General features: G+C 41.8%; 3 protein-coding genes and 1 pseudogene across 6 annotated transcripts; all 4 read right to left on the bottom strand.

Moving 5' to 3' along the window:
- Positions 1 to 1,430: 1,430 nt before the first annotated feature.
- LOC133775623 (pancreatic triacylglycerol lipase) lies at positions 1,431 to 19,261 on the bottom strand. 3 transcript variants are annotated; one of them, XM_062213989.1, is made up of 13 exons: positions 19,216 to 19,261; positions 17,946 to 18,100; positions 15,058 to 15,180; positions 12,340 to 12,474; positions 10,987 to 11,098; positions 9,716 to 9,835; positions 9,481 to 9,600; positions 8,912 to 9,030; positions 6,487 to 6,616; positions 6,062 to 6,170; positions 4,593 to 4,757; positions 3,754 to 3,756; positions 1,431 to 1,494 (listed from the first exon to the last, which is right to left on the bottom strand). In XM_062213989.1, exons 1-13 carry the CDS (start codon positions 19,259 to 19,261, stop codon positions 1,431 to 1,433), a joined length of 1,401 nt encoding a protein of 466 aa, XP_062069973.1. The 3 variants fall into 3 exon arrangements, with proteins under 3 accessions (XP_062069973.1, XP_062069972.1, XP_062069971.1); XM_062213988.1 differs by lacking the exon at positions 3,754 to 3,756; XM_062213987.1 differs by lacking the exon at positions 3,754 to 3,756 and having other exon boundaries at positions 17,931 to 18,100.
- A 12,198-nt stretch (positions 19,262 to 31,459) lies between these two features.
- Positions 31,460 to 50,862, bottom strand: LOC133775941 (pancreatic triacylglycerol lipase-like). Its single transcript, XM_062214528.1, has 12 exons — positions 50,817 to 50,862; positions 49,538 to 49,692; positions 47,673 to 47,795; positions 45,294 to 45,428; positions 44,002 to 44,113; positions 42,413 to 42,532; positions 42,191 to 42,310; positions 41,565 to 41,683; positions 39,077 to 39,206; positions 37,888 to 37,996; positions 35,548 to 35,712; positions 31,460 to 31,523 (listed from the first exon to the last, which is right to left on the bottom strand). The coding sequence occupies exons 1-12, from the start codon at positions 50,860 to 50,862 to the stop codon at positions 31,460 to 31,462; spliced, it is 1,398 nt and encodes a 465-aa protein (XP_062070512.1).
- Positions 50,863 to 65,410: 14,548 nt separating this feature from the next.
- LOC133775622 (pancreatic triacylglycerol lipase-like) lies at positions 65,411 to 150,368 on the bottom strand. Of its 2 annotated transcripts, XM_062213986.1 has the most exons (13): positions 150,299 to 150,368; positions 84,430 to 84,475; positions 83,169 to 83,323; positions 81,993 to 82,115; positions 79,540 to 79,674; positions 78,739 to 78,850; positions 77,699 to 77,818; positions 77,466 to 77,585; positions 76,513 to 76,631; positions 74,132 to 74,261; positions 72,970 to 73,078; positions 72,246 to 72,410; positions 65,411 to 65,500 (listed from the first exon to the last, which is right to left on the bottom strand). In XM_062213986.1, exons 2-13 carry the CDS (start codon positions 84,473 to 84,475, stop codon positions 65,437 to 65,439), a joined length of 1,398 nt encoding a protein of 465 aa, XP_062069970.1. In that variant the 5' UTR covers positions 150,299 to 150,368; the 3' UTR covers positions 65,411 to 65,436. The 2 variants fall into 2 exon arrangements, with proteins under 2 accessions (XP_062069970.1, XP_062069969.1); XM_062213985.1 differs by lacking the exon at positions 150,299 to 150,368 and having other exon boundaries at positions 84,430 to 84,481.
- Positions 141,600 to 148,575, bottom strand: LOC133776035 (NADH-ubiquinone oxidoreductase chain 6-like; annotated as a pseudogene).
- Positions 150,369 to 219,036: the final 68,668 nt, after the last annotated feature.

Consider the following 219,036-nt stretch of genomic DNA (forward strand, 5'->3'; position numbering starts at 1 on the left):
GCTGCATCAACACAACCTGAAGCCTCCCGCACCTCTGGACTTTCCAATCACGTGACCCAAGATACTTGCTTGTTGTTCAAGCCAAATGGAATGGAGCTTTTTGTGTCATGCACCTGCAAGTCCCCTATCTGACACAGATGGATCATTCTAGAACAAATCTTCATGTGCTAATCAGTTAGAATGTGTTTTGGTGAAACACGACATGGAGCTGTTTTCAGTTTCTTCCATTTTCATTCCTCTGCGCTTTGACCTAAGTTGTTCCCTCTCCCTGAGGTGTCCTTCCCACCGTGTCTTCTTGGCAAATCCCTAGCCATCCTTTAAGTCTGGCATGATATCCCTTTCTCTCTTCAAACATTGTTGTTGGCAAATGGTTATGGTCTAATACTAAATACTTGATTGCAGTAGACTTTTTTACTTCAGTAAAGAAGGTAATTCAAAAAATACTCCTTTGCTTTTCTAGCTCATTCCAGCTACATACAAATGAAACCCCCTACAGGAGTTTTCCAATGGTTTATGCAGAAAAACGAACTAGCAATTACGGAGAGGGAAGTGTTGAAAGGGGAATTCTGGGTGCAGTGGGGGGGGGGCATAAAGGACAGGCTAATTCAATCTTAAGAGAGGTAGGTAATGAAGAAGAGGAAACTCATCCTCAAACAAGTGATGTCTACGCAGATTTAACAACCAGTAGGAGTTGAACAGACGGGAAGACAGGAAAATATCACTGTAGGAAGACAAGGAGTTGGTGCAAATGTCCAGCAGCATCTGAGACCAAGGCTCTCCTGGGAGACAGGACAGAGTCCAGAGTTCCAGCAGGGACACAACGTGGGATGAGGCTGGAGCCCGAGGTGAGACCCAGGTAAGAAGCACCTTGCAGAACTCAATAAGGAGCATAGGTTTCGTCCTGAGCACCCCGGGAGGAAGGTTGATTTGTGCTTCAGAAATCAGCCAGGCTGCAGAGAGGCAAAGGGTCTAGGGAAACCCCCGAGAAATAATCAGAACAGTTAAGAAGAAGCATCAGCTATGTCCCATCCTCGTCTCCTTGTGTCCTCTCTCCTGAGATGGTGGCTTAGGAGCGGACACAGAACCTAAATCCAAGGGAATAAGTGGTGAGTGTTGGCACTTTCCATATGGGCAAGCAGAGAGGGTCACTTGGACCCTGAGGTCTGTCTGGTGATATCAGTGGTATTAATCATGGACATGATGACACTGTCCTTATAAGCAACAGTCCCCAACTCAAGTGCCATACAATAGGTAGCAAGATTCAGCCATAATTTGTAGTTTTTCATACTAGCTGCAAATCTGGGATTTTATCACCTTATTTAAGAGATTCATTGCCAATGATAGGCATTGATGACCAACAAAGGGCAAGTATTGTTTGAGCAGTAGCTTTTATTAGCAGTGAGAGCCGGTGGTCACTTGCCAGCAGCCTCCTAACACGGGGAGAGGGTGAGCAGGTTGTCCTCCCTCACGGTGTCTGTGCTGCAGAACTTGAACCTGTGGAGAGAAATGGGACACAGTCACCATGCGCTGGCACACACCGGTGTGGTGAGCAGGAAGGCAGCCGCTGTTCTCGGGGCACACTGAGCCCAGACACCGGCCCAGCGGAGAATTCGCCTGCACTAAGGACTGAATTCTCCTTTCCAGTCTCGTTTTGTGGTTGTACAAGAGCAGAGAGGGGCTGCCAATGGCCCACAAAGAACAGGAGGAGCTCTGGGGTCACGTCCTAAACACCTGACCATGTCCACCCAGGCAACTGAGCTGCAGCAGACTCAACGGCATGACCTAAGCATGGGACGCTGAGGGGCCTGCGAGAGATCGGCTAGCCAGTCCTATTTTAATTCCATAATTAAATTGGAATGACTCATTTTTCTCATTAAGACGGAACAAATACTTGGGATGTTTTGGAGCCAATTTTCCTGAATAGAATATATCAGCCTATGTAAAAGTCTTGGCGTGTAAAAGTGCTCAGAACAAAATGTTTTTCTCTTCTTCTTCTTGATGTTTAGACCACTTTCATATAATATGTCTATGCATAAAGGTAGCTGCATGTCTATGGCCTTTCTATTTGTTTGCTATTTGCTCCCTGTATTCCTCACTATCTTTTATCTTTTGTGCACATTATTATGAGTTATGTTTTATTTCTTTGTTGGATGATTAACTATAGTTCTTGGCTTTATTACTTTACTGGTTGCTTTGGGATTTATAACTCATATTTTTAACTTATCACATTCAAGTGATATTACACCAACCCAGAAATAATTTCCACTTCTACCTTCCTGTCCTTTATGGTGCCGTCATCATTTATTTTACTTTATTTAATATAAAGCACCTGAAAATATTTTCACTTTTTCAGTAGTCAACTGTTCTAAATACATCCACACAATAATCTATAAAAATCTCTTTTTTTCCTATGTAATTACTACTTCCTGGACTCTTCAATCCTTTCTGTAGATTCTTTTCCAACCAGTACCGTTTTGCTCGGCCCGAGGGACTTCCTGTGCCATTCCCTGCAGGGCTGTTTTCTCGCATCACCTGCTGATATGAATTCTTTCTGCTTTGGTGTGTCTGAAACATCTTCATTTCATCTTCGTCTTTGAAAAACATTTTTGTGGGTATAAACTCTAGATTAAGAATTTTCTCCTTCCAATACCTGAATGGCACTTTCTTCTGCTGTCTTCTCATTTGCCTTGTTTGTGATGAGGAATCTGCTGTGTTTTAAGACTTTATTCTTCTGTAAGTAATGTCTTTTCTCTGTCTGCCTTTATGATTTTCTCTTTACAACTGGTTTTGAATGATTTTATTTTGATATATTTTGGTTGTTTTCTTCATTTTTTCTTTTGTTTTTTTTTTGGGGGGGATCCATTGGTCTATAGTTTCCAACAAGTTTGATAATTGTAGAGCATTATTGCTTCGCATACATTTTTCTGTTCCTCTTCATTTGGAGTCTTTAAAGACAAGTATTTGAGAACCAGACTTCTTCAAGTCAATCTACAGATCAATGATGTTCTTTGAATTCTTAAAATTCATTTTCTCTCTGTGTTTCATTTTATAGTTGCTTTTGTGTCTTCACGTTCACTCATATTTTCTTCTGCAATGTCTAAACTGCTGTTAACTCCATTCAGTATATTTTTCACTTGACATTGAATTTTTCATCTCTGCAAGTTCATTTTGGATTTTTTCTAATATGCGTCATATTAGGTGCATTTCATAATATGCATCTACTGACCTTTTGAACACAGGAAATACTGTTTAAAAAACTGTTTTAACACCCCTATTTGCTGTTCTAACATCTGCGTCCATTTTGGTTTGGTGTCACTTGATTGATTATTGTTCTTCACAGAGGTTGTATTATCCTTTTCCTCTGTATACCTGGAAACCTTGGCATTAAAGTTAAATATGTGGACTTTCTCTCACTAGCTGTTAGATGATTTTGTATCCCCATGAACATTCTTGAACTTTGTTCTGAGATGCAGTTATTTGGAAACTGATCATGTAAGGTCTTGTTCAGTCTAGGCTAATTATTTCCCACTACGAGGCAAGACTTTCCTAAATACTCTACCGAATGTCCCCAGAATCAAGTGCTTTTCCCATCTTGCTGGGCAAAGCAAGAGCTTTTCCTGCAAGGGGACTCCCTGATCCTCTGAAGTAGGTGTTTGCCTGGGTGTGGCTTATTATCTCACACACTTGTGCTGACCATGACTCTGCGGATTACTCAAGGAACCTTCTAGATCTCTGGGACTCCCCAGCTGAAACTCTCTCTTCCCTGATAGGCTGTCCTAAGAAATCCAGTTGCCTTGGGTTTTATAATTGGTAGCTCTGCCTCTTCAACTTAGCGAGTCCACCGGGCTCTGCCGGAGTTTCTGCCACCTGTGCTTCATCCTGGACACCCAGATTCTGCCTCTGGGCAACTTCAGGGTTTCACCGTTTTTTGTGTCTCACACATCACTGTCATTTACTGCTTGATGTTCAGCGTCTTAAAAATTGTTGTTTCATATATTCTGTCTGAATTTTGGTTGTTTATTGGGAAAAAACAGTGTTCATGTAACTCCATCTCTGCCAGAAGCCAAAGTCTGCTTGTTGGATGTTTAAGAGGAACGTTGTGCTGTGATGAGAGAAGCAGCGGAGAGCTCTGCACCAGAACTTGCAGCAAAAACCCTCAAGGTCACATGGACATTGCTGTGATTATCGTCAGCTCATCTTTGTTCGTTCACCATGGTAAACGGCCTTTGGCTCACATACACCCTTGTCTTACATGCAAGGAAGGATTGATCTCCTGAACTTTGATTTCACTAGGAAGACCTGGGATTTGGAAGAGCTCTAATCCTCAATTTGGTGCACCAATTTAGGAACATGAATATAGATTTTCATATACTTAATTTTTATCAGACAACATAACACATGTCTAAAAATCTGTCAAAGTTGTTTTCCTAAAGGTCTACACTTTGTCCTAAAGAAATAAAAGGTATTAGGAAGCAGTTGTGATTGGGGTATAACAACCATGGCAGGAAGTTTAATGTCAAAGAGAATTTTAGTGGGACTATAATTATAAATAAACTCAATCTTTCAAATCTCCTTGGATTTTTATTACTTACACTCTTCCATCATTTTGTTCCACTGTGATCTGGGATGCTCCCACCTTGGGTAGGGTTGGGTTGATCACATTGTTATACCAAACAAACTTAACCTTCTGTACATCCCCGACATCCACATCAGAGTCAAACTCATTTACATGAGTATCACCTGGTTTGAGAAAGCCCCTGGGAAGTTAAGAAGTTTAAAAAAAAGTGAACATACATACATATATATACATCTATGTGTACACTCAGACACACGCACATATAAGAGCACATATACATATTTAGGTATACACGTATTTGTTTCTTAAACCAACATACAATGCATCTTTGCTTAAAATTATTGTTCTACCTTTGTTATTCTAAATTCATCTATTAATAATTTTTTTTGTTTTGTTTTTTTTGACAGGCAGAGTGGACAGTGAGAAAGAGAGAGACAGAGAGAAAGGTCTTCCTTTTGCCATTGGTTCACCCTCCAATGACCAGTGCGCTGTGGCCGGCACACCGCACTGATCTGAAGCCAGGAGACAGGTGCTTTTTCCTGGTCTCCCATGTGGGTGCAGGGCCCAAGCACTTGGGCCATCCTCCACTGCACTCCCAGGCCAGGCAGAGAGCTGGCCTGGAAGAGGGGCAACTGGGACAGAATCCGGCACCCTGACCGGGACTAGAACCTGGTGTACTGGCGCCACAAGGCGGAGGATTAGCCTATTGAGCCACAGCGCCAGCCAATAATGTTTTACTAACAATGACTCATATAACTTTCACATCATCTTTATTTTTTTTTTTAAAGGTTATTTATTTATTTGAAAGACAAAGTTGCAGAGAAAAGGGAAGATGGAGACAGAGAGACAGAGAGACAGAGGTATCTTCCATCTGCTGGCTCATTCCCCCAGATGGCTGCAATGGCTAGGGCTAGGCCAGGCCAAAACCAGGAACCCAGAATTCCATCTAGGTCTCCACATGGATGGTAGAGTGCAAGTACTTGGGCCATCTTCCATTGCTTTCCCAGGTGCATTAGCATGAAACTGTTTAGGAAGTGGAGCAGCCAGGATTCAAACCTGTGCTTACATGGGATGTCAGCTTGGCTGGTGGCAATTTAACGCCCTACACAACAACACCAACCCCATCCTCTTTATTTTAATTAAATTTCAAGCAGGTTGTAGTCACAGTCTCCTACAATTTAATAAATGATGACATTCTTATGTCATCTTTCCTGGTTGCTTTGTGAGGCGAATAATTCTTTACAACTTATAAATCAGAGGCCAAATAGACATTAATGGGTTTCTCAGGAAATGGCAGAGGAGCAAAAGACGGAGACACAATTCTGAAATGTAGGGTACAATGGTGAAAGAGTTTCTTTCTTTTTATTCTGTGTGACAGTGCTCTACTCCAATATAGTAATGAGTAAACAAACTCTGTGTCTATAACATACAGCATATATGTCCAGTACTCAAGCATTTAAGAAGCTCAGAGTAAATTTCACTCACGTGAAAATTTTGTACTGTTTAGAGTTCCCTTTACTTCCATACAAAGACACCAGCACATGTCCTGTAACCGTCCTTCCAGAGAGTGTGACAGCCACCTGATACCTCCAACCTGCATGGGGGACAAAGTTTGCCAACTGTCAGAGTGCAGGGAAGAGACGCTGAAACAGGTTAACATGGGCCCCATTATTGTAGAATTCTCAAAAACGTATATGTGGTGTTGGTGATTCCTCTTTTTTTTAAAAAAGATCAAATATGGAGAAGTTTATGTTTGCATCATTAATAGTTCAGGTCCCAAAGTCTCTCCAGTTACTCTAAGTAGACATCACCACACTGCGCATGCTATTGGGCATTGTTCTACATTAGGGAGGAAGAGAGGGGAAAATTCACAGCATTTAGAACTTAAGGCAAAGAGAACAGAAACTTACGAGCAAAATTACTGGACTCCCCAGTGTTGAGATAAAATGTCTGGCCCACTCCACTTGTTTTCCTAGAAAACTTATCAGCATAATGTCCCATCTGTGGGCAGTCTCCATTGGAACAGGGGAAGCACTTGTTCTAGGGAAAACGAATACAAGATACATGAGGATGCTGCATAGTAGCACCCCGTCCTTTGCCATGTGCTGTTGCAGTCCAACAACACGGAGGTCAGTTCTGTTCTGATGGTGAAAGAGGACTTTAACAGAAAGGTATGTATGTCACTATTCACAAGGATACATCAGTAACTTTACCAATAAATAACACAATACTGAAAAAAGTCACACAATGAGAAAACAGGCAGATTAATACAAGAAAATGTCCTCTCTTTCTGGACCAAAGACTTGTTGTACAAGAAATGGAGAGGGAGGCACAGAGTTGGGAGGATGAGCATCCCAATTCCCGGTGTGCAGAGGAGGCTGAGCGAAGCCAAATTGTCAACTCCAGAACCAATGGACCAGATGTGTGTTCATGGCTGTGATTCAGGCTCTGCCTCCAGCAAGAGCTAAGTGGAGACTGAGACAGCCAGCAAGAAGTGGCCAAAGCTCTCTGAAGGCACAGACTAACTCAGAAGACGGGGAGAGCCCCAGCTCTCACCTCCAAATGCCAGCAGTGTGCCCACCAACAAGGCAGAGGGGGATCGGCCCAGAGTGCAATGGAACCAAGAGCCCCTGAACCAACGGCCCTGAGTCATTCCCTCCACTGAGCACACCCTGACCAGAGCACCACCAGGATCACCTGGTCTAGAGCCAGAGAGAGGCTGAGGCTGAGGTCCAAAGGTGGAGAAATGTGGAAGGGAGGACATTGTACTGAGCATCCCTTAACATGTGTTTAATTTTATTGAATCAGACTCAATTTTAACTGGATGAGATCTACAATTCATTTGTTTGTTTTTTTGTTTTCTGCATTACCTAGTCTTGAAATTGGGGAAGAAGATAAAAATAGTTATACCAAAGAAAGCAGAAGAATGGGATTTTTTTTTTTTTTAGCCCATAAGCAAATTGTGCGTGAATAAACTGAACACCCCTTCCATAGAAAGCTAACATTTACCCACTACAAATTCCTATACTTCAGGCTCTGGGCTAAATAATTAACATATATCATCTCATTAAGTCTTCCCACCAAATACGTTGAATCTACCATTATTGTTCACATTTATAGGTGAAGAAATTGACTTAGAGATGTGAAATACTTTTTCCAAAGTTATTCAGCATTTTATTGGTGAAAACTGGATTCAGATATCCTCTTATTTTCAGTAAGGCAAGCCCCTCAGTAATTATGCGAGCCTTGTCATGTGAATTATGTGATTTTTTTTAAACTAAATGACGTATGTTACTGATTTTAAAAGAAGTTACAGTGAAAAGAAAAATTTTTTGGAACATAATAGGCAATAGATACTAGAGGCCTTCAGAAAGTTCATAGAAAATGTTGCTATGAAAAACCATGCATGGATTTTTAAAAATGCTTGCAACACTATAGATTTATCTTGAAATTCCATTTTTCAGCACAAGTTTTTAACGTGCTCCTCATATTTGTGATCACGAATAGGAATTCAACCCATACAATGAGAGGATACCATGCAAGATGAACTCACAGGAAAATACTGGCCATTATGATTGTATAGGCAGATGCATATGAATAGGCAGGTCCACATGGCCACTATTCTGTTCTCTAAAAGGTCAACATGTTTTTTTTTTTGACAGGCAGAGTGGATAGTGAGAGAGAGAGAGACAGAGAGGAAGGTCTTCCTTTTTGCTGTTGGCTCACCCTCCAATGGCCACTGCGGCCAGCGCATCTCACTGATCTGAAGCCAGGAGCCAGGTGCTTCTCCTGGTCTCCCATGCTGGTGCAGGGCCCAAGGACCTGGGCCATCCTCCACTGCCTTCCCGGGCCATAGCAGAGAGCTGGCCTGGAAGAGGGGCAACCGGGATAGAATCCGGTGCCCCAACCGGGACTAGAACCCGGTGTGCTGGCGCCGCAAGGCAGAGGATTAGCCTGTTGAGCCACGGCGCCGGCCCTAAAAGGTCAACATTTAAGGAAAAATTTCAACGTTCCTCAGCTTCCTGTGGTCACAGGTCACTTGCCCATAGATGAGTTCTTGCTGTTGTTTAGGATCATTTCCTCTGCAAATTTGACCATTTCCCTGACACACAGAAAAGCGACAGAGAACACTACAAACACAAGACATTTATATTTCCGAAACTGCTTCTCTAGAGCCTGCCAATGCTTTATCACCAAGAAAATACGCATCTAAGATTAGCGGTACAGTTACATACGGAAGTATGAGCATCCACTAAATGCTCTCGTGAGCGATGACTCCCACCAGCCATGAGAAGTGACCGTCACAGAGCTTAAAGTGGAAAGAATTTCACTTACTTGGGTGAAGGCGGTGTAGGAGGCACAAGAGAAACCAGCAAAGCCATTAGGATTGACAATGCTATCAGCATAATACTTGTAGCTTCTTAAGTGATTGCAGGCCACAAAGTCTCGGGTTCCTTTGAAATCAGACACGAATACACATGAACAACCACCTTGATGTTTCCAAGTTAATTTCATGATCATAATATCAATGTTGAAGCAGAGTTCTCTAATTAGTGGGAATTCATTTATGAAGTACAGTTATGATTGGTGATGCAACCAGAAGTTAACTATGGTTGAAGACTGTAATAGTTAATATCATAGTTAAATGATGGAAAATGGAAAAATAACTTTAGAAAGAAAAGATTGGTTCAAATAGGTTCAAATACATAGTCATGTATTCCCAAAGTTAGGCCTGTGAAAAATTGACTGCAAATACGTCTTCTTTCCAGGCTCCTTATGCCCGATTCTCTCAGTGAAAACGTCTCTCTTGGGGACACAATTAAAAGTCATTTGTCCTAGAAAATGTGAGTCCAGTACAGTTCTATGGTGGTCAGGAAGTTTAGCCAAAAAACACACAATCTTACCTTCCCAGATCCCATTTATGTCAACAACCTGAGAGAGAACATTCTTCTGACATCCGGGCATTTCTTTTCCTCCATTTGGAAAGAAATCTAGGTGACCGACAGTTTGACTCATTCCAAACCCTGAAGAATTTTAAAAATAAGGGAAGGTTCATGTTACCGTGTAGACTCGAGTCACTCCAAAGCACTCTAATGTACAGACTTGAAACCTTGTTGGAAGACAAGTGGAGGGACTCACCCAAGTTGGGGACCATGGGGGCAGCATCCGTGTGAATTACATCCACAAACTGAGCGTCGCTGGGATCCAACCGGACTACTTCAGGTGTACCCTGAAAGTAAGGTTCAGCTGGATCCAACCCTAAAGCAAACAGATGTGTGCTTATTATCTGTCACCATTCACGCACGTTCCCATCTCCCCGAGTTACAGACCTGTAGGTCCAGTATTGGCAGCAACTGCAAGTATTGACAGGGTAAGAGATAAAGGAGATCTTCCTTTTGTTACTATTTCCATAGGGAAATTTGCCTCTAGTTTGTACACATTTTTCCCACACAATAGAATCTGCTTCTGCTTATGTTTCACCCCTGGCGGAATCTTGCTCCCTAGCAGCGGATCCAACAAAAGGGCTGGCCCCTGGGAGACACTGGAGACTGGGAACTCCCAGGAGGGCGAGGACCTTGGCTTTCCTGGTCGCTCAGTCACAGGTTTGATGGCCCAGAGTCTGGCTGAGCAGACTGTGGCAAACGTTTACAGAAAATGGGAAATGCGGACATCTATCCAGCACGTTAATGGGTGGATATTTCAGATGCCGCTGCAAATCTAAATGTGTCCAATTTAGCCAAAGTGTGAGAAGGAGACTCACTGGGTCAGAAGCAGAAAGCTGGCAGATGACACGGGAAAATGAAGTAGTCACCTGTCAACCCAAGGTAGTGAAGTGTTTTTCACAAGGTTACAGGATTGGTTTAGGGCCAAGGAATCCAAAGGAAAGCGAGTGGGAGGTTTGTAAAATAATGCTTTATAGAAATCCAATTAGCAGCATTCAGCACTGGCAGCCCAGGGCAGCCTGACCATCTGCCCTCCAACTTCCCACAGCTCTAGGATTGGGGTTGATGAGGTTTGGACTCATTAGCCATTGCTGCTAAGGCAGAATACAATTAATTGTGCAAACATGAGCTCTTTGGGTTTAATTTCATATGCATTCTATTATGTACAGTATTCATTGTATTCATGAAAATTCTCCTTTGCAACTGCCTGACAATGGAGAAATAGATATGAAATAAAATCTCCAGATATTCCTAATTCAGACTTCAGCCACATGGACTATATTTCCATTTTAGAGAGCCATGTGGACCAGAGATCTGTATCAATAAAAGATTCCCAAAGCCTGATTTCTGATCACGTAGACCAATTCAGTAAGTGTGGCAAGGTCAAAGGTAGGTGTGCACTGAATTTCCTTCCAGCATTTCCTCTTAGACCCCAGGAGGTCACATGTAGTCTAAAACTTGACCAACCTGTGATTCGTCCAATGGCCCCGTTGGTCCTCCGCCCCGCCTCCCCGGCAGCATGGGCACCCAGGCTGTGGCCGATGACGTGGACGTTGGAAGGTGAGTACTCCAGCGAAGACTGTGGGGAAAAGAAGACAGCCAGACTGTCACCCAAAATGTGTCCTTGGACACACGTCTTGGAGCTGAAGGCCCATGAGCAGCGGCAGTTGCAGGAAGGGCATGTGCACCAGGGGTCCGGCCCACAGCCAGGCCTGAGCTCTGCTGGGAGGAAGGTGCCTGCGGGACCCTGCCGAGGCCGGGGGCTTTGGCGGAGGGGCAGGCGGAGACTGCTGGGACGCGTTTCCTGCCCTGGCTCGCAGGGCTCTCTGCTCCTCCTCGGGACACCCGGGTTTCTTATCTCTAGCGCAGACCCCTCTGCTTGTCACTGCTGTACGACATTTACTGTCCTTTGTTTAAAAAATATAAATTTTTCTACTTTCACCATTTGTTTAGGCTTTCACTCTCAAATGAGTGTTCCTATGCAGATATAAAAATCAATAATGTAGGACATGCGCTTTTCTCCTGTTGATCTGTATTGGATTAAATTGCTTCCTAAATCCTGCTGGAGATCCCAAAAGAAGAACTAAGAAGGGCGCAGTTGGTCTCCTGCAAAAGAAAGTCTCTTTGGAATGTTATCAAATATGACCGATTTCAAGACGGGCACAGAAGGAAACCTCCGGAAATTTACGTTTTAGGAAGACATACTTTCACTTGAAAGCCATTGACGTGCTCGTTTTTCCCCTACAGATATCGTTAAAAATGGACATGGTGTTTAACACTTAAACTACTGTTTCCAAGTTTCAAGGACAGAAATGGGGGTTGTTACCCACAGACGACAGAAAAGAAAGTTGGATCAGAAAGTCATAATGAAAGCAGTTACTTACTCATAAGTTTAATATTTTCTGTGTGCATGTGTTTTTTTTTTTTTGCAAATCAGACTAGCTTCTTATCATTGTACTTAAAAAACAAAACCCAAACTAAAAAACTAGTTTAGTTTTGAGATTGACTTTGTCAGGTCAACTTGACAATAACTAGTAAAATTAAAATAAACTCTGTTGAGAATTAAGCAAAAATAACCCATATACTTGCTTGGGGAAGTTCACTTAATGAAAAACAAAAACTAGATTATTAGCCTAAATAGGGCTATTGATGACCCCAAATCTAGATTTTTTTTTTTTTGCGTTTTTCTTTTCAACCAAAGGAAAAGGCATACTTTAATAGAGCAATGTCTTTATCAATGCCCATACCTACAACATTTTTGGGGAAAAAGAACCCAGAGGGCAATGTGCAAGGGCTTTTACATAACCCGGATGTAGTTACCTGAAGAGTGCCAACTAAATACGCCACTTCTGCTCCCACAATCCGGATGTTCTGGGTGGCCTGCGGGTATGTAGTGCGGGAGCCCCCCTTCCAGTCCACACAGATGCAGTTCACACTTTCCACCTGAAACAGGTTCTGATGGGAGAGACACAAAGACCAGGTGAGTAATGCAGGATCTTTTTTTTTTTTTTTTTTTTGATAGCTGTTAACACATGTGAAGACCAGTGTAAATTCCTTCCTCTGCCTATAACGTATCATGTCACTTTTAACCCCAACCCAATGAATAAAACTTCTGGTCGGCTTTAGATATGCAATCCTGCATAGCATTTAACATTGGCTCTGAATTGGGCGTTGGCCATCATGGGGACCTGATTCTTGAGATTTCTAGATACATAGGCATTTCATTCAGGGGGAAAACATATTAAATATGGCACAAAGGGTGGTGTCATTAGAGCATCATAGATGTCGTAACACTCAATGCCCCTTACTAGGCTACATCCAAGGACATTGCCTGTCTTCTTCACAACTGCACCCTAGTGCCAAGAACAGTTCTTTGCATGCAGTAGGTGCTCAATAAATACCTGACAAGTGAATGAAGACTATACTAGGACTCCTTAAGTAGGTAAATATGTTGAAAGTAAAGGAGTAAGCTTTTCCATGATAAAAAGTCTAACTAAATTTTCTGGATGAAGACGTTTTATTGAGCATCATTGAAATTGTTTTACATAAAAGTATCATCTATTAGATATCTACAGATACAACTTCCTGGTTAGCTTTGGCAGGAATGATGTTTGTTTGAGTGCACATAGTCACATCTTTTTCCAAAAGATGATTGAGAATAATGAAATGATTTTATAAATCATTGCCAATCCTTTCAATTTTCCAGGAGAAGTCCAAGGTCATGATAAACTAATGAGAGAGTCAGGACTTGGATTTGGGACTCTTTACTATCTAGTTGAACCCACTTATTTTTCTGTCGTAATGAAACAGTGTTGTCAAAGCCAAATGAAATGCAAGAAAAATGTATATGTTTTTAGAATTTTGGAAATAAGTTGTAGGGGCTGGTGCTGTGGCATAGTAGGTTGAGCCTCCGCCTGTGGTGCTGGTTTCCCATATGGGTACCCATTCTAGTTCCAGCTGCTCGTCTTCCTATCCACCTCCCTGATAATGTACCTGGAAAAGCAGCAGAGGATGGCCCAAGTGCTTGGGTCCCTGAATCCATGTGTGAGACCTGCAAGAAGTGTCTGGCTCCTGGCTTCAGCCTGGCTCAGCCCTGGCTGTTGTGGCCATTTGGGGAGTGAACCAGCGGATGGAAGACTTCTCTCTCTGTCTCTCCTTCTCTCTGTCTGTAACTCTGCCTCTTAAATAAATAAATCAATCATTAAAAATAATTTAAAAATAAATTGTATACATACATCTTAAAAGACTATATTCTTTTAAGCTAAGAATCATGTTTTTTCTTACTATTGCATAGAATTCTATTATTTTATAGAATTCCATAAGTTGAATATTAATATTAATAGAACTCTATTAATTCTATTATTGTATATCATCAATTTAAATTAAAAGACAAGTTCTGTTTTTTAAAATATTTATTTTTTAGAGACAGAAACAGAGACAGAGAGGTAACTTCCATCAGATAGTTCACTCCCTAAATGCCCGCAATGCCTGCATCAGCCAGGGCTACACTGGGCTGGGCAGAAGCCAGGAGCCCAGCATCCATCTAGATACCCTGTGTGTGTGGCATGGACTCAAATTCCTGCACCATCACCTGTTGCCTCCCAATCTGTGCATTAGCATGAAGCTGATCAGAAGTAGAGGCCAGACTCAAACCCAGGTCTTCTGATCTGGGACACAGTGCCTACCCCTTTACTGATACTTTTTAACCTTGTGAAGCGAGTGGACGTGAGCGTGTTTATGAGTCATCATGATCAGTGGATGTGCATCCACACTGACTCAATTCAGTCTCTGGCTCGAGACAAAGACTTGGCAGGAATGAAGTGGCTGTGGGGAGACCTTGGTGTTTTTTCTTAACACATCTAGAAGTGAATACAGCCTTGTGCCCTAGCTGACGAATACATGAACAAATGTGCGAACAAATGAATCAGTGCTAACGTTCTTCAAGCACTAGCAGTTACCGGGAAATTTTATTCTGTTTGATTTTCTGTCATTTAATTCTTCACTATTCCAGGACACTGAGCCCATGGCAAATTAAAGAAAATAGGATTACTGTTATTGAAACAACAGAAACAGGAAATGCAAACCATCACATTTCCCCTAGGCGGTGCTACCCATGGAGATCAAAGAGCAACAAGTGAAAATGGAAGGAAAATAATGAATTTGGAAAAATGGGATCTCCTAGCCTTTCCCATGGAAATTGAAAGTCAAGGGAAAAAGCAAGGGCCTGTGGGCAACTTGTATACATCTGTGCGGCAGCTTCCATGGCTGACACTTTGAAACACTGCTGGGTTAGTTCCAAATAACCACTGCCTGGGCCACCAAATGCCTGCTGACAGCATCGTCAGAAGTGTCCCAGGTCCCCTCCATCACCAGCACCCCCTGGGCCTCTCCCGGGAAGCCCAGGCCCAGCAGGGGTCACAGGATCCTCCTAGGTTGCAGTGACCAGTGTTTGTCCTCCTTGGTTGAGGACCACACCTTACTGCTTGGTCACTGTCACCACTAAGCAGCCTTCCCTTAAGAGGTCACCACGTCTCTCACCTGGCACAAGTTAGACAGCCAGTTTTCTTCTCCTTTGTCCGTGAATCCGTGGATAATGAAACGAGTTTTTCTATCTGTTCTGAAATTGGAGCTTCTGATGGTTGATGCGTCTGCCGAGATTTCCTGTATAGGGAACAAAGTGTTTCAAGTCCATTATCTCGCAGTACTCAGTGGAACCCTGTGGTGATGGTGGGGTGGGGGGAGGTAGTAGGAAGGAGGACATTGCTGGGGGTTGACATCCCTGAGGATTCTCCTACAATAACCAAGCTATTCACAGTTTTCACTAACTTGCTACTTGTGGGTCATCACAAAATTTTTGCAGTTGTTCAACTCGGGCTATGTCTGTTATTACTCTGTTGGTAAAGATCTTGCCTACACACGCCAAGGTTTTTGCTTTTCCAGATCCATTCTGCGGATCCCTGTATACAGATATTTGTGTCTAGTCTGTTTCCTGCTGCTGTAACAGAAGTCTCTAGGCTGGATAATGTATAAGCAGTGGGTTATTTTGTCATGGTTCAAGAGGCTGGGAATCCAAGAGTATGGTGCTTCCCTCTCTCAAGAGCCTTTGCACTGTGTCCTCCTCTCTTGGCAAGTGAGCATGAGAGAGAGAGAGAGAGAGAGAGAGTGAGCAAGTGAACATTGGACTCTCTTATTCAAGAAAAAAAAATTTTAAAACATTTATTTATTTGAAAGACAGAGTTGCAGAGAAAAAGAAAAAAAGAGAAAAAGAAAGAGCGTCCATCCACCGATTCACTCCCCAAATGGCTTTAATGGTAGGGGCTAGGCCAGGTTGCATCCCGGAGCCTGGAACCCCATCCGTGTCTCCCACGTGCATGGCAGGGACGCATCTTCTGCTACTTTCCCAGGCACATTAGCAGGGAGATGGACTAGAAGTGGAGTAGCAGGACTCGAACCAGCGCTCCTATGGGATGCTGTCCTTGCAGGCAGCGGCTTAACCCTCTGTGCCACAGTGTGGCCCTTGAGCTCCTTTTTATCTGGATCCCACTCCCCTGATAACTGCATTGATACACTTAGCACAGCAGAGTCCTCACAACCTTATCAAGTCTTAATGATCCCACCTGGTAACATCATTACCATGGCAACTTCAACATGAGTTTGGGTGGGGACATTCAAACCATGGCTCCTCTCACACTTAGAATGTTTATTAAATGGTATCATGGAGGTATGGCAAGATTGTTATGAAGCTATTGGAGCATTTATGATCAAATTGTGTCGATTAATACTTGTCCTGAAAGCCTTGGAAACCTGAGTTCCACTGCCTAGTTTTCTTTAGAAGCCTTGAATATTCAGGATCTGCTGTGGTTTGCACATCCCCTGCAAAACATTAAAGAGCCATTGTGGTGATGTTAAGAGATCATTCCTTTAAGGAGCGGCTGGGGCTCTGACGTCATGACCAGACGAATGCTGTTGTCACGGGTGCAGGCTAACCACTATGGGAGTGGGCTTCTGACCCAAGGGTGAGTTCAGCCCCCTCCCTTCTTCCCTCTCCCTTGCCATGGGATGCTCTCGCCAGGTGCATCCCCTCCTCCTCCTTACACTTCCCAGCCTCCAGACTCCTGAATTAGATAAACGTCCACTGCTTGTAATTTACCCAGCTCCTGGTATTCTTTTGTAGCACCACAAGGATGGCCTAAGACAGAAAAATTGGTACAAGGAGTAAGAGTGTTGTTACAATACCTGAAAATGTGGATGCTGCTTTGGAACTTAGTAACCGGCAGAGACTGGAAGAATTTGGAAGAACAGTCTAGAAAAAGTCTGCTTTGACCATGAATGGATTGCTAAAGATGATACTGGTGAGGGCTCAGAAAAAGAGAAGAGCGGCAGTGGAAGTCTGAACGTTCCGAGATCATGTAGGTGGGCATCACCAAAGTGGTGGTAGAAATGTGGATGGTGAAGGCCACCGTTCCGCGATGAGGGTAAGGGTATCGACGTTACACCGGTGGAAAGAACTTGGCAGGACTGCGTCTTGTCCTAGGACTTGACAGAACGCAGCGCTGAAGAGCAATGAACAGAACATCTGGCAGAGAAATAGCCAAGAAGCAAAGCACTTAGGAGGTTCTGTGGCTACTTTTAACTGTATATTAAGATGCAAGAGGGGAAAACATGAGTTCAGATGGATTCTGTAATTCACAAGGAAGCAGAGCAGAATGGTTTGAGAGTTCTTGGCCTGGACATGCAGGGAGTGAAGTCACCTTTGGGAGAGCGGAGACAAGGGTGGAGCCAGGTGACATTTTGTGAGGAGATCGGAATGGACAAAGGAAAGCCAGATGCTATTACTCATCAAGACAATGGGAGAATAGCCCCAAATCATTTCAAAGAGCTTTGAGGCTTCTCTTCCCATCCCAGACCCAGAGCTCCAGGAGGGCAGATGGTTTTGGGGGAGGAGCTGGGGCATCACTGTCCAGAGCCACGTTGAGCCACTGCACCCCACAATCTGGTATAGTTCTCCCCGCCTTCCTACCTACAGCTCAAATGGTGGGACCTTAAAGAGTATATTGGGTCACAAGGGCCCTGTCCTCATGGATGGCTTAAGGCTGTTATTGTGAGAGTGAGTCAGTAATCATAGGAGTGAGTTCCTCGCAACAGGGCAAGTGCACTCCACACCCTCCTTCTCTCTCACTCCTGCACGCTCCCTTTCCATGCATTGCCACCAGTGATGCCACAATGCAGCAAGGGGCCCCCCGCAGGTGCAGGCTTTGCCCTTGGGCTTCCCTAGCTCCAGAACTACAAGCCAGTGCTTAGAAACACCTAGTATTTTGGGACAACCCAGTCCATGCTGTCGTGTTAGGCTCAACAATGAACCAAGGCAGTATCCTGATTTCATGAACTAGACGGGACTAAGTTCCAAAGACAATGATAATTCTTACTTGGAAGTTGTTTGGGTTCTCATTAGTGTAGAGGAGGAAGCGGGTGTTGACAATTTTGGGGGTCGAGGGCAACGTGCTGAAGGGTCTTTCTAAGGTTCCTCCCCACGGGGATTCATTCCCGAAGCAGCCGAGTCTCTCGTAGCAGACTTCCCGTCCTGCAATCATCCAGGATTTCAGGGATGTTAGTTTAGCCAGAGCAGCCTTTGTAGTGTCTTTCAGCCAGACCACAAGGTAAATTATGTAGGTGGCAGGTTTTCCTCCTCTGCTTCCCCAAACATCCTCCCAGGGACATACTCCTAAAACAGCTTCAAAAGACAACACCTGCGTCAAGGACTGGCTGCGATCGCTGGTTTCCACCCAGTGAGAACCCCCCACCTCCACTCCCGCTGTGTCTCTGTCCAGCTCCACAAGGGAGCTTGTTCTAGCTTCTCAACTCAATTCCTTCCTTGGGCTTTGGTGGCCAGGAATAAAGCAGCTCTGGGGCCCCCAGCCTTCAAGAGTGGGCAGCAGGACTCCCACAGAGTTGCAGCCACCATCTGGTTTTGTATTTTGGGTGGAAATTTGAGTTTCCTGCAAAGACCAAAACCTATCTCCACCTTAGCTGAGCAGGTAGGCATGTGACCTACGCTGGAGGCCGTCGTGGGCCCCTCCGTAAAGAAGCTGTTCCCAAACAATGTGACCAAGCCCATGCGCTGGTGCAGCTCTATGCTTGGCTACTCCCCCACAAAGGAACAATGAAAGCAAGGTTAGCAGTGATATAAGAGCTGTAGCTCCAGCCGGAGTGCATTCCTGGAACTCTTGCCCTGTGCCAGCTGCTGGGCCCAGTGTTGCGCATCTTACCTAAGCCCCACTATCATCCCACAAGTGATGTCATTGTCACTTCCCAGGCAAAGATACTGCATCACAGCAGGGAAAGGGAATTTGCTGTGGGTACTGGAGTTGTAGGTGGTGGACACACAGTTCATATCCCTTCCTTGACCCCAATTTAGAGTTGCTAGTTGTAACCAACAAAAATACAAGCTAAATTTGAATTTCAAGTATTTTTTTCAGAATGGCTTAAAAGAGCAAACATGTCACATATTCCTGATTGGTCTGAATTGTTTGTTGTTTATCTTAAATTCAAATTGAGTAGCGACGTCTTGAATTTTATCCTGCAGCTCTTAGAGTGCTTGCGCTCTTCATCCCGTCTCCTTTGCCTTACTCCGCGTCTGCACAGAGGCCTGAGTTCCAGGGAGTCTCTCCCAGCTCCCCCGGGCATGTTTTCTCTTACCTGCCACGGCCCCCAGCAGCAGAGGGAGTGTCCACAGCAGCAGCATCTACATAAAGTGAAAAACAGGAGTGAGTCTGGCTCTGAACGTCCCTTAAAAGAATGGCACAGCTCAAGTTCTCTTAGGCGTCTGGGGAACACGGGTGAGTTCTAACAAGCGAGGCCTGCGGAACGTGATCCTGACTCACCGTGGCGGTTGTCGGGTTCTGCCCACAACCAGACACACCGAAAAGCCTTTTTTATAGGCAAACCTTATCTCTGTGAGCAGTACCATGGAAATATGCCCTGGAAAGAGAGAGGCTTCCAAGAATCTAGTTCTAATTTTAATCCCAGATAAACCTAGATTGATAGAGGAGGTAAAGTTTCCCACAGCGCTTGTGGGGAGATGAGGAAGGGGCGGGTATGAAAAGTTCTCTTCCCATGCGATTACGTCATGCTTGGACCCACCAGAATTTAACGGCATGGAAGGTTCTGGTCTGCCCTGTGGTTGGTTTACAATTCTCTGGGAATGTGTGAAGCTGGATGGTTTTCACAGCTTTGCTGACGGCAGTGCTGAGCACGGGTGTGGACAGCTGCCCACGCTCATGCAGGTCTTGCGTGACCTTGCCTGACCCTCGAGACCAGAGAAACAGACACAGTCCTTTGAGAGCGTGCATTCCTGCTAGAGAAGCACTCGTATTTTCTGTACGTCCACCACAGAGTGGATGTGCCGCTCACCAATACCGTGTAGGAGAGAATGAACACACTAACCGGAGGAACTGGGCATACTTCTGAGGACACAGCGCTGGGAACCCTGGGCCTTCCTTTGGACCAAGGAGTAAACCTAAGATTCAACTTGGGGAAAATATCTTGGGAAAAGTGCCCTGAAGGAGAAGTTTCGATAGAGATGAACCGGGTTGCTTTCAGTTAGCGACGGCTTGCTCACGTTTAATTTGACAATGACCGAAGCAGGACACCAGAACTTTGAGAGAACAGAATCCTTTATCCTGACTGGGTCATAGTCTCAGGATGAATCATATGAAGTCGCCACATTCACAGGTCAAAAATTGTCAAATAGGCATTCAGCCTCTTGATAAAATTGATAGTTACTGGCCAGCGCCACGGCGCAACAGGCTAATCCTCCGCCTGTGGCACCAGCACACTGGGTTCTAGTCCCAGTCGGGGCGCCGGATTCTGTCCCGGTTGCCCCTCTTCCAGGCCAGCTCTCTGCTATGGCCCGGGAAGGCAGTGGAGGATGGCCCAAGTGCTTGGGCCCTGCACCCCATGGGAGACCAGGATAAGCACCGCAGCGGCCATTGGAGGGTGAACCAACGGCAAAGGAAGACCTTTCTCTCTGTCTCTCTCTCTCTCTCTCACTGTCCACTCTGCCTGTCAAAAAAAAAAAAAATTGATAGTTACTGAAAAAGTATCGAAATTATTTGGGTACAGGGAAATGTTAGCCTAAGGACAAAAGGCACAGGGAAGGAATGCAGTGGATGGGAGCCCCAGCAAATTCCCATTGGCTCCCTCCTGTCTCAGCCTTCAATCCCCCTCTGGGAGTCTTATCCAGCCTTCCTTAGGTTGGCTCCCCTTTTCTCTCTGACAAGGTCTCCCCTTAGAAATTCCCATATGTGATACTTATCATGAGCCATTGGGGGTCATCACCTCGGAGAACACTGGAATTTTCTGGGCCTTGGGGTCATACCTGAGCATATAGCGCCGTGCTCGATACATAGCAAGCCCTCAACACATCTCTGGATGAGCAAACAATTGAGGAAGGAATACGAGAAGCAACTTATTTTGCATAATTGCTGCAGCATCAGCCGCCTACATAATCTCACAGTGAAGAACTCTGAAGCTTCTTTTACTCAAAAACAATCAAAAATATATAGAGAAAAATGTTTTCTAGAAATTTCTAGCTGCAGTCTTGCATTTCTGCAGTGTCTAGTCGTGGTCATGCTACACTGATCCATTGGCAGCCAATGTTCTCTCCCGGTGCCCCATGCAGTAATTTACAGTTTGTGGGCACTCCTGTCTGTAAAGTCCCATTGTATATGATACAACATGTAATTTACCACTAGGCCAACGTTTGTCTAATATAGGCTATAGAATTAAGATTAAAAAATCATCAAATTTTGCCACCGAGATTAGCGTCTATAGGGAGTTATTTTCTAAGGAGGAATTTTCGGCCGGTGCCGTGGCTTAACAGGCTAATCCTCCACCTTGCGGCGCCAGCACACCGGGTTCTAGTCCCGGTTGGGGCACCGGATTCTATCCCGGTTGCCCCTCTTCCAGGCCAGCTCTCTGCTATGGCCTGGGAAGACAGTGGAGGACTTGGGCCCTGCACCTGCATGGGAGACCAGGAGAAGCACCTGGCTCCTGGCTTCGGATCAGCGAGATGCGCTGGCCGCAGCGGCCATTGGAGGGTGAACCAATGGCAAAAAGGAAGACCTTTCTCTCTGTCTCTCTCGCACTATCCACTCTGCCTGTCAAAAAAGAAAAAAAAAAAGGAATTTTCGAATGTGCCAGGAAGATTCAGCTGTCCGAATACATAAGAAAAATGAAGGAAATGGTGCATAATCAGCAGTTCATCACAGCAACGTCGGATGAATGACTTCCTCGACATCCTGCTGAACCCGTTAGTAGAGTTGCTATTTTCCCAACTTCACGACTGCATTCAGACCACGGATGGGCTGTCTGGGAGCGTGTGTTTGTAGAGTACTACTGGGATCTTTCTCCAGGGAATGGGACTATGCTCTGTGGGTTGCCCATCTCCCTTGTAGAGAAATGAGGTCAACTTCTGTCAAGGAGGTGTGATTGCATGGCTGTGTTCCTGAAGGCCCACCCAGGTCCTGCAGGTGCCTTTGTCCTGATGGCTTAATGCAGACAACGGCGCTGCAACCTTGGAAGGGCCAGTGTTGAAGCTGGCAGAACCCGGGATGGAGGAGCTGGGATTCCCTGCTTAGAGAAAAGCCAGCCAGCAATCATGAGCTCTGCTTTGGCGATTACATGAGTAAGAAACAGGCTACTATTCTTTTATGACAGTGGGATTTCGGGGTTACAGTGCCTAGCGTTTCCTTAATTATTTATTGTATCTCTCGTATTTCTCTGACTTCCATGAAACGTTCAAGTAACAAACATGTGCTCCTAGGCTATAAGTTTCGTCATGAGAATTGGATGGGGCTTAGGTGTACCAATAAAAGATTATTTTCTCCTAACACTTGTTTTTGAAAAATTAATTTCTAGGAGCCAACGTTGTGGTGCAGTGGGTAAAGCTGCTGTCTGAGATGCCGGCATCCCATATGCACACTGGTTTGGTTCTGGCTGCTCCGCTTCCAATCCAGCTCTCTGCTAATGGCCTGGGAAAGGCAATAGAAAATGGCCCAAGTATTTGGGCCCCTACTACCCATGTGGGAGACTCGGATGAAGCTCCTGGCTTTGGCCTGGTCCAGCTCCTGCTGTTGCTGCCATCTGGGGAATGAACCAGTGGATGAAGGTCTCTCTCTTTCTCTCCTACTGTCTTTGTAACTCTGACTTTCAAATAAATAAATCCTTAAAAAAAACCCTCATTTTCTTGCTGCTTTCCAAGTTTATATTTACATGCACACACACACACACACACTGTTCAGTTCTTCCTTTCATTTTGCTAGAATTGTGAATTTAACGGACACTTTTCAGGTCAGTCCTTGGCAGTGACTACTGATTCTCGGGCAATCTGAGGCCACATCTACCCCAAACTTTGGTGAAAATCTCACTCTTGTTGCCTGGGTCCCCAGATGCAATTTTCATGACATTGGAACAGCTCATCGCTCTGGATCCATAGGAGATTCTGAAATAGGAGCGATGAGGGGCGCCAACCCAACACCTGCTTTCTTCCCACCTCCGGCCTTGGGATTCCAGGCTAGAAGTGGGCCCTGCGAGTGGCAGAGCCACGGCAGCCGTCCCCAAGTCGTTCATGGCATTGGAGGCCGAGGTAGGCTCTCCAGAAAGAAAAACTCCGTCCACTGATTTCAGCAGAGCGTTACACACCCCGCCTCACCTTTGACCCTGAGGCCTTGGACATTTGAAAACAAAAATGTCAAACTTGGAAGTTTCAAATCAAGTAGCTATATTTGCAGAGGAGATAAATCTTCATTTACATTTGGGCTCTGATACTGGCGACCTTGGGACACTGAACTCCAGGTGAGGGAAAGAACACCCCTGGGACACCTGTGCGCCCAGATAGCTCCCAAGTCAGACAAATGAGCTCACATTGACTTAACCTTCAGAGAGCCTGGCGGCCCCTTCTGGCCCCATCGTGGGAGGGCCCCTGATGGGAGGACGACGTGCTCCACTGAGGACCCAAACTTTTCTGAGCAGAAAAATACGGCGAAGATCTGGGGGCTGCGCTGCTTCACAGCTTTCTGAGTAGCTCTCTCACCTGATGGAGGGCCGGGGAGGGGGTGCTAGCTCACCAGGGAGTCCGCCCTTCTCTGTTAGGCAGGAACATGGCTTACTTTGTGGAGTAGGATAACCACCATGCTCCAAATTACACAACGTTCATTATTTTTTTAAACTTTTATTTAGTAAATATAAATTTCCAAAGTACAGTTTATGGATTACAATGGCTTTTTCCCCCCCATAACTTCCCTCCCACCCACAACCTCCCAACTCCCGCTCCTTCTCCCATTCCATTCACATCAAGATTCATTTTCAATTATCTTTATATACAGAAGATCAATTTAGTATATATTAAGTAAAGATTTCATCAGTTTGCACCCACACAGAACATGAAGTGTAAAATACTGTTTCAGTACTAGTTGTAGTATTAATTCACATTGAACAACACATTCAGGACAGAGATCCTACATGAGGAATAAGTACACAGTGACTCTTGTTGTTGACTTAACAATTTGACGCTCTTGTTTATGGCGTCAGTAATCTCCCTAGGCTCTAGTCATGAGTTGCCAAGGCTGTGGAAGCCTTTTGAGTTCACTGACTTCGATCTTATTTAGACAAGGTCATAGTCAAAGTGCAAGTTCTCTCCTCCCTTCAGAGAAAGGTACCTCCTAGGTACCTCCTTCTTTGATGGCCCGTTCTTTCTACTGGGATCTCACTCGCAGAGATCTTTCATTGAGGTGTGTGGTTTTTTTGTTTTGTTTTGTTTTTGTTTTTGTTTTTTTTTTTTTTGCCAGAGTGTCTTGGCTTTCCATGCCTAAAATACTCTCATGGGCTCTTCAGCCAGACCCGAATGCCTTAAGGGCTGATTCTGAGACTAGACTGCTGTTTAGGACATCTGCCATTCTATGAGTCTGCTGTACAACATTCATTATTTAGGCTTCCATATATTTAACTTTATTGCATTTACTTTCCCATTGAGCCAATGGAAAATTAAGCTATTTTTCTTAAGAAGACGTTGAGACTCAGAGAGCTTAAGCTATTAGTTCTTCTTTAAATGTTTGGTAGAATGCAGCAGTAACACCAATAGGTCTTGGGCTTCTCTCTGATGTAAGACTTTTTATTAGTGATTCGATTTCCTTACCCCTTGGTAGTAGGGTTTTCTATTTCATCATTGTTCAGCTGTGATAGTTCTTATGTGTAGAGAAATGTATCCATTTCTTCCATTATCCAATTTGTTGGCTTATAATTCTTTTTAGTTCTTTAAAGATTTATTTATTTACTTAATTATTTGGAAGTCAGAGTTACAGAGAGAGCAGGAGAGAGCCTCCATCCACTGGTTCCCTCCCCAAGGGAGTTCACTCCCCAAGTGGCCCCAACAGCCAGGGCTGAGTCAGGCTGAAACCAAGGCGCTTCATCCAGGTCTCCCACTAGATGGCAGCACTTGGGCCATCCTCTGCGGCTTTTCAAAGGGTGTTAGCAGGGAGCTGGATCGGAAGTGGAGCAGCCGGGACAGAAACCGGTGCCCACATGGAATGCCGGCACGGCAGGTGGTGGCTTTCCCCTCTATGCAACAACACAGGCCCCTGTCATATAATTTTAATAATAGTATGTTATTTATACCACATTATATTTCTGTGGTATCACTTATAATGCCTCCTTTTTCATCTCTAAATTTATGTATTTAGGTCTTCATTCTTTTTGTTCTTAATTTGGGTAAAGGTTTGTCAATTTTTCTCATCTTTTCAAAAGCCTAACTCTTCATGGTGGGCATTTGACCTAGAAGTAAGTTGTATCCCAGCAGTGAAGGCACATCTCAGATTGGAGTTCCTATGTCCCCACCCCAGACCTACCCCCAATGCCAGCCTCCTGCTAATGCAGACCCTGGGAGGCAGCAGATGCTTGGTCAAGTAGTTGGGTCCCTGCTACCCGCAGGAGAGATCTGAAATTGAATTCTTGGCTCCCAGATGGTCTGGTCCAGTTCCGGCTGTTGCAGATATCTGGGAGTTAAACAGCAGACAGGAGCTCCCTTTCTCTATCTGCCTCTCTCTGTGTGTCTCTCTCTGTCTCTAAAATAAATATTCCTGGCTCCAGGCTTTGGATCGGCTCAGCTCAGGACATTGAGGCCATTTGGAAAGTGAACCAGCAGATGGAAGATCTGTCTCTCTCTCTCTCTCTCTCTGTCTCTACCTCTCTCTGTAACTCTCTCATTCAAAAAAGTTTTAAAAAATAAAATAAATAAAAATTTAAAACAAAATATTTTTTGTTGATCTGTATATATTTTAGTTTCTATTTCATGCAGTCTGCTCTGATTTTTATTATTTCTTTCCTTTTAACTTTGGGCTTAGTTTTTTCTTGAGGTGCATCACTGGGCTATTTATTTTTGATATTTGTCCTTTTTTCATTTTTTTAAAGATTTATTTATTTATTTGAAAGAGTAACACAGAAAGAGGAGAGGAAAAGAGAAAGAGAGAGAGAGATTGAGAAAGAGAGAGAGAGAGCTTCCATCCGATGGTTCACTCCCCAGTTGGCCTCAATGGCCGGAGCTGGACCAATCCAGAGCCAGGAGCTTCTTCCAGGTTTCCCACACGGGTGTAGGGGCCCAAGGACTTGGGCCATCTTCTGCTTTCCCAGGCCGTAGCAGAGAGCTGGATGGGAAGTGGAGCTACCTGGTCTTGAATCGGCACCCATATGGGATGCTGGCGCTTCAGGCCAGGGCGTTAACCTGCTGCACCACAGCACCAGCCCCTATTTTTTTCTATTTAATGTAGATATTTGTCACTATGACATTCCTCTCAGCACTGATTTTGTTGTGTTCTGTAGCTTTTTGGCACTTTGTGTTTCTATTTGCTTTGTGTCAAGACTTTAATTTCCATTTGACTTTCTTCATGGACCCATTGGAGATTCAGGACTAGGTGGTTGAATTTCCATGTATTTGTAAAGTTTCTGGATTTCCTTTTGGTATTGATTTCTATTTTTATAACATTGTGGTTAGAAAAGGTGGTTTTGATCTTCTTATATTTGATAAGTCTTGCTTTGTGGCCTAATGTGTGATCTCTCTTGGCAGGTGTTCTGTGTGCTGTTGGGAAGCTCATATACAAATGACAAACCCATGGCTAACATATTAAATGGTGAAAAGCTGGAAGCTCTCCTCTTAGAGCTGGAACAGGATAAGGATGTCCACTTTCGCTGCTTCTATTCAACATAGTGTTGAAAGTCTCAGCTATAGCAATAGGCAATAGAAAGAAAAAAACAGGTATCCAGACTGGAGAGCAGGAAGTCAAACTGGTCTGTTGCAGACAACATGATCTTCTACAGAGAAAGCCCTAGTGACTCCACCAAAATGACTGTTATAACTGAAAGACGAATCCATAAAGTTGCAGGATACAAAACCAGTAGTATTTCTATACATTAAGAGTGAACTATCTGAGAAAGAAAGTAAGCAAGCACCCTTATTTATGATCACTGCAAAAATTATATACTGAGGAATAAATTTAATGAAGGTCTAGTGAGTGCTCACCCTGTATTTGTACATAATATTCTGGAAAACACTATCATTGTACAGTATTTTAGATTCAAGGTGTTTTGGGAGTTCAGAGCAGTGCGTGTTTGTCAGTGTTGTGAAACGCTCGCTATGGAAGGCTATGACACTGCCTGGTGTTCTAGTCGGCCCCAGCAGATGAGACCAAAACGGAAGGCAGTCGCTTTTGCTAGGTGCCAGGTAATCAACTGGAACATTTAAACATTTAAAAAGTGAGATTTTTTTTTTAGTGAACCAGAGTCAGCATAATAAAGAAACCCCTGGTTTTAATTCTACATGGAAGTGATTTTGAAATGACCAATTGACTCTTTTCCTCTGTTTTCTAATCTCCGACGTCCTTTTCTGTCTATAAAGCCAGCCTCTGCTCAGCTCATCAGCACACTCATTCCACCTTACAGAATTATCCTGTATGTAATGTGATGGTGTCCACTTCTGCAATTGCAAATAAAAGCCAAAAAGATCCTTAAATTTTCTGTAATTTTTTTTTTTGACAGGCAGAGTTAGACAGCGAGAGAGAGAGAGAGAGAGAGAGAGACAGAGAGAGACAGAGAGAAAGGTCTTCCTTTTTCCGTTGGTTCACCCCCCAAGTGGCCACTATGGCAGGCACGTTGCTGCCAATCCGAAGCCAGGAGCCAGGTGCTTCCTCTTGGTCTCCCATGCAGGTACAGGGCCCAAGCATCGGGCCATCCTCCACTGCCTTCCCGGGCCATAGCAGAGAGCTGGACTGGAAGAGGAGCAACCGGGACAGAATTCGGTGCCCCGAACGGGACTAGAACCGCACCGCAGGCAGAGGATTAGCCTAGTGAGCCGCAGTGCCGGCCAAATTTGCTGTAATTTTGTCTTTTGGCATTGTGTAGACGGCAGGCAAACACAGTGTTTTTTACTTCTTAGCGTTAAGAAGTCCACTTTCAATGTCTCCCAGCTATCGTTTGGTCATGAAAGGGAGATTTAGGAGGAAAATAAATTCCTTTGCAGAGTCTCAAATTGTGACCCCCATTACATAGTCTGGGCTTGACTCTTAGCATCCTGCAGCAGGGATGGCAAGGCTCGACCAAGGCTGCGGAGTAATCTGGCAGATCAAAAGGAGGAGATGGGAAATTTCACATCCGTGATGTCCCTTGTAGAACCCAGATCCACCTCTAGGTGGCACGAGATCTTAGGAAGTTGTGTTCATACCGCGTCTCTGCACACCTTAGCTTCATCTGAAAAAGGGAATGAAAGGAACTCCCTCTAAGCTATTGTCAATATTAAGTGAGTAAGTGTGTATAAAGCATGCAGAAATCTGTGCTCCCACACTCTGAGCATAATGCATGTGTTGCGACAAACAAAATCATGGAGTTGGCAGTCAGTTGCTCAAGGGAGCATCCTGAACCGAATAACCTAATGCAATCAGCTCTTGACACCCAATCTTGGAAAAAAGAAATATGGTCCACAAGACGGTACCGAAAAACATATTTTGAAGATGGATAATTTAAACAGGAATTGGCTCACCGTTTCAACTGACATAGAGCTCCTGCCTAGTGATTTGGGGTGCTAAAATTAAGAATATTTCTTTAAAAATTACCGAGCTGAGAAATAGGTAAGTAATTTAATTAAACGACTCAGGGAAAACAATTACAGCAACTTGCAAATGGCTTCATTCTGATGAAGGTGTTTGCCCTTCTTAACAAAGGGTCTTTAACAAAAGTGTTTTGAAAAATTAAATTGACAATCCTTTAGAATCTAGCTTGTAACTTGAGTGAATTTTCAGACAACCATTTATACATCGATGTTGCTATTCATTACGCATGATCATTATTTACACTTAGTGAAGGTTTCATGAGGTGCCCTTGGTCATTATAATCGCAAACACTTATCAAGCAGGCATACGTGTTAGGCGGTGTGCTTGTCTCTTTGCAGAGATACAGGGATTTAAAAATGCCTTCTATAGGCTGAAGATGCCAAAGTTTACATCTGGCTCTGATCTCCAACTTTGTGTTCACGTATTTCACTGCCTCGTCCTATCTCCTGGAGTCTGCCCTGACTGGCTTCAGCCAATCAACACATTCCGCTTTCATTGCCATAGGCCAGTGAGAGAGAATCTCAGGAGTTTTTTTGGAAAGCTGGGAAGGGAGACACATTTTCTCTCTTACTGGCTGTGAAAGGGGAGGTCTTATAAGCCAGATTGTGTAACTGGCTCCCCTTCAACTTGAAGTTGCCAGCCTTGGTATAGAATCATTAATATAGGGGCCGGCGCTGTGGCGCAGTGGGTTAACACCCTGGCCTGAAGTCCCGGCATCCCATATGGGCGCCGGTTCTAGTCCTGGCTGCTCCTCTTCCGATCCAGCTCTCTGCTATGGCCTGGGAGAGCAGTAGAAGATGGCCCAAGTCCTTGGGCCCCTGCACCTGTGTGGGAGACCCAGAAGAAGCTCCTGGCTCCTGGCTTTGGGTTGGCACAGCTCCGGCCGTTGTGGCCATCTGGGGAGTGAACCAGTGGATGGAAGACTTCTCTCTCTCTGCCTCTCCTCTCTCTGTGTAACTCTGACTTTCAAATAAAATAAATAAATCTTTTTAAAAAAAGAATCATTAATATAGTCAACAGAGCACAGAAACAGAAAGAAAGTGGCCTTTGAAGAGGCCTTTGAGCTGTCGAATCGACATGAACTAATGCCTCACTCTAGATTTTCCAACATGCCCCAGGCATTTCCTTGTTGTCTGAGTTGGAAATTTTGGCTCAGGCAAGTGCAAGCCTCCTAGCTGATAGACTGATCATCGTTAGAACAAGCCCTCGTGTCTTGACCAACTTGAACATCTTCCTGTTTTAGTGACTTAAGGAAGGAAAAGTGTCTTCAGTTTCTCATCCTGTCATGCCCCTGTGCCTTTGTCTGTGTTGTTCCCGCTCTCTGGAGTGCCCTTGGCAAATGTTCCCTTGGCAAATCCCTACCCATCTTTCAGGACCTAGAGCAGATATCCCCCTCTCCTTCAGGACATGGACTAATCCTAATTGGATGGATTCATTCATTTATTCATTCAAAAATATTTATTTTTCTACCCCACACCACATATGTGCCAGGCACATACAGTGAACAACCCCTGCAAGGAATTCACCAATGTGACAATTACAAAACAGAGAGACCTGTGCTGGGTACAGTGGCAGTGCAGTGGGGAGCCCCCTAAACCAGGTGTAGGAGCTGTGACTAATAGGCTCCCTGGAAGAAATGATGTCTACACAGAGATTTTAAGAGTGAGTAGGAGTCAAACACACAAGAAGACAGGGAAAAGGTCACTGAGGAAGAGAGGAGTTGGTGCAGATATCCGGTCAAGGCCCTCTTGGGGACAGGCCTTGTATGGAGTGCCAGTAGGGACACGAGGAGAGAGAAGGCTGATGCCCTAGGTGAGATCCAGACCAAGAGGGACTTTGAAGACCTCACTAAGGAATATAGGTCCCATCCTGGGCACCGTGGGAATAAGTTGGCTTTGTGCTTTATTTTTTTTTTTTTTAAAGCTGTATCAAACAGCAGGATTTTTTTTTTAATTTTTTTTTTTTTTTTATTTTTGACAGGCAGAGTGGACAGTGAGAGAGAGACAGAGAGAAAGGTCTTCCTTTTGCCGTTGGTTCACCCTCCAATGGCCGCCGCGGTAGCGCGCTGCGGCCAGCGCACCGCGCTGTTCCGATGGCAGGAGCCAGGTGCTTATCCTGGTCTCCCCTGGGGTGCAGAGCCCAAACACTTGGGCCATCCTCCACTGCACTCCCTGGCCACAGCAGAGAGCTGGCCTGGAAGAGGGGCAACCGGGACAGGATCGGTGCCCCGACCGGGACTAGAACCCGGTGTGCCGGCGCCGCAAGGCGGGGCTTTGTGCTTTAGAAAGTTCATCCACGTGTCAGAGAGGTGAGGGGTCTGGGCGAACCCCACCAAGTGAGGGAGAGCAGTGAGGAAGCATGGGCTATGTCCTGTCCTTGCCTCCTCTGTGGCTTCTCTCCTGAGATGTGAGGTTGGGATCAGACACAGAGCCTAAGCCAATGGAGGCCGTGGTGAAGGTTGGAACTTTCCATGTGGGCCTTCGGGGGGGGGGGGGGCATCACATGGGGGCTGGAGGTCTGCCTTAAGTGATGACAATGTCTACAGTTGTATTAATGGACCTGATGACACTGTCATGGTATCAAGAGTCCCGGATGCAACTGTCAAACAATTGGTTGCAAATACATCAGTTATCTGTGGTTCTTCGTATCAGCTACACATTTGGGGTTTTCATCACCTTCTCCAAAGGTTTCTTTGGAAATAACGAGCACTGATAACAAAAGAGAGGCACGTGTTGCTTGAGCAGTAGCTTTATTAACATTCATGTCAACGGTCACTTGTCAGCAGCCTCCTAACACGAGCTGAGAGTCAGCAGAGCCTTCTCCACCACGGTGCCAGTGCTACAGAAATTGAACCTGTGGAGAGAAAGCAGGCGTCACCTCTCGCTGGCACAGTGGTGGGGCGGGCACAAGGACAGCCTCTGTCCTCCCCGCAGTCTGAGGGAGGGGCACGCGCTGTGCCTCTGACCGACTCGGCGGGGAGACCTCTTCTGTATGAAGGACCGAATGCATTTTCCAAATCTGGTTTTATGGCTGTGCAGACAGCAGAGGGAGGAGCTGTCAACTGGCACCCCAAGAACAGGAAGGGCCTTTTTTCCCACTAGTATGTTCAGGCTGTTTGATCAAGGGTGATGGAAACTCTGAAGGGGATGGGGTTAGGGGACAAAGATTGAAATGGCTGTTAATAGGCAGTTCTGAGTTTGGAAGGCACTGCCAGACTGCTCACTCAAGTGGTTGTATCGTTTTATGTTTTCATTAGAAGAGTATGAAAGTACAAGTTTCCTCACATTCTCCACAGTGCTTGGCACTATTAATATTTTTGACTTTAGCCATCCAAATAGGTTTATAGCGGTATCTTACTATGGTCTAAATTTGCATTTTATTAATGACCAATAGTATATCTCCCTATATTGTATGTCTTTCACATGGTGAAATACATTTGTGTTTACATATTAAATTGTGTTTCATTTGGACATTCATAGATTGGTTTTTATGTTTATTTATTTTGTAGGGAGGGCGAGAAGGAGAGGGGTGAGAGAGTGAGAGAGAAAGAGAGCTTTCCCAAGTACTGATTCACTTCCCGAATGCCCGCAACAGCTCGGGCTGGGCTTGCGCTGAAGCCCACTGAGCGGGGCCTCTCACGTGGCTGGCGGGGCCCCGACTGCTCCAACTATCACAACTGCCTCGCTGACCACATTAGCAGGAGCAGAGGCGGGCATCCACGCTGGGCATGCTGGGACGGGACAGGCGCATCCTAACAGACGTCTTCACCACCACACCAAAGATTGCTGCTGCTTTTTTAAAAAAGTAATTAATCTGAGCAGCAGAGAGACAGAGAGACAGAGACAGATGGATGAGGAGAGAGCGCCCACGTGTTTGTTTATTCTCTAAACACCTGAGGGCCACAGAAGGTGGCATCAGGAGGAGGTGGGTGTGAACCCAGGCCCCATGACAAGCAGGCCTCCTCACTGCTGTCCTAAACGCTGGACCAAATGCCTGCTCCCGATTGTTTAAAACACAGTGTGACAATCACTGCCTTCTAATTGAGGTATTAAGTCATGTTCATTGCCTGCGGTCACTGATAGGGCCAGAGATGCCTGGGATTTTTCTGTGTTTTCTCTTTGCTCCCTGTGTTCTTTGTTCACTTTTTGTCCTTTCTATGCCCTGTTGTAGATTATTTCTTTTTTCTTTTAATAAATAAGTATTTTATTTCTTTTCTTTTCTTTTTTTTTTTTGACAGGCAGAGTGGACAGTGAGAGAGAGAGACAGAGAGAAAGGTCTTCCTTTTTGCCGTTGGTTCACCCTCCAATGGCCACTGCGGCCAGCACATCTCGCTGATCCGAAAGCAGGAGCCAGGTGCTTCTCCTGGTCTCCCATGCGGGTGCAGGGCCCAAGGACCTGGGCCATCCTCCACTGCACTCCTGGGCCACAGCAGAGAGCTGGACTGGAAGAGGGGCAACCGGGACAGAATCTGGCGCCCCAACCGGGACTAGAACCTGGTGTGCCGGCGCCACAAGGTGGAGGATTAGCCTGTTAAGCCACAGCGCCGGTCTGTTGTAGATTATTTCTTATTGCATTCTACCTCCTTTGCTGGTTTGGCAGCTGCAGTGGTGGCTTTAGAATTTGCAGCACATATTTTAAACGTCACACATTCTTCCTTTAAGTGACGCAGCGTTAGCGCTCCCTGGTTATCTATTTATTTCCACTTCTCCCCTCCCAACTTTATGGCATTGTTAGCACATATTTTACATAGAAATATTATAAGCCCCTGAAAAATATTATTACTGTTTTTAAGAATCAATTATTTTTCAAGCTAAATAATGATTAAAAGCCTTATGTATTTTCAGTGTAGCTACTATTTCCTGTGCTCTTAATTGTTATTTGTAAATGATTTCCTAACTACTGACTTCTTCCTAGGCCTGAAGACCTTCTGTTAGTATTTCTTGCATAGTTGCTCTGTTCATGAAGGATTCTGTCACCCTGATAGGTCTCACAGGCCTTTACTTCGTTTGCACTTTGAAAGAACTCTGTAGGAATAATTCTAAGTGATTGTCCCTCACAGTGCTTTAAACACGGTGTTGCACTTTGAGCTTCCACGGTTTTTGGTGAACAAGGTCCTGTGACTCTCATCTTTACTCTGCTACATGTAGTGCACCTTTTTTCTCTGCTTTCTAGATGATCTCTTTACAAGCGGCTTTGAGTAACTTGATTGTAATGTGTGTGTTGGCATTGTTTGTCTTACGATTCTTGTGATTTTTTTTTAATCCCTTGGTTTATAGTTTTCACCAAGTATGGGGATTGTGGAGCCATTATTTCTTCAAATATGTTTTTCTTTCCTTCTTGTTTAGGGCCTTTAAAGATGGACACACTAGCTTTCTGGGTGGTGTTCCACACGTCACTGACATTCTTGGCATTTTAAAAATTCCCCTTTCCTCAGTGTTTCATTTCGGGTAGTTGCTATTTTGCCCTCAAATTTACAAACCTTTTTGTCTGCATTTCTAATCTGCTGTCAATTGCATTGTTTGTCATTTCTCACTTGAGATCACATTTGCTGTTTCACTGGGGGCCTTTGCAATCCACGCCATGCCTCTGCCAACCTCACCGAGCCAGCAGCATGGATTTCTCATTGGCCCAGGGCCTTTGTCTACTGCTCTACCACCTGCGGCACTTCTTTCTACCCTGGGAATCTCTGAGTTCATCAGATAATGTATATTTGAGCCTGGAAGTGGGTGGTTTATTTTATACCTCTATAAATCACTCAGAATACCGTTCTGCAATGCACTTATTTGGGAACAGTTTTGTCACTTAAGGTTTTGTTTCATCTAAGCTATTTCCCACTCTGAGTTGAGATCTTTCTAAATACTGTACCGAAGGTTCCTTGAGTTACATGCTTTTCCAGTCTGGTGGATTACAAGAAACACCATTCCCAGTCCAGCACGGGGACTCTAATCCTTCCAAACGTCTGTTTCCCCTGCTTTGCTTGTCCACAAACTGGAGCTGGTCATTGCTCCACTGAATATTCCAGAGGGCTGTCCAGGTCTGTGCAGCTCTCCTCTCTGGGAGGCTGTCCTGGAAGGTCTGGCTGCCTGGAATTTCCTGGTTCTCCGCTTAGTCTCTTCAAAGTGAAGCGTCTCGTGGGCTCTGCCTGAATGTCCCCTGCCAGTGTCACATCTGGAACACTCTCTGGAGAGGTCCTCGGGCCGACTTTGTGGCCCCTGTGGCCTGATTTTGCATCTCAAGCATCACTCTCCTTTGTTGCCTGAGGTTCAGTGTCTTGAAAACTGCTTTGTCACCTGTTTTGTCCGAACTTTCTGTTGTTTCAGTTGGGAAGTGAATGAGAGCTCTGTTATCCCACCTCTGCCAGTCCCTTAACGGGGTTTTTATGAACAAGCATGCCCTGATGACAGAAGAAGCCTAGCACGCTGCAGCCGAATTTCACTTAAAACTAAAAAACGTCGGTGCTCATATTGATATTGCTGTATTTTCATCAGTTCACCGTTTTAGTAGCTTACCATGGCAAATCGTCTTGGACTTATGCACGCTCAGTCTTACTTAGAACAAGGGATTGGGCTCTTGGACCTTTGGCTTCACTAAGCAGACAGGTGATTCAGCACAGCCTAATTCTGTGCTTTAATAGGTTAAGTGTGTCCCCTGCAGCTTTACTGCCAATTTGGTGTGCCCATGGAATTTGGGGAAGATGCACACATTAATGAAACACACTGAACCAGGTGTATTTGCCAACCAGATGGTGTTGGGAAGCAGCCATGCCTGGCGTGTAGCAAACCCCTGGACGAGGTCTAACGTAAAGGAAATGTCCAGTGGGAACGCAATTGTAAGAGTGCTAACACCCTTCAACCCGCTTTAGATTCCCACTACTTACACTTTTCCGTCGTTCCTCTTCACCACGATCTTGGTTGCTCCCACTTTGGACTTGCTCGAGGTGATGCCAGTTTTATGCCAAGTGAATTGAACCTTCTGCACATCCCCGACTTCCACGTTTGAGTCCAAGCCATTGGACTGAGTTTGGCCTGACTGTAGAGAGCCTCTAAGGAAAAGTTAGCAAAAGTATGTATGAATGTACATAAATATACATATAGATGAGCATTCATAGATGAGAGGGCTTCCAAGAGTGTGTGGAAAAATGAAATTAAAAGATAAATTATTTTCATCCAAAAATTTGTAAATCAATGCATATGAAAGGTCATCCAAATGTTCATGGAAAATGAATATCATGAAATACTACAATAAAATATCCATGAGAAATTATAACACCATTGTTAAAAAGCAGTAAATTACCTAAAGCTGTACCTAGGAAATTTGTATTCATTAAATAAAAGCTTTCTAAAAAAAAAAAAAAAAGCAGTAAATTAGGGGCCAGCATTGTGGCACAGCATGTAAAGCCGCCGCCTGTGGTGCTTACATCCCATATGGGCACTGGTTCGAGCACCCACATGGGAGACCTGGAAGAAGCTCCTGGCTCCTGGCTTCAGATTGGTGCAGTTTCTGCCACTGCGGCCATCTGGGGAGTAAATCGGCAGATGGAAGACCTCCTCTCTCTCTCTCTCTCTCTCTCTCTCTCTCTGCTTCTCTGTAACTCTGCCTTTCAAACAACTAAATCAATCTTTTTTTAAAAAAGCAATAAATTAGGCCGGCGCCGCGGCTCACTAGGCTAATCCTCCACTGCTGGGTTCTAGTCCCGGTCGGGGCACCGATCCTGTCCCGGTTGCCCCTCTTCCAGGCCAGCTCTCTGCTGTGGCCAGGGAGTGCAGTGGAGGATGGCCCAAGTCCTTGGGCCCTGCACCCCATGGGAGACCAGGAGAAGCACCTGGCTCCTGCCATCGGCTCAGCGTGGTGCGCCGGCCGCAGCACGCTACCGCGGCGGCCATTGGAGGGTGAACCAATGGCAAAAGGAAGACCTTTCGCTCTGTCTCTCACTGTCCACTCTGCCTGTCAAAAAAAAAAAAGCAATAAATTAAATGAATGTAAACAAGGAAGCATTAATAAATGGATTTGATAATTTCAAAAAAACTATGCATGGATTTAATAATATTTTGCATGAAAATAAGTTTATTTTTTGATTCTATTTTTCTACAAACTTTCTGAAGCCTCTGCACACACACACACACAAATGTGTTTCTGAAACCAGATGACACATCTTCAGTTAAAATGATGGACAGTACAATTATGATTATCATATATGACATAAATTCACAAGGGCATGCTAACTCAGCAATAGGTTTTGCTATCCATGAATCATACAACTTTAAAGTCATCTTTAGGAAAATGTCAAATATATTTTATATACAATCCACCACAATTTAACAAATGATGACATTATATCATTTTTTCCTTGCTTCTTTGTAGAGAGAATAATTGTGTATTGGTAAAATCAGATGCGAAACATCAAAGCAAATATTAATAGATTCCTCAGGAAATAGCGGAAGAAATTTAGAAACACAATTCTAAAATATTTTAAGGTTCAAAGATAAAAGAATTCCATCCTTTTTATTATATATGAGAGTTCTCCAGTGTTGCATAGTAATGAATGAAAAATCCCCAATGTCCATAGCATGTATTACACACGTCCAGTATTTCAACATTTAAGAAGCTTAGGGCAGGGGAGTGGGCATTCATCCCAGCGGTCAGGATGCCCATGTCCCACTCCCGAGAGCCTGGCTCTGGCTCTGGCTCTGTCTCTTACCTCTAGATTCCTGCCAGTGCAGACCCTGGAGGAAAGCCGTGATGGCTCATGTAGTTGGCTTCTTGCTATTCACATGGGAGACCTGGCCTGAATATCTGCCTTCTGGCTCTGGACCCAGCCAACCCCAGCCATTGCAGGAATTTGGGGAGTAAACCAGCAGAGAAGGAGATGCAGAGGCAGAGAGAGAGAGAGAGAGAGAGCGAGAGAGAAACTCTCCCATCTGCTGGTTTACTCCCCGAATGGGCACAGTGGTCAGGGCTGTGCCAGGCCAAAGCCAGGAGCCAGGAATTTCATCTGGGTCTCCCATGTGGGTGCAGGGCCTAAGGACCTGGGCCATCTTCTGCCACTTTCCCAGGTACATTAGTAGGGAGCTGGATAGGAAGAGGAGCAGCCAGGACTCAAACCAGCATCCATATGGGTGCTGGCACTGCAGGTGGCAACTTTACCTGCTATGCCACAGCACTGGCCCTGGCAAATAAAATTTAAAAAAAATTAACCTTAGAATAATATTTCACTTACTGGAAAACTTCATACTGGTTAGAGTTTCCTTTATTTCCAAGCAAAGCAACTAGTATTCGTCCTGTAACTTTCTCTCCAGACAGTGTGACAGCTACTTGATACCTCCAACCTGCACGGAGGAAAGAAATTTGTAAGATGTCAACCTGCAGAGAAGAGACACTGAAGAGAGATTAGCTGTGATCCCCCAATTGCAGAATTTTCAATAATTTAGACCTGGCTTTGTGATTGTTTTAACAGAATAGTCACACACATTTCTTTCTAGCAGTGTTCAAGAGATGCGAGTTGGAGGGATGTATAGACTCTTTCCAAAGTTCATATGCGTGGGTTGTTTTTTTTTTTTTAAAGACAAGGGACTAAGCAATATATTTTGCTTTCAACTTTTTAATCTAACAATTTATTGTCAAGTGTTGTAAATACTTTGTGTTAAAAGGTAGTGGAAAAGTAGTACAGTGTGACATTTCCATCCGTTCACTTCATGTTCATTGATCACCAAATTTTATGCCCTGTCATCCCGTTGACTGAATGCTGTACATCTGTGTAAAAAAAATCTATAATTCAACTTTCACTGCCACTGGCCATGTATTAAGTTATGGTAACTAACAGAACATTCCCTGGATACTGATGAATAATAATGAACTACCAGGTTTTATTTATTTATTTATTTATTTATTTATTTTTTGCCATTTAGAGCTAGCCTGAACCAAATTTGGAGAGGGAATGGGATTTTTCTTAGTGCTCACAATAATGCTAATCCCATTGACTCCATGCAAGTCATTTTCTTCCTCTGTTGCACAGCAAAAACCCCCGGAGGCTGTCCTCTTGTCTCACCATTCCCCTACACGCCACTTCCCATAGCCCTGCAGTCTACAGTCGTAGATATCACCTGAAACTGTCAACTCCTCCCACTTCCACACCCTCTGTGATCGCTCTCTCCTGAATGACTGTTGCCCATACAAAACCCCAGAATGTCACTCAGTGAAATTTGTATTCAGTAAATATCAGTAACAGCTCAAGTTCCAAACTCTCCCCTGCTACTCAAATTAGCCATCATGACCTAGAACACCGAGCATTTTTCCACATTGCAAAAAGCTCTGTAAAGCTTTTTATGAAAGACCAACTCACACAATATCAATGGATAGGAGAAAATACACAGCATTTAGAATGTAACGTAAAGAAAACAGAAACTTACGAGCATAATTACTAGAATCGCCAGTGTTCAGATAAAATTTCCGGCCCACTCCATTTGTTTTCCCAGAAAACCTATCAGCGTAATGTCCCATCTGCGGGCAGCCTCCACTGGGGCAGGGGAAGCACTTGTTCTAGGGAAAGCGAACACAAGACACATGAGGATGCTGCGTGTTAGCGGCCCAAACATGCGGCGGCCTGTCTGGTGGTGAAAGAGGACTTTAACAGTCTCAGCAAAGGTTCACAATGCACCTCGCTACTCACAAGGATACAGCAGCAATTTCCCTGTTAAATAACACAACGCCATAAAGCCGCACAACAAGGAATCTAGATAACGCTTTTGTCTTGTCTCTTTTGCCTAAGTTAGCCCAGTTGCCCAAGACATTTGTCTTCCTGCAGGGTGTTAAAATTTACTTTAGAAAGACTGGGTAAGAAAGTATAGAAGGTGGGGCTGGCGCTGCTGTGGCGCAGCGGGTAAAGCCAACACCTGCAGTGCTGGCATCCCATATGGGCACCAGTTCAAGTCCCAGCTGCTCCACTTCCCATCCAGCTCTCTGCTATGGCCTGGGAAAGCAGCAGAAAATGTCCCAAGTCCTTGGGCCCCTGCACCCACGTGGGAGACCCAGAAGAAGCTCCTGGCTCCTGGCTTTGGATTAGCCCAGCTCTAGCCATTGTGGCCATTTGGGGAGTGAACCTGTAGAGGGAAGACCTCTCTCTCTCCTTCTGCCTTTGCCTCTCTGTAACTCTGCCTTTCAAATAAATAAATCTTAAAAAGAAAAGAAAAGAAAGAAACTACAGAAGGAGATAATCAGCTATTGGTGTGCAAACTGGAATTCCTGAGGAAGACAATAGGCTCAGTTTTTTCAATTCCCTTAATTTCCACTTAGCATGAATGTTCAGATCCCAGAATCACAATGATGTTGACAGAAAAAGCACAGGAGACCAATAGGGTTCAACCCAAGGTTGGATCTGGAAAAGGCAGATTGGTACAGGAAAATCTCATCTCTTTCTGGACCATGGGATTGACCATGGGATTGTGGTACCGTGTGGTACCAGTGATGGAGAAGGAGGCACAGAGTTGCAGGACAAGCATGCCAATTCTCACTGTGGAGGCGAAGGCTGCCACACAGCGAAGCTAAGGGGTCAACTCCAGGATCAACAGGCCAGGTAGTAGACACGGCCGAGTCTCAGGGTCTGCTCCCAGCAAGAGCTAAGGGGAGCCTGAGCCAGCCAGGAAGAAACAGCCAAACCTCTCTGAAGGCACTGCCCACACCTGGAGAGTAGATGAGTTAGACCTCAGCCTCTAACTGAGAGCGGAGTGCCCATCAACAAGGCTGGCAGGGATCTGGCCCCAACTGCAATGCAGCAAGGGCCCCTCACCGGTGGACCCCACATCATTCCCTCTGCTGAGCACACACGGACCACAGCACTACCCGATCACCTGGCTGGAGAGCATCCGAAGGGGGAGAAATATGGAGGACTGAGACATTATTTTTATAAAAATGCTGTACATCCCCTAAAATTATGCTTAATTTTGTTGAATTAAACTCAAGTTTAACTGGATGAAAGCTAAAGCTCTTTTGAGTGCTTCTTTGTTTTCCCCAATATCTAGCCTAACTACTGGGGAGAAAGATCAAAGCAAAGTTATACCAGAGGAAGGAGGGGTGTTTTCAGATCTGACTGTATTTGCAATTTCCAGGGAGAATAAAATATGCACTCCTTTCCCTTAATAGTTAGCATTTGTTGAACGCTAACTATTGAGGATTTGGCTCTGGGCTAAATAGTTAACATATTTCATCTTAGTCTTTGTGCTGAATACGTTGAGTTTACCATTATTATTTACATTAATAGATGAAGAAACTGCTTAGAGAATCGAAGCATTTTTGCCCAAAGTCATTAGTGATGTAATACAAAAACCTGGATTCGTGTGCTCTGTCTTAATTACTAAGATATAACTTTTTGGAAATTATGACTTCACCTGACAGGTTTGTTACTTGAAATTTTCTTTGGATGATACAAGTTCCAAGGTTTACTTTCAAAAATTGACAGTGAAAAGTCAGTTTTTAAAAACAGAAAATAGGTATGCCATGTTCAAGATCACAAATAAGAAAATAACCTAGATATCAAGACGATACAAAAGAAGACAATAGCACTGAAATGTTCACATGTCCATAATCCTATAGACTTAAGGAAAACGTTCCATGCTGATCAGCATCCTACAGACTTGGAGCAGATACCCATCGACTAGTTCTTTTGTTGCTGATTGGGATTATTTCCAGTACAAGTTTGAACATTTACTCCAAATGTAGAGAAATGTACAGAAGAAGGCACAACTGGATATTTCTATTCTCAAGTCCCTTGCTCTGAAGTCTACTAAGTTTCATTAATGGTAACAGATGTCTCTGTGATGAATGAGGTAATGAAGAGTGGAACCCACTAGTTGTGAGAAGTCAGTCACAAAATTGGTTAGGTGGAGGGTGAAATCTACTTACCGCCGTGAAATCGTTGTAAGAGTCACAGGAGAACCCAGCAAAGCCACTGGGATTGAGGATGCTATCAGTATAGTAATCCAAGCATCTTAAGTGATTACACGTCAGTGAGAAACGTGCTCCTTTGAAATAAGACATAATTATATATCAATGAAACATTTCATTTTTCCAAATTGAAGTCATGGTGAAAATATGCTTGTTGAAGAGAGTGCTCTAATGAGTGTGGACTCGTGGAAGTCCAAGTACAAAATAATTTACGAAGTGTATTTATAATTGGTGATGTAATCCACAGTTAAGTATGGGCCAAGGTTATAATACTTAACATCACAGCTAGACGAAATGGAAAAGGTAATTTCAGAAGAAAGGGCGGTCCATATAAATGCAAGTGCAACTTGGTCATGTATTCCCTGAACTCCGTCCGTGGGAAGCTGACTGTTAAAACATTTACTCTCCCACATTCTCCTCGTGCCCACTTCTCCCAATGAAAACCTATACCTCCCCTGGGATACAATTAAAAGTCCTTTGTTGTATAAAAGGTGAAACCTGTACAATTAAAAGTATTTAGCAACTTCAGCCAGATGAAACACACACTTTCCCCTGGAAAATCTCTTCCACAATTGTGGTTTTACCTCTCCCTTCCACCTCTGTGTCAGCAGCCTGGGAGACGTAACTCGATTTACACCCAGGCATTTCCAGTCCTCCATTTGGAAAGAAGTCGAGGTGACCCACGGTTTGGCTCATTCCAAATCCTGAAGAATTTTAATAGAGGAAGGCTTATGTTATTATAGACTGAAAACAGCCTGAAACATGCCAGTGTGCAGCAGGACACGCAGGAATGCTGAGGAACTCACCCAAGTTGGGAATCACGGGAGCAGCATCCGTGTGAATTGCATCCACAAACTGGGCGTCGCTGGGGTCCAATCGGACTAATTCAGGGGTGTTCTGAAAGTAAGGTTCTGCTGGATCCAACCCTAAGGCAAGCGGACGTGTTGTTAATTCTCTCCCAGCGTTCACACATTCACATTTCTGCGTTAGTTATAGCCCAGGAACTGGCTGCATTCAAGAGTTATGCATGGGAAGACACAACTGAGTTCACCCTTCCCTTACCATTTTTCTGAAGGGAAATCTGCTTCTAGTTTGCTATTTGCTTCAACTTTCCTCCAGTCATGGATTTTCCTCTGTGGATGCTTAGTCCTTGGCAGAATCTCGATCACTAGCAACAGATCCAAGAAAAGAGCTGGACCTTGGGAGGCAGTGGACTAACAGAGTCCCCAGGGGCGCGCTGTGGCAGAGAAGGTTAAGCCTCCACCTGCAAGGCTGGCATCCCATATGGGCGCCGGTTCGAGCCTCAGCTGCTCCGCTTCCAATCCAGCTCCCTGCTAATGCACCTGGGAAAGCGGCAGGAGACGGCCCAAGTATTTGGGCTCCTGTACCAATGTGGGAGACCTGGAAGAAGTTCCTGGCTCCTGACTTCAGCCTGGCCTAGCTCTGGCCATTGCAGCCATTAGGGGAATGAGTCAGTAGGTGGAAGACTTTGTTTCTGTTTCTCTCTCTCTGCCTTTCAAATAAATAAATAAATAAATAAATGTTTAAGAATAAAAGAGAGAGTCCCCAGTAGACTGCAAACTCCTGTGAGGGCAAGGACTTGGTTTTCCTGGCCACATAATCTCAGAGATCTGTAACACAGATCATGGCAAGCATTTGCAGGCAATGGGAAAGAAGATCCTCTGCAGAACATCTCTCAGCAAGTTAACGAGCAAACATTCTGATTCCCTCATCAATCCACTTGGGAACCACGAGGCAGGGGACAGAGACCTGGGAGACGGAAGAGCAGTCACCATGTGAAGGGACCAGGGTAGCACAGGCTTTCTCAAGGTTGCAGAATTGATTGAGAGGCCAGATACCGATGTGTGGCCAATTAGCAAATGCAGCCACTCAGAGGCTTGTAAAATAACACTTTTGAAATCTCATTAGCAGCAAGCAAAAATGGCAGCCAAGGGAGCCTGACCATCTGCCCACACCCCCACCTCCTGCTCCCCTCTGGGCTCTGGGCTTGGAGTTGATGAGGTTTGGGCTCATTGGCTGTTGCTCTTGAAGCAGAATAGAATTACTTGCACACATTCGAGCTCTTTGAGTTCAATCTATTTATTTCAGTGCTTATGGTATTTATTCTATTCATGAAAGTTATCCTTTCTGAATGACTAGCAATGAGGAAATTCATATGAAATAAAATCTCCGGATATTCCTAATTCAGACTTCAGCCACATGGACTATATTTCCATTTTAGAGAGCCATGTGGACCAGAGATCTGTATCAATAAAAGATTCCCAAAGCCTGATTTCTGATCACGCAGACCAATTCAGTAAGTGTGGCAAGGTCAAACGTAGGTGTGCACCAAATTTAGCTCTAGCTTCTCCTTTTAGTCTAAAACTTGACCAACCTGTGATTCGTCCAATGGCCCCGTTGGTCCTCCGTCCCGCCTCCCCGGCAGCATGGGCACCCAGGCTGTGGCCGATGACGTGGACGTTGGAAGGAGAGTATCCCAGCGACGACTGTGGGGAAAAGAAGACAGTCAGACTGTCACCCAAAATGTGTCCTTGGACACGTCTTGGAGCTGAAGGCCCATGAGTAGCGGCGGTTGCAGGAAGGGCACGTGCACCAGGGGTCCGGCCCAGAGCCAGGCCTGAGCTCTGCTGGGAGGAAGGTGCCTGAGGGACCCTGCCGAGGCCGGGGGCTTTGGCGGAGGGGCAGGCGGAGACTGCTGGGACGCGTTTCCTGCCCTGGCTCGCAGGGCTCCCTGCTCCTCCTCGGGACACCCGGGTTTCTTATCTCTAGCGCAGACCCCTCTGCTTGTCACAGCTGTACGACATTTGTCTGCATGTACCCCAGTTTTTTACTATAGGTCTTCCCTTTATTACTGAGGGTCCCCAAGTCCATGCAACAATAAATAAAAGTTTGTCTGTCGTGTGTTACTTTGATTTCTAGATTTAGAAACCAAAATGCTCTACAGTTTCCACTCCAAAAGAAAACATCTTCAGAATGGTTTCTAGAACTACGGATTTCGGCATAGGCATAAAGGAGGTCTTCCAAAAACCTGAGCCTTCAGAAAACATAAAGCAGTTCGTTTTCATAGCCTTTTCCAAAGATGTGAAAAGTGGAAATGGGCTTTTCATTGATGCACCCAGGACTTTGGTTTGCTTTAATTCCCTGTAGAGGGAGGCCTTGAAGGACACAGTGAGTAGTCATCAAGACGATGAAGTTGGCATTTGGGTAACATAACAGAAATTCAAGTGATTATGTTAGCGCAGCCACATTCGATTATTTATAATTTTCTATGTTTTTTGTTACCAATGAGGCTAGCTTCTTATTATTGTGCTTTTCTAAACAAACAAAATAAAACCCCAAACTAGTTTAATTTTGAGGTTGACCTTGTCATGTCAATTTTGTAGTAATTGGTAAAAGCAAAACAGATTCTCATGGAATCCTGTAAATCCACCATCTAGTTGCACGAGTAGGTTCACTTAAAGCAAACAACAGCTACTTTAAGGGCCTACATAGTGCTATTAAGGAGCCCAAATCAAAAATTTCTTTACATTTTTCTCTTTAACCAAGGAGAAAATCGTATCTTACTAGAGAAATGCTTTTATCAATGATCAGACTTACAACTTCTTTTTAGGAAAACAATGGAGGGACCAATGCGTATGGGCTTTTGCACACACGGGATGCGGTTACCTTAAGAGTGTTAACAAAATACGCCACTTCTGCCCCCACAATCTGGACGTTCTGGGTGGCCTGCGGGTATGAGGCGCGGGAGCCCCCCTTCCAGTCCACACAGATGCAGTTCACGGTTTCCACCTGAAACATGTTCTGCAGAAGAGATGCAGCGAAGGGTGAGTAACTCAGGAGCTGTATTAATTACCAATGGGCACAGGTGAAGGCGGGGATAAATTCCTCCTTGACCTACACAATATCATGTCGCTCATAACCTGAGAGCAATGAACAAAGTTCCAAGGGTGCTAATGGACACGAAATCCCTTGTCAAGTTAAATGTTGGCTCCAAATGGTAGATTTGCCCATTGTGGGAACTGGGGTTTTGGGATTTCTATCATACAGACCTTTGATTCAGGGAAGATGTGTAGAATATTATATCCTGGAGTGCAAACCCTCACTAGAATGCAACCAAGAACATTGTCTTGTTCAGTACCTAGGACAGTTCCTGGCACATAGTAGGTGCTCAATATACAGATGCAGAATAACTGAAAGAGTACATTGGAATCCCTTAAATTCACAAATACATTGAAGATAAAGGAGCACACATTCCTAAGGTGGAAAAATTAATCCACATTTTTGGATGAAAGCGTTATTTCACATGGAAGTATAGACTTCTAATACCTCCTGGAAACCTTCTCTGAGGCAGGTCAATTATGGGCCCGCAAAGGTTAGTTCTAGGAGGAATTCTGTTTGCTTGCCTATGTGTTTATTCTTATCCCTACTGTGTCCAAAAGGACTATAAGAATAATGAGGCGAGGGCTGGTGCTGTGGTGTAGCAGGTAAAGTCGCCGTCTACAGTGCTGTCATCCCATATGGGCACTGGTTCGAGTCCCAGATGCTCCACTTCCAATGCAGCTCTCTGCTATGGCCTGAAAAAGGAGTAGAACATGGCCCAAGTCCTTGGGCCCCTGCACCCATGTGGGAGACCTGGAAGAAGTACCAGGCTCCTGGCTTTGGATGAGTACAGTTCTGGCCATTGTGGCCATTTGGGGAGTGAACCAGTGGATGGAAGACCTCTCTCTCTCTCTCTCTGTCTCTGCCTCTCTGTAACTCTGCTGTTCAAATAAATAAATATTTTTTTTTTAAAAAAAGAAGAATGAGGCAATCCTAGAAATCATCTCCAACTCTGATTTTACAGGAGAACGCCCAAGAATGAAATGACTGTTCTAAGTGGACAAAGTGAATCCAGTTTGGCTGCATATATTTGCGCACAGGGCAGAGCACGGCTAATATCCCAGACTGGGAGTCTGCCTTGGCTAATATCATGGGCAGCTGAGGACAGAGTCAAGACTGGAATCCAGGATCTCTGACTTTCTGGTTTAATCCACTTATTTCACCACAGCGCAACAGCATTAACAAAGCCAAATCAAATCAAAGCTAGTAAAACACCTGCATTTGAGATCTTATAAGTGTATCCATATCTAAAATATCTATATTCCTTTTGTGCTGAGGATCCCATTTTTTCTTCTCTGTTATATAGAAATCTATTGCTACTTTTCCCCAATAACATCAGACTTAAATTCTTTCAGAAGACAAGTTGTGATTCTACTGATTATTTTTAAGCTCATGAAGCTTACAGACATCAGTGTGTTCATTAGTCTTTAGAAACCATGGTATGCCCTGGAGCTCAATCGGCTCAGCCCCTGGCTTGAGTCACAGGTCAAAAACAAAATGAGTGCAGCTCTGTTGGGTCTTTTTCTTGACACCTGAAGAAATAACAGCTTTGTGCCATGGCTGGCTATAGGAATCTGATGACAACACAAATAAATACATGAGTAAATGAGACAATAATGATGTATATCAAACACTAGTGATTACTAGGGCAATTTATTCTATTTGATTGCCTGTGTTTTAATTCTTCATTATTACAAGGCACAAATTGAAACTAGAAATGATCTCATGGTGGAAATAAATTCCAGGAAAGAAACCATCACAGCTTTCCTAGAATTGCGATCCAAGGAGAACAAAATGCAGAAAGTAAAACTTGACAGAAAACAAGTAGGTTTGGGAAAATGACATTTCTCAGCTCTTCACCTGGAAATTAAAAGCCAATAAAAACACCGTGGCCTATGATCAGCTGGTATGCATTTGTACAGCAACTTCAGTTGCTAATATTTCAAAACACTGCCGTATTGGTTATTAACTAGCCCTGCCCTGGCGCCCCCAGGTGCCTGCCAACCTCATCACACCGTGTTCCACGCCCCCTTCACTCAGCCCCACCTCCTGGCCAGCAGAGGGCGTGGTGACTGACACGTGGGCTTCCCGGTAGGGGCCGGTACCTTACTGGTTGTTAATTACCAGGACTAAACAGCCTTCTCTTAAGAGATTACCAAGTCTCACCTTGCACATATTGGTCAGCCAGCTGTTTTCTCCCGTATCTGTGAACCCATGAATAATGAAGCGAGTTTTTTTATCTGTTCTGAAATTGGAGCTCTTGATGCTTGACGCATCTGCAACAACTTCCTGTTCGGGAGAGAAAAGAGTTTCCGGTCACGTCTCTTCTTGTATCCATCAGAGCCACGTGTATGTTGGGGAGGTCGTAGGAAGGAGGTTGCTGGGAGTTGGGATCTCTGTGAGTAAGGATTCTCCCCCTACAAACAGGTTACTCACAATCACCACCCAGTCAATGCTTTCTTGTCATCACAAAGTTTTGAAGCTGTTCGATTTGGGATAATACCTGCAACATTCTTAGAGGTATAATGCTCTTATCTGCATACAGTGGAAGTCTTTGTGAGTGTGTGTTTATGTATGTAAGTATAGAAGTCCCTTAGGGGATACAGATACAGATACAGTTATAGATAACATATGCAAATAATCCTCCACGTTCAACAGGGTTATCTTCCTATGAACACTTCCTAAGTTGAAAATGCACTTGGCACACCTAAGCTATTGAACATTGTAGTTTGGCAGCACAACACCCCAGAGTGTTGGTTATTTACACTTATCCCATGTGGTTGACTGGGAGTTGTAGCTCCCTGCTGCTGCCCCAGAGCAGGGTGCTCTATGACTAGCACTAGCCCATGAAACAATTCAAGTTCAAAGAAAGATTTCTACTAAATGCCCACTGCTTTTCCACCATTGTAAAGTTGAAAAATTATTAAATCTGACAATAATTAGTTGGAGTTGATCTGTAGATATATTGGGAGATTTTATATTTTTTACACACACACACACAGGGTCTTCAAAACGTTCATAGAAATGTGTATTAAGCAAAAACTATGCAGAGCTTACATAGCAGGTTAAGCTACCATCTGCACCAGCAGCATCATGGGTGCCAGTTCAAGTCCTGGCTGCCCCACTTCTAGTCCAGCTCCATGCTAATGGCCTGGGAAAAACAGCAGAGGATAGTTCAAGTGCTTGGACCCTTGCACTCATGTGGGAGACCTGGATGAAGGTCCTGGCTCCTGGCGTTAGCCTGGCCCGGCCCCGGCCGTTGCAGCCATTTGGAGAGTGAATCACAGAAGGAAGACCTCTCTCTCTGTGTCTTTCCTTCTCTCCTTGTAACTCTGCTTTTCCAATAAATACAGAAATCTTTAAAAACAAAATTATGCATGGATTTCGAAAGTTTGCACTTAAATAAACATATTTTAGTCCCATTTTCCATGAACTATTTGAGGCATGCTGTATACTTCACTATTTAGAATATTTTTAATGGTAGCATGGAGGTAGGACATGAAATTATTTAATATATGACCTTTTAACAAGCAAATTACATAAAATAATACTTAGTCTCACTGCCCTACAATTCTTCCACAATGTGAACTCCTCTAATTTGTTCTTTTTAGAAGAGTCAAATATTCAGTATCATAATTATATCAAAGACATGGAACTTAGTCTTAAAAAGAATGAGCATTGGGGCTGGTGCTGTGGCATAGTAAGTTAAGCAATCACCTGCAGTGCTGGCATCCCATATGGGCGCTGGTTCGAGTTCCAGCTGCTCCATTTCCAATCCAGCTGTCTACTGATGGCTGGGATAGCAGTAGAAGATGATCCAAATGCTTGGGCCCCTGAACCCGCGTGGAGACCCAAAAGAATCTCCTGGTTCCTGGCTTCAGATCAGCCCAGTTCCAGCCATTGCGGCCATCTGGGGAGTGAGCCAGCAGACGGAAGACCTCTCTCTCCGCCTCTCCCTCTCTCTGTCTGAAACTCTACCTCTCAAGTAAATACATAAATCTTAAAATAAAAAAAACAATGAGCGTTCTTACTTGATAGGTGTCTTGGTTCTTGTTGGTGTACAGGAGGAAGCGGGTGTTGACCTCTTCTGGACTCTCGGGTAGTATTTTGCCTGGTCTTCCCGAAATTCCACCCCACGGAGCGTCGTCAGTGAAGCAGCCGAGTCTGTTGTAGCAGACTTCAGTTCCTGTATTCACCCAGAAGTGACTACAGACATCAGTGTGACCAGAGTGCTCTTTGTCATGGTCTCTCAGCCAAAACGGGAGTTCAGTTACGGTTCGTGGCAGATTCGCTTCCTCTGCTTCCCAGACTCCCTCCTGGTCACCACTCAAAGCAGCCTCAGGAGACCAAGCCTCTGTTGCTCCTCAAGCCTGGGCCACAGAATCACCTCGCTCTCCTCTGTGTGCTGAACCCTCTGCAGGGCTCCTTCTAGTCTCTCCCCCTCATTTGTCCTCACTGAGCCCTCGGTGCCCAAGAATGGTCCCCAGGCCTTCGTCAGGGGAAGGCTGAAGGTTCCCAACTCTTTGTAGCTTTGGGCTTTGGGCAGAGAGCTTAAGTTTTGTGAAAAGCCCAGTGTTTCTCTCTCCAGCTGGCTTGAGCTTTTAGGTACCTGACATGTTTCAGAGCCACACTGTAGCTCACAACCCGTAATATAAAACATCTGGGATTTGACACAAATTTGAGCTCCAAGGTTAGTGCATAAAGAAAGAACTTAAGAGAAGGTTCCTCAAGTAGGGTAGAACCTAGATTAATGGTAGCAGTGAGAACAGCTGAAGCCGAAACTGCATTTCTCAGATCTGATCAAGGCCCCGGGGCCAGGGCAGGGGGTTTTCTCACTACCTTTCCAGTGACACAGCCTCACAGGCAGAGACACTGGGCACAGAGAACTATGAATTCTGCTCAGGATGATAGCACAGTTACAAGGGTCTGAACTTGCACTCAAACCCCTACCTTGACTCAGCTCAGATGGATAGATTTAGCAAGCAAAAGCTCAATAATAATAGAATTTAATAATAAATAAAATTTAATTAATTTCTGAAATAAAAATTTCAGAAAAATCCTATTTTTAGCATCAGCTTATCACGTATTTATCATTTGCGTGGGATATTTGTTCTTTGCCCAAAAATTCAAATGTAACTGACCATCTTAGCTTTTATCCAGCAATTGCATTTCAAGCATGTGTGTTCTTAATCATGCACTATTCTCCCTTACTCCTTATTCTCATAGTGAGGTGAGTTCAGCAATCTCAGGCCTTCTTGGAAGGATGGAGCAGTGAGTTTTTCCCAACTCTGTATAAATATTTTTTCTTACCTGCTACTGGCCCTAGCAGCAGTGAAATTGTCCAGAGCAGGATCATCTACATAAAGTAAAAAACATGAGTAAGTCTGGCTACAAATGGTTTTCCAAGATTGGTAGAATTCAAGTTCATTTAGACGTCTGTGGGAGAACGGGTAAGTAGACTTGACTCACCGTGACAGTTCCGTCAGGTTCTGCGCAGAACTAGACGCACCAAAAGGCCTTTTTTATAGGCAAACCTTATCATTTTCAGTAATAGCATGGAACAGGGGCAAAACAAGGGACAGCTTTCCAAGGATCTGCTTCTAATTTTAATCTTAGATAAACATAGATTGATAGAGCAGGTAAAGTTCGCCACAGCGCTTGTGGGAAGATGAGAAAGAGGTAGATACGAAAAGTTATTTTCCAATGGGATTGTGTAATGCTCAGAACCACCATAATCTTACGGCACTGAAGGTTCTAGCCCGCCCGGTGCTTGGTTTATGATTCTCTGGGCAAGCCTCTGGGCATGTGCGTAGCTAAATAATTTCCATAGATTTGATAACAGCAGTCTTGGACACAGGTGTGGACAGCTGACCAGCTCATGCAGGTCTTGGGTGACCTTGCCTGACCTTTGAAACCAGGGAAACAGAAGCAGTCCTTCGAGGGAGTTCACTCCTAGAAAAGCACTCGTGCTTTGTTTAGATCATCCATACAACTCATGGCTTCTCAACACCAATGTGTACGATGGAGCACACCAGCTAACCAGAGGGATTGGGGGAACTTCTGAGAACACGGAGGTAAAATGAGTCAACCCATCAATGGATGAAATTGTGAATAAGCAAATGATCTGGGAAAAATAAACTGAAGGGGCCGCATTTCATGCAATTGAACTGGGCTCTGTTCAGTTTGTGAAGGATTGCTCAAAAATTTTTTAAAAGACTGCAGTGGGATGCCACAGTTTTAAGAGACTGGAACCCTTTATCCTGTCAGAATCTTGGGTTGAATTGCTAATTCACCATGTGTTTTAGGTCAAAAGCATTCAAATAATCACTAAATCCCCTGACAAAGATTCCAGGTGCAGAGAGAAGCAACACAATGATGTGAGTATGAATAAAGTTCAAGAAAGTTTGGTGAGGGAAAGGTTAAAATGAAGATAAAATGCCTAAGGAAGAAATTCAATAGATTGGAGCAATAGCAAATTCCCACTGGATTCTTCAATCCCCTCCTCAGGGAGGGGTAGAACCCCAGGGTAGAAGGAGCCTGCGTTTTCTACTGAGAGAGGCACCCAGCACTCATGAATACCATTTTTGGATTTTATAAGAGCAAGGAATAGGCATCTATTATTTTAAGTCAGGATTATGGCAATTAGCGTTACCTTATCAAACACGATTATTGCTTATAAACTGTCTCTCTAAATTCCAGGGACAGGTCCAGTACAAAGTCCCCAATCCCGGGCTGTGAATTTCACCATGAAACTTGGAGGGGCTTATGCATAACATTAACACTTTGACTAATTCTTTTCTCCTAACACTTGGTGTTTCAAGTTCCCTTTCCAGCTACTTTCCAAATTATAAGAAAGTAGCTGTTCAGTTCTTCCCTTCACTATGGTGGAATTTTAATTTTAATGAACATTTTGCAGTTGAGTCTCTGGTAGTAACCACTGTTTCACAGGCAGTCTGACGCCATTTCTGCCCCAAAGTTTGGTGGAAGTTCTTTGTTGCCCTGGCTCCCAGGTGCAATTCACATGATATTGGAGCAATTCATTGCTCTGAATCCATAGGAGATTCTGAAATACCAGAGGTGAGGGGGCTACTGCCCAGAACTTGCTTTCTCCTAGTCTCTGCAGCTCCTCACATCTTAGGACTAAAGGCTAGGATGTGGCCCTGTGGGTGACAGAGCCACAGTGGCGCTCCCCAGTTGCCTCATGGCATTGGAAGCTGACGTGGGCACTCATGGAAGACAAATTCCACGTGTCCTGGATCAGCAGAACATTACATAACAGTGCCTCAACTTTCACTCTGAGGCCTTGTACGTTTAAAAATAAACATGTCAACCTTGGGCGTTTCAAATCAAGTAGCTGTATCAGCAGAGAATATCAATACTCACTTACATGTGGGATCTGTTTCTGGAAAGCTGGGGACCCCACACTCCAGGTGAGGGAAAGGACATCCCTGGAACACCTGTGTGCCCAGTTAGCTAACACGTTAGACAAACGGAGTTACATTTACTTAACCTTCAGAGAGCCCTGCCTGGCTTCGCTCTCTAGCTCAGCCTCATGGGAGGGCCCCTGATGGGAGAGTCTCAAACTACCCTAAGCAGAAAATACCGTGATAATCCGGGGGTTGTTTTGCGTCACACTTTCCCAAGCAACTGCCCTGTCCAAAGAGGGCCTAGCTCACCCAGGCCCAGCCAGTGGAATGAAGTCAGCTCTCTCCTGGTGGACAGGAGCATTGTTCACTGTGTGGAGCAGGATAACAAGCATGCCTACCATGCTATATCATTCTGTACGCTTTTTGCATTTAATTTCTCACCAAATCTATGGAGAATTTAGCAATTTTTCTTCTGAAGACAAAGAGACTCAGGGGGTTCAAGCTACGTTCCCAGGGACACAGTTGGAAGGTGACAGAGCTAAGTGTAGAGGAACGAAATCTTTCCACCAGCCGCAGATGACTTGTTGGTGTCGTCCACAGAAGGCTAGGGTCTCTCAGGCCATGTTGGGTGTAGCTGATCTAAAACATGAGTGAGGTTGAGTACAGCAGGCGTGTGAGCATGAATGTGTATGCGGCTGTGTGAGCCTGGGTGACTGCTTTCCAGAACAATCCACACATTTTTTAACAGACCTTTTCTTGTGTATTTCATTTGTATTTTGCATTTCTGCCCCTCCTGCAGAAAATGGGCATTTTTAACACATTAATGCAACATCTGTGACAGTGAATGTGGCATCATTTCTTTCCTGGGCTGTTATAGTAGTCTCCTAACTGCCCAACTGTGCCCTGGGGTGTGTGCCCACCGCACTCTGCCAAACAGGCAGTGCTAAAGTGCAGACTGTGCTAGTGTGGTTACTGTGGGAGTCTTCCATTGCAGACCTTAGAGGAAAAGCTTCAACTTCTTGCCTTTCCATATGAGGTTCGCTGTGGATGTATCATCTAGACCCTTCTCAACGGGACATGGAACATCCTCCAGGGCGGCTCATACGTTAGGCCAACCCAAGTCTTAAAATTTTAGGAAGATCAGAATAATCTGAAGTATCTTTCCTGATCACAGTAGTGTAACACTGTAAATCCACAACAGGAGGAAATCCAGAAAATTTACAACCATGTGCAAATAAAGCAACATGAGCCTCAGCAATAAATGGGCCAATAGAGAAATTAAAAAGGAAATCTAAAAGTTTACTGAAAAATCAAATGGAAACAACATATGAAAACCTATGGTATACAACAAAAGCATTTCTTCTTCTTCTTTTTTTTTTCGACAGGCAGAGTTAGACAGTGAGAGAGAGAAACAGACAGAAAGGTCTTCCTTCTGTTGGTTCACCCCCCAAAATGGCCGCTACGCTGGCTGGCGTGCTGTGCAGATCTGAAGCCAGCAGCCAGGTGCTCCTGGTCTCCCATGCGGGCGCAGGGCCCAAGCACTTGGGCCATCCTCCACTGCCTTCCCGGGCCACAGCAGAGAGCTGGACTGGAAGAGGAGCAACCGGGACAGAACTAGCGCCCCAACCAGGACTAGAACCCAGAGTACCGGTGCCGCAGGCAGAGGATTAGCCTAGTGAGCCACGGTGCCAGGCAACAAAAGCATTTCTAAAAGGGGAATTCATAACAAAAAGCACTTACCTCAGAAAAGGGGATATCTCACAAATAAACAACCTAAAGATGCACTCCAAGGAAGTAGAAAAATAGCAAGGTAAACTCAAAATTAATAGAAAGAAGAAAATAATAAAGATCAGAGCATAGATAAATGAAATAGAGGCCCAAAATATAGGTCAACAAAACAGTTGATTTGTGAACGGATACACAAAATTGACAAACCCTTACCTACGATATCTAAGGAAGAGAAAGAAGACGCATGTAAGTACAGAGATGAAGAAGCAGACATGACCGTTGGTATCGCAGAAACACAAAGGGTCACAGGAAATTATTGTGAACTATTTCATGTCAACAAACTGGTAACCTAGAAGAAATGGATTACTCCCCAGACACATACACCCTACCAAGGTCAAAATAGAAAATCTGAACTGAACAGTGAGTGATGAAAATGAAATAATAATTTAAAAAGTCTCCAGTAAAAGAAAACCCCAAGACCTGATAGCGTCACCACTAGATTCTACCAATTTTAAAGAAATAATACCAATTCTTCTCTAGCCAAGAAAACTGAAGACGAAGAAATACTTCTCAGCTCATTCTATGAGACCAGCATTATCCTGACCCCAAACCCAGACAAGAACACACACATACAAAAGAAAACATTAAGCCAATATCCCCAATGAACATAGACACAAAAATCTTCAACGAAATACCAGCAAACTCAATGCACAAGCATGAGAAAAATGATCACCGTGACCTACTGAAATTCATCCTAGAGATGCACAAATGATTCAACATATGCAAAACATTAAGTGTGATATGTCACACTAATAGAAAAAAGGATGAAAAACTTTGATCATTTCAATAGATACAGCACTGACAAAATCGACATCACTTAATGATAAACACTCTGAACAAATGAAGTACAGAAGCAATATTTTGAAGCTTATAATTTGTGAAACAGACTTTATTACCTGACTTAATAAAGTTGGTTGTGAGACGCACACGATATGACACCTGCTGGCTTTGCCAGCTCCTCTGGGAGAATCTTGAAACCCTAATAGCTGGATGCACAAATCATCTTAGTGTGCAACAAAGAAGTTGATGGTGAAGTGTTGATTTGATCTCATTTTTTCTTTCCTTTTCTCACTGTCTCTCTCATTTTAAAAGTTATTTGAAAGGTAGACTTAAAAAGAGAGAGAGAGAGAGACAGAGAGATCTGCTGCTTTACTCCCCAGATGGCCACCTGGAACTTTAACCTGGTCTCCTCCGTGGTGACAGGACCCAAGCACTTGGACCATCTGCTGCTGCTTTCCCAGGCACGTTAATAGAGGGCTGGGTCAGAAGTGGAGCAGCCGAGACACACACTGGTGCCCATATGGGATGCTGGTGTGGCAGGTGGGTGGCTTTACCCGCTACACTACAATGCAGGCCCTTATTATCCTCTTCTATGCTGTGTCATTTTTCCCTCTCTCATCACACCTACCAATATCCATGCTGTGATCTCCAAGTAGGTTGAATTTTGTGTTTTCTTTCTTCCTCATCCTTTGCAGTTGAAAAACTTTGTTATTCCATTCTTTAAGTATTCTCTATTTGGAAGCCATGCCATACTCTTGAGAGCTGGTGTTTAGAAAGGATGTCAGAGTGACTGTAAAATGGGCCAAGTGTGTATATGACAAGGTAGATCAGATTTTTTACAGTCTATTATTATCATTATTCTATTATATAATTATTATTGTTGATCTCTATAAAGTACCTGATTCATACTTAAACATTAACATAGGTATGTGTTTATAGAGGAAAATATAGAATATATAGGGTTTGGTATTAACCATGGTTTAAGCCATCCACTGGGGGGGTGGTAGAACATATCACCTGCCAATAGGGGGCGCCTATGGCACTGGAAAGGAAGAAACTGCAGATCAAAACCTTCAGAAACTTTTATAGGGGTTCACTGGAGTCTTTGAATGAATATCAAGCTATGCATGCAGACAGTAGGATTCCCTAAGTCTTGCCAAATAATGCCCATCTCCTTGGCATCAATTACTGAGAGAATGTGTAACCTGAACTCCTGGAGCTCACACATGATTAGGAGATGTTTAGGCCACGAGAGGAAGCGCTTTCACTGCATCATCAGTGCATTGAGTAGACACTTCCACAGGGGAAGAGTAGGATTAAATAACCTTTGACAAAGGTTAACCCCAACCTGCCTCAACAAACAGAACGAACCTCTAAGCTAAGTTGACTTGCAAGTCAATTATCCACTTGCCTCCTACAATAGAAACATAAAAAAATTCAAGCTCTGAACTGATCTTTGATAGAAGATAACAATGTACTCAATAATGTAAAACTTTTTTTGAAAAGATTTATTTATTTATTTATTTGAAAGGCAGAGTTACAGAGAGGGAGAGACAAAGAAAGATCTTCCATCTGTTGGTTCACTCCCTGAAACAGCTGTAATGGGCAGGGCTGGGCCAGGCTGAAGTCACCGTGTGGGTGGCAGGGACCAGGAACTTGGGCCATCTTCTGCTGCTTTCCCAGGTGCATTTGCAAGGAGCTGGATTGGAAGTGGAGCAGCCGGGACATGAACTGGTGTCCATATAGAATGCCGGTACTACAGGCTGCGGCTTAACCCACTGAGCCACAGCACTGGCCCCTCAATAAATTAAATAGTAAAATTAATAGTGCCCCGCATTTTATCACAAATTATTAGATATGCGAAGAAGCAGGAAGATAACACATCAGCTGAGCGTGAAATAGCTTATTAGAGTCTAAGCAGGGGTAGAGAGTAGGCAGTTATTCTGGACTTCAGATAAGAAGTCCAGATAAGAAATTTGAACTTGAGATACATCGGTTTCACACGAAGCCATCAGTCTTGATGTGATTGCTTACAGAGATGTTCAAGTATTCAACCCTGAGGCACTGCAATGCCACAGGGAAACAGAAAGAAACATGAGAAAGTGGTGTCGTGGAGGAGGAAGAGGAGGAGGAGGAGGAAGGAGGAGGAGGAGGAGGAGGAGGAGGAGGAGGAGAAAGAGTTTCAAGGATGGGGGGTGACCAAGAGGCACTAGGTAAGAGTGAGAGTGGAAACATGACATAAAGCAGTGATTTGTTTGGGGGAGAGCTGATTAAAAGAGATTTCAACCATTGTTATGAGTTACACAATAATGATTACCTGTACAAATTCAGTAGCCAACTGGACCAAAATGTGTAAAACTCTCTATCTTGCTTCTATTCTGAACATGAGTGGAACTATCCAACTGCAATGTGAGACTTGTCTAGCACATTCTTGATAATTTCACACAGTGTGCCAGTAATCCCATATCAAATCCCTCAGTATCATCTGATGTAGTATTTGGCTGAAAGTCCTTTTTTTGTTTTCTCTCCAAAAGTTGTATGCACCATTATCATCATGGCTGGCTCTATAGATTACTTTGTCACAATGTGATTTTTCAACAGTTTCACTACAAGAAATGTAATTATGACTAATGAATGACTTGGGTTGATTCCCATCTATACTCACAAGATTAATTGATTTTATCCTGTAAAGCAATTTTGTTACTTCTGGGGGTAAGAAGGGGCAAACAATATGCATAACTTAGCTGACTTAGGTATTATTCAAAAATATGAAAATAGCACTACCTTCAACTCTACTTTGGACAAATACGCATGGCTAAAACCACTGCAGACTGAGATTAGTGGAGAAGACCTTGCATAGACATATCCAGGTCTAGTGTGATCCAGGTTTAGCTAATTAATATTGTGCACCCTATTAGCACCATCATATTTTCCACTTCCTCCAAGATATAAAAATTTACAAGTGGGCTTCTCACTGGAGTTGTGACCACTATCTTGATTTATGAACTTATTCTAAGCTATGGTATTTATGTTACTATTTTCATCAGTGCTTTTTCAATTTAATGGGTCATGGTAAGTCATTGATCCTTTTTATTACTCTCCTCCTAAAATGAGAAAATAACTCAACAGAATAGGAATAATATAAAAAACAAATTTAATACACATGAGTAAACAACTATACGTGAATGATGTGAAAATATATTAGACACAAAACTGTTTTCTGCTAAGGAAATTGTGCCAAGGCAAATATCAGGTACCATCTGTGACATGTAAGTCACAGTTATTAAGAAGATAAAGTTATCTGTGCAAATGCTAATAAATTGATTGTACATCTCACACATGTCAAGTGCAGGTGAAAAGATAACTTCATCATATTCTTTATGAAAACTGGTAAATCATCTCACTTGATATGAAAATGGTTCCCATTTCCTACCCTTCTCTCTATCCCATGCGTTTGCAATAAGGCTTTGTATCTCCTCTGATCAAAAAGTAGAGTTTATTTATTCATCCTTGAACTCTGGCTTGCTCTGAGACATGCTTTGTCTGCTAGAAAGTGCTGATCCTAGGCCTCAACAAGCCTTTCTAGGTTACATACATTTCCTTGAATGCCTGGGAGCCCAAGATCAACAGTGCAGCAGGTCTGCTAGAGGATGTGAGAGCATGTAGCAGGGCGCAAAAGCAGACAGGCCATCTAAATTCATTCAGCCCTCTGCCAACCCACCAGCTGCCCACAGACACATGCAGTCTGCAGTGGGCAAGGAGTCAGGAGCTGATATTTTAAAGGTAACTGACACCAATTGCAGCCTGTTGAGTGAGTTGCATGACTGTTTTCTGGAATTTACAGGATATGGATTCTCTACTATTGATTTTTTCCCATTCCTGCATATTGAGGTAAAAAAGTCACTACCTAAATTGGTTGTTAAGATCCCAGGATTGAAGCTCAACTTGGCCAGTGGGCACAGGCAGGGTGGCACTGTGGGCTGCTAAAATGCTCACCCTCTGCAAATAAGACACTTGTGCTAGGATGAGCCGGACATGGGTGGGGTAGTTGGACATCAGATGACCTCTGTGCAATGAGGTTCACTGGGAAACACGGCAGGACCCGGCCCCTGGTCTTTAATATTGGCTCTGGGGTCTCAGAATACACTATCAAAAACAGAAACGTTACTCTCTAGAGAACTGAGTACCCCACTTTCTGGGACTGTCTGACTTTTACATGCATTAGTATTAGTCCCTGGGAGCTGCAAATACAAAACATTATGAATTTTAACTGAAAATTATTTAGAATTAAAATGAGCAGTATGTGTATTCCAGATTAACAAGACTATTCATCTCAACTGTGCATGTAAAACCCAGGTTTTGGTTTGGTTAAGTCCCAGAGTTAAGTCTGGGAGTTTTGGAGTGAACCAGCAGATGGGAGATGCATTCTCTCTCTTAATCTCTTTCTCGCTCTGTCTCCCCTTCTCACTTTCTCTCTGCCCCCTTTCCCTCTCTCTAAACTTCTGTGTGTCTACCTCTTGAATAAAATAAATAAATTAACAAATAAAATTTAATATCAAAAAGTACAAGGGAAAACTAGAACTCAATCTTTTCCTTTAAAAAACAAATTTTCCGGCCGGCACCGCGGCTCAATAGGCTAATCCTCCGCCTTGCGGCGCTGGCACACTGGATTCTAGTCCCGGTCAGGGCACCAATCCTGTCCCGGTTGCCCCTCTTCCAGGCCAGCTCTCTGCTGTGGCCAGGGAGTGCAGTGGAGGATGGCCCAAGTGCTTGGGCCCTGCACCCCATGGGAGACCAGGAGAAGCACCTGGCTCCTGCCATCAGATCAGCGCGGTGCGCCAGCCGCAGCGCGCCAACCGCGGCAGCCATTGGAGGGTGAACCAACGGCAAAAAGGAAGACCATTCTCTCTGTCTCTCTCGCTCACTGTCCACTCTGCCTGTCAAAAAAAAAAAAAAAAAAAAAAAAAAAAAAAAGAAAAAAAATTTCCTGGGTGTGTCGATAAGACTACCAAAGGTTTTCTTTACTCTTTAAAGGATTTAAGAGAAAAAAAAAAAAAAAGGATGTTCTATGTTTCACAAAGATAACTTCTTGCATTTTATATTGTCTTTTAATAGGTCTCTTGATTACTGAAGAAAATTTAGTCTTTTCAATATTAAAAGAGCTAAGTCTTTTTAATGTTCATTTGAGAGCAGAGAGACAAAGTTCCCATTTGTTGATTCACTTCCCAAATGCCTATAGCCACGAGAACTGGGCTGGGCCACAGCCAGGAGCTAGGAACTCAATCCAAGTCTCTCAAGTGGCAAGGTGCCAAGTACTTAAGCCATCACCAACTGCTTTCCAGGGTGAAAGCTGGATTTCAGAGCCAGAGGTAGGAACAAACCAAGGCACTGATACAGGATGCTGGTACCTTAATCTTTGCTTTATTTGCTATGCTAAATGCCTGCCCCAGAGCTGAGTACTTTTTCAACTATTTAACTTTTGTTTATTTGCCTTTAATTATTCTATAATGACCAGTGGTCCTGTTTAATTATTTTAAATATTTTGACATTTTCTACAAACCTCCCCAAATCAAATGCTAAATGAATTCTTTTTGACCTACAATTAACCGCGGGACATTCCAGAGGACCACTGGAAGAATGATATTTCACCAATTAGACTTATTTGCTATGCAAAACTACATGGGAAGCACTGCCAAATAAGAAGTGATGCTTGACCTTCTTTAAGCTATATTTCTATGGCTATGTTGTTAATGTATGTTCCAGAAACTATATGAAATTCCTAGAAATCCAATGGATTATCAGTCATCAAAGCCATAACCAGAGACATTCAAATTGCAAAGCAGATTGGGAAATTGGTGACTTAAGGCTGTAGGCAGCCTTTTCAATTCAGCTGTACAAGAATCTCTAACGCAATGAGACTTACCAGTGAGACATTTCCATTGACAGGATAATGCTGGGACTAGAATTACACAATCAGTAGCTTCTGGAGCATTCTAGAGTTGTGACACTAAGTCCTTTGCATGACTTAAGGGACACTTTCATCTACTCTGGCTAACATTAGCAACATTCCCAAAGCAGCTATTGCTCAAATTGTACTTGTGGTTCCTGTTCCAGAGCCAGACAGCTAGAGTCATTTGTTCTTACTCCAGCTTTAGTTTAACACTGTCATTACTCTAAGTAATAGAATTGCTACCTACTAGGTACACAAGAAGGAGTCTGTGTAGTTGCTAGCCTTCCTTGTTGCACATAAATACTAGAATGAACATCTTAAATGGGTAGATTTTGGCTTAAGTGAGCATATTCCTTGATCTATTTTCTGTTTTTGTTGGTTTGCTTCATGGACAGCCTGTCATGTTCCAAACTCTTGGCATTATCATTGTGATTGTCCTAATAATTGTCTCTCAGCGTGCTATTTCTTTTCAAAAGTCTTATATATCTACACACATCTATCTGCTGAATGAGCAATGGCCTCCATCTCTGGTTGCCATGAAGAAAATTCAAGGAAATGCATGATAATGATGACACTGTAACCCGTGCGTGATGTGTTGAGACTGATACCCAACACATAGGTGACTGAGAGTAGTGTTCATATCCTAAGTAGAAGCTGATGAAAACAAATTGTATGAAAGTCCATTGTTTTGGTTTAGCTTTTTGCAAATAGACACCAGTAGGCCAACCAAAGTGAAATAGAGTCAGTTTTCCTCAGTGTCACATAATCAAATTGATCCTTAAAAACTCATCACTTTTCAAAAATAACCTAGGAGACTTCCGTCAACCTGAGTCAGTGGAAGAAGTCCCCTCTGTTTTAACTTTAAAGAAAAGTAAGTTTGAAATGACCAATCTGCTTTTTGTTGCCTTGTTCTCTGCTTTCTTCTGCCCTTTTCTGTTTATGAAGCCATGGACCTCTGCTCAGTTCATCAGAGCACTAACTCTAGCTTACGCAATGAGATGTTGTCTACTTCTACAACTGCAAATACATGCCAGTTAGACCTTTCACACTGCTGTTTGTCTGACACTGTGTAGATCACAGACAAAAACATGTGAAATTTTTACTAGCTAGCATTTGAGAAGTTATTTTCTATTGCTTCTAGCCTTCATTGGCTACAGTGTGTGTGTGTGTGTGTGTATGTGTGGGTGTGTGTGGGAAAGAGAGAGAGAAAGAGACTGAGAGAGAGAGAGTTGGTACAAAATAAATACCTTCATAGAGTCTTGAACTTTGGCTGCCATAAGGTAGGGTTGAATCCTAGTGTCTTACAGAAGGAATGGTGAGGCCACTGAGTAGTGAGTAGTCTGGCAGATGAAAACAAAAACAGAGCAGGATGGAAAATTTCACATCTAAGATGCGCGTTCTAAAATCTAGATCCACCACTAACTAACTGCGTATCTTAGGCAAGTTTTCAAAACTCCATGCTTCTATTGCTTCATCAGAAAAAGGGTAAATATGTCTAAGGCTCCTAGAATAGAGCCTCACACACCTTCAGCACACTGCATGTGCTGGACAAAACAAAAGCACGGATCTGGCAGCCAACTGCCTTCTAAAAGTTTCCACTCAAAGGAGCATTCTGAAACTGGGAATCTAACACAATCCGCTCTTTATATCAAATCTTGGAAAAAAAAAAGAAATACAGTCATCAGGAAATGTTTTGACAATCATGAGCCAAAGGTGCTTCATTTAAATATAGATGGGTCATCTTTGAAACTGACACAGGGCTCTTGCTTTAAGGGAAGTAAAAAAAATCCGATTTAGTCTGCGACAATAAGAGTATTTCTAAACACTTACAGATGTATTGTTAAAAATTACTTTAAGCTTCTTGTTCCATTTTCTAACTTAAGTATATTTACAGATAATCTTTTTATTCATAACTCATCATTATTGCTAATACTAACTGAAAGTTTCATGAAGTACTCTTATAATTATAAAAATGTATGCAGTACTCATATGTGTTAGGTATTGTGCTAGCTTCTTTGCAAAGACATCCAGGACATTAAAAATGCCTTCTATATGCAGAAGATGCCAAGGTTTGTATGTGGAAACCAGATCCTTGTCACTAACTCTGAGTTCCTATGACCAATTGGATGTCTGAACAGCCTCTCAAATGTGACACAATTAAAACTCAACTCCTTAGCTCCCTCCTCAAACCTCTTCCTCCCAGGGCAATTCCTCTTTCAGTCAATGACAACTCCACAAGTCCAGTTGCAAGGATGACCCAGGGGTCACTCTTGGATCCATATTTTCTTTTTTCTTCCATATACTTATGGGATTGTGGCCCTGTCCTGTGTCCTGGAGTGTACGCTGACTGGCTTAAGCCAATGAATACATTCAATTTCCTTTGCCACAGGCCAAAAAGAATCTCAGTTTTTGTTTGTTTAAGGGAAAATAGCATGGGGGATAGGAATTGTGTCTTTTACTGGATGTAGAAGAGGAGGTCTGTAGGAGAATTGTAGTATGCAGCCATGTTCCAACTCAGGGGGGAGCCAGCCTTGGTACAGAACCATCAACACAGACAACAGAGCATGGGGACTGAAAAGAAAGTGGCCCTGGAGGCCACTGAGCACTGGGTCAACATGAACAGATGCCTACCCCTCTCCACCTCGGGATTCCCCAGTCATGTGCCCCAAGGGCTTCCCTTGCTGAGTTGGAGATTTTGGTTTAGGAAAGTGCAAGCATCCTAATTGATACAGACTGATCATCCTAAGAACAAGTTCTCCTGTGCAGATTGATCATCCTAAGAACAAGTTCTCCTGTGCAGATTGATCATCCTAAGAACAAGTTCTCGTGTTTTGATCAACTTGAACCTACTCTTATTTCAGTGAATCATGGAAGGAAAGATGTCTTCAGTTTCTCATTTATTTCATGCTCCTGTGCCTTTGTCTATGTTGCTCCTGCCCTCTGGAATCCCCTCCTACCATGTTTCCTGGGCAAATGCCCACCTCTTTTAAGGCCTAGAACAGAGCCCTCACTCTTTTAGGACACAGTGGTTTGTACATAGACTAATTTTAAATATCTGAAGCTAGTGGATTGATTGATCAATTCATTCATTCCTTCAAAAAATATATGGTTTTTCTCCACATGCCAGGCATATACTAGCATAGGAGTTTACCAATGGGACAACTGCAGCAGGGAAACAAGTACTGAGAAGGGGAGGTCAGGGTGCAGCGGGAGGATGGGGGGCCCTCCAAACCAGTTTTAGGAGCTGTGGATAACAGGCTTCCAGGAGGAAGTGATGTCTATGCGGAGATTCAAAAACCAGTGGGACTAGAGCAGACAGGAAGCCAGTGGAAAGACCATTCCCGGAAGAAAAGGAGTTGGTGCAGATGTCCAGCAGTACCTGAGATCAAGGCCCTCCTGCGGGACAGGCCAGCCTATGGAGTTCCGGTAGTGACACAACACGCGGTGAGGCTGGGGACTGAGGTGAGATCCGGACCAAGGGGGACTGTGCAGAGCCCACTAAGGAATGCTGGAACTGTCTTCCTTCCAGCAAGAGGACGCTTGGTTTGTGTTTCAGTCAGTTCAACCAGGCTGTAGTTGTGTGGGGTCTGGGGAGACCCCCACCAGGTACAGGGAGACCAGTGAGGAAGCATCAGCTATGTCCTATCCTCCTCACCTCTGTGTCCTCTCTCCTGAGATACCAGATTGTGAGCGGACACAGAACCTAAATCCAACGGAGTAAGTGGGTAAGGTTGGCACTTTCCATGTGGGCCTTCTGAGGGGCGTCACTTGGGGCCTGGGAGCCTGCCTTCAATGTCACGGTGACATCAAGAGTATTAATGGACATGATGACACTGTTTCAAGTTCAACTGCCACACAGCAGGTAACAAAATTTATCAGTCAACTGTGATTCCTCAGACCGACTGCAAACTTCATATTTTAATGACCTTATCTGGAAGTTTCCCTAGAAATGACGAGCAGTGAGGACAACAGAGGGGTGTATTGCTTGAGCGGTAGCTTTTATTTTATTAGCAGTAAGAGTCAGTGGTCGCTCGTCAGCAGCCTCCTAACAGGGGGAGAGGGTGAGCAGCACGTCCTCCCTCACAGTGTCTGTGCTGCAGAACTTGTACCTGTGAAGCGAAAACAGCACAACGTCACCTCTTCCTGGTGCACAGAGGTTTGCTGATCAGAAAGACAGTGTCTGCTCTCTCCCTCAGTCAGAACAAGGGGCATACCCTGGGCCTGACACTAGACATTGGCGAAAAGAGGGTCACTTCTATGTACAATCTGATTTCCAGTCTGATTTTCTGGTTGTACACTGGCAGAGCGCAGAGCTGTCAGTGGACACTCCAAATTACAGGAAGGCTTTGTCATGTAATAGTAGTTACTAAACACTTGGCACATGTCACCCAATGTAAGAGGAAGGAAGGAGTCAACAGGCTGACAAGAAATGATCTAAATGTGAAAGGGCCTGGAGTTATACCGACGAGCCATTCTTATTTTAAACTTTTAAATAACTGAATTGAAATGCTCGATTTTTCTCATTGGATTGAACAACATCCAGCATGCTTTGGAGCTAATTTTCTTTGATAAAATGTGTTGGCCTATGTTAAACAACTAGAACATAAATAATGCTCAGGAAATGTTTTTTTTTTCTCTTCATTTCCCACTGTGCAGTCTGACTGATATAGCCTTGTGAATGGCAAATTGAAGGTCAAAGACTAATATTAATAAAGGACATAAGAAACAAAGGACATATATTATCTCTCCATAAAAAGGTGAACTGAATCTATGATGTAGTCAGACTTTCGGTGAACGAATTCTGGAATTGTACCTTCCTGTAGTGATCTGTAAGATGGAGCTGATACTACTACCCACCTTATAAGATTCACATTTTTATTTTAACAGGTTTTTAGAAATTTAATAGACTTGGAATAAACTAAATATATAATAAACTAAGTTCTCTTTCTCTCTCTCTTTTCTCCCGCCTCTCCTGCCTCTCTCCATCCCTCCTAAACAAAATCAACACATACAACTCTGAAAGAAATCACTAAAATTACTGAAATCCAGGGAGTGTAGAAGCCACCTTCAGGTTTTCCTCCTGCTCCTTCACAATCCCTCTTTCTCCTTCCTTCCTACCTTCTTTCCGTGAAGTAACTATTGCTTTGCTGTCATATAGTAGCTTGAATTGCCTCAACTTTTATATGCATGGAATCAAAGATTTATATAATCTTTTAATCGAATTCCTTTGATTCAGTATAATTAGGTTAAGATTCATCCAGACTGATGCAGGCATCACTACTTCATTGTCAGTCACTGTTGGGTAGCATCCCTTTGTATGGTTAGAACATTTTGTGTAAGCATTGCTCTACTGGTAGACATTTGGGTTCTTTCCACTTCTGGCCATTACGTTAAATGCTTCTATGCTGTTTATATGCTATTAAAAGGACCCAGGAAAGCCAGACCTCTCCAATTAGCACCTGTTTTCAATGCAGGCTGCTAGGGCATTGGGCAAACAGCCATCGTGACAGAAGCTGGTTTCTGAAGAAGCCCTTCTCACTCTGCCAAAAGTCAGGCCGCTGGAAATGGAGCTGGCCTGGGGGCCGAAGGACTCCTGGTCAGAACCACAGATCCTGCCGGCCTGAGCTGAAGAAGCCCTTCACTCTGCCTGGCTTCCAAAGTAACCGCACTATTGAGGGTTTGGCCTAGGATCGGTGACGTTGCAGGCAGAAGCTTAAATTACCTTTTAGAGATGCTGCCTACTCTGTCCTATTCAACCAGGTAATGGCAGGTAATGGGGTGCCTTCTCTAAGGAGGTTCATACTCCCCTTGTAACGTCTCTCCCAGTACACATGTGAAAAAAACAGATCTTTGGGTTTGGGCTTCATACATGCCTGGTTAGGCCTTAAAAGCTGCCAAATTATTATTAAGCCTTGAAACAACAACAACAAAAGCAACAACAACAACAAAAAACCTCCTCTCAGTTCCTATTTGACTTTAAAAGGGTTAGAGAACAGGGTGTAAAGCAACAGCTGACCTGGACAAGACTGCACAAGGATTTGTAGACAGTACTGCATCTATTTGGGCCGGCTCTCATGAAGAACTTAACCAACCTATTTCTTGAGGGTGGTGGGAAGACAATCTGGTATGCAGATTATCTTCTCATCTGTTCCCCCAACCAAGACTCTGGTTTTGGGTGTTTAACTAACAGCCATAACTTCCTAGCAAAACGTGGCTACCAGGTGTCCAAGAAGAAAGCACAGTTAGTCCACCAAGAAATTAATTATTTGGGGTTTGTCTTCACCTCTGGAGAACACAGATTGGCCCCAGGGAGGAGAAAATCCATGTAGCAGATTCCTACTCTTACAACCTTAAGACAGGTTATGGATCTCTAGGTACAGGGAGATACCAAAGCTTCTGCAACAGGCGCTCTCTCTCTCTCTCTCTCTCTTTTTGACAGGCAGAGTTAGACAGTGAGAGAGAGACAGAGAGAAAGGTCTTCCTTCCGTTGGTTCACCCCTCAAATGGCTGCTATGGCCGGCGCGCTGTGCCGATCCGAAGCCAGGAGCCAGGTGCTTCTCCTGGTCTCCCATGCGGGTACAGGGCCCAATCACCTGGGCCATCCTCCACTGCCTTCCTGGGCCACAGCTGGCCTGGAAGAGGGGCAACCGGGACAGAACCGCTGCCCCTGTCAGGACTAGAACCCAGGGTACTGGTGCCGCAGGTGGAGGATTAGCCAAGTGAGCCTGTCGGTCCCTGCAACAGGCTCTCAAGAGCAAGCTGGAACAGGGTCCCCTCCTTTGGGAAAGTGCAAAACACAGCCGTTGACCAGTGAAAAGCTGTCATGACTAGGGCCCCATGCCAGGGCTGCTAACCCTAATCCTTCAAGACAGGCAGGCACATAGACATGCTAACTGCTGCCCTAGGGGAGCTCCTGTGCTGTGCTCCAAGAAATGCTTTGTAGGCCCAATTAGACTAGATGGTACAAAATTATATTAGCCAGTTCTGGGATGAGGCCAGACAACTCTGGACAAGGCTGAACAGAGGATGAATTTCTGGCCCAGCATTTCATCATGGCAATCCTAGTTATTTGTCTCCTTGGCCCCTTGGCCATGGATCTATATATCTTCTATACTCTTACTGTTTCTCTTTATACCATGTGCCTTTTTTTTTTTTTTTTTGCCAGACAGAGTTAGACAGTGAGAGAGAGAGAGAGAGAGAGAGAGAGACAGAGAGAAAGGTCTTCCTTCCATTGGTTCATGCCCCAAATGACCGCTATGGCTGGTGCACTGCCTTCCCGGGCCACTGCAGAGAGCTGGACTGGAAGAGGAGCAACCGGGACAGAATCCAGCGCCCCAACTGGGACTAGAACCCGGAGTGCCTGTGCCACAGGCAGAGGATTAGCCTAGTGAGCCGCAGTGCTGGCCTCCATGTATCTTTAATACACTCATTCATTTTTTTCTCTAACAGAATAAAAGTCACCCAGCTCCAGCTGGTTGTGAGGCAGGGGTCCCAGCCCATCCTGTTGGATAATGTGACCAGCCCTCTGGGCTGTACAAGACAATCTTTTCCCAGGCCACTTCTGAACACCACAGGACGACAGCAAGAGAATACCTAGGAGCAGCTCTATGTTCATATGTCAGCCTAAAGAAAACACAGAAGAGACCTTCATCCATGTTACCCCCCATAAGATTATGGTTACTTCTCTTGAGGGAGGAATGTTAAGGTAGCTAGGTAAACATTAGCTGCCTTATGTGTGTATGAGAGGCCAAAGAAAAATGGGAATTTTTTTTGTGTGGATGGATGAGGGAAGAAATGTAGAAGCAAACCTTGGGAGCAGACTAGCATTACGTATCTGAAGTATTGCTCTTGTCCTATAACCTTGTTGGGTGGGTCTCTGGGTGACTGAATGGAGGCAGAAATGTAGTAGCAAACCTGCATTTACATCTCAAAAGTCTTGCCATTGTTCAATGAACTAGTTGGGTAGGCCCCAGACCTCTGGCTGGGGGCAGTTTGGGGGAATTTCATCTGCCTTGCACCAAGGAGACTTTTGGGTTCATTATGAAGTTCTGAGAGGAATTTTAGAAATTTCATACCCAAGATGTCCTCCACCTAGAGAGAAATCCCAGACAGGGAGGAGAGAGTGGGCCTATATCCAAGTCCATAAAAACTCCAGTCTGAATGTAGATCAGGTCCTGCAGTTCTTTTATGAGATGCCTGTCTTGTCTATCAGGCTTATTTCTTTCCATTAAACTTTATTTCAATAATAAAAAAGTTTCTGTGAACGTTCATACACAATTCTTTGTATAAATATATGCTTTCTCTTCTGTTGCTATATACTACAGGGAGATTGGTTGGTTCTTATATCTGATTGGTTGGTTCTACATCTGATTTCTATTTGTCCCCTGTGCTATTGTTTTTGCTTACCTGTTTTCATGTTCTATTTCTTATTTTGTCTCTTTGGTTGATTTGTTACTTGTAGTTCCTCATCCCACTATTTTGCTAGTTGCTTTAGAAATTATAGCACATATTTTTTAACTTATCATATCCTACCCTAAAGCGAAACTGTACCAATTCACATATTATATAAATACATTCCATTAGTAATTTCCATTTCTCCTTGCCTACGTTATGGCTCTGTTAGCATATTTTTATTTATATCTTCAACTCCCCAAATATTTCCATTATTTTTTCAATAGTTATATTTAAAGATACTCAAATTTTAATCATATTTAAAAATCACATGTGTTGCCAATGTAGTTACTGTCTCCTACAACTTTGGTCCCTTTCTGTAGATTCTTTTCCAACTAGTATGATTTTTCTCTACCAAAGGATCTTCCTTAACATTTCCTGCAGTGTTGCCCTGCTAGTAATGGATTTGCTCTGTTCTGGTATGTTTGAAGGGTCTTTATTTTATTGTCATCTTCTAAAGATAATTTTTGTCAGTATTAATTTTATGTCAAGAGAATCTCCCTTCAGTACTTTAAAGATGCTGTTCCATTGTCTTTGGGTTGCATTGTTTCTGATGAGAAATCTGCTGTAATTTTTATCTCCACTCATCTGTGTAATGTGTCTTTTTTCTCTGGTTGCTTTTAAAATTTCATATAACTGGTTTTAATAATTTGGTTTTGATGAGCATTACCATTTTTGTGTTCATATTTCTTGTGACATGCTCATGTTCCTTGTTTAATATTTTTTTTCTAAGTTTGTTACTTGTGGAACCATTCTTCAAATGCATGTTCATGTGCCTCCTCCGGGTGTTCAAAGAAAAGTATGCATACTTTTTACCTTTGTTCTGGGAAATGGTTATTTGGAAACAGTTTGATTATTTCAGGTCTTGTCATTATACCCTAATTGTTTCCCCCTATGATGCATGATCTTCCTAATTACTCTATCCTGTGTTTCCTGAATTACACAATTTTCCTGTCTAGTTTGTGGAAAGGAATATTATTCTCAGTCCTGTAAGAGGACTGCCAAATTCTTTCAATGGGACATTTCTCTGGCCTTCTTGTTTGCTCACACATCTGTACTGACCACTGTTCTTCCTAATATTCAAGGAGGCCTTATAGACCTCTCAGGGTCTCCCTGTTCACCTCTCTTCCCTGGGAACCTGCCCTAGAAAATCTAGTTTCCTTGAACTTACTGATTCTTGGCTTAGTCTCTTCAATTTTGCAAGTTTACTGGACTCTGCCTGAATTTCTCCCACCTGTGTTGCATCTTGAACACACTCTCAATGCAGTCAGCGGGGGTAACTTATTAGCTCAAGTTGGTTTGATTTTGTATCACAAGCATTATTATCCATTATTATTTGGTATTCAGTATCCTGAAAATTGTTGTTTGATAAATTTTGTCTGAATTGTTGGTTGCTTCAATTGGGAAGGTATATCTGTTCTCTGTTACTCTATCTGTGCCAGAAGCAAAAGTCCCCTCACGTGAGAATTTAGTTATTATATAACTACAGAAAAATCAGAGTGCTGTGTGTCAGAATTTGGCTTAAAATTAAGAATTCTTAGGGGCCGGCGCCGTGGCTTAACAGGCTAATCCTCCACCTTGCGGCACCGGCACACTGGGTTCTAGTCCCGGTCGGGGTGCCGGATTCTATCCCGGTTGCCCCTCTTCCAGGCCAGCTCTCTGCTATGGCCCAGGAAGGCAGTGGAGGATGGCCCAAGTCCTTGGGCCCTGCACCCGCATGGGAGACCAGGAGAAGCACCTGGCTCCTGGCTTCAGATCAGCGAGATGCGCCTGCCGCAGTGGCCACTGGAGGGTGAACCAATGGCAAAAAGGAAGACCTTTCTCTCTGTCTCTCTCTCTCACTATCCACTCTGCCTGTCAAAAAAAAAAAAAAAAAAAAAAAAAAGAATTCTTAGGCTAATATTGCTTTCATTGTGTTTTAATCAGATCAACCTTTTCTGATAGCTCACCACACTCTGGCAGCACATATACTCCAGTCCTATTTAGATTGAGGGGCCAAACTGTTGATCTTTCTCTTTTTTAGGGATATCAGTTGTTTAGAAAAACCTACTTCTGTTATTTGATTAGTTCAGTGTGCTCCTAACAACTTAAAGAGCAAAAGGTGGACATATTAATTACACACATCTGCCAAATGAGACATTCTTTTACCTTAGGGTCATGGGGCTAGATTCTCATTCTCAGACTAAATTTTGTCAGGTAATATGACATTTATGTATTAATGTGTCAGTGTTGCTTTCCTTACTTTCTCCACTTTCTCCTAATGAAGCAAAAGGTATTAGGAAGCAGCTGTGTCTGGATGTTGGTGAACCACCGTAGGAAGTTTAACCTAAAGAAGATTTTAGTGCAAATAGAATTGTAAAAAAGCTTCGATTCTTCGAATTACTTTGGAATTTCATTACTTACACGCTTCCATCATTTCTTTCTACTGTGATCTGGGATGCTCCCACCTTGGGTAGGGTTGGGTTGATCACATTGTTATACCAAATAAACTTAACCTTCTCCAAGTCTCCAACATCCACATTTGAGTCAAATTCATTGGAATGAGAATTTCCTGCTTTGAGAGAGCCCCTAGGGGGTTAAGATGGTAACAAAAATAAATGTGAACTTATATGCATATGCATATAAATAAATATACATTCACAAACATGTATTTATTTATAGAACCAGTTTACAATACTTCTCTAGTTTAATGATTGATGGCATTTTTTTATTCTAATGTAATGAGTAAGTGTAGGTATGGATGTTAAGTCAGTAATAGCTTTTTCCATCAGTGATTAATATTTCATCTTTACTTTAAACAAAGCTTCAAACATGTCTTAGTCACAATCCCTGCACAATTTAATACATGATGACATTATATCAATCTTTTCCTAGCTGTTTTGTGGAGAGAATAATTATTTATTGATTAGAAATCAGATGCCAGACATCAAAGTTAATATTGATAGTTTCTCAGGAAATAGCAAAGAAAAAAATTAGAAGCAGAATTCTGAAATGTGCAAGGGTAAAATAATTTCATCCCTCTTCTTATATATCAGAGTACTGTAAGTTCATGTATTAATGTCTATAACACACAAATACATTCCGAGCATTCTAACATTTGAGAAGCAAAGAGCAATCTGTTACTTACGTGAAAATTTCATACTGCCTAGAATTTCCTTTATTTCCAAACAAAGAAACTAGCACGTGTCCTGTAACCTTCTGTCCAGACAGTGTCACAGTCACCTGATACCTCCAACCTATATGGGAGGAAAAAAGAGGAAAATGTCAGCTTGTGGAGAAGAGGCTGAAAACAGGTTACTCTGGACCACACGACTGCAGAATTTGAATTATTTATATATGATGTGGCAAAATAGTCACAGATGTTCCTTTCTCTAAAGGTTCAGGGGACAGGCATTGGGAAGTGCGGGATATGCAGACATGTCCTAGTTGATAGATGTTTGGTCAAGCCAAGGGATTAAAAGTATCATTTGATTTCAATTTTTCAACTTAATAGCTTATTCTTGAGTGTTATAAAAATTTTATGATAAAAGATAGTGAAAGATTATAGTGCGATGTATTTGTCAGTTGTCATTGATGACCACATTTTAGAGATTGATTATGTTGTTCAGTATACATTTATCTAAAAATTCTATAATTCAACTTCCATGTCCATTGGAAATGTAGTAAGTTATTGTATTGAGAAGCAAGTTCCCCTGGTACAAGTCAGAGTGACAATGACCAATTTTGCCATTTAGAGCTAGTCTGAGCCAAGATGGGAAGGCGGTAAGATCTGTCTTTAGTTCTACAATACTGTTAGCCCCACTGTCCCCATGCAAGTGGTTCTCTTCTGTTACTGAGAACCCCAGAGGCTGCTCTTGTGCCTCTCCACTCCTGTACCCTCTAATTCCATCTCCCCTGGGGTCTATCGTCCTCAATAGCTCCTGAGACAGTCAGCTCCTGCCCATCTCCAAACCTCTGTGGTTTACTGCTCCAGCATTAGTTCTCCTCTTATACAAATCCTCAGAATGTCACTCAGTGAAATTTATGACAGAATGCAAAAAGAACGGAACAGAAGAGCCCTTCTGAGTTCTGCATCAGAATCAAAAGTGAAGAAATGTATTTCTGTATCATTAACTGTTCAAGACCCACACTCTGTCCTGTTACGCAAATCAGCCATTATGATTTTGATAATTTTTTCATATCAGGGATAGGTATTTATAATATTTGCATTAAAAAATTTCATACATTATCAGTGGACAGAAGAAAGTACATAACATTTAGAATCTAAGGTCAATAAAATAGAAACTTACGAGCAAAATTACTGGAATCCCCGGTGTTGAGATAAAATGTCTGGCCCACTTCATTTGTCTTCCTAGAAAATCTATCAGCGTAATGTCCCATCTGTGGGCAGCCTCCACTGGAACAGGGGAAGCACTTGTTCTAGTGAAAATGAACACATGATGCAGGAGGATGCTGTGTAATTGTGCACCATCCTTTGCCACTTGTTGCTACAGTCCACATATGCTGAGGCCAATTCTGTTCTGATGGCAAAAGAAGACTTTAACAGTGTCTCGGCAAAGGTTCACAACACCATCTCATTGCTCTCAAAGATACAGCAATTTCACTGATAAATAATGCAATACTATAAAAGTCACAGGACCAGAGAAAAGACAGATTAATATAAGCAAACGTCCTCTCTTTCTGGACCAAGGGCTTATTGTAAAAGGGACAGAGAGGGAGGCACAGAGTTGGGAGGATGAGCATCCCAATTCCCAGTGTGCAGGGGAAGGCTACCTCACAGGGAAGATAACTGGTCAACTACAGAATCAATGAACCAGATGTGGTCGACGTGGCCATCTCAGGCTCTGCCTCCAGCAAGAGCTAAGTGGAGACTGAGACAGCCAGCAAGAAGTGGCCAAAGCTCTCTGAAGGCACAGTCTAAATCAAAAGACAGGGAGAGCCCCAGCTCTCACCTCCAAATGCCAGCAGTGTGCCCACCAACAAGGCAGAGGGGGATCGGCCCAGAGTGCAATGGAACCAAGAGCCCCTGAACCAATGGCCCTGAGTCATTCCCTCCACTGAGCACACCCTGACCAGAGCACCACCAGGATCACCTGGTCTAGAGCCAGAGAGAGGCTGAGGCTGAGGTCCAAAGGTGGAGAAATGTGGAAGGAAGAACATCATTTTTATAGAAGTATTGAAAATACCCTAGAGGATTATATGTATATACATATGTATATGATTTTATATATATTATATATTTATATGTATATTTATATATAAAATCATGTATATGATTATATATATTTAGATATAGATATGTATATGATTTGTATGTATATTATTTCATTTCTATATGTGTGTGTGTATGTGTGTGTATAAAAAGTCACACTAAGCTTTAACCAGAAGAGACCTAATGCTTTTATGTTTGCTTTTCTGATGACCCAGGCTTGAATCTTAGAGAAGAGAAATAAAATAAAATTATACCAAAGAAAAAAGTGGGATTTTTCAATTCTTACTCTATAGACAGGCTGTAAAGTGAATACAATGTGCACCTCCTTCCCCATAATAGCTAACACTGTTAAGTGCTAATCATCACAGTTTGGGCTCTGGGTTAAGCAATTAACATATAAAATCTCATAATGCACTCTCACCAACTATGTTGAGTCTACCATTATTATTTGTACTTAAAGATGAAGAAACTGCCTTAAAGATGTTTTGCTCAAGTCATTTTTGATGGTGAAACCTGGATTTGAGTTCTTTCCCTCTTAATAACCAAAGTATGCCTCCTAGGTAATTTTGACTTCCACAGGCATTCTAATTATTTGAAATTCCTTAGTAAATGGTCTAAGTTATAAATTTTGATTTTAAGAAAAATATAGTGAAAAGACAATTCTAAGAAACACACAACAGCTACATCATATTTAAGATCACATACATGGGGGCCAGTGTTGTGGTGCAGTAGATACAGCTACACACCCTTGGCACTGACATCCCATTTGGATGCCAGGTCAATTTCCCACTATTCCACTTCCAATCCAGCTCCCTGCTAATGTGCCTGGAAAGGCAGCAGATGATGGTACTCGGACCCCTGTCAGCCACGTGGGAGACCTGGATAAGCTCCTGGCGTCAATGTGGCTCCGTATGGCTGTAATGGCCATCTGGGGAGTGAACTAATGAATGGAAGATCTCTCTCTCTCTCTCTCTTTCTCAGTCTGACTTTCAAATAAATATTTTTTTTAAAAAATCACATATATGACTCTAACCTAGATATCAAAATGATATCATAGAAAACAAAAATTCAGAGATTTTTGCCAAGTATGAGATTTTATACAAATTTCTACATGAACATAATTCTGTTGCTTAAGTATTTAAGGAAATTTTTCCATGTTCATCAGAATCCTACAGGCTTGGCTCAGGCCTTGCTAGAGTACTTTTTTTGTTGTGATGTCTATTTCTAAAACACGTTTGAACACTTACCTGATACGTCGCAGAGTGAGAGAGAACAAGGTAAACACAGGTTATTTTTTTTGCACGTCCATTTTTCTAAATTCTCTAATGCTATGTCACTATTAAATGTGTTTCTATAATTAAAGATACAAGTATGAAAGTGCAAGCATTCACTGCATGATGTCCCGTAGAGTGAGCCGTGCCGGTCATGAGATGTGGCAGTCACACATGGTCTACTTACTGCAGTGAAATCACTGTAAGAGGCACAGGAGAACCCAGCAAAGCCAGTAGGGTTGATGATGCTGTCAATATAGTACTTATAGCTTCTTAAATGATTACAGGCCGCAAAGTCACGTGTTCCTGTGAAGTCAGACATATTAGACATCAGCAATATGTTTTATCTTTCCAAATTGATGTTATAATCAAAAATATCATTGTTGAGTAGATTAATTTGTGTAAACTAATATAAGCCACAAAACAAAATCATTTATGAACTATACTTGTGATTATTGATACAATTAGAAGTTAAGCACTGTTCAAGGTTATAATAGTTAATGCCACAGTTAAATGAAATGGAAAAATAACTTTATAAGGAAAATATTGGTTCACAGAGATGTAAGTGCAAGTTAGTCATGTATTCCCTGAATTATGTCTGTGGAAATGTGAACTATAAATAAATTTTCTTTCTTACAATCTTCTCACACCCTCATGAAAATCTCTATCTCAAGCATACAATTAAAAGTCAGTTGTTGGGGCTGGTACTGTGGTGCAGTGGGTTAAAACCCCGCCTACAGAGCCAGCATTACATATGGGCACTGGTTCTAGTCCTGGCTGCTCCTCTTGCAATCCAGCTCTCTGCTATGGCCTGGAAAGCAGTAGAAGATGGCTCACGTCCTTGGGCCTCTGCACCCGTGTTGGGGACCCATAGGAAGCTCCTGGCTCCTGGCTTTGGATCGGCTCAGTTTGGGCCATTGCAGACATTTGGGGAAAGAACCAACAGATGGAAGAATTTTCTCTCTGTCTCTCCCTCTCACTGTCTAACTCTGCCTCTCAAATAAATAAATAACATCTTTTTTTTTTTTAAAAGTCAGTTATATAAAATAAGATACCTGTAAAATTCCAAGGTATTTAGTAAATTGAACAAAACAAAGTACAAGTTTCCCCCAAAAATCTTTGTATACTTAATGGTTTTACCTTGCCAGATCCCGTCCACATCAACTATCTGAGAAAGAATGTTCTTACTACACCCAGGCATTTCCAGTCCTCCATTTGGAAAGAAGTCGAGGTGACCCACAGTTTGGCTCATTCCAAATCCTGAAGAATTTTAAGCATAAAGGGATATTTATGTTACTATATATGCTGAAGACTTTTAAAATATGCTAATGCATAGACTCGAAACATTCTAAGAAGGGAACTGAGGAACTCACCCAAGTTGGGAATCATTGGAGCAGCATCCGTGTGAATTGCATCCACAAACTGGGCGTCACTGGGGTCCAATCGGACTATTTCAGGGGTGTTCTGAAAGCAAGGTTCTGCTGGATCCAACCCTAAGGTAAGTGGACGTGTTGTTAATTCTCTCCCAGCGTTCATGCACATTCACATTTCTGTATTAGTTATAGCCCAGGAATTGGCTGCATTCATGGAAAGACACGAATGAGTTCATCCCTCCCTTACTATTTTTCTGAAGGGAAATCTGTTTCTAGTTTGCTATTTGCTTCAACTTTCCTCCAGTCAGAGAATTTGCCTCTGCTTATAGGCGCTTAGTCCCTGGTAGAATCTTGGTCCTGGGAGACAGTGGACTTCAGCTACTCAGGCTAAAAGTCTCCAGGAGACTGTAAACTCCTGTGGGCTCAGGGACCTCAGCTTTCCTGGCCACAGAGTCACAGCTTTGATGGCACAGTGCCTGGCTGCACAGGCTGTGACACACACATACAGGAAATAACAATCCGTGTAGACCTTCTCTACGTGATCTGCCAGTGGCCGAATGCAGCCAGTCTGAGGTTCGGAAAATACCATTTTAAGTCTCAGAACTGGCAGCCCACAGCAATTTGACTCCCTTCCCCCTTCCCACAGCTCTGTTGTGGCTGAGGAGGTTTGGGCTCATTAGCTATTGCTACTGAAGCAGAATACAATTAATTGTCAATATTAAGCTCTTTGGGTTTAATTCCATTTATTCTAGCTAATGGTATTTAGCTTTTCATGAAACTTGACACTGAGGAAACAGACTTGAGTAAGATCTAGAGATGATTTTAATTCGCATTTTAGAAAAAGGCAGGATTTTTAGATGTCAAACTGGGCCATGTGGAGCAAATATCCGTATCAATGAAAATTTCACAAAGCACAGCCCAATTCAGAAAGTTTGTGGAGGTACAAAGCAGGCTGAGCCTAATTTTTCTTCTGTATTTCCTTTTAGATCTCTATAGGCTACATGTAGTCTAATTTTTCAGTTTCCACAGTTTTGACCAACCTGTGATCCGTCCAATGGCCCCATTGGTCCTTTTTCCAGCCTCCCCAGCAACATGGGAACCCAGACTGTGGCCAATTAGGTGGACATTGGATGGCGAGTACCCAATCGCTGACTGTTGGAAAGAAAATCTTTTCAAAATGTTTTCCAATGTTTACGAATGCAAGCTGTGCACAGAGAAGAATCTGCAAACTTTGAATTTAAGAAGACACATTGTTCCTTCAAAGCAATAGATTTCCATGATAGTTTTCCCTTTAGAGTTACAATTAAAAGTAGAAATGGGTTTCATTTTTAAATGGTTTGAAACAGGTTCTATTTCATTCTATTTCCATGTAGAAAGAATTCTTGAAGGACATGGTAAGTTGTTACAGGGATGACAAAGCAGGTGTTTGGGTTACAGAGCAGTAAAGAAGAAATTACTTAAGAACATTCATGTTTAATATGTTCTGTATTTTTAGTTATTCAAGGCTAGCTTGTTACCATTTTAGTTCTCTTAAAAACTAGTTTAATCTTGAGATTGACCTTGTCATGTCAACTTGGTAGTAACTGGAAAAATTAAAACAAATTCTGGTGGAATTCAGTAAAAACAACCTACTTGGTTGCTTAATTGATTTGATGACTTAAATAGAGCTATTGATGAACCCAAACTGAGATTTCTTTGCATTTTTCTTTTCAACTTAACGGTAAAGTCATATGTTAGTGGAGCAATGTCTTTATCAACATCAAACCTACAGCTTTTTTTTTTTTTTTAAAGAATTTAGACAGCAATGTGTGTGGGCTTTTACATAACCCGGATGTAGTTACCTGAAGAGTGTCAACTAAATACGCCACTTCCGCCCCAACAACCCGGACGTTCTGCGTGGCCTGCGAGTATGTAGTGCGGGAGCCCCCCTTCCAGTCCACACAGATACAGTTCACACTTTCCACCTGAAACAGGTTCTGATGGGAGAGACACAACAAACAGGCAAGCAATTCAGCGTCTTTGTTAACTACTAATAAACACATTTACAGACCAGGAGAAATTCTCTTTGACCTATAAAGTATGTCATTAACCTCAAAGCAATGAATAGAACTCCCCGACTCCTATGGATACGGACTCCCTGGTGAAGTTTAATGTTGACTCCAAATGGGGTTTGGTCACTGTAGGAACTAGGATTTCTGTTTCCATAGATGCACAGACTCTTGATTCAGTGAAGAGATATAGAAGCTGTGATATATTGGGTTGTCTCATCAGAACATTGTAAAAGTTATTAATAAGACTAAAATATAGTCTGTCTTCCTTGCAATAACCTCAGTGCCTAGAAGAGTCTCTGGCACATAGTTGTAGGTGCTCAAAAACACGCTGAGTGAATGAAAGACTAGAAATGCTTAAATTTATAAATACATAGAAGGTAAAGGAACATGCTTTTCCATGATGGGAAGACGTCACCGAAGAGTTTTTTCACCTCAAAGTGTAGACTATCAGCTATCTACTGGAGACCTTCTCTGATGCAATTTCCATAAATGTTAGTTCTGACAGAAATTATGTTTTTTTAGTGGTTTTATATATATCCCACTGTTTGCCAAAAAGAACATGAGCATAATGAGGCAATGTTAGGACTCACCTCCAATGTTTATTGTATAGAAGGAAACCGCCCAAGAATGAAATGGTTGTCCTAAGTAGACAAACTGAATCATTGTGGCTGCCTTAAGACAGCTGCAAACAGTTGTGCAAAGGACATGGCACTGCTACCATCCCAGACTCTGCGTCCTGCTTTGCTAGTATCACAGGTAGCTAAGAATAGGGTCAAGATTGAAACCTAGGAACTTTAACTTTCTAGTCTAACACATTCATTTCACTATCACAATGCAACAGCATTAACAAAGGCACATCAAATCAAATGAAAGTGAGACAATCTGCCTTTGGGCACCTTATAAATAGTGTATCCAAATCTAAAAAACACATATTTCTTTTAAACTGAGAATTACATTTTTTTTTCTTCACTGCTTTACAGAAATCTATTACTACCTCCCCCCAGTAATCATCAGATTTAAATTTCTTCTAATGACAAGTTATGGTTTTACTGATTATTCTTAAGCTTGAGAAATGAACAGACTCTACTATGTTCATTAGTCTTCCGGACATATGGATACGCTTGGGAGCTGATTTGGCTCAGCCTTTTGCTTGAGTTGAAGACAAGGCAAAAATTAAATGGGTGTAGGAGGATCATTGAGTCTTTTTCTTGACTTCTCTGGATAAATGATTACAGCTTTGTGCCACAGCTGACCACAGAAATTTGATGAAGACATGAATAAATACACAAATAAGTGAGTCAATATAATGATCCTCAAGCACTAGCAGTTATAGGACAATTCCTTTTATTGGATTTTCTGTCTTTAATTCTTCATTATTACAAGGCACAGAGCCAAAGGCAAATTAAAGAAAATAGAATCACTGTGGTTGAAACAACAGAAGCTGGAAATGAAAACCATCACAGATTTCCTAGATATTGATACCAAAGGAGACCAAAGAGTAGCAAGGAAAAATTGAGGGAAAAAAAAAGATTATTTCAAGAAAATGAGATGTCTTGGCTCTTCACATGGAAATTAAAAACTAGTAGAAAAATAGCAGCCTTGATGAGTTGGTGTGCATCTGTACTGAAGCTTTAGTTGCAAAACTGTGGAGATATTGCTGTATTAGTTACTAATAGAAGGCTTTGCCCTGGAGCCTCCAAATGCCTGAAACCTCACTTTCCTGGCCGTCTCAGGCCTCTTCTATCACCAGCACCTCCTAGAGTTCCCCTGGAAACCCAGGTCCAGTGTTGTAGTGACCAACATTCGTCCTTCTTGGTGGGCCCACTGCGATATTGGTTAGTTATCACTGCTGAAACAACTTTCCCTTAAGAGATTACCAGGTTAGGGTCAGCATCCCATGTGGGTGTGCTGGCATCCCATATGGGTGCCAGTTGCAGTCCCAGCTGCTCCACTTCTGATCCAGCTACCTGCTGATGGCCTGGGAGAGCAGAGGAAGTTGGCCAGGTCCCTGGGACCCTGCACCCATATGGGAGACCCGGAGGAGGTTCCTGGCTCCTGGCTTTGGACAGGCCCAGCTCTGGCCATTGCAGCCATTTGGGAATGAATCAGCATATGGAAGATCTCTCTGTCTCTCTCTGTCTCTCCCTCTCCCTCTGTAAAGTTTGCCTTTTAAATAAATTAAAATAAAATTTAAAAAGAGTGATTTACATACCACTTAAAAAAAAGGAGATGACCGCACTCACCTTGCACAGATCATGCAGCCAGCTCTCTTCCCCCTTGTCTATGAATCCATGGATGATGAAGCGGGTTTTTCTATTTGTTTTGAAATTGGAGTTTTTGATCACTGAAGCATCCGCAGTGAGTTCCTGTATTGGGGAGAGAAGTGTTTCAGGTCAAGTCTCCCATAATATTTACTAAAACCACACGTACGTAGGAGAGGTGGGAGAGAAGAGGCTGCTGGGAGTCAAGAGTCTTGTGAATAAGGATTCTCCCCTTACAGCCCAGCTATTCCCAAGCACTGCTAAGCTGCTACTTTCCTGTCATCTTAAAATATTTTCAGTTTTTCAGCTTGGAATAACAGGTCTGCCCTGATACGGTGATGAGGATGTTTACTCCCATGATCATGTGGCTGACTGGGAGCTATGGCTCACTGAAGCTGCCCACCACCATGAGAGAGAATAAAATTCAAAGTACATGGGGCCAGCGTTGTGGTGTAGTAAGCTAAGCCTCTGCCTGTGGTGCCTGCATACCACGTGGGTGCTTGTTCATGTCCCGGCTGCTCCTCTTCCGATCCAGCTCTCTGCTTATGGCCTGGGAAAGCAGTGGGAGATGGCCCAAGTGCTGGGGCCCCTGCATCCACGTGGAAGACCCAGAAGAAACTCCTGGAATCAGGCTCCTGGTTTCAGCCTAGACTACCCCTGGCTGTTGCAGCCATCTAGGGAGTGAACCAGCAGGTGGAAGACCTTTCTCTCTGCCTCTCCCTCTCTCTGTCTGTAATTCTGCCTCTCAAACAAATAAATCAAATTGTAAAAATAAAAGTACAGGTTCTATTGAATACATGTTGGCTTCACACAATCCCAAAGTAAACAAAAAAATCATTAAGTCAGATAATCATAAGTTGGAGACCATCTGTTCATATAAATCATAACACAAATACACGTATATTTTATAGATGTAAAGCCCCATATTTGGAATATTTTTGTAATGATAATCTGTACATAGCACAAGGAGAATATGAAATTAGTGGACTTTTATGAACAAGTTACATAAAATAATACTTAAGTACACTGCCCTAAAATTCTTCAAAGTTAGGAATTTGACTGCATGACCTGATCGTCTCTCTGGAAGACTTGAGTTTTTAGAATTGTAATTCCATTAAACAGCTGGCACTCAGTCATGGAGACAGTGAGCATTGTTACCTGGTAGTTGTCTTGGTTCTCATTTGTGTACAGGAGGAAGCGAGTGTTGATGTGTTTCGGGTCCTCGGGCAGTGTTTTGATGGGTCTCTCTGCAGTTCCTGCCCACGGGACATCGTCACTGAAGCAGCCGAGTCTGTCGTAGCAGATTTCACTTCCTGCAGTTACCCAGAAGTGATTGGAAGATATCAGTGTGACCAGAATGCTCTTTGTCATGGTCTCTCAGCCAAGATAGGAGTTCAGTTATGTTTTGTAGCAGATTTGCATCCTCCGCTTCCCGAGCACCCTCCTGATCACCACTCAGAGAGCAGCCTCAGGAGACCAAGGCTCCGTGGAAGACAGGCTACCGCTCCGCAGGTCACCTCATTGCCTCTGCGTCTGCTCAGCTCCATCCAGAGGCTCATTTTAGTCCTCACCTGTGTCTTTCTTGAGTCATGTTAGTGGTGCCCAAGAATGGAGCAGCCTTGTCTCTAGCCATGTGGTTTTGGACTTTGGCTGGAGATCTTGTGTCATGCAAGGACCAACAGCTCATATTGCTACCCTGACTGAACATTTAGTTGTCTATGTTTGAGGCTGTCCTGGGTACCTGGGTGAAGAAGCTTATCAGAAACAGTCTAACAAGATTCATGCTTTGCCATAACCCTATGCTTGGCTACTCCACACAAAGGAAGAACTATTGGAAGGGTTCCTGAGGATGATAAAATCTACACGCACAACGGGAGTAAGAGTAGCAACTCTTACAGGGGTTGCATTACTTGAACTCTTACCACGTGCCCGGTGCTGGGCCCAGTGATTTACTTATCTTACGTAAGCCTCACAACGATCCCATGAAAGGGGTGATGTCATTTGCATTTCATAAAAAGATACCCCAGTACAGAGAGGTATGGAATTTGCTCAGGGTACTATTGTTGTAGGCGGCAGACACATGGTTCAAACCCTTCACTTGACTCCCAAGTGAAGGTTGCTAGATGCTGCAACCAAAACCAAAACAAAAAACAAGACTGAATTTCAGATAAACAACAGATATTTTTGGGCACAAAACTGACACATCTTGATGTTTGTCTGGAATATTAGTTGTTTATCTGAACTTCAGTAGGGAGTGTTAGATCTTGACCCACAGCCTTTCTCAAATTGCCTGTGTTCTTCCCCAGGCACCCTCCTCCTTTTACTCATCTGTCTCCTGGAGGAGTTAATTCAGCAATCCCAGGCCTTCTTGGAAGGACTGAGCAGGGAGTCTCTCCCAGCTCCATGTATTTTTTCTTACCTGCCACCACGCCTAGCAGCAGTGAGATATCCCAGAACAGCAGCATCTGCATAAAGTCAAAAACATGATGAAGTCTGGCTACATAAATTTTTAAAAGATTGGCACAATGCAAGTTCATCTATACCTCTGGGGGAAAACAGACAATTCTGATAAATCAGCCCTGGAAAGCCTGCTCCCGACTCACCGTGGCAGTTCTGCAGGTTCCGCGCACAACCAGAACACCGGAAGGCCTTTTTTTTTTTTTTTATAGGCGAACCTTATCTCTTTTTGAGCAGTACTGTGGAAAAGTGGCATGAAAAGAGAGAAATTTCCAAGGATCTATTTCTAATTTTATTCACAGATAAAGCTAGATTGATAGAATATGTGACATTTTGCAAGTACTTGTGGGAAGATCAGAATGTGGTAGATAATGGAAATTTCTCTTCCAATGTCATTATATAATGCTCAAAATCGCCATCATTTCACTGCAGCAAAATATGTAGTCTTTCCACTCCTCTTCTTTTTTGTGTAGTTTATAATTCTCTGTATAGATCTGTGCGTTAAGTGTGACGCTAAACTCTTTCCTCAGATTTGATAGCAACAGTTTTGCCAGCAAACACTAGCAGTCCAGTAGCTCACGTAGTTTTTGTAGAACCTTGGTTTTCACTCAGAACAGTGAAACAGAAGCAGTTCTCCAGAGAGCGCACTCCTCTACCGCAGCACCCGATGTTTTACTTTGATAGTCCATAGAGTCAATTTATTCCTCAACAATAGCACAAAGCAAAGAATAAATAAATCAACTAAAGGAATCAATGGCATTGCTGAGAATCCAGACGTGGAATCAGTAACCTCATCATTGGCTGAAAGAGATAAATGAAGTTCAATCTGAATGAAATCCAGACTAATTATACCAAATATCAATGAAACAAAGAATTGCACTTTTTAAAGGTAAACAAATGGGCAAATCTTTAGCTAGACTAATGAAGAAAGAATGAGAGATTCAAATACATAAAATTAGACATGAACAGGGAAATATTGAAACTGATACCACAGCAATACAAAGGGTATCAAGGGACTACTAAGATACGCCAACAAATTAGAAACCCTAAAAGAAATGGATGTTTTGGACACATGTAACCTACCAAAACTGAACGATGAAGACACACACACACACACACAAAATCTGAGCAAACCAGAAACAAATAATGAGATTGAATCAGTAATACAAATTTCCCATCAGAGACAAGTCCAGAACTGGCTGACTTCGCTCCTGAATTCTACACAATTTTTAAGGAAGAACTAACACTAATTATTTTCAAACAATTCCAAAAAATAATGGAAAGGAGCCCTTCTAAACTTATTCCATGAAGCTAGCATTATCCTGTTACCAAGCAAGACAGGGAAACAACACCACCAAAAAACTATAAAAAAGGAGTCTTTTCCACAAAAAGAAACTAACAAAAGAGAAAATCCTTTAGACCAATAACTCTGATGGACCTAGAACTGATAAATTTTAAAAAGTTGTATAATATGAAATCAACATATAAAAGTCAGTAGCACTTTTACATACCAATAACAAATGTGCTGAGAAAACAGTCATGAAAGCAACCCCCTTCCCAACAGCTACAAAAAGCATATAGTATCTAGGAAGGAATTTAACCTAGGAAGTGAAAGAACTTTTAATGAAAATTATAAAATGCTAATAAAAGAAGTTGAAGAGAACTCTCAAAAGTAAAAGACCTCCCCTGCTCATGAATTGGAAGAGTTACAATATTAAAATGACTAAGTCCAAAACGAGTTACAGATTCAATGCAATCCCCATCAAAGTACCAGTACCATTCTTCACAGAACTATTTTTTTAAAAGTCCTAAAATTCACATGGGAAAATAAAAGACTCCCAAAGCCAAAGCAATCTTGAGCAAAAAAAAGAAAGCTTTAGCCATCACAACATCTGATTTCAAGACAATACAGAACTATAGCAACCAAAACAGCCTAGTATTAAAACAGCTGCGGAGGGGCCGGAGCTGTGGTGTAAAGGGTGGGGCTGCCATCTGCAGTGCTGGCATCTCATATGGGAGCTGGTTTGGTTCCCAGCTGCTCCACTTCCCATCCAGCTCTCTGCTGTGGCCTGGGAGGGCAGTGCAGGATGGCCTAAGTCCTTGGGCCCCTGCACCCATGTGGGAGATCCAGAGGAGGCTCCTGGCTCCTGGCTTTGGATTGGCTCAGCTCTGCTTCAATCATTGGGGCCATCTGGGGAGTGAACCAGTGGATGGAAGACTTCTCTCTCTCTGCCTCTGCCTCTGCCTCTTCCTCTGTAACTCTGCCTTTTAAATGAATAAAAAAATCTTTTATAAAAAATATAACAGATGCAGAGAACAATGGAACACAATAGAGACTGCAGAAATAAACCCTTGCATCTACAGTCAATTGATTTTTGACAAAGATGCAAAAAGGTACAAGAGAGAATGCACAGCCGCTCCAATAACTGGTACTGGGAAAACTGAATATTTACATTCAAAAGATTGAAGCTTGACTCCTACATCTCACCATGTAAAGAAAGCAACTCAAAATAGATCAAGGATTTAAATGTAAGACCTGAAACTGTGAAACCACCAGAAGAAAACATAGTGGAAATACATTAAGACATTAGTACAGGCAATTATTTTATTGATAATACCCCAAAAATATAGGCAATTATAAGGCAAAAATATATAAATGTGATTATAGCAAACTAAGAAGCTTCTGCACAGCATAGGAAACAATCAACAGAGTAAAAAGACAATCTACAGAATGGAAAAATATTTTCAAGTTATTAATCTGATATAGGATTGATAGCCACCATATGAGTATATAAGGTATTCAAATAACTTAATATCAAAAAATCTAATTTTAAAATGGGAAAATAATGTGAATAAACATTTTTAAAAAGAAGAAATAGACCTGGTCAAAAAATATATTGTAGCATACTCAATATCATTATCCATCAGGGAAAGGCATATCAAAATGAGATTTCATCTCATTCCATTTATTATTAAAAAGACAAAGAATAACAAATGCTTGTGAGGATGTGGACAAAAGGGTACTGTTAAGCACTGTTGCTGGGAACGTAAATTAATACAGATGTCATGTTGTCCCACACTTGGTATATATCCAAAGGAAATGAAGTCAACATACCAAAGAGGCACATATATGCCCATATTTAATGTAGCACTGTTGACAACAGAAAAGATCTGATCCAAGTAGATGCCTAACAACGGAAAAACAAAGAAAAGGTGGTACATATACACTATGTAATATTTTTAAGCAAAAAATAATTAAATCCTGTCATTTGCTGCAAAATGGATGGAACTTGAAGACACTGTATTAATGAAGTAGGCCAGGCACAGACAAATATCACACGACTTCCCTCATATGTAGAAGCTTGAAAGGAGTAGATCTGAATGTAGAATAGTGATTATCAGAAGTTAGGGAGGGGGGATGGGGTACATTATTTGAATAATGGGTACCAAGAGAAAGTTATAGGGAAGGAATATGTTCTAGTGTTGCAAAGCACAGTAGTTTGACTCTTCTTCACAATAATCTAGCCTATATTTAATAAGGAATTAGAAAAGAGGAACTCAAAAGCTCCAAACATAAATAATGAGATAGGGATGATAATTATCATGATTTCATCAGTATGAATGCCTTGAGTTATCACATCCCACCCCATAAATAGGTACAATTACTATGTATTAATAAAAAAGATAAAACCCTTGCAGAATGTAAACAAAATTAAAATTTATTCTTACAAAAGACTGAAAAGTGATACCATAATTTTAATAGAACTGAACTCTTCAGCAATAGTCATAGATACAGAATAATACCAGAGATATGGATTGAATCATATAAAGTTTCCACACTGGTAAATCAAAAATGGTCAAATACTCATTTAGTTCCTGGTACAGGTTTACAGGTAAAGAAAAAAATTCAACAAACTATTTGTGAACGAAATCATTCAAGAATGGCAAGGGAAATATTAACAGTAGTATGGAAGGTAAGGAAAATAGGAGTACCATGGATGGAAGACAGGGCACATTTTCATCTTTTGGATCTTGAATTTTAACCCCTTCTCAGGGAGACTTAACCTATTCTGTCTACACTGGTTCTTGTCTTCCATCTAGGAAGTCCTCCCTTTAGAATTTCCCTCCTTTGAGATCCATGACAGTCAGTTATGGGACACAGTCTCAGAGAAGCCAAGAATTCTCTGGGCTTTTTGTCACAGCTAAGCATCTACACAAGAGGCCCTCAACACATCCCCATTGAATGAATGAACAAATGAGAAAATGAATATGAGAACCAATTTGTTATGCATAATTGCTATAGTAACAACTGCCTATGCAATTTCATGGTAAAGAACTATGAAGCCTCTTTTACTCAAAACAAGCCCCAAACCAACAAAAACAAAAAATTCTCAGAAACTTCCAAGAACTGAATTCCTGCATCTCTATAGTACTGTCGAGGTCATACTGTATTGACCCTATAGAAACCAATGTTCATTCTTGGTATATCATGAAGTAATTGAAATTTGTGAAAACTATTAAATTACACAAGGTTTATAAATTGACATTCAAGATGGTACAAAATTTAATCCATCACTAGGGCAATCTTTATTTTATGTAGACTATAGAATTAGGGCCATATTCTGAGACAGAGACTGGAGTCTCTGCGGAGGTATTTTGTAAAGTGAAACAGGTTCAAAACCTAGCATATGTTAGGAAGATTCAGCTGCCCAAATACATAAAGGGGATGAAGGTCATGGTACACAATCAGTAGTCTATCATGTCAGCTCTGAATGAATGACTCTGCCTAACCCCAGTCTTGCTGAACTCTTTAGTTGGGGCAGGGAATTTTATCATATTGTTTCATTCAGATGACTGGTGTGCTGTCTCGGAGTATCCATTTGTATAACAGGTGGCAGAGATTGCTGTCCACTTCCTACAGGAAATAGAACTAGACTCCATTCCCCAACCTCCTTTGCAGGAAGATGGAGCCACATGCCCACTGCTGGCACTGATAAGTAGTACATGGATGGTACCAGTTTGAATTCTGTTCCTGAAAACCCATACATGGTCTTCCATGGACCTTCTCTTCCATGGCTTGGTGAAGACAAGCACAGCCATCTCAAAGTCCATATACTGAATCTGGCAGAACCCCAAGGAGGAGCCTGGGTTTTGAAAAGAAAGCCACTCAACCCTCAATGAACACCTATTTTGGGGTTTTTCTTTTTCTTTTCTTTTCTTTTTTTTTTTGACACGCAGAGTGGTGAGAGAGAGAGAGAGACAGAGAGAAAGGTCTTCCTTTGCCGTTGGCTCACCCTCCAATGGCCGCCGTGGCCAGCGCGCTGCAGCCGGCGCACCGCGCTGATCCGAAGGCAGGAGCCAGGTGCTTCTCCTGGTCTCCCATGGGGTGCAGGGCCCAAGGACTTGGGCCATCCTCCACTGCACTCCCGGGCCACAGCAGAGAGCTGGCCTGGAAGAGGGGCAACCGGGATAGAATCCAGCGCCCCAACCGGGACTAGAACCCGGAGTGCCGGCGCCACAAGGTGGAGGATTAGCCTATTGAGCCACTGCACCGGCCATATTTTGGGGTTTTTCATTAGCAACAAATGAACTTCCCTCATTTTAAGTCACTATGATTTCAGGATTATAGAAATTAACATTATTTTAGCAAATAGGGATTAATTATATACCATTTCTCCAAGTTCTAATAATGGTTCAGCTAGCAAGCACCCAATCATGGGTTGTGAATTTTTTGGGCATTTCAAAGTTCAGTCCTTGGTGGCAACCATTGTTTCAAGGCAATGTGAGGCCACGTGTATTCCAATATTTAGTAAAAATTCACTTTGCATTACCCAGACTCCCAGGTGCACTTCAGTGTTCTGGAAGACTCCAAATACCAGTGGTGAGGGGAGCGACAGCCAAATCTCTGCTTTCCTTCAGGCCCTGTTGCTCCTCACATCTTGGAACTGTAGGCCAGAAGGTGGGCCTTGAGTTGACAGAGCCATGGCAGCCCTCCCCACGGATCTCATGGCATTGAAAGGTGGGATCTTATGGAAGAAAAAATCCCATATACCTGGATTCCATAGAGCACGGTTTTACATTGACTCAACTTAGACCTGATAACCTTTGTGCTTACAAATAGAAAATGCCAAACTTGGAAGTTTCAAATCTAGTTATATTTGCAAAGGAGTTAAATATTGACTTATGTTTGGATGCTGCTTATGGCAACTTTGCGATACCAAGCTTTGGGTGAGAGAAAGAAAGGTCCTAGAACACCTGTATACCCTGATAACAAGCATGTTAGAGAAAGCTGTGTCGTTTAGATAACCTTCACAAAGTCTGGCCTGTACTTTCCTTATCTGGCTCAGGCGAACATCAGGGCCAACGATGGGAAGGGCATTTTCACCTGAGGATACAGAATTTCCCTGAGCATAAAAAGGTTATGAGGATCTCAGGGCTGTTTTGCTTCACATCTTTCCGAGCAACCATCCTGCCGATGTCAAGGAATCTAGCTAATTCAGGTGCAGGCAGGATGGTTATGGCGAAGCCTTCTCTGGTAGATAGGAAAGTGATTTACTTGTCAGAATAGGATAACAAGCATACCTAAAATTTTTAACACATTCATTATCTAGTTTTCTATATTTCTGAAGCTTTTGTATTTATACCTCAAAACCTGTGGAATCTTAGATATTTTTCTTTCAAAGATATTGAAACTCAGAGTTTAAGTTACCTTCTCAGGGATACAAGGGTGGTAGGTAGCAGAGCTAAGCACAGAGGAACAAATTATTTCCACCAGTCCCAAATAACTTGTTTGTGTCAATCCACAGAAGGCCATGGTTTTTCAGACTATGTTAATCTAGAATTGACCTAAAACATGCACAAGAATGAACATAGTAAGAGCTGTGAGTGTTGATGTGTAAGCATGTGGTATCTGCTTTCCAAAACAAGCTCACATGCACGCTTTTGTATAATCTATTATTTTGCACTCCTACCTCTCATGTACAAGTGGAAATTTTTATCACATAGAAACATAACTTTTGTGACACTGAATTTGACACTAATTTATTTCCTGGGCCATAACAGTAGTCTTCTCACTCCACTCCTTATCTTCAGACAGTCCCCTCTTGTCTCTGCCCCCTACATACTGCCAGAAAGCGAGTTGTAAAATGCAGACTGTCCATGATACTGTCTTTCTTAAAATCCCAGACTAGACTTTCCCACCTCCATGCTTTTTAGAACAGCACGGCCCAATAGGAATATAATACAAGGGGACGGCATCCCATATGGGTGCCGAGTTCTAGTCCTGATTGCTCCTCTTTCAGTCCAGCTCTCTGCTGTGGCCTGGGGGGGGGGGCAGTGGAGGATGGCCCAAGTGCTTGGAGACCAGGACCTGGCTCCTGGCTTCGGATCAGCGTAGCTCTGGGCATGGTGGCCATTTGGGGGGTGAACCAACAGAAGGAGGACCTTTCTTTCTGTCTCTCTCTCTCACTGTCTAACTCTATCTGTCAAATAAATTTAAAAAAAAGGAATGTAATACAAGCCAAATTAAACTGTGTAAAAAGAAATATATAAAATTATTTTTTAAAGTTTTTAAAAAAATTTATTTATTTGAGAGGTAGAGTTACAGACAGAGAGTTACAGAGAAGGAGAGACAGAAAGAAAGGTCTTCCATATACTGGTTCACTCCCCATATGACCTCAATGGCAGGAGCCATTGAGGTTTCACATTGAGGGCTCACATTCTGGGTCTCACATGCAGGTACAGAGGCCTAAGCACTTGGGCCATCTTCTACTGCTTTCCCAGGTGGTAAGCAGAGAGCCAAATCAGAAGAGAAGCAGCCGGGAAATGAACGGGCGTCCATATGGGATGCCGGCGCCACAGTGGAGGTTTAGCCTACGACGCCACAGTGTGGCCCTTGTGAAATTAATTTTAAGCATTTATATAATCTATGTTATATATAATATTGTCATTTCAACATATGCAGTAGTCATACAGCAAAATGGCCAATGGTCACATGTGGTTAGCAGTTACTGCATTGGATAGCACAATTCTAGGTCAAGTTTCTTTTACTTAACATCACAAATGAGGCTTTTCAGATCCATTTAACTTCTCTGAAGCTTAAAACTTGACCTCCCCTGTTGTACATCCACTTACCTAATTTTCCAGGCACTCTGAATTCCTTTCAAAATATGAACTCTCAAAGAGCTTGGAATGGAAGCAATTATATTGTGCTTAAAGAATGAGATAAGATTTTTCCAAATGTTACTGAGAAGGGAGTAGAGCAAATAATAGAAACGCAAAATTCAACAGACACAGATATCACAGCTTGAATACTGAGAAGAGTAATGAAAGAGAAAAAGTTCAAAAGAGAAAGGAAAACAATAAAGGAAAAATATGACAATAGTAACAGTTTTTTTCAAAATAGTTTCTATGCATTCCTGAGAATTTTTGTACACCCAATAATTAATATTGATAGAATCAGAGGGATGAGCTAAGGTAGAAGCTGTCATACTATATGCACTTCACAATCAACCGGCAAGGCAAGTAGCAAAGTCTATTTTAAAAATTATAAGCATAATGGGGTGGGCACTGCAGTGCAGTAAATTAAGCTGCCACTTGGGGCACCTGCATTCCATATTGGAGAGCCAGTTCACATCCCAGCTTCTCTGCTGACAATCCAGTTTCCTGCTAATGCATCCTGGGAGTAGATACATGATGGCTCAGATACACAGGTCCCTGCCACCTATGTGGGAGAGCCAGACAGAACCCTTAGCTCCTGACTTCAGTCTGGCTCAGCCTGGCTGTGGAGGGTATCTGGGGAGTGAACCAGCAGACAGAAGATTCTCTCTCTCTCTCTCTCTCTCTCTCTCTCTCTCTCTCTCCCCCTCTCTTTCTGAAAAGCAGAGTAAGAGAAATAAACATTAAAGATTACATGCATAGAGATAACTGCTTCTAACCACGACAGAACAAATTCTATCAGACCTTCCCTTTTACCATAAATACATGAATCAGTAGTTTTCAGAAATTAGACATTAGGCATCTCAAGACTGCAACAAATAAAAAGAAAGCAAGAAAGAGATGACATAGCTAAACACTCCAAGTTACCTACCTAGAGATACTTCTTGGATCCTAGCACAAAGAAGGAGGCCTAAGCAAATCAGGTTGGACTTACTGAGTTGAGGAGGCAGAGATCAGAGTTCAGGGAGGATAAAATAGCTGGAATTGGCGGAGCGGTTTACTGGAGAAGAGAAAATTCCAGTGGAAAAAAGCTTGGGAAACTGGTTCCACTTGAGGCTTAGGATGAAGACTAAGCTACACATGGAAAGAATAAGATTCCACAAGACTGGTTGTATAGCACCCCTCAGGGGAAGAACAACTAAACAATTCCTAGAGCTCCCACATGAGTGGGAGACGTTCAGTCCAACAGAGTTAGACTTCCACTGAGTGATCAGAGAGCATTCAGTAAGAACAATAAAGGGCCATGCCTTAGCAAGAGGACTGAAATTACCTTTGAGTAAAGACTAATCTCAACCTGCCTTAAAATGTAACAAACCTCACATCAAGTAGATCTGCAAGTAAATTAACTGCCTACCCTTACACCAATAACAGAAAGAAAATTACTATAAAATTATTAGTGTTCAGAACCCAATCAAAAATTATTAGGCAGGCAAAGAAGATATGATTTATCAGCTTAAAGAAAGAGGTCTAGAATTGATAGAGATGATAAAATTAGCAGAAAAAAAGAACTTCAAGACACTATAAATATGTTCAAAATTTAAAGAAAATATAGGCCGGCGCCACGGCTCAACAGGCTAATCCTCTGCCTGCGGCACCAGAACCCTGGGTTCTAGTCCCAGTCGGGGTGCCAGATTCTGTCCCGGTTGCCCCTCTTCCAGGCCAGCTCTCTGCTGTGGCCAGGGAGTGCAGTGGAGGATAGCCCAAGTCTTTGGGCCCTGCACCCACATGGGAGACCAGGAAAAGCACCTGGCTCCTGGCTTTGGATCAGCGCGGTGTGCTGGCCACAGTGCGCCGGCTGCAGCAGCCATTGGGAGGTGAACCAACAGAAAAGGAAGACCTTTCTCTCTGTCTCTCTCTCTCACTGTCCACTCTGCCTGTCAAAAAAAGAAAGAAAGAAAAAAGAAAATATAAACATAATGAGGGAGAAACAGAAAATATAAAGCATGGATTTAATAGAAAAAATAATACAATAAAATACAAAACAATAGATCAGAAAACTGAAGCTAAGGTAATAGAAATTGCCCATACTGGAGACAGGAAAAAAGTACAGAAGAATTGAAGAATCTTGGTGGCCTGTATAATAAACATTTTAACACACATAAATGGAGTTCTGTGAATTAACTCACTCTTGATGTTTTGATCCTGGTAACTCACTCATTCACTTGTGGATTTTTTCAGTCTACCACATGGTTATTTTCTGTGTGTCTCCAAAGTCTACCACATAGTTATTTTCTGTGTGTCTCCAAAGTCAGACCTGTGGTAGGTCCTTAGGATGATGAAGATCCAGAATCTTCTCAAATATGCAGTTGAAATGTTTAGGCTTATCCAGGTTCCAGACGGATTTGAAGACAGGATTAACAGGATTTGCAGGTAGGATTCAGACTTGAATGCGGGAAATGGAGATGAGTTAACGATGACCCCAAAATTTTGGCCTGAGGATCCGGAAGGCAGCCATATCAACTAAGATGGGAAGGGCTGCATATCAGTAGAGAAGGCTGGAGGGTGATCAAGTTCCACTTTGGGTGTGTTGAGAATGAACTGCATTATTAGAGTCTAAGTGAAGATGGAGAATAGGCAGTAGGCTCAGGGAAATGAGGACTTTGAGAAGGAGCAGTCGGTGAGGATGCAGGAGACAAGACAAAGTGGTCTCACTGAGACCAACAGAAGAACATGTTTTGTGGACATGGGCTGATCAAAAAGCTCTGAGGTATGAATGAGAACTGGTGGGGCCGGTGCTGTGGTGCAGTGGGTTAAAGCCCCAGCTTGCAGCACCAGCATCCCATATGGGCACTGGTTCAAATCCTGGCTGCTCCTCTTCCAATCCAGCTCTCTTCTATGGCCTGGGAAAGCAGTAGAAGATGGCCCAAGTCCTTGGGTCTCTGCACCTGTGTGGGAGACCTGGAAGAAGCTCCTGGCTCCTGGCTTTGGATTGACACAACTCCGGCTGTTGCGGTCAGTTGGGGAGTGAACCAGCAGAATGGAAGACTTCTCTCTCTCTGGCTCTACCTCTCTCTGTAACTCTGTCTTTCAAATAAATAAAATAATTCTTAAAAAAAATAATGAGAACTGGTGATAATGGAGAACACAGTGGAAATAATGATTTGGATAGGTGTGGTCTGATCAGGAAATAGCCCTCCAGTAGTTTCAGTTTTCACATTGTCCTTTAACACCCAACTGGGACAACAAAACATTTAATTGACCACCAGTTGGTCTCTGATGTTTAGAAATCTTTGCCACATGTCATAGCTTGATAACCTTGAACACTCTCCCTTGCTGTTAACACAGTTGGTGTTCTGTTCCTACTGACCCCAGTAAATCCTCTTCAGTCTGTGCTTTGGCTCACAAAATAGTCACTCAAGTGAGCAACTAGACAACAAATGTGAAAAGCTCTTTTCTCTGGGTCATGTGTGCTAGGAACCAATTCCTACTCTACCCATGAGTGGGGTCATCCAATTTTAATGTGAGACATCTCTCTAGGGTACTCTGAATAATAGCTTTACATAATGTGCTAATCATACTACGTAATATCCAACAATGCCATTTCATGAGAGAACTTGTCAGATAGTTGATTGCTTTCTCTTCAAAAATAATATGTATCGTTATCCTTGTTGCTGGTTTTATTGGCTTCTCTATGAGAATGTGATTTATAAGTTTCCACTACAAGAGATGTAGTTTTGAATAATGCCTTCATAGTCTTGGGTTGAGTTCTACCTTTAATCACAAGATTAATGGATTTTATCCTGGAAGGCATAATTGTTACTTCCTCTGGGGGTGGGGACACACTAAATTTACTTATTTTAACAAACTCAGACATTATTTGAATATACTATGAAAACAGCAATATAATAAACTCCACTATGGGCAAACAGTTATGGCTGAAACCTCCACAAACTGGGAGTAGTATGCAAGTCCCTATATAGACAAATGAATCTAGATCTAGAATAATCCAAATTTAACTGGTTAATATTGTATACCCTATTAGCACCATCACTTTTGTCACTTGTTTCAAGACATAAAGATTCATATGTGTGATTCTCAATGGAAACTTGACCACTATTTTGGCTCATGAGCTTATTCTGAGCTATGGTGTTTGTGTTAGGTTTTCGTCATTGTCTTTTCACTTCAATGAGCCATGCTAATCTAGTGATTCTTTTTATTACCCCCTTTTCTTTTCTTTTTAAAGAATTATTTTATTTATTTGAAATACAGAGTTACAGAGAGAGGTAGAGTCAGAGAGAGAGAGAGAGAGAGAGAGAGAGAGAGAGAGGTCTTCCATTCTGCTGGTTTACTCCCCCAATGACCGCAATGACAAGAGCTGAGCTGATCAGAGCTTCCGCCAGGTCTCCCACATGGGTGCAGGGGCCCAAGGACTTGGGCCACCTTCCACTGCTTTCCCAGGCCATTAGCAGAGAGCTGGATTGGAAGAGGAGCAGCCAGGACTAGAACCGACACCCATATGGGATGTTGGTGCTACAGGCTGGGGCTTTAACCCACTGTGTCACAGCGCTGGCCCCATTACCCCCTTTTCAAAATGAGACTATAACAACATACTCAGAATACTGTAAAATACAAATTTAATATAAGAATATACAACTACAGACAAACTACACGAGCACACATTAGACACACAAACTGTTTTCTGGTAATGAAATGATGCTGGGGAAACAATTGCTTTGAATGGAAAGGGGATGGGGGACAGTGGGTCAAACTTTCCCTTGGGATGCCCAGATCCAGTATCAGAGTGCCAGTTTGAGTCTTGGCTACTCCACGTCTGAACAAACTCTCTGCTAAAATGCCCGAGAAGCAGCATCACATCTATGATCCCAGGGAAGACAACTAAGATAAATTAGCAATGGAGGCTATGGGCTAGGAGGAAGGAAGGAAAGCAAGTTTTGCCTAAGGTACACATCCCACCCTAAGTGGATCATTATAATCATGAAAACTAAAAGGTTTGTATATATTTATTGCTGTTGGAACAAATTTGCACAGACTTAGTTGCAGAAAACAACACAACTTTCTTGTCCTTACAGCTTTGACGGTCAAAGGTCTGAACAGGGTTTCAGTAGACTTACACCAAGGTGTCAGCAGCCTGCACTCCTTCTGGAGAGTCTAGGAGCAGTGTTTCTCTGCCTTCCCCTGCCTCCAGCAGTCCCCGTATTCCTCACACAGGGCCTCTTCCCACCTTTAAAATCAGCCATGTTGAGCCAAGTCCTCCGGATGCCAACTCTCCGATCCTCCCTTGCTTACTCTGAACTTCCACTGTAAAGGACCTTAGTGATAACGCAGCACCTGTAATGTGAACTTGTTCTTTGTTGCCCCGGTGGCTCACTGAGTTTAGGAACCCATCTGCTTGTTTTGAACTTGTGCCAATTTTGTGGTGTCTGCATTTAACACGTGTATTCAAGTAATAACCTCATGATAACGCTCCCATCTTAGCCCCTCCCTTCTTCCTACATTGACAGTTACACTCAAATTACCCATGATGGTGCTTCCTGCATGGCACAAGCCACTCATCCATACCCTCAACAAAGGCATAAGCCCATGCTCTGCCCACTCACTGCCTACATGACCAAACTTCAAGCTTCCGGGTGACATGTGGCTCTCTGGGCTTGCTGTGACTCCCTCACACTCCTGCCAGCACTGGACGTATAATAAATCCTTTTATCTCACAGCCTTCTCCAAGTGTGATTTCTGCAGCTCTGTTACTGTGACACTCCACAACCCCACAGGGGAGATTTACCTGCAATTTACAGCACAGGCTCCAATGTGTAATACAGAGCAATCTCTCCATTTTAAAGTCCTTTGATTTCCAATCTTAACACCTTCACGACCTTGATTCCTTTAGCCCACATAACACAACATATTCATAGATTCTGGGAATTATGATATGGATGTCTCTTGGGTGGAGTCATTATCCTGCCAACTATTGGCTTCCAGGAGCTATCTCAGGCCTCTCTAACTTTTAAGGAGTTTCTTCTCGAGGCTTTTAGGATCTTACTATCACAACTGTTTGAAGTCAGTATTACTGAATGCTCTGAAAACTAAGAGTTCATCCTGTCCACACATAGCCTTATGCAAAGTATCAAAAAATATATACTCAACAGAAGTAAGGGACACATACATCAGTGTCTCCTAATCATGGGGAACTTCACAAAATTTGAATTCCTGGGATGCACCCAGGTCTCCAGAGTCAGACTCTTCAGGGGTGAGAATGAAGCTGCATTTCTATGAGCCTCCCCTGGTGACTGTGATGGATACACATTTGGGGAACAGTGACACAATGTATGGGCTGAGGAGCTGCCTGAAATCATAATCCTCCCAGCAGGACGTGCCCGGAGCTATGGCACTACTGCTCAGGGATTTTGCGAGGCAATGTTGAGCTGCATGTCCCGGCCATGGTGATGCCAGCCAACAGGCTGATTGCTCCATAAAGGTTAGGTTCTAACCCGATCAAACCTAGCTTCAGGGTAAAGACATTCATGTGTGTATTAATGAGTAGTTTAGAGTCCAAGTTCTACTGTGCTTTCCAAACTGCTGAAACCCACTACTGATGGACATAATGGTATGTAGAATCCTGATATCGTACAGGATATCTTTCATCATCACACATAACTTAACCATTTGAGAAAGTCTGTGGAAACGTATGGACAAAATAACTAGTGTTCCCAGTATTTTCAGAGTTTTGATATTGGCCTGTCCCATTTCACAGGCCTCAGCAGCCAACAGACCAGTATCATAACCCATCTGGGCAGTCTCACAAAGAGAGCTCCTTCTGCTAACTCACTCCCCAAATACCTGTAACAGCCCCAATTCAGAGGCCAAAGCCAGAAGCCTAAAACCCAATTCAGGTCTCCCATATTGATGGCAGGGATCCAACTACTTGATCCATCACTTGCTGCTTCCCAAGGTGTGTATTAAAAAGAATCTGGAATCAGGGTCAGAAGCAGAACTTGAACCCAGGCACTCTGATATGGGATGCTGGTGTCTCAACTGGAGGCTTAAGCATTAGGCCAAATGTCTGCCCTTGGAATCCTGTCTTCTCAGAAACTGGAACAGCCTCAAGTAACCTCTATTTGGGAGCAGAAAAGTGATAATAATAGTGTTTAGGAAATGAAATCTATTGAAAGACTATTTTGTAGGCAAAACACACAGAATGAACAGCTGTCAGCAAATATTGCCTATTTTTAACAAGAGACTATGAGTCTATGCTTTATCTTAGATACAAAGGGGGTTCTCTGCTTCTTTCCCAACTAGATCTGATCTCTGATTATACACTTACCACATAATATGATAATTAAATTGTGAAATTGTGTATATCATCATCTGAATTTAGTAAATACATCAAAACATGATAAGAAATTACTAATAAGCACTTAATTATGCAATGAAAATCACAATTAACACAACACTAAATAATGAAGCAAATTACATTTCTTTGTTACTATGGTGACTACATCTCTGTCTAGAGAATATGAACCAATGTAGAAGAAAAGTATTTCAGATGAGTCAGTCATTTGGATAATTGAGGTTAAATTAAATTTAGTTTAAAGTTAAATTAAATTTTATCTAAAATTTCCTTTCCTGGATAAGTAGTTATATAAAGTATTTCTTAAATGCACACAGTATTCAGAAAATTGTATGAGTCATAAAAATTACTGGAAATAACATCCTATTTCTTTTTTTTCTATTTCTTTATGGATGTTATTACCCCCTAGTCACTGCCATGTCATGACAAATACTTTCTCAATTAAACTTTTCTGGAAAGGCAAGGACATACCACCAAGGCATCTGCATTAGAAAACTACTAGTGAAACCTTTTCTTAAATGTTGACATACCATAAATTCTCTCATGAAATTGGGCTTCATTACATATTAATGACAGTCATTTTTTTCTAGTTAGTATCCTGTTCAGGATTTAACAATGGGAAAGGTTATTGTCAATTGGATCAAAATAACACTGGAAGACATTACAGCCATGAAGGTAATTTGTGACTTATATCTCCTTATGTAGCTCCCAATAACTATTTCAAATGGTCAGACCATAAAAAAAGTGAGAAAAAATTTAGAGACTAATTCATTCAGGAGTCTAACTCAATAATAGACAATCTAAAGATTAGCTCAATGAAACATTTATAACAAGCATACTTTCTCCAACAGTTTTCTTACCTTCCCTCACCCTAGTAGAATCCTCGAAGAATGCTGGAAATCTTTGAAACAACATTTGAAGTCCTTTTAAACATTAAATAAAATACAAGCTAGATAATATCAAATATTGAGCAAGTTTGGCAGAACATAACATTTCCCTGGGAAAATCTCTCTATACACATAATGGTTTTATATGATCCCAAACCAGGTCTTTGTCTACAAAGTGAAACACAGAATTCTTTTTACAAGTGATATTTCTTTCTTCTACTAGGAGGAAATCTAGACTTCCACTACTTCAAGTATGGTCCACGGACCAGCAGCCTTGGTATCATCTGGGACCAGATGAATCAGAATCTGCTTTTAGCAGGCTCTCCAGGGGCCTTAGTATGTACATTGAAGTTTGTGAAATATTGATCAGAATGGCTTCAATTTGATTTATTCCCAAACAGGGTGTACCTTCAATGGGAGGTGAAGTTAATAAAATTTCCATTCAAACAATGGAAACCGGAGTCAAGGAACTCAGCCATTTTAGAGTATTGGGAGTGGCATGCACATGATTTGCCTCTACTACCAGTATAGCACCAATAGCATCTTCAGGTCTCTTCCTGCTGGGCAGATCCAACTCTAAAGCACACATTTACACTGCTGGAGAAGCAGCTGTCTTGAAACCTGTCTTTGCCTCTTTGGACTATCAGCACCCTGGTTGTGGAACACTGCTCTGGGTGGCAGCTGGGTGCTGAGCTGTCACTTGACCCCAGATGTTTCTGCCTTATTGGGAGAAAATCTTTACCCGGTTTTGGGTATGCAGGGAACTTGCCCATATTGCTTAAGTGTTGCCACAGTTAGCTTCTGACCAGCGCCACCAGTCAATGTGTCACCATCCTATACTCTCAGGAAGCAGGGTCTTCAGCAGCACCAGGCGTGTGTGCAGTCTGTCACACTGCAGCACACTTCACCGCACGAAGCCTGCTCATCTCATCCCCTTCCTTTGGGTAAGCAGTGCAGTCCCCCTTGGCCAATCTGAACCCATAGGAGATAGAGTGGACTGAGGCCTGTGGGCTCCTACTTATGGAGGTTGGCATTGTTAAGATCTTGGCCATCCTCCCTTGGGAGCAGTAGCTGAACCCTTCCTACTCTACTACATGTTAGGTCAAATGCACAGGCACACTGCCTCTGTGAGTTTGGATGTGCCCATAAACACCAGGTAAATATGGTTCTATGTATGGGACAAGACCCCCATACCATTTTCTGAAGGGAAATCTCCTAATTTGCCATTTATGTCATAGAAGAAACCCTCAGAATTCACTTCTACCTCTCTAAACCTCAGTTTCTTTATTTGTAAAATGGGAACAGTAATGGTAACATCATTACAGACTTATTGGGGGGAACGTTTGAAGTAATGCATGTAAGGTTTAGCACGGTCCCTAGCATACAGTAAGCACACAATAAAGGGCAGCTGCTGCAAATACCTAAGAGTGTGTATTTCTGGAGATTAGATGGTTCTCTGAATCACCAAGATGCTGCCAGAGATTGCCATTAAAGGAACTCAGCTGTGAAGGAGAACTTTCCAGCATATAAACCTCATGGAAATGCCAAGCACCAAGTATCTCTTCTAGGACATCAGAAGGCAACCACGTTTTCCTGAAGAAGTTCAGGGAAACCACAAAAAGAGAGATGAGAGATGTTAACACCAAGCGGAAGTGACAGGGCCGGTGCTGTGGTGCAGTAGGTTAACGCCCTGGCCTGAAGTGCCGGCATATGGGCGTTGGTTCGAGACCCAGTTGCTCCACTTCCGATCCAGCTCTCTGCTATGGACTGGGAAAGCAGTAGAAGATGGCCCAAGTCCTTGGGCCCCTGCACCCACATGGGAGACCTGGAGGAAGCTTCTGGCTCCTGGCTTTGGATGGGTGCAGCTCCGGTTGTTGCGGCCAATTGGGGAGTGAACCATTCGGATGGAAGACCTCTCTCTCTGCCTCTGCCTCTCCTCTCTCTGTGTAACTCTGACTTTCAAATAAATAAATCTTTTAAAAAAATCCATAACCCATTTGGAGACTATGGGAGTAATTCATGTGATGTTAACCTATAAAATTGATATTGTTGTTAGTCAAGGTAACAGGAAACAGGCAGCCATTGACAGCCTACAGGTGGCTCGAGGGGCTCTGCAATCCACCCAGGTTGAACTGATTATCCAGGAAACATGAACTGGAAGGCGCTTCCCTTCTTCCCTGACACTCTTGAGTAACAGACACCGCAGTTATGCATCAGTAAGGGACTGCAATTGAAGCTGGCTGTAATTAATTATGCAAGTTTGAGCTCTACAAGTTTTATTCCACTTAAATTACATCACGGAATTGGGACATTGGGAATGGCTAATTGAATGAACATGGATGTGAATGAGATCACCAAAGCACTTTAGAGTCTCAGGTGATATTAATGTGTGAAACGCGCTCTGCCAATTCCAATTTTGGCATCAACAGAAAACAATCGTGCTCATCATGGATGCCCCCATCTGCCCCCTTTCCAGCTTCCCTGGGAGAGAGGGAGCCCAGCGGTTTCCAATGGTGCCAATCTCTGAAGACACTTCTGGAGAGTAAAATGCTTCAGAAGTAGTCAATAATAGTTTATGCAAGGAATCACTAGCTCCTTGATTTGCTAGGATAACCTGACAATAATATCTACAGAGAAACAGTGAGATTTGGGTCCACCCATGGGGAGATGTAAAAGCACTCCAAATACTCACTAGCCTTGAATTTTTATTAGTTATATTTAAAAAATAAGAGGTATAACTCTTCAGGTAGTGTCACAGGTCATTATCTTGTCTTTTTCCTATGAAGAGGCAGTTAAATTTAATAGTAACAGCATTACAGGAACTTCCTCTTAGGAAGAATTTATTTGAGAAAATAATAATGAGAGTAATGACTTAAACACATGAAATTCAAGCAACTCTTTCTGATAACTAAATTTAGCTTTTCATTATTCCATGAGAGTCCCTTTAATATAATTATAATACAATAAATTTGATGTTTATATGAATTATATCAATTTATTAAAATTATAAATATTAATGCATGAATTCTATTTAAAAGAATATTTAATTATATTGCTTTAGATATAACTTTTTAAACAGGATGAATTAGTGTTTTTTTGTTTATTACAATGAAATACCTAGGACAGGCTACTTATGAAGAGAGAAGGTTTATTTTGGCTGTAGTTTTGGATGGTCACAACCTAGGATCAGGTGGCTCTATTGATTAGGCATCTGGTAAGAGGATGAGGGTTGGCAATGGCAGATCACCTGTGCTGCAAGTCTCACATGGTGAGCTAGGAAGCAGATGAAGTGCCCAGACCCAACTGGGCCTTAACCAACCCTCTCGTGGTAACTGACTTCCTGAGCACTTCCTCAGTGACCTAAAGATCTCCCACTAGATCTGTCCTCTAAGTACCCCAGTTGGATTAAGTTTCTAGCCTCTTAGTACCATTAAATTTTGCACTGGAGAGTAAACATATGTATGAATTCAAGAGCCATATTCTATTCAAACTATAGCAACTATTAAGTCAAGTCAAATTAGCTTTCTAATGAGATTTAAAAGTAGCTGTCATTCATAGTACTTTTCTTTTTAGTTAAGGAGAGAATCAGTGCTCAGGAGAGGATTTCTTCATGGATGACCACACCTGCAGCGTTGCTTTGAAACCAACTCCAGAGAGCAGGTTCTACAGGCTCCCATGTAACGGAGACAGCGACCTGACCACCACACACAAGAACAGTCGCATTGACTCCCACCACAGTTCTCTCCAGTCCACATATGTGCTTGTCTCTTTTACCTAGAAACAGAGGGCCCATCTATGAAAGTGGTAAATCCTTCAGAACCCAACTGCTTCTCTTTTGATATATTTTTGGGGATAAGATAAAATCTCCTCTATTTTAAACATCCTCATCCACACAGTTAATTTAACAGCAACAAACGATAATGGGATAGAAAACAACTTAAACATAATAATCATATATATGTAGTCTCTTATATATTTCAATATTGATTCCAGACTAGAAGTTTAACCTGAGTGAGAACTTGAATTATGAGCATTTTACCCTCAGGACATACAGATTTTTTTTAATGAATAAAATCTAGTGTCATAGGCTATCAAATCCTTAAGCAGCAACTGTTGTCATATTATAGGCAGATTCTTCCACTAGAGGGCCCCTCAATGAAATATATCGAAAGAAAGTGAAAAAGGCTTTTTCATAATGAAAAGACAACTTTTTTTTAGATCAAAAAAGCTTTTGAGTCCCTACAACTACTACATGTCATTGGGAAGTTATTTCACAGGAAAATCTGCAGATATTCAATTGCAGCTTACTAAGGTGAGAAATTCTATATTCAGAGGAGAATGTTGGAAGCAAAATTTAAAAATACGATTGTACAGTGTTATTGCTGGATGGAAACTTTTAGAAGAATAGGCAAATTTCAATTTAAAAACACCCTCACCAGGGCCAGCATTGTAGCGCAGCAGGTAAAGTTACCACCTGCAACACCATCATCCCATACGGGCACCAGTTCGAGTCCCGGCTGCTTTACTTCTGATCCAGCTCCCTGCTAATGGCCTGGGAAAAACAACAGAAGATGGCCCAAGTGTTTAGGATCCTGCTACCTATGTTGGAGATCTGAATGAAACTCCTGGTTCCTGGCTTCAGCCTGGCTCAGCCTGGGCAGTGTGGCTATCTGGGGAGTGAACCAGAGGATGGAAGATCTCTCTCTCTCTGTTTCTGCCTGTCTCTAACTCTGACTTCCAAATAAATAAATAAACAAATCTTTTTTAGAAAATAAAAAATACCATCACCTTATTACTCATATTGTGATTAAAGGCAGTAATCTTAGAAATAACATTAAACATTCCCAAATTTACAGCTGGAGAAAAGATAGAAACAATTTCCCTGGGGCTGGAAAACCAGTTCGGACAGGTCAGTGTCCCAAAACCCCAGTTTCATGCTTTTTCCACTATTCTCTGATGTGAAAGTATGATCTGTATCTACATCTATGTATCTATAATCTATCTATTTTACCTATTTACCTAGAAAAAATTATTATACCTGTGATTCTCGCGTTTGGGAAAGGTCCCCACATCACCTGACATTTGGGCTGAGCATCAGGAAATATTGTGCTTTCTTCAATGTTAGGTAAGAATTATGCTTCCACTGCCACACAACTAACCTTAAATTATGTCCCAAGCTTCTCCAAATGGACACGAGTGGGTAAATGGATTAGCAAAATATAGCATATCCATATAGTGGATCAATACGCATCGACATACAAAGGAGTGAGATACTAGTATTTGTAACAACATTCATAAACCTGTAAAGTGCCGTGCTGAGTGAAGGAAGTCAGGCATATGAGAATACATGCTTCTTCCTGATCCCACTTATCTAAAATGCTAGAGAATGCAAATAGATCCTGTGTGACTGCCTGAAGCCAGGGTAGAAGGAATAATGGATGGGAAAGGGGTAAGAGGGCATGTCTGGAGGTTATGTCTTGGTGGTAGTGGCAGTTTCTTGGGCTTCTACAACTGTCAGAACTCATCAAAGTACTTTAAATGTACTTTAAATGGGGTACAACTAATTTAAAATAATAAAGTTTGTAGCAAAGTTGATTTAAAAAATTACTATGTGAAGCAGGTGCAATTAAAAATCTCCATTTCATAAAAAAAGCAATGAGTAATATTTACTAAATAGAGCAAGAAGAGTATCAATATAATATAGTAAGTAAAAATTAAATTACTTAACAAGATTCTCAGGCTTACTGACTCTAATGATCTCCAAAAACATAAATTTCACTATCTGAAGCTATCCAAAATTTTAAAAATTTTAACAGTTTGAAATTAAGGGCTTATGTACAATAAAGTATACAAATACTAAGTGCATCACTTGATTAATTTTGACCAGGTACCTGTGGTGGAATGAGAAGGTGAGAAGGTCGTGAAGGTGAGAAGGTCATGCCAAGATGGCCACTGACAACAGAAACTGCCTGGCAACAGGCCATGATTGGATGGCTTCGGAAACCACATGACAACAAAGCCTGACAACAGGCCGTGATTGGATGCTTTCAGAAACTGCCTGGCAACAGAGCCTGACTGGCAACAGGCTGTGATTGGATGGCTTTGGAAACTGCCAGGCAACAGGCTGTGATTGGTTAGGGCATAGACCGACCCTTGACCAGATTGGCTGCCTTGACTATATAAGCTGCTGTAGCAACTGAAATAAACGAGTCTGCAGGCTGCTTGCCTCAGGCCTGCTCTCACCCAACTCCCCGGGGTCTGTGTGGTGACTCTGCGCCTCTTGCCCCCATCACACACTTCCTCTCAGAAACGAATCCACAGCAACAGGTACCCATTCATGTACCCACGGATCAAATCAAGGTACAGAACATTCCAGCAACCAAAAACTTCCTTGGGAGCCCTCCTAGTCACTGACACTCCCAGGAGTCACTATTCTGATTACATCATCTTTGATTATTAGTTTCAAGTCTGTTTAAGCTTCAGAGAAGTGGAATTGTATGACAGATACTCTTGTGTATCTGAGAGCGTTCATTTAACATTCCATCTGTGAGAGTCATTCATGTTGTTCCATGTACAAATGTTGCTTCCTTTTAATGCCATGGAGCAAATGACTGCATGAAGGCACCACTGATAGGCACTGGACATGAAATGCAACAAAACAAAGTCCTACTTGAAAGTTGTCTTTGTAAAAGTTAGAAGAGTACATTTTCTACAGGGATCTTCCCAGAATCGCTCCCTATGGAAAGTATATGGAGGGCCTTCCAAAATGGATTTCCAGAATAATATTCCATCCAGATTGTGACCCTGGAACATCTTTGTCCAGTGATCCAGGGTAAATGAGAGCAAAGGTCACAGCATGTGTCTGTTCCTCCCAGCGACTCCCACCCAAGCCTGCAAGGCGGTGACTGACGCTCAGTGCCTTCTCTGGAGGTGAACGGTCATCCCCACTTCTCAGGTCAGTCACGCTTCCAGGCTCACTCTGCCCACTCAGAGCAGCTGGCCACAGCTATTCATTTATTCAGTTTATTAACTGCCTTAGTGTCTACACTGACGTCTTGAGTTTCCCATCCTGTCCAGAATTTCTTCCTTCCTATCCAGGTCTCAGGTTTCCAATTTGGGCTTGAACTGCAGCTGCTCTAGGAGGTTCCATGTAGTGAGCCCGTGTACAAATGCCCATTTGGTAAATGCTTCCTTTTGCCTGTGTTTCCATAGAAAAGGAACAAGTGAAGAGAGGTTCTGAGGGTAGCTTTCTGATTTTAGTTATTGAAAAGCTTACTGCAACCAAAATTGAGGGACGGTTACAAGCACATAAAATCTACTTCTGAATCTGGTAATCAATGCTTAAATGAATTACTTTTTTAGCATGGTTTCTGTTTTTACTCCACAATTCTGGGTATATATGTGCTTTTGGCTGGAAGAACTTTGTTATCATGTAGCTTTTTAGGGGAGTCTTGCAAAAGAAAATTTTTAATTACCTATTCACATACTGTCGTAGGAATAGTTGATATAACTCACAGTAAAGTCAGAAATGGCAAATTAACAGTAGTTCTCCACTGCTAATCCAATAAGACCATTTAGTCATTCTAGAAGAATGGGCCTTATTTTGGCTTACAATAATGTCTGACTGACCCATTTACCTCTCAGCTCTACTGCAGAAGAAAAAGTAAGTGAGCACAGGAGCCATTAGCATAAAGCTAAAGGCAAGCATAAAGGAAGAGTTATAGACCACTAGATAAAATGATGAGAAACAGAGGAACGAGAGAGTCAGCTTGGAAAAGATTCAGCTAAGAAAAAATGAGTCATAAAAGATCTCAAAAGAAGAACTGGAGACTACGTGCTCTGTGTCTCTCTTATCCACCAGCTCAGGAGCTCCACAAGGCCAGGGACATTATAAAGAAAGGATCAGTGCCATTGAGGTCCCCCTACGCACCCAGGTAAGATAGCAGGTGCAAAAATAAAGCAAGATGAATAACAAGGCAGATACCTTTGTGTATAATGCTGATCAAGAGGTTTGCTGAGTGATGTGCTCATCATTTCACAACAGAGAAAAGTTCTGATAAAAATCAGATGAGTTATGGATTTAGAAGAATAAATTATCGTGTCCAGTGGGCTTCCTTGTCACATTAGTTGCCTGTAAAAATCTTACCCTGGGATTTTAATGAGCTCTCATTATCTCAAAACTGGGTTAAAATATCAGAGAACAGGAACTTCTAAGAACTAGAGTCCTAATTTTTCAAGGTAGTTGGTCATGCAAGCATCAAGTTAACCCTTCAAAGGGTTGTAGTCAGAACTGCACGGCAGCTCTTAAAACACTTTTTAAAAAAACACAACAGTGAATTCCTAATTACTGCAGCTTTTGCTATTTACAGTCAGGTTCCAAGCTTATATACTAATTGAAGCATTCTGACTATAAATCCATAAGACCAAAGCAGAATGGGTGGGTGGAGTAGGGAGGGAAGAAAACTCACCCTGGTCTTTAAAAACTAACACTGAATTTTCAGAAAGCAACACTCTTACTCCATTTGGGCTGCTGTAACAAAACACTGTCCATCGGATTCCTTACACACAACACAGATTTACTGCTCACACTTCTGGAGGCTGGGAAGTCCAAGCTCAAGGGGCCAGCAGGTTTGGTGAGGACCTGAATTCTGGTTACACAGAAGGCATCTTCTTTTTTTTTTTTTTAATTTTTTTTTTTTTTGACAGAGTGAGTAGTGAGAGAGAGAGACAGAGAGAAAGGTCTTCCTTTTTGCCATTGGTTCACCCTCCAATGGCCGCCTCGGCCGGCGCGCTGCGGCTGGCACATCGCGCTGATCCGAAGCCAGGAGCCAGGTGCTTCTCCTGGGACAGAATCTGGCACCCCGACCGGGACTAGAACCCGGGTGCCGGTGCCGCAGGTGGAGGATTAGCCTAGTGAGCCGAGGCGCTGGCCTAGAAGGCATCTTCTTGCTGTGTCTTCACTTGGGGGAAGGACTGATGGGTCTCTCAGAGGCCCCTTTTATTCATTTGTTTTAAAGATTTATTTATTTGTTTGAGAGGCAGAGTCACAGAGAAAGGGAGAGACAGAGAGGGATATCTTTCATCTGCTGGTTCACTCCCTAAATGGCCATGATAGTTGGAGCTGGGTCGATCTGAAGCCAGGAGCCAGGAGCTTCTTCTGGGTCTCCAACCTGAATGCAGGGGCCCAAGGACTTAGGCCATCTTCTACTGCTTTCCCAGGCCATCAGCAGAGAGATGGACTGGAAGAGGAGCAGCTGGGACACCAACTGGCGCTGAGACGCTGGTGCTACAGGCAGAGGCTTAATCTACTACGCCACAGTGCCAGTCCCCAGAGGCCCCTTTTATAAGAGCATGAAAAATTCATATCACGAGGAAACTATGCATGGATTTCAACCTTTTTTTTTTGCACTGAAATGAATTTATCTTTTAATTCCATGTTTCATGAATTGTTTGAAGTGCACTTGAATTTGCTGAACATGAACATAAACAACACTTGCAAATCTACCACGCAACTACAGGAATGGGCCGGTCCTCTCCTTGCCTTTCCTCTAGTTCATCTTCTTCCCTCCCCAGCCCACTGTGTCTGCAAATGTGAACATGCTTCTCTGTCCCCTGTTTTCTTTGCATTGTGTGTGCTTGATGCACAAAATGTGTTTGCAACCCCAAAAGTATATGTTTTAGCTTTGCATGTCTGATTTCATACAAACAGAATCATCCTACATGCATTCTTCTGGGATTTGGCTTTTTCATTTAACATTATATTACTGAAGTTCATCCATTTTTCTCTTTCCTATTAATTTATAACTATCCTTGACATATTCCAGTTATAAATAATTTGCCTGTTGTACATGTTGCAATAGATCTTGTGAGATTGGATTTCCATTTTATGCTTTGTTTTCAAGAACACAAGTTTTTAAGGTTGGTGTGCCTGATTTTTCTTCTTTATGGTATATATTTTTACATCTTTTCAAAGAAATCCTTCTCAGGGATGGAGCTGCCACATAGTAGGTTAAGCCTCCTCCACCCCTGGCACCAGCATTCCATGTGGACATCAGTTTGAATCCTGGGCGCTCTGCTTCCAATCCAGTTCCCTGCTAGTGGCCTGGGAAAGCAGTGGAAGATGGCCCAAGTGCTTGGGCACCTGTACCCATGTGGGAAACCCAGAAGAAGCTCCTGGATCCTGGCTTCAGCCTGGCCCACTCCCTAGCTGTGGTGGCCATTTGGGGAGTGAACCAGTGGATGGAAGACCTCTGTCTCAGTCTCTCTCCCCACCCCTCTCTCTCTGTAACTTTGCTTCTCAAATAAATACACCTTTTTTAAAAAAGCCTTAAGAAATCCTTCTTATCTCAGGAACTATAAAAATATTTGATACTGTCTTAAGGTCATTCTTGAGTTCCTCATCTGACATTTTGGTCTCTAATCTACCGAGAATATTTTTTTTTATGTTGTTTGTTTTTTTTTTAAATTAAACTTTTATTTAATGAATATAAATTTCCAAAGTACAGCTTATGGGTTACAATGGCTTCCCCCTCCCAAAACTTCCCTCCCACCCGTGACCCTCCCCTTTCCCGCTCCCTCTCCCCTTCCAATCACATCATGATTCATTTTCAATTCTCTTTATATACAGAAGATATTATTTTTTAAATGTATAGTATGATGGTGGTGGTGGGGGGGTCCAAGTTCATTAGTGTAACAATTGTCAGAGCACTACTTGCACTGCTCTGCATCTGACAGCTGTGTAATGTGTCATTTTTTTTTTTTGACAGGCAGAGTTAGACAGTGAGAGAGAGACAGAGAGAAAGGTCTTCCTTCTGTTGGTTCACTCCCCAAATGGCCACTACAGCCAACATGCTGTGCCGATCCAAAGCCAGGAGCCAGGCGCTTCCTCCTGGTCTCCTATGCGGGTGCAGGGCCCAAGCACTTGGGCCATCCTCCACTGCACTCCCAGGCCACAGCAGAGAGCTGGACTGGAAGAGAAGCAACTGGGACAGAACCGGTGCCCCAACTGGGACTAAAATCCGGAGTACCGGCGCCTCAGGCGGAGGATTAGCCTAGTGAGCCACAGCGCCTGCCAATAATGTGTCATTTTTATATTTGTGTATATTGTCTCTACTTTGCTTCACTGGACTCCTTGTCTATCTTTGTACTTAGTATTTATTTATTTTTTTAAAAAAGACTTATTTTATTTATTTGAAAGGCAGAGTAACAGAGAGAGGGGGAAGAGAGATCTTCCATCTGCTGGTTCACTTCCCAAATGGGCACAGTAGCCAGAGCTGAGCAAGGCTGAAGCCAGAAGCTAGAAGCCAGGAGCTTCCTCCAGGTCTCTCACGTGGGTGCAGGGCCCAGGCACTTGTGCCATCCTCTGTTGCTTTTCCAAGCACATTAGCTGAATCAGAAGTGGAGCAGCTGGGACTCAAACCGGCGCCCACGTGGGATGCCGGTATCCCACGCAACAGCATTACCCACTATGCCACAACCATGGTCCCAGTATTTATTCTTGTTTCTATTTTATTGTGGTATGAATATGAACATGAGAGATAGTTTCATCACAGATTTTCAAGTGCACAATAATACAGTGTCATTATCTCTAGGCACAGTGTTCACAGCAGAGTTCTAGAATGCACGTCGCACAACTGAAACCTGCCCGTTGACAATAACTCCTCATTTCCCCATCCTCCAGCCCCTGGGAGTCCCCATTCTTCTCTCTTTAGGTCTTTATTTGGGATTAAAAATTAAATAAACAAAACTTTAGAAATTCAGAATAGAAAACTTCTTCTTCAACCCAACAATAATACTTCTCAGGAACCAATGCTTAATGGAGAATGGCTAGAAGCATTCTCAGTTCCAGGAGATGAAACAAGAATGGCGGTTATTTATTACAACTTAAGTTGTCCTGAAAGTGCTAAATAATGCGACAACTCAATAATACACCAGCTGGGGAGGAGGAGGCAATAGCCTGTTACTTCCAGATGTTATCACTGTAATTATGAAAAGCCACTGAAAACAATGAAATAATTTTGTAAGGTGGTTAGTTGCAAAATGTGTATGAAAAAAAATATTTCATTCTACAGAAATAATATTACGAAAAAAGAGGCTCTGCTTGCAAAACCAAGACAAAAAATATCTAGGAATTCCAATAGTAGCTATAACAACCACGAGTTGAGGCTAACCATCTTCTTATACAATATAACTTGATCTTCAAAGCAAGCTATGAGTTGGCATTGTGACTATTCAACCTTTTGTAACTGAGACAAAGGAGCTCCAGTGGCTTCCCAAGGCCATTTACAGAACGGAACAGAGTTGGATTTGAACCAAAGTTCGTGATCTTTGTAGGTAGAGACTATTCTCTACCTTTTCAAAGAGAACTGTGAGGTGGCACCGAAGGATCAACCACATACCCCCTAGGGAGGATGGCTATGTATCATCGAAGATGTCAATTCTTATCAAATCATATCTGAGGGTAGGCACCTGGCCTAGTAGTTAAGTCGCCAGCTGGGACTCACATCCCGCATGGGAGTGCCTCGCCTAGTCCCAGCTCTGACCCTTACTCCAGCTTCTAGTTAATGCACAACCTGGGTGGCAGAAGGTGCTGACTCAAAGAGCTGGGTTCCTTCCTCTCAGCTGGGAGACCTGGACTCAGTTCTTGGCTCCTGGCTTTGGCCTGACCGAGCCCTGGCTATTGCTGGCATTTACAGGATGGACCAGTGATGGGGCCTCACTTATTTATCTCTCTCTCTCTCAAATAATACATTCATATTTACATACATACAAACATACATTTATACATACATAAAATATAGGGAGGTTCTTAAGTAAAGCTCTCCTTTATTAAAAATATTTGAATGAAATGCAAATCCAATAAAATTCTGACAGGATCCTTTTTTATGCAGAAACTTCATTGATATATATATATTATATATATATAAAATATATAATATATATATAATATCTGGAATCTTTTATTAATTCACAAAATGAGACTAAGTTCTGAAAATCTGAAGAAGAAAATTCTGCAAAAAAGAAGGTGACTTTCTCAAGTTGATATTCAAATATACTAGAAAGCCACAGTCATTAAAATAGTGAGGTACTAGGAGAGAAACAGGGTTCTCAAATGGGGACAATTTTTCCCTTCAAAGATATTTGGTAATGTCTAAAGATATTTTTGATTGTTTCTATTGACAGTTGGTGGGCTCCTAGCATACTGTTGGGTAGAGGCAGGGATTTTGCTAAACATCTTACAGTATTGCACAGGAGAGTCCTCACTCCCACTCTGACCATAGAGAATTCTCTGGGGGCAAGCATTTAGTACAGCAATTAAGTTACTGCTTGGGACACCCAAATTCCATGCTGGAGTGTCTGGGTTCATGTCCCAGCTCTGCTTCCAATCCCAGCTCCTGCTAACATGCACCCTGCGAGGCAGTAGGAATGGCTCAAGTACTTGTGTTCCTGCCACCCATGTATGAGACATAGATTGCTCCAAGACCTGCCTGTTACAGGCATTTGGGAGAGTGAACCAGCAATGGAGGATCTCTCTCTCTCTCTCTCTCTCTCTCTCTCTGTGTGTGTGTGTGTATGTGTGTCTCTTCCTCTGTCTTTAAAAAAGAGGTAAAAAATAATTACCTAACTCAAAATGTTAATAATGGCAAGGCTTAGAAACAAAAATACATAAACGAACAGAACAAAGTATAGAGCTAGTATTAGACTTAAGCATCTGGAGATATAAAATCTAACATAAAGATATCATTTAATCAGTGAACAATGATTGAATTTAGATATTTAGTGAACTATTTGAAAAAAAAGTAAGGCTAATCCTAACCTAATTTCTCCTATGAATACGTGGATAAAAATTAAAAACCATCCCTACCATGCAAAAAAAAAAGTACAAACCACAACCTGGGGAATATACACATCTATGTCAGACAAAAAAGTAATATCCCTGATATACAAAGAGTTTTGGCAAATCAATAAGGCAAAGCCAAACCATTCAGATAAAATGGGCAAAGCGCACAAACATGAAATTAGAAAATTAAATACATATGCACTAATGAAAATTGAAAACCATAAACACAACATAATTAAACATAGTAATGAAAGATGCCAACTAATACAAGCTATCATTTTGGCAAGAAATAAAACCCAAAACCTACAAAGACGAGAGGCATAGACTTTGAGCAACAGCTCGGGAACGAACCCTGCTGAGCGCTCTTGCCGGCAGCAGTTAAGCATTAACAGCACTGTGGGCTTTCTGTTCTCCAAAGGACTCTGGCTGCAGGTGCATTTACATCGTGAATAGTCTAAATTTATGTTGCCCAAATGCTGGATAAACAGCTTTCCTTTACATAGACTGACCTTGTTTGACTGTATAAATCTGGACAAATTCAATCTTCCTGGTGCAAACTCACTACAGGCAACATCAGAAAATTTTATTGGCTGTAATGATTTATTCAGACCTCTAGAGTGCCATTTATTTCCCAGTAGAAAAGTAGTTTAGAGTATTTCAGTATTTCATTATTCACTGATTTCCCCCTAAAGGGCATTAAAAGTTCAAGTGGAAAAAAAAATTTCCTGCTGCAAGCATCCTTAGTGGCTGCAGCAATATTTAGGAATATTTCTGAAGAAAGAGTATTTGTGCATAATCCTAAATCTTGCAAAGAGCTTTTCTACCTTAGGAAAAAAGTTTCTTTCTGTCCGCTACCCCTAAATTACCTAGAATTCATGACTTGGTGGAGTACTGGAATATAACCACTGTGATTTGTCATGTCTCTGGGGATTGTGATTCCAAGTCAGCCTAAAGTCAAGTGAAAATCAAAATCATAGTGAAGATTCACAGGGATTCCTGAGCCCCCAAACACCACTTATGTGAAGCTGAATTGGCCCAAGGGGCCACTGCACAGAGGGCACTCACATGCTATAGGCAGTCTGCTTGGACTTGCCACGAAACCCACACTCGTCCAGTGTCCATGCACATCACATCTTGAGAAAGCCTGGCCAGGGTCCCCGTGGCCCTGCACAGCTGCCCGACAGTCATAGGCACCAACAGGGGGAAGGCTGGTCTCAGGAGCTTCTCAGGAAACCTGCTGAAGTCTGTGGGTTGTGTGAAAGTGCAATTCAGACAGGAGCGCTTAAGAGAGCAAAGACGACATTTCTTTGCAAAGAAGCTGCAAGGAAGTTACCTTCAGAAGAACCTGCTCCTTCAACAAAACACCCAATAGTCATTTAACGGAGAAACATGAACACTGCCAGGATCACCAAGTTTACAGTAGTCTTTTAATGGTGACCATACTCACAAAATGGGGACAGCTCTGCAACTGTTACGGGTAATGTTCTCTTGGGAGTTAGTTACCTCCTAGAAATGCCCAGAACCCTTTGCTGGCTTCCACCTTCCTTGGAATGCATTCCAAGTCCCTCTCGGTGTCTTCTAGGGCTGGTGCCCTCACTCACTCTCTGCCTAGCCCTGACTGGTTCTGGACACGGGGGATGTTCTTCAGCCAAGTACAGCAGCTCCCCCTCCCCATCAACAACTCGGGTAAATATTTGTTGAATGAATGAATAAGCATGAGTTTGGAAGTCTGAGAAATAACTGCTGAGAAACGATTTTTCCTATGTCTTCACATCTGGACCAGAGGGGCAGCAGGGAGAAGATTCCAAGTATGGTGTTCCCCAAGGGCCCTGGGGACTTGGGGGACACTCTCTCTGCTTTCTCCTCAACTCCTCTTTGCAAAAACAAATATTTTCTATTTCCTCTCCATCCCCACAACACTAGGGCGCCTCCACTGCCCGCCCTCCTCCCAGCTCTACAGGCAGTAAAAATCTATGTGTACAGCAAATCCCTTCCTGTGCCACTTCCCCCAGAACCTTCTTTAAGTAGTCTTTGTGTCATGGGCTATTAAGGTGTCTGCATATACCTACGCATTTAGGACTTCCTGGAGTGGTGGGTTGATAATAGTTCAAAAAAAAAAATCTCAAAACTCAGCTGTTACATAAAGGTTGGCTTTATAAGAACCCTATTGGAGAGAACAAGACTTAGGAAAAGAGATCAGAAAAGAAAAGAGGTGGCTGTTGTGCGCTATGACAACAAAGAAGGATAAAAATCTAAATTGATAATCTAGGCCAAATTGTTTCATTATTCCAACCCCAAGACAGCTCTGTGATTAATCTGTGTTTTTCAGCCTTGGCTGTGTGTTGGAATTACTTGGAGATCTCTAAAGAAACTACTGATACCTGAGACTCATTCCCAGGGATGCTTATATAATTGGCTTGAAGGTCCTGAATGTCAGGCTTTTTAGAGCTTTCTAAGAAAGTCCGGAGCATAGCTTTTACATCAGTGGGCATAATGTTTGATCTAACAACTATCTGGATTAACAAGGACGACTGGTAAATGTGTCTGAGGACACAGTAGAGTCACTGTGCCATGGGCATCGATGAGTGTGTTTTACAGAGAAAGAGTGAAGGATACCTGAGGATCCAGTCATTCTTCAGTCCTAAACTGAAGGTGTCAAGGAGGTTTCTTTGTTCTTAAAAATATGCCTATTTGGCAGCAGGAGTAGGAGTGGAAAGAGTAGAGAAGAGAATTTTCAAGCTACAGAAAAGAATAAAATGATGAAAATATAATCAAGGAGTGTTCTGCAAGTTTATGTCTAGCATTAAAATTGTGATATATTTTCCGAGTAACGAGAGATTTGGGCTATCCACGAGGCCCCTCTCTTGAAATCAAAGAGTAGATATCACCAGGGGCCTTGAAACTGGTGAGTGAAAATGCGTTTTTCTCCTTCACCATGAACACACATCCCCTCCAAAATGGAGCACCCCCCTCCATTCATCTGGCATGCTGAACACAGCCTATCACGTTTACACTGTGACAATGTCCCAACACCGTATCAGGCAGGCAGGAAGGCATCCTTTGGACCAACTGTTGGCTGTGAAGGAAGCCTTGCACTATCTGGCGCTCTGGTGCCAGGGTTTTCCATTGTCCTCGCAGCCTCTTTGTTGCAAACACAGCTGGTGTTGTCTGTATTGATCCCAGTGCATTTTTTCCAGGTTATTTCATGGCTCACAAACAAAGGATAGAGCTGGATGCAAATCCCTGCTCCTGAAGCATGGGCTTTCAGCAATAAAGAGGACCAAAAAGTCACCAAACGTTTCTCCCACACGCCACTTTCAACAGCGATGGTTTTCTACAACTGTGTAAGCTCGTTGGCACACACAGGTGACAGTCATCCCACATGGTATACTACTGACACCATGCGACATCCGACCACTTTATCTGATAAAGGAATTTAACTGACAGCTTATAACGTGTTTTCTCAACCATCTCTGGTTATCTATTAGGACTGCTTTCCTAAGCTCCTCTCTGAGGCTGTGACTTGCACCTGTTTTTGCTACAAGGAGCAGGAACTGCATGATGCCTGCGTGCTCTGAGCTCACCTCCTATTAATAAACCCCATATTGGAAGGTCTTGTTTTCTGCTTGTTTTATAAAACACTCCATATATTTAACAAAGAGGTCATCTTTTTTTTTTTTTTTGCTTAAAAATGTCTTCAAGATGTCAAAAACTTTATGCCATTTCCAGAGAAATACTGCTACACTAGAGACCTGAAGGAAGACGGAAAAAGCTTTTGTGTTCTATTTGTTCCTCTCATACTTTCAGATTCATTTGACCTAGCGCAGGTTTCAGGGTTACTGCATTACTCTACACTGTGGAATTCACACTGCTGTTCTCATCTCTGATTTTCCAGTTCCACAAACAACTTTGAGCCACGGATCCTTTTTAATGAAACTGCGAATATAACAAACAGGGGAGTAACCACACATCGTGCAAACTGATGAGTGCAGTTGAAGAATAAACCCACGACTGGTGTGAGAAGTTAGTTAGCTGAGAGGGATTTAGCCTTCGAAGGTCACAGGGTGGGTCCCCTCCTCCCAGTCCAAGTCTCCACTGTGAAGAAGGGGACCAGAGCCTTCACAGCAATCATGGCGACTGTTACAGTTCACCTTTGTCAAGTGCATGTGTACATTACAGCTTCGTTCCTTTACTCTTTGGAAACTGCATGCTCACCTCTTGGCAGAATCCCCTCCAGGAAATGTGGAACAGGGAATCCCACGCGGCTAGGGCCAGTGTCTGAATTTTCTCTTTTTGAAGCCTGCTGCCCAGGTTGGAACGCAGACCCGGGCAAGTCTCTGACTTGAAGGAATGAACGCATGCACCCCGCCAGCCTGCGACACAGGAAGTTTTCCTGACGTCTCTCACTTCATCGTCATCTTCCACGCCCAGGCCCCTGGTGCATATTCAGTGGAAGCAAACTCACCATAGTTTTCTGCTCCCTCAAAGCACACAAGGGATAACAGGAACGCCTGAGCCAAAGATGACAAATCACATTTGATCTGTGTGTCGACCATAATTAGCTGGTAGTGCCTGCCTGGAGCAGTGGAGTGAGAAGGATCCCGAGGTCACAGCTGACTTTAGTGGGAAAGAGGACGGCATTCAAGCCACAGTGGGGCTATGGATTGGGAATGAAACACAGCATCATGCCGGCTATGCATTGTCCATTCCCTCCTTTAGTTAGTTATCTTTACAGTACAAAGCTAAACACTTTAAGAGCACTCATGGAATCAAAGATCCCAGCAACAAGGCGGAGTGATTGAGGATGTCAGCCTTTTCATGGATTCTCTAAAAATCCCAAAGCTTCACCTGCCTACAACCTGCTCCACACAGGGAACTCGTCCAGGCTTCAGGGACAATAACAAAGAAGTCAATCAGATGTTCCCCTCCCTGGCAGATCACCAGAAAAATCTATAAAATTTTATAAAATTAATTTTACAAATAATATCTGCTCAAGGGAAGTATTTTGGGTTCAGTATTTGTTTTTAAAGATTTATTCATTTGAAAGGCAGAATTACAGAAAGGGAATTACAGAGAGAGAGAGAGAGAGAGAGAGGGACAGAGAGAATCTTCCATCTGCTGGTTCACCCCCAGTGGCCACAACGGCCGGGGTTGGGCCAGGCCAAAGCTAGGAGCTTCATTCAGGTTTTCCTCAGGCTGGCAGCACCCCAGCTACTTGGGCATCTTCTGCTGCTTTCCTAGGCGCATTAGCAGGAAGCTGGATGGGAAGTGGAGCAGCTGGGACATGAAGCAGTGCTTATGTAGGGATGCTGGAATCCCAGGCTGTGGCTTAACCTGCTGCATCACAATGCCAGCCTCAGAGTTCAGTATTTTAAAAAAAAAGTACCCTTTTATGACTTGGTTGCACATACACGTTTTGGGGAAATAGTGATAAAAGACAACGAAATCTGAATTTCTCCTCGCAGGATGGCTAGGGATCTTTCTAAGCTGCCTTTTAGGGATTCAACCAAGCCTCATTAGCATGGGTCCAGACTCTGATGTCCAGCTAGCTGGTTGTCTTCAGCAGTCATTGATAATCATTGCCTAGATACTTTAATTCCTCAGGGTGGGGCCAGCACTGTGGCACAGCCCTGGCCTGAAGCGCTGGCATCCCATATGGGCGCCAGTTCTAGTCCCAGCTGCTCCTCTTCTGATCCAGCTCTCTGCTATGGTCTGGGAAAGCAGTAGAAGATGACCCAAGTTCTTGGGCCCCTGAACCCATGTGGGAGACCCAGAAGAAACTCCTGGCTCCTGGCTTCGGATCCGCACAGCTCTGGCCGTTGCAGCCAACTGGGGAGTGAACCAGCAGATGGAAGACCTCTCTTTCTGCCTCTCTCTCTGTAACTCTGGCTTTCAAATAAATAAATAAATCTTTAAAAAAATTCCTCAGGGCTTGATATTATGGCACTGAAATTATATCATTCCTTTTTCATATATTAACTAGAAAATAAAGAGAAATTTGCCACTGTAATTACTAATACTTGCCTCTTTAATAACTAATTACCTTGAGTTATAATTCATATAAAAAAGGTAAAATCTAATGATTGATTTTCTATTTACTATTAATTTTCAAAGTAAAGAGTTTAGCATCCCCTAAGGGTGACCCATGAGGTTCCCTGTTTAGTTTTTTAGAATCATTTCCAACTCACGAATAAAAGCATTTTAAAAAATTCCAATCCATTGTCATGTAACTAGTGTTCATTGATGCTCATGGTATGGCTCCCGCTATAGCAAGTGCCTCTTTCAGTTCACTCTTAGTTTCTTTGCCTTCAAGTCTGACAGGATGGGCCAGGCTCCTTTTTATCAGCAATCAGCCATTTCTGCAAGAAGTCTTGCTTATTTTTTACTGGGAAATGGCATTGAGTCACTGCGGACTCATCTAAGAAAGGTAAGCATGCTGACAACCAGATTGTCACTGTGGGTAGGCCTTTTATTGTCTTTAGGAAATGGCATTGTGGCATAGTGGATAAGGCCACCACCTGTTATGCCAGCATCCCGTATGAGTGCTGGTTCAAGTCCCAGCTGCTCCACTTCAGATCCAGCTCCCTGCTAATGTGCCTGGGAGAGCAGCAGAGGATGACCCACGTGCTTGAGCCCCTGCACCTACATGTGAGACCCAGAAGACGCTACAGGCTTCTGGTTTTAGTCTGGCCCAGTCCTGGCCGTTGTGGCCATCTAGGGAGTGAATCAATGGATAGAAGACCTCTCTCTCTCTCTCTCTCTCTGTCTCTCGCTCTCTCTCTCTAACTCTGCCTTTCAAATAAATAAATCTTTAAAAAATTATCTTTAAATTAAAAAAAGGAAAAATAGACTCTGATGTTACAGTGGAACTTCCAATTCAAATGCAGTACTGTAGGATATTACTTAATCTCAATCTGTCCATGTAGCCTGTCCCTCATGCCCAAAGCACTAGTTCTCAATGACACCAACTACTTTCCATTTCTTTTATTTCACAATAGTCTCAAAACAACAACACACACACATCAGCCTCAAAATACCATCAACACTACCAACAAAATGAACACTGTACTGAAAACAGTGTGGGGGGGTTTTTTTCCTTGTTCTTTGTGACCTTAAGGTTATTCTACTTGAATGACCCACTTGGGGCACATTTTCTTTATGTGATTATATATGTCAATTGGATACATATTGAGGTTCACTTATTTTGAGTACAATATGTTGGAATTGTTTTTCTATTAGTTTATTTTCTTATATAATCATGTAAAATACTTTTATACTTCCCAGGTCAAATCTACAGAACAAAGCACTTTCAGAAAAGCAAACTTTGTCTCTGTCTTTTCCAACTTACTTCCCTCTTTGCATGGGTAATTATTAAAATAGTTTTAAAAATTCTATCTTTCCAGAGAAGACACTTGGCCACAGTCAGTGTCATATCTGAATAAATTGGTGTGTTGATATACTAAAATTGAAATCACTAACTGATGAGAGTTTGACTTGCAGTTAAGATGTTTAAGATGTGGGCATCCCATACCAGAGTGCCCAAGTCTGATACCCAGCTCTGGCTGTTCGGCTAATGCAGACCCTCGGGGGCAGAGTGATGGCTCAAATAACTGCCATCCCTGAGGGAAACTTGCATTGAGTTCCTAGTTGCCAGTTTTGGCCCCACCCAGCCCCACTTGTTGGGGGTGTTTAAGGAGTAAACAAGCAAACTGAACTCTGTTTTTCTATTTCTCTATCTCTGTCTCTGAATAAACTTTAAAATGTTTAATTTATTCTTCTATATTCCAATGGAGATACATGTATAACTTCTTATTAATAATGTCTTAGAAAAAATTAACTCATAAGCTGAAAATATAACAGGCAAATTCTTTAGGCAAAAAATAAACACATAGGAGTATACTTATTTTCTATATTTTATATATACAGAACAGACATTTGTTTTAACACCCAGCACTGCTATCTGACAGGGAAGGCACACAGCATCACTGAAGGGGAGCTACCTAAGCATCTTGCTCATCACCCCAGTCCCAAAATTGTCCTTACAGGTCACCTGGAGAACGAGTTCTGCAGCTCTCTCTTCCAGATATAAGTGATGAAGGCAGGAAAACTGAGACACTGCAGTTTTTACCCCTCAATTTACTGACTCTGTGTTGGCTGAATTCCTGAGAGCAACGATAGCTCTGTGCTTTGGACCACAACACTTCATTTCAGCCCCATTATTTGGAACCCAAGTGCTTCCCAACGTGCTGCCATGCGATGTCACCTGCACAGCCTTTCCCAAATGCCTCCACACATCTTCCCCACAAGGCACACTGTCTACTCTCCTAGTTTCTCTGCTTCACCACTATTTCATTTATTTTCTTATTTTTTGAAAAAGATTTATTTATTTAATTATTTTGAAGGTTGGAGTTACTTACAGAGAGAGAGGAATAGATAGAGACACGCAGAGATCTCCCATTCATTGCAGATGGCTGCAATGACAGGGGTGGGCCAGGAGTTTCATCCAGGTCTCCCAAGTGGGTGGTGGGGGTCCAAACACTTGGACCATCTTCTGCTATTTTTCAGGCCATTTTGAGGGAGCTGGATCTGAAGTGGAGCAGCTGGGACACAAACCAGCCCCCATATGGGATGCCAGTATCCCAGGCGCAGCCTTACCCACTATGCCACAATGATGGCCCCTATTGCCTTCACATTCACATCATCTCTCCCTCCCCCCAGTTTGCCTTCATTGTCATTAAAATGATTCAGGCCAGCGCCATGGCTCAACAGGCTAATCCTCTGCCTAGCGGCACCGGCATACCGGGTTCTAGCCTCGGTCGGGGTGCCGGATTCTGTCCTGGTTGCTCCTCTTCCAGGCCAGCTCTCTGCTGTGGCCTGGGAGTGCAGTGGAGGATGACCCAAGTGCTTGGGCCTGCATCCCAAGGGAGACCAGGAGAAGCACCTGGCTCCTGGCTTCAGATAGGCATGGTGTGCCAGCCGCGGCGGCCATTGGAGGGTGAACCAACAGCAAAGGAAGACCTTTCTCTCTGTCTCTCTCTCTCACTGTCCACTCTGCCTGTCAAAAAAAAAAAAAAAGATTCATTGCCAGGGCACCCTGGGCAACCCTGGCTGTTGTGGCTATTGGAAAGCAAACGAGAAAATGAAAATATATTTCTCTCTATCTGTCTCTTCATCTTTGTCACTCTGTCAAATAAATAATCTTTAAAAAAAATAGGCCATAGACATGAAGAAGAAATTTGTAATACATATATACAACAGAGAATTCATATCCACAATATACAAAGAACACCTACCAATCAATAAGAAAAAGAGAAACAAACAATGGGCATTCATGTTTAATATTTACTTTTCAAAGAATAGATAAATTGCCTAATAAGGATACAAAAAGATGGTGACTATATCGTTTGTCATCAAACAAATTAATATTGAAACCAAAGTGAGATAGCACTACGCCAACACCAAAATAGCTAAAATGTGAAGGACTGACATTGCTAAGTATGGTGAGGCTGTGAGGGCAAAAGAACTCTCAACTCTGCCGATGGGAGTATAAATGGCTACACCTATCTGCAGAGCTTTTTGATACTACTTATTAAAGCCTAAAATGTTCATACTTCATGAATCTGCAATTCTACTCATAGGTTTAGTTTCAAAATAAATGCATATAAATATATGTTCAAAATATTTAACTACAAAAATGTTCACAGAAATATTGTTATAAAGCCTCAAACTGAAAACAATCAAAGTGCTCATTAACTGCAGAATGAATAACCAACTTCTTATGCAAAACAATAGCATGCAGCCATAAAAAAGATTATACTAATTATTTATACCCATCTTATAGACATAATATTGGACTAAGAACAAAAAAATACTGTACGGGCCGGCACCGTGGCTTAGCAGGCTAATCCTCCACCTTGCGGTGCCGGCACACCGGGTTCTAGTCCCGGTCGGGGCGCCGGACTCTATCCCGGTTGCCCCTCTTCCAGGCCAGCTCTCTGCTATGGCCCGGGAGGGCAGTGGAGGATGGCCCAAGTGCTTGGGCCCTGCACCCGCATGGGAGACCAGGAGAAGCACCTGGCTCCTGGCTTCGGATCAGCGCGATGCGCCGGCCGCAGCGGCCATTGGAGGGTGAACCAACGGCAAAAAGGAAGACCTTTCTCTCTGTCTCTCTCTCTCTCACTATCCACTCTGCCTGTCAAGAAATAAATAAAAATTAAAAAAAAAATACTGTACGATTCCATTTATGTCAATTTGCAGAACAAGAAAACTAACCTCTGGTGAAAGAAACCAGAAGAGTGGGTATCTGGGGCTGGCACTGTGGCCAGCAGGTTAAGCCGCCCCCTGTAGTCCTGCATCCCAGATGGGCACTGGTTTGAGTCCTGGCTGCTCCAATTCCAATCTAGTTCTCTACTAATGTGCCTGGGAAAGCAGCAGAAGATGGCCCAAATGCTTGGACCCTTGCATCCATGTGAGAAGCCTGGATGAAGCTCCCAGCTCTTGGCTTTGGCTTGGCCCAGCCGTGGCCGTTGCAGACATTTGGAGAGTGAACCAGCAGATGTGTAAGACCTCTCTCTCTCTCTCTCTCTCTCTCTCTCCCTCCCTCCCTCCCTTCCTCCCTCCCTCACTCTCTGTAACTCTGCTTTTCAAACAAATAAAATAAATCTTTGTTTTATATTTGGGTGAGTAGCCCCTTTGGGAAGGGGTACAAAGGAGATGACAGTGAAGCCACAGTGTTGTTTGTTTGCATCCACATGGCTGTGTTCACTTTGGAAAACTCACTGAGCTGTAGGATTATGATCTGTGCACTGTCATATGTTCAAGTGCACCTTATTACACTTCGATAAAAAGTTAGTAAACTGTGCAGACACTTCCTAGGGGCATTCTTCCTATAAGGTGGCCTGGGCTACGCTGTGTACATTAGTGTAACACAGCTTCCAACTTTCACCGGATTTACTGACCTGTGATTCACCCACTGGCAACATTTATCCTCCTTCTAAACTCCCTTGTGATATGAGAGCCCAGCCTGCTATCAATGATGTAAATTGAAAGAGAAGGTGACAAACGTCCAGACTGAATGCTTAGAGAGCTTCTGGAATCACACGCTACTCAGATGACAACTACATAAAGATGCCAGTATTTTGTTCTATTCAATGCAAGAATAAAGTATCCCAAATATTCATTATTCATGGAATTTTTCATTGCTACATTTTAAAAGAAATGCATCTAACTTTCAAATCAGCTATTGCAGAAATTTATATTATCCTTTTGCTATGTGGAATGATCTAAATTTAGTATGATGAGTTGTTGTAGAAAGTTACCACATCAAATGTTGCTCTGTGAGGTTCTAATCAGGGTAATAATTTAACCCTACACCATTCAAGTCACCACATTTATTTCTGGCTTTCTATTTACTATACAACACGCTCTATAAACACAATTATTGTGATATTTGAATAAATTGCTGAGCTGATATATTAAAACTGAAATCAATAACTTTTGAGAGTGTTAAAAAATCAACTTTGTTGCTTGACTAAAATGACTTTGTCACTTTTTAAAAACACAACTGACCAGTTAATCGTATAAATTGGTGCAGGCGTAGCTTAAATGTTGCCCTCACACGCTGTCAGCTGCTGTTCAACCAAGGGGAAAGTTCAATCTCTGGGGAGAAATGTCTTTATTGATTACCACAGCAATAGCAATCGCAGTGAAACACAGGCTGGTGAATAAGACAATACATTCTGATATAACCTGGTGACAGATACCTGGAAACCCCCACAACGGTGGCCCTGTCTGCTCCCATGGTCTGGATTCCCTGTGAAGCCAGGGCACCTCTTTGGTAGGTAGCACTCCCATTCTCCATTACACAGGTGTGGTTCCTGACCCCCTTGAAAAATGTGCTGGAAAAATAATAAGGTAATTTAGCACAGATTTCAGGACCCCAGAGTCTTCTCTTGTTTCATCGACTGCAATTCACGCATTTGGTGAACACAGGGCCACGTCTGCTATGTTTTATATAGTTCCGCACCACACTCTTGCTGCAAGAACATCAATCAACGTTCAGGAGAGGCTTGGTATTTTGTTTAACGGAATTCTACCCTTATACATGTTATATTCTTAAAATTCAGGATTGGTTCAAAACCAGACTGAGATCTCAAGAATTGAAATTTTACTGTATGAAAGAGAGATTTAGTACATTAAAAACGTCTGAAATGTACAGTGGATTGTTTATCATTAAGCAGTCACTGGATGACACAATATGCTCATTCTTCCACTAGAGGGCACTTAAATAAATATGTTAAATCCAAGTAAAGAAGGCTTTCACAATAAAGACACATAAAACTTTTGGAAAACATGTTTATCTGGTACAATCAGTGAACATCATCAAAACACCAAATACCTAATTACAGGTGAACATGACTGGGGTATTACAAGCACACAAGAAAGCCCAAAACTTATTTTGTATTGATTGACTGGTTAGCTGGTTGACTGACTAATTCATTCATCAATTCAGGCATTTATGTACACACAGACCCCTACCTGATTCCCCCCACAGAATTTCAGAATGAAAAAATAGCCCCAGAAATCGTGAATAATATTTTGTTACAGCTCAGGATACTGAGCTCAAACAAGAGAATATATTTGTCCGAGTCCACTTCGTTAATTGGTTCTAGAGTCAGAACTGGACTTCAGATCCTCAAATTCACAATTCCATGCTCTACTGACTATGTGGAATTTTAAGATAGTGTGGAAATTAAAAAATAAATAAGCTTCTGGTTCTGAGGTTTCAGAAAACATCATCTGCATGGTTTGTTCAAAGTAGTTTCATTTGTTTTCTGAGTTTTTCCTTTTCCAAGTTTTTATTATGATTCCTTAGGCTCTTTCTCTATGTGATATCCAATAGATTCACCATTTTTTCCTTCTTGGACATTCATGGGCTTTTGTGAGTGCTGGTGAAGGAAACCACTGTAAGTAAGAGAAAAACGTTGCATTTGTCCTCTGCAGGTATTTCTAAATGCTAAAAGGAGTTTGGTAAAACATGTGGACTTTAAATAATCATGCCATGTTCAATGAGAGCAACCCTCAACCTGTAAAAAGTCTAAAGCTAATTGGTTGACTTAAAATTTTTGCTGCGGGCCGGCACCGCGGCTCACTTGGCTAATCCTCCGCCTGTGGCACTGGCACCCCGGGTTCTAGTCCCGGTTGGGGCGCTGGACTCTGTCCCAGTTGCTCCTCTTCCAGTCCAGCTCTCTGCTGTGGCCCGGGAGTGCAGTGGAGGATGGCCCAAGTCCTTGGGCCCTGCACCTGCGTGGGAGACCAGGAAGAAGCACCTGTCTCCTGGCTTCGGATCGGCTCAGCATGCCGGCTGCAACACACCAGCCGTAGCGGCCACTTGGGGGGTGAACCAACAGAAGAAGGAAGACCTTTCTCTCTGTCTCTCTCTCACTGTCTAACTCTGCCTGTCAAAAAAAAATTGTTTTGCTGCGGAAATAAAATTTAAAATACTTTCTGTTCTCCAGAAGCTATAAATACACATACATTTTCATTTTTAATCCAGAAGGGAATCACCAATGCTTCCCTTTTCCACATTTCCATGCAGGATTTTGACTTGGTTTGAGTTCTTATTTAAACAAAGATATTGAGGGTCTTGTCTCACATGAATGGACAGTGCCCAAAAGTATTGTCTGATGCCCACATGCTCTTTGAGTTAAGAGGCAGGAAATAGTGGTGTTTTCTTTACATTTAAGTGTCGCTTTTTCTTCCAAACACTCACACCTTGAGCCTCAAGTTGTTGTAAATGTGAGATTGGTTGTGGTTATTCCTGAAGGATAGACTGAAGTTGGGTAATTGCATCTGTCTTCATGATCAATGGCTATTGTTCTGCACTCGATTCCCTGAGAGCCACTGGACTGTGTCAGATAGGAGCCTAAGATGAGTGGATTAGTCATGCTCTGGTTGACCTGGTCCTAAATCTATTGGATATGCTCTTTGCTTCCTTGGTCTGAGATCCTCATGGCAATTACCAGTTCTCTGGCCACAGCTGAGAGTCAATACTTCCTTGATGGATAGATGTATGCATATAGGGGTGAGCAAAATGTCAGTTCTATTCCTCTAGGACTACAACTACTGGAAAATACACTGAATTCTAAATGGGATTGCTTATGCTAATGTGTGTGGTAAACACAGAATTCAGAAATTAAAAACCCATTGTTTTCTTCCTCTGTAGTTACCATAGGCGATTCATGAACAGAGAGTGAAGGTCTTACGACTCGTCCAGTAAGCTGGTTCTTGCCTCTGCCCCTCTCAACCCTGTGCCTGCTTCTGTTGGAATTCTTGTCATGCTGTAGTAGGAGGAGCAATGATTTCCTTTCTATGCCTTCCTCAACGTTGTGGATGTCACTACCGCAGGCAGCATACCTTAATTTTTATACAACCTCATTATTTAGCACAACACTTGGCATGTAAGGGTAACTCAGTGTAACATGAATGACTGAATGAAAAAATATATGACCATGTGAAGACTAAATGTGTGTAAAACTCAGACACAGAAAATAGGTTGTATAATAATGAAAACATTTGGCAAGAATCTTTGGCCCAGTCCAAACAGACGTTCAGCCTCCTTATTGGAGTTAAAACTAGTAGAGAGACTATTCTCCTGAGTACAACACTTAAATCATTTAGAACAGAACTCCTAAAAAAAGCACGTGTAAAACAAAGAAGCCCATCTGGTATTAAAATATAAGTATGTATTTGGGGAAAACAAACACAACACGACACAACGCAAACCACACCTATCATTTTTATTACCCAATCTACAGAAAGTAAAGATTTATAAAGTCTTATTGGCCAGAGGGCCTGTAAAAAAAAAAAAAAAAAAAAAAAAGATTGATTTTCCCAAGTAGAGTAAAGACCTCAGGAGGAACATGAGATTTTTATGTTTATTTAAAATGAGCTTAGGTTTTTAAAAGCTGGGAAACAATAACTTGGCAAAAATTATACTTCTGCTCTTGAGGTCCCTGCTCACTCTGGAAAGTTGCAGAGTCAACAAAACCTGAGGGCTCTCGGAAGGGGATTGGGGGGCAGCGTTCTATTATTCACTCCAGATTTGAGGGGCCTGGGGAGACAGTCATAAAGCTTAACCACGTATTTTTAGCTTTCACAGGAGAGACTGTTCTTTAACTCCCCCAGTCCTGGGCACAGGGCAGAGGTCAATGCCTCCTATTCAACTGGACCTCTACACACAGCTATTTGTCCCTTTAATCTGGTCTTCCCAAAGCACAAACCCTGGTACACCTGCTCCAGGCACCTTTCTCCTCTCAGCCTCTGTTTAGCAACCACATCCAAGCCACTCAATATTCTATTTCACCTCCAACCCTAATTAATATAGATTTTTCAAACCATTCCTAGGATTCAGTTTAAAATATTTCAGGGAGCAGGCATGTAAGTCTGGCAATTTGATGTGAGCCTATGTCTAGGTTTGATTCTCAGTTCTGGCTAAAGACTCTAGCTTCTCACCAGTGCACACTCTGGGAGGCAGCAGCCATGGCTCAAGCAATTGAGTCCCTGCCTCTCACGTGCGAGACCTGGATTGCATTCCCCTGCTCCGGGCTATACCTCCAGCCCAATACCAACCATTGCATTTGAGGAAGAGAACCAAGATGGAAATACTCTGTGTGTGTGTGTCTACCTAAAAAATAATAAAGGAAAATACTCCACCAACAACAAACAAAACAAAAACAGGAAGTATATGTCTCTGTGTGTACTCATAAAATAGGACTGGCAAAATTTGTAAATTGTTAAGGGGGATGACAGATACTTGAGAGTGCTATTTTACTAATTTCTCGACTGTTGTGAATATTTGAAAACTTCTACAAACAAATGTAAAACGATTTTTAAATCTATTTTTAAAAAGAGCACATGTGAGAGAGATGACAATAGTGTGGAACTCTGCTGAGGCATGCAATAAATGAGTACGTTTTTCCATTCCCCAAGTGGTTGGTGGTCACTGGAAATGTCAGTGAGAGCTGTTCTGAGGTTAGATGGAAGCAGTGAGAAGGATTCCCTACTCCCACTCCCAATGGGAGAGATTTAAGCTTAAACTTGCATCTGATAAAATAAGACATTGAATATATAAAAGAAAGAAAAACTAACCAGTACAGTACCATAGGGTTCCCAAGAAAGCAGGAGAGGTTGGGATCCAATGCTCAGAGGGAGGGATTGGCCTGGCATAGAAGAGGCAGCTTCTCTATTGGAAAGAAAAGGATCGATGTATGCAGATGTAGATGGTTAATATGCTTGGATCAAAGAGAAGAAAAGATTTACCATCTGATGGCTTCTGTTTTCCACGGAAAATCAGAGAATTTAGAATAGGAGATGTGGAAAAAAAATTCAGGTGAAGTTTCAGGGCTGCGTTGATCACAATTTACAGCTGCATGCATCCTTCCTGTGTTGTGCCTGTCCCAGGAGCACTTGGCTGTATGGGTGTTGACCCAGAAAAAGAAAGAGTTTCAGTGCATTTCAGGTTGAGCTTTTCCCTAACAAGGTACAGAAAAAAGAAAAAAGACAAGCATTTAGGATGTAGACGTATTATGAAACTAAATTACCACGCTGCAAAAGCCTGGTAAGAAAGGAAAAACACTGGGAGATTTCAAGAAAGCAGAAGGGTAATGGATCAGGAATCACAGGAGACCAGAGTGTCACTCAGCAAGTCTGGAGGGGAGGCAGCTGTGGTCACGGAGGGGACACTTTCTTGGGAACCTGCAGGTGGGCATTCCTGAGCAATGTGTTGACAGACATGAGTCGGTAGCAATGCGGAATGGAGGAAGTAAATGGATGACTGGATTGGAAGTGACTTCTTTCTCAGCATTAACAGCAGCTCACTCACGAGGCAGAAGACTTTCCTAACCGTCCTTGCCCCTCTGGTCTTAGTTCCCCTAAATTCTGCTGCACTAATGCAGGGCGTTCCAAGGGAAAGAAAACCATCTGTTAGAACTTTCCTAGGAAACGATGCACACAGAGAAAATACTGGTGTCACATTGACACTTCAAAATCCCTTCGCCTAGATGGCTCACGCACCATTTTTCATGCTCACAACACTCTCATAGGAATGCAAAAAAGGGAACAGTTATTAAGAATTATGGGACAGAAAGTCTATATTTTATGAAAATGTGGTTCTCAGAAGTTAATTGACTCCCATTTGTCTTTTCAAGCCCAGCAAGAGGCAGCCGAGAGTCTTGGGCAGAGATGCCTACAAGGCAGGGGCTCAGGGAGCCTGGAGCCTGGTCCTGCTGCAGAATCATCCTCCCAGCTGGCAGGCGGGCTCAGAACAGCCACTCCCACAGGAGGGCTTCTCTGGTCCAGAGTCAGGAGCTGACTCTACCACTGTGTTGCCAGCGAGTGCTGGGGTCACAGCAGTTACTTAGTGTGGCTCCATTCCACCCCTTGAGCAAGTGCCCCAGTCGCTGGGCGGGTAGAGGCCTAGGTCTAATTGTATCAAGAGGGAGCAGGACGCTGGCCAGATGATGCCAATGTGCTCATACTTCCAGCCCTCCTGTGCTCCATCTCCCATCCGCTGCGGCATCCACTCACTTCTCTGCTTTCTGCCCAACTCGGGTTTGTTTATGTTACCCACGGTATCTTCCTAAGGTTCAGTTGGCAGTGAGGCGCCAAGCAGATTCAAGAAACCCTCTGCAGAGATCTGCCATAATTCCTTTTCAACATGTATATTACAGAACCATAGGCTAACCAACCTAACAATAGAAAATGGAGCAAATAAAAACAGAAATCTTTCCCTTTCACTTATAAGGACAAATGAATAATAACCTGAATCAAAATTTTACAAAATTGACACATTTAAGTATTACAATATTGTTATTGCAAGCACAAAGGATTCTTTAATGAATGCTGCCTTTGGCTAAATATAAATCACAATGGGGCCTTCAACATCCAGGGAGAGGAATAATTTTCCCATAGCCAGGACTGTTGAGGCAAGGGGGCCAAACGCAGACGGAGGATCCTCCAGGATCATAACAGACATAACAGACAAGCTCCCAAATCTTTCTTACCTCATACACACCCTAAGGACCAAGGAATACCTTAGATAGACCAGTATATCCTTTTTCTGTTTTCATTATTAATAGACAGGTGCATCAACTCACAAGGTTACTGCCCACTATACAGTATATCATGAACAACAGTCACATTTATCTCAGAAAGATTTAAGAATATCACACATATTATTTAAGTCGCTTTAGAACAATGATTATTCCACCTGGAAATACTCTAAGCATCCTTCAAACACTCAGCCAGACAGAGGCTCACCTGTGCCGAGTGGAATTACACCATCACACAACACAACTCTAGGGTTGGTAAATTTCGTGCCAGCCACCGCGGTCATACGATTAACCCAAACTAATAAACACCCGGCGTAAAGCCCCTATGAAACCCTAGGAGCCAAAGGAGGATTTAGCAGTAAATTAAGAATAGAGTGCTTAATTGAACAAGGCCATGAAGCACGCACACACCGCCCGTCGCCCTCCTCAAGTACTGAATATTAATTATAGTTAATTCCTGAATAAGCAGGTATAAGAGGAGATAAGTCGTAACAAGGTAAGCATACTGGAAAGTGTGCTTGGACATTACAGAGTGTAGCTTAACTTAAAGCACTTGGCTTACACCCAAGAGATTTCATTCTATGACCACTCTGAGCCAATACTAGCCCTACCAAACTCACATTTAACCATAGTAAACCACTAAACTAAAACATTCACCTTACAAATAAAAGTATAGGAGATAGAAATTTGTCTTAGGCGCTATAGATAAAGTACCGTAAGGGAAAGATGAAAGATTAATTAATAGCACAAAAAAGCAGAGATTACTACTCTTACCTTTTGCATAATGAATTAGCTAGAAAACCTTTAGCAAAAAGAATTTTAGTTAAAAACCCCGAAACCAGACGAGCTATCTACGAGCAGTTGTAAGAACGAACCCGTCCATGTAGCAAAATGGTGGGAAGACTTATAGATAGAGGTGAAAAGCCAACCGAGCCTGGTGATAGCTGGTTGTCCAGAATAGAATTTTAGTTCAACTTTAAATTTTCCTAAAGGACACCTAACCCTAATGAAAGTTTAAATGTTATTCTAAAGAGGGACAGCTCTTTAGAAACAGGATACAGCCTTTTATAAAGAGTAAGTCATTTTAAACCCATAGTTGGCCTAAAAGCAGCCATCAATTAAGAAAGCGTTAAAGCTCAACAATCAAAATCAACTTAATTCCTATATTTAAGAACGAACTCTTATAATCCCTTAACTGGACTAATCTATAAATTTATAGAAGAAATAATGCTAATATGAGTAACAAGAATTCTATTCTCCTTGCACAAGCCTATATCAGATCGGATACCCGCTGATAGTTAACAACTAGTAATAGAAAAACTCTACAAATTAATCCTCTATTAACTTTTACTGTTGACCCAACACAGGTGTGCACTATAGGAAAGATTAAAAGAAGGAAAAGGAACTCGGCAAACTTTAACCCCGCCTGTTTACCAAAAACATCACCTCTAGCATAACTAGTATTAGAGGCACTGCCTGCCCAGTGACAAACGTTTAACGGCCGCGGTATCCTGACCGTGCAAAGGTAGCATAATCACTTGTTCCTTAATTAGGGACTAGCATGAATGGCAACACGAGGGTTCAACTGTCTCTTTCTTCCAATCAGTGAAATTGACCTCCCCGTGAAGAGGCGGGGATAACACAATAAGACGAGAAGACCCTATGGAGCTTTAATTATTTAATTCAATATTTTCGCAATCTCACTCCACAGGAGCTTAACCAAGAAAATTTATGAATTAAAAATTTTGGTTGGGGTGACCTCGGAGCAAAAACCAACCTCCGAATGATTATAAGCCTAGACCCAACAAGTCAAAGCATTAAAATCATAAATTGACCCAAATCCCTTTTGATCAACGGAACAAGTTACCCTAGGGATAACAGCGCAATCCTATTCTAGAGTCCCCATCGACAATAGGGTTTACGACCTCGATGTTGGATCAGGACATCCCAATGGTGCAACCGCTATTAAAGGTTCGTTTGTTCAACGATTAAAGTCCTACGTGATCTGAGTTCAGACCGGAGTAATCCAGGTCGGTTTCTATCTATTAAGTATTTCTCCCAGTACGAAAGGACAAGAGAAATGGAGCCTACTGTCCTACAGAGCTCTAAGTTTAAAAGATGAAATAATCTTAATCTAATACACTTACCCAAACACCACCCTAGACCAGGGTTTGTTAAGGTGGCAGAGCCCGGTAATTGCATAAAACTTAAAACTTTATAATCAGAGGTTCAACTCCTCTCCTTAACATTATGTTTCTAATCAACACCTTCCTCCTAATCTTACCTGTCCTTCTAGCCATAGCCTTCCTAACTTTAGTAGAACGAAAGATCCTAGGCTATATACAACTTCGAAAGGGCCCAAACATTGTAGGACCCTATGGGCTTCTTCAACCAATTGCAGATGCTATTAAACTATTTATTAAAGAACCCCTACGACCCCTAACATCATCATCTCTTCTTTTCATCATTGCCCCAACTCTAGCACTAACCTTAGCACTCTCGATATGACTCCCTATTCCCATGCCATATCCACTTGTTAATCTGAACATAGGCGTATTATTTATCCTAGCAACCTCTAGTCTAGCAGTCTACTCAATCCTATGATCAGGTTGAGCATCCAACTCAAAATACGCACTATTTGGAGCCCTCCGAGCAGTCGCACAGACCATTTCTTATGAGGTCACCCTAGCAATTATCCTTTTATGTGTCTTATTAATAAACGGCTCATTTACACTTTCATCACTCATCACAACACAAGAATACATATGAATCCTCTTTCCAGCATGACCCCTAGCTATGATATGATTTATTTCAACCCTAGCAGAAACAAATCGAGCCCCCTTTGATCTCACTGAAGGTGAATCAGAACTTGTTTCCGGATTTAACGTAGAATACGCAGGCGGCCCATTTGCCCTATTTTTCCTAGCTGAATACACTAACATTATCATAATAAATGCCCTTACAACTATCTTATTCCTAGGCTCATTCCACAGTCACACTAACCCAGAAATATTTACAATTAGCTTCGCCGCTAAAACTCTCCTACTAACAATGACATTTCTATGAATCCGAGCATCATACCCTCGATTCCGTTATGATCAACTAATACATCTTCTATGAAAAAGCTTCCTACCCCTAACGCTAGCCCTATGCATATGACACATCTCTATGCCTATTATACTCTCAAGCATTCCCCCTCACATATAGAAATATGTCTGACAAAAGAGTTACTTTGATAGAGTAAATCATAGAGGTTTAAATCCTCTTATTTCTAGAACTATAGGCCTTGAACCTACTCTTAGGAACTCAAAATCCCTCGTGCTACCAAATACACCAAACTCTAAACTACACAGTAAGGTCAGCTAAATAAGCTATCGGGCCCATACCCCGAAAATGTTGGTTTATACCCTTCCCGTACTAATTAACCCCCTAATCTTTTCCATCATCCTATTTACCTTATTTCTAGGCACAATAATTACCATATTTAGCTCCCATTGGCTAACTATATGAATTGGATTAGAAATAAATATGTTAGCTATTATCCCTATCCTAATCAATAAGGCCACACCACGATCAACAGAAGCTGCAACTAAATATTTTCTAACACAAGCCACAGCATCAATAATTTTAATAATAGCTATCACACTTAACATCCTTGACTCGGGCCAATGAACACTAATTAACCCACAAAATCACTTTACACCAATCATAATTATACTAGCCCTAATTATTAAGCTAGGAATGGCCCCCTTCCACTTCTGAGTACCAGAAGTCACCCAAGGAGTCCCCCTGAAATCGGGTCTTATCCTCCTTACGTGACAAAAACTAGCCCCTCTATCCATTCTTTATCAGATTTCTTCCTCTATTGACTCAACTATAATAATACTAGTAGCTATTCTCTCAATCATAGTTGGTGGCTGAGGAGGACTAAACCAGACTCAACTACGAAAGATCCTAGCGTATTCCTCAATTGCCCATATAGGATGAATAGCAGCCATCATTACATTCAACCCTAACACCATAGTCCTAAACTTAATTATTTATATTTTACTTACAATTCCTATATTCATAATGTTTATTCAACACACAAGCACTACTACGCTATCCCTATCACAAATATGAAACAAAACCCCATTAATAGTAACAGCAATTCTAATCACTTTAATATCACTAGGAGGCCTCCCTCCACTGACAGGCTTTATTCCAAAGTGAATTATTATTCAAGAATTAACAAAAAATGGCAACATCATTATACCCACTATAATAGCTATACTAGCCCTCCTAAACCTCTTCTTTTACTTACGTCTAATCTACTCTTCTTCACTAACTATATTTCCAACAACCAACAACCTAAAAATAAAATGACAATTTGAATCAATAAAACGTATAACATTTATAGCCCCACTAATCATCTTATCCACAATATTTCTCCCTCTCACACCTATACTCTCAGTACTAAACTAGCCCAAGGGGTTTAGGTTACATAGACCGAGAGCCTTCAAAGCTCTAAGCAAGTAAACTTTACTTAACCCCTGCTTAAGGACTGCAAATTAACTTTACATCTCCTGAATGCAAATCAGGTGCTTTAATTAAGCTAAATCCCCCTAGATTGGTGGGATCCAACCCCACGAAATTTTAGTTAACAGCTAAATACCCTAATCAACTGGCTTCAATCTACTTCTCCCGCCGTAAGAAAAAAAAGGCGGGAGAAGCCCCGGCAGAATTGAAGCTGCTCCTTTGAATTTGCAATTCAATATGAAATTTCACCTCAGGGCTTGGTAAAAAGAGGGCTCAACCTCTGTCTTTAGATTTACAGTCTAATGCTTACTCAGCCATTTTACCTTTACTTATGTTCATCAATCGTTGATTATTTTCTACCAACCACAAAGACATTGGAACTCTCTACCTTTTATTTGGAGCCTGAGCTGGAATGGTAGGAACAGCCCTAAGTCTGTTGATCCGAGCAGAATTAGGCCAACCTGGGACTTTACTTGGAGATGATCAAATCTATAATGTTATTGTTACCGCACATGCCTTCGTAATAATCTTCTTCATAGTTATACCTATTATGATTGGAGGCTTCGGGAACTGACTAGTTCCTCTAATGATTGGAGCCCCTGATATAGCTTTTCCCCGAATAAACAATATAAGCTTTTGACTTCTCCCACCATCTTTCCTTCTCTTATTAGCCTCATCTATAGTAGAAGCTGGCGCAGGAACTGGTTGAACTGTCTACCCACCCCTGGCTGGTAACTTAGCTCATGCAGGAGCTTCAGTTGACCTTACTATCTTTTCCTTACACTTAGCCGGAGTTTCATCTATTCTAGGGGCTATTAATTTTATTACTACTATTATTAATATAAAACCCCCTGCTATATCTCAATATCAGACACCCTTATTTGTATGGTCCGTTCTCATCACAGCTGTTCTTCTTCTCCTCTCTTTACCAGTTCTAGCTGCCGGCATTACAATACTTTTAACAGACCGAAACTTAAATACAACTTTCTTCGACCCAGCAGGTGGTGGGGACCCTATTCTCTACCAACACTTATTCTGATTCTTCGGTCATCCTGAAGTGTATATTCTTATCCTACCAGGATTTGGGATAATTTCTCACATTGTTACCTACTATTCTGGGAAAAAAGAACCATTTGGATACATAGGAATAGTATGGGCCATGATGTCAATTGGCTTCCTTGGATTTATTGTTTGAGCCCATCATATATTCACAGTAGGAATAGACGTAGACACACGAGCCTATTTTACTTCAGCCACTATAATCATTGCAATTCCTACAGGGGTAAAAGTATTTAGTTGACTAGCAACTCTTCACGGTGGTAATATTAAATGAGCTCCAGCGATACTTTGAGCCTTAGGATTTATTTTCCTATTTACAGTAGGTGGTCTTACAGGAATTGTGCTAGCTAATTCTTCTTTAGACATTGTCCTACATGACACATACTATGTAGTAGCTCACTTCCACTACGTATTATCTATAGGAGCTGTATTCGCCATCATAGGGGGATTTGCTCATTGATTCCCTTTATTCTCAGGTTACACCCTAGACCAAACCTGAGCAAAAATCCACTTCACCGTAATATTTGTAGGGGTTAACTTAACCTTCTTCCCTCAACATTTCCTAGGACTTTCCGGCATGCCCCGACGGTACTCAGACTATCCAGACGCTTACACGATGTGAAATACCGTCTCATCAATAGGCTCCTTCATCTCTTTAACCGCTGTAATAGTAATAATCTTTATAATCTGAGAAGCCTTCGCCTCAAAACGAGAAGTAGAGACAGTTGAGCTTACTACTACTAACCTAGAGTGACTCCACGGATGTCCACCCCCATATCATACATTCGAGGAACCTGCCTACGTAAAAGCCTAACTCAAGAAAGGAAGGAATCGAACCCCCTAAGACTGGTTTCAAGCCAGCCGCATAACCATTATGACTTTCTCAATAAGATATTAGTAAAATTATTACATAACTTTGTCGAAGTTAATTTATAGGTTAAACCCCTATATATCTTTATGGCATACCCTTTTCAACTAGGCTTTCAAGATGCCTCATCCCCCATTATAGAGGAGCTCCTCCACTTCCATGACCATACGCTCATAATCGTCTTCTTAATTAGCTCCCTGGTCCTTTATATTATTTCACTTATATTAACTACAAAACTTACGCACACAAGTACGATAGACGCTCAAGAAGTAGAGACTATCTGAACTATTCTTCCAGCTATTATTCTGATTATAATTGCCCTCCCCTCTCTGCGAATCCTATATATAATGGACGAAATCAACAACCCCTCCTTAACAGTAAAGACAATAGGTCATCAATGGTACTGAAGCTATGAATATACAGACTATGAAGATCTAAGCTTTGACTCTTATATAATCCCTACATCTGATCTTAACCCTGGCGACTTACGACTTCTGGAAGTTGATAATCGAGTTGTTCTTCCAATAGAACTTCCAATCCGTATGTTAATCTCTTCAGAAGATGTACTTCACTCTTGAGCTGTACCATCCCTAGGACTAAAAACAGACGCTATTCCTGGACGTTTAAATCAAGCTACTCTAATCTCCACACGACCAGGACTCTTCTACGGCCAATGTTCAGAAATCTGTGGCTCAAACCATAGTTTTATGCCTATTGTTCTTGAGATAGTTCCACTTAAACACTTCGAGAACTGATCCTTATCCATGATCTAGACTCATTATGAAGCTAAGCTAGCGCTAGCCTTTTAAGCTAGAGAATGAGAGCTAAGTAACACTCTCCATAATGGAATGCCACAACTTGACACATCTACATGACTGGTAACTATTATCGCTATAATCCTTACATTATTTATCCTAATTCAACTTAAATTTCATAAATACTCTTACCCATTAAGCCCAGCACCAAAAACATTTAAATCTACCTCTTTTCCCACCCCATGAGAGACAAAATGAACGAAAATCTATTCTCCTCTTTTATTACCCCAACAATAATAGGCTTACCAATCGTAATCCTAATCATCATATTCCCAACCCTACTATTTCCTACCCCTACCCGACTAATCAATAACCGGCTAGTTTCAGCTCAACAATGATTGGCCCAATTGATTCTAAAACAAATAATAATAATGCACTCCCCCAAAGGACGAACCTGGGCTCTCATGCTGATCTCCCTAATTATATTTATTGGCTCAACTAACCTACTAGGCCTCTTACCTCATTCATTTACACCAACAACCCAATTATCAATAAACCTAGGGATAGCTATCCCATTATGAGCAGGGGCTGTAATTACAGGATTCCGTTATAAAACTAAGGCATCACTAGCCCACTTTCTCCCACAAGGAACACCTGTACCCCTTATTCCTATGCTAGTAATTATTGAAACAATTAGTCTATTTATTCAACCCATAGCCTTAGCTGTACGACTTACAGCCAACATTACAGCAGGTCACTTACTTATACACCTCATTGGAGGCGCAGCACTTGCCTTAATCTCAATTAGTCCAACAACAGCCCTAATTACTTTTATTATTCTAATTCTCCTAACAATCCTAGAATTTGCTGTGGCCCTAATTCAAGCCTACGTTTTCACCCTTCTTGTAAGCCTATATCTACACGATAATACTTAATGACCCACCAAACCCACGCCTATCATATAGTTAACCCAAGTCCATGACCACTTACCGGGGCCTTATCCGCCCTACTTATAACATCAGGCTTAGCAATATGATTCCACTTTAACTCCCCCTCACTTCTTCTAATTGGCTTGTTAACAAACACACTCACTATATACCAGTGATGACGAGATATTGTACGAGAAGGCACATTTCAAGGCCACCATACCCCTATTGTTCAAAAAGGTTTACGATATGGAATAATCCTATTTATTGTTTCAGAAGTCTTTTTCTTTGCAGGTTTCTTCTGAGCTTTCTACCACTCAAGCCTAGCTCCTACGCCAGAACTAGGGGGCTGCTGGCCTCCTACAGGTATTAAACCTCTTAACCCCCTTGAAGTTCCCCTACTTAACACCTCAGTCCTTCTAGCCTCAGGAGTCTCAATTACCTGAGCTCACCATAGCTTAATAGAAGGAAATCGTAAAAACATGCAACAAGCCTTAGCAATCACTATTCTTCTAGGTATTTACTTCACCCTACTTCAAGCATCAGAATACTATGAGACATCATTTACTATCTCAGATGGAGTTTATGGCTCAACATTCTTTATAGCCACAGGATTTCATGGCCTCCACGTAATTATTGGTTCTACTTTCCTTACAGTTTGCCTTTTACGGCAGCTCCACTTTCACTTTACATCAAGTCATCACTTTGGTTTTGAAGCAGCCGCATGATATTGGCACTTTGTAGATGTTGTCTGACTATTCCTGTATGTATCAATTTATTGATGAGGATCATACTCTTTTAGTATTAACTAGTACATCTGACTTCCAATCAGTTAGTTTTGGTATAAATCCAAAAAAGAGTAATTAACCTCATTCTAGTTTTACTAATTAATATAACTATTTCCCTAATCCTGGTGACCATTGCATTTTGACTTCCCCAGTTAAATATTTACTCAGAAAAAACAAGCCCCTACGAATGCGGATTTGACCCCATGGGGTCAGCACGACTTCCATTCTCAATAAAATTTTTCTTAGTGGCAATCACATTCCTACTATTTGATCTAGAAATCGCTCTTCTTCTCCCTCTTCCATGAGCCGCACAATTTAATAACCTAAATTTAGTCCTCATCATAGCACTTATACTTATCTCAATCCTAGCCCTAGGACTGGCCTACGAATGAATCCAAAAAGGCCTAGAATGAGTAGAATATGATAATTAGTTTAGTTAAAATAAATGATTTCGACTCATTAGACTATGGTAGAACCATAATTATCAAAATGCCTTCAATCTACGTCAATATCTTCCTAGCATTTATCTTTGCCCTCTTAGGCATGCTAATTTACCGATCTCATTTAATGTCTTCTCTCTTATGCCTAGAAGGAATAATACTATCACTGTTTATTTTAATTACATTAACAGCCCTTAATATACACTTCACATTGTCATTTATATTTCCAATTGTTCTTTTAGTATTTGCGGCCTGTGAGGCCGCAATTGGGCTAGCCCTACTTATTATAGTATCTAACACCTATGGCATAGATTACGTCCAAAATCTAAATCTTCTACAATGCTAAAAACTATTATCCCCACAATTATACTCATTCCCACTGTATGATGATCTAAAAGTCGCATAATCTGAATCAACGCAACAGTCTACAGCCTACTAATTAGCCTAACTACTTTTCTTCTACTTAATCAACCAAACGACACTAACTTAAACCTATCAACCACATTTTTCTCAGATGCCCTCTCCACACCCCTTTTAATATTAACAGTTTGACTTCTGCCCCTTATAATCCTAGCAAGCCAACATCACTTAAGCAAGGAATCATTACTACGCAAAAAAACATATATTTCTCTCCTTATTTCCCTACAAATCTTTCTAGTAATAACATTCTCAGCTACAGAACTCATCTTATTTTATATTCTATTTGAAGCAACACTAATCCCTACACTAATTATTATTACACGATGAGGTAATCAAACAGAACGATTAAATGCAGGAACTTACTTTTTATTCTATACCCTTATAGGATCACTCCCTTTACTAGTTGCCCTAATTCATCTTCAAAATTCTATAGGGTCTCTTAATTTTCTTTTAATCCAACTCTCTAACGAATCCCTGCTAGCATCATGATCTAATTCACTAATATGATTAGCATGTATAATAGCATTTTTAGTCAAAATACCCCTCTATGGTCTTCATCTCTGACTTCCAAAAGCCCATGTCGAAGCCCCCATTGCAGGTTCTATAGTCCTAGCGGCCGTTTTACTTAAACTAGGGGGATACGGTATAATACGTGTTACTATTTTACTTAACCCAATCACAGAATACATAGCCTATCCATTTCTCATGCTCTCCCTATGAGGCATAATCATAACCAGCTCCATTTGCCTCCGACAAACAGACCTAAAATCACTAATTGCTTACTCTTCAGTAAGCCACATAGCCTTAGTAATCGTAGCAATTCTTATTCAAACTCCATGAAGCTTTATAGGAGCAACAGCATTAATAATTGCTCATGGCCTCACCTCCTCCTTATTATTTTGCCTAGCTAACTCCAATTATGAACGTGTCCACAGTCGAACTATACTACTAGCTCGAGGATTACAGACTGTTCTTCCCTTGATAGCAGCCTGATGACTACTTGCCAGTCTCACCAACCTGGCCCTGCCACCAACCATTAATCTTCTAGGAGAGCTTCTAATTGTCATAGCATCTTTTTCATGATCAAACCTTACCATCATCCTTATAGGAACTAATGTTCTAATTACAGCACTCTACTCCCTCTATATATTATCAACCACCCAACGAGGAAAATTTACATACCATACAAATAATATTTCCCCTACATTCACTCGAGAAAATACTCTCATAATACTCCACCTAGCACCTCTTCTTCTTTTATCTATTAATCCTAAAATCATCTTAGGCCCAATATTCTGTAAATATAGTTTAAAAAAAACATTAGATTGTGAATCTAATAATAGAAGTTTGTATCTCCTTATTTACCGAGAATGCTTGCAAGAACTGCTAATTCATGCTCCCATGACTAATCTCATGGCCTTCTCAACTTTTAAAGGATAGAAGTAATCCGTTGGTCTTAGGAGCCAAAAAATTGGTGCAACTCCAAATAAAAGTAATTAACCTATTCTCCACTTCAATAGCCGTCTCAATCATTATCCTAGTTCTCCCCATCATAGCCTCATTTACCAACATTTTTAACCACAACAACTACCCCTATTACGTAAAAACTTCAGTATCTTATGCATTTATAATTAGTCTTATTCCTTCACTAATCTTCATTATCTCGAACCAAGAGACAATAATTTCTAATTGACACTGAATAACAATTCATACCCTAAAACTTACAACTAGCTTTAAACTAGACTATTTCTCTATATTATTTACCCCAATCGCACTATTCGTAACATGATCAATTATAGAGTTCTCTATATGGTATATACACTCAGATCCTAAAATCAATCAATTCTTTAAATATCTACTTATATTTCTAATCACCATACTCATTCTAGTCACCGCCAACAACCTCTTTCAATTGTTCATCGGGTGAGAGGGAGTAGGAATTATATCATTTCTTCTTATCGGCTGATGGCACGGTCGAACGGATGCTAATACCGCAGCCCTGCAAGCAATTCTATATAACCGCATCGGAGATATTGGCTTCATTATGGCTATAGCTTGATTTGCTATTAATCTTAACACATGAGAATTTCAACAAATATTTATATCAGATAACAACATTACTATTCTTCCACTTTTTGGTCTAATCCTAGCTGCTACAGGTAAGTCCGCACAATTTGGTCTTCACCCATGACTCCCCTCAGCAATAGAAGGCCCAACTCCCGTATCCGCTCTACTTCACTCAAGCACAATAGTAGTAGCCGGAGTTTTTCTCCTCATCCGTTTTCACCCTTTATTAGAAAATAACAAAACTGCCCAGACACTAATTTTATGTCTAGGAGCAATTACCACCCTATTTACAGCCCTATGTGCCCTCACACAAAATGATATTAAAAAAATCGTAGCCTTCTCCACTTCAAGCCAACTAGGCTTAATAATAGTCACAATTGGAATTAATCAACCTCACCTAGCATTTCTACATATCTGCACCCATGCTTTTTTCAAAGCTATACTCTTTTTATGCTCCGGATCAATTATTCATAGTCTTAACGACGAACAAGACATCCGAAAAATAGGAGGACTCTACAAAACCCTCCCCTTCACATCCTCAGCTCTTACCATTGGCAGCCTAGCCCTTACTGGTATGCCATTCCTAACAGGATTTTATTCAAAAGACTTAATTATCGAGTCTGCAAATACGTCTTATACCAACGCCTGAGCCCTTATTATTACCCTCATTGCTACCTCCCTTACAGCTGTATATAGTACACGAATTATCTTTTTTGCCCTTCTTGGACAACCTCGCTATCCTACCCTTATTATTATTAATGAAAACAACCCATCATTAATTAACTCTATTAAACGTCTCGCACTTGGAAGTATTTTTGCAGGCTTCCTTATCTCCAATCTTATTTCACCTAATAATGTCCCCCAAATAACTATGCCCTTATATATGAAAATAACCGCCCTATTTGTCACTATTTTAGGCTTTTCTATTGCTATAGAACTTAATCAACTCAGCTTACACCTAAAAATAAGTACACAATCTAACTCCTTTAACTTCTCAAATATACTAGGATTTTACCCCGCTACAATACACCGCCTCTTACCTTACATTAATCTTTCAGCAAGTCAAAATGTAGCTACATTACTCTTAGATATGACTTGAACCGAAAAAGCAATCCCAAAGAACATCTCAGATATCCAAATCCTCGCGTCAACCTCTGTATCCTCACAAAAAGGCCTCATCAAATTTTACTCCCTATCTTTCTTAATCTCCATGCTCTTAGCCCTATTCATCCTAGTCTAACCCCCACGAGTAATCTCAATGACAATAAAAATACTCACAAATAAAGATCAACCAGCAACCACTATTAATCAACTCCCATAACTATATAATGCTGCCACCCCTATAGAGTCCTCTCGAATTAAACCTACTTCGTCCCCTTCAAAAACAACCCAATCACCTATATTCTTAAAACTCACCACAACCTCAACCTCATCACTCATCGCCATAAATATAACTAATCCTGCCTCCAACAACACACCCAAAACAAGCATGCTAAGAATTATAATATTTGACCCTCAAGTTTCAGGGTATTCCTCAGTTGCTATCGCAGTTGTATACCCAAATACTACCAATATTCCACCTAAATAAATTAAAAACATTATTAAGCCTAAAAACGACCCACCAAAACTTAAAATAATACCACAACCAACCCCACCACTAACAATTAACCCAAGCCCTCCATAAATTGGAGATGGCTTAGAAGCGAACCCCACAAAACCAATTACAAACATTACACTCAATAAAAATACTATATATGTCATAGTTCTTACATGGACTCTAACCATGACTAATGACATGAAAAATCACCGTTGTATTCAACTACAAGAACCTAATGACCAACATTCGTAAAACGCACCCCCTACTAAAAATTGTTAACCACTCTCTAATCGACCTTCCCGCCCCCTCAAACATCTCTACCTGATGAAACTTCGGCTCTCTATTGGGATTATGCCTAATAATCCAGATCCTAACTGGCTTATTTCTAGCCATACACTACACATCAGACACAGCTACAGCATTCTCCTCAGTCACACATATTTGCCGAGACGTAAACTACGGCTGACTTATTCGTTACTTACACGCTAATGGAGCATCAATATTCTTTATTTGCTTATATATACATGTAGGCCGTGGAATCTACTACGGCTCATATACTTACCTAGAAACCTGAAACATTGGCATTATTCTACTATTCGCAGTAATGGCTACAGCATTCATAGGCTACGTCCTCCCATGAGGACAAATATCATTCTGAGGGGCTACCGTAATTACTAATCTTCTATCAGCCATTCCTTATATCGGAACGACTCTAGTTGAATGAATCTGAGGAGGATTTTCAGTCGATAAAGCCACACTTACCCGATTTTTCGCTTTTCACTTTATCCTCCCATTTATTATTGCAGCTCTAGTAATAATTCACTTACTTTTCCTCCATGAAACTGGCTCCAATAACCCATCAGGCATCCCATCAGACTCTGATAAAATCCCATTCCACCCCTACTACACAATTAAAGACGCGCTAGGATTTCTTATACTCATTCTTCTGCTCATACTCCTAGTCTTATTCTCCCCTGATCTTCTCGGGGACCCAGACAATTATACCCCTGCCAACCCCCTCAACACCCCTCCTCACATCAAACCTGAGTGATATTTCCTATTTGCCTACGCCATCCTACGTTCCATCCCTAATAAACTAGGTGGTGTTCTAGCTCTAGTTATATCAATTCTTATCCTAGCAATTATCCCCTTCCTTCATATATCCAAACAACGCAGCATAATATTCCGCCCCATTAGTCAAGTCCTTTTCTGAATCCTCGTCGCAGACCTTCTTACACTCACATGAATTGGAGGGCAACCAGTTGAACACCCCTTTATCACCATTGGTCAAGTAGCATCTATCCTATACTTCTCCATCATCCTCATCCTCATACCTCTCGCAAGCCTAGTCGAGAATAAAATCCTCAAATGAAGGCCCCAGTAGTATAAATATTACCCTGGTCTTGTAAACCAGAGATGGAGATCAACTCACCCTGGGACATCAGAGAAGAGGCCCATGCCCCACCATCAGCACCCAAAGCTGAAATTCTCTTTAAACTATTCTCTGCTTTACTCTTAATAACATATTCAAGTAACTTGTCACTATTGACAAAACACCCTTTAATGCTATGTAATTCGTGCATTAATGCTTTTCCCCATACAACATGTACCTATACTATCATCTCATAATCAACATTAGACCATTATATGTTTAATCGTGCATTAAAGCTCTTCCCCATGCATATAAGCTAGTACATTCTTGCTTAATAGGACATAGTACATTCACCTACTAAACTCACATAACCCTATCACCAACATGAATATTCAAATCCAATACCCACCTTAATCAACATCCAGACATCCATTCCTTAATCGAACATAAACCATCCGAGTCAAATCCTTTCTTGTCCATATGACTATCCCCCTCCTCCAGTAATCCCTTAATCTACCATCCTCCGTGAAACCAGCAACCCGCCCACCTCGTGTCCCTCTTCTCGCTCCGGGCCCATTCTACTTGGGGGTTTCTAGCGTGAAACTATAACTGGCATCTGGTTCTTACTTCAGGGCCATAACCCTAAGATCGCCCACACGTTCCCCTTAAATAAGACATCTCGATGGACTAATGACTAATCAGCCCATGCTCACACATAACTGTGGTGTCATGCATTTGGTATTTTTTAATTTTGGGGTATGCTTGGACTCAACATGGCCGCGGCGGGCCCTGACCCGGTGCACTTATTGTAGACGAGCACCTCGATGTACATTCTCCACCCTCATAATTATGAGCCGGGACTATCTTTTCATGCTTGACGGACATAAAAGAATTTTTCGCGTACACGCACGTACACGCACGTACACGCACGTACACGCACGTACACGCACGTACACGCACGTACACGCACGCGCAGTTTTACGTTCATAACTGAATATATCCACAAACCCCCCCTACCCCCCTAAAAAGTAAATTCATTGTCTTAAGACAATGAATATGGCTATTATTATAAATTCCTGCCAAACCCCAAAAACAAGAATCACGACATAGCACTTACTTTATCTTCTTAGGTCTCCCCCAACCCTAATTAATTTTTTTTTCCAAAAAATCTCCTAAATTTCTAGGCTAAATTTGTAAAACCTTCCATTTTTTGGAATTTAAAACGCACCTTTACAATACTGACATAGCACTCTGCCTTTTATTTCCCCTCCAACAGGCAAAACCCTAATTAATTTTTTTTCCAAAAAATCTCCTAAATTTCTAGGCTAAATTTGTAAAACCTTCCATTTTTTGGAATTTAAAACGCACCTTTACAATACTGACATAGCACTCTGCCTTTTATTTCCCCTCCAACAGGCAAAACCCTAATTAATTTTTTTTCCAAAAAATCTCCTAAATTTCTAGGCTAAATTTGTAAAACCTTCCATTTTTTGGAATTTAAAACGCACCTTTACAATACTGACATAGCACTCTGCCTTTTATTTCCCCTCCAACAGGCAAAACCCTAATTAATTTTTTTTCCAAAAAATCTCCTAAATTTCTAGGCTAAATTTGTAAAACCTTCCATTTTTTGGAATTTAAAACGCACCTTTACAATACTGACATAGCACTCTGCCTTTTATTTCCCCTCCAACAGGCAAAACCCTAATTAATTTTTTTTCCAAAAAATCTCCTAAATTTCTAGGCTAAATTTGTAAAACCTTCCATTTTTTGGAATTTAAAACGCACCTTTACAATACTGACATAGCACTCTGCCTTTTATTTCCCCTCCAACAGGCAAAACCCTAATTAATTTTTTTTCCAAAAAATCTCCTAAATTTCTAGGCTAAATTTGTAAAACCTTCCATTTTTTGGAATTTAAAACGCACCTTTACAATACTGACATAGCACTCTGCCTTTTATTTCCCCTCCAACAGGCAAAACCCTAATTAATTTTTTTTCCAAAAAATCTCCTAAATTTCTAGGCTAAATTTGTAAAACCTTCCATTTTTTGGAATTTAAAACGCACCTTTACAATACTGACATAGCACTCTGCCTTTTATTTCCCCTCCAACAGGCAAAACCCTAATTAAATTTCAAGCAACCTTAATATTAACTAAAATATTCTTACACTAATATGTTAATGTAGCTTAATAAAAAGCAAAGCACTGAAAATGCTTAGATGAGCTTCCTGGCTCCATAAACATAAAGGTTTGGTCCTGGCCTTTTTATTGTTTTGTAGCAAGTTTACACATGCAAGACTCCCCTGTCCAGTGAGAATGCCCTTAATATCAATATAGATCAAGAGGAGCAGGTATTAAGCACGCTAATTAGTAGCTCAAGATGCCTTGCTTAACCACACCCCCAAGGGATACAGCAGTGATAAAAATTTAGCAATGAACGTAAGTTTGACTAAGCTATGCTACTCTAGGGTTGAGTTGTTCAGGGAAATGCGAGGCAGCTCGATTTTGATACTGATGCCCAGATTCCTACAGATCACAGGTCTACAACCAGCCCTAGGCCTCAGACCATTTTTAAAGCACATGTGGAAGTTTATCAATTAGAAGATTCTAAAGAGAAACAACAATCAACAACCAAAAAGCACAATAATAATAAACATACAGCATCCTGTATGGGCACTGGTTCAAGTTTCAGATGCTCCACTTCTGATCCAGCTCCCTGCTAATGGCCTGGGAAAGCAGTGAAAGATGGCCCGAGTGTTTGGGCCTCTGACCCCACATGGCAGACTCAGAAGAAGCTCCTGGCTCCTGGATTCAGATTGGCCTAGCTCCTGCCACTGCAGCCAGTTAGGGAGTGGATGGAATGACCTCTCTCTCTGTCTTTCCCTCTGTTGGGGACACTCTCCCCCTCCCTAACAGCTCTAGGCCTGGAAAGGTGCCTGCATAGCCTCTTGCCCTGAGGGCTGAAACATTCTGCAATAACTAAAGAACACCCTGTGGTTAAGTAACATGTGCCTGCTTGCCATAACTGTGTCCTGCCACCTGACCTTCAACCCTGAACAGATCCTGAAACAGCTCCTCTTTCCCACCCCCTAGTGCTTCCCCTAAGAAGTATATAAACCCCTGTGTAAAAAATAAACTTTGCAGCTTGATCAGAACTCTCGTCTTGCTGCCCTCCTTGTGTCTCCTGTCCCTTTCATTCCTCCTTCTAGGTGCTTGGCGCTAGTTGACGTCCCACGGGACGGGACAACTGGCGCCCAACGTGGGGCTCTAGTGTGGCCCTTGGGGATCGAGTGCCTGTAAGATTGGAGGAACGCGGCCTTCGAGGAGGAAAACTTGGAATCAAGTGATATTCATTAAATAAAAGTTTATAAAAAAAAACAAATTAATGCAGATCAAAAACTAATTCTTCAGGACAACCCCTCCCTCCTCGCATACCGGGAAACTCCCAGAGGGGCCAGGGGCTGGTATCTCAAAGGACAAACCCTGGGGCAGTACGGTTTGTCCCCTCCCAGTCTCAGGCCCAACAATTGCCTCCCTCCAAAGAGCTGCCACAACCCCAGGCAGCACAGGATTGGACCTCTGTGCCGCCTCCAATACAATATTAGATTCCACCCAGGGCTCACAAATTATCCCTACAGGGGTGCAGGGCCCCTTGCCTTTGGGTACCTGTGCTTTTATTCTCGGCTAAGCGTCAACCATTCTCAAAGGCATTCAAGTTTTTCCCAGTATTATTGACGGTGACTTTACCAGGGAGATAAAAATTCTGGCAGCCGCTACGAATGGAGTAGCTGTCGTTCCACAGGGCACCCATCTAGCACAACTGGTTCTTCTGCCTTTAATTACTGGAAATACATCCTCAATTTCTTCCAGGCCCCAGGGCACTACCCCTTTGGGCTCCTCGGATGCTTATTGGGTCCAGCCAATTACAAAAAATAGGCCTGTGTTAACCCTTACTATTGAAGGAAAGGATTTCAAGGGCATTTTGGACACAGGGGCTGATGCCACAGTCGTATCTCAAGAACATTGGCCTGCCCATTGGCCGCTGACCGCATCTCTCACTGATTTGCGAGGTATAGGCCAGTCTAATAACCCCCAAGTCAGCTCAAGGGTATTACATTGGAAAGATAAGGAAGGCAAAAAGGGCACTGTGACTCCTTTTGTATTACCAGGCCTCCCTGTTAACCTGTGGGGATGTGATATTCTCTCCCAAATGGAAGTTATCCTGTGCAGCCCTAGTGCTGTGGTCACACAACAAATGCTGCACATGGATTATGTGCCTGGCACAGGACTTGGAAAAATGAGACAGGGCATAACTCAACCTATTACAGCCCCCTCTAAAACAGATAGACATGGGCTCAGATATTCAGATTTTTAGTAACGGCCACTGGCCTTCCTGTACCCCATGTGGATAAAATCACATGGAATACTCAAACTCCTGTTTGGGTGGATCAGTGGCCGCTTACTCAAGAAAAGCTAAATGCCACTACAGCGCTTGTACAGGAGCAGCTCGCGGCTGGACAGATAGAGCCTTCCAACTCTTCCTGGAATACTCCTATTTTTGTCATAAAGAAGAAATCTGGTAAATGGCACCTTTTACAGGATTTGCGCACTGTTAATAAGGTCATGGCACCTATGGGAGCCCTCCAACCTGGCATCCCAACCCCTGTGGCCATCCCAAATGGTTTTTTTTTTCTTTTTTGACAGGCAGAGTGGATAGTGAGAGAGAGAGAGAGAGAGAGAGAGAGAGAGAGAGAAAGGTCTTCCTTTTTGCCGTTGGTTCACCCTCCAATGGCCGCTGTGGCCGGCGCATCTCGCTGATCTGAAGCCAGGAGCCAGGTGCTTCTCCTGGTCTCCCATGGGGTGCAGGGCCCAAGCACTTGGGCCATCCTCCACTGTCTTCCCAGGCCACAGCAGAGAGCTGGCCTGGAAGAGGGGCAACCGGGATAGAATCCGGCACCCCAACAGGAACTAGAACCCGGTGTGCCAGCGCCGCAAGGCGGAGGATTAGCCTTTTAAGCCACGGCTCCGGCCAATCTCCTGTCCCTTTCATTCCTCCTTTTAGGTGCTTGGCCCTAGTTGACATCCCGCGGGATGGGACATCCCTCTCTCTGTAATGCTGCACCTCAACTAAATAAATAAACCTTTAAAAAAACATAAAAGAAGTTATAGTTGGTAATTGATTAAGCTACTGTCCAATATAAATTTGTCTCTTTAGGACTTACATTGTGCCACAGTGGATTAAGCCACCACTTGTGACACCAGCATCCCATATGGAAAAGCAGGTTTCAGTCCCAGCTGCTCTACTTCCCATCCAGCTTCCTGCTAATATGTCTGAGAAGATGATAGAAGATGGCCCAAGTACTTGGACACCTGTCATCCACATGGAAGACCCAGATGGAGTTCCTGGCTCCTAGCTTTGGTCTAGCCCAGACCTGGCTGTTGTAGGCATTTGGGAAGTCAACTAGTGAATGGAAGATCTCTCTGTCTCTCTTTCTCTCTATCACATACACCCACACACACACACACACATACACAGACACACATCTCCCTTTCTGTTTCAAGCATACAAACTTTCTCCTTTCTCCTTTATTGGTCCCAGCTACAATCACCTTGCCTTATTTCCTCAAAATTCATCACTATTCCATGTTAATTTATTGTCTCCTTGGCTAGAGTGGTGAACTGGAGCCCATGCATCAACCAGGATCCAGATGATTGCTGATGGAACTTACATTTACACACAGTTACACCAAGGCAAGATGGTGAGCAGTCACCACAGTAATTAAAACAATGCACCCCTTGGATAATAAAATAACCACAAAGTCCCTGCTTTGCGTGCCTGTGCCCATTATTTGAAGATGATGAAAATCACAGAGATGAAATATCTAATCCAGGCATCTGTTAGCCAAAAAGTAGCATCTCATTAGTGTGTATAATGTTAATTCTTGAGATGCATTAAAGAATTAAACAATGGAAATGAAATATGTAAGGCAAACATGTTAAGCCTCATCAAATAAGAGATTAAGGAAAACTCAAGATAAAAGGAGACTCTGGCAAAAGATACACAGTGAGCATCTGCACTGAATTACTCTTATCTTTGTTGCATCAAAATATATGTTTAACTTTGTATAATATTAAATAAACTGAACTGGTTTTAAAATATGCTTTTTATTCTCTCCTATCATTTTTCCCCACTTTATTATCTAGATCTATATTTTTATGTCATCATTTCCTAAAACTTTTCTGTTTCTAGCTAAAACTGTAGAGAAAATAGGTATTAGGAATTTTACTTTATATCTGGAAAACACAAAGTAAAAAGGAAAGATCAAGATAGTGTGATAGAGGTCAGCACTGTAGCACACCGGGTTAAAGCCCCGGTCTGCAGTGCTGGCACCCATATGGGCACAGGTTGAAGTCCTGGCTGCTCCACTTCCAATCTAGCTCTGGGTTTTGTTGTTGTTGTTGTTGTTGTTTTGTTTTAATTTTTTGTTTTTTGACAGGCAGAGTGGACAGTGAGAGAGAGACAAAGGTCTTCGTTTACCCTTGGTTCACCCTCCAATGGAGGCTGCGGCCGGCCAGCGCACCATGCTGATCCAAAGGCAGGAGCCAGGTGCTTCTCTTGGCTGGACTGGAAGAGGAGTAACCGGGACAGGATCGGTGCCCCGACCGGGACTAGAACCCAGTGTGCCAGTGCCGCAGGTGGAGGATTAGCCTATTGAGCTGCAGCGCCGGCCCAGCTCTCTGTTATGGCCTTGGAAAGCAGTAGAGGATGGCCCAAGTCCTTGGGCCCCTGCACCCACATGGGAGACCCGGAAAAAACTCCTGGCTCCTGGCTTCAGATTGGCATGGCTCTGGCCCTTGCAGCCATCTGGGGAGTGAACCAACAGATGGAAGTCTTTCTCTCTCCCTCTCTGTAACTCTGCCTTTCAAATAAATAAATCTTTTTTTTAAAAAAGATGATGTGATAGCCTGTGTCAATACAGAGGAAGACTCAATAAATGGTGCCAGCGCTGTGGCACACTAGGTTAATCCTCCGCCTGTGGCACCGGCATCCCATGTGGGCACCGGTTCTAGTCCCGGTTGCTCTTCTTCCAGTCCAGCTCTCTACTGTGGCCTGGGATGGAAGTGGGGGTGGCCCAAGTGCTTGGGCCCCTGCATCCGCATGGGAGACCAGGAAGAAGCACCTGGCTCCTGGCTTTGGATCAGCGCAGCTCCGGCCATTGCAGCCATTTGGGAATGAACCAATGGAGGGAAGACCTTTCTGTCTGTCTCTCACTGTCTATAACTCTACCTGTCAAATAAATAAATAAAATCTTTAAAAAAAAAAAAGACTCAATGAGTGTAATCAACCAGTCTACCTGAGCATAGCTGAGTCCCCAGCAGTGTTACCTAACAGTCCCTCCCACTGCCTACCTGGCATTGTGAAAACCCTACTGTTTATCCACCTGTCCCACTCACATGGACAAATAGCTCCCTTGACTGACTCTATCCTACACACGCACACACACGCCTGAACAGACAATTTGTGCCTCCAAACTGGAAATCAAGGAAGCAAGAAAAGAAGAGAAAGGGTTAGAAACACATGAGAAGCTTGATGTTTTGGACATTTTAGTGTAAATATAACTTTCTGGGTTATATTTGAACAATGCTGTACATATTCATAAAAAATACAACTTTAATCTGAAAAACTACATTTAAAAATGTACATACGTTTCACATTTTAATTTTCCAGAAGCAAATAGCATATGATATGTTAAAAGGAAAACCCACTGATTTTCTAGGCATCTTTTTTTGATATTTTACAATGGAAGCTGTGTGTCTTTTTTGACAATTTCCTTTGCATTCTCAGCATGTATACTTCTTACAGTCAGTCTTTCACTTGCCATAGTTTGAAAACCAATCTAGAAAAATGTAGAAGCACTACTGGTCAAGAAAGTATGTGATTTTGTAATCACTTAGAGGCAAAGTGATTTGTTGCTCCCTCTCCTGCAGGAATACATGCTAAGAATGCGCATTCCATCTAGACAGTGGTCAAGGCAATGCCTGCTTGTAGGATAATTCCTGTGCAAATGGATAAGCAGAACATAACAACATCTATAACTAAACACTTTCCTTCTGAATCCTGAAATTATTGTATGCTTTATAACAAATTTAAAAAATGCAATTCCTCAAAAAATGATTTGAAGGGAATTTGAAGGGGAGAAAAACTTCCCAAAGAGGATTTTAAACTCATGGGTCAATCACCCAAGAGTTCCCTTTCCGCCTTCGATCACTCCACTGGAGTATAGTGCCCACTCTCACCTCCCCAGGGACACTGCAGTACAGTGCCTACTCTCACCTCCCCAGGGACACTGCAGTACAGTGCCTACTCTCACCTCCCCAGGGACACTGCAGTACGGTGCCCACTCTCACCTCCCCCGGGACTCTGCCCTCACCCTGCTTTCCCATCCGAGCCTCTTCGGCCCTGTCTCACTTGCTCTCTTAGCGTATTTGGCCTGGTAGCTTTATCTCCCTTCCTCACCACCTTTCGTCCTTTGCCTCTTTCAACTGCAACCCCACATCTGTTTTCCTTGTTTCTGTCTGCCCACTCCTCAGTAGGCTTTGCAGGGCCTCTTTCCATTCTTGTCTTCTCTGACATAGCCTCCTCGGGGGAATGACATCATCCACTTCTACAGCTCTAATTACACCGTGAGTGACTTCCAAATCTGTACCCATAGCCAGAACTGTCCTTGACTCCTTGCTTTCTTGCATCCTTCAAATCCTTTCACCAAATTCCATTTTGCTTCTACCTCTAACTATCTCGGCAATCTCTCCACTTCTCTCTGCTTTTCTGCCTGGATTGTTGCAATGACTGCAGGCATCCTGCCTCCATCTGGCTCCCTCGAATCCCTCCAGCAGAGGGTCCAAAGACTCCAGAGAGTCTTTTCTGAAAGCCAAAATCTGATTATCCTTACAGTCATCAGTGGCTCTGCATTCACCCACAGGTGAAGCTGAAGCTCTCCCCAGGCACACAAGGCTCTGCGTTCACTATCGGACCCAATTTGTCTCTCCCACCTAACCCATATTCCTTTCCTCCTGACCCCTATGAACCCAGCAGGTGGCTCCTTCTGTCTGTTCTGGTTTCTCTTACTTCCAGACTTTTAGATACACCAATAATACATTTGATTCTTCCATCTACAGAGAACAGACTCCCTTTCCTTCTCCCTCTTTCTCATCCTTCATGAGTCAGCTTAGAAACCAGTTTTCCACAGAGGGTTCCCTGGAAGATCTTCCTCTGAGCTGTGCGTAGACCTTCAACTTCTCCAGTCAGAACACGTATTACTTGGGCTTGACACTGAGATTTCATTTGTGGTCTTCCCGCTAGTCTAATATCAAGAAGAAACTCGCTGTACTGTTCTCTACTGCAACCCCAACCTGGCCCAGGGCCCAGTTTTTTAGTAGGCACTCAATAAAAACTGTTGAATTTTTAAAAATAAGTTCCTTAAAGCATTACAATAAAACCACTATGCTACTTAGGAGCAAATGGGAACAGGCCTTGTGTTTAAAAAATAATATGATCTATTAGTCTTCCTATTGTTGAGGTGGAATCTATCAGCACAATTTTGATCTATCAGCAAAACTGCTGGACAACCTTCTTTGGGAAAAAAGCAGCAATTTCTCTGGTGGCAGAAAATAAAAGTCACTTACATAACAAGAGATGTTGCCTTTGATAAGCCCATTACACATAATCAAACTATAGTAAATCTTCATAATATAAATAAACTACCTGTTCATCATGCTTTCTTTCTTTTTTTTTTTCCTTTTAAGATGTATTTATTTATTTGAAAGGCAGAGTTACAAAGAGAGAGAGGGAAATACAGAGAGATTTTCCATATGCTAGTTCACTCCCCAAATGGCCACAATGGCTGGGGCTGGGCCAGGCCAAAATCAGGAGCCAGGAGCTTCTTCTGGGTCTCCCACATGAGTGCAGGGGTCCAAAGACTTGGGCTATCCTTAGCTGCTTTCCCAGGCACATTAGCAGGGAGCTGAATCAGAAGTGGAGCAGTCAGGATTCAATCAATGCCCATAATGGGATAACAGCACTGTAGGCCATGGGCTTTCACTGCACCACAGATCCAGTCCTGTGCTTATTTTCAAAACAAAACAATAAAGAAAATGAGAGAAAAGGAAAACATGCCTATTGGAAAACTGGGTAGATATGACTAGACAGCTCACAAAAGAGGAAGCTCAAGTTCTCAACAACTCTACAAAAAGCAGCTCAATTCTAACAGTCAGGGATACGCTAATTAAAAGAAGATAACATTTCACAAGCAACAGATCTGCAAAGATAAAGCAATTGGCAATACCAAGTACTGATGAAGTCATGAAGCAGGGGAATTCTCATTTGCTTCCAAAGGGACTATAAATTGTGTCAAAATTAAGGCCAGATCATTGCGCATACCAAAAGGCAGTTCTTGAGCCTCAAACCAGAGGTTGTAAGAAGCCCCTCCTTACAGCATAATTTATAGAGCAGGAAGAGAAAGTATTATGATATTTGTGTGTGTGTGTGTGTGTGTGTGATTGTCATACATTACCCTTCTTTTTAGGGACAAGTAGAACTATTTAAGCTGATTTTTCTACAGCTGATTGGTTTAATTTCACTGACTTAGCTCACAAGGAGGTAAAACTTGTGTTTTTGCATTTCATTTATGCTTAAAGCTAGCATTTCCAGGAATTCATCACGATGTAAGTTTTTGGCTATATGGCTATGGGCAGTTGGTCTTTGATTAAAGCTAGATTGTGGCTTCCCTTCTTATTTTCTTTAACAATGGATAGACATTGCAGACAGTGATTTGGTAGCATCTAATAAATATGGAAATGTACATACACCTTGATAATTCCACTTCTGCCATATGCTGTAAAGAAACTCCCACTCAAGTGCATGAGTGGACGTGCCAAGAGGTATTTACTGCAGAATTGCTTTTAATAACAAAAAGTGAAAACAAGCAAATCCCACATTAGCAGAAAAATGAACTAGAAATTTGTGTCTAATTCCTACAAAATGAGTACATTTGATCTGTATATGTCCATGTAGACCTCAAACCCATCATATTTAATGAAAACAGAAAATCCAGAAAGATACCTACAATATGATGCCATTTATTTGATATATAGGAAATTCCTTCCATCTGCTGGAGGGAAGGGAATGAAGTCGGAATATAAGGAACTTCAATTCTTTAAGTTTCAATGTATGTTTCTGCATAAATCCAAACTAACAAAATGTTGAATTTTTAAAAATCTGGGTAGAAAAGCTTGAGTACTTGCTATTTCAGGTTTTGGATTTTTATTTTAATAAACCATGAACATTTTGGCTAGGACTACTCCAACATATTGCATTTAATATTCCATTTTTAATGAGGGAAAAGTCTAATAAAACAATAAGAGCTCTCACTCTTTATCACATGTCAAGCAATTGTTCTAAGCACTTTACGTGCATTAACTCAGTACTCACAAATTACCTTACTGCTTTTCTTCTATTCTCCCAATTTCACAGGCAGTGGAATTGACATGCAGAGAGTCAATCTGTCCAGTGTTGCTGATCTAGTTAACGATGGAGCAAAAATGTGAACATGAGTGGCCTGGCACTGCCACCTCTCCTGATTTGACATATGACTATTTGGATAAAGCACAATAAAGCAATTGACTCATTCTCTACTTTGTACCTAAAATTAGCTCCTGTGTGGCCCAGAAGCCAGCTCCTGTGGGTTCTCCAATCTGGCAGCATAACTCCTTTTCCTCTGCATATACATACACTGAGTGTGAGGGTCTGCTTCCCTCGGCTACTCAGAGCAGCCTCTGTGGCACAGAGAAGAGAGAGGTGGGAGAAGAGAAGGTTATGGGAGAAAGGCCATGTTTTGCCTGTCAAGCTTTCTGAGAACTGTAGCTCACCAGGACAGGGTCTGAGCTGCAAACTGACAGGAATCCGAGGGCCAGCCTGAGCGTACTTAGCCCCATCCTCTGAAGCAGGAAAACAGAGCTTGCTCCCGTCCCAACCTCACACTTCCTCCCAAAGCGCCGTGACTTACAGCAAACACCCATCTGGAAAACCCACCTGTCCTCTTAGGATAAAACAAAAAGCCCAAGAATAAAACCCTTTCCATGTCTAACTCAAAATGGATTTTCTTTCTCCTTTTCATAGTGATAACCAAATGAAAAATACGTTCAGCTCAGATCCAGCATTGTGTGTTTTATGACTCGAGCAAAAATCAGATTTGGTATTTTGTCACGTATTGATCTTTGTGGAACTCCTGTGGAGCTACCCATGCCACAGTTCTGCTCTGTATAAATAATTAAATTTTAATAAAAATAATTTTCATGTTTTAAGTAAATAGTAATATGCTTGTAGCTATTGATTGGCTCTGCCTTCTCAGGGCATCTTTGAAGATGACATTTAAAATACATACACAGGAAAATTTTGCCCTGGATGTATGCCTGATACATGGTAACAGCTAATTACTGCATAACAAATGGCCGAAAAAGCAAAATTGGATATAATCTGCAAAACAGCTGAAACAACCAGAATACAAATGGTTGGTTTAGTCATTTCAGCCCTTCAGCAATGCCAGTTACTATTCAGTTCTCAGCAAAGAAACAATCCATTATTTCCCAAAATGGCAGATGCAATTTTGCCATACACTCAAAGTCCTAATTTTTTTGCTGGCTGATTATGTTTCAGAAAAAAATACTTTCTAATTAAATTCCACTGCAAAATGCTTTACTTACTGTTTTAAAAGATTTGTAGCATCTACAAAGATAAGCAATAAATGCATTAGGACTAAGAATGCTTTCAGCATAAAAGCGATGACTTTGGGCACAGTTACATTCAAAGAAAGACGTGATTTCTGTGAAAACAATTGCTAGTTAACTGCAATTAGCTGATAACTGATAGCATGAACCATATCTTAGAAAGAGTAACTTTTAGTGGCAGTTTCTTGACTTGGGGGGAGGAGACCTTCAATCTAGCCGTGGATACTGCACAATATTTATCAGTGTTACACATCAGTTTCTTTGTACCAAGGAATTCTTTGTGTGACTCTAAAGTGGCATTCAAGCAGGGCCAACAAACAAAAGCAAATTGTAGAAGACATGTGCTTTGATACTAATGTCCTCAAACACTTCCTGGGATCTCTGACATGATATGTCTGCACACAGCATCTCCATCCTCAGACCAATAAACACACTATCTGTTCCTGCACGAAGGACTGAACTCCTTTTCTATTCAATCATAAAACAGCAGCAATGCTCAGCTTAAAGGTGTAACAGGTTGGGGATATTATAAAGGAGGCTAGAAATAAATTCATTGTGTGACTGCCAGTCACGACATTATTGCCACCAACAGTTAGGATTACAATGAGAAGACAGATCTAAATATCTGGGTGCATTATGAAGTTATAGCATTCTGTTCATTTATGCCTTCTTTATATTATGTAGTAACAATCTACTGAATGGCATGAACAAAATTCTTCCAAACCCCTTCACATTTTATTATTACTTTTTAATTTGAGAGACAGAGAAAGAGACAGACAGAGCTTCCATCCACTAGTTTGCTTCTTAAATGTCCATAATAGGAGTTGGCGCTGTGGCATAGCAGGTAAAGCCATTGCTTACAGTGCCGGCATCCCACATGAGCACCAGTTTAAGTCCCAGCTGCTCCACTTCCAATCCAGCTCTCTGCTATAGCCTGGGAAAGCAGTAGAAGATGACCCAAGTCTTTGGGCCCCTGCACCCGCATGGGAGACCTGGAAGAAGCTCCTGGCTCCTGGCTTCAGCTCAGCCCAGCTCTGGCCATTGCAGCCATTTGGGGAGTGAACAGAGGATGGAAGACCTCTCTCTCTTTCTTTCTCTTTCTGCCTTTGCCTCTATGTAACCCTGCCTTTCAAATAAATCTTAAAAAAAAAAAAAAAAGAAGAAGAATTGCCCACAATGGCCAGGACTGGGCCAGGACAAGCTGGAAGCTAGTAGCTCAATACAGGTCTCTCACATAGGTAGCAGAAACCCAATTACTTGAGCCAAAATCGCTGCCTCCCAGGAGTAACATAAGCAGGAAGCTAGAATCAAGAGATGGAACTGGGTGTCCAATACAAGCACTCCACTGTGGGACACAGATGTCCTGACCAGTGGCTTAACTGCTAGGCCAAATGCCCACTCTAATCACCTACACATCTCAGTTGATCTTTGAGAGTTTAGATTTTTGTTTTGATACATGAATTATAATATACAAATGGCCTCCAACAAATCCTGTCTTCCTAGGTACCCATCCCTTTTCAATATCAATATTTACCATTCCTCCTATCAAGAGAGGGAGCTTAGTTCTAATCACCAGCACTGGAAAAATGGGTTGATTTGGTGACTTGTTTTGACCAATAATACGTGGAAAAACAGACACAGTGCAAGTTATAGGGCCTCCGTCCCAAGAAGCCTTTCAGCACCCATGCTTGCTCTTGAACCGGGGTGCCCATATGGGATGCTAGAACTGCAGGTGGCACTTTATCCCCTACACCACAGCACCAGCCCCCATTCTTGCTCTCTTGGAACCCGCTGCCATGCCGAGAAGTCCAGGCTTACTGGCTGCGGCGAGAGGCCCGGAAGGAAAACAGACCAGGTAGCAGAGAACCAGTGCTGACACCCTCGCCATGGAGGCCATCTTCAACCTTCCTGCTCAAGTTAGGCCCACAGAGCCCCCCACTGGGCAAAACCACATGAGGGACCCCAGCTGACACCAAGTGAAGCACTCAGCAGGACTCCACCTGAATCATGACCCTGAGACCATGGGCACTAAAATACGGTTCTTTAAGCCCCTACGGTTTGTCATGCGGCAGATAACTAAGTCAGCATAATTTCAGAAATGTAATTTCAGTAGAGATCAATAACTGCATGGTCCTTTTTTTTTTTTAAACAGGATCTTCTCTAATATTAGTCATCGTACTATGCAGACTTATATTCACAATTAATTGTGATTTAGACAAGATGGTTAGAATAGAATGAGCTGTTAATTTAAAAAATAATGGTTTCTTAGTAATATAACAAAATATCTTAAAAGTTATCAAATGCATGTAAAGTCTTGTTATAAATAAGTACACTTTTAATCCAATAAAACTATAGGAATACTTAAACATTTCAAAATGATAGCATAAGATAAATGTGTTTTAATTGAATTTATCTTTTCCAGAATTTCAGATGATCTGTGCATAACAAAATACAGTTAAAAAAGTCTTATCATCTATGTTTTGCCTAATAGAAGATATTAAGTCATAATATGGAAAATAAGGACAGAAATAAATATTACAAATGGGATCCTTTTTGTTTGCACATTCCTTATCTTTACCATATGGAATTGGCTTTGTCACCTGAGTACCTGTAGATTCACCAGTTGTGTGTGTGTGTGTGTGTGTGTGTAAAGACAGAATTATGGGGGAGGTCAGGGCTGTGGCATAGTAGGCTAAGCCTCAGCCTGTGGTGCCAGAATCCCATATGAGTGCCAGTTCCTGTACCTGTTGCTCCTCTGCTGATCCAGCTCTGTGCTTATGGCCTGGGAAAGCACTGGAGGATGGCCCAAGTGCTTGGGCCCCCCACGTGTGTGAGAGACCTGGAAGAAGCTCCTGGCTCCTGGCTTCAGATTGGCTCATTCTCCAGCCATTGCGGCAATTTGAGGAGTGAATCAGTGGATGGAAGACCTTTCTGTCTCTCCTTTTCTCTGTCTGTAACTCTACCTCTCAAATAAGTAAATAATAAAAATCTTTAAAAAATAAAGGTAGAATTATGGATACAGCAGGACTTGTCTCCTCAAAACTCATGCAAGACGTTTAAACTGATGTCTTAATGTTAATGGCTGATGCATTTGGCAGCTAGGAGGTGGGACCCATGAAGGGTCTTTAGGCCACTGGCAGTGTGCCCTCAGAGAGCAGTTGTCGGGAGGGAGTTTATTACTTGAGTCCAAGTTCTGCCTAGCTTTTTCTTGGCAGTTTGTTCTCTTTTTCCTGTGATCACCAAGTGACACCCCTCCATACCCACCATGATCAGCTCCACAGATGCCAGAACAGGGGGCTGATCCCGAACTATAATCTTCAAACTGTAACGTGAAATAAGCCTTTTCTTTTCCCCAAAAAAGACCCTCGTGGGCATTTTAGTTAAAGTAACAAAGAAGGCGACTAGTGTATGTAGTTATCACAGCAGTAAGCGTTTGGCACAGGGATTTAGATACCACTAAGATGACGGTTGCGATGCCCACATCCATGCCCACACTGGAGTGCCTGGGTTTGCACCCTGGCTCTGCTCCTGCTTCCAGCTTCCTGCCAATGCACACCCCGGGGAGCAGTAGGTAGGTTGGTCCCTACCAGCGACATGGGAGACTTGGATTGAGCTTCCAATCCCCAATTTCAGCCTGGCTCAGCCCTGGCTGTTGTGGGCATTTGAGAACTGAACTCGTAAATGTGAGCTCTGCCTGTCTGTGTATGTGTGTCACTCTGTCTTGCTACATCTCAAATAAATTTAAAAAAAATTGTAAAGGTAGTCATTACAAATAGATACCTCTAATTACATTTATTCCTTCAGGACAAATGTTAAAACTTTGCAATTAATCTCCAGTGAAGAAGAAACTCAAATTACTCTCAATGGTATGATATATGTATCTTTTCTCCACAGTAGCCAAGGAAAAGATCAAATAATTTCATAATTTAGATATCCTGATCTCTTGTAGATCAGGTGATAAGATACTTAGAATCTGGGGCTAGCATTGTGGCATAATGAGTTAAGCCACCACTTTTAAAAAAAAAGGATATTTAGAATAATCAGATATCATTACACATAATTATATATTATATATAATACATACATATATATGGTATACATGTGGTATGTGTGATATATTTCACTACATATATGAAGATGAAGTGTAGAAACAGGAAGAAACCATTTCTGAAATAACTTTTTGATGACTTTTTACTGAATGTCCTACAGATATTATTATTATTAGAAATACTAAGTCAAACTACATCTCGGGGCCGGCGCTGTGGCACAGTGGATTAATGCCCTGGCCTGAAGCGCCAGCATCCCATATGGGCGCCAGTTCTAATCCCGGCTGCCCCTCTTCTGATCCAGCTCTCTGCTATGGCCTGGGATAGCAGTAGAAGATGGCCCAAGTGCTTGGGCCCCTGCACCCACTTGGGAGACCTGGAAGAAGCACCTGGCTTCTGCCTTCAGATTGGCACAGCTCTGGCCGTTGCAGCCATCTGGGGAGTGAAACAGCAGATGGAAGACCTCTCTCTCTGTACCTACCTCTCTCTGTAACTCTTTCAAATAAATAAAATAAATCTTTAAAAAAAAGGGGGGGGGGGCGGCCCCATGGCTCACTGGGTTAATCCTCCGCCTGCGGCACCAGCATCCCATATGGGCGCTGGGTTCTAGTTCCAGCTGCTCCTCTTCCAGTCCAGCTCTCTGCTGTGGCCCGGGAAGGCAGTGGAGGATGGCCCAAGTGCTTGGGCCCTGCACCTGCATGGGAGACCAGGAGGAAGCACCTGGCTCCTGACTTCGGATTGGTGCAACGCCGGCCATAGCAGCCATTTGGGGAGTGAACCAGTGGAAGGAAGACCTTTCTCTCTGTCTCTCTCTCTCTCACTGTCTATAACTTTGCCTGTCACATAAAAAACAAAACAAAACAAAAAAAAAACCTACATCTCTCCTCTGCTCAAAACCCTCCATGACGCCTATCTCACTAGAGTAAAAGCTGAAATATGTACTACAGTCCTTAAGGCCTCGCCTCATCTCCCATTGCCCCATTCAGACAAACCTTGTGCCCCTCTCTATTTCACTTCAGTCACAATGGCTCCTCACTACCATGAACCTGAGCAGCAGGCTCCTGTCTCAGGCCATTTGCACTTGCTTCCTTCCTTGACCTAACGCGCCTTTCCTCTAGGCATTCACAGGGCTAGCCCCTTAGGTCATCTTTTCAACAAGGACTCCCTTGCCACCCTACCAAAAATCTCCTCACCCTACTTTACCTCCACTGTCACGCAGACATCATATTCCCCTTCCATGCTTTATTTTCTTCCTCTTAGACTTAGACTATTTGCTTATTAGATTCCTAACAAAGTAGGTATTAGATCTATCAGGGAGGAATTTTTGTCTTTGTGTTAATTCCTATATCTGGTATTCCTAGAATGAGCTTGGCACATAGTACGCACTCAATACACGTTTGTTGAATGAATAAACACACCCCCTTGTTTATACTGAGTAACAACATGCTAGACATTGTGCATGATATTACAAAGAATGCATTCATTAAATAAAAGCTTTAAAAAAAGATACTAGAAAGGTAATGGGAAATGGCCCAGCTGGCTTCAACCTAGAGAAATCCTAAAATGCAGACTAAACTATTGGTTTATGAAACCAAGACATATTCTATACAAAAGCACATTGATTGTGCAGTTAATTTGAAAGCAGAGGGGATGAAGGCAAGGTACACTTTCCTATGCTGGCCAAATATCACCCAGAACAAAGCACAGACACATGAACTGAGTCCATCAGTACAGGATGTGTACACACTGCACTGTCAGATTCCCACCTGGAGTGAAGCCATGTTGAGACGATGTCAAATCAGCTAACAGAAAGAAACACTGCAGTGGTTTCTCTACAGTCCACATCTAAGAATTTGAAACCTAAAATAGCAAATACTCAAGCACTGCTACCTCAAAAAGTGGGAACACTGGACAGGTGGTCCAACTTCTACCCCCCTGGGGTGAGCAGGGAACTGGAAGTTTTTTCTCTGGATCACATAGTGCTGTACAGGGGAAGGAGCCAGGGCAAAAGGGCATCTCAAACCTCCGCACCGGTTTCAGTGTGGCTGGCTTTGTGCTTATTGGGTGCAGGGGCCTCTCGATGAGTTTCTGGATCTCTCACAAAGGCAATCTGCCATGTGTTGTGCCAATCAGTGTTTGTGAGGAGAAGGAGAGCCCAGGGCTTCTCCTGTGTTAACCTGACACTGCAATGGAGCGAGAATTTTTTAAAAAGATTTGTTTATTTATTTTAAAGGCAGAGAGAGAGAGAGAGACAGACTGTTCCATTCTGTGGTTCACTCCCCAAGCAGCCACAACGGCTGGAACTGGGCAGGCTGAGGCCAGGTTTAACTTGCTGTACCACAACCCTGGCCCCACAGGCATTTTTCAGTTTCATTTAAGTTTCACTCTTTCATGAGGAAAGTGAAAAGCAAACAATTGATTTCACATGGGTACACCTGCCATTTGATTAAACATCCCATCTTCCCACCAGTCATGCCGGTGATCCACATCGCCTGCAAGTGATGCGTATTAGCTCTCATGCTTCTCCATGCTGGGCGGCCAGGGAGCAGCAGGTGGCTACGAGGGTGTGCCACTCTCCTCTGCTGCCACCACTTTAAACCTTCCCTTTCCTTCTGACCCCCTTGTCCAGCCTGGGGTCTGACATGGCTCTCAGCCCCCTGTCCCCTACATCACCTTCTTCCCCATCTGCCTAGTGTGCCATTCCCAGGCCCCTGCTTGCCCTAGCGCCAGTCCAGGTGGGGAAGCATGGCGGCCTGGTTCCCTGAGCGGGGATGACAGGAATACGGAGAGAAAGAGACCCAGCCGTTCCCTTCTCTGCTCCTCCTTCAGGCCTGGCTCCTGAGTGACTCCCAGGGGCTCCAGGCCCCTCCCCCTGAGCCCTCACCCACTCTTCCCCTCGGGCCTCTGAGGCAGCCTGTTCAATTCAGTGAGCATTTAATTCAACAAACGCTTTTGCCCTCAGTGCCACAAACATCTCCTACCTTCTTTCCTCTAAGCCACTGCTGTTTATTTACTAGACTTGGAAGAGCCCACAGCCCAGGCCCCAGGATCAAGGAAGACATTCACAAGAGCTCACAGCTGTTTTTCCTCCTAAGAAGACAAGGAACAAATTTCAGCCTTTGGACACAAAGAGTTGCTCTAAGGATCTCCTCTTAGACGTTCCTGACAGAGCTGGACACGGACACTGAGAAATATGGGGTCCAATAAGTGTCGGGCCCTCTTGATCCTTCTCCAGGCTGCTTGCTCCTGAGGTCAGGGTTCCAATACCGCCTTTCCAGTTTCCCATCATGTTAGTTTGTGCTCCTTCCCCTCTCCATCCCATTGCCTTGTGTTTGCTTCACAGTGCTGGTCTGTGGCTGATATTTTCTTGTCTAGTTATTTATGTGTTTGCAGATACTTTGTCAGAACAGAAACACTGTCTTGTTCACAAGTCATATCTTCAGTGCCCAGAATGGTGTCTGGTTCATGGCGAGTGCAGAGTGAAATATTTGTTGAATGAAGGAACCCTCCTTAAAAATCGGAAAGGACCACACATCTTTAGACCTAACGCCATTGCGTTTTATGTTGGAAACTGCATTCCACAATGGAAGAGCATGTGGCAATTTATAAACATCTTGGCGCACAGCCTTCATAAAGAGGAAGGTCTATTTTATTCTTCTAGAAATTGTGTAAGTTAAATACCTGTGACAGGACTGGCCTATAAACCTAACTCATTCACTACCATGGAACCCTTTTTCCGTGGGAAAACTTACTTCACTCTCTACACACATAGCATTCATAAGATGGAAATCATTTCATCATTCAGAATAGTTGTGCAATGTGGTGGATGCTGAGATGATCCAAGATGCTGACCAAGGCAGCGACCCTGGGGGCCCTTTTGGGCCACGGGCGTGTGTGGAAACACTGCCACCAAGTGGTGCTTGGCATAACCCTGGGTTCTTCTTTTATAAAAAGACTCCTTTTCTGGCTACCATACCCATGTTTGTTATTTCACATGTTGAACACTTAGCTAATAGAAAGACACAAAAATATCCACATTTATGAGTGTTATGACACAAAACTAATAAAACATAATTTTAAAATATCTACTCTTCTATGAGAAATATCAACAAAATAAGTAATCTCAGCACCAACAGAGTTTGCTTTCAGCAGGAATGTGCTCCAACGAACCATTAATCCAGTCTATATTAATGGAGTTTGTATCTTCCACTTGTAGCAACACCTGGTGCAAATATTTATGATAACATTTAACAAATAGGCCTTAAAGAAAATCACAGTGTCTCAAGAACTGAGACTAGTTGGTATTGATAACCTACTACATGCTAAGATCTATCCTATCCCTTTTATGACTATTAATTCAATCTTCATTCTAGGAGATAATTACTGTTATCTTCAATAAATGACCTTATAAATAGTTAATTGCTTATAATATTAACAGTTATTAATCTTGAGCATAAGAGAGAAAAAATAATTTCATGAAGTTAACTTGGAAATTTTTTCCTCTCAATTAAATGAGAAATTGATCACGCCATCCAATCTTTCGTTAAAGGTGAATATGTACCCAAGAATGATTGTAACAATCTGCTCCTATTATAATCTATGTGCCAGGCATTGATCTAAGCTCATGTAACCCGCACAATACTGTGTGGCAGGTACTAACTGTACAAATTAGGCAGATGGGACACTGAGAGGTCAAATAACTTGCCCAAAGTACTGCAGCTAAGCAGTCCTGGAGCTAGGGTTCAGCCTTGGTCTTCCATTCTCATGTATGCCTCCATGGTCTTTGAAGTTCTATGTGACACCCCTGGGCTACCAAGTAGTGTTATGATCACAGCATTCTCTACTGAGAGGGTCCAAACCAGCTGTGGGATGTGCTGAGGCAAGTAATAAGAGCAATTTTATGCAGGCTTTTCAGGAAGCATTTCTCTGCTAAATAACACAACCCACATGCAAAAGCATCGTCCCACCTCAGTACCTACATGGATCCTGATATTCACTCTAAATCTTTTGGACACAGCTAGAGCCCCATAAATACCTGCCATGAGTATATTCCTGTCTCCATATCAAAAAAGCCTGTTTTGGAGAGAGAATTTAGTAGAAAAAGCTTGTTTATTTTTCTCTTATCATGAGAAGAGTTTGAAGAAGAGAGATCTTAAGCAAACCTGAAAGTGGCAATCTGATAAGTGATGTGGGATCCCAGCACCCCCCATTGTCACAAAAACTACTGAAGAGTCTCCTAAAGTAGAAAAGGCAGAAAAAACAAGTTTGTTCCCTTCTCACTCAATCTAGTACATCCCTCTAAAGTGGCTTTCAGCATTACAAAGTGGGAAATTCCATACAACACTATGGGATCAAAAGCTGACAACTTAGACCGGGCTGCCACAAGCGTAGAAACCCAAACTGATGTCAGCATCATACGGAACAGGTCAATGTTCAGCCAGGACTTTTCTCTTTACCCTTTTGACTGATAGGGATCCTAATTGTGCTGGATCAGCGCATTCTGATGACGACTTTCACCGGGTGATCTCATCGATAGTGAGTCAAAAATAGTCACCAACTAGGTACGCTCTAGACTTGAATGAAGATAGAGGTATGAAAACCATATATGGACTGCATGAACATTCTAGGCGAAGGATTCACGGGGGAAGTGTATGTTTTGTTTTGTTTTGTTTTTCTTACAGAAAGGTAGCTGTGAAGACCTATGACTTGTAGAAGACCAAGTTTATTGCACCTTACTGTATGCCTCTGACAATCCCTTCCTTTTTTGCTAATTTCACAACGTTTACTTCCTTCTTTAAAAAAAAAAAAAGAGGCAAATTTGTATGGCACATAGGTCAGGTCTGGGTAAATCCCTGTCTTAAGTAAATGCCTTGGTTCACCCTTATCTCAGTTGTTTAAAGAAAAAAATCCTTTTACCATCACACCATTAGGCTTCCACTCATCACAAAATTCATGTCCAGAACTGGTGTAGTGACATACGCTTCTTTCTTTCTTTCGTTTTTTTTTTGACAGGCAGAGTGGACAGTAGAGGGAGACAGAGAGAAAGGTCTTCCTTTTTGCCGTTGGTTCACCCTCCAACGGCCACCGCGGTAGGTGCGCTGCAGCCGGCGCACTGCGCTGATCCAATGGCAGGAGCCAGGTGCTTATCCTGGTCTCCCATGGGGTGCAGGGCCCAAGCACTTGGGCCATCCTCCACTGCACTCCCTGGCCACAGCAGAGAGCTGGCCTGGAAGAGGGGCAACTGGGACAGGATCGGTGCCCCGACCGGGACTAGAACCCAGTGTGCCGGCGCCGCAAGGCGGAGGATTAGCCTACTGAGCCGCGGCGCCGGCTGACATACGCTTCTTTCAAAGTGGAGGGCCCTATGGGGAGAGCCACAAATCCAGCAGAGGCTCCTCGGCAGAGTCCCTCTCATCTCTGGATGAAGAAGATCAAAGTGGAGGGGTGTGGGAAGGTGTGAAGAACATCGTTTTCATGGTCCCTTTATTGGGAAGTAGTTGGTATTCCAGGCTTTAGGGCTCAGCCTTACCTAAAGACTGGTCTCCACCCTTCTGCATTATGAACGGCGCCACAAGCTTCAAGTGCATGGCCACTCATACGGAAGGCTGAAAGGATCAGCTAGCCCTGGAAGGTATCTCACTGAGCACTGGGAGTTAAGCCCAGGGGATGGAGTCAATGCTGGGTGCACCCTGAAGTTCTTACAGGCAAACACGGTGCCCCCAAACTCTGTGCTTGACATCAATTTGCTTCACGTCTTAAAAAAAATGTACCAAAATATACCTAACATAAAAATGACCATTTTTCCCATTTTTAGTTGAAAATTCAGTGCATTAAGTTCTTCACACTGTTGTACAACCATCGTCACCATTCTTCCCCAGAACTGTTTCATTATGTCAAACTGAAATTCTGTTACCATTAAACAATAATCCTCCATTACCTACTCTAGGTACCGCCTGTATATGGAATCGTTTATTTGTGCTGTTGTGGTTTGTTAAACTCAGCAAAATGTTTTCAAGGTTCATTCATGCTGAATTATGCATCAGAATTTTTAAAGCTAAGTAGTATTTCTCTCTACTTTTTGATGGCTTTAACAATCAAACTCTTGGGGACAGTTTGTCAGTTTCTCTTTGCTCTAGGTATAATTATCATCTGCAAAAGGAACCGTGGATTTCAGTAAAGACTGGGGGGAATGTGTGTGTGTGTGTGTGTGTGTGTGGTGAGGAAACAGCTACACATGAGTCTCTGTATGGTATGCAGGCTCAGCGGGAGGCTGTCTTGGCTGGCAAGGCCCACCAGCACCAGCACGTGATGGGTCTGAGGGAAAGCAAGCCCCAAGGTTCCAGGTGTAGGTAAGGACCGGAAATTGCATTCTCTGACCCCTTTTCTCTCTTGCTTCCTAAAAATAGCTGCTCCACCTGGGCCTAGCTTGCTGCCTGCTTTTCTGCTCCTAATACCTTGTGCACTCTCTGGGTTTCAACTTTCAACTCTAAGTAAAGGAATTTGAATCTCTCTACTTCTGTTCTGCTTGATAAACTATTAAACTAAAATCTCCAACAGCTTGGCCAAACCCACCTGCCCCAAATTTAACTCATCTGGGGAAGGAACCAGCAGATGGAAGACTGATTCTCTCTCTCTCTATCTATCTCTATCTCTCTTCTTCTTATAGAACTATGAGATAGCGTCCAACTTGTTAACATGGCATTGGCTGCCTCCCGGCCCCAGGAGAGCTGAGCTGAGAGGCTAGTTTTGGAGCTAAGAGCTAACAACTCCATAGTCCAGCATGTCTTACTCTCCACTTTGTCTCAGCTTTACCTCCAATACAGACAACAACATTTTTAGCTTACTGATTAGCTTCCACTATAAATTTCAGGAGCAATCTTTTCCTTTTGATCAATACCTCGTATTCCTTATAGGTTGACTCCTCACCTTTGTAGAAGGAGGTTCCCAGGGATGCTGGCTCTCCCTTTCTTCCTCCCTCTTCCACTTTTGAGGTCTGTCAACTGTGCTTTCATACTCAGACTGTCAAGATTCATAACACTCAGATTTGTTCTATAATTATAATGAAGTCGACCATGTTTTGTCTGGAGGCTGACTCCAAAAAGTTGAAAATCAATAAGCAGAAATTAAGTTATTATGACTAGATAAATATTTTTGCCTTCAGAGCCAACCAGCATGCTGTGATTACATTTCCTTCTCTGTACTTACATTGTTCAGATACCCATTCCTTTCAAGTGAGTATTCAAATGAATTCTTTCCTAATATTTGAATTGCTCAAGATCACTTTAGTTTACTCCATACTTGGACCATGCCTTTCTGTGCTGTTTTTCTCCCCCTTTTCCTCTAGTTGCCTTTTATTTTCCTCTTGTTGGAAGTATTAACACACACCTTCTTCGACGTATTTCTAGTATATTGCAGCATCTTAATGTTTCTCCTGCCTGGGATGCATTCTGTTTTCCCTCTTGAAGCACACGCATATCCAGTGGTTTGGCGATTTCATATGTGGATCATGGTTTTCTAGTACAGTCTTCTATTTTTCATGGAATGTCCACTTGCCTTTATTTTTTGTAATCTGTAGCTTTTCCCCATCTAGTTCTCAACTATATTATTCAGTTTATGAAAGAATATCTGGATTATGAAATAAAAAAATTCTAAAGGTTTATTTATTTATTTGAAAGGCAGAGTAACAGAGAGAAGGAAAGAAATATCTTTTATCCTCTGGTTCACCTCCCAGATGGCTGCAACAACTGGGGCTGGGCCAGGCAGAGGTTAAGAGCCCGGAACTCCACTTGGGTCTCCCACTTGGGTAGCAGGGACTCAAGTACTTGGGCCATTATATGCTGTTTCCCAAGTACATTAACAGGGAGCTGGATCTGAAGTGGAGTGTATCCAAGACTTGAACTGACATTCTGATATGGAATGTAGGCATCCCAAGCGGTGGCTTAAGTTGCTATACCACAACACTGGCTCCTGAAATGAAGATTTTTATTATTGTTCCTTTTTTGCTATGTTCATAACATCAGAGTTATTTTCTGCTCTGCTCTTATCCATAAGGAAATACTCATAAAAAAGCATAAAGTCAAAGGAAACTAAATGTGATAAAGCAAATTAAGCATTATCATAAGATATTAAGGCCATTTAGAAAATAAAGGATTAATAGTTCTCTAAAAGCAACATGCTTGTTGTAAAATTAATAATTTGAAATTGGGCCAATAACTTAAGTGGGCAATAATAAAGGATATGCTTTAAAATTATGGTATTGAAGAACATTTTGCACTCACGGAAATGTTCATGGAGAATTTGTAAAGACATTTGTAATGGAGAAAAAGTAAAATTCAAAGAAGTATACCAAAAATATTAATAATGATGAGATCACAAGTGGTTTTTATCTTCTTTTTATACTTATCTATGTTCTCAAAATTTTTAATAATGCATATGAAATCACCTTAATAATAAAAAGTCACAAAGGAAAAAGAAAGGTACTTCTTAACCAAACAATACCCAGTCTAGTTGCTTTATGTTATTGATTATTAAAATAGCAAAAGCAGATTGAGCCCTAAATGTCATATATATGACAGAATTTAAAGACTTAAAAAAATGATGATCTAAGAGAAACGCTGCACTGCTATTAATCTGCAGAGGAAAATGAGCCATTATGCAAGTCATTCTATCACTAATGCAAACTGGGAGGTGTATCCATCAGTTTTCACTAGGGTATGTGTGGTAACATAGAAAATTCAAATATTATTGACTTACAAAAATTAAGGTTTATTTCTTACTCCTGTTATATTTTTGCTGCAATGGTTTTAGGCTGGTTCTGGCTCTGATCTACCAGTCTTTTTCATTGTGGGATCCAAGCTTGGCCCTGTTCTAAACACATTACTCTTGGGGCAGAGTAAAAGGATGCAACAATAGAAACATGTAGGGGGAAGGTGTTAGAACTTGGCATACTCTCCCCCATATTACGTGGCCAAGGTGGGCATGCATAATGATCGTACAGGCAGGGAGAACAAATAATGGAGAGCAATCATACAACATGGAAAGCTACACAGATTTCACTTTTCTTTTCTTTTCTTTCTTTTTTTTTTTTTTTTTGACAGGCAGAGTGGACAGTGAGAGAGACAGAGAGAAAGGTCTTCCTTTTGCCGTTGGTTCACCCCCCAATGGCCGCTGAGGCCAGTGCGCTGCGGCCAGCGCACCGCGCTGATCTGAAGCCAGGAGCCAGGCGCCTCCTCCTGGTCTCCCATGCGGATGCAGGGCCCAAGGACCTAGGCCATCCTCCACTGCACTCCCGGGCCACAGTAGAGAGCTGGACTGGAAGAGGGGCAACCGGGACAGAATCTGGCACCCCGACCGGGACTAGAACCCGGGGTTCCGGCGCCTCAGGCGGAGGATTAGCCTAGTGAGCCGCGGCACCGGCCCACTTTTCTTTAAATATGTATTAATTAATTAATTTGAAAGGCAGAGTGGCAGAGAGAGAGAGAGAGAGAGAGAGAGAAAGAAATTTTCCATCACAGTTTCACCCCAAATGCTTGCAATAGCCAGTGCTGGGGGCAGGGGCAGGGACAGGGACAGGATGGAAGCCAGGAGCCAGAAACATCTAAGTTTCCCATATGAGTGGCAAGAGCCCAAACACTAGGACAATCAGCTGCTTCCTCCCAGGCACAACAGCAGGAAGTTGAACTGGAAGCACAGAAGAGGCAGGACTACAACCTGCACACAGGTAGGTTTAACCTACTGCATCACAAAGACCACACCTTCTGTTTTTATATACCACACCAGAATAAGCACCATATTTGAACCACTAGAATGGAAAACTTTCCTATTTTAATTTGCATATCTTTAATTACAAAGAAGTTAATTTGCTTTAATTACAAGAAAATTTGAATATTCTTTATTTAATTACCAGAACGGTTGAATATTCTTTTTTGCATTTGTGGTCACGTGTACATCGTACATCTTCTGTAAATACGATTTTCAGATCCTTAATGCACTTTTCTGAAGTTTGTCTCTTATTTATTTGTAAAAACTCTTTGAATAGTAGAAAAATTGGTTCTGTTTTAGGCAGATACCTGGCAAATATGTTCTACATTGTTGCTTATGATTTTATTTTATTTATTTCACTTTTGCCATATAGAGGTTTTGTATTTTATGCAAAAAATTATTAATTTTTCTTAATAGCTTTGGAGTTTGGTCCTGTTTAGAAAAGTCTGTCACTACAAGGTTATTAACAATTTCACTATATTCTTTTCATACTTCTAGTGTTTCTTTTTTTGCTTTCAAATGTTCACTCATATGGATCTTATTCTGGTATAAAAGGTAAGATTTTCACCTATAATTTTAATTCTCTTAGTATGAATTTATGTAAAATATAGCCATTTCAACTTCCTCCATATGTAAAGTTATTTCCCTTTGTTTATTTAAATTTGTCCCCATGGTTTTCTATTTCATGTTTTATTAAGCAACTCTCACATAGTTTTGTCAATTCTTCTTTTGGTTGTATCTTTTATTTTTGAGATTTATGTATTTATTTGAAAGGCAGAATGACAAAGAGAGAGGGAGAGACACACTCAGAGATCTTACATCTCCTGACTCACCTCCCAAATATCCAACAACATGCAGGGCTGGGCCAAGCAGAAGCCAGGAGCCAAGAGTTCCATCAGTCTCTCTGGGTCTCTCACATAGGTGGCAGGAACCCAAGTACATGGGCCATCATCCACTGCCTCTCAGGCACGTTAGGAACATCAATATGAGACATGTACATCCCAAGAGGCACCACAATGCCTTCCTGTTTTATAACATGTTGCCTTTTATTTTTATCAATTAAATTCTTCCTCCAACTTAACTTGTTCTTTTTTTAAATTTCTTCAACTCTAAGTCATTGTATTTTAATGTATTCTGCCATTAAAATGTTTTATTTCTTCCGTGACCCAAGAATTCTTTAAAGGAATATTCAAAATATATTCTGTTATATGAAACTAGTTTTAATTGGTTAAAAAGTCATATAAATTGCCTTATTATTTCATATCTCCCTTATTTCCACTTTCTAAATGAGCCATTTCTCTATCTCACTGTGAGCAGCCTTCTGCAATCACATCAAAAGGCTGGGAAATAGACTTATTAATTTACTCAAGAAATATGAGTGCTTATAATCTGTTAGATCCTGTTAGCACTGGGGTTCAGTAGTGGAAAAATAACCCTCGCCCTCAAGGAGCGCACATTTCAGTAGAGCATATTTCAGAGAAAGATGATACATCAGCATAAAGAAATAAAATGTGATGTATGTTAAAAAGTGACTTTTCCAGGAGAAACACAAAGCATGGAGGGGATGTGTGTTTAGGATAAGGAGGGGCTTGCAATTCAAATGAATGTGGCCAGGGATGGCACCACTGAAAAGTAGCATTTGAATCAAGACCTGAAGACAGGAGGAGCAAACCATATGGATGGCTGAGAACAGCACTCAGCAGAGGGAAGAGAAAGTACAAAAACTGGTAAGCAAACCCGCACTCTGGGATTTCAAAATCTAAGAATGTGTGGGAGACACTTAACTATTGTGGTTGCTGTTAATTCCTCCTTTCCTTTCCTTTTCCTTTTCCTTTCCCTTTTCCTTTTCCTTTCCCTTTTCCTTTTCCTTTTCCTTTTCCTTTTCCTTTCCTTTCCTTTCCTTTCCTTTCCTCTTCCTCCCCTCTCCTTTTCCTCTCCTCTCTCCTCTCCTCTCCTCTTTTCTTCTCCTTTCTTTTCTTTTTTTTTTGTTTTAGCTTGTAATACCTCTCATTTAGCAGCAAAACTTGATATTTATAGTCTTACCCTACTTAATGTGAAGAGCTACACATTTTACTCCAGAACTATTCATGTGATTGTTTACTTGCTAGCTGTCCAAAATTCTTGTAGGGTTATGTATTCTACACTGTGTGTGCTGCCTAACTAAAATTAAAAAAAAAAAATCTGAATTTTGGAATGTGTCTGACCCTAAGGAGATGGATAAGGGCTAGTGAAGAAGTAGAAAGGGATGATGCTGGAAAGGCAATGAGGCTGAAGATGTGGTGCCTGGTAGATCACTGGAAGGGCTTTGGCTTTTACTCTGAAATAAGGTGGGAAGCCACTGGAGGGTTCTAACCAGAACTGTGACATGGTGTAACTTCAGAAGGCTTTTATGTTGAGAATAGACTGGAGTAGGGTGAGGGTGCGTGCAGAGACCAGCTGAGAGGGCGACTGTAATACACAGCCAGGAGACAATGGTGGCCAAGATCAGAGCGGCCGCAGTGGAGTTGCTGGGAACACTCAGGTTCTGCACGTTTTGAAGGATAATCTAAAAGGATTTGTTGGCAGCAAGGTATAACAGAAAGGAAAATCAAGGAAGATACCAAGGTTTGAGGCTGGAGTACCTGAAAGACTGGAATTGCCTATTACTGAGATGGAGAAAACTTTGGGACAAACAGATTTGGGAACAGATGTTGAGATATGTTGGGGATATGCAGATTCAACATGAATTAGATACCAAAGAAGAATAGAATTCAAAGGAGAAGTGAAGCTGCAGATACTGAATTTGGAAGTCATAAATTTTAGGTACCAGAAGACTGAATACAAAAGTACACTATAAAAAAAATTAAAGATGGGGCCCAGCATTGTGGCTCAGCAGGTTAAGCCGCCACTTGCAACACAGGCATCCCATATCAGAATGCCAAGTCCCAGCTACTCTGCTTCACGTGCAGCTCTCGGCTAATGAGCCTGAGAAAACACCAGATAATGGGTGTCCTGCCAAATACCTGGGGTCCTGCCACCCATGTGGGAGACGGGGATGGAGTTCCTGGTTCCTGCTTCAGCCTTGTCCAGACCCAGATATTGCAGCAATCTGGGGAGTGAAGCAGTGGACGCAAAAGCTAGCTCACTTGCTCACGCTCTCTCTCTGTCACTCTACCATTTGAGTAAACACATCTTATTAAAAATTCAGTAGATGTGCTAAGGGTGTTACAAATGTGATGAAGACATAAGTATTTATTTTCAGGCAGCTGCATATAGATATGTTAAGTATTACAGAAATTACATATTATCTACATTTCATATAAACGTGTATTTTGTTATTATTATTTTTTAATTTGGCAGTTATCTCTCCTCAAGTCCCTCCCTACCCAGTTTGGTTCCCACAGTCAATTACAATCACTGCTATGTGTAGACCTTGGGCTTCTCTGCTGCTTTTGCTCCACTTGGCTTAATCACAACTGTAGACAAATTCAGCACTTCACCTACTTCCTGCCTGTACCTGTGCGGCTGATTTTTCCTGGAGAAAATCACCCATGCTGCCTGTCTCACACTGGATTCATGTTTATTAAACTGAACTAGATCCTAAAGCTACTCAGCATCATCTTACGCTTTCCTAGGCCATTCATTTTTCCAGGTTGTTTCATTCTTCTCCAGCCCACTGAAACCCATTACTTCCCAGCCTTCTAACCATCTTGGCTCACGACCTTGTTTCCTTCTTCAATTAAAAAATAGAAACAAAGAGAAGAGAATTTCCACAGGCTCACAGCACCACATTAATCCAGCTATCCCCAAATACCTGCCCATCTACTCTGCCTTCTCTTTGTCACAACAGATGAACTGTCCTTGTCCCCGACGAAGGCCCCTTCTCCTCTCACCTACTGAAAGCTAACACTCCACAGTACCGTCCTCCACTCTGCAGTCAGTGCCCTCGCACACAAGCAAGCTCTCATATACCTCTCACCACCTTCCACTCCCAGGGACTGACTTCTCTTACCTTCACGCGGCTTCACCCACCCGGCCACCCTATCCGGAGCCTCCTCACGCTCCACGAGTGTTTCTGGGCATTTTTCTTTGCTAGCCTCCACACCTCCATCATCCTGATTTTGTAGTGAGGGAGTGACCTGGACTTTCCTCTCTACCTGAAGTCATTCCCTGGGTGATCTCATCTCTGTTCATGGCTGTAAAGCCACATCATAGAAGACAAGGACAGACTTTGCCCATTTCATTATTCTGCCTCCCCACTCTAACTGCTTCCAGCATTCAACCCTGGAGCAGGAAAATCCTGTAAAATAGAGCTTGGTTCCCGGAACATATGATTGTTTTATCTCTTTCATTTTTTTAATCCATAAAAAAGGGCTGGGGCTCATGGACTGAAAACACAGAACTGAATCAGAGGTTGGCTGCCACCAGCTAGTGCCACAACTTTGCACCATTTACCTGTACTTGGTTTCTTCACCTGTGAAAACAGTTACTGTTTATTGATTGCTCCTAATTATTATGTCCTAGATTCCACACTTAGCATTTTACATGAATTAACTAATGCAATGTGTTCAACCCCATGAGGTTACTTTTATTATTATACTGGCTTTACAGATAAAGAAACTTTGGCTTGGAAAGGTTAAGTACTTGTTTAGAGTTAAGCAACTACCAAGCAGTATAAACAGGACCAAACATAAGCAGATTAGATATTCAAACCAGTGACTGAACTGAAGATAAGACTTCATGATGTCTTCTAAGGACTGAACTACCTCAACCATCTACATGGCACTTTAAAAGAAAGGTGTGTCGGCTGAGAAAGAACTGCTAAGATCAAGCCCATTCACAATAGCCACAAAAACAATCAAATACCTTGGAATAAACTTAACCAAGGACGTTAAAGATCTTTATGATGAGATTTACAAAATCTTAAAGAAAGAAATAGAAGAGGATACCAAAAAATGGAAAAATCTTCCATGCTCATGGATTGGAAAAATCAATATCATCAAAATGTCCATTCTCCCAAAAGCCATTTATAGATTCAATGTGATACCAATCAAGATACCAAAGACATTCTTCTCAGATCTAGAAAAAATGATGCTGAAATTCACATGGAGACACAGGAGACCTTGTAATCTTGTACAACAAAAACAAAGCTGGAGGCACCACAATACCAGATTTCGGGACATACTACAGGGCAGTTGTAATCAAAACAGCGTAGTAGTGGTACAGAAACAGATAGATAGGCCAATGGAACAGAATAGAAACACCAGAAATCAACCCAAACATCTACAGCCAACTTATATTTGATCAAGGATCTAAAACCAATTCCTGGAGCAAGTCTATTGAACAAATGGTGCTGGGAAAACTGGATTTCCACATGCAGACCCCTACCTTACACCTTACACAAAAATCTACCCAGCATGGATTAAAGATCTAAATCTATGACCCAACACCATCAAATTATTAGAGAACATTGGAGAAACCCTGCAAGATATTGGCACTGGCAAAGACTTCTTGGAAAAGACCCCAGAGGCACAGGCAGTCAAAGCCAAAATTAATAATTGGGATTGCATCAAATTGAGAAGTTTCTGTACTGCAAAAGAAACTGTTAGGAAAGTGAAGAGGCAATCGATAGAATGGGAAAAAAGTTTTGCAAACTATGCAACAGATAAAGGATTAATAACCAGAATCTACAAACAGATCAAGAAACTCCACAACAACAAAACAAACAACCCACTTAAGAGATGGGCCAATGACCTCAATAGACATTTTTCGAAAGAGGAAATCCAAATGGCCAACAGACACATGAAAAAATGTTCAAGATCACTAGCAATCAGGGAAATGCAAATCGAAACCACAATGAGGTCTTACCTCACCCCGGTTAGAATGGCTCACATACAGAAATCTACCAACAATAGATGCTGGCGAGGACGTGGGGAAAAAGGGACACTAACCCAAGGTTGGTGGGAATGCAAACTGGTAAAGCCACTATGAAAGTCAGTCTGGAGATTCCTCAGAAACCTGAATATAACCCTACCATACAACCCAGCCATACCACTACTTGGAATTTACCCAAAGGAAATTAAATTGGCAAACAAAAAAGTGGTATGCACCTTAATGTTTATTGCAGCTCAATTCACAATAGCTAAGACATGGAATCAACCTAAATACCCATCAACAGGAGACTGGATAAAGAAATTATGGGATATGTACTCTATAGAAAACTATACAGCAGTAAAAACCAATGAAATCTGGTCATTTGCAACAAAATGGAGGAATCTAGAAAACATCATGCTGAATGAAATAAGCCAGTCCAAAAGGGAGAAATATCATATGTTCTCCATGATTGGTGACAACTAACCGAGCACCAAAAAGAAAACCTGTCGAAGTGAAATGGACACTATGAGAAACAATGACTTGATCAGTCCTTGCCCTGACTGTTGATGAACAACTTAATACTTTATCCCTTTTAGATTTTTTGTTCTATTTAATACTATTGGTTGAACTCTGTAATTAATACACAATTATCCTTAAGTGTTGAAACTTAACTGAAAGGTGATCCCTGTTAAATATGAGTGGGAATAAGAGAGAGAGGAGATGTACAATTTGGGACATGCTCAAGCTGACTTGCCCCAAATGGTGGAGTTAGAAACGTGCCAGGGGATTCCAATTCAATCTCGTCAAGGTGGCATGTACCAATGCCATCTCACTAGTCCAAGTGATCAATTTCTGTTCACAACTGATCATAATGATAGGACTAAGAGCAAAGGGATCACACAAACAAGACTAGTGTCTGCAAATACTAACCAATAGAATAAAAAAGGGAGAGAACGATCCAACATGGGAAGCAGGATACACAGCAGACTCATAGAATGGCAGATGTCCTAAACAGCACTCTTGCCTCAGAATCAGCCCTTAAGGCATTCGGATCCGGGTGAAAAGCCCATGAGGGTTTTCAGGCATGGAAAGTCAAGACACTGTGGCAAAAAAAAAATGACATAAATGAAAGATCTCTGTGAGTGAGATCCCAGTGGAAAGAACAGGTCATCAAATCCCTTTCTCTGAAGGGAGGAGAGAACTTCCACTTTGACTATGACCTTGTCCAAATATGATCAGAGTTGGCGAACTCAAAAGGCCTCCATAGCCTTGGCAACTCATGACAAGAGCCTAGGGTGATTACTGATGCCATAGACAAGAGTGTCAATTTGTTAAATCAACAACAGGAGTCACTGTGCACTCATGTAGGATCTCTGTCCTTAATGTGCTGTACATTGTGATTTAATGCTATAACTAGTACTCAAACAGTATTTTACACTTTGTGTTTCTGTGTGTGTGCAAACTGTTGAAAGCTTTACTTAATATATGCTAAATTGATCTTCTGTATATAAAGAGAATTGAAAATGAATCTTGATGTGAATGGAAGGGGAGAGGGAGCAGGAGAGGGGAGGGTTGTGGGTGGGAGGGAAGTTATGGGGGGGAAAAGCCATTGTAATCCATAAGCTGTACTTTGGAAATTTACATTCATTAAATGAAAGTTTAAAAAAAAAGAAAGGTGTGTGTTTGCCTACATGATTTCTTTCAGCACTATAATTCTTAGTCTATTTTAGCTAACACATCAATTAACTAATTATTGTATTTATAAGTACAATACTGAATCCTAGTAGTAAGAACAGATAAAACCAGTAATTAATACATAGTAATGAATAAGGAGTCCATAGTATAAGGAACACAGGTCAACATAGTTAAATATACGAAACGTCTACAGACCAATATATTTCAGAAAACATGAACCATATGGGAAAAACAACAACATGTATGTACCAATCAAATTTAATAATTTATTGATCCAAGTATTTATTGAGCATCTACTGAATCATATTGAAATGAGAAATTTGTATATATTTTCTCATGTGTTGCTACATACCCATCATAGAAGTGAATAAATTGAGATTTTAATAGAGAAGTTATGCCCAAACTCATACGCCTAGTAAGTGAACTATCTGGGAGCCCAAAACAAGACTATCTAGAAACTTTTATATCATTGGAAATAGATGCTTTGGATGTGCTCACCAGATTCACTCAGTATTAGGAAAAGGATGTCTTTACATTACATAATTTTATGATAAATAGAAACAAAAACAGAAATAAAATTTCAAATATATTCATAAATACAGGATAATTCTTTAGAATGAAACTAGTAATAGTAATTTCTTTTAAAAATCATTGTCAATTATATTTTAGATGTGAATATGCTCATAATTCTAAGTGATGAGTCTTACCTCTTGATATGCCAAAGAAAAAGAGTGCAGCAATCCAAGTTCCACACATCTAATTTGATTTAAAAATCACATAAAATCTTCTTGAATATCATTATGTATAAAGGCACTGAACTATAAAATACTAAGTGGTTTGTTTATTTTTCAAAACAACATCATTCAATATTTAAACTCTAAGTCCAAAAAAACATATACCTCTCACCACCTTCCATTCCCAAGGACTGCAAAGTACATCAAATTATTGGAGTGTGCCTTACTCTTGTAATTGGTGATGAAAACTTCTATGGTTTGGGTTTTTTTTTAGTTTTATTTAAGGTAAACAAATTTCATGTATAAAGATTTAGGAACATAGTGATACTTTCTACCTTACCCTACCTCCTGCCCATGCTCCTACCCTTTTTTCCCTTTCTTCTTCTAATCCCTCTCTCAATTTTTACAATGATCTATTTTTAGTTTACTTTATACTCATAAGATTAACCCTACACTAAGTAAAGAGTTCAACCAATATTAACAAGAAATACAAACAAACAAACAAAAAACACTGTTTAGGGCTGTAAACAATCACTGAAACTCAAAAATGTCAATCTTACTCCTATACATTACATTTTTGGTACTCTATTAGTTACCACAGATCAGGGAAAACATATCATATTTGTCTTTTGAGGACTGACTTATTTTGCTAAGTATAATGGTTTCTAGTTGCATTCATGTTGTTGTGAAAGACAGAATTTCATTCTTTTTTTATGGCTTGGTATTATTCCATATTGTATATATACCATAATTTCTTTATCCAGTCATCAGTTGGACATCTGGGCTGAATCCATATCTTAGCTATTGTGAATTGAGCTGCAATAAACATGGGAGTATGGATAACTCTTTCATATACTAATTTTATTTACTGTGGGTAAATTCCCAGGATTGGAATGGCTAGGTCTTTGGTACATCTATTTTCTGCTTTCTGAGATATCTCCGTACTGTCTTCCACAATGGCTGTACTAGTTTACATTCCCACCAACACTGGATTAGGTTGCCTTTCTCCCCACATCCTTACCAGCATTTATTGTTTTTTTTTTTTATTTCTGAATGGGAATCATTCTAACTGGGGTGAGGTGAAACCTCATTGTGGTTTTGGTTTGCATCTCCCTGAAGGCTAATGATACTGATGAGCATTTTTTCATGCGTCTGTTGTTCATGTGAATTTACTCTCTCGAAAAAGTCCTGTTCAAGTCCTTTGCCCATTGTTTGCTTTTCTGCTGTTGAATTTCTTGAGCTCTTTTTAGATTCTGGATATCAATCTTTTATCAGCTTCATAGTTTGCAAATATTTTCTCCCATTCTGTCAGTTGCCTCTTCACTTTGCTGAGTGTTTCTTTTGCAGTGCAGAAGCTTCTCAGCTTGATGTAATCCCATTTGTTTATTTTGGCTTTGATTGCCTATGCTTCTGGAAGTCTTTGCCTATGCCAATGTCTTGCAGAGATTCCCAATGTTCTCCTCTAGTAATCTGATGGTATCAGGTCATAGATTTAGATCCTTGATCCATTTAGAGTTGATTTTTGTGAAAGGTATAAGGTAGGGGTCTTGTTTCCTACTTCTGCATGTGGAGATCCAATTTTCCCAACACCATTTGTGGAAGAGACTTTCCTTTCTCCAGGGGTTGATTTTAGCTTCTTTGTCAAAGATTAGTTGATTGTAGATGCATAGATTAATTTCTAGAGTTTATATTCTGTTCCATTAGTCTGCACACTTGTTTTTGTGCTAGTACTCGTTTGTCTTGATTATAACTTCCCTGTAGCATATCTTGAAATCTGGTATGGTGATGCCTCCAGCTCTATTTTTATTGTATAAGATTGCTCTAACTATTTGGGGTATCTTGTGCTTCCAAATGAATTTTAGCATCTTTTTTCTAGATCTGACAAGAATTCCATTGGCATTTTGATTGGTATCGCATTGAATCTGTAAATTGCTTTCAATAGTATGGACATTTTAATGATACTAATTCCAATCTATGAACATGGAAGATTTTTCCATTTATTTTTGTGTGTGTCCTCTTCTATTTATTTCTTTAATGTTCTGTAATTTTCATCATAGATATCTTTCACCTCCTTGGTTAAATGTATTCCAAGGTATTTATTTTTTTCTGTAGCTTTTATGAGTGGGATTATCTTAAAAGTTCTTTCCTAGCCATGGTACTGTATGTATATATGAAGGCTATTGATTTCTGTGTGTCAAATTTTTTTAAGATTTATTTATTTATTTATTTGAAAGGCAGAGTTACAGAGAGGAAAAGGCAGAGAGAGAGAGACAGAGACAGAGAGAGATACAGAGAGAGACAGAGAGAGAAAAGAAAGAGAGGTCTTCCATCCACTGGTTCACTCCCCAAATGGCTGCAATGGCCAGCTGTGCTGATCTGAAGCTAGGAGCCAGGAGCTTCTTCCAGATCTCCAACACAGGTGCAGGGGCCCAAGGATTTGGGCCATCTTCTACTACTTTCCCAGGTCATAGCAGAGAGCTGGATCAGAACTGGAGCAGCTGGGACTTGAACTGGTGCCCATATGGGATGCCAGCACTGCAGGTGGCAACTTTACCTGCTACACCACAGATCCAGCCCCTTGTGTGTTAATTTTACATCCTGACACTCTACTTTTATGAGTTCCAATAGACTCGTAGTGGAGTCTTTTGGTTTCCCCAATATAAAATCATGACATATGCAAATCGGGATAATTTGACTTCCTCCTTTTCAATTTGCATCCCTTTGATTTCTTTTTCTTGCCTAATGTCTCTGGCTAAACTAGAATTAGACAACTTCAATATGTTTTTCATAACACATTTCTGAGTGTACGCATCCATGTAATATAAACAGCTTTTCTGAGTTCAATAATGCACACAGCTAATCTGCCCATCGTACCTGTGTAGCAATGTAACATAGTGGTCATAATCATTGACTCTAGAACTCAATCCTCAGGTCCAAATTCTGGCTGTGCCATTTATTCACAATGAGATCTTGGGCTAGAAAGCCTCACTGTTCCTTTCCTCACCAGTGCCATGGGAATAATCATGGTTGCTAACTCACAGGGTCACTGAGGTGACTGAATGATTTATTGTATGAGTAGTGCCTGGTGCAGCGTCAGTACTCCACTGTTAACTGCACTCCTGCTGCATTTTCAATTCTCTTAGTGCTTGTATGGGCTAATTTATGTTTACAGACAGATAAACACACCTCTGCAGGATTGTATATTGGCTTTATTATATGCTTTAATATAATGCAAGCTTGCCTTTTTGACTATTTCATTGACTTAATGTAATGAGCAATTCAATCCATGGATAGTTTCTCAATTTTTAAATGCTCATAGGAAATCACTGGAAATGTTCCTTGCTTTTGCTTAACTTTTTTGCTTCTCACTATAATAGCATTAATCATATTACAATTTATGAGGCACTCAGTCCTTTTATACAAACCTTGTCACATTATGCAAGAACCAGACAATGAGGTGATAATGAACAAGAGTAATTCCAAATCCCAGGTGCTTTACTTGGTTGAAACAGTTTCTGGCACTCCTAACAGCCTGTCCTCACTAAAGTGCAGACACATAATAATTAGACAAGTGACTATTCCACAGCACTGAACTGGTATGTCAAGGAGGCTTGTGCCATGGAAAAGGTGTTCTCTAAAATCTTCATTTTCAACTGGTTGTTTTTTCCCAGTGGCACATCAAGAATCAATGTTTTCAACAGTACTGTAGGATAAGTATAAATAATATATTCATTCATAGCTGCTCTCAGAGACTGTACTTTATCCATATCTGTATCCCAAGCGACAAGGATAGAGTTTGCACCTCAGTAGGTATTTAACTTAAATTTTATCTTCTCTTACAAGCTTTCACAGCACTTTTAATGAATCTGCTATAGCACTTAGCATGTCACAGAATTGGTAGGCACTGACCTATTCATCTCCTCCCATAGACTGAACTGTTCTGGACAAGGACTGGTTTTTGTTCATTTCTGGTCCCCCAGCACTTAGCAATAAATAGATCTATCATACAAATGTTTGTTAAATGAAAAAAATAGCATTAGATTTCATTGATTTTACATCACCCAAGGACATTCTTACTCTAGACAGATTATCATTCTGAGAAATGAAGGCCCATTACACTTTAACAATTGTATTCAACTATGATCAGATGCTGGTGAATCCATAAATGCTTGCTGAAATCATGGCCGTTCTGCCTGAAAAATGCCACGTAGAGGAGTTAACAATAGCTTTAAAAATCTGTCACAAAACCCATCTTCTTTTCAAAATCTGTAGCCCAGCATTGCCAACTGTCTTGTGACCTTTCTAACTGGGTGTTTTATCTTACACATAAGCCCAAGAAACTCTGTTCTCTCCCAAGGGCTCTTCCTCATGCTTATCGGATCTTGTTCCTGGAACTGCTATTCTTTGAGCTGCAAGCTCGCAATGTCCACCTCAGCACTGATACGCCCACAGCCCCTGCCTCCCACAATTAGTGAGTTGTGTGGGCCTTTTTGGTTCTCCCTTGATGCTCTCTCCATCATTCAGTTCCTCCTGTCACACTCACTGTCACATTCTTCATTCGGAACTTCATCTCTGGTGTGGAATATTGCTGCCACCCCAGGCTTCTGTCTCCCCAGCCATGCATTCTAGGCCTTACTTACAGAAAAAACATCTGAGTCACATCTCTGACCGCAGTCTCCTCATATGTCCCTACCGAATGAAGCTCCAACTACCGTATGTCACTTAGAACTCCCCTGTCCACTCCTCCATCTTGCTCAGAGGCCATGTTCCTTCACATGTTGCACCTGTCTACCTTTTGAGCTGCTTGCTCATTCTGCTTCTTCTACCTTCATTATCCATCTCCACTTCTCAACACAGGATTCCTGAATCTTCCTCATAGTTCAGGAATCTGTTCAATGCAGTGCCCATGAATATTTTTTCTGATTTCCCTCTAACATACGAGATTTCTTCAGTTTCTGAATACTGGATTTTGTATTATTAATTCTTTTCTAACTTAAGAAAATCTTAGATTGCAGATTTGCTCATTCCCATTCCTAAATTGTAAGCTTGAAGGCTTAGTGTGTGTGTGTGTGTGCACGCGCACAGGTTTTTATAAAACAGATCTCATCAGCATTCATGTATGGCTTTCACAACAGGCCTCCATGCGCTTTCCCACTGTTTCCCACTTTATACAGCCTTCAAACTGAACCCCAAGAGCCCTGAAAATCAGCTGGTTGTGCTCACGATTCCCTCTGCCTCCTCCTGCACTGGGTCAGATGCAGCCTACATGTTACCTACACTGTGAAGCCATCCCCACTCTCTGACTCGGCAGTTATTATCTACTATTATTATCTCTGCACAGTAGACATCGCTCTAACTCTGACGTTACTACATTATCATCAGACTCAAGTTGGACTGTCCCATCTGACCACCTCCCTGAAATTAACTTTCAACTACTTTCATAGTATTCATTTAAGCTTCCATATTTCCAGAAAGGTTTAGTTTGGATGAATTAAAATTTTTATTATCAATTTTCATTTTATTTAAAAGACAAAAATTTTCCAACTGCTGGTTCACTCCCCAGAAGCCCACAACAGTCAGGGCTGGGCCAGGCTAAAACTAGAAGTCCAGAATTTAATCTAGGTTTCCCACACGGATGGCAGGGACCCAAGCACAAGAATCATCACCTGCTGCCTCTCAAAATATACATTAGCAGGAAGATGGAATCGGAAGTGGGGCCAGGACTCTAACTTGGGTACTCCAGCACAGGATCCAGCCACCCCAAGCACCGTGTTAGCTGCTGTACCAATGCCCACTCTGAATTCAAACTTCCTGAGACAAAGATGACTTGGGGTATTTTGGAGACAAATGGGCTTTTCTCTTTTCACAGTGTCAGTAATTCAACTGTTATACACAGAATGAGATTGTTCTACTTTGGGTTTATTAAATACATATCTTTAAACTCTCTATATGATAAATCACAAAATATTTTAATAAAAGCACTTACTTCCCTCTGGCAGATTTTATATTTAAATTTTATATGACAGGGCATGCTGTAGAAAAGACAACCCAATTTGACATCAAAGAGAGTAGTGTGAAAAAGGCTCTCTAGAGACAGAGATAAATAAAGGGTCTTGGTCTCTACTTCTGATACTTATCCTCCCCAGAAATTACCTAGGATCATATCCTCTGAGTCTTGACTCTTTTGTTTACAAAGTAAGGAAGTTGAACTTTGTAATAAAAGGTTCTTTGTGGTTTTAACAAGCCTATGCTTTAAATTTTAAGGATCACTTCCATAGATACTTGAGTAAGCTCTTCTAAGAAAGAAAATAACCAATGCTTCTTCCTGTCTCACGATTATGCTGTGCTGTAACCATAAAATTATCCTAACGTGTCATTATTTCTTGCTACCTGTGCCGTCTCAGTGTTTATCAGTTAGGTGGTCACCATAAAGAAAGAAGGGTCTCTCTTGGAGTGGAGAGATATCATTACACAATTTTAGGAAAGAAGAAAGACTTTAATTTCAACTAAAATAAACAAATGATCAATTTGTCTTGGCAAGTAAAGGGACTGGTGTATGCCTAGTCACATCTGAGACTTGACAGTGGCATGAATATTACTGTTATTTAAAAATAAAATCAGAAACTGAGATTCACTTTTTCCCCCTTATGGAAGGGCTAATGAAAATAACAAGGAATTAAATTTCTTTAAGCTCCACCTTAGAGCCTTAGAAGATAAGTCCCACCCTTGGGTTGGGAGACACCTGAGAAAGGAATAGACTAATTGACAGAAGACAAAGGACTCAATTTAGGAAGAAATCTTCAAATAGTAAAAGGTCCCCAAATTGGAACTCATTAATTGATTACTTCAATAGTATATTTAAGAAACACTGGTTACAAACAGGGCTTTAGTTTTAAATATTGATTCTGCCTCAGAGAGACTACAGTCTAGGAGAATTTGCAAGGCATATGCATAAAGAACTCTAAATTCAGTAGAAGGTAAAATTAAGAACTGAGTTATATCTTCCTGAAGTTAAAAAAAAGAACTAAGTAGAAAGGCAATAAATCAAACATCATTGGTGATGTTCAAGGAGAGGCTGCATGACTGGGGTAGGAAGTTTTAAAAAGCATGACTCTCCAAAAAACGCTTTGCAATTTTATTAAGTGTATCACTGTAGTAAGGCCTTTTTAAAAACTGTCTGACTTTCTGTTCCACTCACATCTCAGTTAGATATTGATTTTTCTTGCAGAAACATATCTCTATACCACTAATTTCCAACACTAGTTCTCAGAAAAAAACACTGTTAATTAATTTACTTACATGTCAGAGAATGTAATCAATTAGAAAAGGCCAATATTGTTTTTAAAACGATTTCTAAAAATGTAAACTTTTAAAAAAGTATAATCCTGATAATTTTTATAAAGTAAAATAATTATTTTATTTAATAAAAAGTAGAAAAATGCAATGAATAAGCTTATATCTATAATTTCCATTCACTTTTCATACTATTTTAGCTTTGAGAGTAACTGTTCAGAATCTTATTTCACAGCCACTCAACTTTTATTGACTTCACTATTGACAGACTCGCTACATGTTATAAAGTCTTGTGTGGCATGATATGTAATTGAAATACTTAGTCTGATAAGTTCTATTAGTGGATGTGTGTCAGAGAATGCCTGTTTGCCTCTGAGAAGAATGTAAACCCACACTTAATTAATTTATTGTGGAAAGTCTATCAGGGAATTCACCACCTTGCCTTTGTTTACTTAGAAAGATGCTGGCAGCTACAGCCTATGGGTAAGAGCCCTGTAGGCTCAGCCAACTGCATGTTCATGTGACGTTGTTAACAGTAAACTCACATTCAACTAATCTACTAATTGTTCAACATGTAAAGTCAATGGGTTAGATTAAAATAACAGCATCAGTAGAAACACCTTTTCTTGGAATTATCGACTAGCAGCTTTTTTTTTTTTTTTTTTTTTTTGACAGGCAGAGTTAGACAGTGAGAGAGAGAGAGAGAGACAGAGAGAAAGGTCTTCGTTCTATTGGTTCACCCCGCAAAAGGCCGCCACAGCTGGTGCACTGTGCCAAGCTGAAGCCAGGAGCCAGGTGCTTCCTCCCGGTCTCCCATGCGGGTGCAGGGCCCAAGCACTTGGGCCATCCTCCACTGCTTTCCCAGGCCACAGCAGAGAGCTAGACTGGAAGAGGAGCAACCGGGACAGAACTGGCGCCCCAACCGGGACTAGAACCCGGAGTACCAGCGCCGCAGGCGGAGGATTAGCCAAGTGAGCTGCGACACTGGCCAACTAGCAAATTTGATTAGCACTTCGAAGAGTACCAAAAATTCTCCCAGAGTATCTCCCTAGTTTATCTATTTCTTACAGGCTTTCAAAATAAAAGTCATGATAATTATATTTTTAACTTATGGGGCAAGGCTGCCTCTCAATATTATTGCCAAAACCTTGTACATCCAATTGAACAGTGATGTGTAGCATGTGCCCATTTTTAGAATAGGGAGTTATAAAGTAGTCAGATCTGGTTCACTGCTTGAAGTTCAAGATACTCTGTCTGGGGATAAGGCTCTAATAACTGATTTAGGTGCCCAAACTGACAAGAAGCTGAAATGTAAACTGGAAAACAAAAAAATCAATGTATAAGGAAAAAAAATCACTTCTGAGAAGATACTTTGGTATCCAGTAATCATGGTCACCCCCAAATCAGATCAATGTTTCTGTTGCTTGGTGAGTGTCATATCTCATCTAATTAAGGTTAGCTTGTTGAGTGATTTTTATGGCTAATTTTGTCAATCTGGAAAGACATGCTATATCTCTATCTCCACATGAACAATATACTTGAGCCCACTTGTCTGAGTACATTTTCCCCTTCACAGTGCTACAGACACTCTCAAAAAATTCCCGCCTTTTGGAGTCTCTGTAAACATCATATAGATTATTTTCTTTAATACAGTCTTTTATCAAAGGATGTTATAACAGCAATGGGAGGCTTAGGTCAAGGAAGAGGTCATTGGTTCAAATGTCAACAGGACCAGCAAGTCATGTAACCAAGTGGAGAAGATGAGGTGCCAGTCTAGCCAAGTGGCAGAAACACAACCAAAATTATATTTTCTCAACAATGATACAAGAATATAACACAGTACAAACCAGTATGCACAACATTAGAAATATTTAAAATTTAAATAGAAATATATTTCATTATTGAAATTTTATTTCATAAATTATTACTCTTGGCTTATCATTATAATCCAACAGAAAGTATTACCAAAAGCCATAAAGCCAAAGCCAGAAATTCTTCGACTGGGGCAACAATTTGATTTTCCAGGTTTGATAAGCAAAAGCAGAGCTTACAATCATTGCTGCTAGGTAACAGGTTCAGAGTCTCTTTATACTATGATTGTTATCTAAAAGATGTATGTTCAGGCCGGCACCGCGGCTCACTAGGCTAATCCTCCGCCTTGCGGCGCCGGCACACCGGGTTCTAGTCCCGGTCGGGGCACCGATCCTGTCCCGGTTGCCCCTCTTCCAGGCCAGCTCTCTGCTGTGGCCAGGGAGTGCAGTGGAGGATGGCCCAAGTGCTTGGGCCCTTCCCCCCATGGGAGACCAGGAGAAGCACCTGGCTCCTGCCATCGGATCAGCGCGGTGCGCCGGCCACAGCGCGCCTACATCACTGTTTCTTGTTTTCAGTTGGTCACTGCTTTGAAGGTTAAAATCTTCCACTTGTAGCTCTTTGTTTATGTTGTCAACATCAAACTAGAAAGGGAAACTTAAGTAACAGCTTATTTTCATAAAGTTTAAAATTAGAGAACTTTTTTGGAATGCCATTTTCAACTATGCAGTTTTGGTAATGTGGTCGCAGTGTCAATTACTACACAGCTATAATAATATATCACGATTTAAATTCTTTGGTACAAGCAATTCCTAATGATGTAATAGGAGACCTAAATTCTATGCCTCTTGCAAAATCTTTCCTTCTTGAGTCTAAGTTTTCACAATAACTTTGTTCATTAATGGAACTGGGTCACATTAACTGATTCTGACCAACTGCATTACAGTTTGTAACACATTCTTACTGACAAAGATAAATCAATTGCCGAGTTCAAATCAGGGAATCTCATCTGATACACAAAAAAACGTGCCAATATCACAGCAACTAGATACTGTTATTTACATCTGTGCTCCCACCATCTGCAGTAGAAATACTGCAGACAGTTTAACTGTTTTCATACAGCGTTTCTGTAGTGCTCAGACATTACTTCAATACACGGGTCAATAGTATTTCCAGTAAGACTTAAATTTACAAATGCTGTCTCGGTGTGAGATGTACATAATTTCCACTGCTTTCTATGATGCTTTTTATACTTGCCATTTGTAAGTTTTTGATGTATGAGCAATTTTTTCTCTTGATGCATAACCTTGTTTCTAGTATATCAGATATTTCATTCATAATCAGAAACAGTTGCTTGCTGAAAATTCAGGTTTTTTTCTCCACTTAAACTTTTCATCTCTTACCTTCTCCATGTACCAGTTATAGATCTTACTATGGTTTATTTCATAATGGCCTCTAAAATGTGGTTTTATTTCAATACAGTCATCTTTTACTTACTTGCTACACATAAAATCCTATTCTTCACTTCACCAAAGAAAGATGGTCCCTTCCATTGTGCCTGAATCAAACTTCTTTACTCCATATTCAGTGGGGACATGGCTACAAAAAAACAATTCTCTGTTCTAGGAGAAACTAATGCAAACTGCAATTGAAGTCAGTCTGTGTTAGACACAAAAGGAAGTGATGGTGCTTATGGTTAACAAGAGAGTGAGTGCTCCATTTAAAGGAATGGTTGCTGTATAAAACAAGTGGCTGGGGCCAGTGTTGTGGCTTGCAATGCGGCATCCCATATGGACACTGATTCCAGTCCAGGCTATTCCACTTCCACTCCAGCTCTCTGCTAATGCTCCTGGGAAAGCAGTAGAAGAGGGCCCAAATGCCTGGGACCCTGCCACTCACGTGGGAGACCTGCATGGCATTCCTGGCTCCTGGCTTTGGCCTGGCCCTGCCCTGGTTATTGTGGCCATTTGGGGAGTGAACCAGCTAATGGAAGATCTCTCTCTCTCTCTCTCTCTCTCTCTCTCTCTCTTTCTCTCTCTCTGTAACTCTTTCAAATAAATGATAAAAAAAAACAAGTGATCAATTGTTTCCATGCAGGAACATAGGTCCAATATTGTCAGAATTCTTAAGGAATTCTTAAGGAAGCTAGGAAATTGTTAGTTCAATTAAAATAAAACCCAGTACATGTCAATAGCTTCACAGACGATCAGTATGCAATGCCTATATTAAAGTGTTTGATATTTTCATAGATTTTTGCTTTTTCTGGAACTACACCAATCACCATGAATGGAAGCTATATATTCCCAATATCTCAAGTATTTGCAAAAACTCTTATTGGTATAGTGTGAATCTCTTATTTTTTGTTATTCCCATCATGTTTTACCAACTGGTAGAGATGTCAGTTGCACAGCCCTACATCTGCTATCCCAGAGTTGATGTCATGCAGCCAAGCCGCAAATCTGGGATTTATGGATGGGTACGAGACCCAAGTCAGGCCAATCAAAACCGTCATTATGTTTCATTCTCAACACTAAGAGAGATGTTCTCTCTCTCTCTCTCCCTCTCTCTCTCTCTCTCAAAAGATTTATTTATTTGAAAGAGTACCACAGAGAAGGAAGGAGAGCAAGTGCAAGAGTGAGAGCAAGAGCAAGAGAGATCTTCCATTTGCTAATTCATTCTCCAGATGCCTGCAGTAGCCTGGAGCCATGAACTCCCTTAGGCTCTTCCATGTGGATGGCAAGGACATTAAGTAGGTTAATCCTCCATCTGAGGTGTTGGCATCCCATATAAGTGCTGGTTCTAGTCCCGGCTGCCCTTCTTCCAATCCAGCTCTCTGCTACAACCTGGGAAAGCAGCAGAAGATGTTCCAAGTGCTTGGGCCTCTGCACCCATGTGGGAGACCCGAAAGAAGCTCCTGGCTCCTGACTTCAGACTGGCCCACCTCCAGCCATTGCGGCCATTTGGGGAGTCACCAGCAGATGGAAGACCTTTCTCTTTGTCTGTAACTCTGCCTCTCAAATAAATAAATAAATAAAATCTTTAAAAAAAAGAAAAAGGATGACATAGGGCAAAACCTAATGTGATATTTTCAATAAAATCTTCCTGACAAAATTCAATCCAAGTAAAGTACCCAGCCAGTGATGTCACCCAACCAAACATCACAATAACTAAAGAAGCATTTTAATACTTATGTTGTCTATATTACACTGGCAGAGCGCTATTGCCCCGAGTCAGCAGAACACAGGAAATGCATGCATCAGAATCCAAGGAGATAAACCAAATCTGGATCTGGCTCTATAATTTCTAAACCTGTATTCACTAATTTAAGGAAACAGTATGCACACTGACTCAGGAAACGCTACTTTCAATGCATCTGCCATTAGTCTGAAGACCCTGTAATATTATAATGTTCATGACTATATTCTCATGAACTTGATATAAGTGTCTTACTCAGCACTTTATACCAACACAGTTCAGCTGGGATACCTGTTCCACACATACATTGCCTATAGGTTGATCCAGCGAGCACGGTAGACAATTCTCCAATCTAGCTGTTATGTATCCAGTTTTCTGGATTAGCCATGATATCAAATATCCTCCCTCATTGCCCTAGAAGAATCTTCATATTTGTCAGATTATATGGTGTGAAAGAATCTTTTATCGGAGATGGGTAGGATGGAAGCCTGTTTAGGAGAGCAAAAGGAGCCTTTTTAAGGGAATAAGAAATGGCAAACAACAAGACCCATTTCATCCATTTATGTTTTGCAGAGATGCTAAGGCTTGTTCTGTGGACCATAGCTGACCTCCAAAAGATAAAACTCCAAAAGACTGGAGATGGCTACCAGTTATTCTGAATTTCTTTCGTCTTCAGTTCATCAGAGTATGTAGGACTTTTATTTCTAAGAAAAAATACTCTTTTTATTATTACATTAAACATTTCATTCATTTGAGACAGAAGGGAGGGAGAGGGAAGCTGGGGGGTGGTGGGGAGAGAATGCTATCCTCTGCTGGTTCACTCCTCAAATGCCCACACTGGGCAGGAGTAGACCAGGGCCAAAGCTGAGAGGTAGGGTAAAATCAAGGTCTCCTCATGGGTGGGGGAGACCTAGCAGCTTGCATCATCACTACTGCCTCCCAGGACCTGCCCTGGTGGGAAGCAGGAATCAAGAGGCAGAGGTGAGAATCAAACCCAAATGCTCTGGTGTAGGAGGTGGCATTCTAATCACCAGTTTGACTGGCAGCTTAACTGCTAGGCCAAATGTCTGACCCAGATGTATGGTTTTTAAATTGCGGGATGGAGACTAATGTATGGCCTAGCAGTTAAGACACTGGTTGAGATGTTCATGTCCCACATCAGAGTAACTGTGTTCAATCTCTGGATCTAATCTCTGATTCTGATTCCAGTTTCCTACTGGTTCAGACCCTGGGAGGCAGCAGGTGATGGCTCAAGTGGTTGGATTCCTGCCACCCACATGGGAGGCATGGATTGAGTTCCTGGCTCCTGGCTTCAGCTTGGCCCAGCCCCAACTGAGGGCAGAGAGACACCAGCATCAGCCCTCAGAAACGACCATGACTGACCTCTATCTGTTACAGTTCTGGAGTCAATCAACTGTGAACATTTCCTCACCTGGTCTGTTGCATTGACTAGCACCATAGCTGACACAGCAAGAAATGGTGAAGAGAGGAAAAGCGGGCATGGGGACAGATTAGAAAAGTATCTTGGGAAAGGAGTGATTCATACCATCAAGAATCTAAATTCAGTACATTGATAAATGAACTCAGTAAGTTGTCAACTTTGGTTGTTACAACTTTGGTTGTAAACCAAAGAACTGTTGTTTATACACAGAAACCAGTACAATTCCATTTGGGTTTAGCCATTAAACCAACTTACTTGAAAGGTAAAAAGTGTATTTCCTGTTATAAGGGGAAAAGCTGAAAACCAATTAAGTTAATGAAAATAAGAAGACTTCACAGTAGTGGTACAACCCCAGTGAACTACACTCAATCCCTTCAAAAGGTCCCAAATCTAAAACCACAGGAACATTTGGGAGGCTACTGGTGACTCATCCAATAGGAACCTAAGCCTCATACTTGTTGCTTACACTACTTGGTTTTTACACCATACTTTTGTTCAATACAGCTGAACTGCTGCTGAATTATTTTAGAGCCCACTATAAAAATGTTGCTCCATGATATTAAGTTCACCAGCACAGAGATGCTTCCTGGAATATCAAACAGGTACTGAATTCTGAAATTGTGCCAGAAGATTACAAACACAGACCACAATTCCTTCTGCTTCACATTAAGAAATCAGACAGTGCTGAGACAGCAAATGCTCATTCTTAAAGGACAATGTCATCCACAAAATAGAACCAAATAGAGAAAGCTCTTGATTCTGTTCCAGAGTAAAGGAGTTCTAGAATTATGTCTACAATTATGTCCATATAACTTACATTGATTCCAAGATGCTGTCTTTGTTTTCTGCAAGTGTATGTATGTTTTGGACTTGTGGGCAGAGAGAAGACATAGTTTAATGTAAATAGTTAAGTTGGGTGGATAGAAGGAAAAGGGTGCTTGAATAAATAAGACTCCAATGGCAAAAGCAAAACAAAACAAAACAAAACCTCAGCCTTGTTCAATGTCACATGAACATAGGGGACTGACTGGTGGAATACATGGGGAACAGGAAGAGGTAAAAGAACTAAGCACTAGAAATTTATAGAAAAACAATAAGAAACCAAAAAAACAGGGAAAAAAAAAAAAAAACCTGAGCTGCATCAATAAAACCCATACCTCCCCAGTTTCCACAATAGCCTACAGGAGTACAATCCAAAAGTGTGGAAAATAACCCAGCAATAAATTAGGCCTTTATGTCACAATCATAGTTGTACTGTAGTGACTTGAAACTGATATATAGATCACTAGATTAAACAGTTTCTGATGTTGAGTCAGATTGAATGAATCAGTTTGCCTAGGTTGATACTAGGCAGGTAATGAACTAAGGAATTTATTTGAACTAGGCTCATAGCCTGCAGCCGATAGTAGAGGTGAAAGAATGACAGAAACAGTAACAGAGATTGTCATATTGAAGGAGATTATGGTCAAGGTTTACCAGGTTTCTCACCACTCTATTGGCTCACATGTACTATATTAAAAATCAGAGTCAGTCCAGTGAAAGCCAAGTGGGATGGTACCTCATCCTTGGCTGAGCTGTCTTAATAATATGTTAGCCAACTTTTCTTTACTAAAACAAAATACTTGAGGCAGTCTAACTCTATAAAGAAAAGTGGTTTGTTTTGGCTCACGGTTCTGGAGGTTCAAGTTCAAGACTGCGCATTCCCCATTGGTTTAGCCTCTGGTGATGACATTCTTGCTGGTAGGGTGTGTATCACATGGCAACAGACAGGGAGTGCAAGTCTATAAATGTATTTGTCTGTATCCTTTCCAAACCACTAGGATTCAATCATAGGGGCTCCACTCCAATGACCCTATCCAATCTAATCACTTCCCGAAGAGCCTACTTCTAATTATCATGATTGGATTACATTTCCACCCTTTTAGCAGCATTAACATAAGAATTTGGGGACTGAACTCCTGAGTTCTAGGAGACAAATATCCAAACCAGAGCACTCTTCCCTTGCCTCCTTCCTAACACTCATATCCTTTTCACATACAACACACAGTCATTCCATCCCCAATAGTTCCAAAATCCTAACCCAATCTCACGTTAATTTAAAAGTTCAAAGTCTCATCTAAGACTCAAAGCAAACTCTTCCAGCTGTGAGCCTCTAAACAATCAAAACAAGTCACATATTTCCAAGATACAATGGTGGGAGAGGCACAGGTTATTTATTTCCATTCTAAAAGGGGGGAAGAGGAATAATCAGCTCAAAGCACACCCAAAACTCAGTGAGGCAAACATTAAATCCTAAACCTCCCTGTTTGGCATCCAAGGCACACTGTTAACTGGGGATGGGCTCCCAAGGGCTTGGATATCCTCACCCTAAAATCTTCTCTACCGAATAAACTAGCCCATCATCTATAAATTCAGATTAGAGTATTCAGAAGACTACTCTGAAAGGCTGCTCTGCCTGTATCTATCATTTACTCATTTTTAACAAATTTGGCTTTGGAAAGAACCTGGAGTTGAACCAGGGTTGTTTTCTGCCATGAATACTGGGAGATCCAATTTTGAAATAAACAGTATAATCTGCAGATGAGCCCACAGCTCCAGAATGACCAACTGAAAAATGTTTTCCTCATTCCTATCAGAGCCATTAACAATACTTCTCAGCCTCAGCTGAATATTAGAATTACTCAGGGAGCTTTAAAATTTTGGCCTCAGTTTTTGTTTGCCTGTTTGATTTGTTCTATTGTTAAAAATTTAGATGTAGTTGCTTGAAGATGGAATAAAACACGTAAGTATACACACCATTAAAATGCTAACATTTAGCAAAGCACGAGTAGACAAGAGTTTCCTGGGTTTGATAAAGGGTATTACAAAAGAAACTACTGTTAACATATCGAATGGTGAAACAGTAAATCCCTTTCCACCTAAGGTTGGAAATAGGACAAGGATTTTTGCTGCCATCATTTGTATTCAACAGTGTACTAGAAGTTCTTGCTGGTACATTAAGACACAAAGAAGAAACAAAAAGACGCCTATATTGGCTGGGGCCTGACTGTGGCATAGTGGGCTCAGCCTTGCTGGTGGTGCTGGCTCTAGTCCCTGCTACACTACTTCCAATCCAGCTCTCTGCTATGGCCTGGGAAAGCACCAGAAGTTGGCTCAGGTACTTGGAGCTATGAACCCGTATGAGAGCCCCAGAAGCAGCTCCTGGCTCCTGGCTTCAGATCAGCACAGCTCTGGCCTTTGCAGTCATTTGGGGAGTGAACCAGTGGATGTCTGTCTGTAACTCTATCTCTCAAATAAATAAATAAATCTTAAAAAACAAAAAAAAGACATCTATATTGGAAAAGAAGTTGTCAAACTGGCCGGCGCCGCGGCTCAATAGGCTAATCCTCCGCCTAGCGGCGCCGGCACACCGGGTTCTAGTCCCGGTCGGGGCACCGATCCTGTCCCGGTTGCCCCTCTTCCAGGCCAGCTCTCTGCTGTGGCCAGGGAGTGCAGTGGAGGATGGCCCAAGCCCTTGGGCCCTGCACCCCATGGGAGACCAGGATAAACACCTGGCTCCTGCCATCGGATCAGCGCGGTGCGCCGGCCGCAGCGCGCTACCGCGGCGGCCATTGGAGGGTGAACCAACGGCAAAAAGGAAGACCTTTCTCTCTGTCTCTGTCTCTCACTGTCCACTCTGCCTGTCAAAAATAAAAAAAAAAAAATAAATAAAAAAATAAAAAAAAAAAAAAAAAAGAAGTTGTCAAACTGTCATCATTGTCAGATGACATCAGTGAGTACGTGAGAAATCCTAAGGAATCCCATAGAACTAATAAGTGAACTTAGCGATCACAAGATACACAGGTAATATCAAAAAGGAACTGTATGTCTAATACTAGCAATGAAAAATTATAATAAAAATTAATTTTAATATAAAATACTTTGGAAAATATCCTCCAAATATCTCACAACAGATGGATAAGACTTCTATACTGAAAAGTTGAAAGAATACCCAAATTATCAACATCTAAATAAACGGAGGGATATAATTACGTTCATGGACTGGAAGGCTTTGTGTTATTTGGATATCAGTTCTCTCTAATTTAGTCCATATACCCATTGAGATTCCTATTAAAATATCAGCAGACTTTTGAAATTCATATGGAATGGTTTTTAAAATTCATAATTTTTTTTCAAAAAGAATTATTTATCTATTTTGAAAGGCAGAGGCAGAGAGTGTGAGAAAGAGAGAGAGAGGTCTTCCATCCACTGGTTCACTCCCCAAATGGCCACAAGGACCAATCCGAAGCCAGGAGCCAAGAGCTTTTTCCAGGTCTCCCACAAAGATGTAGGGGCCCAAGGACTAGGGCCATTTTCTATTGCTTTCCCAGGCCATAGTAGAGAGCTGGATCAGAAGTGGAGTAACCAGGTCTCTGTAAGGGATGCTGGCACTGCACGTGGCAGCTTTACCTGCTACACCACAGCACCAGCCCCCATATTGGTTTTTAAAATTCATATGGAAATACAAAGGATATAGAGGACTCAAAGCAATTTTGATAAAGAAGTAGAGTTGGTGGATTGTACTGTCTGGCTTTAAGACTTGCTACCTAAAGCTACTATAATCAAGACAGTTTGGTATTGACATAAAGAGACATATAGATCTGAAGCCAGGAGCCAGGTGCTTCTCCTGGTCTCCCATGCAGGTGCAGCGTGATGTGCTGGCCGCAGCAGCCACTGAGGGGGTGAACCAACGCAAAAGGAAGACCATTCTCTCTGTCTCTCTCTCTGTCCACTCTGCCTGGCAAAAAAAAAAAAAAAAAAAAAAAAGAGAGAGACAAATAGATCAATGGCACAAAATAGAGGCTGGAAATAGACATACTCATACTTGATCAATTGATTTTTTGACTAAGGCAGCCAAGCAATCCAATGGGGATAAGTCTTTTTTTTTTTTTTTTTTTTTTAACAGGCAGAGTTAGACAGTGAGAGAGAGAGACAGAAAGGTCTTCCTTTTCCGTTGGTTCACCCCCCTAAATGGCCACTACAGCAGGCGCACCGCACTGATCCAAAGCCAGGAGCCAGGTGCTTCTCCTGGTCTCCCATGCGGGTGCAGGGCCTAAGCACTTGGGCCATCCTCCACTGCACTTCTGGGCCACAGCAGAGAGCTGGACTGGAAGAGGAGCAACTGGGACAGAATCTGGAGCCCCAACCGGGACTAGAACCCGGAGTACCCGTGCGGCAGGCGGAAGATTAGCCAAGTGAGCTGCGGTGCCGGCCAATAAGTCTTTTTAAATATTGCTAAAAAAAAAAAAAAAAAAAAACAAAAAACACCCTGGATTTCCATATGAAAAAGAATAATGGACCTAAATCCTATTATTACCACACACACGAATGTTTATCTGAGGTGGATTATAAACCTAACTATAAAATCCAGAATTTAAGACCTTTTAAAAAAGAAATCACAGAACAGCTTAGCAGCTTTTGGGTAAATGGAATTTTTGAACACACAGAAAGTACTAACCAAAAAAGGACACTGATAAATTGGTTTCATCAAAATTTAAAATTTGTTTCTCAAAAGTTATTTTAAAAATGAAAAAACAAATATCCCTAGCTCTTTTAGGTACGATAGAATTCCAGAAATAAAAAAGCAATCCTATAAATTATCATTTAAAATTGAATATGATTTTAATAGGCAAAAGATTTGGACAAGTTATTTTTTTAATAGGCAAAAAATCTGTACTTTCCTGTTACAATCTTTGTTAGGTATCAGGGTTATTCTAACCTTATAAAACAAGTTGAGCACTGTTCCCTCCTATTATTTTATCTGAGAGTTTGTGTATTATTGGCTTTATGTCTTCCTTCAATGTGTGGTAGAATTCACTAATGAAGCTACCTGAGACTGTAGTTTTCTGTGTAGGAAAGTTCCTAGTTATAATTCTTTAATGGGTGGCTATTTAGATGTTTTATTATATTACCTTTGGTACTTTAAGAAATGTTTTTTTATTTATAAGATTGATGTGCTGCCTACCTGTGCTAAGGAAGCAGGTTGGTTTTTATTCATGCTGCCAAACTGATTGGCATAAAGATATCTGTGATACTGACATTCTTAGAATGCCTGTGGAAACTACAGTAGGGTCCATTTTTTCATTCCAGATATTGGCGATTTGTGTTTTCTTTTTCTTGATCAAACTTGTTAAGGATGTATCAATTTTATTAATTTTTCAAAAGATCAACTTCTGACTATGTTGATCGTTTTCTATTTAATTGGTTCCCATTCCAATGTATATTATTTTATTTCTTCCTATTTTAATTTATTCTTTATCTTTTTGTACTCTTTAAGTTAGGAATTTAATTTTGTTCCTTTCTTCTTTTCTAATATAAGCATTTAAAGCTATACGTTCTTCTCTAAACATTGCTTTTACTGTTCTCAAATTTTAATGTTGTGCTATCATTATCACCCAGTTAAAATTATTTTTTTTGTGATTTAGTATTACTTAACTTTTAAATATTTGCAGGATTCCCTAAATATTTTATTGTTGTTGATTTCTAATTTAATACTATTGCGATTAGAAAACGTTTTATGTATTGTTTCAATTCTTCGATACTTAATGAATTTGTTTTATGTGATATTATATGCTTTATTTTGCTGAATATTCTATGTACACTTGAAAATAATATGTATTCTGATGAACCTGGGCATAGAGTTCCATAACTTTTAACTAGGTCAAGCTAGTTGAGTGTTATCCAAGCAATATATTTCCTTATTAGTTTTTTTCATCTATTTGTTCTATCAATTAGTGAGAGGAGGTGTTAAATCTTGAGTGTCACATGTCAAAACAAGGAAAAATTTGTTTTTAATTCTTTTAATTTTATTCCTCAGTGGATAAACCATCAGTAAGAGACACGTTTAATTTAATTATAAAATTACATTAATTTCATGATAAATAATTATTAATAGTTAACAAATACATTGTACTTAATTTTAAGGCTACATTCAAGGGCAGTCTCTTAGAGGAAGTCATGGTTCAGTATATATACTTTCAGGCTTTCTTGATAACTATAAATATATAGATATGGTACACATGTTTGATAGCAGAATAATGCTCCCATCAAGATGCCCATATCCTGATCTCTAGAACTTATAAATATGTTATATTACACAGCAAACTGGAATTAGGGCTGAAGGTAGAATGAAGTTTGCTAACCATCTGATCTGCGATGGGGAGATTATCCTGGGTCTCTATGTAAGCTCAGTATAATCACAAGGTCCCTATACATGAAAGAAGAAGAGACAGAAATGCAGCTTAGGACTAAGCTTGGCACTGCTTGCTTTCCAGATGGAATGCAGCCACCAGCTACGAGGTTGGACAAGCACCCCTACAAGCTGAAAACGTCAAAGAAGCGGATTCTCTCCAAGACCCTCTGGAAGGAAAGCAGCCCTGCTGATGTCTTGATTCTAACCCAGGAAAAACCAATGCTTATTTTCAACCTCTAGAGCTATAAAATACTTTGTGTTGTTTTATGCCATTAAATATGATTGTCAAAGTAGCTATTAATAGGAAGCTAGTAAAATATGTCACCATCTATTGACCTATATCTGATATCTACACACATGTATGTATAGTTTATACATTATAGGTGTGAAGTACATTGCTATTTAAAATACAAACTGTATTTTCTAAATTGCCTTTTACACTTAAAAATGTATCATGGATATTTCCCCAAATTAGTAACAAATATTCCTCAATTTTTAATAGTTGTATAATATGACCTTGATGCCATATTTAACCCATTTTCAAAATTTTTAAACTACAGATGATGTTGCATTCTTATTTAAAAACATTCACACTACCTATAATTAATGAATTATGTTAATTTTGGTTATCAGTTATGAATTTTGCTACTCTACAAATACTATCACAAAGGGCTTGTCCATTTCCCCTAATTACACCAATATTGGTATAATCTCTCAGTTTAATTTTTGCCAGTTTACAAGAAAAACTGTATCTTGTTTTATTTGTATATTTTAATTATAAATGAGTTTGAGCATCTTTTCATATGAATATTAGCCTTTGTATCTCTTCCTATTAATTATTGATATCTCTCATGTATTTTTCTATTATTTCCTCTTTATTATATTTGAAGATCTCTAAATTATTAATGTTAGCCCTCATTTATTACTTGTTGCATATATATTTTCCCAGTTTTTCCTGTGTGCATGTGTGTAGTGTTGGATGCCCTTGGTCTGAAGTATTAGAATTGGATCAATGTTGATGAAGTCTCTGGCACAGCGTGCAGCCCATAGAAGACATTCAACACGAGGAGTTATTATTATTATTCTTGTTCTGTGAATGGAGGAGATGGCTGATATTATAAGCATCTCATATACTTGTACACATCTTTGAGGAAACAAAATGCTCCATTTTCTATACACTTCTCACTTGCATGATACTCTTAGCACTCAGTCCTAGAGATCTACTTCTTACTTTCACATTCTGTTAACAAAATGGTTAAACTGACACTTCTTAAATTGAGGGTTTTTTTTAAAGATTTATTTACTTAATTGAAAGGCAGGGTGATAGAGAGGGAGAGCTAGAAAGAGAACTTCCATCTGCTGGTTCACTCCCCAGAAGGCCACAATGACTGGGGCCGGGCCAGACGGAAGCCAGGAGGCAGGGGCCCATGTACTTGGGCCTCTCTTCCAATGCATTAGCAGGGAGATGGATTGGAAGCGTAACAGCCAGGACTCTAACTGGGGCTCCTATATGAGATGCTGAGGTTGCAGGTGACAGTTTCACCTGCATTGCCATAGCACCAACCCCAAAGCTGAGTTTTAATTAATCTAAAATAATTTACCCTCAAACATTACACTATTATTGGCATAAAATAATCAAATGACTCATCCTTGACAGCAAAATGTCCTCCGACAGTGGAACAAAGACATAACCAATATTGGAGAGCCTTGTAGACACTGCCTCATGCTCCCCAGACAGGAACTAATATACCGTGGCTAAGAAATGAAGAGTGTTAGTATCATTTCTGTATTCACAGTGCATACCTTCTTCCACAAGGAAAAGATTTTAGTGGACTATCTCACTAGGCTTCATATATTAGGCTTCATTCAATGATATAAATAATTTCTGCAAGTGCTATTAGATGAGTACTTTTTTAAAAATCATAGGCTCAGTGTTAACCTAAATGAAAGATGTGGCAGAACTGTCATGAGGAATTATGGAGAGTGAGAGATCTGAGGCAGGAAGACCTTTCAAGTCAGAGGTCCTGATTCCTGCTGGTGCTCTACTAACAAGTCCTTTACCAACAAAAGCACCGTCTTCTGGCCTGGATTAATTAAAACCAAATAGATCTTTCAGTGAAATTGTTCAGGGACTGACAGACAAAGAAAGCCGGGGGAACATTAGCATTCCAAATGATGCGCCTCCTCCTATGTTTTATACCATCTTATCATCCTCGGTCAGTTTATTAAGCCACTCATTCACTCAACAGACATCTATGAACTACTTACTAAAGGTTTTTATCCTTGCACTGAGCCTGGCACAACCATTGATGTTTACTAAGCATTTATTTAACAAAATGAGAAATAAATAGATTTGTGGAGCTGTATGCTGTGCTGGGTAGGATGGTCAGGTTTTAGGCCTTACCTCTCCTCATAGTACTAGAAACAGCTGCCCCTTCCTTCCTTCTTTTTTCTAAAAGATTTATTTATTTATTATTTGAAAGGCAGAATTACAGAGAGGCAGAGGCAGAGAGAGAGAGAGAGAGTCTTCCGTCTGCTGGTTCACTCTCCAGATGGCCGCAATGGCCAGAGCTACACCGATCCAAAGCCACGAGCCAGGAACTTCTTCCTGGTCTCCCACACAGGTGCAGGGGCCCAAGCACTTAGGCCATCCTCCACTGCTTTCCCAGGCCATAGCAGAGAGCTGGATCAGGAGTGGAGCAGCTAGGTCTTGAATCGGCACCCATATGGGATGCCAGCAGTGCAGGAAGCGGCATTACCCATACGCCACAGCGCCAGCCCCTCATTCCTTCCTTCTTGAAAGTTGGATTCCTTGATTTTGTCAATGTCACTCTTACTTTGTTTTTCTCCTACCTCTTAGGGCAAGCCTTACCGTTCTGCTCCTCCTCATCTACTTGACCCTGAATTTTTGGTAGTTCCTCTGGGGCCTGTTTCTTTGTTTGTTTTAAAGAGTTACCTACTTATTCTGAAACTCAGAGTTAGAGAGAGAGAGAGGGAGAGACAAATAGCCCTTCCATCCACTAGTTCCCTCCCCAGATGGTTGTAATGACCAGGCCTGGGCCAGGCCTAAGCCAAGAACCTCATCTGGGTCTACCACAAGGGTGGCAGAGGCCCAAACACTTAGGCCATCCTCCACTGCTTTTCCCAGCCCATTAGCAGGGAGCTGGGTCAGAAGTGGAGTAGCCAGATATGAACTGTCACCCGTATCAGATGCTGGCTTTGCAGGTGGTGGGCAGCTTTACTTGATTTGCCACAACACCAGCCCCTTAGGCCTTCTTTTGAGCCACTCATTCAAACCAGGCTATTTCATAACCATGTCTTCGATATCTGTAAATTGACAACAAATCTTTATTTCTAATTTAAGTCTCTCTCCTAACAGATCCTACCCAATCGCTTTTCAGTTTCTCCAACTACATGTCTTACAAATACCTCACTGGAATTCACCGTTTTCCATCCCACCCCACCTTTACCTTCACCTCCTTTCAAACCCCATTACTCCATAGCACCTATCTCAACAAATGGAATGTCTATGCACACTGGAAGTCAAGGGTGGTTCCTCTGTTTCCTCCATTTCTCATTCCCACTTTCTTCCTTCCAATCAATCATGAAGCTCTCCTCACTGTGGGGCTTACATTTTTCTCAAATTTTAAGATTTTCATTCTCCTCCAGCCAATTGTCTCCACATGTTCTTGGTCCAAGCTGTTCTCCAGTTTCACCTCTTACACTGTAATAGCCTCTGACCTCCCTGCCTTTAGTCTTTCTCCTCTTCAATTTCTTTCTCACGCTGTTGTCAAAATAATCTAGGAGGAAATAGCATCATGTAACTCCCTTATTACATTTTTTTGTCCATCATCCCTAAGGAAACATCCAGTTGGTCCGTTTATAACGCAACCCGAGATCCGGCTTCTGGATACGGATTCTTGTACCACACGGGATTGATCCTTCACAGAAGCCTCTCCTCTTCCTGAAACAGCCTCCCACCCCCTTCCACTCCACCCTTCATTATGGGCTCACTGACTCTTCAGGAGTCTGTTTAAACATCACTCTCTCCAGGAGTCATTCCCTCATCCCCCGTCTGCTCTCACAGTGCCATTCTAAAACATGCACCATATCTATTTTCCTCTTTATTAATTCATCTTCTCCACAGAAAACAAGCCTTATTAGTGCAGGAACAATGTGTATATTAGAATCCAATTTTCCTTCTAGCATTAGCACTATGTCTGGTACACGGTAGCCACACAATAAATATTTATTGACTAATGAATGAATAAATGGAATTCAAACAAAAATAAAATAGTCTTTGCCCTCAAGGACCCTGCTGGGCACAGAAAGACAAAAATATTGATCATAGTCAAACACAAATGATGTGTCATAACATAGATATATGCAAAAGTTACAAAGAAATCAAAAAGTTGATTAACGTTGTCTATAGTTGAGCAAGACACAAAAAGGGCTTTATAGAAAAAATGATACCTGAGCAAAACTTTGAAGTAGGCATTCAGAGTACTTGGAATATATTAAATAATTTTGCTGCTAGTACCCAACATTCATTCTTCCTTCTGTGGTAACAGAAATATGGATAAATATTCTTCCCCTTTCTTAGTGCATGAGATATGTTTGCATGAAGCTGAGCTTACCCCTTGCCTCACTACTCAGCCTTGCCTGACTGATCAGAATCCCAGAGACTGGTTCAAGCACAGGCACTTAGTTCAGAGCAGGCCAGCAGTTCAGAGACTTGCTAGAACTAGGAGACAAAGGTGCTTCTTTCCACGTGGATATAAGAAAGGTCTGGAGCCACCAGTAACCCTCTTTGCCACCATGTGTGTAGCATTTGCCCGGAGATGAAGCTAGCCTTGGACAGAGGCAGAGACTGGTCTGACAACTTTGAGCCCTTGGATGCAGCTGTGGTTAAAGGTCAGGCTGCATCCCAAGGACTCCTTAGGTAAGTGAGATAGTATAATTTTTTTTAACTAGTTCAAGTTGGGTATGTAGTCATATGAGTTTCAGTTGTACGGAGATGCAAATCAAAGTGCCCCAACTTATTTAAGACTCAATAAGTATCAAAAAGGATATGCATTAATGGGTAAAAATAAAGAAGTGTGATTCCAGGTAAAGGAATAAACAGCATAAGCAAAGGAATATTAAATTTTATACAGCTTAACTGAATGTTTCTCTAAAACACAGGATGCCAGGAATGTGGGTCTCTGCCTTCTCAAATCAAGACCACCACCTATCTCACCTATTTCTGCTTGGGGCCCCTCTCCATGAAATGCAAGGGAAAAATAGCCCCAGGCTCACCCACATACTTCCTATCTCCTGGGAGTCACGACTCTACCTGATTTCAGTGCCCAAAAACAGTTGCCTTAGACACTAGTCTCATTTTCTTGTTTTCAGTATGAGGGCAAGTCCAATCTCAATTATTCACACCACTGGAAGCCAAGGCATACACAATTATTTGACTCCTTAAGTTACAACTTGCATAAAACAAAAACGAAAGAAAAGACACATATTTGCTTCCTTTCATTATTATTATTTTTTTTTGACAGGCAGAGTTAGACAGTGAGAGAGAGACAGAGAGAAAGGTCTTCCTTTTCCATTGGTTCTCCCTCCAATGGCCGCTGCAGCCGGTGCATCGCGCTGATCTGAAGCCGGGAGCTTCTCCTGGTCTCCCATGTGGGTGCAGGGCCCAAGGACTTGGGCCATCCTCCACTGCACTCCCGGGCCACAGCAGAGAGCTGGACTGGAAGAGGAGCAACCGGGACAGAATCCAGTGCCCCGACCGGGACTAGAACCTGGTGTGCTGGCGCCGCAGGTGGAGGATTAGCCTAGAGAGCCGCGGTGCTGGCCTCATTATTTCTTTGTAGAAGAACCTTCAAACGGAAACTGAGGTCCTAGAGGGAGAAATGATGCCTCGACCGTGTTTTTTTTGTTTTTTGTTGTTTTTTTTTTTTCATTCCAGGGCTTTGATATGGACCCAGTACTATGTTAACTGTCAATGAATAATTATTTAAGTGAATGAATGACCAAATAACTGAGTGAATATTAAATATGCTAAAAAACATTAAATATATTAAAGCATCACATTTTTTTGATCCTCATTCACATTGTCCCATAGGATAAAGAGAACAGCTGACTAGTTTAGCTAAAAGAAATCAGATTCAAGTGAGTGTACATTGTTTATACCTTTCTTACATAAAGTTCAAGTACAGACAAAACTACTCTACAGTGTAAAAAACCAACACAATGGTTCCCTGAGGCAGGGGCAGGATCAGGGGTTGACAGCAGGGAGGCATGGGAGCTTGCTGCAGAGACACGAGCATCCTATCCCCTGCTCTGGGTGGCTACATGAGTACACACCTTTCTCAATGCTCATTAAACTGTCTGCTTCAGTTCTGTGTATTTTATTGTATGTAATTTACAGCTCAAGAAAAATTATTTAAATTTAAAGGAGAAAAAGCAATAAAGAAAAAATAAGGAACTGTGTTTACATGGCAGTGCTTAGCTTTTTATGCAAGCCAGAGAGGACTCTTTTAACTTAAAAAAAGTAGTATTTTGTGACTTTGTTGGAGTTATTTTAAGATGGTTCAAATCAGTTTCAGAGACTCAGTCATTAAATTTCAGATTTACTGAGAGTCCTGGTCACATGGGTGGCACCTGACAACTCTGGGCTTCACTCCAGGGTCATCAGGCTGGACTGTTTCTTTGAAAAAAATCCTTTCTTAAGCCTTGTCTTTTGGGCTCGTGAGATTCCTCAGAGAAGGACATTTCAACCTTTTACTTGAAGCAGTGGTTTACAAACGGGACTATGGCTCCGCATCCCAGGGAGGACTTGTTACAACAGAGATTGTCAGGCCCCACCTCCAGTTCCTCCTTCAGTGGGTCTGGGGTGGGGCCCTACAATGTGATGCCACTGTGGCTGGGTTGGGAACCACACTTTTAGAACATTGGTCTAGAGGACAAAAATGTGATTGCCCAAAATGTAACTTTTTCTTACTCCTTTTATCCTCAACAACACCCGATGCCCTTGCCCAGAGACCCTTATATTCTCCAGAAAACAAACCTGAAATCTGTCTGGGCTGGGGAGACGCAGTTCCTCAGTCATAGCGAGCTGTCGTGAGATCTGAGGATCCAGTTTCTTAAACACATGTTCCACCAATGCTTTTGTTTTCAGTCCCATCTTCTTCTCCCCCACCAGAGGTACTCAGTACTCCCAATGCTTGAGTGTTTTGAGGGTACCGTAGGGGTCAATCAACATAGCTTTCCTCTGATGGTCAGGAATCCACTTTCTCAAGTTTGCTAAGTCCTTCTCCACTCAAGCCTCTGCTTTTAGCTTTCTAAAGTTGTATTCCTTTCAACTCCTCAACACCATCTTCTCTTTCCCCTTAGGTCTCTAAGGAAAATAAATTTACTATTGTGGTAGAGGCCTTTGTCTTTTAATTATTAAAGTTGTGGTAGAGGACCACCCCCCCCCCCCCCCGCGCCGTCAAGGTCAAGCAGAAAAACAACAAACTTACCCTGGAAATAGAATGTGATCATTATTTGCCTATGAATGCTTCAGCTATAGTTATTATCTGCTTCTATGTAACCATTTCAGGTTCTGCTTGGTAGTACACAGCAATGGTGTTAACCCTTACCAGACAGGGTACAGCTCAGTATGTGTGTGGAACAAACATCATCAGCAACTATGTACACATGCACAGTATTGTATCAATTCCTGTGACCGCCATGTAAAATTAACATATCCAATCAAATATATGCATGTGGCCATATAAGGGGGACAATGAAGCTAAAATCACATTTAAGGAAATATACCCTCTTTGGTACAGGCTCAGGCTTTTGGATAAGAAATTCCACCTGGGCCTTATGCCAGCATAAATAATAAAAGGCTACTTCCTGTTAAAAGGCCTTGGTGTCCTCTCTGTACCCGAGTCCCGCTACACTATTGTATAAGTGGACTTCAGGGGAAAGGTTGTGTTCAATCTGTCACTGTCAACTGAAATTTAGAAGAGTCTTCAGTGTGCAAAAACACCTATGTTTCCAGACTCCAATTATATCTCTAGTACGCAACAAATAGAATTTTCTTAAAAGTAAATTGAGGAGGCTGGGGATGTGGCTCAGCAAGTTAATTCTCTACCTGCGGGGCTGGAATCCCATATGGGTGCTGATTCTAGTCCCAGTTGCTCCTCTTCTGTTCCCACTCTCTGCTTTGGCCTGGGAAAGCAGTTTTGGGCCCCTGCACCCATGTGGGAGACCCGGAAGAAGCTCCTGGCTCCTGGCTTTGGATCAGCACAGCTCCAGCTGTTGCAGCCACTTGGGGAGTGAATCAGTGGATGGAAGACCTTTCTGTCTCTCCTCACTGTCTGTAACTCTACCTCTCAAAAAAATAAATAAAATCTTAAAAAAAAAAAGTAAACTGATCCAACTGCAAGAGTGCCTCTATGTTGGTCAGTTCAGTTGTTTCAAACTTCACAAACGATGCCAATTATGTTGACATAAGGCAATCTGTTTCACAGCTTCAGACACATTTCTACACAGCCAAGTGTACCATGGGTCTTAGACACAAGCCACGTGACTCCAAGCAAGCGATTTCAAAGTGTATGAACCAGTAAGTCATTTTACATATAAAGAGTAATACTGAAAACATTAATGCCATGCTAAGGTATCCCATTCCGTGCTGTCTTCTGCCCAACAGTTAAAACGACTGATTAACTGAGCACATACTGAACTTCAGAATTATGCTGCAGCCTTTATAGAGACTTCTCACACAATCTTCCAAACAACCAGACAACATGGGTATTATTTTCTTTCATTATGACCAATTAGAAGACTGAAATCCTGAAAAGTTGAGTAACTAAACCAAGACCACATAGGAAGGGCTGAGCCAGAATAGAACTGTAAGCCTGCCTCATTATAAGGCCATTTTAAGTCAAATGAGGGAAAAGCAAATTGATATACTTATTTTGAATATAAAACCCAAGCTGATTTTGTAATATACCATAGCCTACTTAAATGCAAACTTTTAACAAATTTGGGCTACCACTACTACTTTCACTATTTTATTTTATCTCTATTATTTTTATTATTTGTGTTCCATAAAAAAAATACCAGAACAAAGCTTTAAAAATTATTCATTATGTTGAAGACTATTACAATATATTTAATAGCTTTCTAAGTTTGCATAAAGAACAAGTTCATCCAAGATTACTATCGATCGTATGGTGAGTCACTGTGCATTTCTGCCAAGAGTCCCAGCACCATGGAGACCTGTTCAGAAGCACAGACTTTGTGACCATCACTCTGCAACACCCTCTGTATTCAGCTAAGAACAGAGTCCACATATCTGGACCAATAAGGTAGTTTTTAGTTTATATAGATCACTCTTTTACGTTCTTTTGGGAGACTTCCAAATGAAGCTTTTTATCAAAAAGAAGAGATTCTACTAGGAAGTAATCTTCATATTTTAAAATCTAAAAAATTGAAGGGAACATAGCTTTATTTACTATCCAAAAATACAAGTTACCCAGTAAAATATATAAACCAGCTAAGTGTAGTCAGGAAGAGTGAAGACAAAAATATATTTTTAATTATGGAAGTGTATTTGAGAACAGCACAGAAAGGAAAAGCTGAGATTTTAACAATTAGAAGGAAGAGGAGGAGATAGAGGTGGGAAAAATGCTAACTTAACACACCCATAAAATATCTTTGTTAGAAAATGGCACGACCCTATTCTCTAGGGGCAGGAAACCCACTCAACTGTGTCATGTTTTTGCTTTATTGCACACCAGAATTATAAAAGCTAAAATATCATTAACTGATACTGATTTTTTTCTCTCAGTTTCAAAGGACTGATATTACAGAAAATACATTACATAATTTTTCTTTTCTTTAAAAGAAAAAAATCACACAAAATACATTACATAATTTAACCTATTTTAAAGAGTAGAGACAGGTCATTGATATGATATGCAGAATTATGGCTCCCTCCAAAGATGTCCACCTCCTCATCTCCAAAACCTATGACTATGTTCTGTCACCCAGCAATCGGAAATCAAGTTGCAAATATAATTACTGTTGCTAAACAACAGATTCTGGGATGAGGGGATTATCCTGGATTAATCCAGACAGGCTCAAGAATCATAAGGGTCCTTGCCAGTGGAAGAGGCAGGCAGAAGAACCAGGGAAATGTAACTTTGAAGATGGAGGGACAGGGGACTCATATTAGAGAGTGCAAGCAGCCTCCGGACACTGGAAAAGCCAAGAACTTAGATTGTCTTCCAGAGCTCCAGAAGTAAAGTGGCCCTGATTACACCTGGATTTTAGTCCAGTGAGATTTCTGACTTCCAGACTGTAATACCCATATATTGTTTTGAGTCACTGAAGCTATGTTAATTTGTCACAGAACCAACAAGAGACTAAACTTACTGTCTTATCTTATTCCTTAAAAAAAAGTCAAAAGATCCTTACTTAAGTGTTCAAATAAATAATAATAAATAAAATAAATAAATAAAAATAAAATTACAGGGGCCAGCACTGTGGCGCAGCAGGTTAAAGCCCCAGTCTGCAGTGCTGCATATGGGCGCCAGTTCGAGTTTCGGTTCCTCCTCTTCCGATCTAGCTCTCTGCTATGTATGGCCTGGAAAAGCAGTAGAAGTTGTGGCCGGCGCTGTGGCTTAACAGGCTAATCCTCCGCCTTGCGGCGCCGGCACACCAGATTCTAGTCCCGGTTGGGGCGCCGGATTCTATCCTGGTTGCCCCTCTTCCAGGCCAGCTCTCTGCTATGCCCCAGGAAGGCAGTGGAGAATGGCCCAAGTCCTTGGGCCCTGCACCCGCATGGGAGACCGGAAGTACCTGGCTCCTGGCTTCGGATCAGCACAATGCGCCGGCCGCAGCGGCCATTGGAGGGTGAACCAATGGCAAAAAGGAAGACCTTTCTCTCTCTCTCTCTCTCACTCACTATCCACTCTGCCTGTCAAAAAAAAAAAAAAAAAAAAAAAAAAAAGCAGTAGTTAACCCAAGTTCTTGGGCCCCTGGACCTGGAGGAATCTCCTGACTCCTGGCTTCGGATTGGCACAGCTCTGACAGTTGCAACCAGCTGGGGGTTGAACCAGCGGATGGAAGATCTTTCTCTCCCTCTCTCTCTGCCTCTGCCTCTCTGTAACTCTGCCTTTCAAATAAATAAAATAAATCTTAGAAGAAAATATTCAGTTTTCTACTGTTTCAAATAAGTATATTCCCAGTTAAACCTAATTCCTGAAGATTTATGAAAAGGCAAATCAGAACTGAACTAAACATTGATATAACCATTCAGTACATCATCATCATTACAAAATACAGTATTTATTTTAGCTAAGTGTGCCTATTTCCACACTTGCAAAATAGAGTTAACCAAACTACCTTTCCTAAGGTAAACTTCTCTCACTGATCTCTGTGTGTGAATTAATTATTTAACTCTGGTAGTCTGTCATCAGCCACTCCTAGCTGCTGCTTCTGTTCACTTACAGAGATGCTCCCAGGCCAGTGACTGTCTCCCTTTTAACATTCTCAAGGAGCTACTAGGAATGGCAAACGGCAACTGACTGCACTGAGTGCAAATCTGAGTTTGAAAGGAAAAAATCACTAGAACAAGCACTTGAGAAAGAAATGAAGGCAGCCCCCTAATCTTCAAAGTTGTTAATTTGGTTACTTAAATCTTTGAGCATACTTCCCCACACCAAGGGCATTAGAAATAACTAGTTTCTAGGCCAGTCTAGAAAACCTAATCAATCCTTTCAGTCTATGAAGTTAATCATATGTGCAGTCTTCCACACTTAGCACCTGCTATACAGTTTTATGGCAAACATAAAGATAAATAAATGAAAAGTCTGGCCCTCATTATATCATTTCCAATGTACAATCAGAAAAAGTTCTGTGGGGCACAGAGGGCATGCTCAGCTTGTCTGGTGGTACTGGGACATGCTTGGTAGAAGGAACACGTGTGTAAAATAGCAAAGGAACCAATATTTCCATTCCAACTACTTCCACACTTGATTGGAAGGAGTAACCAATGGCCTTCATTCGGAAAAAGAACGTTTTCACATCCCTGGTGCATAGAAAACTGCTCTCTGCAACTGTGAAACTGTGCAACTGTGAAACCGCTGCATTTCTAAATCCATGCAAAATCAGCCCCCAGGTACTCTGGGTTAAGAAATACAGCTTTATTAGAGAGGAGTGAGTTAAGGCAGTCCTGGATCCAGGTCTACTTTGAAAGTGACAGTGTGTTATCTTGGCAATTTACTTATCTTTGCAGTGTCTGTTTCCTTGGCTATAAAATTCATTAATATTCTTATCTTTTAGGTTAATGATGAAGATCAGAGTTGATTTATTTAAAGCCAGATCACGAGAGGTCAGGGATAAAATTCTGAAATTAGGCTCTCTAACACACACTCTCTGTGTGTCTTTCTAAAGTAATTCAAAAAGTCTGTGGGGTTCTGTCTCTCTCTCTCTCACTGTCCACTCTGCCTGTCAAAAAAAAAAAAAAAAGTCTGTGGGGGGCAAGTGAGCATTTGGTGCAGTGGTTAGGGTAACTGCATTCTTCTTCGTTGGAGTGCCTGGGTTCGAGTCCTGGCTTTGTTTCTGACTTTAGCTTCCTGTTGGTGTGTACCCTGAGAGGCAGCAGGTGATGACTCAAGTGGTTGAGTCTCTGTCACTCATGGGGGAGATCTGGATGGAATTCTAGCATCTTGGCTTTGGCCTGGTCCATCCCCAGGTGTTGTAAGCATTTGGGGGAGTGAACCAAATGATGAAAGATCTTTCTCTTTCTTTCTCTCTGTCTCTCTGCTTTTCAAATAAATAAAAACATAGAATAAATTAAAAGTTTGCTTCAGTACAATAAATTCTGAAAGTTTTTATTTTCCACAAACTTCTTGAAAATTTTCCATATGCATGGATTTGAAACTTTTTTGCATCAACATAAACTTGTATTTTAATTCCATTTTTTCCACACAAGTTTTTGAAGTATCCTCATAAATAAATATATATGCATACATGTATACATGTTTGATTAGTGTTCATGGGCTCAGGAAACATATGGAACTTGAGAATCATTGTCAAGTTTAACTGACACCATTCAGTAAAATAAAGCAAACTTTTTAATTTGAGAGGCAAAGATATGAGAGCTCTCATCCACTGGCTCATGCCCCAAATGCCTGCAACACCCAGGGTTGGACCAGGCATACACTGGGAGCCAGGAACTCAATCCAGGACTCCTACGTGGGTGGCAGGAATCAACTACTTGAGCCATTGCCTGCTGCCTCCCAGGGTATGCATTAGCAGGTAGCTGGAATTGGGAACAGAGCCAGGGCTTGAACCCAGGCACTCCTATATCAGATGTGGGCATCCCAAACAGCATCTCAACCACTAGTCCAAATGACCACACTGAGTTGAGAATTAAAAAAGAAGAAGTTTTAAAGAAAACAAATATCTAGTGATAAAGCTGACTGGTAGCAATCATCAGATTCTAAGTAACGTGACTTCACTATATTGATATGCCCGTAATTCATGAGTGAATCTGAAAACTAAAGACAAGCACTTAAAAGGAGACTGAAAACTTGTTAATTACATTTTAATTTTAAAAATAAGGGGGGAAATGCATTGATTAAATCAACTAAGGTTGGAGAAGTAGAAACAGTGTTGTGACATAACTAAAATGTCACTTTTAGGTTATTTAGACTACGTTTTCTCTATTGGTTATGTGATACTAATTTTTTTCTTGGTATGCAAAAGCTGTTTTCAGTGATTTTTCTCATCTCTTTAAAAATGTGATAAAAGTCTGAAACTTAGTTATCAAACATATACTTGAAATTATATGAGTATATGTTTCAGCAATTAAAATTTTATATAAAGAGATTTAAAATGTATATTTACAGAAAAAAAGGAAAGGATAGGAAAGGAAAAAGGAGGGAGAGAGGAAAAGAGAGAGAGGGACAGAGGAGGAAGGTAGGTTGGTCTTCCCCAAACTTGAGTACCAAAAAAATCCACATATTTGTTAAATCTTGTTCAATGTGGTACCAGACAAATCCAGCAGATGGCACTCATATTTTTCTAAATATGGTGCTGAATTAAAAGCAGGATTGCTTAAGCTTTGTACTCTCATTTCAGACCAGAAAGACTGAATAAATCATAGAAGGAAACCCATTTCACAATTTTCTATTACCATGGAGAAATAAAGCTCTTAAAGTACTCTAATGCACATTCATAGCTTGCAAGCGGAGTACAATTTTCACTTCCTATTCTAGCAGCTGGTGGAAAGTAAATGTTCATAACCATTATCTGCCAATCAACAGCTTGATAATAGAAAGCCATAGTGACCACTGAGAGACCTACAAACTCTTCACTTGATGGGATGTGGGATCATTATTTTCTTCTACTTTATTTGGATGCTTTTATTGGTTTTTCTACATACATAGATTCTGAAATTAGCAAAGATAACCTCTACCAATTTTTCAGCCAGGTAAACAGAGGCTCAGAAAAGTGAGGAATGAGATCAATTAACCCAATCAAGAAAGACAATCAACAATA

This window comes from Lepus europaeus, chromosome 17, assembly GCF_033115175.1.
Source record: "Lepus europaeus isolate LE1 chromosome 17, mLepTim1.pri, whole genome shotgun sequence".
Taxonomy (NCBI): Eukaryota; Metazoa; Chordata; class Mammalia; order Lagomorpha; family Leporidae; genus Lepus; species Lepus europaeus.

Excerpts from the sequence above, each read along its gene's own strand:
- LOC133775623 (XM_062213987.1), bottom strand. The coding sequence starts at position 19,261 with ATGCTGCTGCTGTGGACACTCCCTCTGCTGCTGGGGGCCGTGGCAG. Across the intron at positions 12,475-15,057 it reads GGCTGTCTAACTTGTGCCAG|AACCTGTTTCAGGTGGAAAG; the intron begins GTGAGAGACGTG and ends CTCTCCCATCAG. Across the intron at positions 9,031-9,480 it reads CATAAATGGGATCTGGGAAG|GAACCCGAGACTTTGTGGCC; the intron begins GTAAGATTGTGT and ends CTGATTTCAAAG.
- LOC133775941 (XM_062214528.1), bottom strand. The coding sequence starts at position 50,862 with ATGATCCTGCTCTGGACAATTTCACTGCTGCTAGGGCCAGTAGCAG. Across the intron at positions 44,114-45,293 it reads ATTTTGTTAACACTCTTAAG|TCGTCGCTGGGATACTCTCC; the intron begins GTAACCGCATCC and ends TTTTCCCCACAG. Across the intron at positions 42,311-42,412 it reads TCCCGTGATTCCCAACTTGG|GATTTGGAATGAGCCAAACC; the intron begins GTGAGTTCCTCA and ends AAAATTCTTCAG.
- LOC133775622 (XM_062213985.1), bottom strand. The coding sequence starts at position 84,481 with ATGCAGATGCTGCTGTTCTGGGATATCTCACTGCTGCTAGGCGTGGTG. Across the intron at positions 83,324-84,429 it reads GCTGCTAGGCGTGGTGGCAG|GAAGTGAAATCTGCTACGAC; the intron begins GTAAGAAAAAAT and ends GGGTAACTGCAG. Across the intron at positions 82,116-83,168 it reads AGAACCAAGACAACTACCAG|GAACTCACTGCGGATGCTTC; the intron begins GTAACAATGCTC and ends TCCCCAATACAG.